This window comes from Balaenoptera physalus (assembly GCF_965194825.1).
Source record: "Balaenoptera physalus genome assembly, chromosome: 13".
Classification (NCBI taxonomy): Eukaryota; Metazoa; Chordata; class Mammalia; order Artiodactyla; family Balaenopteridae; genus Balaenoptera; species Balaenoptera physalus.
Window position 1 is genome coordinate 87,531,167 of NC_138892.1, and position 288,358 is coordinate 87,819,524.

Consider the following 288,358-nt stretch of genomic DNA (forward strand, 5'->3'; position numbering starts at 1 on the left):
ACACATATTAAATTCTCATCTTCCAGACCAGGTTGAGAATGAAAGGCAAACATTCGGGTTAATTATATTCCTACGTATGTCATTCATAGATGGTCAGCGTTCCAAGATTGAGTTGATAAAATCTATATAACATTATAAATACATTGATATAGTTTAGCCTAGCCTCAGGAAGAATGAGTTAATAGCTAACTTTAGATACCACCCCACATTGCCTGAAATTCTCTTCATTTTGTCACATTTCTAAACTTGAACAAATCCAAGTTTTATTTCAATTAACAAGTTCTACATTGAGAACATGGACACTTCAAGGGGCCCAGTCATTCTCCGCTTAGTACCATTCAGTATCGGATTGGTTGTCTCCTGGAAACATTCTAGTGAAAATTAGCATCAGATGGATTTTCCCCTAGAATCCAGTTGAAAACAGAGGCAGTCAGATAATGAAAGTTTTAATGAATAATGAGCTAGAAGTAGTGGCGAAGTAGAGGGAGGAACACTGTAGAGGGTAGACTGGATCGTTTCTAGTGAAGGGCTTTGTGATACCAAAGGAAAATATGAGAATATCCAGTACTCAGAGGAAAGGCTACTTTTAGCAGCAAAATTGGCTTTGAATTCCAGTAGACTACAAACATAGAGTTCAGCTCCACTTCTCTGTAATCTCTTGCCTTTGTCTTTCTCTGCGTGTTGGCTTCACCTGCAGCCTAGTAAAGAAGGCTGTAACAACTCCAGATGCCAATTCCAGATACAACACAACAATATCCAAAGGAAGATGGCACGGTCTCTTCCTGTGTCACTGCAGGAGGGCCAAACCTTCTCCCGAAGCCCCCAAACTTCCCCATTATGCCGTTTGGTTGGAATTATGTCACAAATGGGTGCCAAAATCAATCTCTGGCCAGGGGAGTGAGAACGCCATGAATGCCTTAGATCAATCAGAATTTAGCCCCTGAAGCTGGAAGTAGAGCCAATATCCCTTGAAGCACCTAGCCCCATGGAGGAGGATGGATACCTAAAAAAGTGGGGGTCTGTTAGGCAGAAAAGTCAGGGAAATTGGTTATTGATTATGCAACCAGTGTCTGCTTGGTAAAGGATACACAATTCTACAAAGTGAAAGAGAGGGGAAGACACAAGAGGGGGAGGGCTCCAAATACAAAATTCATAAGCTTCAAACTTTTGCCTAGAGTTCAACTCTGGTTTTACATTTATTTTTAATTAATATCCATTATAATTGTACACCAGTCACAGAAACACTTGTCAATAGAGATTTTCTATTTGCCAAGTACCTGTTAATAGAAACAGTCTATTAATAGAATTATTGAATATACTAACTAGGACATGATGCTTCCTTTTCCCAACCGAAGCTAGTATAAAACAACTAATTTTTGCGATAATGGTTTCACAGACAAAATACTACATGTGCCCTGTAATTTAATGAAAAGGTAACTTGATACATGCATGGATCCCTAATATTTTGTGATTTAGTGCTAAGAGGAGATTATATGTTGTTTAATTTAATATTTAGATGCATAGTCATTAGTTGTGTTTTCTAGTATTCTGGTATCATGGCTGTTATTTATTCATTCATTTATTTATTCAAATTGTATTTATTATCTATATATTTTATACCAGGCACTAAGCAAAACTCTAAGAATACAAAATTTGGCAAAAACTGAAAGAATTCTTGTGAACAAATAGATGTTTTACATAGTAGGTTTAGAAGGGTTTTTTTTAACTTTTTATTTTATATTGGAGTATAGTTGATTAACAATGTTGTGTTAATTTCAGGTGTACAGCAAAGTGATTCAGTTATACATATACACGTATCTATTCTTTTTCAAATTCTTTTCTCATTTATGTTGTTATATAATATTGAGCAGAGTTCCCTGTGCTATACAGTAGGTCCTTGTTGTACACACTACTATATTTAAAATGGATAACCAACGAGGATGTAGGTTTAGAAGATTTAATCTCTTGAGGGATACCCATATTTTTAAAATCATCCAAATGTAAACAGACTGCAAGAAGTAAGAAAGAAAGAAAAAATTTTTTAAATAGCCGAATTTTATTCAAAGGGAGAAATGGTCTGGTACGTAAATAATATGGTGTTTTAAGAATTATTTTCGGGACTTTCCTGGCAGTCCAGTTGTTAGGACTCGGCACTTTCACTGCCATGGTCCTGGGTTCAATCCCTGGTCGGGGAGTTAGGATTCCGAGGAACAGCCAAAAAAAAAAAAGAAAGTATCATTTTCTTAAAAGCTTCTTGTGGAGGTGAATTTGCATTTTGGAGGAAGCTATTGGGAAATATAAGTCTCCCAGTCCCTGTTGCCTTATCTCCATAGATGGTAAACACTTAATGTGTTCAAACCGATGATAACATCGACCATTACACCTCTGCAAAGAGTTATCTCATTATCAAATGTGAATAGAATAATGAAAGGGGGGAAGACTCACAGAATCTGACAAATATATGCCTGTCCGGCTAACGAAGCATACATTTTAAAGAATTATATTTGTGTTTCATAAAATGTAGGAATTTTGACCGTCAACACCTTGGAGGCAGAGGCTATTTTTTATAATTAGATAATTTATGCAAGCCCCTAGTGTTTACTATGATATTTTGTATTCAACATTTGCTTGAGTATTTTCTACTGAGAAAAAGAGAATTCGTTTCTCATTGTCCGTTTGTAAAACTTGCTCATTTGGGGAAAAATTCAAAGTACAGTGCTAAGGGTTAGAAACACAAACACAGTTTTGAAACTACTGGCAACTGGCAACGCATTCAAACAGCAATGTCTACTTATACACAAAAATCTCAAGTTGACTGACATTAAAGCAGGAAAAGTTATGTAAACTCACAGGGAATATAAGTACATCCTTCATATCTAATTCAATTATATCCAATTCGACTACATAAATACCCTGCAAAATCCTAGATGAAGCTTAATGAGGGCATAACTAAAAACACTAACAGAATACAAAGACAATTGAGCAATACTGCTACACAGGATAAAATACAAACTCCTTAGCGTGGCATGAAAGGGCATCACAATCATGCTTCTGATTGCCTTTCCTGCTTCATCTTTTGCCAAACTACCGCAAGTTCCAGCCATTGAACACTATCTAGGATTCCCCACATCCTTCACATCTCCCTGCCTTTCCCCCAACATTTCATTTTTAATATCTACGAGCTTAAAGTTTTAAAGAATTTTACAGTGAGCACCCATATGTTCACTACCTAGATTTTGTTATTAATGTTTTATTGTACTTATCATATATCTACCCATCTCTCCATCCCTCGAGCCATCAAGGTAAACTGCATCATATATCTACCCATCTCTCCACCCCTCGAGCCATCAAGGTAAACTGCAGTCATCTGCAGCCTTCCCCCTAAACGCTTCATGCATATTCATTAACCAGAGATTATACTTGTTTATGGCCTTTTATATTCCTGCTAAGGTAAAATTTACATGTAGTAAAATATGCAAATCATAAATGTACCATTCACTGAATTTTGACTAGTGCTGTGTAATATGAATCCCTATTGAGATATAGCACTTTACAATCATTCCAGGAATTTCCTTCATGCCCTAGTTCCCAGTTGATTCCAGACCCAGGCTTCCACTGCTCAAAATTTTTTTCCGCCAGAGATGAGATTAGTTCTTCCTGTCAGAGAATTTCATGTAAATGGAATTATGCAGTATACACCCTTCTCTCACCCAGCATACTGTTTTTGAGTATATCAGCAGTTCATTCCTTTTTTATTGCTGAGTAGTTTTCCTTGGTATGGGTATATCACAGTTTGATTATCCATTCTCCTGTTGACAGACATGGGGCTCTTTCTGGTTTTGTCTATTACTAATAAAGCTACTATGAAAGTTCTCGTACAAGTCTTTCTTTGAACATATGTTTCCATTTCTCTTGGATAAAAATTAGTGGAATTGCTGGGTCACAGGGTAGCTATATATTTAACTTTATAAGTAATAGTCAAATATCTTTCCGAAGTAGTTGTAATAGGTTACACTTCTCTGCCAATGTATGAGAGTTCTGGCTGTTCCACACACACACCCATCAACGTTTGGTACTGAGCACAGGCTTTCTCTAGTTGTGGTGAGTTCTTCGTGTGGTGCGCGGACTTCTCATTGCGGTGGCTTCTCTTGTTGGGAGCACGGGCTCTAGGCGTGGACTTCAGTGGTTGTGGCGCACAGGCTTAGTTTCTCTGTGGCATGTGGGATCTTCCCGGACCAGGGATCGAACCCGTGTCCCTTGCATTGGCAGGCAGGTTCTTAACCACTGTGCCACCAAGGAAGTCTCAGGTGTAAGTTTTCTAAATGTTTCTCTAGTCTGTGGCTTACCTATTTATTTCCTTAATGGTATCTTTTAATAATCAGAAGTTTTAATTTCATGAAGTCTAGTTTACCAAATTTTTCCTTGGCTATTTTTTCCATAGCTATTGTTTTCTGTATCTTGTCTAAGAAACATTTGCCTATTCCCTATGGGGTTTTTTTCCCTTGAAAGCTTTTATGGTTTTAGCTTTTATGTTTAAATCCATAATCTAACTTGATTTATTTTTTGTACAGTGTGAAGTAAAGGTTGAGAGTCATTTTTTTTCCATATTGATATATAGTTATTTAAGAACCATTTGTCAAAAAAAATTTCTTTTTCCCATAGGATTGCTTTGGTATTTTGTCAAAAATCAAATGGTTAGGTAAGTATGTATTTATTTGGGAGCTCTCAATTCTGTTTTGTTGATCTTTGTTGATACTTACGCCAGTTACCATAATTTATTTATTATTGTAACTTTGTAGTAAGTCTTGATATCATGTAGTATAAATGCTTCAAATTTTTTTGTTGTTGTTTGTCTTGCATTCCAGGTCCTTTGTGTTTCCATATAAGTTTTGGAATCAGCTTGTTGAGTTCTACAAAATATCCTTCTGGGATTATAATTTGGATGGCATTGAGCTACAGACAATTTTAGGTCTTGTCCTTTTAAAAAATTTTCTTTTTCTCCATGCTTTTTTATAGGCTAGTCCCCCTCCCTGAAACATACTTTTTCTGTCTTCAATAAAAGGCAACTCCTATTCATTTTTTAGGACTCAGTTCAAACTGCACTTCTGTTAAATCTTCCCAGCCAGCCCTCTGTGCGATAGAATCAATTGCTTTTTCCTTCTTTTGTGCTCCGCAACCAGTTATGCATACTTCAATATAACTTATTATATAGTCTTAGGATTGCTTTTGGTTACATATTTTTCTTTCCTAGCCAGAAAAGTCATGAGCAGGGACCAGTATTTTATTCAGTGTTATTCCCCATCACCTCATATACTAACTGGCACATAGTAAACTATCCTTAAATTTTTATCCATTAAACTCTTTATTGTGTGTCAACTATATACCAGAGGCTACATCTTGGCTGCGGAATGCAAAAAAGAAACATCTCCACAGATAAATGAATAAAAGAATTACAGATAATGCTAAATGATATAAAAACAATAAAACCAAGGAAAGGGATAGAAGGGACTGGAGAATGCGATACAACTTTTCATCAGGTGGTCAGAGAAGGACTCCCAGGAAGTGATATTTGAGCTGAGAAATAATTGATAAAAATGGAACATCCATAAGGACTTCCGGGGGGAAGAGCCTTTCAGGCAAAATGAACAGGAAATGCAAAAGTCCTGAGGTGAAATCAAGCTTAGACCAAGGAAGGGACAATTATTGGGCAATTAAGTGCATCTAGCAGAGAAGGGTGTCTGGGAAAGCTTCACAGAGCTGAGGCTTGAGAAAATGAGTAAGTGTTACCCTGTCAGAGAAGTCACAGGGAAAATATTCTAGGCAGAGGGAACGCTATAAGGCAGGGAGGAACACACAGTCAAAGGGGAGAGTGGTAGGAGATGAGGTTATAGAGGTTGGCAGAAGCCAAGCAATGCAGGTCTGTGGACCTTAGGAAGGAACTTGATTTTATTCTGTTTGCCAAAGAAAGTTATTAAGGTCAGAGGTCTATAGGGCATACACTTCATGAAGACCACTGTGGGTCCTAAGTAACAGATAGACATGTGTGGGTAATGGGAAGAGTGAAGCCCTGAGACAGCTGGGCGACTGTTGCAGGGACTGGGTGGGAGATTAGGGAGATTTGTACTGGAGTTCCTCAGTGGAATGAATGGAAAGTGGTCATCTTCGGGTTATATTGGAGATGTCACAAACAGTTCTTATCTATGATTGACTATGAGATGTGAGGAGGACAGGATTGAGAATGGGTGCCACTTGTTCTGGCCTGGGTGTGTCATGGGGCCACTTACTGAGATGAGGAGAAGGTGCGCATTTGAACAGAGAGAGTAGAAAGAGGGAGAGGCCAGGAATCAAGAGTTCCATTGTGGAAATGTTCAGTTTGAGATGCCCGTTAGATATCCAGGAAGAGATGTCGAGTAAATGATTGGATGTATGAGTCTGGAACTCAGAGGAAAGGTCAGAACTGGATGTACTTGGGAGACATAAGCATATGGCAGCTATCCAAGGCCATGTGCCTGGAGGAGATCACTAGAGAGAAAAAAAAGGGGACTGAGGAACAATGGAGATTGGGAATGAGGAACTACTGTGATAGGATAAAAATCAGAAGCCTGTGATGTCAACAAAGCCCAGAGAAGTAAATGTTCCAACAATGGATATAAGTAAGAGGTTAAGTCAAATGATGGGTTGAAAACTGGCATGTAAGAACTTTGCAAAATGAAATTATTTGGCCACCTTAGTAAAATCCATGTCAGTCAAGTGGTATTCACAAGGCCTGATCATAGTGGATTGAAGAGTGATTTCAAGGGAAGAAAGAAGGAGACAGGTAACATGGACAACTTCAAAATTCTGTCCTGAAGGTGATCAAAGAAATCTATAGTAGCTGAAGAGGAAGTCAAAGGATTCGTTTTAATCATTTATTTTTTAACATAGATGATATTAAGGCATGTTTTCTTGTGCATGGAAATAACCCAGCCATGAGGGAGAAAGTGAAAGAAAAAGAAGATAATTTGGGAAACAAGATCCTTGTTAAGTTCTCACCAAAATTTTCCAAAAAAGATAAATACGTGAGGTGATGAATGTGTTAATTAACTAGATGGCAGGAATCCTTTTGCAATATATACATATATCAAATCACTACAATGTATGCTTTAAATATCTTACAATTTTATTTGTCAACTACACCTCAATAGAGCTGAAAAAATTTACGAAATCTAATAACTGTTCCTTATTTTTTCAAAAAAAGCGTTTTATTAAAACAAAGCAGAAACTGAAAGATACTTGATTTACATAAGGAAAAAAAGGAAGGGAGGAAGCACATCAAATAGTATCCCCTAAACAAAATTTGCTGATTTTTCCTGTTATTTTCCAACTCCTCAGTCTGAAGCATAATTATAAAGATCAACATAGTATTAGTGACATTTTAAAATATACAATCTCTAATTAGTAAATCTCTCATCCATCTCCATTTTCTGTCAGTATTTCCCTGTTGGCAATGACTGAAATGCCATGAAATGTTGGCATTCACTGAAATGTATTAATTGAGAAAGTCCATCTTCATACATGACCCTGGAAAACTGAGAGTCAGAGTGTTCTAAAAAATTGATTGCAACTCACTTTTATTTTATTATTTAAACTGTTTATTTAATAGACCAATATGAAAAAATGACTTTGCTACTTGATTTATGAACATATAAACAGACAATAAACCTCGTTAAAATGAAGAAATGAAATCAAGAGCACAAAAGGAGGACTTGGCCTTGGACAGGAGAAGAAATATTTATTCCATCATAAGAGGAAGGAGAGCAGAGTACGTGGGAACTAGTGTAAGTAGGATGGTAGTTTGGGTGGTGGAAAAACAAAATAAAATAAATGAAGGAGTGAAAAAGTGGTAAGAGACTCCCTAGGACTTGAGGACTGATTGGATGTTAGGAATGGAAGAGGATTGACAAGCCCTCAAATGTTTCCGGCACTATGGATGAATGTGTGTGTTTGTTTGGCGGGACGTCCTGCTGACAATACCAGTGATCAGTTCAGTCATTCATTCGTTCATTCTCTCACTCATTCAACAAGAATGAGTATTAACTCCCTGAGGGCAACAATATTTCTTTTATTTAATAACTCTTGAGGGAACTATGCATAATATGAATATTATATATAATATATCCATTATTTTATATTTATAATTTAGTAGTGTTGGGCACCCAATAGACTTTCTACAAATGCTCATTTAACATTCTCCTAGTGATAACATCTTATGTAACTATGGTACATTCATCAAAACTATTAACTAAACTACAGACCTTATCTGACTTTGCCAGTTTTTTCCCACTAATGTCCTTTCCCCATTCCACGATCTAGTCCAGGACACACATGACATTTAGGTGTCATGTCTTCTTAGTCTCCTCCTATCTCAACAGGGCCCCGGTCTTTCCTCATTTTTCATGATCTTGAAAATCTTAAAGAGTTCTGGTTGGGCATTTTGTAGGTTTGTCTGACTTTTTTTTCATGATTAGACTATGGATTTGGGGAAGAATTCTACAGAGGTGAATTGTCATTGTCCTTGCATCACGACACCCACATGACTTGTCACTGATGATATTAACCTTAATCTCGTTGTTAAGGTACTGTGTGCCAGGTTTCTCTGCTGGAAAGTTACTGTTTTGTTTTCTTTTTTCCTTTCCAGATTTTGAAAGCAAGTCACTATGTCCAGCCCATACCCAAGGGGCAGGGAATTAAGCTCCACCTCCTGGAGCAGGAGTGTCTAAATACATTATTTGCAATTTCTTATAAGAAAGATTTGTCCCTTATCCCCAATTTCTTTATTTATTCAATCATTTATTTAAAGCAGTGTGGACTTCTGGATATTTATTTTATTTCTTGAATTATAAACCAATACTCTAGTTTGTTGCTCAAATTTTCCAGCTTTGGTCCTTGGGAGTTCTTTGGGGTTAACTCCTGTGTCTTTTTGACATACTCCCATCCTTTTTGGTTTTTAACCATTCTTCGAAAGCATAATCAGTGACAACGCACACAAAAGTGTGTCATATACAATTTAAACACATTGGCATCCTCTGGACACTTAATCTATGTTGGCAGGTACCTTTCATTATGGCATTCTCAATAAATACTTCTTGATATCACTGTTTTCGTTTGAAGTTTTGTTTTAAAAAAGTGGGGTTCCTTGAAATTTTTCACATGTTGTTCCACTATCAAAAAAAGAACTTGAAAAACAACTGATAGAACATTGAGTATTCCCTATGCTCTCACTCTCCTGGAAAGTGAGCAATCTGTTAAAAGAATGCTTTAATGATTTTGTTTTCCTATTAAAAATAATAGCACAGTAAATAGATCTGCTTGGTTGAGAGATGTGACTTAAAGTAAGGAAGGGCCTCATGATCTTGGTATCTTGTTGCTTTAGAAATTCTAGAATAGCACTGCTAAGTGCTCTCATAATGCCTTTCTAAATATTTATTTGAGAGGTTCTTGCAGAGGCTTTTCTGAGCCATCCGGCATTCATGAACATGAGTAAACTGGCAGTCAGGCAATTTTCTGGAGAGAAATGCAAATGCGATGAAGATCTTTGCATCATCTGCAAGTTCAGAAAGAAGCCAGGAAACTGAGCTGGAAGAGGAACAAATGAGTTTATTTAGAAACCTACAGAGTTTAGCAGATTTGTAATTTTAATATACTTAAGAAAAATCTAACAGTGTAAAGTAACTACTTTGTACTAGGCATTAGAACAGACGTGTTCGTCACCTTTCTTATAACTTTAGAGGTTAAATCTTTACCTGAGATCATTGTATTATTGTATTATTAGGAGTTCTGCTGCAAGTGACAGAAAAGCCAAAACTGCAGTGTCAGGTATAGAAGTTTATTTCTCTCTTGTATAAAAGACCGTGAGCTGATATGATGTTTCAAGCTATGCATGGCCTTGACCTTATGTCCAAGATGGCTGCATATGTATTCTAAGCAAGAGGAAGGAAGAAGAGGTCAAAAAGGGCACCCGTGCTGCTTTTTAGGAAGATTCCCAGAAGCTTCCCCGTGACCCTTCCATTTACACCCTGTTGGTCAGAACTTAGGCAGGTAGCCATATCTTGCTGCAAATTATGCTGGAAATGTAGTTGTTCCTTTTCCAAGTGTCTCTGTACCCAGCCAAGTTTTCTACATCTACAGAGGGGAAGACAGATATTAGGGACAACCAGAAGCCTCTACGGTAGTCATAACGGCACAGACGGGATTTGAACTCACATATGTCTTGCCCTCATAGTCTTTCTAAAACAGCTTGGTTCATGGAGAAAAGTATAGGAAATATGTTGAATTGGCCCCATTTTTAGCATTATCAAGTTAATCGAAAAAAAGGAACACGTATGCGACAGGGGATGCCGAGAAGCTGAAGAAGTGTAAAATGGGTTTTGAAGCTCCCTTTACATTGGCAAAGAGTAATCTTGGTAAGTCTTCAGGTCCTCCTGGAAAGGAAGAACAATACTTTGAGGACCACTGTCCATAATCCTGAACTAGACCTGCGCTGTCAGATAATACAGCAGCCACCTGCGATACGGATATGTGGCTATTGAGCATTTGGTGACTAGTTCAGATTGAGATGAACTGTATTTCAGACTTAGTACCAAAAACCTGAAATGCATCACAGTAATTTTTTATATTGATTACATGTTGAGAGTATAACATTTTTTATATACTGGGTTAAATAAAATACATTGTTAAATTAATTTCACATGTCTCTTTTTACTTTTTTAATGTAGCTACTGTATTTAAAATTACATACGGGACTCACATTTGTTGATGTGTTATATTTCTATTTCAGTTTGTCCTACAGCTGTCCTATCATTGAAACAGTTTTTTAAAATGCTCATAGGATCCGTGAGAAAGTCATCTCTGTGGGTTCCAAAAGGAAGGATGTGGCGAACTGGCTCAAATAAATGACCTCAGGTTCTTTCTGGGATCTCTTGCTCAGCTTCTGTGAAAGGTCAATGACACTGCCTGATCTCCGGGTAACTTGTGTGGATTGACTCTAACGCTGGGATTGAACTGAGCCTCTCCAAACGACACTTCTGAAGCAGATGGCCCTTGTTATTACTAGACAGATAAGGTGATTTGTTGAGGTTACTTTTTGAAAGCACCTCTATTTGGTTTATTCACATCCACAAGGGGAAATACTTCTGGGTTCAATTCAGTAATAACAGCTGGTCAGCACAGTCTACTTGAAGAACCTCATGATTTCTCGAAGATGACTGAAATCGAGTCCTCAAGCACATTTACAAGTTGTGTAGTAACTTAATAAGTCTTTGGCTGGCTCAGAAGTATTAAATTCATTAAAGCAATTAGGTGCTCTCTTGTTATCCTCTTATCTATCTCTAGCTTCGGGTGCCCTTTAGTGGTGATTGATCTACACTTTCCAGTTGAAAGTTCAGTGTTCTCTGCGTAGAAAAAGGAAGGAGGATTTGAGGAATTCTGCATTTTTTGGTCCATTAGTATTTTATCATACATTGTCAGCAGTGAGTATATCTCTTCCTTATTCTTCTATTCTGAATATGCTTATATATATGTACATGCATTTATGTAAATATATACATATGTATATAAATATAATATCTTCTTTTTCTGAATATTACATACATGTAGGTAGACAAATAGAGAATCAGTTTTTATGTCCTTAGCATTTTCATCAAATTTCGTCTCATTCCAGACTTCAAATATTCTATTTGTCCATTCTACCATTGTAATTATCTTTTATTAGCTTCACATTATTCAGCACCTGCATTGTTCATTTGAACTATTTGCAAATGGCATTTATATCAAAGTAAAATAATGCATCATCTATAGGTTTCAAAATAAACCTTTGATAAAGGACTTAAAAGACTTTCTTGTTTAACAAATACTGCCCTTGATGGCAAAAAATTTTAAAGTGTATTAATGATGAAAGGTGAGTGAAAGGAAATGGTGGCAGTGAGGAGAGGCAGCTGTTGCCTATTCAAGGTGGATTAATTTTTTTTTTTTAAACTGCCAACATGGCTGTTTTTTAGGTAACTTAAGATATTTAATTTTTGTAGACCACTATTATTTGGTTCTTTTCTTCTTCTAGGACCAGCACCACTTATTTTGGGAAGTTTGTCTGCCTTGAACTCCAACATGGTGGTTCTGGTGGTAATGGCCGACTGTAGTACCCAAACCAATGGCCATAAATATGATGATATGATGCAAGTTGGACCAATGAGAGTTTTTCCCCAGGATTTAGGAAAGAGAGTTGTTCTTCGCCAAAGAAAGCAAAGGAGCAGGGGTGTGCCTGACCATGTGATAGGTTTGAGAGCATATCACTGACATGCAAAGAGAAACAGATTCGTGGGAAAGACAGAGAGTTCTCAGGGTGTTTGTGTATCTTAGGGTTTTATTAATGTTTCAGGCACAGATACAGCTTACACTTAACGATAATTCAGTTATGTGAGTCAATAAATTTCCCTTTGCCTAAGTGAATTTGAGTTGTGTTTCTGTCACTTGAGAACAAAAAGTGTCCTGACTAATACCTTATCCTTTTTGTAGTCAGCCTACAGATGGCTGCCAAAGATCCTCAGCTCTGGTAGTCGCGCCCTTGTGTAGTATCCTCATAGATTAAATAGGAATGTGATCTATAAAGTATAATAGATGTGATGGTCCATGACTCTGTAGCTAGATCATAGAAAGTAAGGCTTCTATCATGGTCTCTCCCATTGATTGCAGAGAAGGGAGCCAGCTGCCATGTTGTAAGGATGCTCAACTAGTCTCAAGAAGAGACCCACATTGAGAAGAAGTAAGGCCACTTGCCAGCAGCCAACACCAACTTGTTACCATGTGAGTGAGCCACTTTGGAAGCAGATCCTCTAGCCCCAGAAAAGCCTTCTGATGACTGCGACTTCATGAGACACCTGATTTAAAACCCCCTGCCAAGCCACACCCAAATCCTAAACCCATAGAAACTGTAAGAGATAATGAATGTTTATTGTTATTTTAAGTCACTGGTTTGGGGATAATTTGTTAGCCCAAACAAATGTGTTATCTATATCACAACAGATAACTCATACAGCTTTGAAGGAATATTGGAAAGAAAAGTGAGAAGCTTACTACAATAATATAGTTCTTTCCCAGAGAGATGGTCAGAGACTAAGTTGGCAGCTGCTGATACCCAGTATTCCTATCCTAACTGCTTTGCACACTTACTTTGGTATACACATTAGCACCAACCCTCACAGAAGCTATTATCTCAATATAGAAGAAAAGTAGCAAATCAACTCATTTGAATTCCATTTCATGACAAAGAATAATCTGTTAGTTTAAATAAGATTCTATATTGACTCAAACATATTAAACCTCAGTTGCTGTTGCTCATAGAAAAATAAATATTAACTTCTTGCAGACGTTTAAACACATTTTTCCCACTGGTCAATATAATAAAGGTAAGACTTTCTGTCAGACAAATGAGTAATTGAGGACTTCTCTTATTATCATCTAAGGAGGACTCTAGTCACTGGATTTTCTGATTGGCTTCTCTATTAGAATATTGGATTTTTAGCTTGATGTATTACAGTATATACACAAATACAATACAAAGTTTTATTTTTTCATGTGGTGTTTGTAAGCTTGTTAAATAACATTAAATATTTACTCTTTTTTCCCCTGCTTTTATTTTCCATGTTTTCTAGTTTTGATAATTATTACATGTGTTTTTTTTTTTTTATGGAATTCAGTTCAGCTTCAGCCTCAAATGATAACTCAGCAAATGGTTGTAGGTGGTTGTTCCATTGATCTCGATATGAGCAGAGGCTTGAAAGCCAAAAGACCCATGTTTGTTTGTGGTCCCAGCATTAACCATGGTGTGACTACACATGCCTTCTCTGTACTTATTTCTCTCATTTATCAAATAAGTGCCCTGAACATGTAAAATCCTAAAATTCTATAAAATTGGGAAAGTCACTGAATATTGAATCTTTATTTATCCACCTTGTAAACTGGCACTTCAGAAAAATCATCATTTTTATGCGTAAGGCAATAGATTTTAGGCACACTCGTGTTCTTGATACCTGGAACTGCATTTTGTCCAACGATCTCACAGTTGGAAAGATTTTTGAAAAAGAAACATTATCAACAAGGTAAAATGAATGTTTTAAAATGTTGTTAAGAAAAAGTACCTAGAAGCCAGGAATGAGTCATAATTATAAAAATGATAATACCTTATATTTGAAAAACACAATATTTTCAAGAAATTATGATTTAAATGACAACTGAATTGCATATTAAATAATCTGGGTGAATAACCCAATGGGGTAATGCCCCTTCCTTATGTTCTTCCTAATTCCTTGATTATACAATGAAAAGTTTCTGGAAGGCTGAATTTTCACAATAATTGTATGGTTCAATATCTATTATACAATATAAACGTTTCTATAGCAAAACTGAAGGTAACTCAGTTAGTCAGCATTTTATTTATGACACTCCTGAAAGATCCTTCTCTAACCCAGTAATGAAAGATTATCATGACTAGTAGAATTATACTGTTCAGTATTTGATGTGGACAGAAGCGAACATTCATTTAGTTACAATGACCCTGGTGCATTGTATGCTGTATCTTATTAGATCCACACATCAAACCTATGAAAGAGGTACCATTCTCCCTGTTTTCAAAACGAAGAAAGAAAGGCAAAAGAAAGCAATTAATTTATGCATTTTGATATAAAAAAAAAGAGGAGGAACTGGGATTTGACATATATCTCTTAGGATAGCTTTCAATCTTTGTGTTAAGCTATGGAATCTTTTCTTAAGGCAAAAGCTTCTGTGCATGTGAAAAATAGAAAACGGGTAAATTCCTGGATGCTTTGGTTGAACAGCTGGTTTTGCTGCTTCACTTCTCTTCCTGCCTTGTCCCTCCACTGCCCTGGAACATCCCCAGTTTGAAAACTACTGGGTTATGCCACTATGCCTTCTTACTCTAGTTTTTCTAAAGTCAACAATCCTCATTTAGACTACCAAACCGTCTTCTACTAACAAGAGTATTTGACAGGGCTTCCCTGGTGGCGCAGTGGTTGGGAGTCCGCCTGCCAATGCAGGGGACACGGGTTCGAGCTCTGGTCTGGGAAGATCCCACATGCCGCGGAGCGGCTAGTCCTGTGAGCCACAACTACTGAGCCTGAGCGTCTGGAGCCTGTGCTCCGCAACAGGAGAGGCCGCGACAGTGAGAGGCCCGCGCACCGCGATGAAGAGCGGCCCCCGCTCACCGCAACTGGAGAAAGCCCTCGCACAGAAACGAAGACCCAACACAGCCAAAGATGAATGAATAAATAAATAAATTTATTAAAAAAAAAAAAAAAAAGTATTTGACAAACCAGAGCAACACACTAATTCAAGGTAATATTTGTCAAGCTTTAGATATTATTGTATACAAGGTAGATATGATGATGATAATGATGATGATAGAATTTACTCTCTATATAAATGGCATTTGTTTAGTTTCAAATTGAAATAATAACACATGTGCAGGCCTTTTCAGGCACCCAGCCAGTTTCACTCTTCTCTCCTGAAGAGCGTCAGAGTAGTTCTTTGTGAGAGGTTCCGTCTAGGCATATTAACCTTGTGTTTTTGCCATGTAACCCTGCCAATTCGACAGGGATTGACAAGGCCTGGAGTCTGGTGGCCTGTGATGAAGCCTGGCACGAGAGGCGTGCCCTTTCTTCTCTCTTGCAGAGTCTGAGTATGAAACATCCAGGGAGGGTCAGCATTGGGTAAATGCAGAAGCGAGGAGAAGGATGGCAGGAAACAGAAGCCATGAGTAAGCAAAGCCATGAGGCAGAGAGAAAGTGAGTGGTGTGGAGTCAGTAGCAATAGTTGGAAAAATAAGCAGGTAGAGAGAAACAGACAGAGGAGCTGAGTCATGTGCATGGCAACAAGCCAAGAGTTCCTGTGAGGTCACCAGAGGGTAGCTTAGACGACTAGACCCGAGCTTTTACTCAGTTGTTGCTGAGTGGCTAGAACAAAAATCTAGTTTTCCACGAGGCTTCCATGAGACTTTTATCTATCTCTTCTACTTCCCCATATCGTATCCTTTTAAAGAAACTGACAGTAATTGAGCCAAGTGACCATTTCTCTGTTTTTGCACCCCAGAAGAATCTAATTAACACAATACTGAAAGCTTGCACAGTGCCTGGAATATAAGGGGAGCTCCGTGTATCGTGGCTATTCTTATTTTCAAAGAGATTCTTCAAGCAAAAGCAAAAACTGCAGACTAATCCTCAAATCTGAGTCACAGTTAGTTTGGATTTGTAGCTTGGTAGCTTTTATTTCCCCTCCTCCTTTAAAGGTTTTTTTAATTCGAGGAGAGTGCCTAAATTGGATAAGTTTAGGTGTGGAAATAAAACACATGTTCTAGCAATTTGGGAGAGATGGATGAAACTCTTGGGATATGAGGTTTCACAAAATATTTCAAATTATTTTTCAAATATTATTGGCTTGGCAAAAACAAAATGATTCTTTAAAAGAATTTCTCTTTTTAGCATTCAAATGTCCTCAAGGGAAATGTAATGTACATATTTTTAACTCATTTTTCATAACTCAGTATTGTTTAATAGGAATTGATTGATGTTTAAAAATTCAATGAGTTTTTTAACTAAGAGGTGTTTCTGGACAGTTGATGGTGCCTTTTCAGAAAAGAGTTGAATTAGATGTTTTTTCAAAAGGGTCTTAGAGCTTGGCCTTCAAACCTTACCAAATATTTTTCCTTCCTTTGTATAATAGAAAAAAGTAATCTCTGAAAAATCTCCCTTCTTCCAGTTATGAACAAAAATACAGTAATTTGAATTCCCAAAAATTAATGGCAACAGGGAAGAAACCAAATATATTCTTAATCTGGGTGTTAAAAAAAAAAAAAAGAAAGAAAAGAAAGGATAAAAGGGAAGAAGAACAAAGAGAGAGAAAGAAGAAAAAAGAACTAGTGAGATGATAAAGGATTATAGGTTTGTGAACTAAATGACATGTAATCAACAATCCAAATTTCTCTGTGGCATGCATGCAGTCTCAGAACTGGAGAGCTCAGCCAGTGTGAAATTATATTTTGACTCTGCTCCCTTGATACCCTATTTTGCTCCCATTATAATAATCATCAAACTTTATTGAAATCCCTTCATAATGGACCATATTTCCTCTGCACTGTGAACTGTGTGAGGGGAGGGTCCATGTCTGCTTTGCTCTCCATTATCCCTAGAGCCAGTATAATACCTAGCAGAGTAGGTGTTCAAATTATTTGTTGAATAAAACCTTATAACACAGTACTGTCTAGGGGTTAAAAGCACTGGAATCAAATTAGTGTAATTTTCCACCTCTGCAGAGTGGATAGAGCAACGGTGCCTGCCTCACTGAGTTGTAGGGAGGATTAGATGAAAAAATACACATACAGTCCTGAGTAAGGTGCTGGGCATATTGGTAGTGTTCAAAAAAATGTTCTCTGTAAAAGTAAGCATTAGTATTTCCCCATAGCAATGAATCTCAGCATTTTTCTTTAATAAAAAGAAAAGACAGTTTTTACAAAGGCCAAATGAAGATAGATTTTTTTTTTTTAAACACACATTGTGATGTAGTCATGCACATTTTATCAGCACAGCCTGAAGCATCACTGGTGATGCTCTCTTGTAAATCTCTTTTTTTTTCTTCCAATTGGCTGGTTGGCCATTCTCACCATTAGTGAGTCATTCTATCTTACTCATTTCTGGCTGAATTCAGTTGGCTGTGGAGCAGGCATGTCGAAAAGTATGAAGGGTTGTAACTCTAGATTCTTCCAGCCTAATAATTATGTCAGTTGTCTAAAAGAGTGGCCATGATTTAATGGTTACATAGTCAAGAATTCCTAGAGTAAGATTTTTCTTTTTCCAACAATGGCACGACTCTGACCTTGAACAGAACGTATTCAGGTCACCCTGGAGATGTGGCCACTGCCCAAGTGTCCCTTGGACAAATGTCACAGAAATTGAAAGGCCATAAATGACTTGCCTGTAAGTCCAGGAATGACATTAGCCTTTAACTGAACCCAGTCACAAGGCTGGAGGGCCATAATAAGAGCTAGAATTTATCGAACACCTACTAACTGTGAGATATTTTATAAATATTATTTCTAATTTTTACAACAACCCTATGAAAACCACCCTATATTTCCCACTTTACAGATAAGGAAACCGAAACTCAAATAGACTGTCACTTGCTCAAAGGCTCATAGATTTAAAATCACTGTACTAGGCCATCTTTGCAATTTTTGTATAAATCTAAAACTGTTCTGAAATATAAAGTTTATTTTTAAAATAAAATTAAAACATTTCCTTTGTAAACGGAAACCCTCAGGAAAAGAAGTTGATTAAAAAAATAAATTTCTAAAACATAGAATCTGAAAAAAACATCACTAGACCTGAGAATAAACCGAGATCTGTCTTGATTTCAGTGCAAAGAGCATATAGTTTGCTGCCTTCCTAGTGCTTGCATATGGGATTTATAATAAGATCAAACCATTATGTGGGTGGGGTCTTTGTTTTGCTGCTGGGTTGTACTTTTTTTTTAATATATTTATTTATTTATTTGTTTGTTTGTTCTTGGCTGCGTTGGGTCTTCATTGCTGCACGGGAGCTTTCTCTAGTTGCGGCGAGTGGGGGCTACTCTTCATTGTGGCACGGAGGCTTCTCATTGCAGAGCACAGGCTCTAGGTGCCCGGGCTTCAGTAGTTGTGGTGCATGGGCTTAGGTGCTCTGCGGCATGTGGGATCTTACCAGACCAGGGCTCGAACCTGTGTCTCCTGCAATCTCAGGCAGATTCCTAAGCACTGCGCCACCAGGGAAGTCCCTGTATTCTTCTTGAGAACAGGAGTGTTGTCTGTCTTATTCACTGTTCTATCTTTGCCTTTCAAAATAATACACATTAAATATGTATTGAATGAATACCTGTCCCCTTCTCCTTGGTGGCCTGTAAGAAATGCAATGAGTAGATACCACTAATTTATCAAACTTATTGTCAGGCATTGTTTTCATTAAGGTCTTCAACCAACAAACAGTGCAGGCACTTACTGCTTTATTAAGTCCCTTAGGATGGGAGAGACTCTAAGGGGCTCTGAGGATGCACCCCCAGTCTCTCTTACACACACACACTCACACGCTTTAACATTCTCTCCATTTACTAGTCATACTGTCTAACTTGCACCACTTAAAAAATTGCTCCCGTGGCTTCCCTGGTGGTGCAGTGGTTGAGAAGCTGCCTGCCAATGCAGGGGACACGGGTTCGAGCCCTGGTCTGGGAGGATCCCACATGCCGCGGAGCAACTAAGCCTGTGAGCCACAATTACTGAGCCTGCGCGTCTGGAGCCTGTGCTCCGCAACAAGAGAGGCCGCGATAGTGAGAGGCCCGCGCACCGCGATGAAGAGTGGTCCCCGCTTGCCGCAACTGGAGAAAGGCCTCGCACAAGAAAACGAAGACCCAACACAGCCATAAATAAATAAATAAATAAAATTTTTTAAAAATTGCTCCCTAAGTGAATAAATGCTCATTTAAAGAAAGTAATAAAGGGAAAGTCTTACTGCATAGTCAGCCTTAGGAAGGGAAGAAGAACTCTATTAAAGGGCATGTGACAGCTCAAAAGAGCCTGCTGGAGCCCAGGCAAGGCAATCTAAGGAGTATGATTCTAGACAGTAAGGTGAAGATTGTGTACCGTGAATGCCCTGAGACCTGGGCAACAGTAACTGAGTTCTTCACTCAGGGACTTCACAGGTAAAAGGGCGGAACCCACTTCTGCCTGATGGCAAAGCCAGGCCTCGTTCTACTCCATTGTGATTGGACAGTGGCAAACTGTTAGCATGGCTCAGCTCTTAGGTTCTCCACTCTGAGAGAATGGGAGTCACGTCTGACCTGCTCACTGGAGTGCCCTGAGCAATGATACAGTGCCTGTGGATACAAATTGGCAGCTGTAATGATTGTACAGCTTTTACAAGAGTGATTCTTATTCTTGATTCCCTTTACTTCCTTATTTCTGTTTTTTAAAGTTATGTATTGTTTTATTTTACAAGTAGCAAACTTATTGCTAAAATTGTTAAATAATTAAAAACTCTAAATTTCACCACCCACTATTTTTCACCGTGAATAATTTACTGGATAGCCTTCTGAACACATATGTAAATATTTATTTCTTATTACAAAAACAGGATCATACAATTTTATAATCTATTATTTTCATTTAGCAATATATTGGGAATAAATTATAATAGATATACTTCTGGGACTTCCCTGGTGGCACAGTGGTTAAGAATCTGCCTGAGAATGCAGGGGACACGGGTTCAATCCCTGGTCCGGGAAGATCCCACATGCCGTGGAGCAACTAAGCCCATGTGCCACAACTATTGAGCCTTCGCTCTAGCTCGTGAGCCACAACTACTGAGCCCACGTGTCACAACTACTGAAGCCCACATGCCCTAGAACCCACGCGCCACAACTGCAGAGCCCACGCTTCACAACTACTGAAGTCTGCACGCCTAGAGCCCATGCTCCGCAACAAAGAGAAGCCACTGCAATGAGAAGCCCGCGCACCACAACGAAGAGTAGCCCCCACTTGACACAACTAGAGAAAGCCCGTGCGCAGCAACGAAGACCCAACGCAGCCAAAAATAAAATAAATAAATAAATAAATAAATGTACTTCTATATCGCCATTCTTAGTGGCAATATGACATTCTTAAGTGACTATACTATAGTCTATATTAACAATCTCTTAGTCCATTTTTTGCTAGTACAACTATGCTAAATATGTATCTTATTTCTTTTCAAACATTGAACAAGTTTTTACTGAAGGCTGAGGTTAACAGGAAAGAAAAATACTGAAGGCCTAAACCTGGGTAGTAGAGTTCGTAACTCTCAGAGTCCACAGGGCCCCCCAAGGGCCTATAGGCCGTCTTTAACCTTAATCATAGTCAGCTGCCCCACTGTAGTTTCCTCATCCCCATCCATCTTTTGATTTATCTTTAGAGTAGGCTCTGCCCCTTATTTTTTAGGAAAGCTTCATTACCCATGGTCCATCTTCACCTCCATTCTCCCTTTACCTCCATTCCCAGCCAGAAAATGTAATCCTAGCAGGGTAAGATTCAAGAAGAAAAGCTGTATCTCTTAGGGTGACCTCCCTGTTTCAACCAGCTCTTTGGCTTCTGCCCAGCTCTTTAAGGCTTACGTTCTTAGGTGGTGAAAGGGAGTTTCCTGGTACCTCTCAAATTACTTTTTTATGTTTTTAGCCACTTTCATCTCTGCTCAGCCAAGATCCTGAGCCGATCTTGGACTGGCACAGGCCCTGCCACAGTGACCCTGGACCACTTCTTCTGTTCCGCAAACCTGAGTCATCTCCACAAATCTTTCTCTCTTTTCAGGTCCCCCATTACCTTTGGGTGGGCCCCACAGCAATGTATTCATGTTTTTTCTAACTTTAGAAATGCCACAGGCCATGTCTCCATTGAACACAGAGAAACAATTATTCAATTCAACACATATTTATTGAATACCAGACACTGAGCAAGACTAAGTTGGAACAGGGGCACTGAATGAAGACATTGAGGGGATAAGAGACATCAAAGCATGGAAAACACATAGGCAAGCAGGTCTGAGGAAGGCAATACAGCACACCACTGAACCTCTTAAGACTCCAAGCTACACCAGGGCAGGGAGTTTTTTTGTTCTGCTTTGTTTTGTTTTTATACTGCTGTATCTCTGGTGCCCGAAATAATGACTGGTACATAGTAGACATTTGGTGAATATTTGTTGGATGTATGAATGAACAAGACATGACTCTTGACCTCAAGAAGCTTACATTCTAGTGAACAAGAAACAAAGACCATACAAGAAGAAGTGCTCCTATAGGGATGAACACAGTGGGAGCAAAGGTACCAAACCCAGTCTGGAGGTGGTTTAAGAAGGCTGGGGACTAAAGAATTTGGTCTTCCCAGTTTGCCAAAGGCTGTAGTAAGGCTGGGATGGTGCGAAAACAAATATTTCTATCTCCTAGCCAAATGGTTCTGCTCAAGAGACAAAATGTGTTGAACTGAAGCAATGTTTTTATTCTCAGTCAGTTTCCTACTAGGTGTAGCTATAACTTTAGTTTTTCTTCATGGTTGGGTATACCTTGAACATGCCTATTTCCATTTTATTGTCTATCATTAGAATCCAAATATAAATTTCTGTAAATAATTTTAATATAACCTTTTTTTATCACTGCTATAAGCATTGTGGTTTCTGATCAAGTATTAAAGTGAAGCAGAGAAGGAGAAGAGGAAAAACAGCAGTATAGCCCCTTAGAACAATGAAACCAGATGGGGGCAGGGGGTCCTGTGGGTTACTGAGTTACTAGGGGGCCCTAATTTCTAAAAACTGCTCTAAATACTTAAAGAGAATTTTTCTCATCAGAGAACAAACTAGAAGTTTAAAGTAAAGCTGTCAAAGCCTTTCACCACATCATTCTACTCTAAATAAGTGAGGGAGAAAGCTGACGCTCAAGCCCAGTTGCTAGCTGCGCTTCTACTTTACTCTGTTATAAAATAATTTGTATTCTATCTTGAAAATCCCTTGGCTTAGGCCTAAAAAAGAAAAAAGATATATTCTTTTAGGAAAAGAAATTATCTCCTAAATGAAAACAAATTATGCTGTTGAACATTACATTACGGCTCCTTGTTCCCAAGTAAACACAGAAAGGATTCTCTAGCAGAAATTTTCAACTACGAGAGTACCTCTGACTCTGAACATATTGTTAGCGCTCACAGATTCCTGCAGGAGCAATGCACAGATGGCGTATTATATTGAGATTCTTGAAGGGCACTCCGTGTGTTGATGATACCAGTTTATGTACGTGAGTGACACAGCTTAATTTGCAAATAATAGAATAGAATGCCATTTGGGCTATTAAAGTTTTCATTAGGGCAAATGCAGAGTGGTTTGTAAAGTTTTGGGTAAATATGTTTATCTCTGTTAATGGTATGGATGCTTTGCAACAAAGAATTGCTGAATGTAAATTGAGGCTGATGGTGGTCATACATTATGTATAATATTGAAGAGCTGTGCCACAAAAGCCTGCATTTCCTGGGTAACAAAACATTTAATATGGAAACTACGTATATAATTTCCCAAGGCAACTCAAGAGGTTAAAACTGATGGATCATATACTGAAATAGAACTGTCTAAAGAATTCATCCTGTTCTTTTTTTCCAGTGGAAAGGCGAAATATTCATTTGTTCAATTCCTTAATGCTTTAGACTAGAATTATTCTCTAAACAGGGGTGGTGCTGTTTCATAAATTCATAAAATTTTTCTTACTGTGCATGTAACATTCATTCCTCTCATTCTTTCAGTTCAAGTAGCAATGTTTCTAATGAAAAAATTTCCAACTAAATGTCTAACAGAATGATTTTGTGTTTCGCTTTTCACAAACTAAGTGAATCACACAGGAAGAGCAAATAAATCATTCTCTTTTGGGGTGAAAGCATTCATATTTGATAAGTGATTTGAAAGTCAAATGAGATTTTACATAAACATCTTACATTTTTTATGGACTTATTTTTATTGGTATTCTTTCTAGGAAAGATCATTACTAAAAGAAATATGCAGTTATCAGAAATATGTATGACAAAGTACGGTTATACATAATTTGTGTTAGAGAAACAAAAAAATCTTGCAAAGTGAACGTGAGACAGAACCTAGTGATAAAAGTTTCTAGGAGAGTAGTGTTAAAGACAAAAAAAAAAAAATGTTTTGTTTTATGTGAGCATTGGACCACTACCTAGAAATACAATCCAGAAGATATAAAGAAGAAGGGGAAACAACAAATTACTCAGAGAGAAAAATATATATAACAGAAAATGCACTAGTAAGTCTCTGTTTTCAGGATGTCACCCATATCTTAATGTGGCCCCTCTGGAGGGCTGCCAAACCAGAGCTGGACTAGAAATGTGGTTATGTGATCTAAACTTTGTTTCATATTCTTACTCCATCACTGAAGTTCTTTTCTACTACATTTAAATAATCAACTGGTAATTAGTTCAGCATTTCGTATGTATGTAGAGGCCCTAGGCTGTAGTGAAATCTTATAAAACTGTTCATAACATATCACAGTGGAGAAAAAAGCAAACTGACAAACAACCTGCGCCTCCCCCCGCCACCTTTGGCTTTGCACCCTTCTGGCTAGAACTATATATAAAAGCAGTGAAACTCTATTTTAGTGTGACGGCTGCTGAGAACAGGGGTGATGCACAACTACCTTAGAGAATAACCAACGCCAGATTGGACTTTACAGCATTTTGTTGGGAGGTGTAGGATTTATATTCGGGGTATAATCTTGGCGCATAGCAACATATATTTATTGCGCGTCTACTCTGTGCCAGGTACTGAAACTAGTCTCTATGGAGGATGCAAAAATGAATGGAACACAATTATGTCTTCAAGAGGGTTGCAATCCAACTAGGAGATATGAAACATTACAACCAGCTATAATAAAGGTACGTCTGGTGTGAAGCTTCTGTTGTCTGATATATTCATAGCCAACTTCAAAGAAAAACAGCTAACAATTGTTACTTTAGATACACATGATGCATCCCAATGCTTTGAAGATTGGATTTGAGACCAACACCAAAATCCAGAAGCGGTCTGGGGCACAAGCTCTGCCCAAGACAGGAGTCCAAAATTGGTGAGTCCCTCACCAGCCAGCTTGATTAAGTTCACCTTCCAGAAGTTAATGTGGCTGAAGTTGAAGAAGTAGAGATAAACGGTCACTGTCATTGTGACAGCAGAAAACTAGAATAAGGAGCAAGCAATGACGTGCTACTTGAGTTAGAATGAGGACAGCTAGCTGAGCTGATCGCTAGAGCTGCTTCTAAGCCTGGAGGGTCCAGAGCACTGCTATGCCCTGGGTTCAGGCTCTCCATTGATTTGAGTGTAGAGACTGTGGTTCTTTTTCTTACTTCCCTACAGAGTTTTACAATGTATTCTTTTTTTTTTAATAAATTAATTTTATTTATTTTTGGCTGCCTTGGGTCTTCGTTGCTGTGCGCGGGCTTTCTCTAGTTGTGGCGAGCAGGGGCTACTCTTCGTTGCAGCGCACAGGCTTCTCATTGCAGTGGCTTCTCTTGTTGCGGAGCACGGGCTCAGTAATTGTGGCTCGCGAGCTCTAGAATGCAGCCTCAGTAGTTGTGGCTCATGGGCTTAGTTGCTCCGTGGCATGTGGGATCTTCCCCGACCAGGGATCTAACCCGTGTCCCCTGCATTGGCAGGCAGATTCTTAACCACTGCGCCACCAGGGAAGTCCCTCACAATGTATTTCTATCAATTAGGGGATAACCTGGGTGTGGCTATTCCTCGCACACTGAAAAGACCCTCCTAACATCACAAAAACACGGGAGGGTCAAAGGGTTAAATGAAATCCTTAGCAGCAGGATCATTCTTACCTTGTAGTTTGGGCACCAGACACCTCGGAGTCCCCACAGATATCGAATAAAAGAAGTGGATACAGTATAATGAGAGTTGAGAAGAGTGGAAATTACTCCTTGCTGAGAGAATCAGAGACAAGTCTTTATGGAGACAGTGTCATCTGAACAGAGCTTTGAAGTCAGAGGGTGCCTCGTTGGGAATGAGGGAGGGATTGCTGCTCCAAACATATTCTCTAAAAATGGACTTTTAAATGGTTTTAAACTTATTATGTTGTCATGAAAGTTTTTAAGGGCAGGATGAAAATACATTGGAGAGGACATTAGGAAAATAGCAGTTAAAGGGTTGTACCGTTTGAAGGTACAGTGGTCCCTCAGCATCTATGGGGATTGGTTCCAGGACCCCTGCAGATACCAAAATGAGAGGATGCTCAAGTCCCTTGTGTAAAAGGGCATAGGATTTGCATATAACTTACACATATCCTCCCATATACTTAAATCACCCCTCGATTACTTATAATACCTAATACAATGTAAACGCTGTGCAAATAGTTGCTGTATATGCGGCAAATTCAAGTTTTGCTTTTGAGAACTTTCCAAACTTTTTTTTTCAAATATTTTCAATCCGAGCTTAGTTGAATCTGCAGATGCAGAACCCGTGGATATGGAGGGCCTACTTTATTCACTGCCCCATAAACGCAAGGAATATTTCTCACACCTGGGTCTCTACTCCTCCCCCATTAGAACCGGTTTTCGCTAATGTTTGAGGGCTAGAGAGAATTCAGACATGAAAATAAGAATTCCAGTCAGCAGACAAATTCTTAGTGGCAGGAAAAGTAGGGAAGTAAGGAAGTTTAGCTTCTAATAAAGCACCTGAAGGAGGATACTAGTGGGAAATGAGGTTGGAAAAGTAGATTCAGATTTGAACTTTATTCTGTAGGTATTTGTGCTGTAGGCAATTATGATTTCTAAACGAGGGAGGGATGTCAGCATCGTGCTTCAAGTGGATTAATCTGAAAATAGCATAGGAAGTGGATTTAAAGAGGGAAAAAAATCATAGTGTACGGGGGCAGGGGTGGGGCAAGTTAAGAACCCAGCGCAAAAGCCCTAGTGAAAGGTAATGTGGATTAACATCAATGTAAAACTATATACTTTCCAGTGTTACTATTTACTATTTGTGTAAGTGTCTTGCATTTATAGGCATCCTCATTATTTATTTATTACAGCCCTTTATGGTAAGTCAGTACCACAGCAATACTACACATCTTTCTTTAATTTATAGAAATAAGATTGCATGCAAGATGCAAAATTCCATAACAGCTTGTTTCTTCAACAGCACATAAGGAAAAATAAAAACCACTCCACACACTGTTTACTATTTCGGGTAGAGATGTTTCTGAAACCTAACCAGTCCCAAATTCTTTTACAAAGTAATGCTTCTTTCTCAGATGCTCTGAGAATTCTTAGATTTGAAAGAAAACCAAAAGCAATCTCAACCTTTGGATGTTGAGTTTCATACGTTAATATCTCAGTGCATAACATTACACCGTTTAGGATTTTACAGACTCACATTTCACCCTGTGAACTTACATGAATCACAGCAGCCTGCCTTTAACCATCTGAAAGCAAGCTCATGATGAATGGTTTTCAAGTGTTCTACTCAAGAAATATTTGAAAAAGACAGCCCAACAGTATATTGATAATGGAATCAAAGCTTTTCTTTTCTTTCTCCTTTTTCTTTATTTTGCAGGATTTCTGCTTTTCCTTAGACAAAGAACCAGACCGTTGATTCTCTATATTTTCTCTCTGAGACAGAAACGATTGAAGATTATCACATTCATCATATACTCCCATGGGAACTAGCTGCAACTCCTACTCAAGAAAGCATATGAGAATTCAAGTCAGCCTGAGAAGCATGTGCTAGGGATAACTCTGAACATGAATTAAATTTTTTAAAGCCAACTCAAGAATGAAATATCTTAATATTAGTTACAAATGACTTGTGATATTCTCACAACTAAATCATCTCAGCACCTTTCTTCGTTGACAGCTGCAGGCCTTGATGACGCCCTCACCAGTAAGCATTACTCAGTGTGATTAAAGCACACACAAAGCATACTCCCACACCATCCGGACGTGTGCACCTTCTCAGTCTTAACTAGACATAGACTCTTATATTTTTTCATTTTTACCTCTGTTTTCTGAACTTCAATTTTTTCAAACTCTATCAACAATTACATACGCTTGTATGGAATTTGCTTTTTGATTATATTTGATATATATAATTTGATATACTTATATAATTTGATATATAAGTATATCAAATCACAATGAATTTTCACTTAGAAAATTCGATTGGTTATTAGTTCATTTTGATTTATTTTCATGAAACTGATTTCAGGCTAATAAGTATTCTAAACCATAAAGAGAAAACAAGAAATATTCAACATATGTTCAAAGGTAGAGTACCTTCTCTCATCTAAAATTATGAGGAGAATTTGCACGCCACACAATTTTATCTATTAAAGAACTCATGTGGGTAGTCCTACCATTAACTTTTAAAAAATGATACAAGCTGTACAACATTCTGAAGCCAGGAGAAACAATTGAGTGGAGTGTCCATTAGTCCTCGTTTGTTGATGTAATAGCTTGTTTCAGGATGGTTTTCTGGAAATACATATTTATTATATTTTAGTGTATTTTTGTGGTTGGTCCCATTCTTACCATTCTGACACATGTCAAAGTTCATTTGTTTTTTTTACTCAACAGATATTTTCTGAGTGTCTACTCTGTGTTCTAGTGGTGGGAATTCAACAGTGAGTAGAACAGGCACAAATGCTAGCTCATGTATAGCTTAGTTTCTAGTTGGGGGAAGACAGACCATGAACAAATATGTAAGTGAAACATACTGTATGACAGATGGTGGTAAGTTCTATGGAGAAAAGAAATGCAAATAAAGAAAAGAGACAGTTCTGAAGTGGAAGTTGCATTTTTAAATTGGGTGGTCAGGGACCTCACTGCGAAAGTGGTATTTCAGCAAAGACCTGCAGGAAATGAGGGAGTGAATCGTGGGGTGATCTGAGGGAAGAAGCCTCCCAGCTAGCAAGAACAGCAAGTGCAAAAGCTCTGAGGTGAGCATCTGCTGATCTGCCCAGGGAACAAGAGGAAGTCAGCGTAGCGACAAAAGAGGAGGAGGACACACCATTAGGAAGGTAAGGGGGTCTCTCATGGGTCACTTCGAGGGTTCTGCTTTTGAATGAGACGGTAAGCTATTGGAGGTGTTAAACAGAGCAGTGACAAGATTTTGTTGTGACTGACAAACATCAGTGGATGGGATACAGTAAGAGTCTGCAGTCACTTAATTGATGACTTCTAGAAGGCCAAGGTACTTTATGGAGCTGGGCTAAGATTTAGTGTCTGAGGAGTTTCATAGTTTTGGTATTTTTTCAAAAAATAAGAAAGGAAGGAAAGAAGGAAGTAAAAGAAGTCAAGTATGGTTGAGACATAGAGTAGACACTTTCATTATAACGACATTATCCATACTCCTGACAAACCTGGTAAACTAAAACAACCTGGGGAACATATAGTGCATTTATAGTCACAATAAATAGATGACAAATTCTTTGTTTTTGTTTACAGCTTTCCTTCAAGCCAGGACAAGCCCTGCTACCCTGTTTGTCGGTTAAACTGTCTGCAAAATCCACAAAAATTATATTAGGGAACATTTCCTTGGTGACCTGGGAAGTTCAATTAATTAACGTCTGTAAAGGGCTTCAAGATCCTGAAGAACACAAAACTGACCTAAAAACAAGTTTTCAATTATTGCAAGAAGTACATTATTTGATGCCTCTGTTTTACCTTTGTATATTATCTTAGCGATAATTTCTCCCACATACCATTATCAGTAGATGCCATCTCATATGGACTGTATTAGAGAGCCTGTTCTGAGAAGTAAAACAATAACTTTATAAAAGCTAACCATTGCATTGGTCTTTATTAAATTTGACCCTGTTTTACCAGCAAAAATTTAAGAAAGAGTTCTTTTGAACAGTAGTTCTCAAAGTGTGGCCCAGGTACCCCTGGAGGTTCCAGGACCTTTTTAGGTGTTCTGCAAGGTCAAACCTATATTCGTAACAAGACCTAGATGTTGTTTTCTTTTCTCACTTTCATTTCTCTTATGAGTGTATAGTGGAGTTTGCTAGATGCTACCTGTGATGTCTAAACAGAGAATGCACGAGCCGATATGAGAATCTAGCTTCTTCTGTTAAGCCAGACATTTAAGAGATTTGCAAACACATTAAAACAATGCTACTCTTCTCACTACTTTTAGAAACATAGTTATTTTCACTGGATATTTGACAAGGCAAATAATCTTCCACGGAGACTAGAAGAATTTAGCAAAAAAAGAAAAAAGTGACTTGCTTCTTTCAACTGAGGACATATGGATACTGAATTAAACACCTGGCCCCAAAGGGTTAATACCCCTAGACTCCAGAATGTTAAATTGATATGCACAAGTAAAGCTCTGTTGAATGCACATTACCACAAATGGAATAGAAGCAACTTACAACATATCTAATAACTGATTAAGGAGGAGAGACAGGAAGTAGGAAAATCAAGCTTATAATCAATAGGTCATCCAATGAGCACCTACTTGGGGAATTAAAAGGAAGCAATCTTAAAATATACCTCTGATTTCTAATTTTCTTAAAAACAAAACAAGCATTCAATAAAGTCATTGCATTAGGTAGATAGAAATAAAAGCAAAAGACTTTAACTTGCAAAGACCTCACTTAGAGTGGATTATTAGTTCTTATATTTTCTTTAGAGCAACTTATCAGCAAATCTTTATTAAGTGCCAACTATGCGCTAAGCTCTCTCTGGGCGTTGAGGATTCAGTGGTCTCTGGCTCATGAAATTTATATTTCAGGGGAGAAACAGACAAGCAAACAAATGACCAAGATAATTTCAGATGTAAGTGCCAAGTAAAGGAATAAAACAGGCCGCTGTGCTAAAGAGGGATTAGTTGGAGGGCAGAAGTAAGGGAACAGGGTGGGGAGTGCTGATTTGGACCGGGTGTGGGAGAATCTCTCGCTGAAGTGGTGGTGTTAAGCTGACACCTGAAAGACAGGCCGAGGCTCTCTGGCAGGAGAATGCAGGAACCAGGCCCTGGGGAGGAAATGAGCTTGATACCTATGGGAAAGAAAGAGATGGCTAGTGTAGTTGGAGCCTAGTGAGGAGAAGGGTCGTGCGTGGTGTGACCCAAAATAGGTAGAAACTACCTCATGAAACATTTAAGGACTTTGAATATTATTCTGAGTACAATGAAAAATCGTTGGAGAGCTTGAGCTGGTCACATGATTCAATTTGCATTTTGAAAAGAATCAGTCTGGCTGCTCAACTATAGGACATGATTACAGAGGAGCAAGAGTAGCAGCCAGGGGGCTTCCCTGGTGGCTCAGTGGTTAAGAACCTGTCTGCCAATGCAGGGGACACGAGTTCGAGCCCTGGTCCGGGAGAATCCCACATGCCACGGAGCAACTAAGCCCATGCGCCACAACTACTGAGCCTGCACTCTAGAGCCTGCGAGCCACAACTACTGAGCCCACGTGCTGCAACTACTGAAGCCCGCACGGCCTAGGGCCCATGCTCCGCAACAAGAGAGAAGTCACCACAATGAGAAGCCTGCGCACCGCAACGAAGAGTAGCCCCCGCTCACCACAACTAGAGAAAGCCCACGCGCAGCAACGAAGACCCAATGCAACCAAATATAACTAATTAATTAATTAAAAAAAAAGAAAAAAGAGTAGCAGCCAGGAGACCCGTTAGCAGATGACTTGTCCCCCTGGATGGGGGACTTAGACTACAGGGGTCGCAGTGAGGAACAGGAGAAGTGGACTGATATGGGACACATGTGCTCTTTGTTTTAAAGAGTATATAAAACTTGTCTGGCTTGTAGGAGGAGTTTAACAAATGGTAGCTCTTACGTCACTGCCTCATTCTTAAACACAAAGCTTGAAGAGATTCACCAATTTGTTTTAGTTCACAGGACTAGTAAATTCAGCCAGTGCACCATTCCCACTCTCACTGGGTACTGTTATACCATCCACAAAACACCTTACCTGAGGTCTTTTTTCCTTCTAATCTTTTCTGTCTTTAGCTGCCATTGTAATCTTCCTCAAACATTGCTTTCATCATGTTTACCTTGCTGATAATAGCGTTATATGTATTCATGTAGTTATTGAGTAATTGCAGCGAACTAGGCTTGTATGAGTGCGTGGGGTCACACACCTAAGTTATGGTTCTTGCCTCTGGGATTTTATTTTATTTTTTTATTTTATTTTTTTTAATAGATCTTTATTGGAGTATAATTTCTTCACAATACTGTGTTAGTTTCTGTTGTACACCAAAGCAAATCAGCCATATGCATATGCATACACATGTCCCCAGCCTCTGGGATTTTAGAATTCACTTGGGGAGACGATTAACCCATATGAAATAATAGAGACAGAGAGAGAGATGGAAAAGAGATGGCATAATTAAGAAAGCTTTCAAAAAGGAGGAAGGACTTGTTCTAGATCTTGAAAGAGAGAGAATTTTAGCAAAGAGAAGGGCAAAAAGGTACCTGGTGAAAAAAAGGAGCAAAGACACGATCTCAAGACAGGATGGTGCTTGACCACGTGTGCTATATAAAGCTGGGAGCCAAACATTTGGACTTGATGCAGTTATTAAAGATATATCAGCAAGATGCAGTCTTAGTGAAGGCTTAGCTGGGGCCAGTGATCATTTCCCTCTCTAATTTTCTAAGGTAATTATCAGTCTTTAGGTATTCGTTAGGAACTTAGCTTGTAACTCTTTGCACTTCTAAAATATGTCATCTGTATGAGTGCAGCCTCTATGCGGCAGGTGCAGGGTAAATGTTTGATGATGATGAAAGACACGTGTAAGGAAGATTCACTCGGCAACAGCACAGCACCTGAACTGAAAAGAAGAAAGCCAGGAGGTAGCGAAGTCCTAAGGAAGCCGTTCTAGAAACACAGGTGTGAAGGAAGGAATGTAGAAGAGGCAGATATGAGAAAACACTAGGAAGTATCACTACAAGGAACTTGCATGCAGAATGGGTTAAGCATTAAGTTTTCAAATCTAAATGTTCTGAAGGATCATGAGAGTGATCAAGTGAGATGGAAAAAATTGGGAGAGGGAATTCATTTGGGGAATAAGATGGGGAATTTGGGTTTGGACAGGCATCTGAGATGATGCCTGGATATTCATTTAGAAATGATATGGGAAATTAGCTAGAGAAGATGAAGTAACTGTGTAGAGACAGGGCTGAAGTTTTGTTATAATTTCATTCACTACAAGAAATAGAGGCTCTACTCTGTGCTAGAGGATATAGAGTTAAATGGGGCAGGGACTTTGAGAAATTAACAACCTAGTGGAGAAAACAGATATGCCAAAGAGGAACACAAAAGTCTAATGAAATAAGTGTCCAGAGGAGACTATGTGCTGGGTAAGTGAATTCAATAGCACCTATTCAGCGGTACAAATTTCCCACCTGAGAAAACTGATGGAGGGTCCATGAGAGCATCCATAGGTGGTTCCTCCTGTTTAACTTTCCCTGCTCTGTGTCCTGCTGCTTGGCCACCATTGTCTGGATCCAGGATTGGCACCCAAACAAAGGCAATAGTCTCTAAGCAGACATAAAGAAGGCCAGCCACCAATCAGGTGGCCCCATCAGGAAAACTGTGTCCCATAAAGGCCCTCCCTATTGAATAATGAATGACATACATTCAGATCCTCTCTCTTGGGATGTTTTAAACGCAGCTCACAGGGAGTGGTCACTAGAAGCAGAGACAGTAATAGAAGCTGAGACTGTACGAGAAAGAAGCAGGAGGGCGCTGATTCGGGAGAATGGCAAAATTACTAGAGTATGGGCAATGGATGCTTGTTAATGAGGGCCTGACCAAGGCACCAGAGCCTGTTGCTGGATCACAGGAACTGCAGTTGATTCCTGGAATGGACAGGAGTTCTGGCTGATGATATGATACGGTTTTCTAAAGTTTCCTAATTTCCTTTAAATAAACCCTCAGCATTTGCAGTGTTCTGAGCATGTCCTGGCATTTTATATCTCATAAGAGCCCAATTAACACAAGGGTATTCCTGTTGTTTTGGCTTTGATTATATCACAGGGTATCCCGTGAAGAAAAGGGTAGTATGATCTTCATTAAGCAAGATCAAAAGGATGTGTGTGTGTGCATGTGTATACATGGCTGCCTTCCCAGAAGAGTATAACAGTAGAGGGTAGAAACTTCAGTTACATCTTAGAGCAGGTCTGGAAGCCCCAAGTTTATATTTTTTGTTATTCCCTCTCTCTTTTCCCACTGTGATCACCGTGCGGGCCTGTGCACTTGTCCTTGGGGAGGGCAAAGAAAGGGAGAGCCAGAGAGGCTATTCAATGTAGCCACCGGGCTTGAGGAATAGAAATCCCCAAAGCTAGCAGAAAGTGCAGCTGCCAAGGAGAGAGGAATTTGAGTAACTAGATCAGAGTTTCTCAATGTCCAGACTGCCAACCACCAGTTTAGGATCACCTGATTGGTTAAAAATGAAGATTTCCGGTTCACCTTAGACCAACTGAATGGAATATCTGGATCAGGGGCCTAGGAACTTGCATTTTTGTAAGTATGCCTGGTGATTCATGAAGTGCTTTCCCTTGAGACCCACTGCTCTAAGCCCTGGGTCAAGGAAAGAGTGTTGGGGAGAAGGATGCTTGCTCCGAGAGAGCGCTCAGGACCAAATGGTGGAAAGGCTTGTCATGCATGTGTATCCATTACTACAGGTGAGAGAAGGAAGAAAAGAGAAAGTGTGTGAGGTGAGGCAGGGGTGTAGAGTGCACAGAACAGAGAGTGGGTTACAGGTCTGTTTTGGCAATCCTGAGCCCAGATGATAACTGAGACACGTGGATGGATTAAGTTTCTGCTAATGCCAGAATTTTCACACTCAGCATAAAAGTGCTATAGAAAGCTTTTCCCTCTTCTATATTACAGTCCTTTTAAGATTTATGGAGCACCAACTACAGGGAGAACATTGCATTAGTAGCTGTCAGAGAACACAAGAGCTTATCACGTACTTGAAGTTGGACAAAATAAATCTGTGATTTACATTGAAGAGTGACTACAAAGCAACGTACAAATAAGTGCAAATTCATTCACTTAACAAAAACTGTGTCCATTATGTGCAGACTTTTCTAGACTCCTTAGGGTGTGGTTTATCAGAAAGTGATGTGGGTGAGTTTAAAGGCAGATTTTGTAAGAAGGTGAACACAGAGATTACAGAGACTTTAAGGCATTGTGTCTAAGGAAGGATTTAGATTCACACAGTTCCAAAGCAGGGTACATAACTTCACTCATTCGACATTCCATACATTTACTGAATGCCTATTGTGTTTGTAGCAGTAAGTAAAACAGACAAAAATCCCTGCCCTTATGGAGCTTATATTCTGACGGGAGAGAGAAAAGAAAACAAAATAAGTAAGTTATATGGTATATTAGAAGGTGATAAGTGCTCTGGAGAAAAATAAAACAGGAAGAGAGAGAGGATTTGGGAGGAGGGAGAGATGCAATATCAGATGATCTTTTGGGAAACTCGTTAGAAGACATTTGAACAAAGATTTATAAGTAAGTGTCAAAGGAAGCTTTGTGGATATACAGTGTGTTCCAGATAAAGAAGCAGCACGTGCAAATTCCCTGCAGAAGCCTGCCTGCATTTTCAAGGAACAGCCAGGAACCAGCATGTAAGTCTGGAAGTGAGGAAGGTGGACTATTGGGTAAGAGCTCAGAGAGGAAAGGAGGCAGGGGTGTCAAATAATTTAAGCCCATGGAGAACCTGGAGAAGATGCATGCTTTTATATTCAGCAGGATGGGAGCCCCTCTGAGTGGAGAGCAGAGGAGCGAACGCGATCTGACATGAAGGATACTTCCTTTCAGCTGTGTGAACTTGGGCCCCATTTTTTTTTAATTAATTAATTAATTTATTTATTTATTTATTTTTGGCTGTGTTGGGTCTTCGTTTCTGTGCGAGGGCTTTCTCTAGTTGCGGCGAGCGGGGGCCACTCTTCATCGCGGTGCGCGGGCCTCTCACTATCGTGGCCTCTCTTGTTGCGGAGCACAGGCTCCAGACGCGCAGGGCTCAGTAGTTGTGGCTCACGGGCCCAGTTGCTCCGCGGCATGTGGGGTCTTCCCAGACTAGGGCTCGAACCCGTGTGCCCTGCATTGGCAGGCAGATTCTCAACCACTGCGCCACCAGGGAAGCCCTGGGCCCCATTTCTAACCTCTCTAAATTTGTTTCCTCCTGTGTAAACTAGGGGAAAGCATCGGACTTCATGAGGTTGTTGTGATGATTAAATAAGATGGTACGTGCAAAACGTTTAGCATCTACCTGAACTAGAGCAGGTATATTCTTTTCCCTTCCCTGTTTTCCACCTCCTCTCTTCTGCCTCTTCCACCTGGTACCAAGGGCCAGGAGGGGGAGGCAGGAACCAGCCTTGCAGAGTACAGCCCACGTAAGAGGTAGGAAGAAAAGGGGGCAGTTGGTGTCAGGCCTAGGTTAACAGACTTGCTAGTTGGAATTTAACGTAACTGTGTTATTCTTCCTGTTCTATGAGGCAGAGCAGAGGGCCAGAACTGCAAGTAGAGACTCAGATGGGTGGTCCTATTAGGTATAGGCGCTGGTCTGCCAGGCCTCAATTCTTAAAAGAAAACTCCCCCAAACCTTTCTAGGTAGTTTATCAACGCAGGCTCTGGGCATGCTAGCAGTTTTAATGGTTCCATTGTTTAATGTGTTAACTCCCTGAACGTTAAGTGATTAATCTGTCTTCTAATTAATGTTTGAATGATTCTCCTCAGGTCTAGACTATTAAGGGCACTTCTATTTAAAAATAGTCTGTCGCCTGCTTGTGCCGTCAGGGGCAATAGGTACATTTGAGGTCGCCGTTTTGAGTGACCCTTGATGGCTTCGAAATATCCATAAAGACAACAACGAAAAACAACAGACGCCCTCCCCCTTAATTAGTGATGAAAGGCTTTGTCGCGTTTGTCTGGGCCTGGGGCTAGGTTCCCAGCCCCAGAGTGTGGAGAATGGTATTCACCAAGGCGTGCTCAGAAAGCCCCGGGCAGGGGAACTGGCGGCCAGGTCTCTCCGTAAGTCACCCAAGTCGCCTCCCACTTTGGGTGACTGCATGTTTATTTACTTGCAGTAAATGATAGTAAATGAATGTGCCCAAGTGTAGGCCGACCCCAGGGGTGGCGGGATCTTCGCAGCTCCACCGTATGGACCCGAGGGGCGCGGTGGGGTGCCTGTGGCGTCTCCCGGGTGCCCGGAGCGGAGCGCGCGCCGGCCCGGGTCCGAGCCTGCGACTGCGAGCTGGGCGCTGCAGCCGAAGCCTGGGGGCGGGTCCCGCGTGGGTCCGCCGGTGCCCCCTCCCGCCCACCCGCGCGCGCCGAGGCACCGCCCAGAACCGACCCGCCTTCGCCAGCCGCGCGCCCCCAGCCCTCCACCGCCTCGGCCGCCCGCCCGCCCGCTTCCCCCGCCGGCTCGGCCCCCGCCCCTCCTCCGCCGGCCTGGCCCGCCCCCTCCACGGCCGGGCCCGGCCCCCTCCCTCGCCCCGGCAGCGCTCGCAGGCTCGCTCTTCCCTCTTCCCACACCGCCCTCAGCCGCTCCCTCCCCGCACTCTCGTCTGGAGAGGAATCGAGCGCCGAGCGCATCGATAGCTCTGCCCTCTGCGGCCGCCCGGCCCCGAACTCATCGGTGCTCTCGGAGCTCGATTTCCCTAGGCGGCGGCCGCGGCGGCGGAGGCACAGCGGCGGCGGTGGTGGCGGCGGCGGCGGCGGTGGCGGCGGCGGCTCGGCCAGTACTCCCGGCCCCCGCCATTTCGGACGGGGAGAGATCGCGGCGCAGGCACTGAAGGCGGCGGCGGGGGCCAGAGGCTCGGCGGCTCCCAGGTGCGGGAGAGAGGTACGGAGCGGACCACCCCTCCTGGCTCCTACCGGGGTCTCGACCCTTCTCTCCGGCGCCGGGCGGGGCCGGCTGCGAGTGAATGAATTGGGGGTCCCCGGAGGGGCGGGGAGGGGGCGCGGGCACGGGGCCCGGGCGGGCGGACGGGGTGGGGGGGGTCTGCCGGGGGAGGCGCGGGGACGCGGCGACGCGGGGAATGAGGAATGGGCGGTGCGGGGCTGAGGAGGGTGAGGCTGGAGGCGGCCGCCGCTGGTGCTGCTTCCTGGACGGGGAACCCCTTCCTTCCTCCTCCCCGAGAGCCGCGGCTGGAGGCGGCCGGGGTGAAACTCGCGGGCCGGGCGGGCCGCCCCTCGGGGCGGTCGGGTGCGGTGGAGGTTACTCCCGCTGCGCTCCAGCCTCCCCTCCCCCTCGCCGTCCTTCCCTCTCCTTCTCTCTCCCTTCGCTCCCGCACCTCTTCCTCCCTTCCCAGCACTCGGCTGCCTCGGTTACTGCCTTCTCTGCTGCATCTCGCATCTCTAGGACGAGGGTATAAACTTCTCCCTCGAGCGCAGACTGGACGGCTTGTGGTCCTTTTTTCAGTGTGTAGGAGGATATATGAGTAAGAGGGGAGGTCGCGTTTTGGAAGCGCGGAGGAAAGTGCTTAGAGACCACTGTTTGAGGTTATTGTGTTTGGAAAAAAATGCATCTGCAGCCGAGTTCCTGACTGCTCCCCTCCCCCATGTATGGGCTGTGACATTGCTGTGGCCACAAAGGAGGAGGTGGAGGTAGAGATGGTGGTGGAAGAACAGGTGGCCAACACCCTACAACATAAAGCCTGTACTTAGTGAAAAAGAAAAAGTTAATCCCAGAAGGTCTGTTTTGCTTTGTCAAGTTAAAACACACGCAGCAAACCCGCAGAGCAGAAGCAGGGCTTTTTCCTTGCTAGTTGAGTGTAGACAGCAATAGCTAAAATTGTATTTGAAGTTTAATTTGCCTGTTGTTGTCCTTTCCCCCATCTCTTCTGTATTACCCTCATGCGTACAAATTTGACCCCCATCCCAGGAGTTATTACAGTACTCCTAAACGGCTGTCACACAATTTTTTTTTTTTTTAACTGACCTACCAGAGGAGTTAATTGTAGCAATCTACCAGCCGACTACCTGAAATACTCTTAGGCATGTGCATGCTGTAGTTGAAGTCCTCAACTAGCCTTCCTAAATCTTGATATCCACCAAAATAAGGGGTTAAGAACAGAAAGGTATTTTCTAATTTTTTTACACAATATACATGTTACATTTGTAATGGAAAAAAATCATTCAAAAAGAAATCACAAAGGGAAAAAAGTCTGTTCATAATCATCTCAGAATCAACCTTACGAGTGATGTCATTCTTAGGTGACTAAGGTCCAAAATGCTGACTCGGGCATGTAGTAGACTAGAGATGACAAATATGGTTGATAACAATACTGTTTACTTTAGACTGTATCCATCCACAGGCATTCTTGGTTTTAAGAGATAGTAGACGAAATAATAATTCATTTTGTTTTATGACAAAGTGAAAATTCTTTTCCTGAACAGACTGTTCAGTTCTGTTCCCAGTTCCACCGCTTGCTAGCTTTTGTAGCTTTGGGTGAGGGGGCTCCTTCTGGCCTATGATCTTCTTTGGGAACCCAGTTCTCTCTAGTGGGTTTAAATATTACTTGATTTTTGAAATCTAAGTCAAAGATTTTTTTCAGAAATAACCGCTGCGTAAAGAAGTAGACCAGAAGGTGTGTGTCTTTCAGAATGCACACATGTATGTACAACTAAGCTCTAATCCAGTATTTGTCCACAGTCTCTCTTAGGCTAGCAAGCTTATTGGTCATAAGGACCTGGACCCCTTTACACTCTTAAAAATTAATGAAGATCCCGATTTGGAGTGTGTCAATATTTAGCACAATAGAAATTAAAATTGAGAATTAAAAAAATATCAATTCGTTAAAAAAAGAAATAATAAGCCCATTACTTGGTAACAGAAGTAGAATTTTTAATGAAAAGTAACTTTTCCAAAACAAACACAAAAATTGTGAGAAGAGTGGCATTGTTTCGCACTTCTCTAATTATATGGTTTAGTAAAAGACGGCTGGATCCTCACATCTGCTTCTGTATTCAGTCTATTATCACACATCTGGAAAATTCTACTGTACACTTGTGAGCGAATAAGAGTGGAAAGGGTAAATCACGTCATAGCATTATCGTGAAACCAGTTTTTGACCTCTTAGGCCCTCTCCAAAAGTCTTAGGAACCCTGATGGGTTCCTGGAACACATTTTGAGAACTACTGTTCTAGGCTATCCAAATTTTATTGGAGGGGTGGGCTGGGCAGGGAACTAGAGGATACATTTTGGTGAGATTATCCTCACCTATCCCATTTGCTGCGGTCAACATTAGGAATGAAAAGGGGAAGCAAACAGGATGTGATACATGTTTGTGGTGGCCTTAGACAAGGCTAGGTGGCACAGAGCAGGCCAGGGAGAAGCTGTGAGACGACAGTTATCTGGCCTGTCTGCTCTCTGTGAGTAGGTTCAGGAATAGCGTGAAGAGGTAGTTAGTACGTTATCACTTGGAAAAACATATTACTTTTTGGGGGGCAGGGTGGTGGGGTGCCTATTGGGATAATTCTTGGTCTTTGGTAAATAGGATGCTGCATGTATATAGTGTTTATATACAATATCTGTACATTCATTAATTTTGAGCTACTTACCCTGTAATAAATTATTGTTCATTGACTGCCATTCTTTCTGCAGTTCACTACTTATTTGTAGTAATATCATGTAGTTATTGAGGGAAAGGAGATTAAAGTAAATAAATTCATTTTCATTTCAAAAAGTTTGAAACAGCTGACTAAAAAAATATTTTCTGGCTTGGCGCCGTTAACCTTACAAGTTGTCGATATTTATTGCTACTGTTGGGAGATGATGTATGAGAAACAGAGAATAAAAGTCATGTGGATTACTGAGAAATACTCATATCTTTTAAAAATTCTCTCATTAAAAGCGTGCTTGTCTTTAAATATTATATAATTATATTTTTCTTGTGCAAAGTGCTATTTTTCAGCACTGATATAGCATTATAGATTGTGATTGACGATCAGATCATCTGTACTGAATAGTTAGTTAAAAATTCTCGAAGTTCTCTTAGTTTTTACACCGTTTTTTTCCCCAGCAGATAATGTACAGATTAAAATGTCACCAAGTATCGTCCTTGTCTGCTTTGGCATCTCAGTTTTTATTTGCCCAGTGTACTGTCCAGCTTTATTTGACAGTCCTCCCCCGACCCGCATCTGATTCTTGCTAACTGTCCAGGAGAACTACTATGATGACGCTTTTAAAAAGTTTTCTGTAGCTGTTGGCCCCAACAGAGGCACTCAGCGTGTCCACTTGTAACTCTCAGGGGCCCGAGTCGATGAGGAATACTGTGGCGATAGCTGTCAGCAAGTTTTGCGTGAGTGTGTCCTCAGGGTGTAGAGCAGCGTGCTTGACACTTGTACTGAGTGAAGTCGTGGCCTGCTCCTTCGAGAGCCATTACCTGCTGCCGAAGAGCAGACGGGCTCTTGAGATAGAGTGACCTGAATCCAAGGTAAAAGAACTCTGTACTCCGTGTGAGTTTTTCTCAAATGCTGATGGAGGAGTTTGTCAACGCCGTACAATTCATTACAATACACATCAGTAGTCACCTGGAGTTTTTGTCATTGAATTTTGTGAGGTATTTTGAAATAATGTTCCGTATAAAGGTGAACTTGTGTTAAGAGGTATGGATAGAGTGTTTGGGTTATATTAACCTCACGTGTGGCACATGTTCTAATTGAGTCACATTTCCATTTTTGTCATAAGGCCTGCTGAAAATGACTGAATATAAACTTGTGGTAGTTGGAGCTGGTGGCGTAGGCAAGAGTGCCTTGACGATACAGCTAATTCAGAATCACTTTGTGGATGAATATGATCCTACGATAGAGGTAAATCTTGTTTTCATATGCATATTGATTTGTGCAGGCCCGTCCTTTGGGTACAAAAAAAGGTTTCTCTGATCATTTTCTGTGACTACTCATTACAAGGTAGTTATACTGATAATACTTTTATTAAGTTATCTAAAATGTACTTGGATTTCAAGGCATTACTCTGATATTATAAGTAACCATAGATATGAGACACCAGCCTGTTTTCTCTCAGGACAATAATACTATCTGTGACGTTCACTCTGTGTTAGTGTATGTACATTTTGATTGGAAGTGTATTTCAGAGTTTTCTCAGAGGGTGAAATGTGAATTTACATCTCATCTGTAAGATGAGACATATCTAACAGTCTTTTTTTTTTTTTTAATGTGGCTATTATTTTTATGGGGTTTTGGTATTTTTTTTTGGTATTTTGATGTCACATGTAGAGTTGATTTATACTGGTGAAGTGTAATCGTTTGATGATTGAATTAAAAACACTGAATTAGTAGTATTTTCATATTTTCTCTTCACATTGAAGTAGTGGAGAACCTACAACTACCTGATGCATTTTAGAAAGCTCATTCTTTACGTTTATATGTATATCAGGTGATATATAAGAATACCATCACCAATCCTTACTTTTGCTTTACAGCCCTTTTTCAATTTATTCAAGGCAATGTTAGAATTGTTTTTTTATTACAAATTAATTAATGAATAATTTTCAGACTTTTTCAGTTTCATAAAAATGTACCAAAGGAATGGCCAACAGCAAAATGATAGAATAAAGGCCTAGCAGAGACCTTGAGAGGTCACGTAGTATGTTTCCCACTGCCTTCTGGCAGCGCTATACTCAGATGATCTCAAGCAGATAAGGATTTATTTAATCCCACAGACCTGCAGGAGGGAATGGCACACAACTGTCCTTGTTAACTAATTTCCAGAATGTAATTATTAGCTATTTCATGCATAATCTGAATCTTCCTGTTAAGTTTAACATAATATCAGCTCATCTTTGAAATAGATTTATGTTATTAGATTATTTCTTAGACTTCTTTACCCCAGGGTAAGCAATCCTAATCCCTTAGCTTTTATTCTAGATCTGGTATACCAGTTTATTTAATCAGCTCTGAAAAATTTCCCATAACTTTCTCTGAGTCCCAAGCTGTAGGGTCTAGAATCGGTCAAAAATGCCCTGTTAAGGTGCTGTGTAATGTCTTAAAAAAAACACCTTGACTGCACTTAGGTAGGTTTTGAGGGCATTGTTGGCCTTGGGAAGATGTTTATGCAGTGTAGAACTTTGAGGATTGATAAGGAAATGTCAACTATTTCTGGTACTGGAGGGAAAAAAATGAAGAGATAACCCTTATTTACAAAGATCTGATTTAAACATAGAAGCAGCTTTCATTTGGCTTCCAAGTTTAATAATTTGCATTAGTAAAAGGGGAAGAGTCTAACTGAAGTGGACCACCTATGTAATAGTCTCTCTGTATTTCCTCTTGGCAAGTCAATTCAATGCTAATGGTTTTGTTTATTTTTTACTTTGAGGAGGATTAAATAGTTCACCTATTTCTAAAGCCAAGGTTACTCGTTGTACTCCACCATTTAAATTGGAAGTAAAAGGACATTTTAACAGAATTTAAGTTAAGCATGGCAGTTTTCCTGGGATTCTGGAATATGATTTTAGCAGAAGTGCCCTCCATCTTTTCCAAAAATCTGAAGAATTCCATTACACTCTGTTTCCTATCAGAGGTCAAGAATGATGTATAAGAATGTGATTTTAAAAAGAAAGGTTAGGAAACCTTTTGGTCAAAATTATTAAAGTGCAATATAAATCTTAAAGAAATAAAGCTAAAAGTCAATCCTTTATTTTGGGGGAAGGTAAAAAAAGTTTATCAACTCAAACCCATTAACTCTGATTATGATTTCTGCCAAACCAGAAGACTTGACCCAGGGAAGCATTGATTACCTGTGAACTTTGAAACTGACATTCCGTCACTAGTGTAGCCACCTGGGAAATGGTTATCAGAGATTGTCTCTTATCTCCCAAGTTACAGTGAGTCTCTGAGGGAACTGACACATTGAATTCTTGGTGTAGTTCAACTAGAAGAAAAGCAAGAGAATTTAGTAGTTTATTTTCATAAGTGGTTAAACAAAAATACTGACATGACATTTTTGTAAAAAGTTGAAGGGTAGTGGGTATCACTACTGCTGTTAAGTTTCTGGTAGGTGAACAGTAGGCCAGAGAAAATAAGAGAGGTCATAGACTTTGCACATTTGGAGTTCTCATCAGTTTTTCTGCATTAAACAAATGGAGAGAAGTTTAGGAAAAAAATTTAATTAACTAATACCATATTTTCTAGTGGTTTAGAATTTTCAGAGATTTATATTGGGTTGGCCAAAAAGTTCTTTCGAGTTTTTCGTAAGATGTTATGGAAAACCCCGAATGAACTTTTTGGCCAACCCAAAACTATGAGCTAGGTAAGGAAGGTGGTCATTGTTTCTTTCATTTTATCGATAAAAATGGTCTCTGAGAGGTTGTAACTTGCATAAGGATACTTAAGCTAGCAAGTGGTGGAATTTTAAGTTGTCTGAGACCAAGTTAAATGGAATTTCCACTGCACCCTTGTATAGCTTTTTAAAAATGAAAAATTAGCCTTCAAGCTAAAAATATTTAGTGTTGGAGGCTGATTCAGATTATTAATATATCAAAATTTGAACTTAGCTTACTATCTAATGGCATCTTAATAGCAGAGATATGATATAGAATTAGGTATGACACATAGATGGAGCATGTTTATATTTGCACATGATGATCACTTTTACTTCTGAAAAGATTTTACCTTTATCTTTTATGAAGCCCACTGAAGAGTTCCAAGAGATAACGAAATACCTTGTTAGTGGTGCAAGATTGTTAAAAACTCAGTCCCCAAACACAATACCAGGCTAGAAATAATATATGTTTTTATAGTTTGGAGATCATGTTATTATAAAAACATGTTCTCTGAAATGTGTTTTCTAAGGTAGAATTTGGTGGAAGCAGAAAAATGGAAGTAGAGATCAGAACTGTCAGTTGGTCAGTTAACAAATGTATAACAAGTATCTACTGGGTACAATATAAAAATAGACACAGAAAGAAGTATTTTTTCCCAGTCTCCAATTCACTGACATCTGTATGCTTCTGTTAATGTGACATTTCTAATTCAGTCCAAGTATTATGCCCTCCTTTGATGAAACAGTTTTCTAGTCAGTAAGAAAGAATGGAGTCATAATTGGATTGATTTGTTACATCTTTAGTGCTCTGAGCCCTTGAGTGTTTATTCACCAAGATATATCAGTTTCTCTTTTAAAAAATTTTTCCGTGTTAATTATGGAATTGCTGACTAAGGTATTTAAATTATAGAGAGAAAATTTGTAATACTAAACCAGTATTGAAGAGTGGTGTAAGAAAAGCACTGTTTAATATTGTAAGCTGTTATTTTTCTGTTTTTTTGGTTTTGTTTTTTTAACATATGTATCAGTAGTTATTAACAAGGAATAGGTGGTGACTTTGCCCCTCGGGACATTTGGCTAAATCTGGAGCTGTTTTTGGCTGTCACAGCTTGAGGAGGGAGCTGCTACTGGCTTCTGTAGTGGGCAGAGGCCGGGGTTCTGTTACTCCTCCTGCAGTGCACAGGAGGGCCCCCCAGCAAACAATGACGTCCAGAATGTCAGCAGTGCTGAGGTTGAGACCCCAATACTGTGCATTACATATAGCTTTAAGCGTCCTGTAAATTGTGAGGCTCAAGTCCCTGAATATGGTTTATGTTAGATTTTTTAACATAATATAGATTTAAACCTTACATTTTCTAAACTAACAATATGTTATATTAGCTTACACTAGCGTTCTGTTAAAACATTCTGTTTTTAAAACAAGGTACAACACAGCAATTTTGTAAATCCATTTCTCTTCAAGACTGTGGCCACTCTTCCCCCCCTTTCAAGTGAGTGCCCTCTACTGGTCAACTTATTCACTTTTATAATAAAAAATGAAATCCTAAGTTTGGATATTTTTTCTATTTAAACTGTGGGTATAATCAATTTATAACTATATAAATTTTATTTAAAAGACTTATTTTGTATGACTAATGTTTTAACAATCTAAAGTGTCAAAAAAAAAATCTAAAGTGTCAGTTTTACTTTGCTAATGTTATTAAGATTACCGTGTGGACCAGTTAGGCCTAACTAATTAAATATGTGGGTGAATATTTTTGACTAAGAAAGGAAATGTGGCAATGTAGGAGAAAATAGGGTGGTGCCCTTGTTAGCACTGCTTGAGGTCACTTTGTCTGAGGGAATAAGAAGGGGCACTGTGGCTCTGTGAATTTCTTTTCATGCACACAGGAGGTACCTTAGAGAGTTCAGAGCTTAGGGATGTGTTACATGGGGTGTTAGGAAGGGCCTATTCAAAAGTGGCAAATTGTGAAAGTTCACATGTTGTAAATTTTTATAGGACTGTAGAATAGTTGAGAACGCCTGATTTTTAGAATAAACTAACACAAAATTCAGGCACTGTGTTTAGGTCAATTTAAGAATAAGTATTTACTTAATAATAACTATTTATTGAGCCCTGAATGTTGAAAATTACTGGACACGTTTTATTCTAACTTGGGTTTTTATAAATACAAAGCTTTAAAAACATGCAAATGAAAGTTGGCAATGGAAATAAATGAAAGGAAAAGAAAACTTTATCCTTTATCGTTTGGCGTCTCTTAAGAGTCTGGTTGAAACAATGCAGCTAATTTCTTAATTCCATAAATGTTGTTAGTGCCTACTCTGTACCATGCAGCCTTCCTACGGTCTAGAGATACACTGAGGAGCAAAAGGAACCGCATCACTGCCTTCATGGAGGTTATTAGTCTTAGATGTATTTGGAAGAGCAGTGTTTCTAGACAGTGATCCTAATTATATATAACTTAATTTAGAGGCTTTATGCTTTAGGAGGGCGATAGATTTCTTACGTCTCTTAATTATATTGTCTCATAGTGCCTAGGTTTATGGAACAGTTATATTATTGTGATCTTAATGTAATAAAATTAGAAATGGGTAGTAAAAACAAAATATTTGAGAGGATTAAGTAGGGCTGTATTGCTTACCTTTGGTAATTTTTGAACTTTTTATTTTGAAAATTTCAAACCAATGGAAAAGTAGTGAAAAATACTACAGTGAATACCTCTTAACCTTTAAACTAGGCATAGTTACTTTATGTGTGTGTGCCTGTGTATGTACACACACATACTTGAATACATATTATTTATTTTTGCTGCACTTTTTGAGAATAAGTTGCGTATGTTAGGACCCTTTACCTCTAAACACAGGGGTCTGTGAACTGTGGCCTGCCTGCTGGCCACATAGAGCCTGTGTCTGTTTCTGTAAAGTTTTATTGGGGCGCAGCTGTGCTTGAGTGTTGACATGTTGTCTATGGCTGCTTTTGCACTACAGTGGCAGAGCTGAGTGGCTGCAACAGAGACCAAATACTGTCTGGTCCTTTACGGAACAAGTTTGCTGACCCTCTTCTAACAACAAGAATAATTCATTGTATAACTACAACGCAGTGACAAAATTTAGAAAATTCAACATTGATACAATGTTTTATCTAACATATAGTCCATATTCAAATTTTATCAGTTCCCAGAATGTGCTGTCAGCAATTCTTTTTTTTTTTTTTTTTTCCTGATCCCAGGATCAAAAATCAGGTGTCATGTCTCACAATCTAGAACAGTTTCTCAGTTTTTCTTAGTCATTCGTGACAGTGGCACTTTTTGAAGAATTCAGGCCAGTTGTTTTGTAGAATGTCCTCTCATTTAGTTTTGTCTGATTGTTTCCTCTTGGTCAGATTTGGATTAAACATTTTTGGTAGAAATACTGTGTAAGTGATGTTATGCCCTCCTTGGTGTATCACATCAGGAGGCACAAGATGCTGGCTTGTCCCATTATTGATGATGTTATGTTAACATTGGTTATTTGGTTAAGGTCATATCTATCAGCTTTCTCTCTGTAAAGGTATCTTTAGTTCTTTTATAATTAATATGTACTCTGTGGGGAGATACTTTGAGACTATAAATACCCTGTTCTCCAGCATATTTGCACCCAGTGGGATGTAGTAGCCACTGATAATTCTAACCAGAACAAACTACCACCATAGTGACTGCAAAGTGGTAGGTAATCTAACTCTGTCATTACTTCTACATTTATTATTTGACATCTACCATAAGTAAGGTTTCTCGCTTTTCTCTTCACTCTCCTTATTTATTTGGTTTGTCTTATTTGTATCCGTACAGACTCAACGATTCGTTTTTCATTTGATGTGTTCAAGTCTATTCTTGTCATTATTGATTTTGGTGCTCAAATATATATTTGATTTGGCCAGTGGACTCCCTTTCGAGCTGGCCTCTGTATCTTTTTGACACATCCCCATCAGTTTTTGAGCTCTTTCTTACTTTCTGGCACAGTGTATTCCAGGTTCCCTTTGTTCTTTCCCTGTCCCTACCCTGGATTCAGCCATTTGGCCAGAGAGCCCTCATTCCTTTTACTAGGGAATGATATTTAGAAATTAAGTCCTGGATGTTAGGTGGTGTTGCTACTGGAGTGTCACTGCTTCTAGACCCTTTTCAACAGACAGAGCTAAGCAGTAGATTTTATTTAAAAATCATGAGTTCATTCTTCCTCCATGTTTTCTTTCTCCCATGATGAGAACACTGGTTCTACCTTGTATAAGTTTTAACGTTAAACATTAGACAGCTATTGAATTAAAAATGATAATGTCAATCAACACAGATTGAATAATTTAACATTAGGTTAGCTTTTTTATTTGTGGAATTGGGATTAAATATTTTTCTCCATTGAGAAAAGTGGGGATCCTTTTCATTTTCAAAGTATTCTTAAACCATTTAGGAAAAGATTGAGCTATTTGGCTACATAAAGACGAAAACACCTTTAACAAAAATCCAAGACAGATGGAAACCTGGGAAAACTACTTGCATCATCTGTCAATCAGGAAGCTCTCCTGTATTTGAATTAGAGAAAAGCAAACATCCAAACAGGGGAAAAAAGGCATATAAATAGCCAACCTATCGACACTCACACAAAAAGTGCTGTCGAAACGTATTAAAAGATACTTCATTAATGTAGAAATGCAAGTTCAAGCAATAAATAACATCTTTTATTTTCATGTTGGCCAAGATTAAAATGATAACAGGCCTGGAAAGATATGGAAAATGTGTACTCTTTATGCTGTAGTGAGAGTATACCTTCTTATAAACTTTCTGGAGGTCATCAGTTTGGCAGTATGTATCAAAATGGAAACTACATGTCCTTTGACCAATTGATTCCACTTACAGAAATTTATCTGAAAGATTCAGTTGGATAAGTGTTTAAGATGTATACCCAGGAGTGTTATTGCAGTGTTGTTTATAATTTTTAAAAGTGGAAATAATCTACACTTCTACCAGTAGGGAAGAGGTGAGGTAAGTTATGGTATCTTTGTACAAATTATATTATACAGTTGTCAAAAAGGATTAGGTAGATCTATAGGTACTGACATTGAAAAACTGTCCATTATGTAAGACAAGCTGTATTGTAGCACTTTGTGTAGAGTATGAGTCTGTTTATTTAAAAACAATGTGAATATGTACTAAAATATGGTAGGACATATGCCAAACTCTGTAGTGTTTTTGCTTTTTTAAAAATGAGCATATACTGTTTGAGAGGGAAAAATAAATCCTAATTTTTGAGGGAGAAAAGTCACTAGAGTATTAGATACCATCAGATTACTTCATATTTACTTTCTTCCCCCCTTTTTAAAACCTCAACGAATTGGATAATACAGATGTATTACAGATAAAGAGGTACAGTTAAAGGAATTGGTATTAGGCCAATTAAAGAACAGCTGAGAGATATAATAATTCAAAATATGAAAATTATATTGACATCTGTAATTATTAAGGTTGGATCCATGATTGATCCAGCCTCACGTTCTGACCTTGGCATCAAGTGATAATTTGTGGGAGAATGCCACATTACTTCAACAGGTTACAGATGTAGGCTTATAATATCCTTATTTTCAAAATCTGTTATGCAAATTTTCCTTGAGTTTATTCAGATTTTACCTCTTGGACATAGTACACATTTTATTCTCTCTAGTCCTAAGCTAAGATTCAACATTCTTATAATATCAAATGTCCATTATTTAGTAAAGAAGTCTTTGTTTTCTTTATCCTTACTTCTAATGAATGTCTTAACCAAAAATTCTGTCATGAGACAGAAGGTGTTAAGCTCTTTTAACACCCTTGCTCCCTAATCAATACAGAAATCCTTCATAAACCTCAGAGTTTTAGCTGTTTTTCCCTGGAGCTTGTCCAGCTCCATTATATTTATTTTGAAATACAGTGAGTGGTTTTGGAAAAAGCAGTCCAAATGTAGATATCCAGTGATTTTTATAAGGGCAAGATAACTGCGTTGCTATACTGTTCCTAGTAGCCAGTGGCCTGCCCCCTACCTTTTGGACCTATAATAGCATGTACAATGTAAAATATGAAATAATACAGTTAACTTTTTAGAGCACTTTTTCATGGTCTTTAATCCTAACCTGTATACAAAGTCCTCTGCATTATTATTTACCCACTTTTACAGCAAAAGAAACAATAGCTTAGAGTAGAGATTAAGTAGTTTGCCCATACTCACGCCGCAAGTAAGTGGAGTTCTGCAGGTGACATAGATTGAAGATTCAGGAGTGTATCTTTAGCCTAGACTTCGGCCCTGAGCATCAGCCCTGTATATCAAAGCTGCCTACAGGTCACAGCACCAGAGCAACCCACGAACATACGGAATTCAACATGCCCCAGACTGAACTCATCTTTTCCTCTCCCCTTCCCATTATGTTCTCATCTCTAAACAATAAGCTCTGCCATTAAAAAAAAAATCGAGATATAATTCACATAACATAAAATTCATCCTCTAAAGTATACGGTTAGGTGGTTTTTAGTATATTCACAAAGTTATACAACCATCACCCCGTCTAATTCTGTCACATTTTTATAACCCCATACCAATTAGCACTCACTCCCCAATCCCTTCTCCTGCCAGCCCCTGGCAACCATTAATCTACTTTCTGTCTCTGTGGATTTGCCTGTTCTGAATATTTCATGTAATTGAAGTCATACAACATGTGGCCTTTTGTGTCTGGCGTCTTTCATGTAGGATAATATTTTCAGGGTTCATCTATGTTGTCACATGTTTCAATACTTCATTCCTTTTTATGGCTGAATAATACTCTCTTGTATGGATATTTGTTTATGTACTCATCAGTTGATGGGCATTTGGATTGTTTGCTCTTTTTGGCCATTTTGAATGATGCTGCTGTGAACATTGCTGTAAGTGATGTATGAGGGTTGTTCTGTCAATTTCACCCATTAAGTATTTCTCAAAACTGTTTAATCTTCTCCATCTTGCTGCTTTTGCTGCCTTAGTTCAGGTTCTGTCATTTCTTTTATTATTTTATTTTTGGCTGCGTGGGATCTTCCTTGCTGCGCGTGGGCTTTCTCTAGTTGTGGCGAGCGGGGGCTGCTCTTCGTTTCAGTGCGTGGGCTTCTCATTGAGGTGGCCTCTCGTCGCGGAGCATGGGCTCTAGGTGCGCGGGCTTCAGTAGTTGTGGCACATGGGCTCAGTAGTTGTGGCTCGCGGGCTCTAGAGCACAGGCTCAGTAGTTGTGGCACACAGGCTTAGTGGCTCCGAGGCACGTGGGATCTTCCCGGACCAGGGATCGAACCCATGTCCCCTGCATTGGCAGGCGAGTTCTTAACCACTGCGCCACCAGGGCCAGGTTCTGTAATTTCTTGTAAAAGTTTCCTAAACTCATCTCCCGGCCTCCAGTCTGGTCTCATTTGTCATAATAATGCTAACAGTGGACATTGTTGATCTGATCCTCCCTCCTACTTAAAAATCTTTTAGCGATTTAGTGTAAGATAAAGTTCAGAACTTCTTAAGATGGCATATTAGACCCTCCATAAGCTGGCCTCTGCTTGATGGTGCAGTTTCACTTCTACTTACCTATAATCCCTCTAAGCTAAAATTGTGTTGAACTTCTTGGTTCCATGTATTCAACATGCTGTTTCCTGTTTTTGTGCATTCTCTTTGCTCCTTCCTGCCTGGAGTGGCCCTCCTGTCTTTCCTAATTCATACAAGCAAAGTTGATGTCTTCTCCTGTTTGTCACCATTGTACTTTGTTCTCCATAAGGTGTTGCATTTATTTCATTGTGTTTAAATTACTTGTTTACATTCATATCTCTTCCACCAGACCTAGCTCTTTGAGGTTAGAAACTATAATGCCTGGCACAGTATATGACATTCAGAAGATTTTTACTAAGTGTTCCTGTGATGCAAGGGAGAATGGAGTAGGTAGGAGGGAATGAACTAACAAATAAGCCTGTGCTTATATATCCCCAATTCCTTGTTTCTTTCCTATTATAATTCTAACATACCAGGCTATTGTGCATGTTTTTAGCTGTCTTTGAGAACTAGCTGTGTACAACAACTTTTGATGGGTTATAACCAATAGTGTAACACATCATTCTATGATAGATTCAAATAATCTTTTAGAAGAGTAACAAAATATTTGAGCATTAAGAGGGTAAAAGTGAGTTTCTCATTTTTTCTTATAGGTGTTATTTAGCAGTACATGAAAAATACTTAGAATAACACATTAAGAAAATCTTACAAACATTTCAAAAGTAAATCCTCAAATAATACTTCAGCTGACATTTCCAGCAGTCCTATTCATATTTACAAGAGCATCTGATGGAATCAACAGCATGAAGATGGAGATTAAATGGGATAAGGCTTGTAATATGCTTATCACAGTATCCAACATATAAATAAGGGCTCAGTAAATGTTGGCTGTCATAATTACTATTAATAGTAATATGGTTACTTTTAGTAAAAGTTACTAATTTCTTTAGTTGTTTTTTTTTTTTTTTTACTATACTATGTCTTCCCATGACAGGGTTAACTTTAACTGCCTGAGTTGGAAAACTAAATTGAATATGTTGAAATATGAACATACTGAGTAACTTGGTTACTGTGAATTATAATAGAAAAATGACAAAATGATGTCCTGGTCAGTGAGTGTATCTCATTCTTGAAAGATATAGTCTTAACTTGCAAAGTCCTCTATTGGGTCTGCAGATGAGTTTCTGTACATAAAACAACACTTGAAGGCATGTTAATAAATTGGAAAACACTTTTAAAAAATTAAGCCAGTACAAAAAAGACAAAAATTCCAAACAGGTAATGGGAATAAATATGAAAAAGAAAAACTATGTAACATTACTAGTCCTCAAAGAAATAGATATTAAAACAATAGGATTTTTGGTCTAACAAGCTGAAAAAAATAAAAATATGAAACCTTTTGTTGAGTGAGTGGTGATGGAATGGGTACACCCTTAATGCCGTATGGAAAAGTAATACCATGAGTGTCATGTGCGCCCCAAACCAGGTTTTCCCTGTCTTAACATTGTGCCACATTTACTTTAGATCCCTTTTTCTTTTTCAAGATATAAAACTTAATACAGTTAAAGGCCTCCGTGTTCTCTGTAATCTTATTCTCTTCCCTCCCCCAAGATGTTTAAAAATCTATATATTTTGTTTATTTTTTGACATTAATAGTAATTAAAATTTTTAATATTATATAAAACTTGCTTGAATACATTTATTAAAATACTCTTAATGTATAATTTTAAAATTTACAGCTTCATTGTTTTAATATAATTTATGATATCTTAAACTTGTGTTTATTTTTACAGTGTCTGCATATATTTACATTGAATGGGTTTATTCATTTCTTCAACAGACAGTACTGATTACCTGCTGTGTTTAAGACTGACACACAGGGTGCATAGTGGTGAGCAAAACAGATGTGAGCCCTACCATCATGGAGTTTAAAGCCAAGTGGGGGGTATAGACTTGAGGATCACCAGCTGCTATGTGGAGAATAGACTGTAGGAGTAACAACAACTGCTAGGAAGCAGTTGCAGGAGATTGCATGAGACAATCACATTGGACTAGGGTGAGGGTGGTGAGTGCTTGGATTTGGAGTATGTTTTGAAAATAGATAAACAGCATAAGATTGTGGGTATTAAACGCCTATGTAATTTTTTTTTATGGTATGATGATTTAGGATGCCATATTAAGTATATCTCCATTTTAGCTATCGTTTTAAAAAAATAAACCATATTTTCTTAGCATCTCTTACCAGAAGTGGCATTACTGTGTCAAAGGCTATGAACATTGGTATGGCTCTTGATAAGTACTGTACTTGCTTTCCAAAAGGATTGTACCTGTTACTGTATCACCAGAAATGCTTGACTTCTATGTTTAACTTTTGCCAGCATACTGTATTTCACTTAGAAAAGTTTTTTTTTTTCTTTCTCTCTTTTTTTTTTTCCTACTACTTCAGTAAATTAAAAAAATAGTACTTTAGTTGGGAGTAAGGGGAAATCTATGGAATAACTTTCCTTTATTTAATATTTTATTATGTTGAGTTAGTTTTTAAGTGGCTTTCTTTTATCCTAGTTTCCAAAGGATGTTAGTAACCTTTGTATCTGATCTAAAAGTTTATTCTGTTTGAAAGGCTGGAAATAATACTAATGAAAAATGTAAAGTCTTGATTCTTTTCTTGCTCTGTCTTTAACTGGTTTCATTGTGGAATTTATGTGGTTTTAAACTGGTTAGGCTTTGATAACCTGTATTTTCTCAATGGTGATTTTTTTTTTTAAATATAAAAGGAATAATAGGTGTTGAGAGTACTTTAGATTTATGATAAGGTATTTTATTAGCTTAGAGCAGGGGTTGGCAAAATGTAAAGGGTCAGTTGGGTCTTTGTCACATAATCTTTGTTGTTGTTTTTTGTTTTTTAAACAACCATTTAAAAACTGTTCTTGGCTCATAGACCATACAAAAACAGGTGGGCAGGATTTGGCCTGTGGGCCACAGTTTGCTGTACCCTTATTTAGGCTCTCATGTTGGGAAAGATTCTACATTGATGCATACATTTTTTTCTACTTCCATATACTTTTTTTCTTATGGCTAAACAAAATCTTTAGTATTTACATATCATTTTTGTTGTGCTTGCTGTCTGCTTTGTCTTAAAACCTGTCATTTCTTTTCAGATCAGATCTCGCCATTTAACACTTTTGTTCTTAAGTTTTTACGAAGTTGCAGTGCCTTTTTATATAGCTCAGCAACTAATTATGCTTCTAAGGATGACTGTAGTTAAAATTAACTTGGGGGCTTCCCTGGTGGCGCAATGGTTAAGAATCCGCCTGCCAATGCAGGGGACATGGGTTCAAGCCCTGGTCCAGGAAGATCCCACATGCCGTGGAGCAACTAAGCCCGTGCACCACAACTACTGAGCCTGCGCTCTAGAGCCCGCGAGCCACAACTACTGAAGCCCATGCGCCTGGAGCCCGTGCTCCACAACAAGAGAAGCCACCACAATGAGAAGCGTGTGCACTGCAACGAAGAGCAGCCCCTGCTCGCTGTAACTAGAAAAAGCCCGTGTGCAGCAACGGAGACCCAGTACAGCCAAAAATAAATAAATAAAATAAGTAAATTTATTTTTAAAAAAAAGAAATGCAGATAAATAAATAAATAAATAAAGTAAAATAAAATAAAATAAACTTGGGAAATACTGAATTTTTAACCTAAACCTGCTATTTGTAATCAGCAGATTCTTCCCCATTGTTTATAGGCAGGTTGTGGATTACTTTTTTTCAATAACAGAATGTGACTCAGAATTTTGCTTTCAGTATCTTTGGGGTTTAGAAGGGAAAAGATAATAGGAATGAATAGGGACTGCTTTCCCAGTTTCTCAGTCCCTTTGATGGAGTGTTCATCATGGGAACATGCTATGAAATGCATGCAGAAACTACTAATATTTCACATTATATACTTTTGAAACACAAAATGTTTGAAAATTTTGTAAATGGGAGTTCACTGAGGTATACATCTTAGAGGCGATATCTGTGGGCACGTGCATAATCCTCCAGCCACACCTTAGGTATAGATTTGTGTGGCTCCAGAAATTATAGTCTTTAATTTCATTGTTGATAGAACATTTTAAAGGTTAAAGAAACCATTAACCATAAGGTTAACTTCAGCTAGTACTGGTAAGTGAAGAATGCGAGGTGACAGCTCAATAGGTGAGGAAAAGTCTTTGGTCTGTTTCACATGTGCCGTAGCCACACCTGGGTAATGAATGGATTGACTCCAAGAAACTGTACTTTGCTCTCAATTCCTGCTCTTTCATTCTACTCCAAAAACAATGGTTTTCAATTTATAATATACAGGAGTTCTTTCAAGGATCAATAGTTAATTAAAGGAATAGGCTAAAATAAAATGTCAACCAAATGTTCACATCTTTAGTCAAGAGCTTCTTGTTTAGAAAATTAAATATCCATCCTTTTTTTGACTGTTGAGATAATTGGTTTTTATTATAGAAAATTTGGAAAATACAGTTTACTTTAAACGATAAGTGCGAGATCATTCTAATATGGTAATCTTTCACACTTTTTAAAATTAAAAGGCAAAGAAAGAAATACATTTAAAATAATATCTATTACCACAAAAAAAGGTAAGCAAGAGATCAATTATTTCTTAGATTAATTATCTCCATCAGAGACATACCCTTTGTTAACATTTTGATGTGTACATACCACGAGTTTTTTAATATATGTACAGATACATTTATACAGATGTGTAGAGATATCTTATTGGGATCATGCTACATGTGTATCTTTGTATTCTCCTTATGCTGTGAACATTTTTCAAACACTTTACCAAAAACATGATTTTCAATGACCACTTTTTTAATGATAGATTGGTTTGTGAAGTAATTCATGAACTAAGGGTGGAACAATAAGAAACAGTGTCCTTGGGCTTATACTTTATACCCATTATTAGCCCTGCCTCTGACTCCATGACTTCACCTTGCACCAGCCCTTTTCCTTATTTTTTGAAGCCTATTTTGGCAGAGAGTGTGTGAAATCTTTTAGGCATGAGTATTAATCAAAAGTCAGAGGAAAATCAGATTTTCATTTCAAGATTCTGTTATGTCACCTACCTTCTTTCCTTTACACCATCTTGGAGTTGCGTGGTCTCTAAGATATCCATCTCTTTCTCTCTCCTTCAACCACTCCCTCTCTTTTTACTAGAGGTCTCACAGAATTTGCAGACAGAACAATCATTCTCTTTAGCATTATCATAGTATCTATCTGGCTGTTAAATATTGTTCCCAGGACTGCAGAAATGGATTAAATAAGGGCATTAAAATTCTCAGAATTGACCGTTCTCTTATGTATTCCTTTGGGTATAAATAAAATAGATACATGACAGTTATTTGTAAGTTGCTTGATTTTTCTTGCCACCTAAATCATCCAGAATAGTAAGAGTTGGTAGAGCTATCCCATTTTGTAAAAATTATTTTCCTTTACAGAGAATTTGGGTCTTTTTGTTATTAATCTGTGCACTTGCATTGTTGAATCTCTGTGTAACACCTTTTTTAAAAAAAAAAAACCTTTTTTTAAACTGTGGTAAGATACACATAAAATTTACCATTGCCATTTTTAAGTGTACGGTTTAGTGGCATTAAGTAAGTTCACAATATTGGACAACCATTAGCTCTGTCTGTTTCCAAAACTTTTTCATCATCCCAAACTGAAACTCTGTGTCCATTAAACAACAGTTCTCCAACTCCCCTCTCCTCAGCCCCAGGTAACCACTATTTTATTTTTTGTCTCAGTGACTTTACCTATTCTAGGTATCTCAGTATAAGTGGAATCACAGAATGTTTGTCTTGCTGTGTCAGACTTATTTCACTTAGCATAATGTTTTCAAGGTTCATCCATGTTGTGGACTGTATCATAACTTCATTCTTTTTTATGGCTGAACAATATTCTACTGCGTGTGTGCGTGCCCCCCCCATTTTGTTTATCCATTCATCTGTTTAATGAACACTTGGGTTGCTTCTACATTTTAGCTATTATAAATAATGCGTCTACGACCACTGGCATACAAGTGTCTGAGTTTCTGCTTTCGGTTCTTTTGTTTATATACCTCGGAATGGAATTGCTGGATCCAGTTTCCTCTGCACCCTCACTGGCACTTGTTATTTTCCTTTTTTTAAAAAAATAGTCACCCTAATGGGTGTGAAGTGGTACTTTATTGTGGTTTTGATTTGCAATTCCTGAATGATGTTGAGCATCTTTTCATGTGCTTATTGGCCATTTGTGTATTTTCTTTGGAGACCTGTCTATTCACGTACTTTGCCCACTTTTGATTTGGGTTGTTTTTTTGTTCTTAAGTTGTGTCTAACACCTTTTTAGAAGTAAAAGGTGCACCATAATAACCCAGACTGTGTTTCTCCCTTCTCAGGATTCCTACAGAAAACAAGTAGTAATTGATGGAGAAACCTGTCTCTTGGATATTCTCGACACAGCAGGTCAAGAGGAGTACAGTGCAATGAGGGACCAGTACATGAGGACTGGGGAGGGCTTTCTTTGTGTATTTGCCATAAATAATACTAAATCATTTGAAGATATTCACCATTATAGGTGGGTTTAAGTTGAATAAAATAAGTTGACATTGAGGAGTAACTGTATCTTCCATTTATTGAGTCTTTGCTAACTGCCATGCACAAATTTGCACAAATTATCTAATTTAAATTTTAAAATAATTTTTGTTAGGTAATATCCCTGATTTACAAGTGAAATTCTTAAGGATTAGAGCAGTTGAGCAACTTGTTCCAGATCACATAGTAGTAGTGCTAGAATTGAAAGGTAGGCCTGTTTGAGAAACAAGGCTTTAAGCTAGATCCATCATAAAAATGAAAACCATGAACAAAAATGTGAAAAGGTTAATTGAGATGGCGCCATTCAAACAGCCTTAAAAATCTGTATAGTGTAGAATTTCTTGGAATCAGATAAATGTTGGCCTTAGATAATTAAGGAAAAAACACAACTCTGAAGTTATAAGATTGAAGTATTAGAGCAATACAGTTTTTAAAGAATCTCAACAAATTTGCATAGAAGCGACTACTTTTATTAAAATGTTCATATAGAAATCAAAATCTTTCCACTTGGTGCTCTCTTTTTTAAGAATGAAGGTAAAGCATTATGTTAATGTTGTAATTCCTATTTTTATAAAAACATTCTATATGTGTACATTTAACAACGTATATAGTACATGTTTCTAAGATTATAATTTTAAAAATTAGGCATAGCACTTTTTTGGACTAGAATTTTTCAATATTTGTTTTATTGTGACCTACCTGCATATGAACCTACTAGATTGTAGTTTTACTATATTTCTAGGTATTTGATCTTTTAAGAGACATAGAAGTTCTCTTTAGGATAGAGAAAAATAACTAGGAGGAGGAGAAAGGAAAATTTGGTGTGGTTGGAACTAGGAATTACATTAAAAGTCTTTTAACCATATTTTATGAGACAAAGTTATGAATAGTTTTTGAAAGATTTTTGTTACTAATTCCTCTGATGTAACTTTTTTTTTCCTCCCCAGAGAACAAATAAAAAGAGTTAAAGACTCTGAAGATGTACCTATGGTTCTAGTAGGAAATAAATGTGATTTGCCTTCTAGAACAGTAGACACAAAACAGGCTCAGGACTTAGCAAGAAGTTATGGAATTCCTTTTATTGAAACATCTGCAAAGACAAGACAGGCAAGTAAAACTGTAATAAATACAAATCTGTTTTCTCAAACTATATCAAGTGATTTAAATCATTAATCACTATTTACTAATATATATTCTAATAATGTCATTTTGGGAGCAGGAAGGCATGAATATTAATAAATGTACATACCTGATAGCATAACTTTCATATCAGTTGATGTAATTTATCAATTTTCTTCCATTATAGTAAAATAGGAAATATAACAATATTTACTTGGTAAATGTTCTCTTAAGGATATGAGAGGGCAGCACTTCTTATTCCAGTGTCCATGGTATTATCTTTGGCTTTGGCTTTTTTCTACGTTGAACAGTTCAGCACATGTTATAGTCAGGATTCGAGAAACGTGGGAATTTTTTTTTTACTGTTTTATTTATAAAGTCAAAGAACAGGGAAACATTTTGAGTTTCCTATTTTAGAAGTGCTTTTAAGAGTATTATGTCATATGTTTCTAGATTAAATTTTGTTGTATTTGAAGAATTTTACTTAGGTAGAATTTTTTTTTTGAAGGATATATTTTTCAGGAAAGTTTTTATTAAAGCAAGAGAATATTTAGAAAGTAAATAGAAATTCTCAGTTATTCATTTACTGTGTTCTGAGAAAAAAATAACACCAGATTGATCCTGAATTTTGTTTCAGAAACTATCTTTATTTTAAAAGTAACTTTTTCTCTAGGTAAAATAAAATAATTGATATTATTTTGCCTATTTGTATGAAATAAGTGTTTAACATATGGAAAAAAATGAATTCCTAGAAAGGAAAATATAAGGTTATGATGGAATAGTAATATGTTTCACACAAGATGAACATTTGTTTGGGGCCTTGTCTGGTTATTTGTACCTATGAGCCCAGAAAACCAATTTCATGGAATTTAACTTTATAATGCTAGAAGTTAAGAAGAGTGATGAACAACTTATTACATGGTTAAGCTTATAAAAACACCTTCTAGACCTTTCACTGAATTTTGTGAAGGGGTAAAAATTTAAAAGTAAACCATCATTCAGCTAGTATATATGTCTATTTCCCTAGTGGTAGATCATACATACCACTTTCTAGTTGTACAAATTTGGTACACAGTGAAAAAAAAACAATGAATTCTATTTTAAGTCTTCGTTTTGGGATTAAAAGCTGAATTAGAATAGTTTTTGACCATAATACAGATTATCTTATTCTAAAACCTGATTTATAAGTTAAAGAAATACTTGGTGTATACATTACTTCACTTTACTTTGGAGGAATAAAGATTTCATTCATATCATTTCCAGGTCCCAAAGACTGGGAAGAGGTTTGGTTTTTGTCTTCTTTGTGTTGGTCTTCTCTGACCATACTCCTTGATTTCCCTTGGGAGGTACTCAGAAAATGTGATTATAATACTATAATTTTTTTTCCCATTTTTGTATGAAACATGTTCAGATATAAAATTGAAGGAATTTTATTGAAAACATTTGCAAACCTACTACCTAGATTATACTATTAACAGTTTATTAACTTGCATTAGTTGTAACTTTTAAAGTATACATTTTAGACTAGTGGACACATTAGTTTACACTGTACAAAGAAAAGAAAAACTCTAAGACTTTGCCTGATGTTGTAAAGGGTTGCAGATAAAGCAGTGCTTCTCATACTTTAATATGCACAAGAATCAACTGGGCTTCTTACTCAAATCCAGATTCTAATTCTGAATTAGAATTAGGGTCTAGGTTGGAACCTGTGATTCTGCATTTTTAGCAAGCTCTCGGGTGATGCTGACTTTGGTACATGGACCACATTTGGAGTAGAAAGGTAATAAAGGACAGTAAGAGGAGGAAGTCTTGTTATTCCTGCAGTGTTGCCCTCCACTCTCATTTGATAAGAGCCTAAAATAATAGCTCTGTCTTCTTTCCTTGTTGTATGGTTACTATCTCAGAAGTACTGTTGATTCTTAAGTGTTTGATGTTAATGCTTTAATATACCACAGCATTCATAACTAATCAGAAAACTACCTAGTTTCCTTTTAAAGTAGATTTTTAGGTTTTATACTGGTTTTGGGGGGGGCGGTTGGGGGGTGTCGGGTAGGGAAGGGGATGTAGTGTGTGTGATACCAAGTGGATTAACCTAAATTTGCTTTGTAGGCATTTTTATGGATCATCCAGAAGAAATATACAGTGATATAATACGAAGGAATACTTGTACTTTATTTCTTAACCTTCTAGCACTCAGCTTTTCTTATATTTATGTCCTGTTTTATTGATATTGTTATGTAATTTATGTTGCTAAACTATAACTTAGATACTTAGTTTCCTAGATACTTGATTTCTCTTTATTACATGGACTTGTTGATTTGCCTTTCAAAAGTTTATTCATCTTTCTCTTTTGAAATTAATTTGATATTTGCATGCTTTTAGAAGACTTTAAAGAATTATTCCAAGTAACTGAGAAAATGAAATATGTAAATTTTCATAAATTTTAATTTACATCTCCAGTTTTTGTGAAAATTGGAAGCCCTATTTTCTGCAGAGTGTTTTGTTACTCATCTGCTATTATTTATTTATTATTTGAACAAAATGAATATGCATATCCTTGTTGTATTTTATCAGCAGCTACTCAGTTCATGCCCTAAGTTTTGGTCTTGAGCACGAACCTAAAACACAAACAACAAAAATTATATTCAAGTTAGCAGGAACAGGACATTCATTTAGAACTTTCATAGATATAAGTCAGGGGCTGGCAAACTTTTTCTGCAAAGGGCCAGATGATAAATATTTTAGGCTTTGTGGGCCACAGGTGCTATCAGTTGCATTTTTTTTTTCTTACAACCCTTTAAAAATGCAAAAATCACTCAGCTTGTGGGCAGTACAAAAATATAGGCTGTGGCTGCATTGGATTTGTGGGTTGTAGTGTGCTGACCAAGTTGTAGTGTGCTGACCGTTGATTCTCTGGGGAACTGTATTCTTTGGCTAGACACAAGAAGTTAGGTCAGACTTTCAACTTAAATTTTACAAGCTAACATTAGGAATTTTAAAGTAAAATTTATGTATTCTGTGAAAGAGAAAGAGGAGTTTTACTCTAGTCTTTTTAAAGGTAAGGGTTGTAGGCTATATATTTTACCAACTTAATTACTTTCTTATTTTAAAAAGCCCATTTTATGGCTAGAATACAGTGAATTATATTTTTAACTATCATTTTAGTCCACATCTGAAAAGCCAAAGTAGTTTTTATTTTCTGCAAGTATGCTGTATGTGGTCCCTGTGTTCCTAGTGTATAAAGGCTGCTACCTAGGTCACATCTATCTGGGCAGTTAGTAATTGACATATTTTTCTGGCCTCTTTGGGCAGTGTTTGCAAAGGCTGTTGAAACCAAAACATTGACACCGTGGTAATCAGCTGTGTGTTTTCCAGTCTGCTAAAATCAAAAGTGGGGATCATTCAGTAAAGCAGATGACAAAAGCAGAATTCTCAGAGTATGTGCTACTCCTGATTCAGCTTTTTTGCTTTCTGGAGGTCTCAATTTGAGCATAATGTGAAAATTTGTTTTACAAACTTAAAAATGTTGAGTGATTAATTTTCCGGGTTTTGTTAATTTCTAGATACTTAAATTTAGTTGTTAGAATACCTCCATTAAAGAAAGCTTATCATCAAATTGTTTTAACAAAGCAAACCAAACAAAAAAACTTTATGTGCCATATTTCTGTTTAATAATAGTTGGTTTCTGTACATAAGATCAATAATTTGAACTTTGCTTTTTATGAGTTAAAACTAGACAAAACAAGTACTGAGCACCTGCTGTGCACCAATGCATAGTATAGCCTCCGTAGTAGTATTGCTGCATTTCAGTAGTTCCTGAGGTGGGCTGTTGTTTGGCAAGGTTTCTTTCCAATTCAGTGATGCAAAGTTGCTTTTTAGAATACATCTTGTTCCTCCCACTCCTCTCCCCCAAGCAGGGCTAGTATTCTTGCATCTGTCTATAGTTAGGGTATTTGAGGTGTTATTTATTTCCTTGAAAGAGCTTTTGCAGATAATAAACTATTCAACTAGAACAAGTACTTGTTTAAAATTAAATCGCTTAGTGAAAGCATTATAGGCACCGGGATACAGAATGATGCTGTTAACAGTTCTTTCTCCTGTATTGAAGTGCTCTATTTCCATAGTCTCACAGTACGTTTTCAGATAATGGCTGAGCTCCTGGTTTAAAAAAATTTACAAATGTATCTTTAACAACTTACTTTAAAATTTACATATATAAACACATGCACTGTTGTTCTTACATGCACTTTTGTTTCAGTTGTTCTTAAAGTTTAATAAGTGACATCTGAAAATGAGTATATGTGGCAACAAGCTATATGCCCAAGAATAAATCATTGCGTGCCAGTTAAGACCTTAGCAACTAGCCAACAGTAGGTATTAAACATCTGTTTCGGCTGTACTTAATCTTTTAAAATTACTTACAAATTTTGGAATATGAAACCAGTGTTCTGTGCCAGTGGTTTAAGGTATATACAAGGATCAATAATGTTCTCTTCATGTCCGCATGCCTTTAAAGCATATTATCAAGAAATAAGTAATTAAGTCTGAGAAAATATGGTAAATAACAGATTCTTTAAAATCTAATTTAAATTTTCTATTAGTAAAAATGAGAAATGAAAAAAGTCACTCTGGAATAACTATCTCTCAGTGTTGTTAATTATCTTAGCCTCCGAGGTCCTGATACTGAATTCTTGGTGGTGGGTAGTAATCTCTTCTTTTTAATTACTGGCTTCCAATTCTCTCTCTGCATTGCGGGAAACAAAAATCATATATTCTGATATTGGTGATGGGGATGTGCACACTTAAAAAGTAGACACGTTCAAACTAATTTTAGAAATAAGTTACAATCAAAATTTGCTTCTGCTAAATTAGTAGAGGACAAAACCCTGTTTTTTCCTCCATCATAGTATATTTCAGTACTTCTGCATTGACCTTATAACTTTTTTTTAAACAGGAATATAAGTTTTTATTCTTAAAAAATATGAGCTTTACCTGGTTTGTTTTATTTATATACATATGTTTTAAATTTCTTGCATTGATTTTCAAATTGAAAGAGAATCATTTGTGAAAATATCTTAAATGCCAGCTCATGCTTTATATTTTACATGCTTTACTAGAGTTATTTTAGTGCCTTAAATTATTTATCTAATTTAATAATGAGAATTTCTAATATGTAATTTTTAAGGACTTATGAGTAAAAACAAACCATCTCCTCTTAAGAATTACTGATAAATATAAAATATTACAAATTTTATATTTGGGTACAAAGTGGCTATCTCATTTAAAGTACCAACATATTTAATGATTTTAAAAAATAGTTGGAATTTTTATTTTGTAGTTGGTTTAGCTAGCTAGTCGATTAAATTGATTTCATTAAAAATATAAGATATTCAGATTTTCTTGGGCTATAATGACTTTTGTATTAGTTGAGTAGAAATACATCACAAGTTGGTATAAGTAACTTGAGACGTACATTTTAATATATAATCAACATATTATTTAAATCCCTACTGCTTAACTGAAACTTAATTTTTTATGAATTTTAAATTAAAGTTTTACTTTAAAGGTAAATTACTGAGTTCCACTGAAGCAGTTCTTAACATATTCTTGAGATTTATAAAAATTAATATACCCTCAAGAATTGACGTGCCCTTTTTTTTTTCTTAACTATTATAAGCAATGGATGTGTACATGCTAATATTAAGCCTTAGCTGTTGGTTTACTTAAGTTAATACTTAAATGGCTGATTCTCTGTGCCTGATTGAATTTAAAACTACATATCATACTTTTGATACCTATTAACTTTTTAGGAACTGAGTCCATTTTGTCACATTTGGTTCGTAGAAAGACTGATGTTAACAATCTCAGAGAGTTAAAATATGCCAATTCCCATAGTGACTAATTCATTCTTAAGATTGAAAGAACAGAATAAGCTTAAAATTAAAGGAGCGGTAAAATACACTACTAACATATTTTTTAAACACATCTTCCTTTTAGAAGAATGGAACACACATACCATATCTTTTAAGTTAATTTGTATCACATACAGATTAATGTTTATGTGCATTTCTCTTTTAGATGTTAAGTTCCTACTTTGGTGGTTATGTTTTTCTGGACAAACTAACAGTACAGTTATCTAAACATTTTGTCCTCTTGGCTACTGCCTAATTTCCTAGACTGGAAAAGACATTAAAAACTTCATTGATCTCTATATGGCCATATGATTGTGTTTGTTGTCACAGCTTTCTTACCATAGCCTTAAGCAGGAGAAGCCCCCTTTGCCCCTTTAGAGTATGTAAACTAGAGTAGAAGATATGAAGCCAGTATAGTTGGATATTGTTCTCAAAATTATTTTTAAGACGTGTAATAAGGATACAAAATGCATTGCTACTATTTTGTGTTTAAACAATTAAAAATATTTTCATTTTATGGTAAACAGCCCTCATTTAGCATTTTTATTTAAATAGTATAGTTCTCCATTCACAGAAGTCCCAGTCTCAGTTCCAGTTTGGGTCCTAGAAATTGACTGGACAAGTTGTAATTGAAGATAGAACCCAAGATTCCAGTCGCTTGATGCAACTATATTTTGAGGTGTTTTGTGTGTGTGTTTAAACAAAGTTTAAATGTCCCTTTTGTACCATTTTTCTCCTCACTCCCCACTTAGAGCTGGGGTACAGAAATCACTTGTTTTCCCTAAGTCAAATAATTTAAATCTAACTTCAGTTTAGGCTTTGATTAATTCCATGACTAGCAAACCAAAATGACTGCATTATTAATACACAGGTACTAATAATACATGTACTTAGGTTTTTCATAATCTCTCCTAACTCCTAATTTAAATTAAAAAAAAAAATTCTAATCCCGTTACAAAACAAAACTGGCTTCAAAGAACAAACCAGGATTTAAGCCCATATTTTAAAATTGAATCCCCCATTTTATTCAAACAATCTGATGTCTGTTTAAAAAAAAAGAAATTCTCAAGTAAAGCTCATAATTCCAAATTTCTTGCACATGGCTGTCCCAATAAATTACTATTACCAATGAAACAGACTTTAAAGAAGTTGTGTTTTACAATGCAGAGAGTGGAGGATGCTTTTTATACATTGGTGAGAGAGATCCGACAATACAGATTGAAAAAAATCAGCAAAGAAGAAAAGACTCCTGGCTGTGTGAAAATTAAAAAATGCATTGTAATGTAATCTGGTAAGTTCAGCATATTAATTTCGGCAGAAAGCAGATGTCTTTCACAGGTAACAAAGTAGCAACCGCTTTAGAACTACCTAGGTGTGGGATTCTAATTTGAAGTATTAAATAAGAAACTTGTAGTTTGTTTCCACAATTAATACATTTATTTATTTGTATTTCTCATTTTATTTTTTTAATTACACTTATTTTTAATCTAATGGGTATTAATTATAATTGAGATGGTTTTGAGGGCTATAGACTACTCTGCATTTGTCATAGAGTCTAGAGAGAAAAAATCTGAGGAACTATACAAAGGAGGAGTAAGTCGAATGGCCCAGAAGGTGGGAAAGGGTCACTCTTACAAGTGTGTGTTTTCTTTTGGACATTCCACAAGCAAATACTTGTTCTGTCTGTGCTCTCTTAACTTAGTGGCATCAACATCACTTTTTTACCCAGATGAGAAACCTGGAGTGATGGGATGATTCCTAAATCCCTCTTTTTCACACCCATTTGGAGGCAACCACAAATTCCTATTATGGTACATTCTAACTTTTATCACATCATTAGTTCAGGCCCCTATCATTTCTTGCTGGGACTATTATAACCTCTTACTTGGTTTACCTGTTGCTGCCTTCATTCACAGTGCAAAGAGAGAGATACTTAAAAGAAATGTCATTTTCTTATCTTTAAATCTAGTTACTGACTTCCTGTTACCTACAGAATAAAATCTCAAGTTTCGTAGCATATATATGACTCTTAACACTTTCCTTCCCCTCTAGCCTTTGGATTTATCTCTTAAAAACTCCTTGTCTGAAATTTTTTTGTCCTTATGTAAATCAACACCATGTTATTTCTTACCTGCCCTTGCGTCTTGGCTGTTGCTCTTGTTTGGAATGCCAGTGTTCTTATCCTCTAGTCTTAACTAGTTAACACACTTTCATGACTGTCTCATCTCTTGTTCTCTAAGAATCTTTCTTTGAAAACCATTAGACTGGGCATAATGCACTTCTTGTGTATTCCCAGTTTACTGCTCTTAACTGTTACACACTTAACCATGTTAAATTGAAATAACCGCTTCTGTGTTTGTCCTGTATGGTAAGAATCTTAGAGAGCCAGAATCATATATTTTTAATCTTTGCATGTCCATGGCCTAACGAGGTTCCTGGCACACAGTAGCTGCCCAGTTGGATTTACTGAGTGGAATTTCTCCACTTCCTTTCTAAACCAACCAATATTAAATTTGGTCTTGCTTAGAAAATATTTCACTCAATAGGTGCCAGAAAGTTCATGCCAGAGCTTAAGATTTTGATGCATATTATTTGTAACATATAATGCTCTGTGAAAACATGAAATAAAATTGTAGGATATCATTTATTGTGCTGATTAAAGGGTTGGTATTCTTTACTATATGAGTTGAAGGTATGAAATAATGTATCTCCCCAAAATATAAAATATACTTCTGAATAGTAGACTAAGTTCCAAAAGATATTATGTGGTATACTAATGAACTAAACTCAGAAGAAGAAACAAAGTAAAATTAATGATTGGCATTAATTTTTATTGAGATTTATAAACTCTTAATATTTTTTGAGTACCATTGTATAAAGCAGTATTTAATTTAGAAGTTGGGATAAAACTTAACATTGCAATGCAATTTGAAAAGTAAAACTTCTAAAATAACAGTAGCCATGACCAGAGTTAAGTGATAGTCTTCTTTTCTTTTCTCCCATTGTCTTACTATTAGATGATTTTTACAGTAGAACTATTTAGAATAAAATAAGTTTTATGCTTTAATTTTTATTTAAAACAAAGGTGAAAGCATATACTTTTTAAAATTTCATATTGTGCAAACTATATTTCAGTGGCTGTGTAGTCTGAATGTCAAATTGTTGGGCATGATGAATTAAATCCTTATTTTTTCAGTGATCATGAATAGCATTTATATAAGAAAAAAGTGTACTTGGTAATATTCAAAATTTTAAATATTTTTACAAAATTAATTTGACAATGATAAATATATGCAGATTAGTTTTTCTTAGTCCTAAAATGATGGGTTTAAACAAAATAATTACTGGTACCCTATTTTGTCTTTTAAATGTGTATATAAGAATGTAAAAAGGGTATTCACTACCCTGTTTTGATCAATTTTAACATTTTACTAATCATTGAAATTATTAATAAGATTATATAGAAAGGAGAGTTCAGTGCAATATGAACTAAAAGTATGTGTCGGAATCTTAGAAGAAGGTAGTGTTATCAAATTCTGCCTTCATTGTCTCCTAAATACTTATATATTGTTTTCACCTTAGGATGTGTCTTCTCTATATCCATCTCATGGTTTTTCATTTTATCTGCTTCAGCATTTTTGTATCATTGACGTTTTTCTTCATTATGAAAACAGTGGAAATGGAGTAGACTACATAAGGATGTGTGATCAAAGGGAATTTGTGAAGGGTAGGGGAGTTGGAGTAGATCTTCTCTTAAGATTCCATCCCATTCTAAGAGGTTATGGTTAGAAATTAGTCAAGGTTGGTATTATTTATAATAATAAAATTATTATTTATTATATCACTGGAATTTTTTTGCTCTTTATGTGTTCAGAAGGTTAGCATGAAGGTTTATATACATTAAGCCTTGATTGTATTGCTGATAAACTGTCTAACCACTTTATCTCTCTCCTTTGGGTGAAACAGAAGTGTATGTTACATCAGTAATGATATCAGAAAGTGGGGAACATCAGTGAGTGCAGTTCGGGGGCTTTACTGGGGACTTTTATTCACTAGTATTCAAATCAATAATGCTGGTTTTTATCCCACTACTATTGTTTAAATGTGAGCAAGCCTCTCATTCCCACTCTGTGTTTAATTCTTTAAAAATATTGGTAATACTTTTCTAAACTTTAGATCTGTTGTGAAAATTAGTTAAATGTAACTTGAATGAAAATGCCCGAATTAATTTAGTTATTATTTTGAAATAGTAATTGTAGAAGATCTTAGTAATGCATAAAGGAGAAATCATATTGCTGTTAAATTTTCAGTTATTTTCAAGATAATATAACTTAATGAATGTGTTTATATTAATATTCAGCAGAGGTGGTTAAAATGAGTAAAAAGCCAGTTTTCATTGTTCTTAAAGTGGCTTGATTTATACTTTATTTGTTGTGTATTTGTTCCTAAGACTCCCTCTAGTGTCTAGGTTTGAAAACATCATTAGGTTAACAGGCTTTTGTTGACAGTTACTAATCAGTTAAACAGATATTAAAATACATAGAGGATCATATTTTTTCTTTAATTCTTTATTTTGCTTTTATATTTAATTTGCTTTTTAATAGGGGTAGGACAAGAATTGACTTATGTATAGATCTTGTATAATTCAGGATTGCAGTGTTAAAATCTACTGTCCTGCTACCAGTTTCAAAGTGCCATTTTTCATGTTCTGTATGAATGATTAGGTTGAAAATTATTCTGACTTGAAATCACTTTCAACCATTACTGATTTGGATACCTTGCTTTTGATCACAGCTGAATGTAGGCCAAAATGACCAAATGGAAATTTCTTTGAAGATACACAGCATTTGACTTTATATGTCAAATATTAATATATGACTTTATATTAAGTATTTTGAATACTTAATATACTAAACAGAAACTTTAAAAAATAATGAATTTAAAAAAATCTCCAAATCAGCAGGCTCTACCACCGTTTAAATGATTTAGCTCATTTCTCCACAAATAGAGGCATTAAATTTTTCAAAGTATTGTGTCTTGTGTTGTGGTCACTTTCTTTACTTGTTTTTAAATTTTTTTTTTTTTGGCCGCGCCGCGCGGCATGTGGGATCTTAGTTCCCCTACCAGGGATTGAACCCGCGTCCCCTGCAATGGAAGCACAGTCTTAACCGCTGGACCGCCAGGGAAGTCCCCTGTTGTGGTCACTTTAAATTTCCTTCTCATATCATAAGTATATGAACTGAAACTAATGCCTTTAGAAAACTGAAAGTATAATCTAATACTGTATACTTCATGGTAGTTCTTTAAATCTAATGGATTTAAATAAGTATTGAACCAGAGCTCAAATGCAGTGAATATTTATGAAATTAGTATATACTTGCATGGCTTATATCAAATATCTAGAAACTCAGGGATAATTAAGTATAAATACATATTCACACAGATACACAAATACATTTGGATTTTGGTGACTGAGGTGTGCCAATATGGAAAAATTAGTAGCAAATTAAGTTCTGGGGGAAAGTCATGTGTTAACTAAGCATACGTAAGATTCTGTGCCGTTGATTTTCATTGCCTTTTGTGAAAATCAGTGTTCCCATAATGTTAACAAAATATCCTTGAAGACATTTAAGAATCCTAGAAGTCTGATATATATTCAGTTGTCTAAAGAGAAATGTTACGTATCCTTATTCTTTCTCAATATTAATGTTTCCATTAGTAATAATATATCTTTTCTGTTATCTGTATACCTCAAACCATCATATATATTCACATTTTAATACTTATGTGTTTCAGGGTGTTGACGATGCCTTCTATACATTAGTTCGAGAAATTCGGAAACATAAAGAAAAGATGAGCAAAGATGGTAAAAAGAAGAAAAAGAAGTCAAAGACAAAGTGTATAATTATGTAAATACAATTTGTACTTTTTTCTTAAGGCGTACTTAAGTAAAAGTGGTAATTTTTGTACATTACACTAAATTATTAGCATTTGTTTTAGCATTACCTAATTGTCTTTCTGCTCCATCCATACTGTTAGCTTTTATCTTGAATGCTTATTTTAAAATGACAGTGGAAACTTTTTTCCTCTAAGTGCCAGTATTCCCTGAGTTTTGGTTTTTGAACTAGCAATGCCTGTGAAAAAGAAACTGAACACCTGAGATTTGTGTCTTGGGGTTTTTGGTGCATGCAGTTGATTACTTCCTATTTTTCTTACCAATTGTGAACTTTAGTGTGAAACAAATTAATGAGCCTTTCAAATCATCCCTATTCTGTGTTTTATCAATCACATACATGGATTAATTACTAATTATAACTTCAGCTGAGATTTCACGATTGGTTTTACTGAAGCATTGAGGGAACACAAATTTATGAGCTTCCTGTAGATTCATCTTGTAGGTTTCATGTCCTGTAGTTTCAGTTACCCTTAATGAATGTAAAGTTACACTGTTCACAAAGGTTTTCTCCTTCTTTCCACTGCTATTTGTCAATGGTCACGTTCCCCCAAATATTATATTTTTTCTATAAAAAGAGAAAAAATGGAAAAAAATACAAGGCAATGGAAAATATTAAAAGGCCATTTACTTTCCACATTAGGTAAATTCCTATAATACTCTGAATAGCTTTTCCTGTTAAGGCAAACCCAGTATGTAATGAGGATTATAACAACCATTTTGGGGCTATATTTACATACTACTAAATTTTTGTAATAATTGAAAAAATTTAACATGTATTGAATATACAAAAATTCTCATAGGAATTAAATATAGTCTCCCTGTGTCAGATTGCTCTTTCTTAGCGTAAATCTTTTCTTGAACTTCAGTCTTTAAAAGTAGTTTTAATTCTACTGGTAATGATGTTAAAAATTATTTGGGCCAGTTAGCTTAGTAGGTGTTACAGAGACCAACGTGGCAAGGCCAGGCCTTGTGTGAGCTTTGAGCTTCACTGAGAGTTTCACAGTATGGACTGCATCCCTATGGTCTTCCAATGTTGTCATGCCTCGGTTGGTCAAAAATGGGGACTAGGAGAGAGTTTGGATAGCTCAGCAGGGTACATTCTCACTATGTGGTAGTCCTACTCAGGAACGTCACTTTCGTTAAAACGAAACGAAACTTTAAAAACATTATTTTTAAATGAGGTTTTAGGGTGGGGTGGCAAGATTTTAATTTTTTTTAAACAACGAAATGAAAGTTTCAAAATCTTGAGTATTGGCTAGTTCTCTTAACACTGGCTAAAGTAACACTTTACAAGTCTGGTCCATAATTAAGAATATCTAATGCTTATAAAATAGATAAATTAATGTTAACAAAATGATTCTTTCAGTGCATTTAAAATGTTAACTTATTTTAAAATATTTGAACTGAGATGGTGTGTTGAGGTGAAAATATCACTGGACAAGGAGGAAGGTGACTTAGATTCTAGTTATGTGTCTTTCATAACTCCAGTTTTAGGCAAATCACTTACTATCCATTTCTTCATGTTAAAAGAAGTCATCTCAAAGGCTGTATCTAGCATTATAACTATGTGATTTACATTCAGTTTACATAAGGATATACCTATTTGTCAGTCTCAGCACAATCTGTAACTTTTTACCTGTGTTATCATCTTCAGTGCCAGTCTTAGGCAAAATTGTGCAAGAGGTGAAGTTTATTTCTGAATATCCATTCTCCGCTTTCAGGACTTCTCCCATATTAGTGTCATCTTGCCTGCCTACCCTTCTACATGCCCCATGACTTGATGTTTTTTCGTTCAATACTTCTAATTCCCCTAACCTCAAGATTTATTGCTGCTTTGGATATCTCCATGAAGGCTTCCCATCAGGTCACATCAAAATGCCCTACATCTTACTTCCTCAGGCTCAACATAATCCGACAGACACTATAATGGGATCTGACCTAAGAGTTAATTTTCAGGTGGTGGCTGTAGCGATTTAATCTCGATCCTTTGAACATCATCTCTTTGCTGCCTGGTCCATCAGGGACAAAGTAGGAATTTTCACACCTGCTATGAGGAGTCAGAACCCTATCCAGTGGAATGAGAATTTAACAAAGGTAGTGCTGAAAGAATTCCTTATCTAATCTACAACGAGGACTAGCCCTGCTAATGATACATTACATTGTTTTAAAAACTAAAATTTTGCAATGAAAGATACTTTAAAATTTATTCATAAATCTTACTCTTTAGCAGAATTCATTTATTCAACAAATATTTGAGTGCCTTCTAGATGCCAGGCACTACACAAGGCACTGGGGATATTGTAGTATCCTCAACCAAGGGACATAATCCCTGTCCTTAGGTAGTGCTTATATTCTAGAGCAGTCTATATTTTAGTGAGGCATCTGGCACATGACCCAGATATAATGCATATTGTAGTTTTGCAAAGAAGTGATTTGGTCTCTAAGCTTAGTTTCTTCCAATTCTGAAATAATTGTTTTGCTCTGATTCCAATGTAACTGTTTAATCAAGCTACTTTTTAAAATTAAATCAGTTTACTTCATTGTTTTAAAGGAGTAAATTTGAATATTGTTTTTTATTTGGCATAACTATGTGATTCTATTGGGACAATTATAGTACCAATTAAGTTGTATGTCAGATAATGTTAAAATTCCCTTGTGTGTAGTATGGTCTCTTTGTATAAGTAATTAAAATAGACTTTAAAAATTAAACATTGAATTCTAAAATAGTTGTGTTTATCTGGGTAAAAATAAACAGATGCTGGACCTAATTCACAGAAAAGGAAACTTCTATGTAAAAATCAATATGATTTCTGAGATGCTATACTAAACTACAGGTTTATGGAACATTATCTAGGTAGGGTGTTTACACTTATATAGTACCTCCTCTTGTTTCCACACAAGAGAAAGAAATGGCCATACTTCAGGAAGTGCATTGTATAACTGAGGGGATTTTTAGGACTCTTGAATTTTTGATGTAGCTGGGCAATTTTTTTATGGCAGTGGTAATTATCCTTTATTATGTGAATTTTGAATGGTTTAATAAAATGTTTGTTTTTGTAGAGATTTTAAAAGGGGAGAGATAATCCTAGAAATAACAAATGTTATCTAATTATTATAGCCTTAAAGATAAAAACCCTTGTTGAAGTTGAAAAAAATTGCTAAATTACATAGTTTTAGACATTAACATGTTTATGGAAGAATGTAGCAGAAGTATGTAGTAAAATTTGAGTGAATATCTCCAATTAGGAATTCTAGGCTCTATTTTAACTGAGTCACACTGCATAGGAATTAGAACCTAACTTTTATAGGTTATCAAAATCTTAGCCACCATTGCACAATTTTGTCCTAAAATATGTAGAAACTTTGTGAGGCATGTTAAGTTGCAGTTTGCACAAGTTCATCTCATTTGTATTCCAGTGATTTTTTTTTTCTTCTATCCATTTTTTCTAAACAATATTTACACATTTAGGTTTTTTTTGTAGGCAGTAAGAACTATCTGCCATTTCCATTTGTCAAAAAGTAATAATTTCTTGATGATTATGTATTAATGATTTTTAACAACCCATTAGTTATTTTAAAGCTGAGTTTATATTTAATAACTTTGGTGTTGATATTGGGTAGCATGAAATCTGCATTGAGAAATTGAACAGCATAAATTGAACAGCTGTAAGTTCCTTCAGAAAATGAAATTTCTTTCTTTCTAAAGATATATTCACGTCAGTTCTTTAAAAAGATTTGTAACTAGTAATACTTGTTTTAGTTTAATAGTTTTAAGTGCCTGTTTGGGATGATAATAGGCAATTTTTAGATGAATTTAGGAAAAACAAAGTTATTACCTACAGAAATGTCAATTACAGAAGGTCCCCTTTCCCTATAGAGCTAAATGGGTTATGTAATGTTTTATCCAAAAATTTCCAATTCCACTGTCTTGTGTTTTCATGTTGAAAATACTTTTGCATTTTTCCTTTGAGTGCCAATTTCTTACTAGTACTATTTCTTAATGTAACATGTTTACCTGGAATGTATTTTAACTATTTTTGTATAGTGTAAACTGAAACATGCACATTTTGTACATTGTGCTTTTTTTTTTTGTGGGACATATGCAGTGTGATCCAGTTGTTTTCCATCGTTTGGTTGCGCTGACCTAGGAATGTTGGTCATATCAAACATTAAATTTAAAAATGACCACTCTTTTAATTAAAATTAACTTTTAAATGTTTATAGGAGTATGTGCTGTGAAGTGATCTGAAATTTGTAATATTTTTGTCATGAACTGTACTGCTCCTAATTATTGTAATGTAATAAAAATAGTTATGGTGACTATCATAGTATGTACTGTTTTTTAAATTATTTATTTATTTATTTATTTATTTATTTATTTTTTGGCCACGCCGCACAGCTTGTGGATCTTAGTTCCCTGACCAGGGATCAAACCTGGGCCCACAGCAGTGAAAGTGCCAAGTCCTAACCACTGGACCGCCAGGGAATTCCCAGTAGTGTGTACTTCTTGATGGAAATTTGAAACATTAGCCCCATAATTGATATGGGGTAGTTTATAAGCCACAGACGCTATAGTATATTAGTAAATCTTTTTTTTGCAGCTTGTAAGTTGGATATATTCTTTATTTATGAAAGGTGCTGTGAACATTATGTAAAGGTTTAAGTGTTTGCTTGAAACCATGTTAGGTTTAGGTCCTGTGCCATGTGAACTCGTTTAGAAGTGGATGCAAAACAAATCTGCCTTTATGACAAAAGAATAGAATAACATTATTTATTACTTTTTATTGAAGAAGGTAATTGATACACAACGGGTGATTTGTTTTAAGGCCCAAAGACAGCCAGTGGCAAAAATTAATAATGGAAATAATTAGATAGGTATATATATGTGATGCCAGTTGCTGGCAGGCTGTTTCGAGTTCAGAAGTAATCTTACTCTATACTTATTATTTCTACTAACTGCACTTAAATCATTCTTTCTTTTGCAGTGAACCTTGACTCTGCTGTTAATGTACCAAATGGGGTCAAAAATAAGGAACTCCTTCAAAAGTTAAGGGGAATAAACTTGCAAGAAATTATTTTGCTTACTTAAATGTGCATTAAACGGCATTCTTTTTTCAGTAAAATGCAGAGATGGGCTAAGAATTGGCAAAAATTCATTAAAAATTAAGTACATTATATTTTCATTCAAAATTGGGTGCTCATCAATTTTTAATTGGTAGTTGGCAGCATCATATAGTTAAATTGCTATTTTAGTATAAAATTGAGCATAAGGGTTGCTGATAAAGCTCTCTCAGTTTGAACAGAAGTCGAAACCTATTTTAGTAAGGCAGCACAGGTATTTTTAACAAAATGTATTATCTTGACATTTTAGAATTATTTTTGTAGTAGCTGGTATACATAAACAGCTGGCACTGATTCTCAAATTATAGTAATAGTGATCAGTTAGTTTTGTTGGTATCTGAGTAATAGCATTGTTTCATAGCTCTATATTTCCTAAGGAAGTATAATGCTTCTAGTTCTTTCATTACAAATTTGCCCTGTTCAATAAGTTCTTTGATCTTCTCTGGGTCCTTCACATCTTTGTTTTTAAGGAAAACACTCTTCAGACGCCTTTTAAAATAGTCTGCTCCTTTTGGATAGTCTCGTCCAAGATACAGCAGCTTAAAAAAGAAAGATTATATATTTCTAAACAATCTATGTCTTATAACATTTATAAAATTGGCAACATAATTACTTACATTCTTATAAAGATTCAGTACTTCTCCTCTTAAAGAACTGGCCATTTGCACATATCATGGAAAGTATTCACTTTTATATTTAATGTACCTAAAGAAAAAGAAAAATTTTTACAAATAACTGCATTGTAGTCTTAAAAAAGAAAGAAAAAGGATTTTACACATTGGTAAAATGGTACCCTTTTTTTTCATTCAATAAATATTTATTAAGCACTTTTATGTTCCAGGCACTGAGATGTAGCTATGAATGCGTCGGATAAGATACCTGCTCTCACAGAACATCTCCAGAGGGGTATACTACAAACAATATCATGAATTGTGATAAGTTCTATGAAGGAAACAGGACAACTAGAGAAAATGGATTGTCAAAGCTGGATATGTAGGTGTACCTCCTTGTATACCAGAGTGGAGTGAATTAGAACTAGATTTGAATCCTGGCTGCATAGTGTTGTACAGGTTACTTAACCTTTCTGAGCCTCAGTTTTCTTGTCAGAAGGAGAATTGCCTTTACCCTGCTTTCAAGGCAAGGCTAAAACAGGACACTGGGAAGAGGCCTGATCAAATCAAGAGTGCCCTCCTAAGAAAGGCTAAAGAGTAGGCGAAACTGGGTGTGAGGGTCAAGCAGGTTCACAACTAACAGGAGATGGGCAGTAAGATCGGTGGTGAAGAGGCCAAGTGAACAACCCATAAGGGGCTACACGAGGAGCTGGCTACATCCAGTGGGACAGATAAGCTTCTTTATTGTGTACTTGGTTCGTGCTGCTAGGGACAGGCGGCTCCGTAAAGGCACCATGATGATAGCCTCACCAGAATATAATTCCCAATACTTGTGATGGCTGTGGTGGCTCAATCTTAAAATCCTAATGTCATAAGCGTTCAGCTCATGATAGGCCCCAAGTAAACGTTAACGTCATTTAAAGCCGCCTTTAAAGTTCCGTGATGCCCATTTTCCTATTGACCTAAAAAGACTTTTATACCTTTTTATGTCCCTCGTTAACATAATTTTTATTTTGAAATAATTTCGTTCCATCTTAGAAGTTGCAGCTTAGTACTACTAAGAACATTTTTTTTCCTGAACTATTTGAGAATAAGTCGCTAACCCGGTATCAAATCAGCCTGAACGCTTTGCAGTGCCATCCGACAGAAACACAGTGCAGCCCACCCATGTAATTTTATGGTTTTTGGTAGCCCATATTAAAAAATAAAGCAGGTGAAATTACTCTTATATTGTTTATATCCAAAATATTATTTCAATGTGTCATGCCAGAAGCGCTTATAGGTACCAATGGCTTCGTTGCTAGCATACTGGACAGCACAGCTTTAGAATGTATTTCCTAGGAACAAGGATGTTTTCCTGCAGCACAATACAACCATCAGAACCAGGAAATTAACAAACAGTTACATTACTACCATCAAATCCACAACCCCAAGTTTTGGCAGCTGTCCCAAAGATGCCCTTTATAGCAAAAGTATCCAGTCCATGATTACACACTGCATTTAATTTTCATGTCTCTAGCCTTCTTCAATCTGAAAAACTTCCTTTGAATTTCCTTGCTTGTCATGAACGTGACATTTGTGAAGAACACAGGCCATTTATTTTGTAGAAATGTGTCTCATTTTGATGTTAAGTCATGGCTAGATTCAGCTTATGTAGTTTGGGCAAAAATATTAGACATGATACTTTGTTCATTTCACTGCATCCTATTAGGTGGACACAATTCCCATTTGTTCCATTATGGTTGATGTTAATTTTGATCACTTGATAAAGGTGGTGTTTGTCAGGACTCTCCTCAGTTACTTTTTTCCCCTTTGAAATTAGTAATTTGTGGGAGGTACTTTGAGACATTAGTATATGTAGTCCAGAAAAACATTTCCTCTTACAAAAACATTAAAAATAACTTTATTGGGAGAGGGGATAGGCTTGGGGCATACCACTCAAATTGTATACAACTGTAAACGGAGCACTAATAAAACAACAGAAATTGGTGCCTGGAGAGCTAACTTGGGACAGATTGCTCTCAGCATAGCTGGAGAATACCACAGAGATGTTTAAAATGCTCAAAAATAATAGTCTGTGAATGGGAGTGGGTGGCTGGAGAGCAGGAAGGTATCAAAAGAGGCAAGAGGAAATCCTTGGGGATAATGGATATGTTTATCCTGATTGGGGTGAGGTGTAGGCATGTGTCAAATTTATCAAATTGTATTTATGCTTAATAATTGTAGCTTAGTGTATGTCAATTATACCTTAGTAAAACTGTTTTAAAAATAGTGTAGATATATATGCTAGCAAAATGCTAAGAGTAGGGCTGGGAGATACTCAGGTACATGTGGAAGGAGAGAGTTACCTAAACCACAAGGCTGCCAATCAGTGGTCAGGATAGGTGATTCAACTGTAACCAGGTCAACAGTTGCAAAAAACAGGGTATACCTCTCTGAGGAGGGAGCCCTGGGGGTGAGCACTTTTTAAATTTTTTTACAAACATACTTGAAAGGCTCCTGCTGCCAGTACAGCAACTAAGTGAAGACCTTTTCTTGCTGAAGTTTATAAATCTGCTTCTCTGGCTCCTCTTTCTTAGGGAAAAATATCACATAGGAGCCAACATTATTTCCATGTTAATACTTGTATACTTCTGTTTACTAATAATTTATGAGTTAGCTCACATTACAAGCATACAATGTAGCAGAGCAATTTTTTTCTGAGTTCATTAATATTAGCTTTCTTGTTTTCCTCCAAATTGCTATTTTTCTGCTTTTGTCTGTTATCACTTCTGAGCTTTCCTCCAGAAAAGGTAGTCCTTTTCAATCTGCTCCTACAAATGAAAGGACAAAAAAAACTTTTTAGAAGATCTGCATACATGGTTGCAGCTTAGGGACTTTGGGTTTTACTTAGGGTGATCTGAGTGGGCCCTTTATCGGGGAACCTCTGATGTTAGTATCTTAGACGGTTCTCCTCGGCTGGTCAGATTCCCCAGAGAAAAGTCTTCCAATCTTCTGAGCATTTGCTAATTTAACATTAAGAAGTAGAAGAGGAACCAGGGCCTTGCATTCAGCATTATGTATATCCAAACTCACCTAATCTGCTTCCAGTGTGGTTTTGGTGTACTTATTAGTATGCCTGAGGACACCCCATTCCAGAGACTAGTATTATTTTGTCCAGAAATAAAACTCCAGTCTTCTGTGGGAGTGAGGGGTGCAGACACTTAGGGGTGGTTTTCAAATAGCTTTCACTTAATCCTCTCTGATTTACTTCATTCTTCATTTCCAATTACAGTGGCCCTGTTCCAGTGCCTTTTGAGCATTATGCAGTATAAATTGGGCTTTTCTAGTGTGCTAGGTCACATTCATCTGTTTTGCAGCTTCTAAAGTTTTACTGTTGTCATCTCCTCTTCTATTTTTCTTTTATTTTTAAATTGGTTTACTGAAGATTTAGTGGTTTTGGAAGGGAGTGAAATTAGATGAGTATATTTAACCGGGTACATCAACACCGAATTTCATTTTTAAAACTTTTTTTTTTTTTTTTTTTGCTGAGAGCCATTTTTCATGTGTTTTAATCTTACTGAAGAATGATGACTCTTAAGAACCCTGCACTTTTAAAATAATTGTAAATTAAATCTACATTAGATGTAATTTAAAATTGCAAATTATAAGCTGTTTAATTCCTGGCAAAGAGCACAGCTCTATTTAATTCACAATTTGTAATTTATAAAACTTTTTAGAAATGTGGCTTAAATCATCCTCTTTAGCTGTTGCCCTTTTTACAAATTATACATAATAAAGGACCTGCCCAGCAAAAAAGTAGCTGCTGTGACTAAGGTAAGGTAAGGTCCCATTCTTTGATATGTTACTTTATGAGTTAAGGAAGTTTTTTATTATCGCATGCTGACCTTCAGGCATTTCAGTTTATTTTAGCCTTTGGGAGAAATAGGTTTCCTTGGGTTCAGAATTGGTGAAGAATTTTGTTTTGTTTTGTTTTGTTTCCAGTTTGATTCTTGGTCTTTATTCCCTGCTTACATATACACATACTTGTATGACACAAGTATTTCTCTTTTAGTTGTTTAATTCCAGAGACCATCTCTTTCAAAATTCATTATATTCACCCCAAGCATATAGAGTTATGCTAAGTGACCTTGGTTAACTGTATTGACTGCATGGCCAGTATTTTGTTGGCACATTTCTTTTTTTTTTTTTAATTTATTTATTTCGGTGAACAATTTAAATGCAGCAGGGACCTGGGGCTGCTCCTTAACCCTGCATGAAGTCATGGAGGTTACTGTTCTTTGTAGAGAGCCTAACGAGTTAGGGACTGAGAGAAGTCCCCCATCATCCTGAGAATCTGGAAGGGGATTGGCATACAACCCACACTGATAGCTCTTTCCCAGTGACTTGTGGGCTAAGGCGGTAAGACGTAACTAACTCCGGTTCTGGGTTAAGTGAGAACTGTCATTTAACTAGGGGTTATGGTGTCTAGAGCTGTTATTAGTCACTGTTCTCCATGAAGTTCTGACTTGACTCAAACAGATGAAGCACATTTCCCCAAAGTAGTTAAGCCTAAAAAGCTTCACACAAAAATTTATCCCAATACAATTGCAGCATCAAAGGATACATAATCCAAGAGGTAGGTGGCAAGAGAGCTTGCCCCCAGAAGCTGGTATACTGCTTGGTCTAGGCCTACCTAGAAGCCAGATTATAAAAGTGAGTTGAAAGGAGATGGTTATATATGTTCATACGGGGGAGGTACTACACCTGTCTGAAGGTAAAACAGAGAACAGGAAATGGGCCTTCTTACGCAGCTTGTAAGAGAAGTAGTAGAGAAGACCTAAATAAGCTCACTGGTATAATCTCATAGCACAGTGGCCCCCTAGAACACGGTGCAGCCTGTTTTAACACATTTATAGCAAATCCTTCTCCCTAGGAGGGAAGTTGGTGGAATGAGAACTTGAGCAAGTCTGTCCTCTAGAAGCCCACCATTTTAAAGTTATTTGTGATTACCATCACACCTCCTTACCCGCATCAGAACTGACTGAGCTTTTGTATCATAAATATTAGTAGCTTGGTTGAAAAACTAAAAACAAAAGCTTAGTTCCACACCACACAGCTTCAGAACTCTATATGAAGTCGACATTAAGACGTTTTAATCTTGCTACCAGGGATCTGGAGGCGAGATGTCATAGCTATGACACAGTCTGGATTTCTGTGGGGAGAATAACACTTTAACCCACAAAGACCAGCTCAGCAGTCAGTAATACTGATTTACTAATAATACCTTTAGTCAATGAAAGTGCAAGGGACAGCGCATTATAAAATGAGAATTCAGAGATGAGAAATGGTGGCAATAATTTGAAAGCATTTCATGTCTTGTCAGGCTAAAACATGGTTTAGATGTAAAATCACAGAGAATTCAGACAGGCTTTGGAAGGACCTTAATTTCTCAATCTCTTCATTTCTTCTAGTTTTTCTGTTGGTCTAAACTGCCAGAGTTTCATGCGGGGAGACTGACATTCGAAGGGTTGTGCTACCGGTTGGTACAATTAATCTGTGACCTTGACCCTGGGCACATAATTTAGCGAGTCTTGCTGGGTCTCAGAGACCGCCACCTGTAAGGAATACTTTACCCAGGAACTGCTTCAAATCATTTCCAGTTCTTGTTTAGAGCGCCTCTAAAGAAAAACGGCATATACCTTGCGTGCCCAGGAAGTAAACAGAACCAGGTACAGGGAGAAGAATCCGAAGGTTATTAATTTCGAAATACACAACCCTCTGGGAGCCAATTTATTTACCTCTTTTTCTAAACTGCCAATCAAGCCCCGCCCCACGCTGGTCTAAGAGGTGGCGACCCAGGCAGCCGACCCGGTGTCAGTCACTCGACCCAGTCGCGTAGCCGGCGGCCCCCTTCCTTCTCGAAACCGCACAGAAAGATTCGTCCCAGCTACTCTAGGGAAATAGAGAGAGGGACTGTCAACGTCGGAAGACACGCAGAAACCCTTTCCCACACCCGCTGGTCCTCGCCCAGGGCATACTTCACCGCCTCCAGACCTCAGGATTCCGAAAACAGAATAAAACGCTCCGGCCCGGCACGCACGCACTTTCCGGCACGCGGCTGCCGTAAAAGCCTCCTCACGCTCCGACTCCTGCGGCAGTCGACCGAGGCGGGGCGGTGGAGGTGGGTGGGGCAACCTGTCAGAGAAGGGGGCGGGGCGCTGTCCGGAAGAACACCAGCGCGGCTGCGCGGACCGAGACGCGCGGATCTCCGCTCCTGCCTTGGCGCCAGTGGGCGGGGCTTGTCGTCCCGACAACCCGGGAGCGTTTGTCCTCACAACCTGGGAGCGTTTGTCCTCACAACCCGGGAGCGTTTCTCCTCACAACCCTGAGCTCTGACTTGGCCGACTACGGAGGTAGTGTCTGCCTCAGCATGGTGAGCAGGGAAAGTGGGGGAGCCGGGTGAAGGGGCGAGCATTGATTCTCCTGCACCGTGTTAAATGATGTAACAAGAGCCTGTCATATTTTATCAGAGGGGAGCGAGTCGGTTTAGGAAAAAGCCCATACCCTTGTGGTGGGGGGCGGGGATGGACCTTCCCCAGATCTGTGGCCTTCTGTCCAGGCTCCGGCAGACAGGTGGGAGTAAAAACCAGTTTCTGCAAACGGGGAATGATCAGTGCGGTCAGATGCTGTCTTAATCTCGACCTTTTGCTAAATTTAAATATCAGTCTCAATTTAGTAACTTCCAATAGTGATAGACATTCCCATGAAATTGCTTTTTTATTGTAGCTTGGCGGAAATGTGTTTTTTTACCTCCTCATCAATTAATTAAAAGCTTTTTCAATTTACTTTGCTTTGACAAGTTATTTTATGTGGTCTTTTGTGGAAATTTGAATTGTTTCGTAATGCAGGGTATGCAACCTGCCCTGTGTTTATTAAGTATGATAAAGCTTCTTGTTTTGTTCTTCTGCACTCCTCAGCTGTCATGTCTTCTCCAAGAACACAGGCCAACACGTAGCTATAAGATGTTCTCACTTACCATTTTCTTAAACGTGATTTCCATCTTCTTCTATGATTAAAACCAGAGGAAGTGGAAAATGTAATTAGTTAATTATTTAATTCGTTGATTAAGGGAAAATATGGAGCATGTTCTTTGTGCTTGGCACTAGGCTGAAGCCAAGGACACAAAGGTGAAAATTACCATCTCTCCCTGGTATGGAAGACAGACTTAGCAAATTAATTACAATACAGTTTCATAACTGTAATAATTGAAGTGACTACAATGAAGTAACGCAAAGTTGGAGATGTTGAAATTGGGGCAGGATAGGGGACGGGAACAGGAAGGGAAGAGCAGTGCTTTTCAAGCTGTGTTTTAAAGTATGATTATGAATTTATCAGAAGTGATGAGAAGAAATAGAGCATGGAGAGCATTCCTGTCAGGGAGAATAGAAAGTAAATGGATTTTAAGTGGACTGAAAACCGCTGATAACTTAAGGGAACAATAAGCACCCATTTATTATCTTCCAATCGGTACATAAGTTTCTTGTTCTTAGATCCCTCTAGGAATCTTTCTCAACATGTGGTTTCTGGAAAATTTGCCTCTAATAAACCTGGAATACCAGTTAAAATGCAAATTCCAGGAACAGACTGGACTCCAGATCTACATTAGTTTCCTAAGGCTGCCAAGTAACAACATACCACGAGCTAACTGGCTTAAACAACAGAGACTTAAGGTTTCACAGTTCTAGAGGCTGGAAGTCCAAGTTCAAGGTGTTGTCAGGGTTATGCTCCCCCTGCAGGTGCCAGCTTCTGGTACTTCTTGGCTTGTGGCAGCATTACCTCATTCTTCACTGGCGTTCTCCCTGTGTGTGTGTCTGTGTCCAAATTTCCCCTTTTTTAACAAGGACGCCAGTCATGTTGGATCAGAGATCCACCCTATTCCAGTATGACCTCATCTTAATTTTACTACATCAGCAAGGACCCTCTTTCCAAATAAGGTAAAATTCAGAGATACTGGGAGATAGGACTTTAATGTATGAATTTTGAGGGGACACAACTCAACCAATAACATGAACTGAATTACAATGGGGAGAGAGAAGTGAGTGTGTACACTTTTAGCCCAGGAATATGCATTTTAACAAGCATCCTAGGTGATTCTTATGCCCTCGTAACTTTGAGAACTTCTCTACTATATGATGCTCTTACGATTTGCAGGATGGGTGAGGATATGTACGTAAACTCAACCTGCATCACACTGAAAGCACTGGTGAGAGATGACAATTCCCCCACCTTTAAAATGTGGCTACATGGGAACAGGGCCAATGCTGTTTACCTATTCTGCTGTATAGTAGTTATTTCAAGATGGAAGCATGTTAACTATTAATTGATAGCAAATATGATAAAAATAAAACGCATTTGTAAAAGTTATGAGAGCCAAGTCTCCATTATTATTCATATCATCTCCAGCATCTCAGAGTGCTTTGTTTGTAAATCATTAATAAACACCTGCTGAACAAATTAGTGAAATATGTGCACTTTTCAAGAAGATATAAGCTACTGCTTTGTGTCAGTTTTAACATGTATATTTTATACAGTGATAACCTTATGGCTTGAACCACTAACTTCTCCTGTACAAGTCGTCAAATGTGGAAAGTGTATGATCTTATAGTCACATGGTCCCCTACAAATTCCTTACCAGAAATCTAATGAACACATGGGCCAAATCAGGAGATTACAAGTACTGTTACTAAAAACTACTTGTAAATATTGATTGAAATACTGTACTTTCCAAAATCAAAAAAAAGCATAGATCTGCTTTAGGACACATTGCTGAATAGAATCATTTTGTCATAGTTTTGCCTGTTTTAAATTACTGGTTCTCTTTCTATAAAATCAGCAATCTAACTTTACAGAAAGATTGTTTCTTTATAATATGAGATCATTCCCACACTTTCAAGCTTGACATTAGTACCAATACTAATGTCAGTGATTTCTTCTTCTTTAGAACCCTTTAAACTAGTGCCTTCTTGACTGGTGCTCTGTTTCGTGATCGGGCATTTCGTTAAATATGGATCATTGATCGGCGTAAGAAAGAGTATAAAATCTACTTACAAAAGATGCTTCAGTGGGTGAACTATCTTAGTCTTTCCTAGACTTGCTTGTAGTTTTGTCTGAATTCTTTTCTAAAAAAACTTTTTTATTTTGAGATGATTTTAGATTTACAGAAAAGTTGCATAGAGGGTACAGAGAGTTCCCTTATACTCTTTACCCAGCTTCTCCTAATTTTAATATGCTAGGTAATCAGGATACTTTTGTTTAAATGTCTGAATTATTTTTTAAATTTATCAATTCTTTTGTTTTTCCAACTTTTAGGGTCCCAAAGCAAAAAAGGTAGGTGGAAATTATTTCTCAAAATCGTTTTAAAGCACTGACATTGTACAAACAATTTTTAAACGTTTTCCAGTAGTTTTATTATAGTTTATAGAGTTTACTAAGCTTAGTTTTTAGACATTAATGCTATTTAAATCATGGAATAATCCCTTACAATAACAGGACGTATTTCAAATTTGACATAAAAAGATAGTTCTAATTTCACAAAGAGTTTTTAAAATACCTTTTAATTTTTACTTGTGTCTAGATTTGAGGTTTTTTTTATTACTTGCGCACTAGAAAACTTTGGATTAGGAACCCTTTTCTTCATTTCAGATAAACACATAAAAATTTAGTTCTAAAACCTTCTGTGACTTAAAAGCGAACCCTAAGATAATATGTCTTTAAATGGGTTTCATGGTAACACATACTGAATTTTTCTGTGCTTTGTAAAAATTTGAGTTCATTAAGGGGTGTCTCAAATAACTTTTTCTCTCTTCTTAGTAGATTTATACCTGAAAGTAGAGATTATTATCTCTTGACTGGCAAACATAGACATAGTTCATTTGATCTAAAAGTTTTTTTTTTAATCAGTTGCCAAAGTAGTTGCATGCAAAAATGTGATTTCCACCCATTCTTGAAAAATTGGAAACCTGATAACATTGGACCTACAGTCCTATAAGGGAACAGTTGGCTAGACTAAGTAGCAGCTACCCCTTTGGGAAATGCATAAATTCTTCAGTTTGCTGTCGTCCAGACTATGACCAAATCCCTTACATTATTTACCTACCTGGTCCCAATAGGGATTTCGGTTTGGAATGCCAGCATTAAGGCATATCTGAAAAGTCACTACTCTGTTAATTTCCCCACCATTCTCTCTTATGGAATCAATTATACTCTCTGTGTTCTCATAGCACATGAATTTGTCCATACCTCAATTATAATGCCTATCATTTATTGTAATGATTTATCATTATGCGGTGTTCAAGGTCAAGAGCATGTCGTATTAATTTTTGTGTCCATAGCATTTAGTCTGGCACGTAGTAGAAATTCAATCAATATTTGTTGAATGAATATGTGAAACCCCATTTACCCTACCACTACTTTAAAACACTTGGGCCCTTGATTATTTAAGAAGAAATGCTTATATAAATGTGCATTCAATATTTATACAATTCAACATTTCTTCAAAAATGCTATTGAGTGCCATCTATGTTTGCTTTTCTCAGTCACTTCAACCCACTACCAACCTGATACTGTTTTAGGGACTGTGGATATAAATAACTGAACAAAATTTATGAAGGCTCTGGGCACTTTCTTATGGGGGAAGTATTCTGGAGGACTATAATCATATATATGTTTGTCTACAATAGTTTATTAGCTTGTGTGGGCATTCATTTTCAGCTTTAGATTGTGAAATCTTAGAGGCATTGTTTTAAATCTGAAAACTCATTGTTCTAATGATTTTGGTACTTAACCATGGATGTATGGGTGCTAAATAAATATATTTGGATTATTTTTGTCATATTGTTCTTTCCCTTAAAGAATGGTGAGATTCATCCTGTGAAATTTGAAACCAAACATAAGGAAAAAATTACTCACTTTTTTTTTTTTTAAATGCTAGTCTTGTCTGCTTACATTCTTTTTTTATGTATGTATGTATGGCTGTGTTGGGTCTTCGTTTCTGTGAGAGGGCTTTCTCTAGTTGTGGCAAGCGGGGGCCACTCTTCATCGCGGTGCGCGGGCCTCTCACTATCGCGGCCTCTCTTGTTGCGGAGCATGGGCTCCAGATGCGCAGGCTCAGTAGTTGTGGCTTACGGGCCCACTTGCTCCGCGGCATGTGGGGTCTTCCCAGACCAGGGCTCGAACCCGCGACCCCTGCATTGGCAGGCAGATTCTCAACCACTGCGCCACCAGGGAAGCCCGCTCACTTTTTAATTATTTCCATTCTTAAAGATTATGGTTTGGGGATGAGGTGAGCCTGTAAAGGGAATTGCAGTATGGTTAAAAAAACATGGAAAGATATATTTTATTTCTGATTTCTTAAAGTTTTATTTTAAGGGAAAAAAGTAGTAAACACATATGGTACAAAATTAAAGTAGCATAAAAATGTAAAAGTTCCTCCTAGCCAAGACTAAAAGAACCACTGCAAATCTTTTCATTCATTTTCTAATCATTAAAAAGTACACACACACACACACACACACACACACACACACACCCGTTTTCTCCCCACATAATGGGAGCATTCTGCACCTTCTAGTTTTCACTTGATGATGTTGCATTTTATTAATTCTAGTATACTCACCTTTTCACATTTTAACATGACTGAAATTGAGGTATGTTTTGTGGTTGATAATAACTTACAATCATTGTAGTCCTGAATTGACATCTATTTCCTCCAGAGATGTTTGCTTCTGTCAGTCACTTGGGCTTACTACCAACCTAATACTACTTTGAATTCTCTTCCTGAGAGTTTTTGGACCACACTAATAGTATGAGTCAGACTGCAAATCCACATTAACTGACTTGTGGTTTAAATTTTCAGGGATTTTTTTTTTCTTCGTTCTATTCATTTTTCAGGATTGAGCTATGCAAGTTTCCTTGTTGAATCTTTCTGTATTATAGGTTCATTTGTGTTTACCTAATATTCAGCTATATACAGGCGTTTCCTTTTATATTCACATCTTGGGCATTTCCTTTTTTGGTATAATAACAATAATTTAAATGTGCATCTTACATCTGATGGCATCATAGATTCTATGGAGTAAATATGTCTTGGGGACCTTTTTTTGTTTCAGCACATTGAGATTATATCACTTCTTTTCACAGCTGTATCACATTCCATTGAAAGTATATCTATGATTTTTATATTGTACCTATTTTTCACTACTACAAACAAGGTAGAAATGAAGATCCTTGTATATAAGGCCTTGCAAACATATGGAAAAATAGTTGTTTCATTGATTTAGCAGTATTCTAGGCAATAAGAGTACAGCAGCAAGACAGTCCCTGTCTCCATGAAACTTACATTCTTTTTTTCCCAGCTTTATTAAGATATAATTGACGTATAACATTGTATTATAAGTTTCAAAGTATACAATGTGATGATTTGACATATGTATGTTTTATGAAATGATTACCAAAATAAGGTTGGTTAATACATCCATCACCTCACATAATTACCATTTTGTGTGTGTACCCGTGTGTGTTGAGAACATTTAAGATCAACTGTCTTAGCCACTTTCAAGTATACAATACAGTATTGTTAACTATAGTCACCATGCTGTACATTAGATCCTCAGAACTTATTCATTTTAATAACTGGAAGTTTGTACCCTTTGACCAACACCTCTCCATTTCCCCCATTCCCAGCCCCTGGCAATTACCAATTTACTCTCTGTTTCTATGAGTTTGGCTTTTTTAGACTCCACATATAAGTGAGATCATGCAGTATTTGTCCTTCTCTGACTTATTTAACTTAGCATAATGCCCTCCAGGTTCATCTGTGTTGTTGCAAATAAGATCTTCTTCTTTTTTTGTGACTGAATAATATTCCATTATATGTATATATAAAATATACAATATAATGTTTATAATATAATATATAATATTATATTAATATGTAATATATTCAATATAATATATTACATTATATATAATAATATAATAATATATATTATTCCAATTGTCCAATTATATTATATATATATATCACATTTTCTTTATTCATTCTTTATTCATTCATCTGTGGATAGACACCACTTAGGTTGTTTTCCTGTCTTGGCTATTGTGAATAATGTTGCAATGCACATGAGGGTGCAGATATCTCTTCAAGAGAGTGATTTCATTTCATGAAGCTTACATTCTTTCTGGGGAGGGGAGGTGAAGAAAAAATATAATTTCAGATTGCTTTGAATGTGCAGAAAACCAAGAAAGGGGTCAGTGGGAAATGTGGGGTAGGGTATAATGTTATAATGGTGATTAAAGAACTAAAGTTTGAGAAGAGACCTGGATGAAATGAGCATTCTAGGCAGAAGAAACAGTTATTACAAAGACCCATAGTTGGGAATGACCGTGGTGGTTAGAATAGAGTGAGCAAAGTTGAAGTGAAAGATAAAATGTGAGGTGGAGGGATGGTGAGGGTTGAGGGGTGGGCAGAAGGGTTGGGGGAGATAAGTAGGGACCAATTCTTAGCCAAGTAGGCCATGGTGAAACGTCTGGGTTTTATTCTGAGTGTGGGAGAGTTGTAAGCAGAGGAGTGACATGATCTGATTTATATCTTTAAATGGTCAGTGGAGAATTCGCTGTAGGGAAGCAAGAGTAGAAGTAGGAGGACCAGTTAGGAAACTGTTGCATCATTGTAGGTCAGAAGTCTTTACACCAAGGTGAACCTACTTCTAAAAGTAAAACATACTCTTTCCTGGAAAAAATCTACTGTCTTGAAACCCCGCACTTTTGCTATTGCATCTTCCCCTTTTGCAAGTACGCTTCTGCTTTACAAAACAAAGGTCTATCTCTCATCCATTCTAAATCTTACTGTACTTCATTGCCCTAGAACCTGGTCTATGAAACTAAAGGACATTTCAAAACACTCATGTTGGCAAGGCTTTCTTTAATCAAGGCACTAATGACTTCTTGTTTTTGTCTGTCTTACAAGTAAGTGGTGAAATGTGGCATTTGAAATATTGAGATATTCTGAATGTCCTATATTTTGTAGTGTGGAGTGGTGGGAGTGGTGGTAATCTTTATTTAGTGACATTGCTTGTAAGATTATTGTCAAATGATGATGCAAAAAAATGCTCTCACAGTGTAATTTATTGACAAAACATTCAGTCTCCAAAAATAATAACATTAATTTTTTTAATGAAAGATTAAGGGTATCAGTAAAAATGTAAATGAGCTTAATATTTTTACATAGACCTTAAAGTTGCCTTTGAAACATATAATTTAAATTAGTATTATTCATTGCAAAAACTAGGAAATTGTACAAAACTATAGAAAAGGTTGTAACACCTGGTACCCTGTTAAAAGACCCATTGCTGCATTTACATCAGTATGTTTTCTTCAGAAACCACTGTACTTCGTAGAATGCATGAAATAGCAGAAGACATTGATTAGATTGTAGGGAAAGATGCCTTACAGACTGATTAATGCATAGATGAACTTGGAATACTTTGAATTGATTTTATTTGAATAGATTGAGACTGGTGCCCAAGTACCTCCAGGCATGGAACTGTAAAGAATGGGCAAAAAGGGGGCCCTATAGCTCATATCTATACTTATATCCTATTTTAATTTAGGAACACCATATTCACAAAGAAGCTTTGGTTGCCTAAAATTTGAGTCCTGGTTTCTATGGAACATTCAGTGTTTACCCTAAAATATAAATGGTGTTAAGTTCAGGACATTAAATAATTGCATCTTTTAAAACAATGTGTGAGGAAATGGAATCAGCTTATACCTGGCTTATAATAAAAAAAGAGATAGCTTATCATGAGGATGCATATTAACACATTTATTTGTAGAGAAACATGAAGTCAAACTGTGATAGAAAGTAATTATGATATGGCCAGTTGGTTTAACTTTGAAGGCTGGGCTTTGCTAATTAGGTAAATTGACTTTTTTTAAATACTTCGAATGAGCAAAATCTGTAGCTTTAAAGTTTTGATCAATTTAAAATCAAAGCAAGTGGTAAAATAAAATAATTTTTTCAAAATATTATTTTGATTTTCCCATTTCCAGTAATATTGGGCTTAAGATTTTTTGGGTCAAACTTTCTGCTGAAAACAATAAATAATGCTGACTAAAATATATATGTATAGATCAAAACTTCCATCTTAAAGGCACTTAAGAGCTGATAAGATAATAAGAAATTATCAGGAGAAAAACTAAATTAAGGAAGGAACCAAAGAAGTAATGGATGCACTAAAACTCTTTTTCATGAGGGCATTTGCAGTACAGGGCAAAACTGGAACTTGTGGTTTTAACAGCAACAATGGGAGCCAAAAACAGTGGAGTGATGTCTTCAATGTGCTGAGAGTAAATAACTGCCAACTTAGAATTCTGTATCAGCTCAAATAGTTTTCAAAAATAAAGGTGAAAGAAAAATGTTTTCTCAGGTAAAAACTGTGTTTTTCACCTGCAAAACAGACTATATGCATAAGGTATAAAACAGTAATCCAAATAATAACATGTGGGTTTAAAAAATAGATACATGACAACAACACATAATATTCATCAGTTGATAAGTAGATAAACAAGATGTGGTATATCCATACAATGAAATATTTTTTCAGCCATAAAATGAAAGTATTGATACATGCTATAGCATGGAAGAACCTTGAAAACATTGTTCTGAATGAATAAAGCGAATCACAAAAGATCACACACTGTATGATTCCAGTTATATGAAATGTCCAGAATAGGCAAATCTATAGAGAAAGTAGATTAGTGGTTTCACAGAGCTGGGGGGTTGTGAGGAAATGGAAGGGGGCGCTGCTAATGGGTATGGGATTTCTTTTGGGGGGTGATGGAAATGTTCTAAAATTGATTATGGTGGTGGTTGCACAGCTCTGAATACACTAAAAGCCATTGAATTCTACACTGTAAATGGGTGAACTATATGGTATGTAAGTTTTATCTCAGTAAAACTGTTTTAAAAAGATATATGACAACAATAATGTATAATTTGGGTAGGGCAAGGATTAATTGAGTTAAGATGTTCTAAAGTCCCTGTACTGTTTGGTAGTATGATAAATGTATTTATATATTAGGTACATAGGTTGACTTTCTAGGATAGCCACTCAAATGATATAAATAGAGTATATAACTTCCAAACCAGTAGAGGGAAAATAGTGCACTAACAAAAAAATAATCAATTGAAGATACCAAGAAATATGAAAAGAAGGCCAGACAAACCCAAAATCAAAAGAGAAAGATTGTCAGATTGGATAAAAAATAAAATCCAACAATAATCTTTTTACAAACACCATCTAAAGAATAAAAATACAGAAGAGTTAAAGTAAGATCATGGAAAAAGGCATGCTATGCAAATAATAGAAAGATGAAAGTTGGTATAACTATATTAATATTAGACATGGTAGACTTTAAGACAAAAAGCACTTCTAGAAATAAAGAGGGTCATTTTGTAATGATGAAGTTTTGATTAACCAAGAAAATATAATTTTAAATTTGTATATACCTAATTATAATGCCTTGAAATATACATTGCACAGATTCAGAGAACTGTCAGGAGAAATAGACAAGTTCACAGTCATAGTGGACGATTTCTTTCAGTAACTGACAGAACAAGCATTAAAAAAAATAAAACAGTAAGGACGTAGAAGATTGGAACAACATGAACAAATCATTAGCTTTGTTAGAATAAGAATTAGACATATTTAGAACATTGCACTCAACAACTAGAGAATCTTAAGCACACATATTTTTTTTTCCAAAACTGGCAATGTACTGTGACATAAAACTATTCTCAAAGTTCAAAGAATTGAAACAATTCAGAGCATGTATTATAACCTAGTAAAATTAAGCTTAAAAATCAAAGAAATAAGTTATAAACTGGAAGTTACAATATGCTGGGAATTTAAAAAAAATTCTCAAGTGGGTCAAGAAGTAATATAATGGAAGTAAAAAGATAATTTTAACTCAGTAATAAGAAAAATACTTCAAAATTTGTCAATGTGTCTAAAGAAGTACTTAGAGGGAAATATGTAGCCCTAAATACTTACTTTAGAAGATGAAAAATTAATGAAACTAAATTTCTCTTCAAGAAATAAGAAAAAGAAACTCGAAGTAAGGAGGAGGAAGGAAATAATACAGACAAATATAAAAATTAATAAAATATAAAACATACAATAGAGAGGATTTATAACCTCATATCTTTCAAGTCTTCACTCAAATGTTACATTCTCCATGAGGCCCACCCTAAACACTGTATTTAAAATTGTAGGGCTTCCCTGGTGGCGCAGTGGTTGAGAGTCTGCCTGCCAATGCGGGGGACACGGGTTCGAGCCCTGGTCTGGGGGGATCCCACATGCCGCGGAGCAACTGGGCCCGTGAGCCACAATTGCTGAGCCTGCGCGTCTGGAGCCTGTGCTCCGCAACAAGAGAGGCCGCGATAGTGAGAGGCCCGCGCGCCGCGATGAAGAGTGGGCCCCGCTTGCCGCAACTAGGAAAGGCCCTCGCACAGAAACGAGGACCCAACACAGCCATAAATAAAAAAATAAATAAATAAATAAATAAAATAAATAAATAAATTTAAAAAAATAAATAAATAAAATAAAATTGTAATTCATCCCTTCCCCAATGACCCCTGCAGTCTGGTGTCCCCTTGATTTATCCCATAGCACTTTTCATCTTCTAAAATGTTTTATAAATTATTTTACAATTTTGTTTATTGTACCACAGAGATATATTGTACAGCACAGGGAATATAGCCAATATTTTATAATAACTATAAATGGAGTATAATCATTAAAAATTGTGACTCACTATGTTGTATACCTGAAACTTATATTAATACTGTAAATCAACTAGTCCTCAATTTTAAACATTATTTTTAAATATTTTGTTTATTGTTTTTGTCTTTCTCTTCCCATTTGAATATAAGTTCATTAAGACAAGGATTTCTGTTTACTGATATATCTCAAATACCTATCACATATTAGACTCTCAGTATTTCTTAAAATAGTTGAATGAATAAATAGGCCACAATTTATTTCTCTGAAAATACTGATAAAATTGACAATTTTCTGGTAAATTTTATCAAGAAGAACAAATGGCATAAATAATTAATACAGGCATTCCTTATTTTATTGTGCTTTGCTTTATTGCACTTCACAGATATGGCATTTTTTACAAATTGAAGGTTTGTGTTGAGCAAGTCTATCTGTGCCATTTTTCCAATAGCATTTGCTCACTTCGTGTCTCTGTGTCACATTTTGGTAATACTTGCAATATTTCAAATCCTATGACTTGCTAAAGGCTCAGATGATAGTTAGCATTTTTTAGCAATAAAGTATTTTTAAATTAAGGTGTGTATATTTTTTTAGACACAGTGCTATTGCACACTTAATAGACTACAGTATAGTGTAAACATAACTTTTATATGCGCTGGGAAACCAAAAAATTTATGACTTGCAATATTCCACCACTTTACTGTGGTGGTCTGGAATCAAACCCGCAGTATCTCCAAGGTATGCCTGTATTAGGAATGAAAAGAGAGAAATGACTTTAACAATAAATGACATAATTTGAACAGCTTTATATGCCAATAACTTAGAAAATTTAGATGAATTAGACAAATAGAAAAAAAAACCTCCTCACACTGCTTCATGAAGAAGTAGAAAACCTGAATAGTCCTATAATCATTTAAGAAATTATATCAGTGGTTAAAATTTTTCCCAGAAAGAAAATTCTAGGTCTGTAAGTCTTTGTTAGCTAGTCCTTCATTCAAAGATAAATTATTTCACTTTTATACAAATCCTTCTGGAGCATGAAAAAAGAGGAAGCATTCCTAATTAATTTTGAGTTACCGGGGTAGCCTGAGAATAGCATGAGAAAGGAAAATTGAAGCCCATACATGAACATTAATACAAAATGTCTAAACAAAATGTTAGCAAGAATGATAATAAATCATGACCCAATTCAGCTTATTCCAGGGAGGCAGAATTGGTTTAATGTAAGAAATTAAATGCATACAATTAGATGGAGTTAAAAATTCAATTACTATGCCTTACCATTTAATAGCTTAAAGGGTACCTCTTTAGCCTGATAGAAGTATCTATATTTTAAATAAACAAAAAATTGCCAGAGAAGCAAAATACTGAAATTAACAAATATTGACTAGGATAATGATTATGAGAGTGTAAATTGGAATAATTACTTTAGAAAACTCAACTTCAGCAACATTGAAAATGCACATACCCACCAGTTTTACTTCTAGGTATACATTGTAGAGAAATTCTTGTATGGACACCAGGATACATACACTCAAAGGTTTATAGTAGCATTATTCATGATAGTAAACTAGAAACCATCCAATGTCAATCAGTAGAAGAATGGATAAATAAATTAATGAGTTACTATTCAGCAGTGAAAATATACAGCTACTGCTATATCCCCCCTTGGGTGAATCTTACAAACCATAATTTGTATCTAAAGAAGTGAATCACACAAAAGGACAAATATTGTATTATCCTACTTATAGGAAATATCTAGAGTAGTCAAACTCATAAAGACAAAAAGTAGGATGGTGATTGATAGGGGCTGGGTTGGGGGCAGAAGGGGAGTTAATGTGTAATGGATACAGAGTTTCGGTTTGGGATGATGAAAAAGTTCTGGAGTTGGGTGGAGGTTATGGTTGTACAACAATGTGAATGTACTTAATGCCACTGACCTGCACACTAAAAAATGGTTAAAATGGTAAATTTTATGTTATGTATATTTTATGACAATAAATAAGTAAATTACAATTGTATACATAAAGTATAATTGGATTTATGAAAAAATTCAAAGGTAAGAAAACTATTGTTTAGGAATATATACATATGTAATAAAACTTTAAAGCAAAACAAGAAGAACATTACAAATATCAGTGATTATCTCTAGGAGTAATTTTTTTGGTAAGTCAATATAATTTTTGTCATATGTTGTGGAAAGAATTCAAAGAACTGCACGATACAGCTGTAACAAACCTATTCCCATCGGCTTTTTAATATAAACCAAATTTCTCATTTCTTATAGCTATAAAAATTAAAATAGAATCTGTCTGAATCCTTGTTTCATTCAGCAATAGCTAACATTTATCCTTGGATCATGAACTAACCAGGAAAACGAAAAAACCTAACAATCTCATCAAAAGGCGCATATCTAGTAAAATTTTACTTTTTATGTTTTAATATTTACCTATCAAAATTTGTAATATAAAATATTGCTTTGTTCAATTGTGTACCGAAAATAATTATAAAATTAACTCAATCCAGAGCAAAATTTGTATTGCTTAGAAACTTAGAGTCAAGGAAATTAAAATTTTCATACATATTTTTATGACATAAATATGATAGGAAGATCAACAAAAGTTGTTCAAGTGTATTACACTAGGATAAGATTCTGTGGGGGAAGTGGAATGGAAATATGAATTCAAAGAGAAAAGGATTAAAATTTTTATTAAAGAGAAGCTTGTTCATATTTTTTTATTTGATATTGGCCGTCAAATCACTATAGTATGTATCGATAGATCCATTGGATATATTTTAAATAGTGATGGATATATTTAAAGGAGTGATGTAAAAGTTTTCTTTTATATATGATATACTAGAAAGTACAACATTTGAAGTTATTTAAACTTGTGGTAAAAAGTTTTCAATGTCAACTTAAAAATGTGTGAAGGGGATACATAGCTTTTCAAAATCCTTTTAGGGACTATATGAACAAATAATTTTTAAAGTTACTAATCAACTACATGTGAGGAGGAGAAACCAGAAAAGAAGTCTAAGAAGGACGGAAGAAGCAAAATCAGATAGTACCAACCTGAAGGCCTAATGAAGAAAATATTTCAAGATGGAAGAAGAAAACTTCGTCAAATAATGATAACAGATGAGTAAAATGAGGGCCGAAAATAGGCCATTGTCATTGGAAACATGGCCATCTTAAGGTTCCATGACAAGAGAGGTTTCAATGGAACAATAAAAATGAAAGCCTGATTAGAATGGGGCATGCAGAAAATGGGGACGTGAAAGCAGTGGGCAACTCCTTTTAGGCAGTCTAATATAAATGGTAACAGCATTGGAGCAAAAGAGGAAGAAGGATGTGAAATCCAGGGAGGGAGAGATCTATGAATAACTAGAGGTGTTAATTACAGGACCCAAGTCTTACATAGGCAATAAGGGATAGGATCTAGTGTAAAAGTGGTGGATTCAGACTTAAATAGCAGAAGGTACATCCAGTTCATCCAGTGTAACAGGAAGGAAGGAAGACAAAGATAGAGGTAGATTAAAAGATCGGGTGTGTAAAGGAGCATATTCTTAAAAGTTTCTAGTGATGTAAGAGGTAAAGTCAACAGTTGAGAGTAGGAAAGAGGAGAGGATTTTGGAAGAGTGAAGAGAATGAAATAGCAATAGGAATACTGTATGGTGCTTAGAGCCTGTTTAAAATGTGTGCTTACAAATTTGAGCTCATGTTATTTTTCTCTGGCAAGGTTCAGCTGCTCCTATTGCTAGCTCAGAATAAGTGGAGAGTTGGGTTTAACTAGAACTAGGAATTTGCCGGCTGAGCTTCTCAGAGGGAGAGGAAAATAGGGGAAGCAGAGATATATAAGTTAGTGATTATGTGATGAACTGTGAAATCTAACCAGGGTAAGGAAGAAGTGACAGTATGCGGGGGTTGATGAATGGTGAAAAAGTGATAGGGCTAATGGATTAGAGACTCCAATGGAGCATCCTGCAGTAGGTAAGCCAAAAAGCAGGTGGTCATCCAAGAGTCTGTATCCCTAGGATTAACCACTCAGTTGATTCCTATATTTAGGTGGTGCACTTCTCTTTCCATACTCTCCCCTAGGGAAAATGGAGGGGAGGCGGTCATCACCAAGATAGTTCTCAAATCTGTATTCTGTAGCCCTGATCTCTTTGCTACATCTCAGTTCTTCAGTTTCAAAGCCTGCAAGCATTGCCTGGATGCTCCAGCAGCACTTCATACTAATTAAATTTCTCTAAACAGTTTCTCTTTCAAGTTTGCATCTTCGGGACTACTATTCTTCTTTTTTGATTCTTCTCTGACTCCTTCCTCTCCATGACTCCAGTTTTAATCATTATCAAATAAGTTAACTTATAAAATATTTATTGGATCCATTCCCCATCAGCATTTCCATTGTCATGACTTTATTAATTATTGTTAATAGTAGCCAAAATGTATCATCTTTACAATCATTTTTTCCCCTAACACCAGGTTTGTTTTCCAGATAATAGCCACAGACCTGGAAAACTTTTAGGGGGTTTCCAATTCTTTTAGCATAATGTCCAGTCTCTACAGCATAGGCTCCAACCTTCTTTTCCATTCTTATGTCCATCATTACCTCTTCTTGGGGTTTTCCTAGGGCCTATCCAGTGCTCTCCCAACTCCATATCTTATGCCTGCCTTTCCCTCTTCTTGGAGTATCTTCCTCTCATATCTGAATGTTAAAATCTTTGGGGCACAAACTTAAATATTAGATACTCTATAAAAATTTTACTTGATCCCAGCTGTTGAAAACAATTTGGCCTTACTCCACACTTGCAAAATAACTCTATATCTGTTAGTCATAAAAATATCTTTAATTTTTATAGACATGTAGCACTGTTAAAGATATTTTTACATATATTTTATTTTAATCCTTACAAAAATGAAATGAGGTTTTATTTAGCACCACTTTAAAGATGTGAAAACTGAGAATGAGAGAATTAAATTGTATATACTTGTCACTGTCACTCTTGCCTTTGAATAATTTATACGTTAATTTTCCTACTTATTTCCTTACTTTGTCCTCAAGGCACTGAGTCAAGGCTTTGTACTTAATAAGCAGTCTTATTTGAATGAGTAGAAGACTGGATTCATGAAAGTAAAAGTGTTTTTCGTAATTGCTAGTTGAGGGATATGTGTTTTTAAGTAATTTGAGTACGTGTGAATAACCTTTTTAAAAATTGTGGCCTTTATTAAGTCTGGCAGTAAGAAAAAGAGAATCACCAAAGCTGACCGGTTGAAGCAGCTACAAGAAGAGGAGGAGAAACGACAAAAGGAGGAAGGTATAAAACACACAGTGATAACTATTGTCATATGCAGGTAATACTAACAATAGGTCTGTATTTCTGTCATCCAGTCAATACTTTTTAAAAACAGTTTTCAAAATTTTTAATTTTTTGAATTTAATCTGTTTTATAATAGCTATTTACTATTTAAAGGGTACCCAGAAATTTCTGTTAGTACATGCCAATCATTTTCAGATATATCTTGAAGGAGAGTTGCCAGTTAAAATACAGGATGCCCAGTTAAATTTGAATTTCAGATAAACAGTGGATAATTTGGGATAATTTACCTCATGCAATGTTTAGGATATACTCGAACCAAAAAAAGAGTCCATTGTTTATCTGAAATTCAAATTCATCTGAGCATCCTATATTTTTATTTGCTAAATATGGCAACCCTATCTTAATTAAATTAAGTATAAGATGTTTATACTTATTGATTAAATTAAGGGCATTGGTACTGATTGTGCAGTAAGAATTCTGAAACTCAAATTAAATATGGGGAATATACACTAGCAAGAAATACACAGAGTAGCCTAAGTTCTTATAGTTTAATAATATTTATTTGTCAAGTTTAAAGAGGACTTTCATTTGTTAAAGAATGTCTAGTAAAAATTAATGAAAATTTGGTCATTTAAAATAATAAAAATCTGAATAGTTTATAAAAATAGAACTACCATAGAACTACCATATGACCCAGCATTCCCACTACTGGGCATATACCATATGCCCAGAAAACCATAATTCAAAAAGAGTCATGTACCACAATCTTCACTGCAGCAGTATTTACAGTAGCCAAGACATGGAAGCAACCTAAGTGTTCATCGACAGATGAATGGATAAAGAAGATGTGGCACATATATACAATGGAATGTTACTCAGCCATAAAAAGAAACGAAATTGAGCTATTTGTAGTGAGGTGGATGGACCTAGAGTCTGTCATACAGAGTGAAGTAAGTCAGAAAGAGAAAACAAATACCATATGCTAACACATATATATGGAATCTTAAAAAAAAAAAAAAGGTTCTGATGAACCAAGCGACAGGACAGGAATAAAGACACAGATGTAGAGAATGGACTTGAGGACACGGGGAGGGGGAAGGGTAAGCTGGGACAAAGTGAGAGAGTAATATTGACATATATACACTACCAAATGTAAAATAGATAGCTAGTGGGAAGCAGCTGCATAGCACAGGGAGATCAGCTCAGTGCTTTGTCGTGACCTAGAGGGGTGGGATAGGGAGGGTGGGAGGGAGACACAAGAGGGAGGGGGATATGGGGATATACATATGCATATAGCTGATTCACTTTGTTATACAGCAGAAACTAACAACATTGTAAAGCAATTATACTCCAATAAAGATGTTAAAAAAACAACCTGAATATTTCAGATGGTTGTAGCTCTTAGCATGAAGAATATCTGTTGATTCAGATTCAGGTTTTAAATGTCTGTTCTTAGTTTCCATGTTGATTTTTTAATGTATAATCATATAAATCTTTTTTAGGTGACTCATGATAATAATACAGTATCAGGATCTACATCTTGGGGAATGTTTTATTATATTGGGTTAAACTCATATTCTTCAACATATATTTCATATTTTGTTTTTTAATAGTGAAAGCAAGGGAAGATTAAGATAGTTACTTCTGATGATGTAGATGTCACAAGATTATGGAAATCTTCTGAAGATTTTACCTCTCCTTAATTACCCATGATAGATTTGTCATTTTTCATTGATTAAAATCATTATTGGATTGCTATAAACTTTTTGGAGAAGAGAAATATCATTGTGAGCCAGAAATTTTGAGAGTCATGTTACTTTTTTTTTTTTTTAATTTATTTTAATTTATTTATTTTTGGCTGAGTTAGGTCTTCATTGCTGTGCGCAGGCTTTCTCTAGTTGCGGAGAGCGGGGGCTACTCTTCGTGGCAGTGCACAGGCTTTTCATTGCGGTGGCTTCTCTTGTTGCAGAGCACAGGCTCTAGGCACACAGGCTTCAGTAGTTGTGGCATGTGGGCTCAGTAGTTGTGCCTTGCGGGCTCTAGAGTGCAGGCTCAGTAGTTGTGGCGCACAGGCTTAGTTGCTCCGGGGCATGTGGAATCTTCCTGGACCAGGGCTTGAACCCATGTCCCCTGCATTGGCAGGCGGATTCTTAACCGCTGCGCCACCAGGGAAGTCCGAGAGTCATGTTATATTTTTGAAAGAAATCTAGCAGTTTTATTTCTACCACACAATAAAGGTTGTGACTTCTATCAAATATCCCATTACTGCATCTTAAATATTTGAAATAACTTTAAGGGCTTAAAAACAGACTAAAGATTTCTTTTGTTGTTGTTCTTTAGAGGAAGCCCGTGTGAAATACGAAAAAGAAGAAATGGAAAGACTTGAAATACAACGAACTGAGAAAGAAAAATTGCAAAAACTTGAAGCAAAAGTAAATAAACATTAATGCTATTATTACTGAAGACAAACTATGTGGCTATCAGATCTGTTTGGCCATTTAACGTCATTCTCCTCCATAGCTACCAGTAATATTTAGGCCTATATGAACTGGTTTAATTCATTTGATCCTACCATAAAGTTATGGTTGGTAAATTATTACCCACATTTCACAAATCAGGAAATTGGGGAATAGAGAGATTAAGCAGCTAATAAATTTCAGAGCCAGGACTTAGACAGAAGTAGTCTTGCTTCAGAGCCCATGCTTGTAACCATTAAGTTATTATTCTCAATCTGTCGTATAGATAATTAAATAGGGACCAAAAAATGTTCAAATTCTACCTCTCCTTTTAAAATTTCACTTCTCTTTTTCACCAGAATTTTTCGTTATTGGATCAGTAGTTCTGTGATATTTTAATCTCAGGACAAAACCTCATTACTATTAAAAAGTGAAGATCCCCAAGGAGTTTTTGTTTATGTTTATCAATATTTACTATATTAGAAATTAAAACAGAAACTTAAAAACATCTATTATATTAATAGAGATTAAACATTGTTAAACATAAACATGAATAAAAAGTAAATACATTAACATTTAAAAAAACAATTACAGTATATATATATTTATTGAAGTATAATTGACATTTAAAATTATATTGGTTTTAGGTGTACAAAATAATGATTCGATAGTTGTATATATTGTGAAATGATCCCACAATAAGTCTAGTTAACATCCATCACCACACTTATATATATATATATATATATTTTTTTTTTTTTTGATGTGGCCCATTTTTAAAGGCTTTATTGAACCTGTTTCAATATTGCTTCTGTTTTATGTTTTGGTTTTTTGGCCAAGAGGCATGTGGGATCTTAGCTCCCTGACCAGGGATCGAACCCACACCCCCTGCATTGGAAGGCAAAGTCTTAACCACTGGACTGCCAGGGAAGTCCCTATATATTTTTAATTAGGGAAATAAGTGGCATTGTCTATATTTTTAAAATCTCTTTAATCTCTGACTTAACAGAAGACATCTGGATCTCATACCTACTTCATCATTCCATCTGTTACAATATGTTGTTCTGACTGAAGTATGTGAAGAACATCTGGCATCACACAGATATGTAGTTGGAAAAAGGAGGAATGTTGTAACAGCCTTTCAGATAATTGTGGATATTCTTCTTTGATACTATACTGAAACTAGATTGGTGGTAGCACCTTAATGTGGAATCTGAAACCAAATCAACGAACTTTACGTACTCTATTATACTAAAACCTTGATCTCTTCTTACTCTTTGAGTAGATCTTGTTTCCACGCATGATTTTGCAACATAATGCACTGATTGCTTGGAAAAAATTGGTTCGCTGAATTATTTGCTTCCAAATGTTGACATATTTTTATCATTCATTATCCAAAAAAAAAAAAAAATCATATGCATTATTATCATCTCCAGTCAAATCAGAAAAGTTTTTAAGGATTGGGAAACTGTCAGGCTCCCTGGTGGTGGATATAGGTTTTCTAAAATTCAAGTTTTTATTTGAAAGCTTGAATTTTATCACTGGCAACAAATACTTTGAGTTGTTTCCTGAAAGTGACATGCTCAATTCATTCATTTTTGACAGAATGTCTGCCAGAATACTCAAATAGTTGCATAAATGTTTATTTCTGAAGATAACATTGTCCTTTGTTATGTAGCAGAAGTGCTCTATGCATACTTCCCATTTTATCACACAGAATATTAAAAAAACATATACTTAAGGTTTGACATCTAATAAAATTAATAAATTTCACTTCTTCATCAGGTCATTCTTATGTGAAACTGACTGCTATCAGCCCTCTCCCCCGAAGAATATGACCACTAGTATAGCTTATGCCTTGATTTGCGCTAAGGTGCCAGCAGTTTTACACCATCTTGCAAATGTGTACACTGCAAAAAAAGCAAATAAAGTCTTAGTATTATTATTAAAATAGATTTGACCTCACAGATCCTGAAAAAGTTTGGGGGACCCATTAGGAGTCTGCAGATCACACTTCGCACACCACTGTTTCAGATGAAAACTTTTGGAAATATCAGTTACATTTAAACTGATTGTAGTATTCATCTTGAAATTAAATACTTGTCAAGTAAATTTTAGGTGCTACTTATGAAACACAAAGCTGAAATTAAAGAAGAGATCAATGTATCTATCCCCATGAAACAGGATCTAGAAAGAAGAAATGAAGAGCTTGAAGAACTTTATTTATTAGAGGCATGTTTTCCTGAAGCAGAGAAATTGAAACGAGATAGTAGATTGCTTTCTCAGGTAAGACTGATTTTATTTATTTAGCTAATACTTTTGTACCACAAGAGGGAGTTATAATCCAATATCTGTTTAAATAACAAGAAACTTTAAATTTGTCTATAAAAAAATCTCTAATCTGACAAATTTCTCTCATATTGCTTGTAGCAAAGTAAATTCATATAGCTCTGTAGAAATCTATTTGTCACTAATAAGATCCTTGAAATTTTTATATCCTTTTACTCTGATTTAATTTGGGAGAATCTATACTGAGGAAATTATCCTAAATTAAAATATAAAAAGTTTGAGCCTAAGGCAATCTAGTGTTGCTCAAAACAGCGTAACTTTGGAAACAATGTAGATGATTATCAGGATAAAAAGGAAAAACTGTAATAATATGGCAAAAGATTATAGTATAATTTAAAGCAAAAAAATTGTAAGTACAATATGATTACAAATGTAGAATTTACATAGACTACAAAATGAATGGAAGGACTAATACCAAAATGACAGTGGCAGTTAACAATTAGTAGTCATTTGAGAAGTAGAAATTAGCTCAAGTTTTGGCTTTTGTACATACAGGAGCTATATGATTAGAGAGGAAAGCAAAACAAAATCAACTCATAAATACTTTTTTAAAAATAAAAATATGACAATAAATAGAATTTCTATTTATTTGAAATATTGAGGCTTTTAAATTATTTTGATGAAGAAGAATTTGGTTATTTTAGAGATATCTCAAGTAACTAAAGTCATAATATGTTTTTTGCCTAATATGGAAAACAAGGTTGTAAGCTTCAAAAAAGAAGTAATTTAATCTTTGGTTGAATCTTCATCAGTGTGAACCTTCAAACATTTTTATTCCACAGTGGAAACACTACACTCAATGTGATGGGAGTCCTGATCCTTCCATATCCCAAGAAATTAATACTTTTATTAGCTTGTGGAAAGAGGAAGCCAATGAGACTTTTGAGGCAGTGACTGCGAAGAGTAAACTAGTGCTAAATGTAAGTATTTAAGTATTATTCTGTAATTTTAAATTATGTAAGTTACAATTGTCTGATATTGACTCTAAAAATAGAAATAAATTAAATAAAGTATTTTTCAGTTAATAACACTACTACTTCCTTGGCTGTGGAGAAACATATTTGCTCATCTTTTTGTTTTCTTTTTTATTTTTGCCACTCCTAAAAACCTCTTGCCACCTTAGGTAAGATCAGCCTAACATAAATTTGAAATAGTAACTGTATGTATAGCTAATTCAAGAAAAAATCAAGTTGCATCCATTTATGTAGATAACTCGAGTGCAAAAATGTATGATTTTATCCTCAGCCAGAATTGTGCACTATTCAGTGATTCACTACACGTTTTTTTTTAATGTTAACCATGAGCCAGGCACCTCTTTTACGCACTGGAAGTACAAAGATGAATAAGAATATCCTACCTTCTGTTTCTGCAAATAGGATGGATAGGCTAAACTGAGGAACTACCACATTACAAATGCACTTAAAAATGCTAGGAAAAACATTTTAACGACGTTTAAATCCATTGCCTAGCTCAAAAGAAGGCAAAGGAGAATCTTGGAGGCCATAAAACAATTCAGAAAAGTGGGCAAGTCTCAAAGTCAGTGGCCTCCCAGAGAGTGTCTATTTGTTAACCCCTGGTGGCTTAGCACTGGTTTAAAGGGCAATCAGGAGGCAAAGCCTAGGGTACAAGGAAGGTAGCAAGTTGGATCAGAGACACTTTTATGGCTGGGAGCCTCAAAAAGGTAATGTGGATAAATAGGGGAAAACCTACTTTGCAAAGGGAGATGATAAGAGCTTGATTGGCTCACGTTTAGCTTAATGAAGGGAAAACAAAAATGTCTCTACTGAGAATTCTTAATAATGAGTGAGTCAGGAGTTAGACTGAAGAATTTATCAGAATACAGCACAGAGAGATAAAGAGATGAAAAATATCAAAGAGTAGTTAACAGACATGTATGATGGAGCAAAAAGGACTAAATGTATATTGACAAGGAGTACCAGAAGGAGACAGAGAGACATAGAATGAGGGAGAGACAATATTCAAAGAGATAGTGGCTGACGATTTTCCAGAATCCTCAGAAACCCAACAAATCCCAAGTTAGGATACAAAGAAAGGAATCCACACTTAGACACACCTACATAATATTAGAAACTAGAAGGAATTCACTCCTCTTGGTCCTTTTATCCTCTAATGCTTTTTGTTTCCATTTCTGCCATGTTGTGCTTCTTGTCACTGTGGTTTACTTCTTCTCCATGTTGCTATAAAATGGAATAACTCCAGACTGTTAAGATCATAACATGCTCACCTAATTTAATCTGGAAAACAAGCTTATGAGATTCATTTTACATATGAAGAAACGGGTTGTGACTTGCTTACGGTCCCCTATGAGACCTTAGATGGGCATTACTCTGACTTTCCAAAGACTCCAAAGAGCCTCCCATGAAGTGTTTGGATGCTAATGGATTCATCATACAGTATTCTTGCCATTGCATATTCTCTCTCCCAGGGAAGCTGCCATAGCGTGATGCTGGTCCAGGAATCTGCTGCTCTTTGATTAGCAGGAAGGCAACAGGAAGTAGTACTAAAGTTCACCAGTGATGAGCTGGATGTGACACCTTCCTGTTATGAATGTGGGATACAGAAGCAGAAGTAATGAATAGTAGGGAAGATGAGAAAAGGATAAGTGAAACAAAACAGGAGCTAGATGAGGAGAGTAATCAATAATAATAGGAAACTAAAGCAGGAAGCCACAAGACTAACAGAAAGAATTGGATAGCAGTGATCGCATGGTAAACACCAAGTTCCAAATTATCAAATTTATTTATTTGACAAACTCTTATATAATATTTACTATGCCAGGCTTTCTCAGCCTGGTTCAGTTTATTCATGTTGTTGCTGAATTCCCCCAATAACCCTGTGAGGTATGCACCGTTATCCCCATTTTACAAACAAAGAAGGCGAGGCACAGAGATGTTAAATAACTTGCCCCAAATCACACCAGTGGTAAGAGGTGGCAAGGATGGAAGCCCAGCTTTCTGGCTTGAGCCCATATTACGCAGCTATCTCTCTTAATTTAGAAATTTTCTGTATGTTATCTATGTCAGTGTTCAAAATTAAACTTTGCTATTTATTAGTTGTTCCTTGATCATGCTGTACCTTAATTTCTCCCAACACTCTAAATATCTCTCCACTTTCTTCCTGCTTGTGTGATTTCTGAGGAGTTGGATATAATTCTTAACTTTGTTCCTCTAAGGGTAAGGTGTTTTTTTCCCTTTGGCTGCTGTCAGGAGTTTTTCTTTATCTCTGATTTTCTGTATTCTGAAAATGGTATGCTTAAATAGGTTTTTTTTTTTTGGCATTTATCTTGCTTGGTGTTCTCTGAGCTTCCTGGATCTGTGGTTTGGTGTCTCACATTAGTTTGGGGGAAATTCTCAGTCATTATTATTTCAAATATTTCTTCTGTTCCTTTCTCTTTCTTTTCCTTCTGGTATTTCCATTATGTGTGTGCTTCCTTTTTTTTGTAGTTGTCCCAAGGTCCTTGGATATTCTGTTCTGTTTTTTTAAGTCCTTGTTCTCTTTGCTTTTTGGTCTTTTGAGGATTCTATTGATAAATCCTCTTGCTCAGAGATTCCTTCCTCAGCTGTGTCCAGTTAAGGAGTAAGTCAAAGACATTCTTCATTTCTGTTGCAGTGTTTACGATCTCTAGCATTTCTTTTTGGTTCTTTCTTAGGATTTCCATCTCTCTGCTTTACATTGCCCATCTATTCTTGCATGCTGAATACTTTATGCATTAGAGCCCTTAGCATATTAAAAACAGGTGTTTTAAATTCCTGGTTTGATCATTATAATATCCTGCCATGTCTGGTTCTGATGTTTGCTCTGTCTCTTCAAATTGTGGTTTTTACCTTTTGGTATGCCTTTTAATTTTTTCTTGATAGCCAGACATGATGTACTGGGTAAAAAGAACTGCTGTAAATAAGCCTTTAGTAATGTGGTGGTGAGGTAGGTTGGGGGAGGGGAAGAGTTCTATAGTCTTGTGATTAGGTCTCAGTCTTTAAGTAAGCTTATGCCTCTGGACGGTGAACTTCACAAGCGTTTTTAATTTTTCTTATCCCCTCTTAGGTGAGAGGGAATGGCTAGAGCCAGCTGGAGTTAGGTATTTCCTTTCCCCCAGGTGAGTTCGGCTCTGATAAAATTCCAGCAGGTTAGGCTCCAGTTAATTAATTTCCCCTGAGATCAAGCCTTGTTAAGAACAGAGTGCTCTGGCGTATTTCAAAATGCTTCCTTTCCCCCTCCTCCTGCCAGACGCAGGAGGGAATTTCTTTCCCCCATATTTATCGTGGGGACCTGGTTGAGCTCCTGCAGGTAAGTCTCACAATACTATGGGCTCTCACCCTCCCAAGACTTCATCCTCTGGGAGGTTTTTTTTTTTTTTTAATTTATTTTTATTTTTGGCTGCGTTGGGTCTTTGTTGCTGCGCACGGACTTTCTCTAGTTGCACCGAGCAGGGGCTACTATTCGTTGTGGTGCGCAGGCTTCTCATTGCGGTGGCTTCTCTTGTTGCAGAGCATGGACTCTAGGCACACGGGCTTCAGCAGTTGTGGCATGCGGTCTCAGTAGTTGTGGCACATGGGCTCAGTAGTTGTGGTACATGGGCTTAGTTGCTCTGTGGCATGTGGGATCTTCCCGGACCAGGGCTCGAACCCGTGTCCTTTGCATTGGCAGGCGGATTCTTAACCACTGCACCACCAGGGAAGCCCCCCTCTGGGAGTTTTTAACTCTCAGAGTTTTCCACCCTGAGTTCCCAGCAATTCATCGTTTACAGTTCAGGTTTACAGACCTGGCACTGGTTCCTGCAGTGGTTTCTGCTCCTGACATTCTGCTCTGATAAACTGACTCCCTGTAGTCACCTGTAGGTCTCTCCAATCTTGGGGACAGGGATTTGCTCTGTGTCCTCCCCTCTTTTATGGATCAAAGAATAGTGGTTGGTTGTTCAGTCTGTTCAGCTTTTCACTTGTTAGGATTGAGTGGTGTCTTCCAAGCTCCTTACTGGTGGAACCAGGTTGCCTCAGTTTCCTCATCTATAATATAGGCACAATAAACAGTACCTACCTTATAGAGTTATGATGGGATGAAATGGATTAAAACATATAAAGCATTTAGAACAGTTCCTGGCAAATAGTAAGCATTCAGTAAATGTTAGTAATTCTCCTCCTCCTCCTCTTCCTCTTTCTCCTCACTCTCCTCCTCATCATCATTTTGTTATTGTTTCTATTGTTCCACAGTCTTAAGTAGTGACAAGCTGTGCCTCCTCTATCAGCTCGCTAATGACAGCTCTGTTACACATAGTATAGAATTCTTATAGTGGAGCTTTTGGAGGAAATATTTTTTTTTCCAGGATCTTAAATAATAGAATAAATACAGGAAAGTATTTTTATATGTTTTACTGGTGATGTGTTCCTCAATTCAAAAGTGATAAAACGTCCCCCATTTCACTTTTTCTTTGTGTGTCAGATTACTTTAATCGTAAATTTTTACTTTATATTTTTACTTTTACTTATAGTTAATTGAGAAATTGAAGTTAATTTTATTGGAAGCTCCATCATATGATTTGCAAGAGAAAAATATAATACAGTACCAAGGATCAATTCTAGAACTGCAGGAGCTCCTTCATCTTAAGTTTAACATAGCCACAGAAATACTTCTCAGAGTAAGTGTGATATTTTGCTTTATATGTTATTATTGACTTTTGTAAGAGTTAAAATTTTATATTATATAATTTTTAAAGTCCAGTGTCCTTTATTTTTTTTGAAGATTTAAAAGGTTATGGAAAAGTCAGTAGAACAACTTAAGGCACATGTATTTATCCAGATTTAACAACTGTGAATATTTTATTTTTAAAGAAATGAAACATTATCAGTATAGCTAAAGTATAGATTTTTTTTTCTTATACTTGCTAAAGTTTACCAGGACCATTATGAAAATAAATTCACAAAACCTTGTATGTTAGCTATACACTCTAGATAAATCAGTTGACACAATATTACAATTACTGGTAGTCACTCTATTTTTCCCAAATGTCTTAGTACTAATGATAATATTCAAATAATTATAGAGCCATTGTTATACCTAAGAAAATTAATAATAATTCCATAATGTATTCCAATATCCAGTCCATATTTAAATTTTCCCTAATATTCCATGAATATCTTCTATAGCTGTTTTTGTTTTGTTTTGTTTTTTAAATCAGAAAACAATGTAAGGTCACACCTTGCTTTTGGCTGTTTTCTCTCTTGGTTTCTTTTGGTCTAGAACACAATCACCTTTATACGCTTGGTAGAATATGTTCTAATTATAAAAAGAACTGTAGGGCTTCCCTGGTGGCGCAGTGGTTGAGAGTCTGCCTGCTAATGCAGAGGACACGGGCTCAAGCCCTGGTCTGGGAAGATCCCACATGCCACGGAGCAACTAGGCCCGTGAGCTACAATTACTGAGCCTGCATGTCTGGAGCCTGAGCTCTGCAACAAGAGAGGCCACGACAGTGAGAGGCCCACGCACCGCGATGAAGAGTGGCTCCCACTTGCCACAACTAGAGAAGGCCCTTGCACAGAAATGAAGACCCAACACAGCCAAAAATAAATAAATTAATTAATTAATTAATTTAAAAAAAAACTGTAAAGAAGGCTTATTGTTATTGTTAAGTTTATTCTTGGCAGTAATATTCATATTATAATTTTGCAGCTATTTTATCTATATTGTAAGAAAAAGCCAGTAAGGAAATATATTATAATTATTAGTAATCAAGATTTTTATTCTAAGAGAAAAAAGATATATAGAAGAAAAGAAGATTAGAAAAAAATACCGTAATGTTAAATTTATAATGGAAGTATCAGTATGAACAAGATTTCTTTTTATTCCATAAAAAGGAACCAGGTCTAATTGTGGTAAATGGCTGATTCCAGTTTGGGGCAGGGAAAGTGAAAGATAAGGTTGTTATTGAAAGATGAGTTTGAGTTATCTTGTGCTAGAAAACAAGTAAATACTCAAAGACTAGTGGAGTCGTAGCCAAAGAGACAGGACTAAAAGAAGCTCCCACTGGTCAAGTTGGGGATAATTTGAATATCAGAAAGAATAATGACTATAACTGATTATAGCAGGCATCCCCAACCCCCAGGTCGAGGACCGGTACTGGTCCGTGGCCTGTTAGGAACGGGGCCACACAGCAGGAGGTAAGTGGTGTGTGAGCGAGGGAAGCTTCATCTGCCGCTCCCCATTGCTTCCCATCGCTCACATTACCGCCTGAACCATTCCCCCCCACCACCCCAGTCCGTGGAGAAATTGTCTTCCACGAAACCAGTCCCTGGTGCCAACAAGGTTGGGGACCTCTGGATTATAGAACCTTGAATAAAATAAAAATTCATGAGTCTATAGTGACATTCCAAAATGGAAAGGAGAAAGTGGAGTGGCAGGTAGAGAGAACAGTTCTTTACAGAAGAATACCACCTGATGAATGTGGAAGGAATGATCAGTAAGATAATAACCATTTTTCAATCCCCAATGTAATAATTGATAAGGATCATCAATGGCTACCTCAATAAGTAGGCGAAAAGTTTGGGAACACATTATTCTCATAGTGCCAAAGTATTAGACCACAGATTACTTACTGACTAGGATAAATGTACTTTGCAAGGGGAGATAGGGGTAGTCACCACGTTAACTAAGTGATCAAGTCCACATTGTTAACAGTAGGACATCATATGCCTCCTGATAGGATGCAATGTGAGGAACACAACATTACCTATTGTGCCTTCTTGCCGAAAATTGTTCATCTAATCTGATTAAACCTACCTAGACCTAACTTCCAGGGTACAAAAAATAAAGGGAACAGAGGAGCAAGTTAAACCATGAGGAAACAGCTAGATAAATTCACAACGTGGAACAGTTCTACAAGGCAACTCTCCTGGACACTTCAAAAAGTTAATGTCACAGAAAAAAAAATGTGGGAGAACAATCACTTTTATTTCTTTTTTTTCTTTTCTTTTTTTTCTTCTTTGGCCACACTGGCACAGCTTGCAGAATCTTAGTTCCCCCACCAGGGATCGAACCTGTGCCCCGTGAAATGGAAGTATAGAGTCCTAACCACTGGACCACCAGGGAATTCCCAGAACAATCACTTAAAAAAAAAACAAACAATAAATTCAACTCCCAGTACATTTAAATTTTTACTTTATAGGAACCAAATACGTATTGACTTATTTAAGCCCTTTGAAAGAACTAATATCTTAAGCAATAGGCATCAAGCTATGTTAGTCTTTATAAAAGAATTCTTAAGAACATCCTTAAATTGTATGTTTAATGTTGATTATCAAGTATTGGACTAGTAAAACACATGACTCATCTGGATATTTTGTTTTCTAAACTTGGCATGTTCAGAAATAGGCTACCTTTTGCAGTAGTATAATCTACATTTTAATAAGGTAAGGATAAAGAAGCATGTATATAGTTAAAATGAAAAGTCACAATAATGTTAAAATTGAAAAGGGTAACCTAAGAGTAATCCACAAGTGCTACCTGGGAATACAGGAGCAACTTCAATCCTTAGACACCATAAGAGAAACTGAGTAGAAAATGGGGAGCATATTTAATTGAGTAAATATGTTTTTATCGTATAGAGAATTTTTTAAAACAATTCTTTGTTATTTTGATTGAACCTTATTTTTACCTAAATTACTCTTTTATTTTTATTTTTTTTCAAGGTTTCTTTTTTTATTATTATTTATTTTTTGGCTGTGTTGGGTCTTTGTTGCTCTGCGTGGACTTTCTCTAGTTGCGGCGAGCGGGGGCTACTCTTTGTTGCGGTGTGCGGGCTTCTCATGGCGGTGGCTTCTCTTGTTGAGGAACACCGGCTCTAGGCGCGCGGGCTTCAGTAGTTGTGGCTCACGAGCTCTAGAATGCAGGCTCAGTAGTTGTGGCACACAGGCTTAGTTGCTCCTCGACATGTGGGATCTTTTCAGAACAGGGATCGAACCCGTGTCCCCTGCATTGGCAGGTGGATTCTTAACCACTGCGCCACCAGGGAAGTCCCCAAATAACTCTTTTAATATTGAAGGGAATCCAACACCTAAGTGATGAAATAACTTATCTAAATTGCATAATTTATGAGACCTCTAATCTTAATAATGTTTTCTTTTTCTCTTACAGCAAGCTAGTACTTTAGCAGATCTGGACAGTGGAAACATGGAAAAAGTCATTCGAGATGAAAATGTTACTCTATATGTATGGGCAAACCTCAAGAAAAATCCAAGGTATTCCCATGGGTGATACTGTAGGTCTGAAGACATTATAGTCACATGACCAGGCAGATGCCTGTTGCATTACAGCATGGCATACTTATAAAAACCCATGTTAGAAAGTCAGCCAACTGGGGTTTGACTCAGAGACCTGCCATTTATCTTAGGCAAGTTACTTAGCCTTGTTATGCCTCAGTATATCAACAGTAAAATGATGATTATATCACTTAACTTAATAGGATTGGGCTGAGGATTAAATGTTAACACATGTAAAGGTCATACATAGCATGGTGTCTAGCACAAATATACACTGACTAAATATCAGGGTCCTCCTCTTCTTTTCACCCACTTAACCTCCCTCCCCACCAAAAAGTAGAAGTGGTAGGTGCTTTCTACATGGCAATCTGAAACTTTTAAAAAATTTATCTTTTGTGAACTGTTAAAAATAATACTTTCAAAAAAGAATACTTTTCATATTTATTATTTTTTAGATAATTTAAGTGACGTTTCCCCGATTATTTTCAACAAAGTAATATCATTCTGAGGAATGATAGAGATAATGATAAATTCACGATCATTTGGTTGCTGCTTTATCTCAAACATTTCGAAATAATTGAGTTAGTATGACAGCAAGTTTTAGGAAAAAATGATCTGAATAAAAGTTAGGAGGCCTAGGTTCTGGTCCCACCTCTGAAAAGACTAGTCCTGTGACAGTGGAAAGTATTGGACTTTATTTCTGGTATTTAGTAAAAGTAAGGAACAAAGTATTTTCCAAGTTACATTTGCTACAAAATACTCTGGTTTAAATCAGAGTCAATATATTAATATAACCTTTTTCATTGTAAAATATGTTATATCCAGAAGGATGAAGGAAATTAATCTGTATAATTTTAAAAGAGAAAAGTAAAATGAATATCCCTGTATTAACTACCCAGGCTTAAGAAGAGAATTAGATGGTATCTTTTACTAAGATAAGGAATAGTGGAAGCAGAACAAGTTTTGTTTTACTTTGATGGTGATGGTGAGAGAGCAGGGGGTGGTCAGTATGATGAGCTCAGTGTCAGACTTGCTGAGTTTGAAGTACCTATGACACATCAAAGTGCAACTGTCTGAAAGCATTGAGAGAAATCTGAGTTGGAGACATATTTTTCAGAGTCATACAGATTGATAGTTCTTAACTTTTGGGGAGTCATAGACTCTTATGAACTTTATTACATATGCTCACACATATGTAAGGGCATTTTTGGACCTTTTAAAGTTCATTCAGAGATGCTTCTTCCCCTAGGAAACATAGAACTCATGTTAAACACTCCTGATAATATAAATAATAATTGAAGTCATAGAAATAATAATATCCAGAGAGAGTATGTAGAGGGAGAAGAAAGAAGGGCTCGGGATGGAGAGTCAAGTAACATCAACGTTTAAGGGATGCTTAGGAAGGAGACCATATAAAGGAAACAGAGAAGGAGCTGCCAGAGATGGAGGAGAAGAGTATGGAGTCATGGATCCCAAGAGAGAGTTTTGAGAAGGTAACATCAGCAACTGGATCCAAATGCTGCAAAGAAAGCAAGTATGGGTCAGGGCTCAAAACTGTGGTGAAATTGAAGTGGAGAGAAATACTGCTTAGGTATAAATTTACAACAGACATAGAATTTTCTAGAGCCTCATCCTTTTTGTTAAATTAATTAACAGGTACAGAAGTATCAGATTCTCTGAGACACAAATTGGATTTGAAATTCCAAGGATATTAGCAACATCTGACATTGCTCTACGACTCCTACATACTCACTATGATCATGTCACGCCATTAGGCCCTGTTCCAACAGCACCACAAGAACACACGTCCACGGTAACTTACTTTGGCAAAGACGAAGTTAAGAGTGTAGAAGCAGCAGTCAGCAAAGATCTCCAAGAAAAGTATAAAGAACAAGAAAATGAGTCTAACTCAGTTCATGAGGACGAAACAAAAGTTGACGAACAAGGTGGTATTGAAGGACAAACGGTAAGACACTTATTTTTTTAAATAAGAATTTAATTGCATTTTTTTAAATTTTGATTTTTTTGGCTGTGCCGTGCAGCATGTGGGATCTTAGTTCCCCAACCAGAGATCAAACCTGTGCCCCCTGCAGTGGAAGCGTGGAGTCCTAACCACTGGACTGCCAGGGAATTCCCTGAGACATTTTAAATGTACATTTTTTCTTCATGCAACAGGTGTTATAGATTCCCTTGATGCATTCTCAAGATTTTTTCCTAAACAACTAGAAACTGAAAGCTACTTTCTTGCCAATGGCTCAGTTTTGTGTGTTTGTGTTTTTTTCTTGCCTTCTATTCATAGTCACTATTCATAGTTGAGCCTGCTGCTTCTATATCCTAAAGTTGAGGACAGGAATTGCTAATTTTTATTTTAGGTTCACTCTAGAAAAGCTTTGAAGCAATTTAATTTGTGCGTATTTATTATATTTCAAACTCACTTAAGGGAACTTGTGATAAATACTTTCACAACTGAAGGATTATCTTACATTAGTCTTACTTCCTCAGCTTTTGGTTTTGTAAGAAAGAATTATATGAAGTAAAAACTGATATTTTTTAAACTGTTGTACTCTCTTAAAATTTGACATCTTTAGATATAATAATATGTTAGTTGAGCAATTTAATAATCATATTCTGTTAGTTGGTTTCTGTTCTTTTTTTCTTTCTATTTCCAGGATTTTCAAGCTACTTACTTATTAAAGTAGAATAAATTGTCTCTTTAGAATTTATTAATACTTTCTTAGAACTGAGCAGCTTTTTGTTTGGCCATGGACAATTTGCATTTTAGGAAGGACCAGGTTTTCCTACAGGTACTTAAGATATGAAGTGTATTGGTTTATTGGTTTGTTTTCTTTAAACACAGGTGAGGGTTAAGAATTAAATTGAATACAAATTTGAAATCAGAATAAGGATTATTAGATATTCTAAGAACATATTTAATTGAAAAATTCCATTTGATTCCACCAGAATCAAAAATTATAATGATTCTGCAGCAATATAAAAAATGGATAAGACATGATGGTCAGTACAAAGAACAGTATTTACAGTGTGATTACAATGATGAAAAAATTAAAAAGGCATAAGGGGAGGAGAGCCCAGAAACCTGTATATAGCTGATATTTCACAGAGGTGGGAAATAAGTGATTGGTTCTTCTTTAAAAATTTGTCACTTTTAAAGGAATGTTTTTTGAGCAATCTGGTAGCTTTTATAATGAAAAAATTCATTTTCCCTCTCAGGTAGCATGGTAGCATTACTAGAGTTCAACAGTATTTCCAGTTTTCTTCCCTTTCCTGGACAGGAAGGAAAGAATTACACTGCTTGCCCCCTTGAAATTAGGGGTGACCATGTGACTTGCTTTAGCTAGTAAGATGTGAGTGGAAGTGACACACTGATTTCTAAGGGGGAGAAAATAAAGAATGAGTAAATGGGTGCTGGATGTTACATTATTTAAACGTGCAGTAGAAAATAAAATGAAGACCCATAAACTTACAATAAAATTTGGCAGGATTTTTGACTGAAAATTCATGAAAACAAAGAACAAATTAAAAACTATCAAAATTGTTGTTTGAAAAGAGTATCTAAAAATGTTTGGTCTTGATCTGATAAAAATATTGAATAACTTCTGCTCCTCAAGTTCCTTGATCATATTTTATGAAAAACCCATCAACAGTTTACCTAAGAATTTGCCATTACTAATTTAAAAGTTATGAAACAGTAATTAGAAAACATATAATTTGAAATATTACTTGAATTTAGATGTCTAGAGCAATTCTTCCGTATGCATGTATGTCTCAGTTAAAGCAGCCTTATGCAGTAATGACTCATTATAGTTCTGTGTATAAAACTACCAAAAAATAGTTTTATATTAAATATATCAGCATATGAATTCACTATAATATCAAACAGTGCAGTTATATATTTTTCTCCAGGTCCGTCATCTATTAGAGTAAGAAGTCATTTCCTTTACTCTCAGCTGGTGAACTCAAAGTTACCAAGCTAAGCTTTCCTCAGTTAAATGGCCCTTTCCAACGTGTTTGACTATATCTGTTTTTTTTCTATTATTCTTTAATGTTTTATTGAACCATTTCAACTTATAATGATGACTACAGGTATACCAATGCTAATGTTGATAATGCCACAAAAGTACGTCAAGGAAAAGCATTCTACTGAATGGTAATGAATATTTTATGGAATACTGAAGCTCTTCTCAAATAAGTAGCCTAGGAAACCCAGAGTAAAGATCAGACAATTAGTAATATAGCAGAAATAGTTTTACCCTATGAAACTTCACCACAGCCTGGGAAGCTTGACTGAGAATTGTGTGAATGGTACATGGAGGAACCGGGCTGGCAGAACTTTGTTATCAGGGGATTGAAAAAGAGAAAATTGCCTAGCAGATGAGACTAAACTTAATTTAGTTAGCACCCCTATTTCCAGGAACCAGTCCTCTCATCACACCAAACAGGCATGTGTGTAGATGCTTATGCTTATGGATGTGTGCTCTCCCATCCTTCCAAAACCCCCACGGCATTCTGAAAAGTTAACGTGAGTAATGCTGAAGTAGGGATGATTTCCACAGAAGCAGAAGAATCCCATAGTACTGCCTAAGTGTACCGAGGCAGGTGGGAAAAGCCATCTCCTGTGCTGAAAGGATTGTTGGGGCAGGGGGGAGGCAGTGGCAGTAAACTGCAGAGAGTGAAGAATCATTCCCCCACCTCAGAACCACTTGCCCTGCTAAGCTGGGGAGGAAAGGAAAGAGAGCTGATGGAAACAATAGTCAGCTGGGCCTCCACTTGTCACTAATTTTGAACAGAGCACGTTTTGTAAATGTGAGTAGGCTTCAGGGAGCAAAAATCAGTGGAGGGACTTCCCTGGCAGTCCAGTGGTTAGGACTCTGTGCTCCCACTGCAGGGGCCACGGGTTCCATCCCTGGTTGGGGAGCTAAGATCCTGCAAGCGGAGTGGCAAAAAAAAAAAAAAAAAAAAGTTGGATTTATAAAGAGAGTCAGCAGCTCAAAAGAAGGGGATAAAGATAATTTGGTGGAACTTATGGGGAAAAAAAGTAAAATAAATGGTGGAAAGAAGTAGGAGATCCAATATCTATGTAAAAGAAGTTCCAGAACACAAAGGAAAGGATGAGTTTAATATAATGATTGGCACTGGGACCGCTAGCTAAGATATGAAATAAAATAAATTTCCATTCATACTTCCTTCTACAGACTAAAAACAAAAACAGATTTTATATTTTTTTAAATATTAAAAAAACTAATCAAAAACTCATAAAATAATAAAAGTATTTGAAGACAATGTAGGAAAGTTATTTTATCATATTTACTAAGAAGGTCCTTCTTACTTATTAGTGCATCAAAACCAAAACCGTACAAGAAAAGGAGATTATGAATTCAAACATTTGTATAGCCAAATAAACCTCATTGTAAACAAACTTGAAAGACAATGGACTGGGAAAAATATTTAAGCGTATAAAACAAATGGTTAGTATCCTAATATAAAAAACTCATAGCTGCGGACTTGGCTCCGGGTGCAGCTGACTGGAGCCCCATCTCCTCAGGACCCGCTGGGGCTTTAGCTTTGGGACATCGTGGGGTCCATTTCTCTCTGACAGGAGCCTGGTCTCCTCAGGACCTGCTGGGAGGTGATGCCGCTGAGGTAAAAGGCCGCACCACACAGCATGGGGGACCCTAGTTCCCTGACCAGGGATTGAACCCACACCCCCTGCAGTGGAATCGTGAATTCCCAACCACTGGACTGGCAGGGAAGTCCCTGTCCTTTATTATAAAAAGGTTGCCCTTGAGAAGGAATAAGAACTACAGCCCTGCAGCCTGTGGAACAAAAACCACATTCACAGAAAGATAGACAAGATGAAAAGGCAGAGGGCTATGTACCAGATGAAGGAACAAGGTAAAACCCCAGAAAAACAACTAAATGAAGTGGAGATAGGCAACCTTCCAGAAAAAGAATTCAGAATAATGATAGTGAAGATGATCCAGGACCTCAGAAAAAGAATGGAGGCAAAGATCGAGAAGATGCAAGAAATGTTTAACAAAGACCTAGAAGAATTAAAGAAGAAACAAACGGAGATGAACAATACAATAACTGAAATGAAAACTACACTAGAAGGAATCAATAGCAGAATAACTGAGACAGAAGAACGGATAAGTAACCTGGAAGACAGAATGGTGGAATTCACTGCTGCGGAAAAGAATAAAGAAAAAAGAATGAAAAGAAATGAAGACTGCCTAAGAGACCTCTGGGACAACATTAAACACAACAACATTCGCATTATAGGGGTCCCAGAAGGAGAAGAGAGAGAGAAAGGACCCAAGAAAGTATTTGAAGAGATTATAGTCTAAAACTTCCCTAACATGGGAAAGGAAATAGCCACCCAAGTCCAGGAAGCGTAGAGAGTCCCATACAGGATAAACCCAAGGAGAAACACACCAAGACACATATTAATCAAACTATCAAAAATTAAATACAAAGAACAAATATTAAAAGCAGCAAGGGCAAAACAAGAAATAACGCACAAGGGGATCCCCTTAAGGTTAACAGCTGATTTCTCAGCAGAAACTCTACAAGCCAGAAGGGAGTGGCATGATATACTTAAAGTGATGAAAGGGAAGAACCTACAACCAAGATTACTCTCCCCGGCAAGGATCTCATTCAGATTCAATGGAGAAATCAAAAGCTTTACAGACAAGCAAAAGCTAAGAGAATTCAGCACCACCAAACCAGCTCTCTAACAAATTCTAAAGGAACTTCTGTAAGTGGAAAACACAAGAGAAGAAAAGGACCTACAAAAACAAACCCAAAACAATTAAGAAAATGGTCATAGGAACATACATATTGATAATTACCTTAAACGTGAATGGATTAAATGCTCCAACCAAAAGACACAGGCTCGCTGAATGGATACAAAAACAAGACCCATATATATGCTGTCTACAAGAGACCCACTTCAGACCTAGGGACACATACAGGCTGAAAGTGAGGGGATGGAAAAAGATATTCCATGCAAATGGAAATCAAAAGAAAGCTGGAGTAGCTATACTCATATCAGATAAAATAGACTTTAAAGTAAAGAATGTTACAAGAGACAAAGAAGGACACTACATAATGATCAAGGGATCAATCCAAGAAGAAGATATAACAATTATAAATATATATGCACCCAACATAGGAGCACCTCAATACATAAGGCAACTGCTAACAGCTATAAAAGGGGAAATCAACAGTAACACAATAATAGTGGGGGACTTTAACACCTCACTTACACCAATGGACAGATCATCCAAAATGAAAATAAATAAGGAAACAGAGGCTTTAAATGACACAATAGACCAGATAGATTTAATTGATATTTATAGGACATTCCATCCAAAAACAGCAGATTACACTTTCTTCTCAAGTGCTCACAGAACATTCTCCAGGATAGATGACATCTTGGGTCACAAATCAAGCCTCAGTAAATTTAAGAAAACTGAAATCATATCAAGCATATTTTCTGACCACAATGCTATGAGATTAGAAATGAATTACAGGGGAAAAAATGTAAAAAATACAAACACATGGAGGCTAAACAATACGTTACTAAATAACCAAGAGATCACTGAAGAAATCAAAGAAGAAATCAAAAAGTACCTAGAGATAAATGACAATGAAAACACGATGATCCAAAATCTATGGGATGCAGCAAAAGCAGTTCTAAGAGGGAAGTTTATAGCTATACAAGCCTACCTCAAGAAACAAGAAAAATCTCAAACAATCTAACCTTACACCTAAAGGAACTAGAGGAAGAAGAACAAACAAAACCCAAAGTTAGCAGAAGGAAAGAAATCATAAAGATCAGAGCAGAAATAAATGAAATAGAAACAAAGAAAACAATAGCAAAAATCAATAAAATTAAAAGCTGATTCTTTGAGAATATAAACAAAATTGATAAACCATTAGCCAGACTCATCAAGAAAAACAGGGAGCGGACTCAAATCAATAAAATTAGAAATGAAAAAGGAGAAGTTACAACAGACACCGCAGAAATACAAAGCATCCTAAGACATGACTACAAGCAACTCTATGCCAATAAAATGGACAACCTGGAAGAAATGCACAAATTCTTAGAAAGGTATAACCTTCCAAGACTGAGCCAGGAAGAAATAGAAAATATGAACAGACCAATCACAAGTAATGAAATTGAAACTGTGATTAAAAATCTTCCAACAAACCAAAGTCCAGGACCAGATGGCTTCACAGGTGAATTCTATCAAACATTTAGAGAAGAGCTAACACCCATCCTTCTCAAACTCTTCCAAAAAATTGCAGAGGAAGGAATACTCCCAAACTCATTCTATGAGGTCACCATCACCCTGATACCAAAACCGGACAAAGATACTACAGAAAAAGAAAATTACAGACCAATATCACTCATGAATATAGATGCAAAAATCCTCAACAAAATACTAGCAAACAGAATGCAACAACACATTAAAAGGATCATACACCATGATCAAGTGGGATTTATCCCAGGGATGCAAGGATCCTTCAATATATGCAAATCAATCAATGTGATACACCATATTAACAAATTGAAGAAGAAAAACCATATGATCATCTCAATAGATGCAGAAAAAGCTTTTGACAAAATTCAACACCCATTTATGATAAAAACTCTCCAGAAGGTTCGCATAGAGGGAACCTACCTCAACATAATAAAGGCCATATACGACAAACCCACAGCAAACATCATTCTCAATGGTGAAAAACTGAAAGCATTTCCTCTAAGATCAGGAACAAGAGAAGGGTGTCCACTCTCACCACTATTATTCAACATAGTTTTGGAAGTCTTAGCCACGGCAGCCAGAGAAGAAAAAGAAAGAAAAGGAATACAAATTGGAAAAGAAGAAGTAAAAGGAATACAAATTGGAAAAGAAGAAATAAAACATGTCATCACGGCAGATGACATGATACTATACATAGAGAATCCTAAAGATGCCACCAGAAAACTACTAGAGCTAATCAATGAATTTGGTAAAGTTGCAGGATACAAAATTAATGCACAGAAATCTCTTGCATTCCTACACAGTAATGATGAAAAATCTGAAAGAGAAATTAAGGAAACACTCCCATTTACCATTGCAACAAAAACAATAAAATACCTAGGAATCAACCTACCTAGGGAGACAAAAGACCTGTATGCAGAAAACTATAAGACATTGATGAAAGAAATTAAAGATGATACCAACAGATGGAGAGATATACCATGTTCTTGGATTGGAAGAATCAATATTGTGAAAATGACTATACTACCCAAAGCAATCTACAGATTCAACACAATCCCTATCAAATTACCAATGGCATTTTTTACGGAACTAGAACAAAAAATCTTAAAATTTGTATGGAGACACAAAAGACTCCAAATAGCCAAAGCAGTCTTGAGGGAAAAAAACGGAGCTGGAAGAATCAGGCTCCCTGACTTCAGACTATACTACAAAGCTACAGTAATCAAGATAATATGGTACTGGCACAAAAACAGAAGCATGGATCAATGGAACAAGATAGAAAGCCCAGAGATAAACCCACGCATCTATGGTCAACTAATCTATGACAAAGGAGGCAAGGGTGTACAATGGAGAAAAGACAGTCTCTTCAATAAATGGTGCTGGGGAAACTGGACAGCTACATGTAAAAGACTAAAATTAGAACACTCCCTAACACCATACACAAAAATAAACTCAAAATGGATTCGAGACCTAAATGTAAGACCGGACAGTATAAAACTCTTAGAGGAAAACATAGGAAGAACACTCTTTGACATAAATCACAGCAAGATCTTTTTTGATCCACCTCCTAGAGTAATGGAAATAAAAACAAAAATAAACAAATAGGACCTAATGAAACTTCAGAGCTTTTGTACAGCAAAGGAAACCATAAACAAGACAAAAAGACAGCCCTCAGAATGGGAGAAAATATTTGCAAACGAATCAACAGACAAAGGATTAATCTCCAAAATATATAAACAACTCATGCAGCTCAATATTAAAAAAACAAACAACCCAATCCAAAAATGGGCAGAAGACCTAGATAGACATTTCTCCAAAGAAGACATACAGATGGCCAAGAAGCACATGAAAAGCTGCTCAGCGTCACTAATTATTAGAGAAATGCAAATCAAAACTACAATGAGGTATCCCCTCACACCCATTAGAATGGGCATCATCAGAAAATCTACAAACAACAAATGCTGGAGAGGTTGTGGAGAAAAGGGAACCCTCTTGCACTGTTGGTGGGAATGTAAATTGATACAGCCACTATGGAGAACAGTATGGAGGTTCCTTAAAAAACTAAAAATAGAATTACCATATCATCCAGCAATCCCACTACTGGGCATATACCCAGAGGAAACGATAATTCAAAAAGACACATGCACCCCTATGTTCACTGCAGCACTATTTACAATAGCCAGGTCATGGAAGCAACCTAAATGCCCATCGACCGACGAATGGATAAAGAAGATGTGGTACATATATACAATGGAATATTACTCAGCCATAAAAAGGAATGAAATTGAGTCATCTTTTGAGACGTGGATGGCTCTAGAGACTGTCATACAGAGTGAAGTAAGTCAGAAAGAGAAAAACAAATATTGTATATTAACACATATATGTGGAACCTGGAAAAATGGTACAGATGAACTGGTTTGCAGGGTAGAAATTGAGACACAGATGTAGAGAACAAACGTATGGACACCAAGAGGGGAAAGCGGGGGGGGTGTGGTGGTGGTGGTGTGATGAATTGGGCGATTGGGATTGGCATGTATACACTGATGTGTATAAAATTGGTGACTTATAAGAACCTGCTGTATTAAAAAAAAAAAAAGAACTCATACAAGTTGGTAAGACAATTTCCTAATATAAAATTAAGCAAAGGATTTGAGTAGACAGATGAGAAGAGAAATGCAACTAGTCAATAAAAATATGAAAAAATAACCAAATAAATAATCAAATTAGAACCGACATTATATCACTTCTTATAAGGTTGAGCATGAGAGGTTGCAGGCATTTTCACATACTGTTGTTAAAAAAATTGTACAATCTTAAGGGAAATTTGGCACTATGTAAATGTACCTATTAGTGATTTTAATTTTAGTGATTTATTATTATGAAATAATAGGACAAGTAAATTAAAATGAATGCTACAGTGTTCGTTGAAGTTTTTTTATATTAGCAAATATAGTCCACAGATTATAAAATATTCAGTCAAGTAGTAGCCTTTCGAAATGATGATATAGATTTTATATCCTTTTTTTAATTAAAAAAACTTTTATTGAGATATACTTGACATACGGCATTATATTAGTTTCAGGTATACAACACAATGATTTGATATTTCTATATACTGTGAAATAATCTCCATAATAAGTCGAGTTAACATTCATCATCACACATAGCTGCAATTCTTTTCTTGTGATGAGAACTTTTAAGAGATCTCTTACCAACTTTCAAATATAAAATACAGTATTATTGACTATAGTCACCATGTTGTACATTTCAACCCAAGAATTTATTTATTTATAACCGGAGGTTTGTGCCTTTTGGCCACCTTCACCCATTTTGTCCACCTCCACCCCTGAGGCTGGCAACCACCAATCTGTTCTCTGTATCTGAGTTCACTTTTTTTTTTTTTAGATTCCACAAAAAAATGAGATTAAATGGTATTTGTCTTTCTCTGTCTGACATTTCACATAGCATAATGCCCTCAGGGTCCACCATGTGGTCTCAAATGGCAAGATTTCCTTATTTTTTATAGCTGAATATTATTCCATTATCTCTATATATCACGTTTTCTTTATCCATTCATCCATTGATGAACTCTTACATTGCTTCCATGTCTTGGCTATTGTGAATAGTGCTGCAATGAACATGGAGGTGCATATATCCTTTTGAGTTAGTATTTTTGTTTCCTTCAGATAAATACCCAAAAATGGGATTGCTGGATCATATGGTAGTTTTATTTTTAATTTTTGAGGAAACTCCATAATGTTTTCCATAGTGGCTGCACCAGTTTACGTTCCCACCAACAGTGCACAGGGATTCCCTTTTCTCCACATTCTCACCAGCACTTATTTCTTGTCTTTTTGGTAATAGCTATTCTAACAGGTGATATTTCATTGTGGTTTTGATTTGCATTTCCCTGATGACTAGTGATGTTGAGCACCTTTTCATGTGCCTTTTGGCCATCTGTATGTCTTCTTTTGAAAAATGTCTATTCATATCCTCTGCCCATTTTTTATTTGGAATGTTGGGCGTTTTTGCTTTTTTTTTTTTTGGCTGCGTTGGGTCTTCGTTGCTGTGCGCGGGCTTTCTCTAGTTGCGGCGAGCATGGGCCACTCCTCATTGCGGTGCGCAGGATTCTCAGTGTGGTGGCTTCTCTTGTTGCAGAGCACAGGCTCCAGGCATGCGGGCTCAGTAGTTGTGGTTTGCAGGCTTCAGAGCGCAGGCTCAGTAGTTGTGGCTCACGGGCTTATTTGCTCCATGGCATGTGGGACCCTCCCGGACCAGAAATCAAACCCGTGTCCCCTGCATTGGCAGGCGGATTCTTAACCACTGCGCCACCAGGGAAGCCCCATTTTTGCTATTGAGTTGTATGAGTTCTTCATGCATTTTGAATATTAACCTCTTATCAGATATTTGATTCGCAAATATTTTCTCACATTTGGTAGGTTGCCTTTTCATTTTGTCACTTGTTTCTTCTGCTGTGCAGAAGCTTTCTAGTTCGATGTTGTCCCACTTGTTTATTTTTGCTTTTGTTATACTTGCTTTTGGTGTCAAATCCAAAAAATCATTGCCAAGACTGATGTCAAGGAATTTACCCCACCTATGTTTTCTTTTAGGAGTTTTGTGGTTTCAGATCTATGTTCAAATGTTTAATCCATTTTGAGGTAATTTTTGTTTATAGTATAAATAGTGCTCTCTTAACCACATTCATTACACCCACCACACAACTTGCAATAGATTTGGGAATAACAATCCCTTTATGAGCAGGAACTGTAATTATGCTTCCACCATAAAACAAAATCATCTCTAGCCCACTTTCTACCACAAGGAACACCAATTTCTCTTATCCCTGTGCTAGTAATTATTGAAACTGTTGGCTTATTTGTCCAACCAATGTCCCTAGCTGTATGACTAATGACTAATATCACAGCTGGCCGTCTATTAATTTATTTAATTGAAGGGGCAACCCTGGCCCTAATAAGCATTATCGCTACCACAGCCTTCATTACATTTGTTATTCTCATTCTACTCACGATCCTTGAATTTGCAGCAGCCCTTATTCAAGCTTACGTATGCACCCTGCTAGTAAGCCTCTACTTACACAATGACACATAATGACCCACCACACCCATGCATTCCATATAGTAAATCCCAGCCCCTGACCTCTTACAGGAGCCCTCTCAGCCCCTCACAGAGCATCTGGTCTAGTCATATGATTCCATTTAAACTCAACATTTTTATTATCCTTGGGCTTATTAACCAACATCCTAACAATGTATCAATGACGACAAGACATCATCCAAAAAAGCTTCATTACTTGTATTTATCACATTCTAACTTCCCCCACTAAACACACAGAAAAATCAAGTCCTTACAAATGTGGATTTGACACTACAGGATCAACATGCCTACCCTTTTTCATAAAATTTTTCACAGTGTCCATTATGGTTCTCCTCTTTGACCTAGAAATGATCCTTCTTCCCCTACCCTGAGCGTCCCAAACAAACAATCTAATAACAATACTCATTATAGTGCTACTCCTAATTTCACTGCTAGCAATAAGTTTAGCCTACAAGTGGACTCAAAAGGGGTTAGAGTGGACCAAATATGGTAATTAGTTTAAATTAAAGCAAATTATTTTGGCTCATTAAATTATGATTAAATTCATGATTATCAAGTTCCTTTCGTCTACGTAAATATTATTCTAGCATTTACAGTTTCCCTTAGGGAGTATTAATATACCAATTCCACTTAATATCCTCCCTACTATTTCTGGAAGGAATAATATCATTATTCATTATGGCAACCCTAATAACCCTAAACATCCATTTCCCTCTAGCTAGCATAATACCCATCATCTTACCAGTTTTCACAGCCTGCAAAGCCTCACTAAGATTATCCCTGCTAGTAATAGTATCAAACAGCTATGATATTGATTATGTACAAGATCTCAGCCTTCTCCAATTTTAAAAATTATTATGCCACCTATTATATTAATACCACTAACATGATTATTAAAAATATATAATTTGAATTAATACCACCACTTTCAGTTTACTAGTTTTATTAGCTTATTCCTTCTTAACCAATTTAATGACAACAGCCTTAACTTTTCATTAATCTTCTCTGATTCTCTATCAGCACTTTTACTTTGACATGACTCATCACTAATACTCATAGCCAGCCAATTCCTCCTATCTAAAGAATCACTAGCTCAAATCACTGCCCCTATATATCACTATATTATTTATGCTACAGATATTCCTAATTATAACTTTCACTGCCACAGGATTGATTTGATTCTATTCTTATTCGAAAAAACACTAGTCCCAGCATTAATTACTATCTCTCGCTGAGGAAACCAAACAGAACTACTCACTGCAGGAATTTACTTTTTATTTTATGCACTAGTATGATCTCTTCCACTTCTAGTTGCTCTAGTATATATCCAAAATATTATAGGTTCACTAAACTTTTTAATAATCCAGTACTGAGCCCAAACAATATCTAACTCTTGATTCAATATTTTCACCTGATTAGCATGCATGATAGCTTTTACAGTAAAAAATTCCCCTCTACAGATTACACCTCAGACAGCCAAAGGGGCATGTAGAATTCCTACTGCCAGATCTGTAGTTCTTGCAGCTGTACTACTCAAACTTGGTGGCTATGGTATACTACAAATCACAATAATCCTAAACCCCTTAAACTACATAGTGGATCCATCCCTTATATTATCCTTATGAGGAATAATTATAACCAGCTTAATCTGTTTGCACCAAACAGACTTAAAATCACTCATCAGATACTCTTCGTTAACCACATGGCACTTGTCATTGCAGCTATCCTCATCCAAACACCTTGAAGTTTTGTAGAGGCTACCACCCTAATAATTGCCCATGGCCTCACACCATTTTTACTATTTTGATATTTGACATCTTTTCATGTGCTTGTGGACCGTGTGTATGTCTCATCTGGAGAAGGGTCTATTCAAGTCCTTTGTCCATTTAAAAAATTGGCTTCTTTGTCTTTTTGTTGATGAGTTGTAAAAGTTCTTGATATATTCTGGATAACAGACTTTTACCAGACGTATTAAAATGTGCAAATATGAGGATTAACCAAGATGGCGGAGTAGAAGGACGTGCTCTCACTCCCTCTTGCGAGAGCACCAGAATCAAAACTGGCTGCTGGACAATCATTGACAGGAAGACCCTGGACTTCACCAAGGAGGATACCCCACGTCCAAGGACAGAGGAGAAGCCACAGTGAGACGGTAGGAGGGGCGCAATCAGAGTAAAATCAAATCCCATAACTGCTGGGTGGGTGACTCACAGACTGGCGAACACTTATACCACAGAAGTCCACCCACTGGAGTGAAGGTTCTGAGCCCCACGTCAGGCTTCCCAACCTGGGGGTCCGGCTACGGGAGGAGGAATTCCTAGAGAATCAGGCCTTGAAGCCTAGTGGGAATTGATTGCAGGACTTTGACAGGACTGGGGGAAACAGAGACCCCACTCTTGGAGGGCACACACAAAGTAATGTGTGCATCGGGACCCAGGGGAAGGAGCAGTGACCCTGGGGGAGACAGAACCAGACCTACCTGCTGGTGTTGGGGGGTCTCCTGCAGAGGCGAGTGGTGGCTCTGTTTCACCGTGGGGATAAGGACACTGGCAGCCGAGGTTCTGGGAAGTTCTCCTTGGCGTGAGCCCTCCCAGAGTCTGCCATTAACCCCACCAAAGAGCACGGGTAGGCTCCAGTGTTGGGTTGCCTCAGGCAAAACAACCAACAGGGAGGGAACCCAGCCCCACCCATCAACAGTCAAGTGGATTAAGGTTTTACTGAGCTCTGACCGCCACAGCAACAGGGAGGGAACCCAGCCCCACCCATCAACAATCAAGTGGATTAAGGTTTTACTGAGCTCTGACCGCCACAGCAACAGTCAGATCTACCCACCACCAGAGCCTCCCATCAAGCCTCTTAGATAGCCTCAACCACCAGAGGGCAGACAACAGAAGCAAGAAAAACTACAATCCTGCAGCCTGTGGACCAAAAACCACAGTTACAGAAAGATAGACAAGATGAAAAGGCAGAGGGCTATTTACCAGATGAAGGAACAAGAAAAAACCCCAGAAAAACAACTAAATGAAGTGGAGATAGGCAACCTTCCAGAGAAAGAATTCAGAATAATGATAGTGAAGATGATCCAGGACCTCGGAATAAGAATGGAGGCAAAGATTGAGAAGATGCAAGAAATGATTAACAAAGACCTAGAAGAATTAAAGAACAAACAAACAGAGACGACCAATACAATAACTGAAATGAAAACTACACTAGAAGGAATCAATAGCAGAATAACTGAGGCGGAAGAACGGATAAGTGACCTGGAAGACAGAATGGTGGAATTCACTGCTGCAGAACAGACTAAAGAAAAAAGAATGAAAAGAAATGAAGACAGCCTAAGAGACCTCTGGGACAACATTAAACGCAACAACATTCGCATTATAGGGGTCCCAGAAGGAGAAGAGAGAGAGAAAGGACCAGAGAAAATATTTGAAGAGATTATAGTCGAAAACTTCCCTAACATGGGAAAGGAAATAGCCACCCAAGTCCAGGAAGCGCAGAGAGTCCCATACAGAATAAACTCAAGGAGAAACACGCCGAGACACATAGTAATCAAAGTGGCAAAAATTAAAGACAAAGAAAAATTATTGAAAGCAGCAAGGGAAAAACGACAAATAACATACAAGGGAACTCCCATAAGGTTAACAGCTGATTTCTCAGCAGAAACTCTGCAAGCCAGAAGGGAATGGCATGATATACTTAAAGTGATGAAAGGGAAGAACCTACAACCAAGATTACTATACCCGGCAAGGATCTCATTTAGATTTGATGGAGAAATCAAAAGCTTTACAGACAAGCAAAAGCTAAGAGAATTCAGCACCACCAAACCAGCTCTACAACAAATGCTAAAGGAACTTCTCTAAGTGGGAAACACAAGAGAAGAAAAGGACCTACAAAAACAAACCCAAAACAATTAAGAAAATGGTCATAGGAACATACATATCGATAATTACCTTAAACGTGAGTGGATTAAACGCCCCAACCAAAAGACATAGACTGGCTGAATGGATACAAAAACAAGACCCATATATATGCTGTCTACAAGAGACCCACTTTAGACCTAGGGACACATACAGACTGAAAGTGAGGGGATGGAAAAAGATATTCCATGCAAATGGAAATCAAAAGAAAGCTGGAGTAGCTATACTCATATCAGATAAAATAGACTTTAAAATAAAGAATGTTACAAGAGACAAGGAAGGACACTACATAATGATCCAGGGATCAATCCAAGAAGAAGATATAACAATTATAAATATATATGCACCCAACATAGGAGCACCTCAATACATAAGGCAACTGCTAACAGCTATAAAAGAGGAAATCGACAGTAACACAATAATAGTGGGGGACTTTAACACCTCACTTACACCAATGGACAGATCATCCAAAATGAAAATAAATAAGGAAACAGAGGCTTTAAATGACACAATAGACCAGATAGATTTAATTGATATATATAGGACATTCCATCCAAAAACAGCAGATTACACGTTCTTCTCAAGTGCGCACGGAACATTCTCCAGGATAGATCACATCTTGGGTCACAAATCAAGCCTCAGTAAATTTAAGAAAATTGAAATCATACCAAGCATCTTTTCTGACCACAACGCTATGAGATTAGAAATGAATTACAGGGAAAAAAACATAAAAAAGACAAACACATGGAGGCTAAACAATACGTTACTAAATAACCAAGAGATCACTGAAGAAATCAAAGAGGAAATCAAAAAATACCTAGAGACAAATGACAATGAAAACACGACGACCCAAAACCTATGGGATGCAGCAAAAGCGGTTCTAAGAGGGAAGTTTATAGCTATACAAGCCTACCTAAAGAAACAAGAAAAATCTCAAGTAAACAATCTAACCTTACACCTAAAGAAACTAGAGAAAGAAGAACAAACAAAACCCAAAGTTAGCAGAAGGAAAGAAATCATAAAGATCAGAGCAGAAATAAATGAAATAGAAACAAAGAAAACAATAGCAAAGATCAATAAAACTAAAAGTTGGTTCTTTGAGAAGATAAACAAAATTGATAAGCCATTAGCCAGACTCATCAAGAAAAAGAGGGAGAGGACTCAAATCAATAAAATCAGAAATGAAAAAGGAGAAGTTACAACAGACACCGCAGAAATACAGAACATCCTAAGAGACTACTATAAGCAACTTTATGCCAATAAAATGGACAACCTGGAAGAAATGGACAAATTCTTAGAAAGGTATAACCTTCCAAGACTGAATCAGGAGGAAACAGAAAATATGAACAGACCAATCACAAGTAATGAAATTGAAACTGTGATTAAAAATCTTCCAACAAACAAAAGTCCAGGACCAGATGGCTTCACAGGTGAATTCTATCAAACATTTAGAGAAGAGCTAACACCCATCCTTCTCAAACTCTTCCAAAAAATTGCAGAGGAAGGAACACTCCCAAACTCATTCTATGAAGCCACCATCACCCTGATACCAAAACCAGACAAAGACACTACAAAAAAAGAAAATTACAGACCAATATCACTGATGAATATAGATGCAAAAATCCTCAACAAAATACTAGCAAACAGAATCCAACAACACATTAAAAGGATCATACACCACGACCAAGTGGGATTTATCCCAGGGATGCAAGGATTCTTCAATATACGCAAATCAATCAATGTGATACACCATATTAACAAATTGAAGAATAAAAACCATATGATCATCTCAATAGATGCAGAAAAAGCTTTTGACAAAATTCAACACCCATTCCTGATAAAAACTCTCCAGAAAGTGGGCATAGAGGGAACCTACCTCAACATAAAAAAGGCCATATATGACAAACCCACAGCAAACATCATTCTCAATGGTGAAAAACTGAAAGCATTTCCTCTAAGATCAGGAACGAGACAAGGATGTCCACTCTCACCACTACTATTCAACATAGTTCTGGAAGTCCTAGCCACGGCAATCAGAGAAGAAAAAGAAATAAAAGGAATACAAATTGGAAAAGAGGAAGTAAAACTGTCACTGTTTGCGGATGACATGATAATGATACTATACATAGAGAATCCTAAAACTGCCACCAGAAAACTGCTAGAGCTAATTAATGAATATGGTAAAGTTGCAGGATACAAAATTAATGCACAGAAATCTCTTGCATTCCTATACACTAATGATGAAAAATCTGAAAGAGAAATTATGGAAACACTCCCATTTACCATTGCAACAAAAAGAATAAAATACCTAGGAATAAACCTACCTAGGGAGACAAAAGACCTGTATGCAGAAAACTATAAGACACTGATGAAAGAAATTAAAGATGATACCAACAGATGGAGAGATATACCATGTTCTTGGATTGGAAGAATCAACATTGTGAAAATGAGTATACTACCCAAAGCAATCTACAGATTCAATGCAATCCCTATCAAATTACCAATGGCATTTTTGACGGAGCTAGAACAAATCATCTTAAAATTTGTATGGAGACACAAAAGACCCCGAATAGCCAAAGCAGTCTTGAGGCAAAAAAATGGAGCTGGAGGAATCAGACTCCCTGACTTCAGACTATACTACAAAGCTACAGTAATCAAGACAATATGGTACTGGCACAAAAACAGAAACATAGATCAATGGAACAAGATAGAAAGCCCAGAGATTAACCCACGCACCTATGGTCAACTAATCTATGACAAAGGAGGCAAAGATATACAATGGAGAAAAGACAGTCTCTTCAATAAGTGGTGCTGGGAAAACTGGACAGCTACATGTAAAAGAATGAAATTAGAATACTCCCTAACACCATACACAAAAATAAACTCAAAATGGATTAGAGACCTAAATATAAGACTGGACACTATAAAACTCTTAGAGGAAAACATAGGAAGAACACTCTTTGACATAAATCACAGCAAGATCTTTTTTGATCCACCTCCTAGAGTAATGGAAATAAAAACAAAAATAAACAAGTGGGACCTAATGAAACTTCAAAGCTTTTTCACAGCAAAGGAAACCATAAACAAGACAAAAAGACAACCCTCAGAATGGGAGAAAATATTTGCAAACGAATCAACGGACAAAGGATTAATCTCCAAAATATATAAACAGCTCATTCAGCTCAATATCAAAGAAACAAACACCCCAATCCAAAAATGGGCAGAAGACCTAAATAGACATTTCTCCAAAGAAGACATACAGATGGCCACGAGGCACATGAAAAGATGCTCAACATCACTAATTATTAGAGAAATGCAAATCAAAACTACAATGAGGTATCACCTCACTCCTGTTAGAATGGGCATCATCAGAAAATCTACAAACAACAAATGCTGGAGAGGGTGTGGAGAAAAGGGAACCCTCTTGCACTGTTGGTGGGAATGTAAATTGATACAGCCACTCTGGAGAACAATATGGAGGTTCCTTAAAAAACTAAAAATAGAATTACCATATGACCCAGCAATCCCACTACTGGGCATATACCCAGAGAAAACCGTAATTCAAAAAGACACATGCACCCAAATGTTCATTGCAGCACTATTTACAATAGCCAGGTCATGGAAGCAACCTAAATGCCCATCAACAGACGAATGGATAAAGAAGATGTGGTACATATATACAATGGAATATTACTCAGCCATAAAAAGGAACGAAATTGAGTCATTTGTTGAGACGTGGATGGATCTAGAGACTGTCATACAGAGTGAAGTAAGTCAGAAAGAGAAAAACAAATATCGTATATTAATGCATGTATGTGGAACCTAGAAAAATGGTACAGATGAGCCAGTTTGCAGGGCAGAAGTTGAGACACAGACGTAGAGAATGGACATATGGACACCAAGGGGGGAAAACTGCGGTGAGGTGGGGATGGTGGTGTGCTGAATTGGGCGATTGGGATTGACATGTATACACTAATGTGTATAAAATTGATGCCGAATAAGAACCTGCAGTATAAAAAAGCAAACAAAACAACTAATACTAAACTTTCATTGGGTTATTTGTATGGAAATATGTTAATATAAATGTTTCAGACATTACATGAAATTCCTAAAAATCTTATATTTGTATTTGTATGGAAATATGTATGGAAATATGTTAATATAAATGTTTCAGACATTACATGAAATTTCTAAAAATCTTAAAAAAAAAAAAAAAATGTGCAAATATTTTCTTCCATTCTGTGGGCTGTCTTTCCACTTTCTGGATAGTGTCTTTTGGTGCACAAAAGTTTTTAATTTTGAGGAAATCCAATTTATCTATTTTTTTTCTTTCATTGCCTGTGCCTTGGTGTCAGATCTAAGAAACCATTGCTAAATCCAAGGTCATGAAGATTTATCACCATGTTTTCTTCTAGAGTTTATACAGTCATTCCTCGGTATCCATGAAGGAATGGTTCCAGGACAGCCCTGTGGATACCAAAATTCGCAGATGGTCAAGTCCCTTATATAAAATAGTATAATATTTGCATATATCCTACACATATATTCCCATATACTTTAAATCATCTCAAGATGACTTATAATATCTAATACAATGTAAATGTTATATAAATAGTTGTAAATACGATGTAAATGCTACGTAAATAGTTACCAGCAAGGCAAATTCAAGTTTTTCATTTTGTAACCTTCTAGAATTATTTTTTGATCCACAATTGGTTGAATTTGTGGATGCAGAACCCACATATATGGAGGGCTGACTAAGCCTTTTGTCTATTTTGAGTTAGTTTTTATATGTGGTATGAGGTAAGAGTCCCATTTCATCCCTCTGTACATAGATAGCCAGGTGCCTAGCACCATCTGTTGACAAGATCATTCTTTCCCCAATTTAATGTTTTCCGCCCTTGTCAAAAATCAGTTGACTATAGATGGATGTGTTTATTTCTGTTTTCCATTCAATTCCACTGATCTATATGTATATCTCTATGCCAGTATCACAATGTTTTTACTGTTGCTGTGTACTAAGATCTGAAATTGGGAAGAGTGAGCCTCCAACTTTGATTTTTGAGATTGTTTTGGCTCTTTGGGGTCCCTTGAAATTTCATATGAATGTTAGGATAAGCTTGTGTATTTCTTCCCAAAGGCCTTCAGGAATTTTCATAGGAATCACTTTGAATCTGTAAATCGCATTAGGTACTATTGCCATCTTAACAATATTAAGTCTTTCCATCACCATGGGATGTCTTCACATTATTTAGGTTTTCTTTCATTTCTTTCAGCCATGTTGTATGATTTTCAGTGTACAGTCTTGCACCTTGATTAAATCTATTCCTAAGTATTTTATTGGTGTTGACATTATTTAAAATGTAACTGTCTTCTTAAATTCCTTTTGAGAATATTCATTGCTAGTACCTACAAATAAACAGATTTTTGTGTATTGATATTTTGTCCTCTAACTTTGCTGATATTAGTTGACTAGCTCAAATAATTTTTCTGTTGATTCTTTGGAAACATATATGTAAGATGCTGTCATATGTGTCTGTGAAGAGACATGGTTTTACTTTCTCCTTTCATATGTGGATGCCTTTTATGTTTTTCCTCATTGCTCTGGGTAGAAGTTCCAGTACAATATTGTAACAATGGTGAAAGCCAGCACCGTGGCCTTGTTCCTGAATTCAGAGATAAACCTTTCAGTCCTCAACATTGAGCATGATACTTCCTGTGTGTTTTGTCTAATGCTTTGTATCATATCGAACGAATGTCCCTTTCCTCCGACTTCTGTGTTTATATGATGAAATTGCACTGGCATTTGTTTAAAGCTTTTTCTGCAAGTTACATGATCACGCAATAATTGTCATGTATTACATTACATGGTTTTAATTTAATAATCTATTACATTGCTTGGTTTAATATATTAACAACCTGGAATTTCTGGTGTAGAGACACTTGCTTTTGGTGCATAATCTTTTCAATATGCTGTTGGTTTCATATTGCTATTATTTTGTGAAGGATTCTTACATCTATATTTAGAAGGAACGTTGATCTGTAGTTTTCTTTTTATAATGTCTTTGTATGATTTGATTAGATTGGGGTTGGTGTTAGTGGTTTAGAGCAGGGGTCCCCAACCTGCGGGCCACGGACTGATACTGGTCTGCTGCCTGTAGGAACCGGCTGCACAGCAGGAGGTGAGCGGCGGGTAAGCAAGCCAGGCTTCATCTGCCTCTTGCCATTGCTCCCCAGTGCTTGCATTACCGCCTGAAATATCCCCCCCGCCCCCCTCCCCCTTCCCGTCCGTGGAAAAATTGTCTTCCACGAAACCGGTCCCTGGTGCCAGAAAGGTTGGGGACAGCTGGTTTAGCGGACTAAGGCTAGGGCTGGGGCTGGTGTGGGAGCTGACCTGGGGCTGGGTTAAGGTTAGAGTTTATGATTATAGTATATGGTTTATAATTTATGGTTTATATTTTAGTTATGGTTACAGTTAATGGTTATGGTTGATGGCTTATGGATATGGTTTCTGGTTATGTGTATTGTTTCTGGTTATAAATTATGGTTTGTGGTTCTGATTTCGGTTGCTGGTTATAATTTATGGATTATGGTCTGGTTTCAATTTCTGGTTATGGTTAGGTTTACGGTTTATGGTTATGGTTTATGACTATAGCTATATGGTTATCTGATAATATGATTTTATGGCTTTTTGGTTAAGGTTAAGTTAGGGTTTATAGTACAGGTAAGGTTACAGGTATGAGCCAGGGGTTAGGTTTGGGGTTTGGGTTTGGGTGGAGGGCCCGGGTTAGGAGTTAGGATTAGGGTTTTTCTTTGTAAATCTACCTAAAGCTTTGTCAATTTTGCTTATCTTTGCAAAAAAAGAGCTCTTAGTTTTATTGATCTTTTTATTGTCATTTTAGTCTCTATTTCATTTATTTCTGCTCTGATCTTTGTTATTTCCTTCCTTCTACTAATTTTGGGCTTCATTTGTTCTTTTTCTAGTTTCTTGAGGTGTAAAGTTAGGTAGTTTATCTGAGTTCTTTTTCGTTTCTTGATGTAGGCATTTATCGCTGTGAAATTCTGTCTTACAACCTCTTTTGCCTTATCCCATAAGTTTTGGTATATTTTATTTCCATTTTCATTTGTCTCGAGATATTTTTTTGATTTCTTCTTTGACCTATTGGTTGTTCAGTAGCATGTTGTTTAAGCCCCACATATTTGTGAATTTTCTAGTTTTTTTCTTGTAGTTGATTTCTAGTTTCATACCATTGTTTTCCGAAAAGATGCTTGATATGATTCCAGTTTTCTTAAATTTATTAAGATTTGTTCTGTGGCCTAACATATGATCTACCCTGGAGAATGTTCCATGTGCACTTGAGAAGGAAGGGTATTCTGTTGCTTTTGGATGAAATATTCTGTATATGTCTGTTAAGTCTATCTTGTCTAATGTGTTGTTTAAGGCCAATGTTTTCTTATTGGTTTCTGTCTGGATGATCTATCCATTGAGGAAAGTAGGGTGTTAAAGTCTTCTACTACTATTGTATTGCTTTCTGTTTCTCCCTTTATGTCTGTTTGCTATATATGTTAGGTGCTCCTGTGTTGGGTGTGTGAATATTTACAAATGTTATATTCTTTTATTAGATTAACTCCTTTATCATTATGTAATGACCTTCTTTGTCTTTTATTATACTCTTTGTCTTAAAGTCTATTTTTGCTGATAAAAGTATAGCTGCCCCAGCTTTCTTTTGGTTTCTATTTGCATAGAATATCCCTTTTCATCCTTTCACTTTCTGTCTGTGTGTGTCTTTATATTTAAAGTGAGTCTCTTACAGGCAGCACATTGCTGGGTCTTGTGTTTTTATCCATTCAGCCAGTCTATGTCTTTTGATTGGAGAATTTACCCCATGTACATTTAAGGTATTTATTGATAGGCATATACTTACTGCCACTGTGGTAATTGTTTTCTGGATGTTTTGTAATTCCTCTGTTCCTTTCTTCTTTTCTTGTTCTCTTTCTTTGTGATTTTATGATTTTCTGTACTGGTATGCTTAGATTCTTTTATCTTTGTCTTTTGTGTATTTACAATAGGTTTTTGCTTTGTGATTACCACAAGACTTACATAAAACAACTTATATTTATAACAATCTATTTTAAATTGATAACAATTTAAGTTTGAATGTATTCTAAAGCTCTACACTTTTATCCCCCACCACGTTTTATGTTTTTGATGTCATAATTTACATATTTTTATCTTGTGTTATTCTCAACAAAATATTGTAGTTATATTTATTTTTACTACTTTGTCTTTTAACATTCATACTAGCTTTATAAGTGATTAACCCACCATTTTTACAACATTATTCTGAATTTTACAGATATTTTTCTTTATACTCTCATATGTTTTCCTGTTACTAATTAGCACCCTTTCATTTCAGTTTAAAGAAGTCCCTTTAACATTTCTTGTAAGGCTGGTCTAGTGGTGATGAACTCCTTTAGCTTTTGCTTGTCTGGAAAACTCTTTTTCTGTTCTTCAATTCTGTGTGAAAACACTGACGGGTAGAGTATTCTTGCTTCGGTTTTGGTGGTTTTTTTTTTTTCTTTTAGCTCATTGAATACATTATGCCACTCCCTTCTCGCCTGCAAATTTTCTGCTGAAAAATATACTGGTAATCTTATGGGGGTTCCCTTGTATGTAACAAGTTGCTTTTCTCCTGCTGTTTTTAAGATTCTTCCTTGTCTTTAAATTTTGACACTTTAATTATAAAATGTCTTGGTGTGGGCTTCTTTGAATTTATCTTTTTTGGTACTCTCTGGGCTTGAATGTCTGTTTCCTTCCCCAGGTTGGGAAGTTTTCGTCCATTATTTCTTCAAATAAGTTTTCTGCCCCCTTGTCTCTCTCCTCTCCTTCTGGGACCCCCATAATGCAAATGTTGGTCTGCTTGATGTTGTTCCATAAGTCTCTTAAGCTAGCTTTCATTTTTCTTTTTGCTTGGGTGAGTTCTACTGCCTTGTCTGTGAGTTCTCAGATCTTTTTTTCCAGCTTTATCTAATATGCTATTGAATTTCTCTATTGTACTTTTCAGTTCAGTTATTGTATTCTTTGGCTCTGTGACTTCTATTTGGTACTTTCTTATATTTTATCTTTGTTGAAGTTCTCAGTATGTTCCTTTATTCTTCTCCTAGGCTCAGTTAGCATCTCTACGACCATTATTCTGAGATCTTTATCAGGTAAATCACTCATCTGTTTCATTAAGGTCTTTTTCTGAGGTTTTATCTTGTTCTTTTGTTTGGAATATATTCGTCTGTTTCTTCACTTTTCTTGACTCTCTGTATTGGTTAGATAAAACAGCCACCTCTCCCAGTATTGAAGGAGTAGTCTAGAGTAGGAGATGAAATATATCCTTCAACACTGCCTTGGTTGTCTCTCAATTCTTTGTGATTGTCCAAGCACCTACTTTATTTTTAGTGGTTCCCAGTAGTTGAGGGTGTGCCAAGACCTGTCAGTGTCCCAAAAGGAAGGAGCTCAGTCAGCACCTAGGTCCAGTCTGATTGGAAGCCAGAACTTCAAGCAACAAATTTTAAAGTATACAAGTATGCATCTTTCAGGGGAGGACTGGGAGATAGTCTTCTGGGATTTTCTGCTCCCTCTGAGCTGAGCCTTGAGGTGATAGCCAGTTAAGAACTGTTTCTTTCTTTGCTACCATCCTGTTGAACTCATGAATACAAGCTCTCCTGGCCACCAGAACCAGGCAATCAAGGGCCAGGCCCTGGGCAGCAGCCAGAAAAACCAGGGCACCAAATGTAAAAACCAGGGCACCAGACACATGTACAAGCTTCCCCTGGGAAACACTGGTGCTCAAGAGAGATAGTGCCTTCCTTCTGAGGTCTCTAGGGAGGATTACAGTGGGCCCTTAGATGTGTGTTCAGTTAGAAGCCTACCCCTCAAGCCACAGCTATGACGATAAACTAATAGGCCTCTTTCACAGAAAGACTGAGCCCCTGGGTCTGTCGCCTCTCTGCTGTGCCCTGGGGGTGGTAGCCAGTTAAGAACTCTTTCTTCATTTGTTTCAGTCCCTAGGACCTGTGAATGTGAGCCCCACCGGCCACCAGAGACAGGTGAGCAAGAGGTGTCCCCTGGGTGATACAAGCTCCTTTTTGGGAGATCCTGGTGATCTGGGCCAAAATAGAAGGAGAGCACAAAGATATGGTACCTGCTGGCCTCTTGTTTTTGGAGAGTAATTCAGTAGGCCCTCTAGCTGTGTGTTAAATAGTAGATGCCTGCCCCTCAGGCCTATGCTTTAAGATAATCAAATAAGCCTCTTTCACAGAAAGTCAGGTTGTTTTCAGTTGGCCACCTCTGCCCTGGGCCCTGGGGCAGGTGAGTCTGCACACAGGGGCCGTTTAAAAACTGCTTCTCAGTTTGCATAGCCTTCTGGGTCTGGTGGAAGCAAGCCCTCTTGACTTTCAAAGCTAGATGTTTTGGGGGCTAGTTTCTCAGGTGCAAGTCTTAAAAGTTGAGGCCTGATGTGGAGTTCAAACTCTTTGTTCCTTGGGGAGAAGCTTGTGTTTGTAAGTTCCCTCCTGATTGTGATTTGCTGTGCAGGGGTGGGTTTATGGCAAGATTGTGTCTCAGCCTCTCCTACCTGCTTCAATATGGGCTTTTTCCCATTCACCCGATGTGTAGGAGTCACTCAGCTAGTTTTTGGATTTTTTTCAGAGAAAATTGTTCCATATGCAGCTGTAGATTTAGTGTGTTTGTGGGAGGAGGTGGCTTCGGGATACTCCTACGTCGCCATCTTGGACTAGAACGTATATACTTTTATATGGGAAAATACCTAAGACGCATTGTTAAGATATTTTTTTCAAGATACAAAACTATATTTGCAATAGGGTTCTGTTTTTGTAAGGGAAAAAAATACTTATTTGTGAAATCGTAAAAAAAATCTGGCAGCCTGCTTATCCAAACAGTGGCTATCTTGGAGCCGGGGGGAGGGAGTGTGAGAAGGATGGGATGATGGTATACTATCAGTGATTTTTCATTCTCTTTATACTTCTATATTGTTTGAATTTTCAATAAATAAGTACTGAACACACATTCCTTTCCTGATTGAAAATGAAACAATATATTTCCTTTTATTTTTTTCTTTTTAAAAAGGGACAGTTCATGATAAGCCTCTATGACACTCCACTTGCTATTCTGTCCTTGTGAAATTCCCTTCCTCCTGTCATCCTCATCCACTTTACCTAACATCTACTTGTCTTTTAAGACTTACCTTTGTTGACAAAAATTCAGTTAACAATCAAGTTAAGAAGAAAAAATAGAATTTTATTTGAGCCAAACTGAGAATTATAACCTGGGAGACAGACTCTCAGAAGGTCTGAGAACTGTTCCACTTGTTAGAAGTCAAAGGCACAGTCATATACGTTTTCGAGACAAAGGATTGTACATCAAAATCACACACTGACATTTTACATAAAGTTCACCAAAGATACATAATCCAGGTAAGCGTGTACAAAGTGAGCAGTAAATCACCATGACCCCTTACAGAGTTGTGAAAGAATGCTAATCTCCTAAGAAGTTACTTTGCCGACATCAGAAGAAAGGATAAAAACATTGATCTTTGTGGCAGGCATTCCCACCTTTGAGGATGTCTGGCTAATGTATAACGCAGATGCACATTGTACATTAGGGAGGGCCCAATACAGGCAGGGAATATGTTATGCTTAAATTTTCTTGTCCTGCTTTAAAATATAAATTTTATTTTATCACTTTCAATTTTACCTCCACAAAGTTCCCCCCTTATTTTCAGGCTAAATTAGATGTATCTCTACTATGCTCTTATCATTCTGTTTAATTATTAAAATTCTTGACTTAAACACTAAATTATGATCTCGAGGACAAGGGTATCCTGATAGATTTCATATTTACAGTAAGCACAGGGCCTGGTACGCGATAGCGTTTCGATAAATGTTTATTGAATGAAGGAAGGAATAAGTGAATGAATGGACAGTTAAGTGATTAAAAGTAGGCCCTAACTTGAGTCTGATTTGTTGTGAACAACCTGTGTAAGAACAATCACTCGTATCAAAGAATGCAACCAGTACCCACATTAAAATTATCCTGTGTTTTTGAGACACTTAAGACTCTCAGTTACAGTTGGGTGCACTGGGAACCATTTCTGCTACTTTAAGGAATCTACAGGCTTGTCACTAGGGATTCTTGGGACCCTCTCCTCAGCAGTTGTGACCCCTGGAGTGATCTGGCGTAGTACAGGTGGTGATAGGAAGGCTTCACTTCCAACCCCACAGCGGCCTCAGGAGAAGTGTGCTTCTTGCAGTCCAGTTGGAACTCAGAATGTGAAGCAATATTTATGGGCGGTGGTGAGGTTTGTATTCCTTTATAATCACGGCAATATAGAAACTATCGGGGGCCTCGGGAAGATGGCGGAAGAGTAAGAGGCGGAGATCACCTTCCTTCCCACAGATACAGTAGAAATACATCTACACGTGGAACTGCTCCTACAGAACACCCACTGAACGCTGGCAGAAAACGTCCGACCTCCAAAAAGGCAAGAAACTCCCCCCGTACTTGGGTAGGGCAAAAGAAAAAAGAAATAACAGAGACAAAAGAATAGGGACGGCACCTGCACCAGTGGGAGGGAGCCGTGAAGGAGGAAAGATTTCCACGCACTAGGAAGCCCCTTCGCGGGCAGAGACTGCGGGTGGCAGAGGGGGAAAGCTTCGGAGCCACGGAGGAGAGCGCAGCCACAGGGGTGCGGAGGGCAAAGCGGAGAGGTTCCCGCACGGAGGAGCGGTGCCGACCAGCACTCTCCAGCCCGAGAGGCTTGTCTGCTCCCCCGCCGGGGCGGGCAGGGCTGGGAGCTGAGGCTCGGGCTTCGGTCGGATCGCAGGGAGAGGACTGGGGTTGGCGGCGTGAAAACAGCCTGAAGGGGTTAGTGCACCACAGCTAGCCGAGAGGGAGTCCGGGAAAAAGTCTGCAGCTGCTGAAGAGGCAAGAGACTTTTTCTTCCCTCTTTGTTTCCTGGTGCGCGAGGAGAGGGGATTCAGAGCGCCGCCTAAACGAACTCCAGAGACGGGCGCGAGCCGCAGCTACCAGCGCGGATCCCACAGCAACAGGGGCGCAGAGGGAAAAACAGAGAGATTCCCGCACAGAGGATCGGCGCTGAGCAGCACTCAGCAACCCGAGAGGCTTGTCTGCTCCCCCGCCGGGGCGGGCGGGGCTGGGAGCTGAGGCTCGGCTTCCGTCGGATCGCAGGGAGAGGACTGAGGCTGGCGGCGTGAACACAGCCTGAAGGGATTAGCGCACAACAGCTGGCTGGGAGGGAGACCGGGAAAAAGTCTGCAGCTGCCGAAGAGGCAAGAGACTTTTTCTTGCCTCTTTGTTTCGCGGCGCGCAAGGAGAGGGGATTCAGAGCGCCGCCTAAACGAACTCCAGAGAAGGGCGCGAGCCGCGGCGATCAGCGCAGACCCCACAGCAACAGGGGTGCAGAGGAAAAAACGGAGAGACTCCCGCACAGAGGCTCGGCGCCGAGCAGCACTCACCAGCCCGAGAGGCTTGTCTGCTCGGCGGGCGGGGCTGGGAGCTGAGGCTCGGGCTTCGGTCGGATCGCAGGGAGAGGACTGAGGCTGGCGGCGTGAACACAGCCTGAAGGGGTTAGCGCACCACAGCTGGCTGGGAGGGAGACCGGGAAAAGGTCTGCAGCTGCCGAAGAGGCAAGAGACTTTTTCTTGCCTCTTTGTTTCGCTGAGCGCAAGGAGAGGGGATTCAGAGTGCCGCCTAAACGAACTCCAGAGAAAGGCGCGAGCCGCGGCGATCAGCACGGACCCCAGAGACGGGCGTGAGACGCTGGGGCTGCTGCTGCCGCCTCCAAAAAGCCTGTGTGTGAGCACAGGTCACTCTCCACATCGCCCCTCCCGGGAGCCTGTGCAGCCCGCCACTGCCAGGGTCCCGTGATCCGGGGACAAGTTCCCCGGGAGAACGCACTGCCCGCCTCAGGCTGGTGCAACGTCACGCCGGCCTCGGCCGCCGCAGGCTCACCCCGCCTCCTCTGTACACCTCCCTCCCCGCGGCCTGAGTGAGCCAGAGCCCCCGAAGCAGCTGCTCTTTAACCCCGTCCTGTCTGGGCGGGGAATAGACGCCCTCAGGCGACCTACACGCAGAGGCGGGACCAAATCCAAAGCTGAACCCCAGGAGCTGTGCGAACAGGGAAGATAAGGGGAAATCTCTCCCAGCAGCCTTAGAAGCAGTGGATTAAAACTCCACAAACAACTTGATGTGCCTGCATCTGTTGAATACCTGAATAGACAACGAATCATCCCAAATTCAGGAGGTGGACTTTGGGAGCAGGATATATTAATTTTTCCCCTTTTCCTTTTATGTGTGAGTGTATATGTATATACTTCTGGGTGCGATTTTGTCTGTATAGCTTTGCTTTACAATAGCTTTATCTCACTTCACTATATTATAGCCTCTTTCTTTCTTTCTTTCTTTCTTCCTTTCTTCCTTCCTTCCTTCCTTCCTTCCTTCCTTCCTTCCTTTCTTTCTTTCTTTCTTTCTTTCTTTCTTTCTTTCTTTCTTTCTTTCTTTCTTTCTTTCTTTCTTTCTTTCTTTCATTTTTTCTCCCTTTTACTCTGAGCCGTGTGGACGAAAGGCTCTTGGTGCTCCAGCCAGGCATCAGGGCCGTGCCTCTGAGGTGGGAGAGCCAACTTCAGGACACTGGTCCACAAGAGACCTCCCAGCTCCACATAATACCAAACGGCAAAAATCTCTCAGAGATCTCCATCTCAACATCAAGACCCAGCTTCACTCAACGACCAGCAAGCTACAGTGCTGGACACCCTATGCCAAACAACTAGCAAGACAGGAACACAGCCCCATCCATTAGCAGAGAGGCTGCCTAAAATCATAATAAGGCCACAGACACCCCAAAATACACCACCAGACGTGGACGTGCCCACCAGAAAGACAAGATCCAACCTCATCCACCAGAGCTCAGGCACTAGTTCCCTCCACCAGGAAGTCTACACAACCCACTGAACCAACCTTAGCCACTGGGGACAGATACCAAAAACAACAGGAACTACGAACCTGCAGCCTGTGAAAAGGAGACCCCCAACACAGTAACATAAGCAAAATGAGACGACAGAAAAACATACAGCAGATGAAGGAGCAGGGTCAGAACATACCAGACTTAACAAATGAAGAGGAAATAGGTAGTCTACCTGAAAAAGAATTCAGAATAATGATAGTAAGGATGATCCAAAATCTTGGAAATAGAATAGACAAAATGCAAGAAACATTTAACAAGGACGTAGAAGAACTAAAGAGGAACCAAGCAATGATGAAAACCACAATAAATGAAATCAAAAATACTCTAGATGGGATCAATAGCAGAATAACTGAGGCAGAAGAAAGGATAAGTGACCTGGAAGATAAAATGGTGAAAATAACTACTGCAGAGCAGGATAAAGAAAAAAGAATGAAAAGAACTGAGGACAGTCTCAGAGACCTCTGGGACAACATTAAACGCACCAACATTCGAATTATAGGGGTCCCAGAAGAAGAAGAGAAAAAGAAAGGGACTGAGAAGATATTTGAAGAGATTATAGTTGAAAACTTCCCTAATATGGGAAAGGAAATAGTTAATCAAGTCCTGGAAGCACAGAGAGTCCCATACAGGATAAACCCAAGGAGAAACACACCAAGACACATATTAATCAAACTGTCAAAAATTAAATATAAGGAAAACATATTAAAGGCAGCAAGGGAAAAAAAACAAATAACACACAAGGGAATCCCCATAAGGTTAACATCTGATCTTTCAGCAGAAACTCTGCAAGCCAGAAGGGAGTGGCAGGATATACTTAAAGTGATGAAGGAGAAAAACCTACAACCAAGATTACTCTACCCAGCAAGGATCTCATTCAGATTCGATGGAGAAATTAAAACCTTTACAGACAAGCAAAAGCTGAGAGAGTTCAGCACCACCAAACCAGCTTTACAACAAATGCTAAAGGAACTTCTCTAGGCAAAAAACACAAGAGAAGGAAAACACCTACAATAACAAACCCAAAACATTTAAGAAAATGGGAATAGGAACATACATATCGATAATTACCTTGAATGTAAATGGATTAAATGCTCCCACCAAAAGACACAGGCTGGCTGAATGGATACAAAAACAAGACCCATATATATGCTGTCTACAAGAGACCCACTTCAGACCTAGAGACACATATAGACTGAAAGTGAGGGGATGGAAAAAGATATTCCATGCAAATGGAAATCAAAAGAAAGCTGGAGTAGCAATTCTCATATCAGACAAAATAGACTTTAAAATAAAGACTATTACAAGAGACAAAGAAGAACACTATATAATGATCAAGGGATCGATCCAAGAGGAAGGTATAACAATTGTAAATATTTATGCACCCAACATAGGAGCACCTCAATACATAAGGCAAATACTAACAGCCATAAAAGGGGAAATCGACAGCAACACAATCATAGTAGGGGACTTTAACACCCCACTCTCACCAATGGACAGATCATCCAAAATGAAAATAAATAAGGAAACACAAGCTTTAAATGATACATTAAACAAGATGGACTTAATTGATATTTATAGGACATTCCACCCAAAAACAACAGAATACACATTTTTCTCAAGTGCTCATGGAACATTCTCCAGGATAGATCATATCTTGGGTCACCAATCAAGCCTTGGTAAATTTAAGAAAATTGAAATCGTATCAAGTATCTTTTCCGACCACAACGCTATGAGACTAGATATCAATTACAGGAAAAGATCTGTAAAAAATACAAACACATGGAGGCTACACAATACATTACTTAATAACGAAGTGATCACTGAAGAAATCAAAGGGGAAATCAAAAAATACCTAGAAACAAATGACAATGGAGATACGACGACCCAAAACCTATGGGACGCAGCAAAAGCAGTGCTAAGAGGGAAGTTTATAGCAATACAAGCCTACCTCAAGAAACAGGAAACATCTCGAATAAACAACCTAACCTTGCACCTAAAGCAATTAGAGAAAGAAGAACAAAAAAACCCCAAAGCCAGCAGAAGGAAAGAAATTATAAAGATCAGGTCAGAAATAAATGAAAAAGAAATGAAGGAAACAATAGCAAAAATCAATGAAACTAAAAGCTGGTTCTTTGAGAAGATAAACAAAATTGATAAACCATTAGCCAGACTCATCAAGAGAAAAAGGGAGAAGACTCAGATCAATAGAATTAGAAATGAAAAAGGAGAAGTAACCACTGACACTGCAGAAATACAAAAGATCATGAGAGATTACTACAAGCAACTCTATGCCAATAAAATGGACAACCTGGAAGAAATGGACAGATTCTTAGAAATGCACAAACTGCCGAGACTGAACCAGGAAGAAATAGAAAATATGAACAGACCAATCACAAGCACTGAAATTGAAACTGTGATTAAAAACCTTCCAACAAACAAAAGCCCAGGACCAGATGGCTTCACAGGTGAATTCTATCAAACATTTAGAGAAGAGCTAACACCTATCCTTCTCAAACTCTTCCAAAATATTGCAGAGGGAGGAACACTCCCAAACTCATTCTACGAGGCCACCATCACCCTGATACCAAAACCAGACAGAGATGTCACAAAGAAAGAAAACTACAGGCCAATATCACTGATGAACATAGATGCAAAAATCCTCAACAAAATACTAGCAAACAGAATCCAACAGCACATTAAAAGGATCATACACCATGATCAAGTGGGGTTTATCCCAGGAATGCAAGGATTCTTCAATATACGCAAATCAATCAATGTGATACATCATATTAACAAATTGAAGGAGAAAAACCATATGATCATCTCAATAGATGCAGAGAAAGCTTTCGACAAAATTCAACACCCATTTATGATAAAAGCCCTGCAGAAAGTAGGCATAGAGGGAACTTTCCTCAACATATTAAAGGCCATATATGACAAACCCACAGCCAACATTGTCCTCAATGGTGAAAAACTGAAACCATTTCCACTAAGATCAGGAACAAGACAAGGTTGCCCACTCTCACCACTATTATTCAACATAGTTTTGGAAGTGTTAGCCACAGCAATCAGAGAAGACAAAGAAATAAAAGGAATCCAAATCGGAAAAGAAGAAGTAAAGCTGTCACTATTTGCAGATGACATGATACTATACATAGAGAATCCTAAAGATGCTACCAGAAAACTCCTAGAGCTAATCAATGAATTTGGTAAAGTAGCAGGATACAAAATTAATGCACAGAAATCTCTTGCATTTCTATACACTAATGACGAAAAATCTGAAAGTGAAATTAAGAAAACACTCCCATTTACCATTGCAACAAAAAGAATAAAATATCTAGGAATAAACCTACCTAAGGAGACAAAAGACCTGTATGCAGAAAATTATAAGACACTGATGAAAGAAATTAAAGATGATACAAATAGATGGAGAGATATACCATGTTCCTGGATTGGAAGAATCAACATTGTGAAAATGACTCTACTACCCAAAGCAATCTACAGATTCAATGCAATCCCTATCAAACTACCACTGGCATTTTTCACAGAACTAGAGCAAAAAATTTCACAATTTGTATGGAAACACAAAAGACCCCGAATAGCCAAAGCAATCTTGAGAACGAAAAATGGAGCTGGGGGAATCAGGCTCCCTGACTTCAGAGTATATTACAAAGCTTCAGTAATCAAGACAGTTTGGTACTGGCACAAAAACAGAAATATAGATCAATGGAACAGGATAGAAAGCCCAGAGATAAACCCACACACATATGGGCACCTTATTTTTGATAAAGGAGGCAAGCATATACAGTGGAGAAAAGACAGCCTCTTCAATAAGTGGTGCTGGGAAAATTGGACAGGTACATGTAAAAGTATGAAATTAGAACACTCCCTGACACCATGCACAAAAATAAACTCAAAATGGATTAAAGACCTAAGTGTAAGGGCAGACACTATCAAACTCTTAGAGGAAAACATAGGCAGAACACTCTATGACATACATCACAGCAAGATTCTTTTTGACCCAGCTCCCAGAGAAATGGAAATAAGAACACAAATAAACAAATGGGACCTAATGAAACTTAAAAGCTTTTGCACAGCAAAGGAAACCATAAACAAGACCAAAAGACAACCATCAGAATGGGAGAAAATATTTGCAAATGAAGCAACTGACAAAGGATTAATCTCCAAGATTTACAAGCAGCTCATGCAGCTCAATAACAAAAAAACGAACAACCCAATCCAAAAATGGGCCGAAGACCTAAATAGACATTTCTCCAAAGAAGATATACAGATGGCCTACAGACACATGAAAGAATGCTCAACATCATTAATCATTAGAGAAATGCAAATCAAAACTACAATGAGATATCATCTCACACCGGTCAGAATGGCCATCATCAAAAAATCTAGAAACAATAAATGCTGGAGAGGGTGTGGAGGAAAGGGAACACTCTTGCACTGTTGGTGGGAATGTAAATTGATACAGCCACTATGGAGAACAGTATGGAGCTTCCTTAAAAAACTACAAATAGAACTACCATACGACCCAGCAATCCCACTACTGGGCATATACCCTGAGAAAACCATAGGTCAAAAAGAGTCATGTACCAAAATGTTCATTGCAGCTCTATTTACAATAGCCAGGACATGGAAGCAATCTAAATGTCCATCGACAGATGAATGGATAAAGAAGATGTGGCACATATATACAAAGGAATATTACTCAGCCATAAAAAGAAATGAAATGGAGGTATTTGTAATGAGGTGGATGGAGTTAGAGTCTGTCATACAGAGTGAAGTAAGTCAGAAAGAGAAAAACAAATACAGTATGCTAACACATATATACGGAATTTAAGGGAAAAAAAAAAAAAAAAAAAGGCCATGAAGAACCTAGTGGCAAGATGGGAATAAAGACACAGACCTACTAGAGAATGGACTTGAGGATATGGGGAGGGGGTGGGGTGAGATGTGACAGGGTAAGAGAGTGTCATGGACATATATACACTACCAAATGTAAAATAGATAACTAGTGGGAAGCAGCCGCATAGCACAGGGAGATCAGCTCGGTGCTTTGTGACCACCTAGAGGGATGGGATGGGGAGGGTGGGAGGGAGGGAGATGCAAGAGGGAAGAGAAATGGGAACATATTGTATATGTATAACTGATTCACTTTGTTATAAAGCAGAAGCTAACACACCATTGTAAGGCAATTATACTTCAATAAAGATGTTAAAAAAAAAAAAAAAAGTCTAACACCAGTACCTGGATTTCAATAAATGTATTTATTGAATAAAGAACAGTTAAAAACAAAAAACAAAAAACAAACAAAAAAAAAAAGAAACTATCATAACCCTAGAAGTCACTCATAACACTGTTTTCTTGGTATGGTAAAATATGTTATACATTTTTTAAACTGGCATATAAATTCATGAAATTTAGCTTGTATGTGTATGTGTACATGTGTTTGTGTGAGTGTATGTAAATTAGGAACTACCTGTAGGATCAGTAGGTAAATTTACTGTGTTTTGGCTTTAGAGGAAGAGACTTCTCTATTTTTAAAACTTTTTCTTTAGGATAAGCTGCTTATTTTTATAATTTTAGGTTGACATATTTTAATATAATATTACATTTCTTATATCTTTTTAATAAATTTGGAGGCTGATTGCAAGGCAAATATTAGTATAATAATGCAGGAATCTATGGCCCAAAATACTTTAATTATGCTTGATATGTGATGTGACTACAAATACCAAGTATTTAGTACTTTGTTAGTTTAAAAATTAAATCTCTTAGGTTTAGAAGATGGTCCAAATTGTCTTCCTTTTTCATGGGTCTATTAAGAATTTTGCCACTAGAGGGCTCTTAATACCATATTTTAGTTCATTTAAATGTGTAATAATAATATTTACAATAATGTCAGTATTGGCTAATACTGTCTTTCCAATTGGTATATCTTAGAAAATTTTTCGAAAAGTCTAATTTAAGTGTAGCAAAATATGAGAAATGTTGCTTTTTAAAAATAATAATTATCTTCAGAAATATTTTGGTGATCTAAGGGGCATGCATGATATAATGGGCCTTTGAACTTTTTAAAGTTCAAGTTAAAAATAGTCTTTGTCAGGCTTCCCTGGTGGCGCAGTGGTTAAGAATCCGCCTGCCAATGCAGGGGACATGGGTTCAAGGCCTGGTTCCGGAAGATCCTACATGCTGCGGAGTAACTAAGCCCGTGCACCACAACTACTGAGCCTGCGCTCTAGAGCCCATGAGCCACAACTACTGAGCCCGCGTGCCTAGAGTCCATGCTCCGCAACAAGAGAAGCCACCGCAACAAGAGAAGCCACCGCAACAAGAGAAGCCCGCACACCACAAGGAAAGTAGCCCCCGTTCGCTGCAACTAGAGAAAGCCACACGCGGCAACAAAAACCCAACATGGCCAAAAATAAATAAATAAATAGACACCAGATTTAACATAAATATGAGTATATATGTATTATATATTTAATATATATATGAGTATATATAATATATAAAACATATATATGAAATATAAAATTTACTAAGTGCCTTTTATGAGGAATTTGACATGATTGTGGATAAGTGTAACAGTTACCGTATGTTCTGATATGTGCAATGAGAGATATTAGGCACAGGAGTTAAGAGATCAAAATGAACTAAAAAAAAAAAAAAAGCCAGAATGAACAGACCGGAAGTCTTCTCTGATGAGGTAACCTTTGAGCTAAATCTTTTGATAGGCATGGAGGAGTTTAGATGGGAAGGAAAGGAAATTGTTCTGCTCGGAGGGAAAAGTGTGGAGGCATGAAATAAATAGCCTTAGAGATTCAGGGACTTCTTGGCATCATCATGGATAAATTAAAAATCTAGGAGGATAACCCAAGTGAAAAACCTAGCTTTAGCATTCATCAACCTTTAACTTCCTACAGACTTACATCAGCCTGTTTCCCCGGTCATACCCTGGACCTTGTTCTTATTTCTTTACTCATTCAGCAAATATTTATTGAGTACCTACCTCTATATGCCAGGCACTATTCTGGCCCTCAGAGGGCAGTGGTAAAGGACAAATGAGATTCCTCCTCTTGCGATTTACTTGCAAGTCAGGAGAAACCAACAATAAATAAGAAAAAACTGGAAAATAACAGATACTAATAAATGCCATGCACAGAATTAATCAGGGTGGTAACTAGATTGGGTGTTTAGGGAGGGCTTGTATGATGAGTTATTATTTAAGCTGAAACCCAAATGACCAGAAGGAATCAGCTATGTAATTATTGGGTAAAAATATTCTGATCTGAGGGTAAAATTACTGCAAAGGTCATAAGACAGAAGTGAAGACCAGGAAGAAGGCCAGTAGACTGATGTACAGTGGGCAAAGAGGAGAGTGACATGTGATGATGTCAGAGAGAAAAGCAAAAGCGAGGTGAAGCAGGGCTTTAAGGCCAGAAGAAGAAGTTAAGATTTTATTGTAAATGCAGTAGGAAGGCATTAGAGGGCTCTAAGTATGAGAATGGCATGATTTATCACCTTGAAAGGTTATTCTGGCCATTACATAGATAAAAAATTGTGAGGGGCCAGAGTAGAAGCATGGTATTGAGTTCAGTAGTACTAGAAAGGCATGAGAAGTCATGGTGGCTTGGACAAAGGTGGTAGTAAGAGACATGGAAAGCTGGATATGTTTGGGAAATGTTTGGGAGGTAAAATAAACAAATCCTGCTGAGTTTTGATTTGGGGAATTAAGAAGATGGTAGTGCAGTTTACTGAGATGGACAGGTATGGGCTGAATTGGTTGAGAGTGACAGAAACCAGAGGATTTTGGTGGGGACATGGTAAGTTTGGAACACACAAATGGAAGTGTCAAGTAGGCAAACGTGAACCTGGAGTTCTGAGGAAAGTCAGACCCAGCCACCGTGTGCGTGTAGACTATGTCTTTCCAGGGCTGAGCAGCACAGTGTATGTGGCCTGAAGAGCATCATTAGCATGGAATTGGGAACCACCGGCCTATAGACGGTATTAAAGCCACAGGAATGAATGAGACTTCGGCCCACTCAGGGTAATCATTCTTATCTTTTATACAAAATGAAGCATATGATGCTGAATTTTCAAAATTCATCTTCAATTCCTTATCAAGAGCCAATTCCAACAATTTATTCTGAAGCTGTAGTTAAATTATCTTTTGATGATGAAAAAATTGGATTTCAGATCAATGAACTTCCTTTGTATAGATATCCTCTTGACGGACAGTAAAATTCAAGACATTCTATCAAAGGTGTACGGTATTCAGTGCTGACATTTTGCAGATGTCCAATATCAAGATCACCTCTTTCATTGATAATTATTGATATCAAGTCTCCCATGTTCTCTTCTAATATTTTCATGATTTTTGTGGCTTTTGATTGGTTTAGTTATGTTTTCACATTTAAATCTTTTATCCATCTGGAATTTATTTTAGTGTAAAATGGGGAGAATCTAAATTTATTTTATTTCAAATCTTAGCCAGCTGTCTCAAAACACTTACCGTATAAACCTAGGCTTTTTCTATTGATCTGAAATGCCATATGCTAAATTCCCAAGAGGATCCTGAGATCTATTTCTGGAATTTCTAGTCTGTTTCCATGATCTTATTCATGACCCAGGTTATGTTTTTATATCAAATTCAAATTACATATATATTAAAAGAATTTCCACACTACAATAACTGCACATTAATCAAGTTACAATGAAAAATTTCTTGTGTTCTGTGACGTTCTTCCCTGTTATAAGCCAATTCCTGTACCTGTTGAACCAAGGTGTCATTGAAAAGTTATACTTTAACTACCTTCTCTGCTTCATATTCTGTCAACATTTCCAGGCAGTTTTAAGAAATGTTATTTTTTAGATAGATTTATTATAAATCTATAAATTTAGTGCAATTCAAATAAAAATTCCAGTTGGTAATTGTTGAGACTGGACAAAACACTATTAAAGTTTAGCTAGAAGAAAAAAAATACATGGAAAATTTTCTAAAACAATTATGATGAAAGAGGACTTTTCATTAGCAGATATAAACATGATATTAATATGAAGAAAGAAGTATTTTTTTTCAATTTCATTGCCAACAAACACAAGGAGTTTTAGAATCTATAAAACTATGAAGGCTTATAGTATCATTAAATGTGGTTTGGAGTTTAATTTTTTTTTTTTTAATTTTTATTTATTTATTTATTTATTTTTGGCTGTGTTGGGTCTTCGTTTCTGTGCGAGGGCTTTCTCTAGTTGCGGCGAGCGGGAGCCACTCTTCATCGCGGTGCGCGGGCCTCTCACTGTCGCGGCCTCTCTTGTTGCGGAGCACAGGCTCCAGAGGCGCAGGCTCAGTAGTCGTGGCTCACGGGCCTAGTTGCTCCGTGGCATGTGGGATCTTCCCAAACCATGGCTTGAACCCGTGTCCCCTGCATTGGCAGGCAAATTCTCAACCACTGTGCCACCAGGGAAGCCCTGGAGTTTAATTATTGTGCAGGAGTATGTTCTAGATGCAATGACAGGAAAACATTCTAGAATAGTTATTAAGATTAAGGAACTTGCACCAGAATGTAAATTGACCCATTGCTTCCTTCCTCCAGAAGTCTAACTTCAAAAAGAGGCAATTGAACTAAAGAGTAACATAGAATTATAAAAATTATGAATTATATAAAGGCAATGTGTTGACTTAAATACCAGATTATTCTCTTATGTGATAATATGGACACTGATAAATTCCTGTTGTTGCATACTGAAGTACTGTGGTTATTAAGGGGAACGTTCTGTTGAGAAAGTCTAAATTCTTGGTCTCCCTGCAAGGTAGAAAACCAGTTTGATCTACATGCTGAAGAATTCTCAACTTTTTGAAGATGTGAATTGGAAAGGCTGACTCACTTGTTGGTTTGATATCTTTGATATTATTGTTGGAGAAAATCCTTCCTGTAAGCAAGAAATGCAACGGGCTTTTTAATGGTAGATAATATCAAAGGCTACCTAGATGTTCCATGGGCACCTCAAATCCAACATATCCACAATCAAATTCACTACTTTTTTTCCCCAAACCTATTCTTCCTTTTCTTTTCTTGGTAATTGTTACCACCATCCATCTTATTACCTAAGCCAAGCATCTGTAAATCAGTCTTTGCCTGTCCCTTGCCTTACTTCTATATCCAGTTGCCATCCAAGTTATGTTGATTTACTTCCTTATCATCTCTCACGTATGCTCCTTCTAATGGTCCTGATTGCTTCTATCTTGAGTTAGGCCCTGATCCTCTTACCTTGGACTTCCTACTCTTTACAAAGCAATACATTCATCAGCTGGGCACCAGAATACTCTTTCCAAATGCAAATTTCTTCATGTTACTTTCCTAGTAAAAATCTTTTTGGGGCTCTCTTTTACCCACAGGGGAAATTTTAGTCTTTAGAGTGGCATCCAAAGCTCTCCACAGGCTGGCCTGCCTCTCTCCAGCTTCAAATCTTTACACCCTCCTAGCCTGTCTCATTCCAACCGTGCCTGACTACTCAGGGGTGCTTGTAACCCTCTGTTTTGCTTCATACTTTTCTGCCTTCACTCATACTTAAAATTCCCTCCCACCATTTTGGGGAAGACCTAATTATCTTTCAAGATTTAGTTCAAACTTTACCACCTTTGGGTAGCGTTTCCTATTTTCACCACCCATAGATTATTTTTCCCACAGAATTAACTGTTCTTCCTTTCTATTCTATTGTGAACCCCTTACTACACTACAGCACCCACAAATGGTATTATGCCTATTTGTTTACCTGCTTCCCTAATAGACTGGCAGCTCCTTAAGTCAGGGACCTTGTCTTTTCTTTCCTTTTACTTCAAGCATCTAGGGATGCCTGTACAATTTAGGCACTCAATAAAAATTCTTTGAATGAATGAGTTAATAAGTGAGAAGTGTCAGAGGCCTGATGGAAAGAGTTGGCAGAGAATGCATAGTGTTAAAACTGGTCAAGAGGAAGATACAGGGCAATATCGTGATGAGAGTAGGGAAAAGATAACTTACTAAGGGGGACTTGGCTTTGTATGGTGGATGAGGGTGAGAGGCATGGTGGGATGAACTGGCATTAAGCTTCTGACTAGAGTTCTGGTATAAGGTTCTTTTATTGCTGTAGAAAAGTACAGGTGGTATTTGAGATCAAATGAAGTTTGCTGGATGTGATCCAGTTTGCAAATATTAGCACACACATACCAAATTTTCATAATACTGCATGTATCTAGTACTTTACAGCGTACAAAATTCTTTACTTTTATTATTTTATTTGACCCTTAGACCAATTATCTCCGTAAGCTTCAGTTCCCTTTTTTGTAAAATGAAAATAATAGCTATCTCTTAGGATTGTTTACAAGAGGTATCATATGTCTGGCATACAGTTACATACCAAATGGGTTGTTAGATCAGGCATTTGAGGCCCATAATGGTTAAATGACTTGCTCAAGGTCACAAAGGTAAGTTAGTGGCAGATTTAAATATAAATTCCTATGTCCTCTTTTTGTAGTATTCTTTTTACTACACCAGGATGTAATGATATCTTCTACATTACTTGGTACATAGCATCTTTAATTCCCCTCAGAGGCTTACCCAAAAGCAGGCTTTGGAATTAGTCTATCAGAGAGTTTATTGCCAAAATCAAGCAAAATCTAAAACTTGGCTAAAACCAAAATGCAAATACAAATATTTTTATAGCTTGCATTGCTTCCTAGTCTCTCTATTTTACACTTAGGGGTTTTCAGCAAAGAATCTGAGCAGGCTAGCTCCTGCCCTTGTGAGGTTATGTGGAGATGTGCTCTCATTTAAATTAATTTTGTAAATATTGTTTTTGAATCCGATTTTAGGCCAGAGCAAGTGTCCATCTGAGGCCCTGGAATTAAGGTAGCAGAAATCTAGTGGGAACTGGAACAGGAGGAGAGTGAATCTGGGCTGCAGCAGACACTGACGATCACACCCATCTGTCCTTGTGTTCTCTGTAGAGTTCTGTCCAGGAAGAACCTGAAGCCACAAAATATGAACTGGAGATGAAATTATTAAGTGAAACAGTTTCAGCAGGTATTCCTCTAAATTACATTTTTAGAATTTAATTTTATTGGGATTTTTCTGCTTACAAAAGAAATGCAGGGACATTGTTAAAAAAAACAAAAACTCAGATGTTGCAGAAGTATAAAGTGAAAATTCTTCCTCATCCCTCTTCTGATATAACCAATGTTAACAACTTTTTAAAATTTGTGCAATCTCTCTCTCTCTGTCTCTGTTTCTCTCTCTTTTGGTTTTAAGTAAAACCATGGGATCATATCATACAGATGTTTTTGTTGAAAATTACTTTTTTTCACCTAACAATATTTGTCATTGTACATACATACATAGAACACAATATATATTCTGCTTAAATGAATAATATTCAACAAGATTCTAAGTCAGAGCACATTGGTAACCTTACTTTTTAAAGTATCTGTATAATGTCATCCAATAATGGGACATTATTTAAATCCTTATTAGTAGACATTAAGGTTATTTCTAATTTTTTTTTTATTATTACAAGCAGTGTTGCATTGAACATTCTCAAGCACACGTACATGATCAGAAATTTTTCAACGCTTCTGTATTCAGTCTTATCCTGGCAAATAGCAACTGGATATAGTTTTAAAATGTCAAAATGATAGTGATGTCTAATTTGAAAATCTTTTAGTTTGAGTTATATACTTGTTTTCCACTAACTTTAGCATTATGCTTCTTTCCCAGTAACTTCTAAGGAATATACTTTTTATATATTTCTTAGCATATTTTTTTATAACAGCCTTCTTGTCTACTTCACTTTTTCCAGTACACTTTTGTGTCAGCAGTCAACTAGGTTTATATCTTTATAATTTTTCTATAATCCTTAGGAGATAATTTTCCTGTTAGAAATATGATAATATATTCAATTCATGAAACTCTGTCAATAGTACCAAGGTTTCTACATGGTGATCCCCAAATAATATATATCATAAATAGTCTAAATTGGGACACAGTATTCTTTCTGACTTTCTTTTCAGGTAAATGGACTATTAATTAGATACATTTGAAAATTACTTAAGGTCTACATTTTATTGAATGTATACAAGGAAAAGGAGGCAATTGCTTAACTGGAATTTTCTCTGGATATTTCCACTTATTTTCAGTGCCTAATCTCTGTGGGTTAAATTCAGTGCCATCTCAGTGTGCTTCCTTTTATGGGAGAGGAAAATTGTAATGATAAATAATAAGACTAACAGTTCCTGAATTTTTACTATGGGTCTGGCACCAGTTCTAAACTCCTTTCTTGTATTAAATCACAGCTCCCCCAAATTGTAGAAGATAGTTACTACTATTATATGCATTTGTTGAGGAAGGAACTGAGACTAGAGATGTTAATTAGCATATCTTGTATAAGGTCACACAGCTAGTCAAGGGTGGAACCTGTAAGGGTCTGATTTCCTCTTCTTATCTATTACACTCTATTGAAAGAATTTTGGTGAAAGGTGGGAATGATGGTATGTGACATCAGATATCCCCTGATTGTGCACTGAGATTTATGGGATCATAGAATTTCCCCATAAAATGTCTGAACACAAAGATTATCCAGTCCAGTTTCTTCACTTTCAAACCTCCATCCCTGTTTTTCTATAAGCTGGGCCTATTTTTGTTGAAAAAAAAAAATTAGCTTTCATTTCATATATGGGCCAAAATTTATTTTTTTAACATTTTACTTTCTTCTTTCAGATTTTTAGCTCCATAATGTCCAATTTAAAAAATTAAATTGTCAGTTATTAAATTTTGTGTTAAACCACTTTTGATCTTTTATAATGAAGGGTTAGCAGGATATGCCACCCCAAAATCTGCCACTTTGGCATAAGAATTATCTTGAGCTGAAAACAATTAAAAAGTTGAAGAAAAGGTCCTTACCCTCCTCCTATTTGCCTAAAAGCAGGGCATAAACTTTCAAAAGTGTTTTTCCTCCCCTCTCTACCAGGAGGGACAAAGGTTAATTCCCAGAGACAAGTTTAGACCCTATCAGCCTGGAGAGGGTGCCAGAGGAATTTACATAACAGGCTTTATCTCTGCCCTTGGAAGCCTAAAACTGCTTTCCTTTGTCCTGTTATTTCTCCACAAATTTATTATTCTTTGTAGAAGATGCTATATAAGCCAGAGTTCTAAACCACCTCTTTGAGTTACTAATTTTTCCCAGGGTATCTCCCATGTATACATGAGGTGTACAAGTTAATAAACTTCTGTTCATTTTTCTCTTGTTAATCTGTCTTTTATTACAGGAGTCTCCGCTAAGAACTCAGAAGGGTAGTGGGAAAATTATTTTTCCTCCCATACAATAAACCATATTTTTAAAGTTTTTATGTTAGTAGTAACACATCCTTATCGTATACAAATTCCTAAAACGTTAGTATATAAAATATAAATGGGGCCCTCCCCTGCACCCTAACATTATGCATGCCTATTCCCACTTTCAAGCTTAGCTTTGTGAATAGTTTTGAATTAACCACATTTTGAAAATGTTTAGCAGCTAAATAAAAACTTCATTTACCAGTATTAGAATATTTTCATTTTCCCACTAAGAAAATACAGAAATGTTATGATCTATTTAGAAACTGAACTAATCTGATGAATTTCAGCGCAGTTGTTGCTGTTAGAGAATGCCCCTGAAAAGCCATATTTCTCTGAAGAAAATGAGGTTGATTTATGCCAATTCACAGCTCTGGGTGGAGTGCACCACTTGGATATTTTGGAGCTTCCTCCACAGTGTAAACCAAGGAAGGGCTGGATGATTGTGGAAGTAGGTTAATTCTTGAATCAAAATTTATGAATAAAATAATTTCTCATGCTTTTACTTCATCTCAAACGATCTAAACATCTAATGAATTTAACCCTATTAAGCAAGCACAAAGGAAACAATGTAATTTTCAACTGTCTTGAATGTATAAATTTGAATCAGATACTAAAGGAAAGGAATCTGAAATAATATGGATTTTAAAACTAGAATTCATACATGTTTACTTAATTGTAAACCTATAGCACTATGATTATATTGTGCCAATTTGGCCTTAATAATGACAGTCTATTTCAGAGGCTGGCAAGCTTTTTCTGTAAAGGACCAGATGGTAAATATTTTCAGCTTTGTGGGCCATACCAGCTCTGTCGCAACTCCTCAACTCTGCCACTGTAACATTAAAACAGTCATATGTAAATGAACGGGCATCGCTGTGTCCCAGTTAAACTTTATTTACAAAAACTGGTGGTGGGCTGGATTTCTCGGGGACCACAGTTGGTGGACTCTGGTCTAAATCAGTGGTTCCCAGCATGTGGTCCCTTGACCAGAAGCATCAGCATCATTTGGCATCATCTGGGAATTTGCTAGAAATGCAAATTCATGGGCCCCACCTCAGTCCTACTGAATCAAAAACTCTGGAGGTGAGACTCTGCAGTCTGTGTTTTAGCAAAACACATTCCAAACTTCGAGAGCCACTGGTCTGGATCTTTGATATACAAAGTGTGGTCTATGAACCTGAAGCATTAGCGTCACCTGGGAACTTGTTAGAAATGCATAATTTGGGGTTTCACCTCAGATCTACTTCATCTGCATTTTAACAGGACCCTAAGGTGATTCATACGCACATTAAAGTTTGAGAAGCACTGATCCAGGCAATGCCAATGCTGCTGATGTACAGATAGCCCACAATGAGTAGTAAGGATACTGATGGTAGCAGTTGTTCATCATTTTTCAAGGAGTTTCTCACTTCTGTTTCAATAAGCAGTAACACTTGCACTAGCATTGGCTTGGTTTAACTTTTGGTGGCCTACGTCCCAGATACACCCAGTTATGTTGTCATGGCCCCTTCCTCCTTCCTTCCTTTCTCTCCTGCCCTTCTTTTCTTTCTCCCTCCTCCCTCCCAAACCCCTCCCATCCCCATCTCTCTGCTCTAACACATCATGTACATAGATTGTCAGGCACTTCTCACCCACAATCCTATCCATTAAGGATCTTCATGCATTCTTGAATTAGAGCAGTATTTCTCAATTTTTATTTTTTTTCCATTATCACTCCTCTAAGGAGTGCTTTGTAGACATTTTTTTCCTAACTGCCCCCCCTGCCAAAATATTAATACCACAGATATACTGTGTATCTGCTTATGTGCTATATGTATATCTGTATTTTATACCTAAAAGAGTACAATTGTTTCATGATCCCCCTAAGCTAATTTTTACCCTCTTAGGGATGATATTGCTGTTCCTTTCCCCTTCTCCCCACAAATGAGAATGCAGTTATTAGGGTGAACCTGGGGAGATAATCTGGTCTGTAGCCACTTTGAAGAATCTACTTGAATCAACCTTCCCTACCTCAGGGATAATTGAAGGACAGGGAGGAGTCCAAGAAAGACACCCTTTGGTGGAGGTAGGCCTTCAAAACTCTTTATCCATAGCAAGGTCCCAGCCTGAACTGGGAATTTCAAGGATTCATCCAAAGAGTTGTTGTTCTTGAATTTTGGCAGGATATCCTGATACCACCACTCCAGGCTCCCAGTCTGAGCCCAAAGTATCCTCCTTCACACCTGTTTTTCTCTCCTGCAACAAAGAGGCCTTCCTCCTTTTTTCCAAGTCCCTTTTTAATAATCTCACACATCCCCTAGAAATTTTCCCCATCCAATTTTTCCTCTATTTTGTAACATTTTTAATCTTCCCCCCCCCCCTTTCCTAGATCCTTCTCTGCTAAATTCTGATAATGGACAAGTCTCCTTTATCCCACAGACATCTGCCCTTGGCTTAATTTACTTTCTCCCCACTCTTCCCCCGGAGCTTTTTTGAGAAATAATTGAAATTGTGTAGGTTTAAGGTATGCAATATGATGATTTTTTTTTTAATAAATTTATTTATTTATTTATTTATTTTTAGCTGTGTTGGGTCTTCGTTTCTGTGCAAGGGCTTTCTCTAGTTGCGGTGAGCGGGGGCCACTCTTCATTGCGGTGCGCGGGCCTCTCACTATCGTGGCCTCTCTTGCTGCGGAGCACAGGCTCCAGACGCGCAGGCTCAGTAGTTGTGGCTCACGGGCCCAGTTGCTCCACGGCATGTGGGATCTTCCCAGATCAGGGCTCGAACCCGTGTCCCCTGCACTGGCAGGCAGATTCTCAACCACTGCGCCGCCAGGGAAGCCCCACTGATGATTTTTAATTAATTTCATTCATTCGTTTCTACACTTCTCAAAAGGTTGCTTATACTTCTTTCTGTCTTCCCACACACACCCTAACCAAGGTATTGGAACATGGGATTTGGAGTCCTATAGATCTATTTTTGACTTCTGGCACCTTCTTGAAGTCATTTTGTAATCTTTGGCACATTAATTGATTTCTGTAAGTCCCAGTTATCTTCTCTGTTAAATATATGCCTTGTAGAGTTACTTGGAGGGATAAAATGAATAGTTAAGTCCCAGCCAGCATAGAACCTGGCCCATAGGAGGGTTCTGAATTACATTCAAATGTAGTGATTTTTTTTTCCTCAAATCATTATCTTTAATTTTATTGTGACATTTTGTTAGTCAATCTATAGTTAACTGTGACCAAACTGCAGTGCTTATTTAAAATAACTGTATAGCTTATTCAGCAATATTTACATCTTTAACTGTTACCAGTCAGCTTCTAACTTGGTATTATTTTGGTCATTTTTAAAAGATACTCAAAGAAGGATTACAGAAATATACATATCCTCCAGAAACTGCAGAAGACTTTGAAACAGAAAACGCTTTCCCACCCATAGAGGTCATGCTTGAGGTTCATGAGAACGTAATCTTTTTTGAGAATCCTGTGGTTGCAAGGTGGGATGCTGAAGGTACGGCAATGCCTTAACCAGCTTTGATAATTATGTAATGAAGAGAGATACAATAATATAAATTCTTAAATCAAATTAGGAAATGCAGCATGTAAAGTGAGTTTCTAATCTTACATATTTCTCTGCCAATTCTAGGGTCTTTTGTTTGCTCTTAATGGAAAAGAATAGGGATTGGAGTTTTTTATAACTGTTAGCTGCTAAGTGTTTATATCTGCCATATTCTCTGAGAAATTTCTTTATGTTTATACAATTACGTTTTAAAAAAGAAGGAAATGAACAAAAATATCAAGATAGTATAGCAAATCAAAAACAAACAAATGAAAAGCCTATTCTCTCTTGAAATGGCCAAATAATTCACACTGGGGTGATTAAAATTTGATTATTTTAATGTTAATGATTTATAAGTTGCAAAGCTTATTACAGCCAGGTACTGAGGATGTGGAGTGGGTAAATGGGAAACCTGAGAAAGAGGAAAACTAGCCACTGTATGCCTCTTTATAACTTTTGACTGTTGAATCATGGGAAATTATTGCTTATTCAAAATGTTAAATAAATATCAATAAAATCAGAAGTACTAACAGAAATACAAGCTAATAATTCACCAGTCATTAACAGATACCTTATTTGGGGTTGGCTGGCTAAACTTTGAAAGGTCTCAGTCTTGTGAATTAATGTATGCACATTTTGGGGCTCTTAGATGAAAGCCGAATAGCTTTGTTTTTAGTGTAGGTGAATTATTCTACATCCATCTATTTATTTGTGAGTTTACGTACTAGATGATAAGTTTATAACAGATGAGATCACTAAAGCACAGAACTATTACTTTATTTAGTTAATGGGGGCAGAGAATTTAGAGAATATTTTGTACTTTAAACTTTTTCATGGTTGCTACAATACTCCATATTTTTGCTTGTATAGACATAGCCACAAGATATTATTTATTCTAGAAATAATTTATATATTAAAAACAGTATATTTTTATCAATACATTAAACCATAAAGTATATCAAAATAAACATTAGGTAATTTTTTCCTTTCATGTTGCTTTTAGAGGTTTCATTTTTCCTTTCCTTTAATGGTAATCTTCCTAAATATTTATCACATTAAAATTTATTCATACTCAATTAGTATTAGACAAGATAAATTATCCCACATGACTCAGGGAAATACAATATGTAAAAACTGACTCTAACTACAGTAATTGTACGACAGTAATCTACAACTCCAGTAATTTTTAAACCATGGGGAAACTTTTTTGCCAGGAAATACTAGAAAGTTGAAGAATTTATTTATAGGCAATACTTAATTTTTATGTTTACATATTAATTTTGTTAATGTAAAAACAAAAAGAGGAATTATAAAGAACTTAGTTTTCCAATATAATTGTATTTATTATATTGAATTTAAGACTCAAAAATAGTCAGTGAAACCCTCCATGTGAGAAGAGGAGAAAGCCAAGTGGGAATGAAGAGGGTGTTCTAGAAAGATAATGATTCATTCATTTGTTCCATAAATATGCTAAACAATAAGAAAGATAGAGATAAATGAGACATAGTTCCTTCTTCCAGGAGTTTTCAAAGTTGTAGGAGAGGCAGAGAGGGAAAAAAATCATAATACAATGTAGTAAGGTGCTATGTAATAGACAAAAGTGCTACGGAGCAGAACAGTGGCTGGGTCCCATCTGGAGAGTTACGGAAGTCTTCTCCTAGGGTGGAATATTGAACAGGTCCTTACGAGACTAAGAGAACATTCACATGTAAGTCTTGTGTGGACATATGTCTTCATTCCTCTTGGGTATATTCCTAGGAATGGAATTGCTGGGTTGAATGGTAAGTTGATGCTTAACTATTTAAGAAACTGCCAAATTGTTTTTCAAAGTAGCTTTACCAGCAAGATACGAGGTTTCCCATTTCTCCACATCCTTGCCAACATTTGTTATTATCTGTTTTTTTGATTATAGCCACTCTAGTGGGTGTGAAATGGTAGTTCGTGGTTTTAATTTGTATTTCCCTAATGACTGGTAATGTTGAGCATCTTTTTTAATGTATTTACTATACTTTTGTGTATCTTCTTTGATGAAATGTTTATTCAAATCTTTTGCCCATTTTTAAGTTGGGTTGTGTTTTATTATTGAGTTGTAAGAGACACAAAATACCACCTATTATATGATTGTATTTAATGAAAAGTCCAGAAAAGGCAAATCTTTAGAGACAGGAAGTATATTTATTAATAGTTGCTTGGGGCTGGTGATGGGAATGGGAATTAACTATAAACGGACATAAGAGATCTTATTTGGAGGATAATAATGTTCTAAAACTGGATGGTGATGATGGTCGCACAGCTCGATAAATTTACTAAAACTAATTGCATACTCAAGACAGGTGAATTTTAAAGTTGTTTAAAAAGAAAGATGAAGAGAGTTTCTCTAAGAGATAAAGGAATAGTCCTCTAGGAAGAAAGAACGACATGCGCAGAGGCTCAGAGGTATATGATGTTGTTGCAGAAGAAGAAAAAGTGTGGCTGGAAAGAGGTCTGAGAAGTGGCAGAGGAGGAAGCCGGAAATCAGAATCAGAGCTTCATTCTAAAGGTCTCACAACTGTGCTGAGGAGTTTGGACTTGATCCTGTATAGACAGGAAGAAACTCCCAGCAAAGCTGGCTTTTTGTGGAGATTCTATTCTAAATGTGAAAAATCAATTTATACATATTGCAGTTATGGGAGTGGTTTCGTTCTTATTTTTGCAGAGGAAAAAATGGAACTAATGTCACATTCTTCCTAATTATAAAGGTAAACACTGGAAAACTGATGGCATCAGCAATGTATCTTACAAATCGGAAGACAGACTTATAACGTTTAGCCTGGAAACTTTGGGCCCTGTTACCTTGATTCAAGATGCTCATGTTAATATGCCATACCAGTCATGGGAGCTAAGACCACTTGATGTGAATAAAGTACTTCTGACTGTGACTACAGTATTTACTGAGATTCAAATACAAATTAAGGTAAACTGCTGTTATAGCAAGTCATGTCAAAGAGCTAAATCTCTTTGATGACTGTGTGTTAAAGCAATCAGTCACTGCTGATTTACATATTGAAATATGTCTTTTATAAATCTATTTACAATATACCTTGAACTATAATTTCTAAATGAAATATAAATTGAATAGATAGATAGGAAATAACATGTAATAAGTAAAGTACAAATTTGTACCCTAAAGTTACTAGGAATAGAACAATTGGTGAAGCTATAAGCCTGGTTGCAGTATGGCTTTCAGAGTTTTTGATCCACTCTAAAGAGGCTTCCTGATCTTATCACCTAGCCATTTGAAATCCCATTTGAGTGCCTCCATTGCTCACTACTCAGAAATTACACAGTCTGAAATTTAGAGACACAAAAAGTAGATTTAGTGGTTGCCTGAGGCTGAGGGTGGGAATGAGGATTAACTGTAAATGGACATAAGGGATTTTACTGGAGGGATGAAAATGCTGTAAAACTCATTTATGGTGATAGTTGCACCACTCAGTAAAGTTACCCAAAAAAATCACTGGACTGTGCACTTGGGTGAATTTTATGATATGTAAGATATACCTCATGAAAGTTGTTTTAAAAAAAGAGAGAGGAAAAAAAAAAAGAGATAACCTGAAATTCCTTATGACTGTGGCAGGAAGGCTAGAACATCATCAAATTTGGCTTTTAAAGTCAGATGAGAGATGTGAACTCTGTACACCTTCAAATTGCCACTTTGCAGACATTTTTTTAGTTTTTTAAAATAAATTTATTTATTTATGTATTTATTTATTTACTGTGGCTGTGCTGGGTCTTCATTGTGACACACAGTCTCAGTAGTTGTGGCGCACAGGCTCTCTAGTTGCAGCACATGGGCTCTAGAGCATAAGGGCTCAGTAGTTGCGGCATGTGGGATCTTAGTTCCCTGACCAGGGATTGAACCCGGGACCCCTGCATTGGGAGCATGAAGTCTTAACCACTGGACCACCAGGGAAGTCCCGCCACTTTGCAAACTTTAAAACTGGATAATAATTTTACATTATTATGTTAAAATTTTATTATATATGTGTAAAAAAATTATGATCCTTAAAAGTTGCAACAAGATTGCTGTCAAATAGCTATTATATATCAATATGAACACATGCAGTATTCTTAGATCATAATTTATAAAGTAGGAGACCTGAGAGATCCTGCAGTTCAGTCCCTGGATTGCTCAGATGAGCCCAAGAAGAGTTGATAAACTCCTTAAGGTAACGTGGAGACTTTGTGGTGGAGCTTTTGGATCAGGCCTAAAACATATCAGTCCTGCATTATTTTTAATACAGGATTTTAAAAAAATAGTATAAAGAACCTAACAGCTGGACCTAGAATGATAATGGGGTAATAGTTTCTTTAACTTACTTGTATAAATGCTTCTTTTTTCTTCTTGAAACTAGGAAAACCTCTGCATGTTAGCGTCAATCAAACTAAATGACAAAAAGCATTCCTCTATTTTGGAAGAAAAGTGGATGACTCCTGTTTCTTTCATTATTGCTTTGAAAGAAGCTGGACTGAATATCTTCCCTACTGGACACTCTCACTTTTATGTTGTCATAAACTATAAGGTAAGAATGAATCTTACCAAATTTAATGTGCTGGACGTTTAGAATGTTAGCAAGTATTAAATTTTATATAAATCTTAAGGTACACCAATGGTTTTCTATATTCACTTATATAAGATTATAGTTAGAAAGGAAGGAATAAATAGCATGACCAGAAATCCAAGGTTCTCTCAAATTTAATACTCTGTTGTATGATCTTCATAATGACACATGGAGCATACCACAGCTGGTCAGTTTAGTGCGAAGGTAGTCTGAGCAACTTCCCATTTCGTATGCTTTCTTTCTCCTTCCAGACTTGATACGTGTAAGATTTCTAAAAAGAGTAAATGACTCAGCAGTTTCCCAAATATGATAAGTCAGGCAAAATTAGACATACAAGGACCACCAAACCCACTTCCTTCTATTTCTCGACAGAGCCTCCCTGTCTGCGTACAGCTTCATATGACTCATAAGTTTAGTTAAATGAGATCCTTCCATGTTAAACTGTGAGCTCCTTGAGGAGGGGGTGGCCGTTTCTTAATCAACTTTGATTCTTCTAGCAGCAAGCCTATTCCTAGAATACAGTAGATGTTTAGCAAATATTTATGATGCATGAATGAAGACAAAGTGGCTTCTAATCATGAAAGGTGTTTTGGGCAGAAGAGTTCTATACTCAAGAACAAGTTTATAATATACCAGAAAATGGCAATATAGGTAGACACAACATTTGAAAATAATCCTGTCAATAAGAGTGTATACATATATGCGTAGGGAAAAAAAACCAACCTTAGTTTTAGTAACTGAAATTGCCAGTTACTCTACAAATGCTGAATGTCATATACTAGTCATCTTTTCAGAATATTATACTCAAGACTTTTTTTTTTTCTGAACACCTATATTCTAGACACTGTTTTAGATGCTTAGGAAACAGTGAATAAAACACAGGTCCCTGCCCTTGTGGAGCTTACATTCTAGTAGAGGGAGGCAAAAATAAACAACAAACATAATAAACAAAATTATCTTATATGTCAAAAGGTGCTAAGTGGTATGGAAAAAGGAAAGGTACAATACCAAATAGGGTGTAGGGGGAGAGGGGTTCAATAAGGAGACAAGATTTGATCAACGCTTCAAGGTGGGGAATTTAGCCAAGTTGATATCTCTGGAAGGATATCAGCTTCCAGGTGGAGAGAAGACCTGGGGAGAGAGCCCAGAGGGCGTGGCCTGATGTGTTTGAGGATGGGAGGAACAGCAAGGAGGCCGGGGTGCCGAGAGAGCAAAGGGAGCAGAACGGGGGATAAGGTCAGAGAGATAATGGGGTGTACGGGGGATGTCAGACCACAGAGGCCCTTGTGGAGCATTGTTAGGACTTTGGATTCTACTCTGAAAAGGGAAGCCATTGCCCCGTTTTGAGAAAGAAGTCATGTAATCTTACATTTTATTTTTTTAATATTTGAATTTTATTTTATTTTTTAATAGTTTTTTTAAATTTTTATTGGATTATCGTTGATTTACAATGTTGTGTTAGTTTCTGCTCTACAGCAAAGTGAGTCAGTTATACATATATACATATATTCACTCTTTTTTAGATTCTTTTCCCATATAGGCCATTACAGAGTATTGAGTAGAGTTCCCTGTGCTGTACAGTAGGTCCTTATTAGTTATCTATTTTATATATAGTAGTATGTATATGTCAATCCCAATCTCCCAATTTATACCCCCCCACTTTTCCTCCCTTGTTAACAATAATTTTGTTTTCTACATCTGTGACTCTATTTCTGTTTTGTAAGTTCATTTGTACCATTTTTTAGATTCCACTTAGAAGTGATATCATATGATATTTGTCTTCTCTGTCTGATTAACTTCACCTGACTTACATTTAAATGGATCTGTGTTGAGACCAGACCAGACTATAGGAGGCCAAGGATGGAAGGGAGACTAGAGAGGCTCTACGATCAACTCTATTTGTTTGTATATTGACAGCTTCCTTTGGTAGAAGTGAAAGCTTATCGACAAATGGCCCTGCTAAGTTCTGCTTTTGCGTTTGGTTGGAGCAAGTGGAATACAGTATGTGATTCTAAAAAAGTTGTATTTCAGGTATAGTATGCAAAAACCCCACTAAACTATTTTGTGCTCCAAAAGAAGATATTCAAAAGCTAAATGAATGTAGACCATGGTTTCTCCTTTTAAAAAGGTGAAAAAGATTAACATTCAAAATGGAGTTTTACAACTTCATTTTCTTTAATTTTGTCAAAAATATAAAACCAAACCATGTAAAGGTTGTACTTTCATTGTCCATTATGGTATCAAATGCTCTTGATTTCAGGCTTAGAGACCTTATCTCTCTTTACATCAACTGAAGAACAAATGTCAGCCTTTCACGTGAATATATCTATGATTCACAGACTTTCTCCTCTGAGAGGGTTAGGCCTCCAATTTAACTTTCTGGCACATTTCCTACTGCCTGATAAAGAATGTATCTTATCAAATTCTACAAGATTACTGATGAATATTTTAGCATAAATGAGCCACCATGTTTATTTATCTTGTTTATTGTGTGTTTCTCCTATTACAATATAAGCTCCTTGAAGACAAGGTTTTTATTGTTGCAGTTGTTAGTTACTTATTAATACGTTTAGTTATTTTTTCTTTGTTGTTGTTATATCCCCAGCACCTAGAACAGTACCTGGCACTTGAAGCCATTCAATAAATATTTTTTAAGGAATTAATACATTTTGATAAGTTCCATAAACACCAAGATATAAACAGTTTCATGCTTTAAAAAAAATGGGACATTAAGAATGTTTCTTTTTATCTTAGCAATACAGGGAACTCGACTGAGCCCTTCAAATAAAATACTCTACTGTCAAAATACCCAATAAAAGAGGAACTATTAACATATTTTTCTTTCTTTTTCTTTAGGTGAGGGAACAGCTTCCTAAAGAAGAACCCATTCAAAATCCTAATTGGACCCTTTTAATGTTTAGTGGTGATAGGGCACAAAGTCTGAAAATCAATGAATCCAGTGATGCATTCTCTGAAGCCCTTAAAGAAGAAACTGAGTTTCATTCTACTTTATATCACATGGTTAAGGATTTTGCTTCTAAAGAAGCAATGAAGAAAGTTAGGTGTTCCAACTGCCAGTTTGTTGACTCTGTATGCCACATGCTACTCTCAACTAGATTACTCAGCTATTCTTAATCCCCACTGATAAATTTTATTCAGTATGAAGAATGAAGCAACTTGGAGAAAAATCCGGTATTTCTACAATAAAGTGTAATGAGTGAATATATGTCAAATAGGCTGTTAAAATGATCTAATCAGCATTTTATACTCAAATTTTATTTTCTAAGAATTAGGGTTTTTTTTCCTTATGCATACGTGACCTACTGAGACTTCCAACGTTCACTGTATGAAAATTTGAATGGTTCTTTATTTCAATAAATTTTAACAAACAATAATATCTCCTCCTCAAAAAGCTCATTAAAAAATCATATAGGCGGGCTTCCTCCCCATTGTATTTTAGTTAGGAAGGTAATCACAAAAAGAGGGAATATAAAATATCTTACAGTCATTCTGAGAACCTCTGGTTCCATGCTATAATTTCCCAGCTAAAAGTTACTAATTTACAAAGTTCAGATACTGAAACTTTAAAAATCAAGATTAGCATTAGCACATTAGGATGTGCTGCAGTCACACTGGCGGTGGCCCATTGTGTTGGAGTCTGGTAAATGGCCACAAGATATGTTCTAGAGACGTCCAGGAGTCCCCATCCTGTGTGGGAGCAGCATCCACAGACTTCTGGAAAAATCGGCCTGTGAAGAAGCTCATCAATGCCGCAAATAGTACAATGAACGCGACAGAAAGCCAGAGTGCCTTATTGGCCTCTCTGATGGAAGTCTTGAGATTTGTTGCCCAGGAAGCTATTGTGTTATAACTACAAGGAAAACACAAAATCAGCATGCGGTAATCACAATAATCTGTTATTAGAAACAGTCCTTTTGTCAACAATAATCAAGTCATGCATCTGCCCTGCGTAATTTCACCAACACCTCCTCATAATAAGCTACATAGTATGATCTAGCCTCTTGGCTTTGGCCACAATCTGCTCCCCCCACCCCTTATAATTTTTAGAATTAAAGAAATGATGTGCTACAGTAAGAATCTGAAAATTATGTGATTTAGGCATTATTTAACTCCTAACAAGTACATTTGAGTATTAAGTTCATTTTTTCAATCAGGTAAGGCAATTTATATTCCTGGGGTAGAAGAAATAATGTTATTTATTGGGTAGAGCAGGATATATGTACTTATAAACATGTCACTTATTTCTCACCATACCCTGGACTTTTGCTGTACTGAAATGCTAAAATTCCTTTTAGAAACACCCACCAAAAAAGCTTATTACAGCATCATATAAGTCTTTGAAAATAGTTACCTATGTGTTTTACATGTGCTAATTCATTTACTCATGACAGCAAATCAATGACGTAGGTACTATTATCATCTCTATTTTATAGATGAAGAAATCAGTGCTTAAAAATGGATGAACTTGCCCAGGTCACACAGCTAGTCAGAGAGCTAATTCAAGCCTGGGCCATCTGGTTCCAAGGCCAAGTTCTTAACACTGTGAACTCACCTGCCTCTTGTAGTTCATAGGTTCAGGGATAATTGTTATACACCATATGGAGTTTGTTATTCATCTTAAATTTAACATTTTGAAAGGTCTTTTAGTAAAGTAATTTGATTAATACTGCTAACCCTACCTTACCTTTCCCCATTCCACCAAAATGGTATCATTTAGCAAGTAGACAACTTACATTGAAAAGACATCCCATTTTGATGGATTATTTTTCTTTTCAGAAAGACTTGGCTTTCTTGTCCTTTCTACTGTTTCTTCTTCAGGTGGTTCTGAGTCATCTTTAGTTCTGTAAATAAATATTGTTTTTAAATATTAAACTATGGATAATGTGCTATTATTATTTATAAGATATGCTAAATTTTCCTGTATTACTAAGGAGGCTCGCAGATATTCGTTTTGCTTTAGAAAGATTAGATAAATAGCTAATTCTAAAAGTCAAATCACCAACTTTATATTTTTAACCATTTATAGGAATTTAATTTTTTAAAGTAACTTTCTGTATTTAGAAAAATAGCAAATGTTTGTTGTAGAAAGTTGGGATGCTAGCCAAAGAACAAATAAAAAAGGGGAGATTTACAAAGAACATGTGTAAGTTAGTCAATTTTCACCACTCATAATTAACCAGTGTTGTTACTGTGATTTTCCTTCTCTGCATGTGCGTGTGTGTGTCTGTGTATTAGTAACTACACTTTAAAAAGCAAATGTGGATGCTATATTTCTCCCTCTGTGTATTTTTCATTCAACGTATCATAAAATTTTTCTCATTAAGTTTTCTTTTACCACTTTTTTTTTTAATACTCTATATTAACAATTGATTTTACTCTTTTTTCTGTAGGTTTTTTGAGCAGTGCTAAAGTGGAATAACATCAAAGTGTCATTTATTCTCTAAAAAATCTTAATACTTTTAACATGTTTATGAAGATATGTTCGGTATAAAACTACCTAAAATAAACTATTAGTGGTCAGTGAGCTGGGAAGTAGCAAATGGGTTGACTGTATTTAAATAAAATCATATTATCTAAAGAGGGGTCCTTTACCTGAACAAAACTTGTTTCATTGTTCATGTTCCATGTTTCATGTTCACTGATGAGTGCCTAGTTGGATTTGAATTTTGAAATCCCAAACTTACAATCCCCTCACAATTGCCAAAGGGAATTGTGTCTCAAAGTTTTTGTTTTTGTTTTTCAGTCAAACACCTATAGGGAATGCATGTGATAGATTTTAGTTTGGTTTTTAAAGGCAACAAAGCCCAAAAGCCAGAATTCTTGTAGGATTCTCAAGGTTTCAGTCTTTCATTTGCGAAAACTTCTCAGTAGAAATCATACCATACTAACAAAAATTTTAAAGTAGATTATAATAATCTTTTCAAGGAAACTCTTGATTTTTTTTTTTAACCCAGATCAGAAAATATCCATTATGTTAACTCTAAATCTAAAAAGAGTTCAATACATGCAATTAGACTCCCAGGATTATTTAAGGAAAAAATAAAGGCTTTGAGGGTAGGAACTATGTCTTTTTCATCTTTATATCTCTTAAGCTTCAGCGTAGTGTGTCTCACATAACAGGCACGCAATGAACGTGTTATAAAATCAACATAAAATCATTTCATTAAGATCTCTACAGACGAGGAAACTGAGACCAAATAAGGTTAAGCAATTTGTCCAATGTCACGCAAGGATTTAGAGGCAGCATTTCTTCTTGTCCCTCCCTCTTGCCCTCTACCTTTCATTATAGAAGTATATTTTATTTGTTTAACTTGCTAGATATAGAGATAGCAATGTAGAGTTTTATGTTTCCCCTAGTCTTCATTTACTTAAAGGGAAGACATGTATATATAATGCGCATATATTACATATGACATTATATGTTGTAAATAATTCATCTAAGTAGGTGAAAATTTTATTTCTGTGGCTCTTTATTGACCTTTCCCCCTGAGGACAAGATACCTATACAGGAAAAAAATTCTCTTCACATATCTGGCAAATTCCAGGTTCTTTTCTAACTTAAGACTTCAAACCTTGAAGTACTGAGTGCTATGAGAGTGAATGTATTAGCAAGTAACATTTATATAGTACTTTATAGTTCACAAAAGTCTTAAACAATGAATGATTTTTTGATGATGCAGCATTGACCTCATCTCCACAGAATAAAAGTGATCCCCACTATTTATGCCCGACACATCAGGTTAATAAACACATCAAGCTTCACCTACTTTAGTTCACATTTTTCTTCTTCAGCATCTGCCCAGGAATAGGTGCTAATAAATCGATGTAATGAGGGACGGTGTTCACTCTGCTTTGACCCCAAAATACGCCTAAATAAAGATGATTATAGCCACTTGTCAAATCAAATACTTCTGTAGCCATTACCAATTTATTTCCCACTACCTAAATCAATACAAAGATGATACATTCTTATTTTTTCCTTGGCATATTCATGTAATGCTTATTTCATAAGAAATAATTTCATGAACATATGCCAATTTTTATAATTATTCTGCATATACTCCATACAAATCAAATGTTACTATATCACTTATTTCAAACATTTACTTTAGCCCAGTTATAAAACAGTAAGGTTCGCAAAGAGCTACCATAAAATTACACTTACCAACTGCTTGACCTCCTGCTGAATCGGTCACTATTTTCCATCCCAGCCACCTTAAAAGTTCAGATGTTAAGGAAATAATAAAATATGAATTTAGTGAAGTAAATTTATATTTCTGTCATATGAAAATAAATTTGCTTTTGATTAAGAACACTTAGGGATTTGCTTACCATTCCTGCATTTCCAATATTTCTGGGCAAAGAGGCAATGGTCACTCTTCGAAGAGAAGATGGCTACCCAAAGGGGGAAAATGTACACTTAGAAAATTTCTCAATGTTTTATCCTTGTATGAAACACTGATGGGTATTCTTGAATGTACACATCCATGTACTTGACCACTGATGAGTTAAACAGGAGACATATTTTCAAGGATTTTGTTATGGCCAAATTGCCTTCCAGAAATATTCTGCCAATTTATATTCTACCTTCTCCAACAATGGATAATTTTTGCCAGTCAAGTAAGGAACATAAGGCTTTCTGTTTAGGTTTCCAGTAACACTGAACACTTTTTCTATGCCAAATAACCCTGTATGTATCTGCTGTGAGAACCACGTGTTTATGATTTTTGCCTATATTAATTTTGTTAATGATATTTCTTGGCAGAATTTTTTTATTGTTAATGTAGCCAAATCTTTTCATCTCTTCCTCTCTTTTTTTTTTTTTTTTTTTTTGTTATCTTTGGTTTTGTTTTGTGTTCTTTTTGGCCACATCGTGTGGCATGCAGGATCTTAGTTCTCTGACCAGGAATCGAACCCATGCCACCTGCAATGGAAGTGTGGAATCTTAAACACTGGACCGCCAGGGAAGTCCCTCATCTCTTCCCCTCTTTTGCTACCATTTCTTTTATGCTTGGAAAGGTTTTCCCCAACTCAAGAGGAGATAAATATGCACCTATTTTAGGGATTTTTTTTTCATGGTTTCATTTTTTCCATTTAATACATTTAAGGATGAGTATGACATTATAATGAATGGATGTGTTTATACCTCAGCCTTGAGAATGTTATATTTTGTGGCTTTTCACATTTAAATAAGTAGAACTTCAGGAAATAAACTGAAGAAGTTTTATGTGAATTCTTTTCTTAAGCCACCATTCCTAATTTAATTTTATAGGTTAGTTGAACATCAAAAATATCAAATTGTGGTCCAAAAACCTGGGTTCTAATTATGATTCTATCACTACAGGATCATAACTAATCACTTAACTTCTGTGAAAGTTAATTTCCTCATCTGTGAAAAAGATTTGGATGGAATGATTTTAAAGTCCCTTGCTCAAAAATTGAGTGAAATCTTGATTTTCAAACTGACAAAAACTGCTGGTTGACTTTCAATATCCTGTTTTCCCCTTCTACTTAGTAACAAACCCCACTAATTTTTAGTTAGGGATACAGCCTCCAGAATAAAAGCTGTTTTCATCTTATTTCCAACAAAGAATGAAAAGGGAAATGTTATCTGGGACTTCTAGGAAGTGTCTTCAGAGGTAGAGAGAACACCTGTTCTCGCTTCTTCCTTTTTCTTGGAGCATGACTCAACATAATGACCAGGACTTGGTACCCAGAAATGACAAAGCTATCTTAGACTATGAGATGGAAGCAAAGCGCTGAGGTTGATGACTTGGCAGGAGAGACAGGGACTGGGATTTTGTGAAGCTGCTCTGCCGTTGTTGGACTGCTTATTCCCAACTTTGGTTTCACATGAGAGAGAAACTATCGTTACACTGGCTTTCCTCTCGCTGCCAGGCAAACTTAATTGATATACAAATATTGCAAGAAGTATAAAAGTGTACATATATAAACATAAACACATGTATATATACATAACACATATATATGAATTAAAATCACTGTTGTTTTATGATTTACATTTAAAGCCATGTTGCTTCAAGTAATATTTTAAAACCATCTCAGCTATAACATTTCATAGACATTTGTTACCTTAGAGTTTAGAGAAGCTGAACGTTTTTTAATTTGGCAGTCACCTGAAAGGGAAAAACACATTTGTGTATTTTTGGAATTACATGTGCAATTTAACGCAAGGGTCTTAATTCTTTACAAAGAAAAGCAATGGTTAGAAAATATTTATTTAAGACCCTAGAGACTACTGAGCAATATAAATATCTGGTTATCATTTATTTGGTGATTCATAACATTAGTAATCTGAACCAATGGAATACAGTCCTCTATGTCACTGCCAATGTCCACAATGCCTGCCTAGCACAGAGGGGGCACTAAATGAATGTCTGCTGAATCAATGAGTCCAAAATTACAGATCAGAAGATCATCAAATGTTATTACTTTTCAAGAAGAGGGAACAGATCATTAAAATGAAAATTCTGCCTATAAACATTCATACTGTCTATTTAAAATAAAACTATAAGATTTATATAAGCCTTCTGTTAAGATATTCTCCATGGTCTCAGATGTCTCCCTATTTTCCAATCCATTGATCAGCTTACTCTGTCACAGTCCTTCCTTGTTCGAGGGATACAAAACCATTGTTGATAAGAGTGGTTCATTTATGCTATTGCGCCTTGCTTTATGTGTGGAGAAAAAGCCAATTCTAACATATCTTAAGTAGGACAACACTGGGGTCAACTCAATGAGTTGGATTAATTATATTCTGTCATGTCATCATTTTAATGAAATGAGTTATTTCTTATATTCTCCTATACATCATATCCTTCTAATATAATCTTAACATAAGGGTCTTATACTAAAGACATTATATAATAAGAATTAGTAAGAGAGAATGAAAAAGAAGAAAGTTAGAAAAACATAACTGATACAATTATCTTAAACTTTTATTACCTTCATCTTCAAGAGGGTTAAAAGTCCTTTCATTTTGCAAAAGAACCTGTTTTAGTTCTTCTAATTCAGCGTGCTCTTTGGCATACATTCTCTTCAGATTTTCTACATGCTGAATCATCACTTCGACGGCTTTACTAACCCGGGTTTCCTAGCAGGAAAAAAAAAAACAAACAAATTTACATTGAAAATACTATTCTTGGTACCCAGTTAAAAGACAGTGAATTAGACACATGCACTTATCTTCACTCCATCCTTAAATGCTACAAAAATGACAAGGGTTTTTTTTAAGGCATGAGTAGACACGGGTAAATAGAACGGAAGAGGCTATAACAAATTTTTGAACACCTGCCAAGTAGAAGGACCGGTGGTAAATGACTAAGACCTGAAAAGCTGAACCCTAAAAAAGGCAGTAAGAAAAGCCTAGAAGCCACCTGGGTTATACCACAGAAAGCTGCAAATTCTCAGGAATTAGTGGTGCCTTTGGAATTAAGCTTGAAGACAGAACAGAAGAAATGGTTGAAAATCTGTGTAAAAAGTGATTAGATCCACAGATCCCCTCCCTTACTCAGGTCAGCTGAGCCCCTCTACCACTTTGGTGAAAGACTACAAAAGCTGGCTATCTAGAGAGAGTTAACCGGAGTGTCTGTGGATTGAGCAGTAACAAATAGTTGATGGTGAGTGGATCATACAGAAAAGAATAGATTTAAGCAAAAAAGTCTATATATATATTGAATCTAGAGATATGGAGCCTTATTCTTCTAACTATCAAACACTTGTAGCCAAGCTTATACTCTCAAGACTGGCAGTTGGAAGACTTTTCTCTGAGGAATCTAACATTGCAAGATGACAGTCTTAAAACTACCAATGTTAAGAGTATCCCAGTGACACAACCTAGCTTGTGTGAAGCTCAGAGCCAACAAGAAACTTCCCCACCCAGCATATACAGAGTTCCCAGTCAGCTGTATAGGGGATCATCACTAGTCAGAGGAAAGCCTCTAGCCTGAGAAAAGAAAATCAAAACAAAAAGAAAAACACTAAAATTTCAATGAAACTATCAATATCTTCAGAAAAGTAAGAATAAGCATTGCATTTATGGAATAAGAACAAGATATTAAAAAGCAACATTCTGAGAATTTTAAAAGTCTGGAAATTAAAAATATAAAAAACATGTAACTTAAGAGAAGAGTTTCAAGATAAGGTTGAGGAAATTTCTCTGAAACTAGAGCAAAAAAACAAAAATGTAGAAAACAGACAAGAAAGGACCAGTTCAGGAGAAAGGAATTCAAGAAGTATAGAAAATGTAGAAAAATTCCATCAAATGTAGAAAAGGAAACAGTTCAAGAAAATGTCTGAACTCAAGAAATAACTTTCCAGCTTAGGGCCTAAAACAGTGGTTGAAAATAAACCCATGCCAACGAAGGACAGTAGGGGTAAGAGGATATCCTAAAAGGTTCTGGAAAGTAAAAAGGGGTTATAAACAAAAGTTCAAGAGTCAGAATGGCATCAAAGTTTGATAGCAACTCCAGAAGCTAAGAAGAAGATGAAAAAGTATGAAGGAAATGATTTCTAACCTAGAATCCTTCACCCAGCTACCATAAAGTCATAAAGAATAAAGCCATTTTCAGTTATATAACATTTTAAAAAGTTTACCTCCCAGGCATTCTTTCCCTCAGAAAAACACGTGAGATGTTCCACCAAAATAAAAAAGTAAACCAGCAAAGAAGGAGGTATGGGATTCAGGAAATGGGATTCAACTCAAGAAAGAAGTGAAAGAAATCTTCATTTAAGAATTCGTAAGACTTCTGTGGTGAGCCTGAAGAACAGTCAGTTGAGATTGACAGGTCAAAAATCTCTGGAAGCAACATCTCAATGAAGAAATTGCCAGAATACCTGATGAGTTTGAATGTACTGTGAGATCTAGACTCCCTGGGAGAGGCTGAGAATAAATTAGAGATAAGTAAATAGAAAACTAAGCATAACAATCATGGCAAAGGAAAATGATTAACTCCACGAAGAACATGAACATTGTGCAAAGAAGGAAAAGACTGCTATTCTCTGCTATGAATAGAATTTACACGGGCGTAATAATGGTTACAGATAATATAGATCTAATATTATTCATCCACTTTTTTTAATTAAAAAATTTTTATTATGATAATTTCAACAGACACAAAAAGTACACAATAAGCCCACACATATCTATTAACCAGTTTCAAGAACCACCAACATTTTGCTATATGAGTTTCATCTCAAATTTTGAATGCTATTTCTTTTTAAGTACAGGTGATGGACATCATGTTGTTTTACTCATAAACATTTCAGTAAGTATCTAAAAAAAAAACAAAATAGGAGTGTATTGTCTTAAATAACCACAATGCCATGATCACTTCTAACAACATTAACAGAAACATTGTATCATCTAATCGATATTCAAATTTCCCCAATTGTCTCAAAAACATCTATTTACAGTTTTGTTTGAATTTGAACCTTACAAAATACATTCATTTTCTTTTTTCTTTTTTTTATATTGATGTGTAATTCACAATATAAAATTTACTATTTTAAAGTGAACAATTCAGTGACATTTAGTACATTCACAGTGTTGTGCAACCACCACTTCTATCTAGTTCCAAAACACTTTTATCACCCCAAAGTAAAACCCCATACCCACTAAGCAATTACTCCCCAATCACCCCTCCCCACCAAAACCTAGCAAACACCAATCTTCTACCTTTCTCTAAAGATTTACCCATTCTAGATAGTATATATAAATACAATTATATAATGTGACCTTTGTGTCTAGCACCTATAGTTTGCATAAATTTTTCCAGATTCATCTACATTGTAGCATGTATCAACACTTCATTCCTTTTAATGGCTAATAATATATTAAAATACGATAATAATATTGCAATTTCCCCACATCCTTGTCAACTCTATTTTCCTTCTTCCTTCCTTTCTTTTTCTATTATTATAGCTATCCTAGTGGGTGTGAAGAGGTATAGCATTATGGTTTTGATTTTCATTTCCCTAATAATTAAGCATCTTTTCATGTGCTTATTGGCCATTTGTATATCTTCTTTAGGGAAATGCCTATTCAAGTCTTATTTGCATTTTTTAATTGGGTTGTTTCTCTTTCTGTCAAGCTGCAAGCATTCTTTATATATTCTGAATACTAGACCGTTATCAGATATATGATCTTCAAATATTTTCTTCCATTCTGTAGATTATCTTTCTACTTTCTTGATAATGTCCTTTGATACACAAAAGTTTTTAATTTTGAGGAAGTCCAATTTATCTATTCTTTTGCTATTGCTTTTGCTTTTGTTGTCATATACTCCCTCATTTAACAAAAACTTTTTGAGTACTTGCTATGCACATTTTAGGCATTGGGGAGACAAGCAGTGAGCCATACTGACACATATTCCTGCCTTCATGGAGCTTATATTCTAGTGGGAGGAGATAGACAACAAATAAGACGTCAGTAAAACATAATAATATGCTAAAATGTGATCAGCATTATGAAAAAAGACAGGGAAAGGGAGGATGAGAAGCTCGGGGGTGGAAGGGGTTGAAATTTTACAAGGGAGCTCAGGTGGTCAGCTGGGTTATTCTATGAAGGTGACATTTGAACAAGACTTGGAGAAGGTGAGGGCTAAGACATGTGGACACCTGGAGGAAAAATATTCTGGGCATAGGGAACAGCTAGGACTGGGGGCCTGAGTTGGCAGCATGATGAACAGAAACGAGTCCCATGTGGCTGGCGTGCAATAACCCAGGAATACAGTCACAGAAAATAAAGTCCAAGGGGTAAGAAGGCAGGGGAATCATGTAGATCTTTCTAAGCCATCATAAGGACTTTGGGTTTTATTCTGAAAAAAATGAGGAGCCACTGGAGGGCTTTGAACCAATAAGTAACATGAAAAAAAAAAGTAGCATGATCTGGCTTAAGTTTTAAAAGGATTATTCTGACTGTTTTATTGAGAAGCGACTATGGGGGTGGTGTGGGGATTGGATTTAGATGGAGACAAGAAGACCATGTAGGAAGATATTGTAGTAATCTGGGAAAAAATAGAATGGTGGCTTAGATTAAGGTGGTAGCTGTGGAGAGGGAAATGAGTGGTTGAATTCCAGACATGTTCTAATGGTAAAGTGAATAGGATTGTCCATAGGATTAGATGTGGCGTGTGAGAGAAACATGTTGAGAATTACCCCCAAGGTTTTCCAGCCCCAGCAATTGGAAGGACAGAGTTGCCCTTTACTGAGGTAAGGAGACTATGTGTGGAACAGTTTTTGGAGGGACTGTCAACAGTTTATTTTTGGATGTGTTAAGCTTAAGTTGTTTATCAAACTTCCAAGCTACATCAACAGTAGCAGATTCTAGTCTGAAACTCATGGCAGAGGTTTGGGATAAGTGTGTGAATTGGGGAGTCATCAGTTGACTACATGGGATAGTATGGGAATTGAGTGACGATGGAAATCAGACGTGCACAGGTGAATCTCTGGGGCCCATCAAGATTAAGAGGGCTGGGAGAAAGGATGGGACCCATAAAGGAGTCTGGAAGGGATTGGCCCATGATGTAGAGAGAAGGACCAGGGGACTGTGGTACCTGGAAACCAAGTGAGGAGAGTGTTTCCAGGAGGAGGAAGAGCTCAGCCGTGTTGAATGTAGCAGACAGGTTAAGGAAAATGAGTAGGTTAAGGCTGACTAGAATATGTTTCAGAGAGACGGGGAGGAGAGAAATTGGAAACAGTGAGCACAATTCTGTTGAGGAGATTTGCTAAAAATGGGAACAGAGAAACAGGGTGGTAGCCAAAGGAGAAAGAGTGAAAGATGTTTTTTGTTTGTGTTTGTTTTGTGTTATTTTTCCTGTCTTAAAAACAACGTATTTGTGTGTTGATGGGAATGATTCAGTAGCATGGGGAAAAACTGGAGATGGAAGAACGCAGGGAGAATTGGGGCCCAAGATTCTGAGTAATTTAGAAGGGATGAGATCTTATATACAGGTGGGACGGTTAGCCACGGATAGGATGAGAGACAATTCATCTTTCGTACCAGGAAGGAAGGCAATGTCAAGGGTTTAGGTGCTTGTAGGTTCAGAGCTTTTGGCAGGTCCCTTCTGACTGCTTCAACTTTCTTACTGAGTTAAGAAGCAAAGTCATTATTTGACACAGAGAGAGGGGAGGACATGATGGTGATTTGAGGAGAAAGGAGAAAGTGTGAAAGATGGGAAGCCCCAAGGACCACTTGAGGTTTGTGATGAATTTCAAAGGAACTCAGTCAGCATAGAGGTGTGAGGTTTTCCAGCTATGCAGGTATAATCAGGTGGAGAAATGGACTTAAAACAAGGTTGTAGATTTTCCTAAAGATTAAAAGAAAACAAGAGAAGGAAAAGTGTTGAGGGTTTGTGCAAGGGAGCAAATGTTGTGTTTGACCATGGAATTTAAGCTTGGTTAGGAAAGAAGAGAGATCAACAATAAGGTGAAAGACAGTGAAAAGGTGTGAGGGGGAAAGATTGATAAATAAATATTCATCTTTTTAGTAGGAAACCAATAACTATCTAAAACTGAAAATAAATCACTTAGTGACAGTATAAGCATATTATTTGGAGATATGAATATTAATAAAAAACAAACCAAAAGAGTTGAAAGTTGTTGCTCTGGAACATGGAAAATGGGATAAGAAGGCTTTTAGAACTACTTGACTTTTTTTAAAAAAGCTATGCACATACATAACTTTAATAAAAATAAAACAAAGAATATTACTACCTGGCGAGGGGTTAAAAAGAAACTAGAATATTAGAAGTGTATAACAAATGTTCAGACTAAAACTATCATCACAGTGAAATGTCTCCTTCTTAGGAAAATATATTTTAACAAGTTTGTTTAGGTAGAGATTCAAAAATTTAAAGTCTCCCCAGATTTTCCCACAAAGAAAATTTTGAAAATCTACTTCTCTATGAAGGAGTGTGCAAAGATGCATAAACAAGGATATTTATTGTAGCATTGTTTAAAACAGGAAAATATCAAGAACATTCTGAAATGATCAAATATAGTTTTTTCCTAGAAATGTAATCCACTTTTAGTAATTTCATTGTAACTGGAGAAAGGGAGACAAATTACCTGATTAATGGCTCCTAACATCTCAGCCCTACTGGCCACTCGTGCTGTGCACTGACTGAGGAACGTTATACTCTTCTCCAGCTTCTTAATGATTTCCTGGGCTTGGCTGTCATCTTCACAAAGAGGTGTTAAAGACTGCACAGAAAGTAAAGTATTAAAAAGTATGCAACCCAAGTATTCAGCAAGTGATTCTAACACTGACTATATTGTAAGTGCAGATGAATCTATTATCTTTGTGGAAGGCGAAAAGCAGCAGCAAAGACCAATAATGAATGATGTTGAAATATTAATACCTTTGTTGGTTATGAGGTAGACCTATGCAGATATTCACAAAGCCTTTTATACTATTTTTGATCCCTTCCTTCTTTACTTCCCAAATTTGCTACTCCTTCATGTGTGTTTATATCTTTCTTCTACAATTAATAGGATGGGATGTAATTAATTGGCAATGGTAAAGAAATTATGCCTATAAATGAACTGAATGCACTATATGAAGATCATAGTTTGAACTTTTAAGAAAAGTAGTAAAAATATACTCGAATTAGATATGACTCTGATTACTATATTTGCTCTTCCATTGACGACAAGGTGAGATTGGGCTGGTTAGGCCGGTACGCCTTCATTGCCTTATGAATATTTATCTCAAACCTGTGCCCTTGAACCAAGATGACGGCTTTCCTGATGGAAGGCCATCTGTTTCACTGGAGTGGAGAAAGAATTAAGAGAACAGCATATTTGGAAGCCAACAAGCCATTGCTCATTAGTTGTGTGATCATAAGCAAATTTCTAATACTTGCCCATGTCTAAAATACCATAAATTTTGTATAGCATCAGAAAAGAAAAGTGCTGCCAATAAAACCATAAGGCATCATTGACTATAAATTGCATCTTAATTCTACAAATGTTATAATATCAAGCTTTCTGATTTGCTTTTTCCTCGTCTGTCAGATGGAGACAACTCATCTTCTTTCCAGGAATATTGTGACATGAGAGGTAATAGATGCCAATTGCTCGTCACACAGTAGATGCTCAATGAATAGCAGCCACTTCTGAAACAGGCAGATATGTATGAGTTGCAACTGGAAAGTTGCTAACAACTGGAATGACCATTGTCAAACATACAGTTTCTTACTGCAGTTTAAATAACCACCATTAGTTAGAAAGAGAAGAGCATATATTAGTTGTTAGTCAAACAGAATATGGCTTACCAAAACTTAATCATGAAGAAATAGAAATTTTGAGTAGACCAATAATTAGTAAGGAGATTTAAGCAGTTATAAAAAAAAAAAATCTCCCAAAGAGGAAAAGTCCAGTTCCAGATGGCTTCACTGGAGAATTCTATCAAACAGCTAAAGAAGAGTTAATACCAATCCTCCTGAAACTCTTGCAAAAAATTGAAGAGAAGGGAACACTTCCAAATTTATTCTCTGAGGCCAGAATTACCCTGATACCAAAGCCAGACAACAACATTACAGGAAAACTACAGACCAATATCCATTATGAATAGTGATGTAAAAATCCTCAACAAAATACTAGCAAATTGAATTCAATAGCACATTAAAAGGATTATACACCATGACCAACTGAGATTTATTCCTGGAATGTAAGGATGGCTCAACATATGAAAATCAATCAGTGCAATACACCACATTAACAGAATGAAGGATAAATATCCCATGATCATCTAAATTGATAAGAAAAGCATTTGGCAAGATTCAACACCTTTCATGATAAAAATATTTAAAAAAACAGAAATACAAGGAAACTACCTCAACATAATAAAGGCCATATATGAACACCCACAGCTAAAATCATACTCAATGGTGAAAGACTGAAAGTTTTTCCTCTAAGATCAGAAACAAGGCAAGGATGCCTACTCTCACCACTTCTATGCAACTTAGTACTGGAAGTCCTATCCAGAGCAGTTAGGCAAGTAAAAAAGTATATTCAAAAAATCCATATTGGATAGAATGAAGTAAAATGATCTTTGTTCACAGATGACATGATCTTACATAAAGAAACCCCTAAAGATTCCACAAAAAGACTGTTAGAACTAATAAAAAAATTCAGCAAAGTTGTAGGATACAAAATCAACAGACAAAAATCAATTGCATTTCTATGCACTACCAGTGAACCATCTAAGAAGAAAATTAAGAAAATAATTCCACTTACAATAGCATCCAAAAAATAAAACAGTTGAGAATAAACCTAACCAAGGAGATGAAAGACTTGTACACTGAAAACTACAAAACATTGCTGAAAAAGTGAAAGAAGACACAAAGGGGAAGGCATCCTGTGTTCATGAACTGGAAGACTTAATTTTGTTAAGATGTCCATACTATTCAAATCAATCTACAGATTCAATGTAATCTCTATCAAAATCCCAAAGGCATTTTTTGCAGAAATTGAAAAATTCATATGGAATCTCAAAGGACCCCGAAGAGCCAAACAATTTTGAAAAAGAAGTACAAAGATAAAGGTATCCCATGTCTTGGCTTCAAAACACATTACAAAGATACAGTAACCAAAACAGTATGGTTCTGGCATAAAGAGAGACCAGTGGAACAGAATAGCATGCCCAGAAATAAACCTATACATATATGATCAAATGATCTTTGACAAGGGTGCCAAGACTACAAAATGGGGAAAGGATAGTCTCTTTAACAAATGATGTTGGAAAACTGCAAGAGAGTAAAGTTGGGCTCTTATTTTACACCATATACAAAAATCAACTCAAAATGGATTAAAGACCTAAATGTAAGACCCCAAACTATATAACTCTAGAAGGAAACATAGGGGGAAATCTTCATGACATCGTATTTGGCAATGATTTCTTGAATATGACACCAAAAGCATAGGTTCCAAAAGCAAAAATAGACAAATAGCACTACATCAAACTTACAGGCTTTTGTGCATCAAAGGACATAATAAACAGAATGAAAAGGCAACCTATGTAATGGGAGAAAATATTTGCAAATCATAAATCCTATTTTAAAATTGGCAAAGGACTTAGACATTTTCCAAAGATGATATACAAATGGCCAATAAGCATATGAAAAGATGCTCAACAATACTAATCATCAGAGAAATGCAAATCAAAACCACAATGAGATACCACATTGCACCTATTAAATGGCTACTATCAGAAAACAGAAAATAGGGACTTCCCTGGTGGTGCAGTGGTTAAGAATCCACCTACCAATGCAGGGGACACAGGTTTGATCCCTGGTCTGGGAAGATCCCACATGCCGTGGATCAACTAAGCCCGTGCACCACAACTACTGAGCCTGAGCTCTAGAGCCCACGAGCCACAACTACTGAGCCCATGTGCTGCAACTACTGAAGCCCGTGGCGCCTAGAGCCCATGCTCCACAACAAAGAAAAGCCACCACAATGAGAAGCCGGTGCACCACAACAAAGAGTAGCCCCGCTCACTGCAACTAGAGAAAGCCGCACACAGCAACGAACACCCAATGCAGCCAAAAATAAATTAATTAATTAAAAAAAAAAGAAAACAGAAAATAACATGTTGGCCAGGATGTAGAGAAATTGGAACCTTGGTGCACTGTTAGTAGGATTGTAAAATGGTAACACCACTGTGCGAAACAGTATGGTGGTTCCTCAGAAACTTAAAATAGAACTCCATATGATCCGGCAATCCAACATCTGGGCATATTTCTAAAAGAATTGAAAGCAGGGTCTTGAAGAGATATTTGCACACCCATGTTCATAGCAACAATATTCAATGTTCACAATAGCCAAGAGGTGGAGTAACTCAAATGTCCATCAATAAATGAATGGATAAACAAAATGTGGTATATACATACAATGGAATATTTCATTCAGCCTTAAAGGAAGGAAAGCCTGCCACATGCTACAACATGGATGAATTTGAAGACATTATGCTAAGTGAAATAAGCCAGTTACAAAAAGACAAATACTATATGATTCCACTTACATGAGCTATCTAAAGTAGTCAAATTCATAGAAACAGAAAGTAGAATGGTGATTACCAGGGGCTGAGAGAAGGGCAAAAGGGGAATAGTTTAATGGCTATAGAGTTTCAGTAAGCAAGATGAAAAAGTTCTGAAGATCTATCTCACAACAACGTGAATATACTCAACACTACTGATGTACACTTAAAATGGTTAATATGGTAAATGCTACATTATGTGTTTTTTTAACCACAGTAAAAAACAGAATATGGTTTCTATATTTTTATTTTCTTTTTCCAAAATGAACCCCCTTAATTTTCCAACCCATCCATATATTTATGGTGACTTCACAAAACAGAAGAATAATAGTTGTTACACTTCTGTGTACCTTACAGAAGGTTTGCCCATTATCTGACAAGACTGAAACGTCACCATTCTCTTTTTTCAGTTAATTAAATGGAAATCGTCTTTTGATTCTCTTCTTTGAAGCTTAACATTGATATTATCTCCTATTGCTCAGTTTTCTGCGTAATTACTCTTCTGCCTGAAATCTATTTGAAGATACAGAGAGATGGCAGAAGATTCACATAACTACTTTAAACGACATTTATTTGTTTTATTGCTTATACCCTTCTATTGGTGAACCTTTTATCTTAGCCTGATCCTGAATTCTTACCTCCTATTAATTCACATTTGAGTCAGGCAGGGTTTGGTACCCAGTGTTGGTTTTAGTCATACAAGTAAACTCTAACGTAATTTTGAAAACTTTATTAATAATACAACTGAACGTGTAGTCCCCAAATGTTATGAGTCTCACCTCTAACAGTTTTAAACAGTTAGTGATTTCTTTCTTCAAATTTTCTTCTGCCAAGTCACGGGATCTTTCTTCAAGCTTCACTCTTTTCTCCAAGGTGAACCAGTCGCATTTAAATCCCAAAGATAACCTGAGAAATTCGGCCTGTTGTCAAAATAATGTGAGGGTGAGGAGAGAACATTGGATGTAGTCAAATTTCCAGTTTAATACCACATTACACTGAGGCATTTCTTTCTCCTCCCAGTGAAATAATGCTGGCACGCATAGGCTTTCCCTGCGCTTTCATGGCCAAGCCAGACAGACACCAAACTTAAGTGCGTGCAAAAGCTCACAGGGACTGCAGGCGAGTGAGTCTGAAACATGTATTTTTTTACTAAAGGAAAAAACATCTGCTTGAAACTTACCTCCACCTCCTTCTCATTAGCAGAAGTGCTGTAAGATAAGAGAAAGAACTTATTCAAACATAGTTCAACAGAAAAGCAAAAAATGTGAGCATGCTGTATGAGGAGGAGCTTACTTGTCACTTTGTCTAAAGTTAACTGACTTCACAGGAAGAGAGGAAACAGCAGCGCCTATTAAAAGACAATAAGATAGTATTTGGTTAAACAGGCTTAACAGCTACAGGCACATTCAATCCAATGTGGTTATGGCCTCCCTCCACTAAACAAAGGCGTTCATTGAAATATGTCTGAGAAGATCACCAGCTAATAATGCATTTGCTTAAATATAAGATAATGTTATGCTACGCTTTGGGGATCACAATCATGTTGAAATTATTGGCTCACACTTCAGCACGTGAATAGTCTTTGAAAACCTGAAGATGTCTCAGAGTCAAGGGACAGCCCAATTTGTTCTTTCTGCGTTTGAATGTTTATTTGATTTGATTCCATGGTCAAATGCATAGCTTCAGCTGGTACCCTGGTTTTCCTGCGGACCAAGGATTTAAAACCAGCAACTTTTATGAGATCTTTTATCAGGCACTTTTCTAAGTGCTTTTTACATAACTTCTTCAATCTACACAGCCAGCCTTCTGTGGTGGGTACCGTTCTTATCTACAGTTTATAGGCTAGGAAACTGAATCGCAGCTTACCTAGCTCACACAGGTATTGGGGTAGTAGTAGTAGTAGTAGTAGTACTAGGAGTAGTAACAATAGTATAATAATAATAATAATACTGCTAATAATAACAGCAACAATAAACATGATATCAATCATTTACCACAGGTTTACTATATGCCAGTCCCAGAACAAAGCTCTTTATACATATTAATGATACTCTTCATGACTACTCCACAAAGAAGACAATAATAGTTATTAAAAGCACTAAGTATAGAGTTGAAAAGATCTGGTTTAAATCCTAGCTTTTGTGGACAAAGAATGTGGCCTGCCATTCAGTAAACAAATGATGTTGTGGCCATCAAGCCATCAGCCACCGTAGCTGCGTAGCTGCGGTGCACCCTGAGGGGATTTAAGATGGAGAAAAGCAGGATACTGTCCCTATATATCAAAGGAATGATTTCAATAAGCCCAGACTCTTGCATCTTCCCATACATAGAAAAGGGCTAAATTCATTAACTTGAGATGTCTGGGTTTTTTTATAATTAGCAGTTATCTTTTGATGTTGGACTACCTGGTGGTTTTTTGTTTTGTTTTGTTTTGCAAAATCTCCTGTATGTCCTGTCTCTTCCCTTACCTCTTTGGAACAGTCCCTCAGAGCTATCTGAGAGGCTACATCCCAGGCTTAAGTCCTCAGTAAATCTGCGGATAAAACATAATTCTCAACTTTTAGGTTGTGGATTTTTTTTCAGTCGACACTTTGATCCTTAAAACTAAGTGACCTGGAACAAGTCACAACTTCATCAAACCATCTACAAAATAAGGATGATTTTTCTATAGTAGCTAACTTTTATGAGAACTTTTATCAGGCTCTTTTCTAAATGCTTTTTACATAATTTCTTCAATCCTCACAGCCAACCTTCTGTAGTGGGTACCGTTCTTATCTACAGTTTATAGGCTAGGAAACTGAATTGCAGCTTACCTAGCTCACACAGGTATTGGGGAGAACTAAATAAAACTATGCATATAGAGAATTTAGCCTAGTACTTAGTACAGTCTATATTTCATAAAGGGTACTTTTTTTTTTTTTTACTCATCATTTCCACTTTTCAGATGAAGAAATTAAGACTCAAGGTTAAATAGCTTGCCAAAGTCACAGCAAGTAAGAGAGTGACCAAGCATACAGTGAGTGACTCCAAAGCCAGAACTCTATTCACTATTCTATCCTAACAGAAGGGAGATGGGGAGAGAAGCATATTAGCACTCATTCTTCAAATACTGGCTTATTTGCTTTTAGATGGAACAATAAAAAAATCTCAGAGTAGAGCTTAGAATTTGCTACCAACATTGGCATGGTTCTTAGTTCACAATAGGGCACTAGTTATTACAAGACCTCTGAGCTTAACAGGCAATGCAGCATAAATATGGCCTTTTGAAAACGCTACAAATTGAATCAAAATCAGTTCTATTTGGCTGATTTTATCTAGAGATGCAGAGTTGTAGATGCCATCTCTTTACTCAGAAAGATTTCATCCATAAAACATACCAGCAGGGAATAAAAGTTCACATGGGGGTTGGAAGAGAACATTCCTTACCTCCTGCCACACATTCTTTTCTGTGCTCATTTATTGTTTCTGGTTCCCCTTTGGCTTCCTAAAATAATAAAGAGATTTTATTGCTGAACATAGAGTGGAAATCCTTCATAACCAATCATTTCTCGACTTCCTGTCCTCTCCTGCCTACCCTGTTCAAAAAAACACTCTATAGTATGCAAAGAACTGTGCTAGGCATTCAGAAGAAAAGAGGACTGACTCCAAGGGGGTTTCTAATCTAGCTGAGGCATAAAGAACAGAAGTACATGAAAAGCTGCAATCATGATACAAGTTACTTCAAAGCAAACTAGGATTAATTGCCAAGTAAATGAGAGATAGATAAATATGTGCTTTGCAAAAGGAAGAGAGCAACACCATGGCTTGAGAAGCATGGAAAGTCTCTGCAGACAAGGAACAAGCTGGAGCTTGAGGGAGAGATAGGACTGAATGGATGAAGAGGGGGCGGTGATCTAGGACGATCACACGCAGCTTTCCAGATGGATTGTTGGGGAAATTATGGCAAAATAGCTGCTAAGTTTGTGTTATGTTTGGCTTTTACTCCATCTGAATATATTTTAAGGTCACTGACCAACTGTCCTACAAATGTATCTATACAAGAATCACCATAATAGGAGAGTTGCACTATACTGCCTTGGGAAATCTAAAGGAGAAGCTATAGGTATATAATTATTTTAGGATAATTATTATTCAACATTCTCAGAAATTTTCCATAAAAAATAAGGCCAAGACAAATTTCCTTGGTAGGGCCCTTGATACCATGTCATGTAATTTTTGGACAACTGAAAACTAAGATTTTGATAAAATGTAACAAATGAAATAATACAGGTAAAACACTGGATCATCCTTATCAATATGTACATACTCAAGTTTTTTTAATCCCCCCTCAACCCTGTGACATCTTCCAGCTATGGCATTTTCTTCCTCTCCTGCGCTTCCTGGCTACACTTCTTCTGGGAAGAGTTGTCCACAGTTGCTGTTTCTAGTTCCTCATCTCCCATTTGTGATCAGTGAACTACTCTGTCCCTGCACCCAACGCTCCAAGGAAACTGCTCTCCCTAGTTATCAGTGAACTCCCTACTGCCAAATCCAATGGATAATTTTCAGTCTTTATCTTACGTGACCTCACTGTAGCATCCAAATCGATCTATAATCCCCTCCTTCTTGAAGTTTTTTCATCCCTTGGTTCCCCTCTCCTGATGTCACCCCATCACTCCAAAGCTCCTTCTTGGTCTCCTCCACCATTGCCTTCTCTTATTAGGCAATGGAATCATCAAGAGTCCATTATCCTCTGTGCTCTCTCTCTGCCTGCCCTCCTTCCTTGGGGAATCTCATCCACCTGCTTGGTTCTTTGCTGATAACTCACAAATATGTGTCTGCTCCTGAAAGTCCCACGGGTGAGTTTATGAATATGGGTATATAGTTATCTATAAAATCTCCTTACACGGTATTAATGATGTCTCATATCAAGCTGAAACTTGACTTATCTCAAGTTAAATTAAATTAAATTTACCCCACAAATTCTTCTTACTCGCTCCTACTCTCACGTTATTCTATTCATTCTGCAGGTTAGGCCATAAACCTGGGTATCGACCTTTTCCCAGACCCCCGATTATCAGTTATCATGTACTGTGAATGCTATACCTCAAGTATCTCTCAAATTAGTCTCATTTTTTCCATCATCACTAAATTCAAACTATCTTCATGTCTTGCCTGAATTATTACTATAGCATTCTAACCAATTTTCCACCTCCATTACTAACTTTTCTAATCCATTATTTTTAAAAGATTTTTTATTTTTTATTTTTATTTTTTGAGATGAGCTAGGAAAGACTAGAGGACTTGAATTTTCCTCTGTCCATTTTTTATAAGGGGCAACCACTTTCGGCATGTGGGCTAGTCAACACTACACTTATATATACTTTACACTAAAAGAATTATCCCAAATCACATATCCAACTACTCCACTCCCTTCAGACAAGAATAGTATAAAATTTTTATCTACCTTATTACCTCCAATGTACACATGACACAACCTTCTCTTAACCTGAGTTAGTTGCATGAGTCTCTGTTTCTTGTAATCAAATAGGCCTAACTAAAAGAATGTTTATACACTGAGGGGAAAACAATAATAATACACACACACAGACACACATACACACACCTCCACACATAGAATACAGAGAGGGACTGATGTATAAATAAGACCCTTGAAGGAACGTAGAATTGCCTATAGTCTGTAAGTTACTCTTCAAATAATTATAAATTCATACCAGTGGTGATATGCCTTCTCTTTAAGGAAAGGAATTTAATTATTTTTCTATAAACATTTAAATATTCATCCTTATAATGTTTTATAGCAGTTTGCCATGTGCCTGTATAACATTCGATACCACTCACTAGGTACCTCCTCCATGACACCTCTTCTGTCCTCTCACCCTAACCATTTCTCTTTCATATCGCTGACCAGTCTAATTACTGAGTAATTGTATGTTTCTTCCATTAATTACAACACATCTTTAAGATAGATATCACTGTTTTGTTTAGCCTTATTTATTAATGCCTTCATTTATTTAAGAGTACTCTACAGATAGATATTTAGCTTGTTTCCAGCAGACCTTTGATGAATAAATGAGTGAATGAATGCATGAATGAATGAAAGAAAAATCAGTGTGGAGTCAGGAGGTCCTACCTGAATCTACTGAGTGACCCTGGATGGTTTGGCCTCAACTTCTTCATCTATACAATATTAGTATAACTAAATGCTATTAACTTCATAATATTTGGAAAGGATAAAATGCAATAGTGCTTTTAAGAGTACTTTGCAAACTTAAAGGGACAGTTCTAAATATCATTGTAACATATCATTACTTTTACTGTTAACATGCATATATTTCCTTACCTGATTTGACATGATTTTTTCTTCACTCACAGAGCCTTGGAGTGCAATATTTTCAGGAGCTGGACTTCCACCTATAAGAAGGAGGAAACACATCAACAGTGTTGGGGGGAGGGGGAGTAGTAACGAGTAAAAGAAGAAGGAATAGTGAGGGTGGCAATGTGGGCGGAGTAGTAAGTGGCAAAGTGCTTAACACGTGAGACAAATTTTGTACTAAAAAACTTTAAATGTGTCCATTCATTCAGAATCAGGACTAGGCCAGTTAAAGTTCCCAAGGAAGCTAGCCATATAAGATTTCTTAACAGAAATGAATACCTGTATAAATGGCCTTCAAACAGTAGGGTTTTAAAAATAAAAAGCAGCTACTGCTGCTTTTTTAAATCAAACACATTACTAGTATAATTACAGAAACTGAATGAAAGAAGGATGAACAATTAGTAACTTAGTAGCTTTTTTTTTTGTAGATTGACAAACAAGTTTTTAACAATTATATATGCAAGGCTGATAACAAAGTATATCCTTCCAAAACACAGTATCTTTCTAAATAAAATGTAATCAAACTAAGAAGAAAAGATGCACTTTTAATTTATGCCATTCCTTTTTGTAATTTCCCTTTGTTTATTTGTATTGTAATGTACTTGATGATGATTTTCCTCTTCACATGATCCATTGTCCTGACTTTAGTTCAGTGCAGGCACAAAGGTCAGCGGCTATAGTCAGATTTTGTTTCTTTCTTTTTAAGAAAACAGAAACCGAATAGTTAAAGGATGTATTAGATTTTTTAAATTTACATGGAAATAAGAGCAAAATGGTAACCCCTTTCTTCAGGGATATAAAATTTTTTCCCTATGGAATTTTTATTTTAGTTCTTTAAAAAAAAAATTAAAACAGGTAGTAGATTCATATGGTCCATAAATGAAAAAGTGTAAAATTGTTTTCCAGTGAAAATTTTCCCTCCCATCATGCCTGCCAGAAACCTACTTTACCTCCTCATAGACAATGTTACAAATTTTTGTCTAGCCTTGCAGAGATATTTTATATATACACAAAAACTTTTTTCTATTTTTTTTCCACAAATTTTTACATGCAATACATAATGTTTTGTACCTTGGCATTTCCCCCCCCCCCAAAATAGTTCTTTGATATCCTTTCAAGAAAAAAGTTTCCTTATATATGTTTTACAGATGTATACTAGTATTCCATCACATGGATATGCCAAAATACGTTAATTAGTCTTCTACTGATAGTTAACTTTTTTCCAATATTTTGTTATTACAAACAATGCTGCAGTAAATAAACTTCCATATATGTCATATAGTATGTATGTACTTAGATCTACAGGATAAAGTCCCAGAAACCAAATTGTTTTATCATGGCATATGTACATTTAAATTTTGGGTAGATATTGTCAAATTCCTCTCCATACTAATTACAATAATTTACATTCCCTGCAGCAGTGTATGAGAATTCTTTTTCCCCCAACAACCTTACCAACAGTGTGCAATCAAATTTTTTATCTTTGTCTACATGACAGGTAAAAAATAGTATCCTGGTGCACTTTTAATTAAAATTTTTCTTATTTGGTGTGAGGTAGAATATAAAGATATTCTTCAGTCAACTGAAGGAATGGATTCCATTTCTACAATTTTACAGCTCCTTTAACTTAGCACCTGTATCTCAAATTTAATTGTCCAATTTAAACATTAGATGAATTTTCCTTGATCGGTGTTTTTGGTTGGAATGGGAGCCTATGTTTCCCATGAGTGTCAACTGTAGTGATGTCTCACTGGGAACGGTTGAGAATAAGCACTTTATTTTCAGACTCAAATGGCAGAAAAGGATCTAACATGTTATCTAGTTAATTTCTGCCTCCTGAGTGAACCATCACTAATCGGTCCATCCTTTTAACCCAGTAGATTCTAATTAGGATTCTGAGAATTTCCTAAGTAGGTGATTCCACATCTGCGTCACAGTTGAGACTCAGGTGTGTCCAATCGATTTTGGCCATAAGGAAATATTTAAATCCCATTGAAATATACTTTAATTTTTATTTTAAATACAGAATTGGAAAAAAGTTGGTAACGTTGTCATATATGAAGGCCATGGTCACCTCTGGACTTCTTTTCTGCAGACTGTCTTCAAAATTCTTTTATAAAATAGTATTACTGAGCCACTGAGGATAGTTACTCCACTAGCTTCCAAGTTTGCTTAGTGTTTTAGAATGGAAACTATTCTTGAACCCTTCAACAGCTTACCTTTGATCTTCTTCACAGCAGAAGCTGATCTTTTATCTTCCTCTTTCTCACAGAGTGGTTTACAATCAATGACACCAGAAGCCATATGCAAAATTTCTGATCCAGAATCTATCAACAGGAAGAAACTAACAGCATGAATACTATGCAAAAGGATTATTTGCTTATGTCCTTTTCATTTGCACACACCTTAGCAGGTCACAGAACATCCAAGCTTATAGTTATAATACTAACAATCTATTTTTATATCTTTTCTAATCTACTCACCACTTGAAGTTACAGTACTCTCTGTGGATGAAGTGTGTCCAGGAGATGGTAGGGTGGAATATTCCCTGTCAAAAAAGTAGAAGTATTTTAGAGTGTCTGGTCCAAAGAATTCTCTTAGAAATTAACTGAATATGCATCACAAGTCATACACAGAAACAAACAAGCAAACCTGGACTGTGGCAGGCTCTCAGAATATAAGCGTTCAACACCATTGTCCTTAAGATAAAAAAAAAAGAGAGAGAGAAATAAGTTTAACAATTTGACATTTTCCATTCCGGAGAAGTTGTGTTAAGCAAACATTTTCATACAGTTTTAAATGAACCCATATTTGCTTTGCTCTTTTGGAGAGGATATGGGAATGGGATGGTACAGGGCAGACTGATATACATACTTCCTCAAAGCTGTACTTGCAAAAAAAAAAATCCAATTTTAAGTATACTTACAAGTCCAATATTTAAAGAAAATTTAAATTCTTGGGCAAAACAAATTCTAAACTTAAAGGGCAGATAGAGTTTATATCATGAACTTAAGTTTTCTTTAAACAGAACATTCTAGGTGGACATAAAACAACATTTCTATTTATGGAAATATTACTCAACTTAAAACTTTTGGCCTGTTGATTTAAAAATGGTTCTCAATTTTCTAGCTAGACACATAATACATTTTAAAGTTAATCCAATTCTCAAAGATCTGATGGATTACATCTACGGCAGCACCTCTCACTTGGGGCTCAAAAAGAACTTAGCAAAACTGTGGTCCCAGCCTTCCAGGGCAAGCATTTGAAAGTCTCATTTGAGCTTCTTAACCTTTATCAAGAGTTCCTAATTTGGGGGGAACTTCAGGAGATTAGGTTCACTTATTCTCTTTCAAAAAATACAGTGGGAACACAGGTTCCTCTTTAATAAAAAGTTTTTCTATTCAATAATAAGTATATTTTCATTATCATTCAGTTTATTTAGGAAAAGAAATCAAAATTTAATAAATTAAAACTGAACTCACTTGGACATATCCAAAATATGCACGGACAATGCAAAACTGAAGACATTTAAATATTCCATAATCAAACACACAGCTTCTTGTTAACTGGCACAACCAACAACAGTTTTCAATGGAGGGATGCCGTATATCATACACCGTATTTAGAATCTCTCCAAGATAACACTGACTATAGTCCCAGAAAGATAAAGGTTTAGCAAGAGTTTGCTGAATGTATAGTTTTCCAATACAAAAAACAATAGCTTACATCTGTTCAGCACATTAAAATTTACAAAAGCCCTTTTATGTATCATGCCATTTAATTCTCCCAACAACCTTATGCGGTGGGTTTTACGGAAAAAAAAAAAAAAAAAGATTTACTTATTTCAGGTAAGGAAAGTAAAACCAATGAATAAAGTAATTTCTCGGGAGTATTCAGAATGGTGGTGTCAGCCTCTAAACAGTCTAAACAATCAGACTAAATACAGTGTCCTCTTCATTGTAAACAGAACTGTCTCTGAAATACCCTAAGGCTATTGGAGAGGCGAAGACTTCACAATGATTGTCTTAGACTGGTAGATGATTTGAATATAAACTTTTAAAATGTTCCCCTCAAATGTTTAGAAAACCCCACAAACTTGCACAGCAAGAATTTACACCTAATCCTCCTACATATAAATGTTGGGCAATCTTCTCTTTTATTTCATTTTTGTCCCTGCTTTAAATGTCTTTGTGTCAGACTATATGTAACTGAAGCCTCTTGTGACATCAGTTTAATTTAAGTCAACAACTTTCATCAAAGGCCCAGTTTGTGCCAGACACAGTGAAAGGCTGTTTCTGGCACAAAACAGAAAGGTTGGAGAGACCAAAAATACATTCCTTGTCCCAGAGGAGCTCATAGGCCAGTCAGAAAGACAAATATGCAAAACAAATACTTCATAAATTATAAGCAGCATTCCACAGAGGAAAGTAACATGCACAGAACAGAGTAGGGTAATATTTGCATTAAATTTTGAAGAGAAATTATACCTTATACTTCACAGGTAGTTAAATGATATTGGCTCTATCCTTAAGATATTTAAATAGATTGCACTAGTAATTAGTATATGCTTATTTAACTATCTGCCCATATATATGTAAGAAATGAAGCTATAAAAATAGGAAAAAATTAAACATTCTTCAGTCTCATTAAGTATCCTCCATAAAAGTCAACAAGGATTGATTCCTTAATAATAAAAAAATCAGGCCCATTTAACCCTCCATAACATACAAATCTGTTATTATGTGTGGCTTGAAACAACACTTATTACTGTGCTATAATTAATAACATATATTATATATAATAATTATATTGCACTAACTAAAAAGCTAATTTTGTCAGAAAAATATTTCTTCTTATACCAGAGTCATGAATACCTGTATTTGAATTTAAGAGATATGAAAGAGAATGCAGTTATTTTCTATTCAATTAAACTGATTTCCAGCATTAGGGGAAAGGGAACACATTATTTCTGTAAACTTTGTTTTTTAAAAAAAGTTTATTATTTAAAGTCAAAATAATAAATATAGCAAAAATACAGTTTGCTTTCATTATACTAGAAATGAGTCTCATTTGCCATAATGGTCTGTGTAAAGCCCTTCTTTTGTCCTATTTTTTTATACGTGAAACCTTTTGGTAAACAAAATATTTATTGATTAACTAAGTAACAATTCTGTGATTTTCGAGAAATGGCATATATTTAGTAGCAGTACATTACTACATTGTTCTGTTGCAAGGATATTGGATATTACTGGATATTATTCCCAATTCATTAATCTTTATAAATCTCACTAATCAGAAAACAACGTAATATACAACATATCTCAATCCTAGATTTTCATACATTTGGTCTAACATTTTCTTCCTCCTTACAAGAAGAAGCAGACAAAAGAAGGAGATTTTTTTTCTTCCAAATTTGGGGTTATAGTTAATGAAAGTTGGAGATACAGCCCCTCAGGGTGTCTGTACCTGTGAAGGGGGGGGTGAAAAATAACTCAGCAAAAACTTTCTACAATTGTGCTCTTTTCTTCCAGTTTCAAAAGGCACCCCTATTTAAATTCACAGGAGAACCTAACACACACAACAACTGTAGGATCTGGGCAGATGATAAAAAAGATAATTTACTGGATATATTTTAAAACCAAGGAAAATCAAGAAACTGACTAAAAGCAAGAAAAAGAAAGTTCAGAAGAGAGAGAGACTTACCTACATGTAGAAGATTGGCTCAAGTCAATGAGTCTAACACATGCTGACAGCATAGAGCAGGAAGCATGTTCTTCCTGTTCGAGCCATTCAAATATCAACCTGCATAACATTTACATGAAAATCCGTGGTCCAGCCCATTTGCTTTTGAGAGTAAAAGTGTAATGTAGGGTGGGGTAGCTAAGGTACTCGGGGAACAAAGCGAGACATTCTCCCACAGGCTAGATCAGCAAATGCAGGACGCACACACACATATTCTCTCTCTCTCTCTCTCTCTCACACACACACACACACACACACACACACACACAGCAGTATTATTTTAGTATTTAGATAGAAAATATGAAGAACAATAAGAAATAACTTCTAAGATATTAGTAAGGGCAGTTAACAGGCCTAGATAATCTCCCAGGTTACTCCTCTAGATGAAGTGCTATTTCATCCATAGATTTTTATGATCAGAAACCCTTCCACTAATAAACATTCATGTTACCGATGTAATTCTTACTTTTAGATCCATTTTAGACAATTGACGTTACTCAAATAAACTAATATGATCTTCTGAGAAAAGAAGAAAACCGAACAAAAGGAGTCTATATAGACTTATTTTATTCTAACTTTAAAAAAAAAAAAAAATGCCCTTGACTTGAAGTTGGTTTCAATATTCTAAAAAGAAAAGAATGTAAAATTAAACATCAAAAGATTACAACTGTTATAACCTAAATAAAATGAAATTCCTTCACAAGTTTTTTTTGGCTTTTTGGGTTTTTTTGCAATTTCTAACTAAAAGGACACCACACATTCAGATCTACAGGACACACCCACCACTTTGAGTTTCATTTGTAATACAGTTATCAGCCAACTTCTACATGTCCCAGTTTTGCAACTGGCAATGTTATTTATTCTCCAAGTTTATTAAAGCTGCACCCACGCACAGCTTGAGAGAACAGGACAGACAATGGCCAGAAAATCTGAGATACTTTAAAATTGATTCTGTCCTTTGCCTCATAAATCACCTTCTCCTAGTGATAGTATATCTTAGGCAAAAACATGTAATGACATGAAGGAGACCTCAAAGGGATGGCAAAGCACTTAATATTTAGTGTATGTGATTTTTTTAAACAGCCAAAGAGAAAACAGAAATTCATCTTCCTATCCTCTGACCTGTATCCTCTGAGCTTCACACTGCTGATAATTCTGATTCTGGGTGATAGTTACAGTTGCTATTTTCTGAGTGTTTACTATGAACCCGGTACTTTATATATGTTATAAAGTGTCTTGTTGGGGTCAAATCTGAGCTTGGAGTAGGTAGAGGGGAGGATCAGTTTCATTGTCATGTAATTTTCATGAAGCTTCTTAATTCTTGGAGTGTTTGGGGACAAACACAGGTATCTAATCACAAGTCCAGTTTTGCAAAGTCCCAGAAATCCTTTGGTTGCTCTTCAGACTCAATGGTGGGAGCAGTGAATAAGGAAAGAAAGATTATAAGGAGAAACAACTGAGCCCCAGAGAGAAATTGCCAAGAGTGAGGAAGAACTGAGAAAGTTGGGCCAAATGAACAGCTGGGTCTAGCTATTGAAGGGGGCAGCAAGCCCTGATTCAGTGGGAGACTGTGCTACTAGCCAGCCCTGCTGGATTATCTATTTGCCTTGAAAAGTAGAGGATAATTTTAACTGCATCACAAGGAGTCCACCCAACACCACAGTAGGACCCAGCTCTGAAGGTGCTGAAACAAGAAGTGAGAGTCATCTCCCTACCGACCAAGAAGAGGAGATCACCAAAGGTCCAGACACAGCGTTCCAAGGAGGTCGACCGTGCAGCAGGCAGGGACTGTGGGCGGTGTGGACAACAGAAAGGACTGCAGAGATGTGAGTGGTGAAACCAACTACCTTCTCCAACAATCTCTCAGGAGGTTAAGTGTCCTTCCCTGGGACCCACAAGTTGGTGAGATCAGAAGGACATTGGGATATCCTGGTAGGCACCAGTATAGAGATTCTTGGAAATGCTGAGAAGGGACCCCATGAATGAAAAAGGCCTTCCTATTCATCAGCAAGTGGGGAAACAGAGCACTGAGATTTGTCTCTCTTCTAAATATGACCTACTTGGTTTGTTTCCATGGACTGGTTAGGCCAGAATTTAGCTGTTGCAGATATATATAGGCATATATATATGCATAATATATGTATATGTGTATGTGTGTATTTGAATCCTGAAAAGAACTCTGCAAAGTAATATCTCTGTTTCACCAGGGAACACACACAAACTGAAAGAGGTTAGGCCACTTGTCCGAGTTCACACAGCTAGTAAGTAACAGAGCCAGCTTAAACCCACAACTGCTTAATTCCAAAGCCTACGCTATGTGGCTAAAAATTCTAGATCATTACTGGGAAATATTTCAAATAAATACAAAAGTAGACAGGATAGAATAATTACCCTTTGCGTACCCATTCTGCAGATTCAACAATTATCAACCTATGGCCCATCTCCTTTCATCTATACCATCACCCACTAAACCTACCTTAGCATTGTTTTGAAGCATATCCCAGATACCACAGACATTTCTTTCATAAATATTTTAGTCTGAGTCTCTAAAAGACGAGGACTGGAAATAATTTATTTCCTTTTTTCCTCTTTACACTAAAATATCCCAAATAAACAGATTTCACTGGGTCAGTAAAGTCGCTCTGTTCTCCCCAGGAATGTCCCAAACTGGACCCCAAATTATTTTACTAAGACACGTTTTTTTTGAGGTATTAGTCTTGTTAGAGTCCTCTGGTCACCCAAAGACCCTCTTATGAATACTGATGTTCACTCTTATCTCCTATTGTGCTTTCTGAAAAAGATGCTAGAATATAGCTTCCTCTGTGAATATGGAAGAGCAATAAAAAAAATAAATCTCAGGTTCTCAGGAACACCAGTCAGAAAGCAATAGGGCAAGACTGTCAATTCAACAAGTGCACTGGGTACTCACTCTCAATGTTTTAAATAGACCCTGTAGGGAGTACAAAAATAAATAAGTAAATAGGCATTCAACAAATATTAATAGAGCAGCTACTGTATACCAAATCTATTCAGGATGCTAGATGCACATTGGTTAATGGCCAAAGGCACTCTACACCAAGTTTATAATCTGATACAGGAACATGTGAAGAAAACAAAGAACTACAATGTAACCAAAATATAGACGAGAGGATCACAGAGTTACTGGGGTCTAAAAGAAAAGAGTGAACTTATTTTTTCCTGAGTGCTACGGTTGAGAAATGAGGAAAATGAGGCCTGAATGACAAGACTTTTCCATAGTAGCAGAGAGGTCGAACCAGGGAAAACCCTCACCTCTCAACTTCTAATCCATTATGATTTCCATCTCAAGAAGGACTAGAGATGCTTGACGGTAAACATTTCTCGCTACCACAAAAGGTTTTATGGAACACATGGTTTTTGGAATGGGCCTTGATAGTCGAATAGAATTTGACAAGTGGAGAAGTGGAATTGTTCTGGGCAGAGAAAACAGCATAAACAGCTTTGTGTCACATATTCCAACAATACAGACCACCTGGTTTGGCTGACATTTAGGGAAAACTATAAGGCATGGATGGGGAAAGGTTGGAAAATTAGGTTGCAATCAGATTAGAGAAGACCTTGAATACCAGGGCAAGTTGTTTGTTTTGAAGGCCCTCAAGAGTGACGAAATTCCCAGAGTTTGAAGCCAAAGAGTTGGGAAAACACAACGATTTATGGGTCGATGGGACAAACACGGATTATATGCTTTGTCATTTTAATTTCATGTTTCATCCTAATTCTTATGAATGAGAATGCATAGATAAGCATCATCTAAGGAGAGAGTTCTATTTGTTTAAGAGATGGGTGGGGGGCATGAAGGGGTAGAAGGTGGGGATTTACTCAAGGGACAGGCATGAGGGAGTAAACAGGCTGCCCGGATTCCGCAGTGGAGCAAAGGAAAAGGGAAATGGTGGAAATTGGTGGGAACAGCCATAGAGTGCAGCTGACAGATTAGTTCCTGGGGCCTACGGAAGAAATGGCACGGAGGCAGCGGGAAAACCTTCAGGGAATCTATACATTTCCGCAGGAGCATTTAACAGGAGTTTGTCTTGTGATCTCTGTTCGCTCCTATTTCTTCATGGGTGTCGAGACAAAATAATTCGGTCACATATCCTAACGAGAGTGGATTAGGAGGTCCTTTTAGATACAAAAGGAAGCACATTTATTTCTTAGCCAAAAAACTACTTTCAAGGTAACTATGAGTAGTTATTAGGATTGAAACATCTAAATTCAGTGTTCTCAGAGGAGTCGTAAGAAGGGATTAATCTTTGAAGCTATAGAAACTTGAATTTGAATCCCAGGTTTGCTACTTACTAGTTGAGTGATCCTGGTTAAGTTACTTAACCTCTCTGAACTTCAGTTGCCTCATCTGTAGAAGCAGAGAATACTTACCATTCAAAGTTGTAGAGACAATTAATAACATGACATGTGGAAATGTTTTCCTACAAAGTACCTGGTACACAACTGATGTTGGTTCCTTCCCCTTTCTTGGTGAAATCAGTACCAGATAAAAGGGAAATTACTAACAACCAAACATCCTGTAAGCTTCCAAGTTCAACTTCCTTTACTAAAACTTTACAAGAACGGCTAAGGAATAGCAAAATGGATTCATTTCCTTTTTCTTTCCTTTTCTTAGCTCTTCAATAGGATGGAGTACTAAGGAATGGAAAAAGTGAGATACATACACTTAAAAGAATAAGAACAACTCATGTAAATCAATTTTTTTTTAAAAACTCATTTTTTAAAATGGACAAAAGATCTGGGTAGACATATCTCTAAAGAAGATATACATATGGCCAACGAGTACATGAAAAATGCTCAATATCATTTGTCATTAAGGAAATGCATATCAAAACCACAACAAGATACCACTTTACATCCACTAAGATGCCTATAATCAAAAAGATAGACAAAAAATAAGATACATGTATATATATAACTGAATCACTTTGCTGTACACCTGAAACTAACACAACATTGTTAATCAACTATGCTCCAATATAAAATAGAAATTTAAAAATCAAATTTAATTTAATTTAAAAAAAAGATAGACAAGTGTTGACAAGGATGTGGAGAAAATGAAATCCTCATACATTACTGGTGGGAATGTAAAATGGTGTAGCTGCTTTGAAAATCTGTTTTGCTGTTCCTCAAAGTGTTAAACATAGAGTGACCATATGATGCAATAATTCTACTCCTAAATATATACCCCAAGAACTGAAAACATATGTTTACACAAAATGTTTTACACTAATGTTCTTACTGGCATTATTCACGGTAGCCAAAAAGTAGAAACAACCCAAGCGCTTATCAGTGGTGAATGGATAAACAAAAGGTGGTATATTCATACACTGGAATATTATCCAGTCATAAAGAGGAATGAAGCACTGATAACATGCTACAACACGGATGAACCTTGAAAACATTATACTAAGAAAAGAAGCCAGTCACAAGAGGTCCGTATTGTATTATTCCATTTATATGAGACATCCAGAATAGGCCAGTCTATAGAGGCAGAAAGCAGATTAGTGGCTGCCTAGGGTGGGGTGGGGTGGTGGTTAGGGATAGACTGCTAATAGGCATGAGGTTTCTTTCTAAGGGGATCAAAATGTCCTAAAGTTGATTGTGGTGATGGCTGCACAACTCTGAATATTTTTTAAAATATTTAATTGAACAATTTAAACTGATGAATTGTTTGGCAGGAGAATTATATCACAATAAACCTTTTTTTAAAAAAGGAAGAGTGATGGATTTCCAGATTCTAGAACAGAATGGTCTGCTCCATTTGATTGAGAAGATCATATTCCCTCAGGCTCAGACTGCTGACCAAGGAAAGTGCTCCAGGCACATCTCCACGACCTGGGGTGTTTGCCTAAGTGCCCTCAGCTACTTAGTATTCTCTTCTTGGGTAGAGAAGTACTATTAGTACCTAACTGCAGCAATGGGTTCTCCTTGGGCATTGCCCTACTTTGTACAGCAAAGTACCAGCACCTCAAAGATTATCTAGCCTTGACTTCGATTCTTAGAGAGTCAATGAGACCTGAGACTCCTGATAGCCAATAGTGAATTTAGGTCCCAAACCAGCCTATCTTTCAAACAACAAGTTCAGAACACTTTATCAAAATCTCCGTTTGGTTATATATCCTTGAGTTTATACTATAAAAGGGGTAGAAATACCCCCAGATGCCATCAAACGTTGACATTTCTCATGCATCTGAATTCTGTGGTATAAGACTTGTACTTGCCATAAGAGTCTCTATAATACTTCAAAACAAAACAAAACAAAACATAAAAACACCATAGAAGAGGGTCAGGATATGGTAGAGCTAAAAATGAAGTTGAAATATAGTCCAATACTCACTTCCATACTTAGGTCATTATTCATCCTGATGCAACCTGAAAGATCTGTTCCTGGGTGGGGACCACCTGTAGGGCCTGGACACCTAATAATAGACAGTAAAGTTCCTTAATACAGGTGGAAAAACTGCAAATTTCAGCAGATACCAACCTATCACATAGTTCCCCTTCCCTGCCCCAATTTTACTGAATTTCTAATTAAGTTCATGTCTTAACTGAGACATGATGAAAGAGAGCTCCAAGCTCCATCAGAGAGAGAGGTTATAACCATAGAGAATCTAGTCCCAAATGAAAATGAAGTTATTTGCAATTCAGAGTCTTGCTTCCTGACCCTCGATACAGAAAGGAAATTTCATTGGGGTGAACAGTGCTCACAAACTCTACTGACATTTCTGAACTTTTCCTAAGGAAGAAATGTCTGTGTACTTAGCAAGTTGAGTGAGCTCAGATGAGCTTTGGGAAAGGGTATGTGCGAGCACAGGGATAGAGTCCCAAAGACTTGTTCACCTGGAGTGTGAAGGAATAGAAAGATGATCAAAACCTAGCTGAATGAGTTAACTTAGCAGTACATAGTATATTCCTAAAAACTGGGAAACATGTTAAGTAGCCTAATTTGCCTTTTACACTTTAGAATGGATATCATGAAATTCAAAAGAGCTATAGAGAAAACTATAAAGGTATCTTTGTTTTAAAATTGTCGATTTTCAGAAAGTTAGAGAAGTTACACAATAAAAATTCCACAATAAAGATGTCATGATGTCAAGATATGAAACTTTTACTGATTAAATGTTTAGGCAATAGGAATAGGCCACCCACGAAAAGTAAGCCAAGTGTATTTTGCCCTTTTAACTTACTTGTGCCTTCCGGTCACATCCAAAGCACTATCCTCTATTTCTCCATATGTGGGCCTTTCACATGAAGCATGGATTCGGTTGGCTACACATGAGAAGGGTGTCAATTCTAGTCTTGGAATTGCTGTAAGACTATCCAGATACAAGGCATCTGCAGTAGAACAGAAAAGAATAAATATAGAAATTAATGGCTCAAATTATATATATATATACTATTTCTTTTCCTCTTGGGAGATTAGACCATTTCTGAAAAAACAAAAGTCAGTTCAATTCAATTCAATTTACATTTTTTTTTGAATTTTATTTTATGTATTTTTTTATACAGCAGGTTCTTATTAGTCATCCATTTTATACACATCAGTGTATACATGTCAATCCCAATCGCCCAATTCATCACACCACCACCACCCCCCGCCACTTTCCCCCCTTGCTGTTCCATACGTTTGTTCTCTACATCTGTGTCTCAATTTCTGCCCTGCAAACCAGTTTATTTGTACCATTTTTCTAGGTTCCACATATATGCGTTAACATACGATATTTGTTTTTCTCTTTCTGACTTACTTCACTCTGTATGACAGTCTCTAGATCCATCCATGTCTCTACAAATGACCCAATTTTGTTCCTTTTTATGGCTGAGTAATATTCCATTGTATATATGTACCACATCTTCTTTATCTATTCAATTAATATTTTAACATTACAACGCCCCACCCCCTAAATTTTGATGCCTAGTTATGAGGGGTAGAAATGTCATTTCTTTTTTTAAGAAGGGAGTAGGGTTGAAGGAGGAGAAACAGAAACCCTTGCCTAGTAAGCAACTAGAGGGGTCAACAACAATCTGCTGCCAGGGGGCAAAATCCAGCCAGCCTCCTGTTTTTGTAAATAAAGTTTTATTGGAACACAGACACACCCATTCATTCAGTATCATCCAAGGTTGCTTGTGGCTAAAACAGCAAAGCTGAGTAGTTGCTGCAGAAACCGTACAGCCTGCAAAACCTCAAATATTTACTATCCGGCCCTTTACAGAAACAGTTTACCAACTCCTAAAGAGAAAAACAGTTCGACATTGTAATTGTAAACCACTGAAGAGTGCAGGAAATAGGGTGACAATTTTTTTTTTGAGGAAACTGTCTTCTTATGTTTTTCTGAGTATAGGAAGCAGCAGAATTTAATAGAAAAAACATAGGGTTTGGAATTAATCACAATTTTTAGTTCAAATCCTGACCCTGACACATACCAGGTGTGTGATCTCGGATAAATAACTAAACCAACTCTGAGCTTCAGTTTACTTACATATAAAGTGCCACATGGGGACTTCCCTGGTGGTCCAGTGGTTAAGAATCCACCTTCCAAGGCAGGGGACTTGGGTTCCATCCCTACTTGGGGAACTAAGATCCCACGTGCCTTGGGGCAACTAAGCCTGCGTGCCACGGGGCAACTAAGCCCGCATGCCGCAACTACTGAGCCCACGCACCATAACTAAAGGGAAGCCCACGTGCCAAAATGAAGTGCCCGCGTGCTGCAACGAAAGATCTTGCATGCCACAACTAAGACCCAATGCAGCCAAAAATAAATAAATAAAAAAATTTTAAAGTGCCACATGACCTTAGGCAAATTACTCAGTGTTCCTGTCTCCTTATCTTTAAAATGGGAATTACATTAGCATCTACCTCACAGGGATATGGTGAGGATTAAATGAATTAACAGGTACGTGAACATACAGTTCTGAGAGCAGAGAACTGTGCCTGGCACATAGCGGGCACTCTTTCAGTGCTGCCATAGTAGTGTTACTATCACTGAGTTAGTGTGGGTAAAATCGTCTCTATAAAGCACTCCTCTACTGTCTGACACAAACTGGCCACTTGTTAGTAGCGGTAGCAGTTTTCTCTGTTCTAGTTGAAATGATCCACAAATCATTCTACTTGCTTTTTATTCCTTCTTAAATTTATTTTGATAATCATCCCATTTCTTTTGTCATTTCAAAACCAGCCATTAACTTTTGCTTTCAAGCACATCCAGGTTGTGATGAGAGATGCCACCACTTTCAGCATTTCCTAAGATAAAGTTCATTCTCCTTAGACTGGCATTAAGTAATAGTCCATGATGTGACCTACAACATGCTCCAAACTTAAATTCTACTCCATCCTGACCCAAGCCCTCTTATATCCACAGTGACTTATCCAGCATGGACTCTTCTCCAAACACTTAAAACTTTTGCATTTTTTTCCCCCCTCATGTCATTCTCCCCAGTTGGAATACTTTTTCCATGCTTTTTGCTTTTCCAAATGCAGCCCATCTTTCCATGCCTGGTTCAACACTCATTTCTTCTACAGAGCCTTCTCTGAACCCAGGTCTTACTTCCTTAATAATCTGTGAGCTTTAGGACTTACTCTCTAGGACTTACTCTCTAGTATACATAAAATAGTGCCTTGCACAGAGTAGGTGGTCAAATATAAGTTGACTGACTGAATTCAGGGATAAACATCTAAGTTTTCAACAACATTTGCTATATAATTGTGATTAATTATTTTCCCTCTCAAGAAGAACCCCACCCTCAGCTGTGTCTAACAGGGTATAGGAAAGGGTCTATCCATGCTTACCCAGCAGAGGTGTGTACCAGCATGTATGTTTGAAGGTCAGGGGTAGCTGATGTATTCTTGCTTCTTGACCACTATATCGTTTATGGCAACACTGCTTCTGAACAGAAAATCAAGTACTATTAGCTTTCCAAAGGGCTGTAACATATTTCATAATCTCTCTTCATCTCCAAAATTAGAAAGAAAATCACTATTCTCCCGCAAGAGAGTTTGAGAAGAAAATAAATGACATCAAGTAACAAAGTTTTCATGCTTTGGATCAAAAGGTACATACCTTATAAGTAAAAATGTAATTCTTATTAAAAATCACTCTTCAATAATTTAACAGAAGGATAACATCAATTCCCAATAATCAACACTTTCATATAAACAAAGCCTTTGAGGAAAGAAATATGAGTGAGGGGCAAGTTTAGTTATATAATTCTTCTTCATGATACCGTAATCAAAAAGTTTTAAATAGTACCATTTCCTAGGGCCTATCAAACTTGTGTGTGTGCATATGATAAAGAAAAAAATAGGTATCTTGCTTTGTCTGATACCCTCTCAAGAAAATCAGTATAGCTTAGAATTCTAACTTACTAATACACATTGAACTTAACTTTTTATTTTGGCATAGTAGTAGATTCACAATTGGCACTTAAATTGTTTCAAAAAGCTTAAACTCACCAATTGTTCCTGGAGAGGTTGATGAATTCTATCTGTGCAGGACAAGGGATCGTAGTGAGGAGATTCCTCATCTAAACAGCTCTGTCATGAGAAAAATGGTGGAGTGCATTCAAAGACAGAATGATGGCAGAGTGACAGATATAAAATACATTGGATTTAAGATGTGATGCTACCTGAGAAGGAGAAAATTGACTAGTTCTTTATCTTGTATTTTACATTAAGGGAACAATTTGTAATGGTAAACCTTCTCACTGCATTTTTCCCATTACTTGTTCTGGGAATGAAATCCAAACATCAGGAACAGGAAACTGAATGGCTTTGTCATTGAAACCGTCAAGCAGAGACCAAAGATTGTTGGAGACATAACTCAGAGAGTGAAAATGCTGTCTGTGAAAATTTTACAGCAATAAAATTGCGACTTTTGTCCAAGAGGTAGATACATGTCTATCAGTTACATTATAATAGAAAATTGGTGTTCTTGAGATGATTATGGAGAGTTTTTCCAGTTCAACTTATTGTAAGGGGCTTTTTAGGCACTCTGCCTAGCTTAATCTCCTACATGAATATTTTTTTTTTTCCTGCTTAAACAGATGTGCCTGCATGATGGCCTAGAAACAGACACATGCAAATATCACCCTCCTCTCTTTCCTCCTCCAGCCCCTTCCCTCCAGTGCCAACCTTGCTGTTCCTTATGTTCTTCATTCATGAACAGAAAGGAGAAATTCACCAAGTGTCATAAGGGAAAGAAATACATTTAACTGTACCATGGATATCTTGAGATATCCAGACAGAAAGGAGTTGAAAGTTTAATTCAAATAAGAGAGAAAAGAGACAGCAGCCATCAAAGCCCACTCAAGAGTCTCAGAAAGGACTAGCAAACTGGCCCTTTGCTAATAGATACAGTTCTGAAATGCTTCCTCTCTGAAAGATGTTATTAGGAGCCACTCACTCATGTGCATTCTCCCCTCCTGTTTCGCTAAATGCTTTCAGTGCATAAGAAAACAAAGTCTACCAGAGCATCTTTTCTAACTTGATTATTTAATTTTATGACTAAAATTATTATATATTACAACTTAGCTTCAAAATCTTACACCAACTGGAGAACTTCCCCACAGTAAACACATATCACAGAGGTTTGGGTCTTTTTGTTTGCTTTTTACCTGAAACAGCAAGCCATGGAGTTGTCCTTTAATTAACTTCTTTCTTAGTGACTCAACTGTTGCTATAAAGAGAATTTATAACCAGCTTAATATGACACTTCGTAACCCCCTTTTCCCTTAGTTCATTTTGTAAACCTTTTTTTTTAAGATTTTTTGACGTGGACCATTTTTAAAGTCTTTATTGAATTTGTTACAATATTGCTTCTGTTTTATGTTTTGGTTTTTTGGCCCCGAGGCATGTGGGATCTTAGCTCCCCGACCAGGGACTGAACCCGCATCCCCTGCATTGGAAGGTGAAGTCTTAACCACTGGACTGCCAGGGAAGTCCCATTTCATAAACTTTTAACAGCTTTCAATTTGAGGCCTGAGGAAAGGAAAGAGAAAACAACGGCTTCTGAGAATGATGTTCTCAACTCATGACTCGTGAAAATGGGAAAGCAGAAACAAAACAGGTAGGAGCAACTAAACCACTATTGCCCTTGAGTATTTAAAATTAACCTTGATAGATGCAAGTGAATTATCTTCTAGAAGTGAGTCACAGAATTATTTATGCTAAAAAAGGATTGGGTTTGTGACCTCAGAGGTCACTAGGGCCAACCTCCTACCCATGGGGAAATCGTCTCTTCAATAAGCCTCTGCTTGAGCTACAAGCAATGGAAGCCTTGGAAATGGAGCCATAGAATCCCAGATTCCTACAAGGAGGTCTGGGATCATGAGAGATTTAAGTGGATAAATGGTTATTCGTGGAGCTGAGATCAGACTCACAGGACAGTGCACCATTCACTATACTCTTTGGCGAAATTAAAAATATTTGTCTCTCTACTTAACTGAAATCTGCTTCCCAGTAACTTCCAAATTGTCCTCTCTGGAATAATGAAAGTGAGAAAAATACCTATTTAACTTCTTAAGTTAAATAGCAACATATTACTTATTGGACAATCTATACCCTTTGAAAGATAGCCAAGAACCAGAAAATAGGCCGAAATCTTTGGAACAACCAAAATAGATGTTGATATCCATGCCCTTTATTCATGTGGCAGATTCTCACACTTCATTCAGACAGTGGGCTCTGAATTTATACAGAATTCTCACAAGCTTGACTGTTTTCTCAGCCCACAGATGATTAAAAACAAAAATTAAATGAGGGTACGAAGCTCTGTTAGATGGAGGTGTATTAATAGCTGCCACTTAAAAAAAAAAACCGCTAACAGCCAGGAAAATCAACAGCAGATACTCTGGTGTCCAAAACACATAGAAATCTGGTGCTTCTTATTTTAAAGACCAACAGTTTTATATCTCAGTAGCCTGAAGAAATTCTGAGCCATGAAAATAATGCTAATACATGTGGAAATTACAGAATCTAATTATAAATATTTTTCAGGGGAAAAAAGCTTGAAAAGCTTCAATTATGTGGAAAATTACCCATGTAAAATTTATTTAGTAAGAATATTTTTTGGTAAAAATAACATTTCCCAACAAAGCTTGACAGTGTTTATGAGGCCCACAGGGAGGAAAATGTATTTTTAAACTATTTCTAACATATTTAAGTAATTTAAAAAAATTAAACTCTTAATACATAGAACTCTAGTAAAGATTCAGTTTTTTAAAATTCTCTGTGTTAACTGTATTAAGAAATAAGGCTCTGTCCTCCTCCTGACCTATATCTGAGCAACAGCAATCAAAGTTTTCAGAAGTGGCCAACATTATGCTTCTGAAGTTGCGTATCTCAAAACACTGTCTTTGAATTTCCAAATTAAGCTCGTGTTCAGAAGAAATAATGAGTTAGTATAAGACTGTCTAAATTGCCCATCTGCTTTCCCACCAGGCAATCTTGATTTTTAGAAATAGTCCATCTCAAAACAAGTTCCAAGTTGTAAACCTCATTTCAACAGATGTTTTGTGCGATGGGTAGCAACTATTTTCATGTTTCATAAGGCAAAACAAGCTGGCTTATGACATTAATTTGCATACACCTTTGCATTCTTCTTTACGTGTTTGGAGTTGGACCTGCCATGTCTCTAGGGCATTTAGGTTTCACATGGAAGCAAGTAAAACAATGGCCACTGTTTCCCCTGCTGTTGCCATCTGTGATGTAGGATGAGACCAGTTGTCTTGGATACATTTTCTTTGAAGGAAGCTGAGATAAAACAACTTTCTAAATGACTATGCACTAAAGCTTTCAGGCAAAGGCCCTGCGATTAATTGGCTGCTGAAAATCAAAACCATGATATTGAGCTGTAATAATGTTCGGTATCAATAGGGTTGATGTTTATGTATTATGGACTTCATAACACTGTAATATAATGTGTTGCTCAATGTTCTATAGAATTGTGCATTACAAATATTAAAGTTCATTGAAATCCATAGACTAGAAGAAAATAATTCACAGCACACGTCTGTCAAAGTTCTTGTACCCAAAATATATAAAGAAAAGAAATCCTACAACTCAGTAACAAAAGGACAAGTGACCTAATCTGGAAAAGGGCAAAAGACTTAGATACTTCACAAAGAAGATATACAATGGTCAATCAGCCCAACAAATTAAAATCACAGTGAGTACTCAGTCGTGTAGAGAAAATGAAAAAGACTGACATCACCAAATGCTGGGGTTGTGGATACCTGAAACTCCCACACATTGCTGCTAGGAGTGTGAAATGCTACAAACTCTATGGAAAACTGCTTGCAGTTTCTTAAAAAGTTAGAATTACAGCTCTACTATGATCTAATATCTCTGCTCCTAGATATTTATCCTAGGTTAAACAAAAACACAGGTCCACACACAGACCTATACACAGATGTTCATAGCAGCTTTCTCCCTAAACCCAAAACTGTAAATATTAGGTTGGCCAAAAAAGTTCGTTTGGGTTTTTCGATAAGATTATGGAAAATTATCTTGGCCAACCCAATAATTTAGATGTCCAATAATAGGCGAAAAGATAATCAAATTGTGGAATGTTCTTACAAAGAAATGTGACTCAGCCATGAAAAGGGCATCCCATTGATAAACACAACATAGATAAATACTACGCTGAAGGAAACACACACAGACATACACAAAAGTATATACTGTATAACTCAATTCTAGAACAGCCTAAACTAACCCACCAGTGATAGAAATCAGATCAGTGGTTGCTCCTTGTGGTGGTGAAGGTAGAAGTGGGGAGTAACTGGGATGTAGCGCCAGGGAACTTTCTGGGGTTATAGAAGTCCTGTGTTTCGATGTGCATTTGTCAAACTGGTTGGACAGTACACTTAAGATCTGAATGTTTTATGATATGTTAGTTACTCGTCAATAACAAAGAATTAAAAAACTACAACAAGAACGAAAATAATGGGACTTATAAAATAAATAGGGTTAGGAAGAGACCACTAAAAATGTATATGCAACATTGTAACCAGAGCACTAACAAGCACAATTATTAGTAGTGCTTAGGAAGATAACATGGATCACTGAGACATGCAACTTAAAATGGCTAAAGGCTGACTCCCAGGATCCTAGAAATGCACAAAAACAATGGAGTGGAAATGCTGGTGACACTTTAAATGGCACAGTGCTGGTGGGGTGCTGAGAAAATGCAGATGGAAGCGGAACTCTGAGGCAGTGGGGCTGCTACAGCAACGCAGGCGGGAATACAACCTGCCGCAAAACGGAGCTCTGCGGGGCTGGGATGGCACGTCGCTGGGAGGGAGGCCCAGGTGCAGACCTTGCTTTTAATTTTCTTAAAATACAGCTGAAAGCCTCCTGCTGCCTATCAGCAGCCAAGTTGAGGGCTTTCTCCTCTCCTGCGGAAGGTTATACTTCTATTCCTCCCAATCCAGGTCCTATTCCCAGGAAAATTGTGAATGAAATGCCCATATTATCCTTACACGTCTTCACTCATTTGGCAATCGTGAAAGAGATAGTTTACGTGATAGAAACATACTCTAGCAGAACAGACTGTACCTAGTATGGCCAAGCATTAGCTACTGTTTGCATTTGTTACGTTATTTGTAAATTAACAACTCTGGCGTTTTCTGGAAGAAGATACCGAGGCTCAGAGAGGGAAAGAGATTTGCCCAACTTTATCAAAGTCTTTTGTAGACTTAGAATCTAGGTTTGTTTAACCTCAAATCCCGTGCTCTTTATCTTTGTGCAATACTTTCTCCTAGATTATTTCATCCATACCTGCATCTTTCATTTGGGAAAATGTAGGCCCTCATCCCATCAGAGGTGTCCAGCAAGCTGTACTTGACTTTGGTTCTCTCCTTGGTGCTCACCCCAACACCTATGTTTAAGTGTCTCCATCAGCTGAACCCCCCTTCCTGTCTCATTTCCCTCTTGTGTACTGACTGCTCAGGACATGTGGCTCTCATCTTGTATTCATCCTCAAACCTGTAGGCTGTTATGTGCCCCATACATCATGCCCTCCACGCTAAGAATAGCAAGCTAGAAGAGAGTTTCCAGTGAGTTCATCTAGGTGAAAGCCTTCTCTAAACTATAAAGTTCATATCAGATACTATGTTCAAATAAGGAATTATAATATACAGGAGCTTCTCAGGCTCTCTCCCCAAAGAAATATTTATGGTTTCTAAAGGAAATACTTACGGTTTCACTCATTGTCTGTTGAATGAGCAAGTCAATGAAGATTTTATGTAGATAAGGGCAAAAAAGGATGAATACTAAAGGGGTGATAGCTTGGATTTTAGATCATTTAGTCTATGTTTCCTGCACATTGGATTCACCCTAATATGTTGCATGCATACCCTAGATCTAAGAAGCTTTATTCCTTTTTAAAGCAAACATTCATTTACATATGCACTATTGCCTTTGTTAAGATACTTAGATACACATGAAGAAGCAGAAGAAAGAAAATATATGTTATCATTCAAGAAATTTAGTAGTTCTAATGGCGCATTTCAGGGGGGCAAGCATGCACACCAATTACCTCATAAATCAGTCCAGTCCTGATGGCAGTCGAAAACTTGAACAATATTATTTATTCAACATTAAATTCAGGTATCTCATCAAATGTCATAAGCAACTTCCTACTTCCAGTTTGTGAACATTGTCATTGACCTAAACATTTGGACACAACAACTGCATCCTCACAGTTTGCTAATGAACCTGTCTTAGATGCAGGAGAAAGCAATTGCCATAATACTTAATGAATTTATGAAGCTAACCGGAAAGTTTCACAAGAACTAAATGGATTTAAATAGTTTTGTTGTCTGACTCAGAATTCAAATGTCTGACTCAGAATTCAAACAGTATGTGATGGCAGTGGTCCTGGTGGAATGTGTGAGGATGTGTTTGTGTTATAACTGTCCTACCTTGTTGACGTTTGTTCACAGTCTATCTGGAAAATCTGCTCTATAGATTTTTTGAAAATATGTGCTACCCAAATTTCCCTCTTCTTATAAAGATTGTTGGGTTTTTGTGTGGTTTTTTTAATTAATTTATTTATTTTGGCTGCGCTGGGTCTTAGTTACAGCCTGCAGGATCTTTTAGTTGCAGCGGCATGTTCCCTGGACCAGGGATCGAACCCGGGCCCCCTGCACCGGGAGCACGGAGTCTTACCCGCTGGACCATCAGGGAAGTCCCATAAAGGTTGATTTTTAAGGGCATTATTAGAAAGATCTTCGTAAGCAAAGGGTCTTAAGAGCCAAATTTTGATAGGTATGCCTTCTTTGGGCAGCAAAAGGTACTCACAAGTAAAGGAGCTAATAAAGCCTGGCAGATTGTGTGCAATTCAAAACAGAAAGGAAGCATCCACCCTACTTTATCCAGCCAGAAAAAAATACGTGCATTCAACCTAGGGCAGCTTTCACATTCTATTTTAAATGATATTTGGACCAATTATCCCCTGAGGATAGACTGGGAAGACAATAGCAAGTTCATAATATTGAGAATGTATATTTTGGAATAAGTTACAAAAGCTGACTTTTCCAAGAAGTTACTACAAACCATAGTAGGTTGGAGGAGGGGATAAATTCTTTGTTTTATAAAACTATGGGGTATAATATTGATTTAAGCAAAGGATAAAAATAACTGGATCAAAAGATTAGACCTCTAAGCACAGTGTCTAAAGCAAACACACCATAAACCAAATTTGGAATGCCTTAATGAAGGCATGTTCATGGCTCAAAATTAACAACTCTAATCACAAGGGGACCTTCTCCAGTGCCCTCTGAGCAATACAAAAAAATATAAAGATTATGTAATTTAAAGCATGCTTTACATTGTCTGACAGAGTGAAGCAGGGTAAAATGACACTTACTGTTATTGAAAATGATCAAGTTCTACAAGGCTTAGAAATAATAATAATAATAATAAAGTGTTGAATAACCACTGCTATTTTAGAACTAGCCAATTCCTTTAAACTCTTAAACAGCTTTCTCAGATAACAGTAGAAAGGGTACAATAAATCCAAAACAAACACAAGTCTGAAAATTTCCATCACTAGCTTACCTTAAGCTTATATTTAGTTATTACCCAAACCAATAACTTTCTATAAAAAGAACCTTTATACTGCTGGAACAAGAAGCTGGCTGAACAAAAGCAGTTGTCTGATAAATGGTCATATACATAAGCTTTATTTTTACTGAACCATGTTTCTAGAATAAAATAAGCTTAAAAATAATCGGACATCTGTAATTTGACAATTGTCTTCTCACCTCAGTCCTCAGTAAACGCTTATCTACTTTTAGGTAAAATGGCAAATGTTCTAGTTTTTAAAGTAAAATATATATGTAAAGAACACAAAATTTTAAAAGAATTTTCACACATATATAATATTTTGATACACATTGAATTCCTAAGTATTTTGCTCAACTCTAAAATTACTGCTTAAAAGAAAATAGAGAGGCAGGGCCTCTTCTACCATATGATGGGTACAAACCAGCTAATAAAGTCAGAGTAGAATATGTAAACAATTTGCAAGTTCAACTCTCTCATGCATACAAGATTTTTTTCCATGTTTACTCTTACAGATATTGAGAGGTTTTGTTTAATTTTTAAAGAAATAACAGTTATGGAAAAATCCAGCTTGTAATAGACAACCAAAAGGGAAAGTTAATGGTTAAATCCATCCACCTAGCCACTAGGCAGATCTCTCTGGAAGCCCATAACACTGCTTCTGGAGCCATTTCAGCACCATGAATTCAGTAATAAGATAGCAGCTGGAATCTAGAAAAATGGCTGTAGTCCTCCTGCCCCACCTCAGAGTGGACTGAATTCAGACATAACAAATACTTGCTACTCACTTTTCAGTTTTCTTGTCTTCTGCTCAAGTGTCTGGCAAGTGTTCACTAACTCAGTATTTATAGTCTGGAGATTACGTTGATCCGAAATTGCTTCCTCTAATTTACGCAGCGAAGGCTTAGCTTCTTCCCTGGCAGAGTGGGCTGCTTGATCTCCATCCTCCACCTGGATACCGACAGTTAATGCTGGATTTTAGCAGAGTGGCCGGGAAAGAAAGCAATTGAGCACTCACTCTTATTATGCACACGAAACTGAAAATGTGCTTTTCTTCTCAGGGAAGTGATAAGCCTCCACTGAACTTCTGCAATTCTGTGTTTGCATGGGCTTCGTATGCCTGAGCTATTTCTACAGCGGCAAAAGTCTTGGTATGTCAAGTCGCCTCTTTCTGCAAAGTTGCCTCTTTCATCAGCAGGCTGTTGACACCGCCTCTTACAACTCCCCCTTTACTTCCTCCGCTCACTGCTAGTCGAGAGGGACTGAACTTCGCAGTTCCTCTTTGTTTTTTTGGTTCCTCCTCCATTTTTACTTCAGGGTTTTAAGGACATCTGAGAGACTTCCTGTGCATATAGTGTAGTCAAAGGCCACCCTACCTGCTCCTCTGCCCCCTCCAACCATTGGCTGGCTTCTTGGACCTTCTTCCTGAGGATGGCTTCCCGGTTGACAGCATCTTCTTGCAGTTGTGTAATGGCTTCTAGTTGTTTCTGCCTAGTTAAAGAAAAGTCCAAACCACAAGCTGTCAGTGACATTTCAACTAAGAGTCACCCCCTGGGAACTTATGACAAATTCAAACTTAATATACTTCCTCAGAGATGAGAGGAAAAAGTGAAAGTATTTACATATAGATAAATGCTTCACAAATATAGAATTTTAATTAAAGCAATCGTATTGATCACTTAGTCTGATAACCTCACTTTACAGATAAGAACATTTAGTTTCCTATTCTACACTGGAATATTCAGTTCCCCACAAGCTACATTCATAGTACTTAGCTACATTGGCACTACAATAAGGTCACTGTGACAGGTGCCATATTTACATATCACAACTAGCTTTTTCAAAAAAAAAAAAAAAAAGAAAAGAAAGGAAAGGAAAAGCGAAGAAGGGAAAAGAAAAAAGAGAGAAAAAAAGAAATAAGCACTTTGTTTCATGACCTTAGCCTTTCTCCTTAAGAATTGTCAGTCATGGTAAAACTATGTGCCATGAGCACAGGAAGGGCTGCTCCCAAGAACAGGCAAAAGTTAGCTGCTAGTATTTCCACTGCAGTCCTCTCTTTTCTAAAGCCTTTCCCCTCCCTTTCTTCCTCACCCCAAATCTCTTAGTGTTGTTATGTTACTTCTCTTTTGGATCCAACCCTAATCCCCCAAATATATAAAAATGCATCTGTTAGCTGATGAGATTATTTAAACCATGCTATGTATCAATATATCAATGACTATCTGGAAACAACTTGACCTGAATAAGGACCTTAGCTCAAATGAACGAGAACCTTTGGGAGTTTCAAAGCAGTGAGGAAGACATTGTCAGGTTTAGGCCTTGTGCATGCTTCTCAAATGTTAATACATAGTCAGAATCCCATTGTACATTGACATAAATCCAGCCCTGATTACAAGAAGGACCATATGAGAGACAAGGATGGTTTCAGAGAATGCTTTACCACTATGGTAAGCCAACAAACAAAACCCTAACCAAAAATAAAAACAACCTAACAACCTAAACACACATTCTACTGAGCATTGTTCAACAGCATGTAGTCAGTTTTTTCTTTTTTTTTTTAAATTGTGGTTAAGAACATTTAACATGAGATCTACCCTCTTAACACTTTAAAGTGCACAATACAGTACTGTTAACTACAGGCGCAATGTTGTACAGCAGATCTCTAGAACTTATGCATCTTGTGTAACTGAAACTTTACACCCGTTGAATTACAACCATCCATTTCCCCTTCCCAAGCCCCTGGAAACCACCATTCTACTCCCTGCTTCTGTAAGTTTGACTATTTTAAATACCTCATGCAATCAGAATCATGCAGTATTTGTCCTTCTCTGACTGGTTTATTTCACTTATCATAATATCCTCAAGATTCATCCACGTTGTCACATGTGGCAAAATTTCCTTCTTTTTCGAAAAGCTTTCAAAAACTTTTTTTTAAAAAAAAGCTGAATAATATTTCATTGTATGTATATACCATATTTTCTTTATTTATTCATCCTTAATGAACATTTAGATTGTTTCCACATCTTGGCTATTATGACTAATGCTGCAATGAACATGAGTGTGCAAATATCTTTTCGAGATTTTACTTTGAATTCTTTTGGATATATACCCAGAAGTGGGATTGCTGGATCATATGGTAGTTCTATTTTTAATTTTTTGAGAACCTCCAAACTGTTTTCCATAGCAGTTGCACCATTTTACATTCCTACCAACAGTATACAAGGGTTTCAATTTCTCTACACCCTTGCCAACACTTGGTATCTTTTGGGGTTTTTTTTTTATAATAGCCTTCCTAACAGGTGTGATTCATTCATCATTGTGAATGACTCATTGTGGGTTTTATTTGCATTTCCCTGACGACTAGTGATGTGAAACATCTTTTCATGTACTTGTTGGCCAATTTTATATCTTCTTCGGAAAAATGTCTATTCAATTCTTTTGCCCTTTTTGTAAATTGGGTATTTTTTATTGAGTTGTAGAAGCTCCTTCTATATTTTGAATATTAACCTCTTTTCAGATACATGGTTTGCAAATATTTTCCCCCATTCAATAGGTTACCTTTTCACTCTGTTAAATCTTTTGCTGTGTGCTTTTCAGTCTGATGTAGACCTACGTGCATATTTTTTCTTCTGTTGCTTGTGCCTTTGGTTTCATATCCAAGAAAGTATTGCCAAGACCAATGTCATGAAGCTTTTCCCCTAAGTTTTCTTCTAGGAGTTTTACAGTTTTAAGCCTTATGTTTTAGTCTTCAATCCATTTTGAGTTGATTTTTGTATATGGTGTATGATAGGGTTCATCTTTATTCTTTTGCATATGGATATCCAGTTTTCCCAGTATCATTTGTTGAAAAGACTATCCACTCCCCATTGTGTATTCTTGGCACCCTACTTGAAGATCAGTTGACCATACACGTGAGGGTTTATTTCTGAACACTCTACTCTATTCCATTGGTCTGTAGCTTTGTAATATATTTTGAAATCAAAACGTGTGATACCTCCAGCTTTGTTCTTCTTTCTCAAGATTGTTTTGGTCCTTTGTAGTTCCACATGAATATTAGGATTGTTCTTTTCTATTACTGTCAAAAAATGTCATTTGAATTTTGGTAGAGATTGCATTGAATCTATAGATTGTTTCGGGTAGTACGGATATCTTAACAACATTAAGTCTTCCAATCCATAAACACAAGATGTCTTTCCATTAATTTGCATCTTTTTAAATTTATTTCAGTGTTGTTTTATAGTTTTTAAGTACGCAAGTCATTATCTCCTTAAAGTTTATTCTTATTTTATTCTTTGGATACTATTTTAAATAGGATTGTTTTCTCAGTTTCCTTTTCAGAGAGTTTATTATTAGTGTATAGAAATGCAACTGATTTTTGTATGTTGATTTTTGTATGTTGCCACTTTGCTGAATTTGTTTATGAGTTCTAACTGCTTTTTGTGGAGTCTTTCTATATACAGATCATGTCATCTCCAAACAGAGATGATTTTACTACTTCCTTTCCAATGTGGATGCCTTTTATTTCTTTTGCCTGCCTAATTGCTCAGTCTAGTACTTTCAGTACTATGTTGCATAGAAGTGGTGAGAGCGAACATGCTTGAGCTGTTTCTGATCTTAGAGCAAAAGCTTTCAGTCTTTCACCATTGAGTATGATGTTAGCTGTGGGCTTTTCACATACGACCTTTATTATGTTGAGGTAGTTTCCTTCTATTTCTAGTTTTTTGAATATTTTTATCATGAAAGGTGTCGAATCTTATCAAAAGCTTTTCTGCATCAATTTAGATGATAATGTGCTATTTATCCATCATTTTGTTAATGTGGTGTATCATATTAATTGATTTGCATATGTTGAACCATCTTGCATCCCAGGGATAAATCTCACTTGGTTATGGAGTATCAACTTTTTAATGGGTTGTTTAAAATGGTTTACTAGTATTTTGTTGAGGATTTTGTATCTATATTCATCAAGGATGAATAGTGTTCTTGTAATGTCTTTGGTTTTGGTGTCAGAATAATGCTGCCCTCATAAAATGAACCAGGAAGTGATCCCTCATCTTCAATTTTTTGAAACTGTTTCAGAAGGACTGACATTAATTTTCTTTTAATGTTTGGTGATTCACCAGTAAAGTCATCTGGTCCTGGCTTTTTCTTGGTTGGGAGTTTTTTGAATACTGCTTCAATCTCTTTACTAGTTATTAGTCTGTTCGGATTTTATGTTTCTTCCTGGTTCAGTCTTGATAGGTTGTATGTTTCTAGGAATTTATCCACTTCTTCAAGGTTTTCCAATTTATTGCTGTATAATTGTTCACAGCAGTCTCTTATGTCTCATTTTCCCCCTGGTGGCATCAATTTTAATGTCTCTTCTTTCATTTCTCATTTGAGTTTTCTCTTTTCCTTAGCCTAGCAAAAGATTTTCAATTATGTTTATCTTTTCAAAAACAAACAAATCAAGTTTCAATGATTTTTTTAAAAATGTTTTTATATTATCTATTTTGTTTATTTCTGCTCTAATCTTTATTATTTCCTTCCTTGTGCTTACTTTGGACTTAGTTATTTCTTTTTTTTTTTATAGTTCCTTGAGGTGTAAAGTTAGGTTGTTTGAGATCTTTCTTCTTCTTCTTTTTTTTTTTTGGCTGTGCTGTGCAGCTTGCTAGATCTCAGTTCCCCAACCAGGGACTGAACCTGGGCCATGGCAGTGAAAGCCCAGAATCCTAACCACTAGGTCACCAGGGAACTGCCAAAATCTTTCTTCTTTTTAATGTAGGTATTTATCACTACTAACATCCCTCTTAGTACTGCTTTTGCTGCAAGCCTTAAGTTTTGATATGTTGTCCCCATTTTTTGTCTCAAGATAGTCTCTAATCTCCCTTTTAATTTCTTTTTTGTGGTTGTTCAGCAGTATGTTGTTTAATTTCTACATATATTTGTGAATTTTCCAGTTTTCCTTCTGCTACTGATTTCTAGTTTTATTCTATTGTGGTTGGAAAAAAATAGTGAGTATGATTTTAGTCTTCTTAAATTTGTTAAGACTTGTTTTGTGATCCAATATGTGATCTATCCTGGAGAATGTTCCAGGTGCACCTGAGAATGTATCAATATATTCTGTAGCTATTTGGTGGAATGCTTTATATATGTCTGTTAGGTCCATTGTATCTATAGTATTGTTCAAGTGTGCTGTTTCCTTATTGATCTTCTGTCTCAATGTTCTTTCCCTTATTGAAAGTGGGGTATTGAAGTCTCCTACAATGACATTATATTGCTATCTATTTCTCCCTTTAATTCTGCCAATGTTTGCTTTATATATTTAGGTGCTCTGATATTGGGTGCAATTATATTTATAATTGTATCTTCCTGGTGAATTGACTCATTGTTTTATAATATTCTTTGTCTCTTGTGACAGATTTTGACTTACAGTCTATTTTTTTGGACATAAGTATAGTCATCCCTGTTCTCTTTTGATTAGCATTTGCACATAATACCTTTTCCCGCCCCTTCACTTTCAGCCAATATGTGTTCTTAAATCTAAACTGAGTCTCTTAGAACAGTAGGGAGATGCCTTAAAAAACTAAAATGGAGCTACCATTTGATCCAACAATCCCACTCCTGGGCATATATCTGGAGAAAACCATAATTCGAAAAGATACAGGCCCCCCAATGTTCATTGCAACACTATTTACAATAGCCAAGACATGGAAGCAACCTAAATGTCCATCAACGGATGAATGGATAAAGAAGATGTGGTACACATATACAATGGAATATTACTCAGCCATTAAAATGAATGAAATAATGCCATTTGCAGCAACATGGATGGACCTAGAGATTATCATACTAAGTGAAGTAAGTCAGACAGAGAAAGACAAATATCATATGGTATCACTTATATGTGGAATCTTAAAAAATGTCACAAACGAACTTATTTACAAAATAGCAACAGACTCACAGACTTCGAAAACAAACTTATGGTTACTCAAGGGGAAAGGTGGGGGGAAGGCATAAATTAGGAGTTTGGAATTAACATATATACACTACTATATATAAAATAGATAATCAACAAAGACCTACTGTATAGCACAGGGAACTCTACTCAATATTCTGTAATAACCTAAATGGGAAAAGAATCTGAAAAAGAATGGATATATGTATATGTTTAACTGAATCACTTTGCTATACACATGAAACTAACACAACATTTTAAATCAACCATACTCCAATATAAAATAAAAATTTTTTCAAAAAATGAGTCTCAGACAGAATATAGTTGGGTCTTGTTTTTTAATCCATTCAATCCACTCTATGTCTTTTGATTTGGGAGTTTGATCTATCTACATTTAAAGTAATTATTGATAGGGAGGGACTTACCATTGCCATTTGGTTAATTGTTTTCTGTCTTGTAGTTCCTTTGTTCCTCTTTTCCTGTCTTCCTTTGTGTTTCATTGATTTTTTTAATATTGATATGTTTTGATTCCTTTCTTTTTCTTTTGTGTATCTTTTATAGGTATTTTCTTTATGGTTACCATGAGGCATACATAAAACATCTTACAGTTATAGTAATCTATTTTAAGCTGATAACAACTTAACTTCAATCACATACAAAAAACCTACACTTTTACCTCCCTGCCCCCCCCATTTTGTTTGATGTCACAATTTATATCTTTTTATATAGTATACCATTAACAAATTTTTATACTTTTGTTTATAATACTTTTTTAAAACTTTTATCCTAGAATTAAAAGTGATTTACTGTGTTTGCCTATATATCTACCTTTACCAGTGAATTTTATACTTTAATATGCTCTCATATTGCTGTTCAAGGTCTTTTTGTTTCAACTTGAAGAACTCCTTTTAGCATTTCTTGTAAGGCAGGCCTAGTGGTAATGAACTCCCTCAGCTTTTGTTTGTATGGCAAAGTCTTTATATCACCTTCATTTTTGAGGGACAGTTTTGCTGGGTATGGTGCTCTTGGTTGGTAGTTCTTTACTTTCAGTACTTCAAATATATCATCCCACTCCCTTCTGGCCTGCAAGGTTTCTGCTGAGAAATCCACTGATAGTCATGAGAGCTCCCCTGTACCTGACAAAACTCTTCTCTTGCTGCTTTCAAAATTCTCTCTTTGACTTTTGACAATTTGATTATAATGTGTCTCAGTGTGGATTTCTTTGGGTTCATCTTATTTGAGATCTGTTAGGCCTCCTGGGCCTGGGTGTCCTTCCCCAGATTTTGGAAGTTTTCAGCCATTATTTGTTTGAATAACCTTTCTGTCCCTTTCTTTCTCTCTTCTCCTTCTAGGACTCCCATAATACATATATTGGTCTACTTGATAATATCCCTTAAGTCCCTTAAGTTTTCTTCACTCTTTATCATTCTCTCTCTCTCTCTTTTTTTTTTTTTTTACTCCTCTGACTGGATAATGTTTAATGACCTCTCTGCAATGACCTCTCTGCAAGTTCACTGACATTTTCTTCTGCATCTGCTATTGAACTCTTCCGGTAAAATTTTCAGGATTCTTCTGCTCCAAGATTTCTGTTTGGTACTTTTTGTCTTTGTTGACAGTCTCACTTTGTTCACGCATTGTTCTCCCGATCTCATTGAACAACTTTATGACAGCTATTTTGAATTCTCTGTGGGGTAAATCATTTATCTCTGTCTTATTAGGTACGGTTTTTGGAGATTTATTTTGTTCCTTTGTTTGAGACATATTTTCCTGTGTCTTCATTTTTCTTGACTCTTTGTATTGGTATCTTCACATAAGAAAAAAGATCCACCTCTCCCAGTATTAGCAGACTGGCCTTATACAGGAAAAATTCCTTACCAGTCACTTTGAGCAGAGATTCTAGGAGCCTCTCAAATCTTTATGTTGGTTCAACCCACTATTTTTGTTCTTACTGGAACCTAGGCATCCAGGGTATAAGGGTCCCATCATCACTCTAAGATGGGTGTGACAGAAGCCAGTCTCTTAGGAACCCCCCAGAATAGCTGGAATGTTGGATGTGTGATCCAACTCTTTCCTTCCCTAGGGAGAAGCTGTGATCTGGAATTTTTCATCTGCTTACTCTGTGCTGAGCTAGGGGGAGGGACTATGATGAGTGCTTGTGTGCTAATTCAAACCACTGTCTTTGTTCTCAGTGTCCCTCAGATGTCTACAGTACACCCAGTTCTGTCTTCATTCTGAGACAGGTGAGACAGAAGCTGGTATTTTGGGCAGTCCTCAGCAAAGTTGGAATGTTGGGCACAATAGTCCAACTCTTTCCCTATTCAGGAAAAAGCTAGGAGCTGGGGGGTTCCTTCTGATCATATAACACTGTGCCAGGAGCAGGAATTATGGTGCAAGGGTATCTAGAATTTTCCTACCATCATTGATGTGGCTGGTTACCCATTATGGTTACCCAAGGTGAAGGAGCCTCTTAAGTATTAGTTTCTGGGTTTCTCACAAAAGGAATTTGCTCATGTATTACTGTTGAGTCAGTGTATCCATTGGGAGAAGGAGGGTCCAGTGCTTCCTATTCCACCTTCTTGCCGACATCACCTCCTCTATTTTTTAAGACATCAATTTTATCTACTTTTATCTTTTCCGGGAATAGTCTAAGCTACCAGGAGTGTCCATTATCTTTCAAGGGAAAGCAAAAGGACTGTAAGGACCAACAGAAACCCATATTTAATAATACTAAAGCTTTTAATCACTTATATGTATTTGTATCTATAAGACAATAACATTTATTTACTTTATGAAGCACAGCAGCCTTAGAAAAAGCTTGAAAAAATTAGATAGTACCATTTATTAAAGATATTCAACAAATGTTGAAACTTCAAAGATTTTTCTTCTATAGAGATTTTCATTATCACGTTGAGAGGCATAGTAGCTTTAGCTTTGGGTGTGCATGTGTGTTTAAATTCAACAACTCTCCTTGCTAACATGTCCTAATGCTAAATCTTGATTTTTTTCACTCCTGCCAAGTCTGAGTCTCCCCCGGACTTTGCCATCTAGCACCCCATTTACCTAGTTTTCAGACCAAAACCACCTAAGTCAAGGATGATTCTCTTTCTTTCATTCCCACATCTAATTCACTAGTAAGTCAGATCTGATCTATCCTCAAAATATAGTTTGAATCCAACCATTTCGTATCACCTTCATAACTATCACCCTGGCTCACATTATACTCCTCACCTGGACTATTACAATAGCACCTATCTCAGGGGCTTTCTTGACCATGACTCAGTAAATAGTTTATATTTTAACTAAGCACACACACATATACCTAGCTGAAACAAAAATTGTATGATATATTACTTACTCTTATGATATACAATGTATTCTGATATTTTTATATTTATTTTTTTAAGTGGGTCATCATCCAGTAAATTGATTTCAGGATCTCTAATTGGTGGTCTGTTATTGAAAAAAACCTCTTCTCACTGGTCTCACTGCTTTCACTCTTGCCCTCGATAGACAATTCTCTACATGGCAGCCAGAATGATTTTTCAAAACACAAGTTATATTACTTCCCTGCTTGTAATCCTCCAATCGCTTCCCATCTACTCAGAATAAAACCCCAATTCCTAAACATGAACTTCAAGGCTGTGGACCTGACCCCTGCCTATCCTTCTGACCTCATCTCCTACCACTGCCCAGCACTCATTCCACCCCTGTCACGCTGGCCTCCCGCTGCTCCTCAAACATACCAAGCTCATTACAACCCCAGGGCCTGTGCACTAGCTATTTCCTCTGCCTAGAACACTCCCCAGATCATCGCATAGCTCACTCTCTCACTTCATTTATCTACTCAATTCATCATTCCTCGGACAGGCCCTTCCTGACCATTCTTTCTAAAATTGGGTCCTGGTCATTCTTGGTCTTATCCTGCTTTAATTTTCTTCATATCACTTACTACTCCCTGGGATTATATTATATAATTATATGTTCGTTCATTATCTGTGTCCCTTATTAGATGTTAGTTTCGTGAAGGTAGAGATTTCTGTCCTATTTTCTATAATTCCCTAGCATTTAGGGGGAAAAATTGTCTGGCAAAGAGGTGGCACTTGGATGTACAAAAGCATGTACAAATGATGACATGTTTTTCTCACCAAGCCCTCCAAAAGCCTTTTTTTTTTTTTTTTTCTTTCACTGCCTCTCGTTGCCTCACTCAATTCTTTCCATTCCTCAGCACTGGAGTCTGTTTCTCTTGCACCAAAATGGAAGCTTTCTCCTCAGCAAACAGCTAACTCCTGAAAGTTTACTTTTAATAAATATTTCCTACTTCATCTAAATATAGAATTCCCTCTCACCGCCACAAAATACTTCACTCATGTTCTTATTCATAGTTAATACCTATAGCCAAATCATTTTGTGTGTAGCCTCTATATGGCTTTGTGTCTTTTAAATTATGTTTAGAAGGCAGGGGCTAATCCATCCTTCCATTGATGAGTATTATTTTGCCCTATAAATATTACATTAGATTTTAACAAGTAGAAGGGAGGGATTAAGAGTTGAAAGAATATAGGTTTTGAAGTAGACCATATCTAGGCCTGATCCCAGCTGTCACTTAACCCCACCAGGGTGACCTCTCTGGAGATAAATGTGTGTCAAATTCTTAGCACTACATGCAACACAATGAGCTCTCAACAAATTGTACCTACTATTATTTAACTGGGCCGTTCGTGTGTCTAATAGGATAATACAGAAGATTCACTTACTCCTAGATGACTCTAGTGCAGGCCTCTCTCCAAATAGTTCTTTGTTGCTAAACAGAAGAATTTCAATGCTCCCTTTTGTGGAGATGGTATCTGTGTAAGGAAGCTGCATATCTACTTAACCCACGCCTTTACCACTATGGGGAAGTCTGAGCTCCCGGTTTCTTAGGGAAAGCAGAAGATCATCTTCTTGAGAGTTCCTTCTGGTATTAAACTCTCTCTGATACCTAGTTTCCTTACTTGGGGGGAATAAAATAGTTTCTTCTTGCTATTTTCTTTCAGCAATCTTGGTCTCTAAGTACATTTTTTTCTTTTACTTTATTCAAATTCAAAATACACCCATATTCATTCATTCATTCAGTCAAAAAGCATTTCTTAAGGGAATGCTAAGTAAGGCATTAGCAGCTATATAAATAGTGGTTAACAAAAGATCTAACCACCGTCCTTGTTTAGTATGTGGTTTACATACTGTACAAATTTCAAGAGTTTTCCCCAGAAAACATAATAATTAAGGGGAATTCCCTGGTAGTCCAGTGGTTAGGACTCTGTGCTTTCACTGAGGGCGAGGGTTCAATCCCTGGTCGGGGAACTAAGATCCCACAAGCCGTGCAGTGCAGCCATAAATACATACATACATACATACATACATACACACATACACACATACATAAAACACAGGTACTTAAAAAAAAAAGAATTAAGGTGAGAGGAAGGATAAGATTTTAAGTCACTTTACATTTAGAGTCTTCTATTCCCTATGACTTCTTTTACTTGAAATTTAATTGACTAGGGCCCAATGTAATGCATTGTACCCTGAGATGGAACATAAAGCCCAATGGGATAGGAGTCAACAGTCCCAGCATCAAGTCCTTCCATTAACAGAGCTACTCATAGATTTTCCATTAATAACTCTCAGGTCTTGATCAATTCACTTTACATCCTTTTGCTCCAGTCCTCTATAAAATTATGAGGTTTTACTAAATAATCTCTAAGGCCCCTTCTGGTTAAAAGAATTCTATATTCTGATTCCAAACTCCTTCTCTAGGGAAAAATAACTCAATATATGGATTTCCATAGATTTCAAGTTTACTACTTGCTATTTTGAATATATAAGCCAATTTCATACTCTTTCACAATTCAAAATTGTCAGACAAAATGTCTTCCCTGAAAAAGTGTCATCTGAAATCAAGGTATACAACTTGAAAAAGGTAAACTGAATGCCATGGCACAATTACAAATATGTTATGTATATAAAGCATGGGTTTCTTATATATAAGGGATCATCACCTGGGAAGAAATTCTTTTCTGAAATAAAAATATTCCAGCCTGAATCTCTTCAAAATCTCTATCAATTTGGCAAACTCTTTATCAAGGGATTCTTTGTGGTTTCTCAAGCTGTTCAGCATTAATATACAAAGATTTAGCTTCTCTTCCTTGATATATTTGAATTCCTATAAGAAGAGTCACAAAACAAACTCCACTATTCCAATGTTAAATATAAAGAAATAACAGGCAATATAACATGCTGTGGCCATTCCCACCTCAATAGCATTCACTGTTACTGGACTCTAAAATTCTAATTGAACAGATACCAATTCGCAGTTGCCTACAGATTGATTGTCCTGTGGGTTGATTATCTCAATTTAACAAGTACATATTAGGTACCCATAGTGTGCCTAAAATTGAGCTTTGCTTTCTTTTTCTTAAGATACGTGACCATTTCATCAATAATCACAATTGCTTTAGAATATAATGGGACTAGGAAATGCAATAAAATCAGTATTTGTTGATTACCATATTCAAACACATATTAAAAACCTTTTTAAAAAGGTAAGTTTGGCAAGGGCTGAAATTAATATTCCAGAGTTTTCAGAGTTTACTTCATGCTTTAGCTTAACTCAGGGGGCTGAGAGATGTTAGGAAATCATCTGGCAGTCAAGAAGCAGAGATAATAAGTGATGGATAAATTAAAGAGATTTCTTTTTATATGCTTCCTCTCTAACAAAACTGGGACTAGATACCTAAGAAGTTTCTATTTTTGATATTCTGCTAATTTCTGGTATAATAAAACTGTCAGAGTCTCAGGAATAAGATTCTTTTGCACAATAATCATTCTATCAAAGTTAGAGAATTTTGATAGGAAAAATTCAAGCTTAGACCAGCCAGTTCTCACAAGGATTCAAATAAAATACACTTTGAATTAAATCATCTGATTTACTCTTTGTCTCTCCAAGGCATATCTCATATCCTCACACTCACTCCCTCTTTCGTTTGCCACCCTCACACTCACACACACTTATCGTAACCATCACACTCTTACTCTCACCCATATATGCACACTCATGCACATCCCCAGACACACACTCCACACACATCGCCAGAATGAGATGGCAGAACACTACAGTAAAGTCTTAGAAATGATACTGTGTATAATAAGCATTACCTGGGTTAAGAAAGTAGAAGAAAAACCAGGAAAATCACAAAATATAGAACACTTACAGTAAGCTTGTTCTCCCACTTTTCTTTCACAGTAATTTCTGGATTAGTTACCCACTGTAGAGAACTATCAATGAGTGTTTCAACTTCAGAAACATCTTCATGCTGAAAAAGAGTTCCACATCTTCAACAAGGAATTCAGTGAAAGCCATATGCAATTATATGAGAAGAAGTCATTTAGACCAGGTTTTATACAGGTAATTTAGGAAGCCACCAGAGAGAGTTTCTTGTCATCTAAGGCCACCCAGTGACTTTCCTTTATCCCAGGATGTTGCCATGTGTAGACGCTAACTCTCGTCAGGTGCCCTATACATGCTGAATATATCGGATAGAGCTGTTTTCCAGAATAAAACCTACCCATTTTCATTCCCCTCTCAAATAGAAGGAAACAAGCATTTTCATGGATTTTTTTCATTCATCAAACTAAATACTACCTACAATATGCTAGGTACTGTGAAAGGGACTGGAAATACCAACATGAAAATGTTGTTCTCTGTTTTTTCTGACCATCTAGAGTTTCCAGTCAAAAATCAGAATGGAGAAAGAGGTACTAGCCATTAGCTAGAAGGAAACTGTTCAACAGATACTGCGTCTTCAGCCCTTTGATACTAAAGATTAACCTGTAGGAAAAATAAGCTTAAGCAATCCATATCTAATGGTCAACTTGTTAGTCCTGATTGACCCAGAACTAGAAGATCCACATCAGGAAGGTTTGAGAAAAATCTTCTCATTTCGTAGTAGGATAAATTTGGGTCCCAACACACAGATATGCTTGTGCTCAGCAAACAGACTGTAGGTCAATTATCTGCAGACGTTCCTGGCCAGTGAAACAGCACGACATGCAGATGTTATACAATACCAGCTTCTGAAGCATAGCTGTGAACTCCACTCCCTTTTGTTCAAGTTCTCTCAGTAACAGCAGCATTTCTTGGTCCATCATTGTGTCCAGAGATGACAAGCTGATTAAATTGCACTGCCACTTGGTTTCATTGTTCTGAAACAATTACCAAAATGTCCACAACTCTGTCATCTTAATAAAGAACATTCAATATTTTTATTTTATGAAAATGATGCCCATGGGTCAATGTAATTATCCCCATCAAATAGTTCTAAATAGTCTTATGAAATCCTCCTAATATCCCCCCAAAATTGTTTTCATTTTCTCTCTTAGATGGCTTTAACTTAACATTTACTCATTCTTAAGGAAAATTCATGTATCCAATAGATAACATTTACATGTAGGTGATATTTTATGGCTCTAATTTTATGAAAAGAGGGGAAGGGAAAGAAATTCACAGAAAAAAAAAACTGCTGGGGGGCATTCAATAAATCCCATTGAAAACAGACTGGTTTCTTTTGTCTGTCCTCCACTCATAGAAGATACTCTCAGATGATATTTCACAAAGCAAATTTCTTATATGTCTCTCAAAGCCTCTATGTCCTGTCATATTTTAGATATATGACAACAAATTTAACTTTCTTCTAGCTATCTGTTGGAAGAAGGTCATAGGGCTCTTATTCCAGATTCCAGTTAGAAGGCAAAGACTTCCTAATCCATTAGTGGGATAAACTTCAGAGCCAAAACATTGCCAGCTGTTTAACCCCTGTTCAGAACTATAAAGCTTTATAGGCTGGCATCTTGGCATCATTATTATCTCGGAGGACTGGGGATAAAAACACATTGCCATGGCAGATTTGCCACCACTTCATTCAGCCTGGCAGTTTGGCTTGGTATCAAAAACACAGTAAAAATGACGAGTATTTGAAACGGAATGTCAGGAAATCACAGCCCTCAGCAGAATGTTCAAGGCTACCTGAGACGGCCTTAGGTGAAGGCAGCATATGCTGCCCTGCATCCTTGGCAGGAGAAATTCAAACAGCATTTGCCCCAAGGACATTCTCTCCTTTCAAGGTCACATCACAGCTGTCCACAGGAGGACATTCTGGGCATATCCATCATCTACCCAACATGGAAAGACCATCAAAGTAGCGAAAAAAAGCAATTTGCTAATAAAACATTTCCTAACATAACAAGCACAAAACTGGAAAGTACAAAGGAGTAAAAATATAGTAGGGAGGTGGGTCCCAACATTTCATCCACAAGAAAGCTTTCGACTGTTTCCTCCCCTATTGTAAAGAAATGGGTCTACAAACAAACTGGAGATTTTAAAGCAATAATTCATTTTGCCATTTTAAAATTAACCCAAAACATATAAAAATGCTAATTTATGTTCAGAACATAATTATCAGTGTCATTAATTTGGGTTGGTACAATTACATCCTAAAGCAAAGAAATTTCATCTTGTTTCTGAGCATCTTTATTTTTGGTAGGTACATTTACTTTGGGGGTTTGGAGAAATACTAAAAATAGTTCATGGATCTCTACCGCTATCTTTCAGACCCCAGGATGGGGATCACTGCAGGTAGTTTGTCCTGAAAAATATAAAGAATATAAAGATTTCTAAAGTCCAGATTCACTGAACACACATTTCCACAACCCCATGCTGGAGTCTCACTATAGTTTTCAGCCATAACTTGAAAAAGATCTGTTCTTCCAGGCTAAGAGACTTTAGACTTAGGTTCTATAAACTGTCAACAGATTCCCTCAAAATATCATGAGTGCTTTTCAGCAAGCTACAGAACTTCACTTAATAGCAAGCTATCCCATGTGGTGATTATTTTTTAAAGCCTTCCACTTGATGATAATTACCTACCTCTGCAGACTGAGCAAGAATGAGTTCACAATGTAGAGATTTTTCTCCTTCAGAGTTGAAACTCTTATGCTCTCCACTGACATTCAACTGGATTCCATTCCTTGGGGGGGAAAAAAAAAAACAGGAGTCATCTGGTTAGGTATGCCTCCAATATTATGTTTTAAGTCACCAGAATAAGGTTTATTTATCACCAAACAATCAGTAAGCACCCATGTGTGCCAAGGATTGTATAAGGTACCTAAGAATACAGAGGGGAATAAGAGGTAGTCCCTGGGACTTCCCTGGTGGTGCAGTGGATAAGAATCCGCCTGCCAATGCAGGAGACACGGGTTTGAGCCCTGGTCTGGGAAGATCTCACATGCGCAGAGCAACTAAGTCCGTGCGCCACAACTACTGAGCCTGTGTTCTAGAGCTCGCAAGCCACAACTACTGAGCCCACGTGTCACAACTACTGAAGCCTGCGCACCTGGAGCCCGTGCTCCGCAACAAGAGAAGCCACCGCAGTGAAAAGCCCGCGCACCACAACAAAGAGTAGCCCCCGCTCGCCGCAGCTAGAGAAAGCCTGCATGCAGCAACGAAGACCCAACACAGCCATAAGTAAATAAATAAATAAATAAAAAGAGGTAGTCCCTGCCCTCCAGGAGCTGCACACAGTAGTGACTCCAGGTGGTTGCAAACAGGTAAGCTATATTTTCTTTTTTTTAAGAATTGGAGCCAATAGTTAAAATTGTTAAAGTTTTCACTAAAAATCTAGAGTTCTGGCTTTTCTTTAAAAAAATGGGAACATGTGGCCACACTGGGTCCATATATTCTTGATGTAACAATTATCTGGAGCTAAGCAGAGTAACCCCCCATCTTTACCTGGATAATGCACTTTCCTCATCGTCACTTCCCTAATGTAAGTATGTGCACTTACCCCACTGACTGTACTCATTTTTGTTACCTATGGACTCCTGGACTAGCATGTGACACATAATCAGAAACAAACGATTATAATATAAGGTAGTGGGTGTTAGGAAAGAGGTAAGAACAACGTGCCATGCACGAACCCAGAAGGATTTCTTAATCTCAAGGTATGAGAAAAGCAAGGAAGGGTAAGGCAGGGTGATGGAAAACTTGTGAAGGCATTCGTCCTCTTAGGAGAAAAGCAGAGAAAATATCACAAGGTACAGAAGAAAAGAACGTGGCACATTCAAAGAACTGCACATAGCTCGGTAGGTGAAGAATGTAGGGCGGGGGCACATGACAGAAGGCTGGTGAAGGGTTGCTCTGTACTTACACGATGAGTTCCTGTTGCAAGTGCTGTAACTCATGAGCCAGTTTGTTTTTCTCCCCTCGTAAGTTCTGGAATCACATACAACATTAGGCTGCACGTGTTACTCTAGTGGGACATTCACATTTACATTTAATAACCCCACCTTGCAAGCTGTGAGATTATGGTATACCTCTATAATGCTTTCGTATTCTATGATGGTTGACTTAAGTTCTTCTATACTCAAATCCTTCTGAAAAGTAGGAGAGAGAATTAATAGCAAATAAATGTATGAGTCCACTAAATTGTATTTACTAGACTATCAATCTGAGCCACAGAAGAACTGTAAATGCTCAATGATGATGAGACCTTCTACTAATCTCGTTATTGGAAAACTGAATTAGTCTGTGTTTGTGATTAAAACTAAGCAGAAAAGAATGCGACAGCAAGGCAGCTGTATCTGACTGGTGTTAATTATGTTCTGTCTTTGCCTGGTCCAATGGAATCATACCCTGCAAGGTAATTCCTAAGTCCAAGTCAGAATTATATTACTATGGTACATTTAAGAAAAAGAGCAGTTTTTTACCTGCAGAATGACTAATGAATTATTAAGGCATCCAATTTTATCCAGTTCAAACCATATCAGTTAAAACCATAGTTTCGTGCTACAAGACCAGAGGGTACAGTCAGTGTCTGACCTATAGTTCTATCCCATGACTAGCATGGTGCCTGGAGCACGAGAAGTGCATTATGAGTGCTGGGCAAGAGTGCGAAATGGTGGAAAGACCAGAGTTACAGAGGAAGTGAGCAACCACCACTACCCCATGGCACTACATGGGGACCGAGAACACCCACGATGAGGAGATACAGTTGGTACAACATTCAGTATCCTGGTCAATGCCCACAAGCCGCGAATGACTCCTTTGAAACCTCATAAATTGCAGAGAAAGGCAAAGAAGTGAAGTACTGCTCTTTCTTCACTTTCCTGTCTTGGAATGTGGAAGTCTATTAACTTAGTGTGTAGCTTTCCTGTGTCTCTTAAAGCCACCATAACCAGCATCTTGGTAGCCGGCAAACTTTGTTACCAGATAGGCTATAATCAAAGGATACAAAGATAAACAGAATAATATCTATCTATCAAATCAATCAATCAAACTAGGTAGAAAATAACTGAGGATATATTCTTCTTTTTCCCTTAAAATGACTGACTGCACACTCATTTGTGTTGTTATGAATTAAAATTGCATCACCACTATCTAGCCAGTGACTGGCAAATTGGCACACTAGTATTTGTTGAATAAAGGAACAAACTTACATGAAAGAATTTACAGAGGATACGGTAAAACATCCCAGATGGAGAAGTCAGTATTCTTCACTCAGAAGAACATTTTTGTTCTTACAAATAAAGAAATGTCTTGTGACAGAATATTAGAATCAGATATTTTAACAGGGGTGAAGTTACACAAATGACCAGCTCCTTCCTTTATGACTTGGAGAGAGCTAGTGAATCCCACAGGCCCTCATGTGAAGAGACAGGACCAACCTTCTGCAAACTTGCATCTTTATTAAGCAAAGCGTTCTCATATGTGTGTAACTGCATCTGAAAAGAAACACATTTAGGAAAGGCCATTGGGACATTGCTTTGGCAAAGGACAGTGCCACAAAATCATCCAATAGGAGACATGTTTCTTTGGCACCTTTAATGTGCATGTGTTTTTCACTTTATAAAGAACATTCACATTAGCCTCACAGCAACCCTTGAGGTCAAGGTCTTTGCCCTTGCTCTACCAGGAAGGAAATCGAAACTCAGCACTATCCAGAGACTTGCCCAGAGTCACACCCAGTAAGTGACAGAATGGAGACTAGAATCTGAGCCACCAACTCCAGCCAAGGGCTCTTCCCACTATTTCACACTTCATATAATAAGAGGACATAGAGAGTGTGCATTTTTTGATGAAATTTAAAATCTAGATAGGACAGGAACACAGACTCCATATGGACATATAGAAGGCTCTTCCTCTTTTAAAAACAGTTTAAAAATGTTCAAGATTCCTTTTAGCAAAGTGAATATTAAGGATATATCAGTTTATTCAAACCAAAAGCAAGCTTGTTGGCGTAGGCTTCTAAATAGGATATAATTGATAAAAATGTATATTGATTGAATGGAAAACCTGGAAAAGTAATCAGCATAGTCAGAAGTAGAATCATCATCATCATAATCATATATATTTGATATCCCTTTATAGTTCTAAAGGTATCTTCACATAATCATCTCATTTGAGTTTCCAACAAGCTTGTGGATGAGGTAGAAACTATCGTATCCATTTAATAGATGAGAAAATTGAGATTTAGAGAGGTTAACTACTTGCTTGTGGTTACAAAGCTTTTAAGTCGAGAAGACAGGATTTGAATCCGTGTCTTCTGGTTCTTTCCACTAGTTTATGACAGTTGTGTTTTCCAAAACAGTCATTCCTAGAATAAAACCAATTTTAATGTCTAAATTATAACTGTTATAATATATGTATATGTACATACCCACATGGAATTGGGGTGTCTGCTAAGAAAATTGAGAATTCCACATATAGATATGAAATTTAAGTACATCATCATTTCAAACACATACTACAACAAAAAATATTGTTCAAATAAACCATTAGAGATGAGAATAAGCATGACACAAATTCTTGAATTTAATAACAGTTGTCTTCTGTTTTCTGAAATAATGTATTACAGATAAAACAAAAATACACAAAATATAGACTTTCTAGATGTAATATAGATAAAAATCATTTTTGTAAGATATCATTCCTTAAGGCAATAGAATTGAATTTAAAAATCAAGATAGATTTTTTCCCCCATCTCTCCTCATTTTCTGCATTAAGAAGGTACAGTAGCTGAAATCTTTCCTAACTTAGGGATTTGCAAAATCAGATACTGTTAAATTAGAAATTGTCACTATAATAAAAAATATAAATAATAACAAGGGGTGGCAAGGATGTGGAGAAATTTGAACCCTCATACACAGCTGGTGGAAATGTAAAATGGCACAGTCATTTTGGGAAAAGTCTGGCAGTTCCTCAAAACGTTGAACATAGAGTTATCATATGATACAGTAATTCCACTCCTAGGTATATACTCAAGAGAAATTAAAATATATGTCCACACAAAAACTTGTACATAAATATTCATAGCAGCATTACTCATAATAGTGAAAAAGTAGGAACAGCCCAAATGTCCAGCAACTGATGAATGGATAAACAAAATGTGCTATACCCATACAATGGAATATTGTTCAGCCATAAAAGGAAATGAAGTAATGATATATGCTCCTACATGAATGAACTTTGAAAACATTATGTTCAGTGAAAGAAGCCAATCACAAAAGACCATATAATATATACGACTCCATTTATATGAAATGTCCAGAATCGGTAAATCCATGGAGATAGAAAGCAGATTAGTGGTTGTCTGGGGTTGGGGAGGAATGGGGAGTGACTGCTAAAGGGATTTCTTTTCGGATGATAAAAGTATTTTAAAATTGGTTTTGGTGATGGTTGCATAACTCTGAATATACTAAAAACCACTGACTCATATACTTTAAGTGGGTGAATTTAATGGCATGTGTATTATATATCAGTAAAGCTGCTACATTGAAAAAACAGAAACTGCCTTTTATATAACTCAGACATCTAGAGCAGTACAAATTTCAAAATTTATAATGAAAGGTTATTGTGTCAATGAGTCACATACACCTTCAAAAAGTAATAATTAAAAAAAAAAAAAGTAATATTAGTTTGATGTAAGAAAATATTTTACCAGCATTTGAGAAGTGCTTACTTGATGCTGTTTCTCGGTTTTAGACAATTCCTCAATCTTCTTTTCCAATTTATATACATCCATAATGTTCTTAGCATTCTAATGTAAAATAAGATAGTATTCTTAGATTCAGACCAAAAAAATAGAAGGAAATCACAAAATGTTTTTTAGGAAGTAGTATTTTCATCATTGACATTGTAATCCATTTTAAACTGAGGGACAAAACTTTAGACTTTGTCCAAAAATAACACAATCCTTTTAACGTGATCATCCAGGAATACTCCCAGCAATCCCTTCTTATTTTCCATTTCACCTCGAGCACTCACTCCCTAGTCACACCTTCAAACTTGTCATTACCAGCAACTGGGATCCCTCCATTATCTTAATTGCAAGCATCTCACTCTTCAACCACCATTTCTTGTCCTTCCAGGTTACTTCTTTGTGCATCAACAAACCTTCAATCCCCACTGGAGCCTACAATCCATTGATCCTACTACGTTCTCATTATCCTTCCACCTTCCCATGAGCTCCGTTCCCTCTTGACTCAGCTTAAATTCTTCCACGGTCAATCATTACAATCTCTCTCTTCCACATCCCTCCAATTCCCTTGGCTTCCCCCTACTTCTTAGTATTTTCTTAATTTCAGCTTGCCTCCTACTCCATGCCAGCACCCTTTCACATAAACATTGTTAAAGAAAAATACAAATAAACCAACAGGTCACATGTTAAAATCATAACCTTTAACCTCAATGTTTACTGGTGATCATATCATATCATCCTAGTCCATTCACATGGCCATTTACCTAAAGCAAGGATTTGCAAACTACACGAACTTCCACACTCCATCCCCACAGGCCAACTCTGGCTGACCACTTGGTTTTGTAAATAAAGTTTTACTACCACACAGTTGAGTTCACTGTTTTCACATTGTCCATGGCTGCTTTCACACTACAATGGCAGAAGTGAGTGGTTGTGACAGAGGCCTTCTAGCCAGGCAAGCTTAAAAATATTTACTATCAGGTCCTTGACGGAAAGTTTGTGAACTCCTGGCCTATTTCATTCTTTCTCTCTCCTTGAACTTCCAACACCTCCTCCGACATCCTCACTCTCCGCCGATGACTTTGCTCTGTACTTCACTGAGTTTCTGCTATTAGAAGCGAATTTTCCATATTACTTGGATATATAATAAATACCTTTGGATACAGTATGAAGCATTTGCTGACCTGAACACTTTCTCCACTTCTTCTGTCCCTGCTTCAGTCTAAGCCTTCATCGGCTTTTGCCAGGATTATTACAAGGGCCTCCTAACTGGTCTCCTCACTTCTTCCCTTGCCCCACCGTTGATTCTACACTCAGCAGCCAGAGATATCTTGGTAAAATGGAAATTAGATGATGTTATTCCTCTGCTCAAAACTGTCCAGCGTCTCCCATCTCACTGAACGTAAACAGAGTTCAGACGATGCCTGTATGAGACCCTGGGCGTCCGGGTCCCTACAGCTCTTTGTAGCCCCTCGTGGTACTTGTTGCCTCTGCTCCAGCCACGCTGACCTTGCTGCCCCTCAAAAATAGCAGGCAGGCTACAGCCTGAGGACTTCGGACGTGCTGTTTCCTCTGCCTGGAACGTACTTCCAGATGAACCTCCTAGTTTTTAACCTCTAGTTTTTAACCAAATGATTCACTTCCCAGTTCTACTTTTCCTAACCACCCTAGTTTAAATTGCACTCCCCACAACTCTGTTTTCTGCTCTTCTTTTCTCTGTGGCACTAATCACCATCTAACACGCTAGTTTCACGTGGGCTATTTTGTTTAAGTCTGTATCCTTAACACCTAGAATAGAGTCTATCTCCCAATGAATGTGTGTATAATAAACAAATGAATAAATGTAAGTGAATAATTACCCGAACCATTGTGCCATTACTCCTCACATTGCATCAGATTTTTACCTCCTAAAGGAATCTTAGTGCCATCTGTAAGCCTTTTCTAACGTAAATCAAATTGTAATGCTATCTCATGATGAAGGGTTCTAAGTCTCCTTCCTTCTATTTCAATTCTAAATTGGTATAGTACAATTCTTTGATGCTAGTCAATCATCTTAAATATGAGGACAAAAATCTCTTACATTGGGAGCTTAACTGTAAAGCATTAGTTTCATGGAAACCTGGCCTTGTAGCTGTAACATGTCTGAATCTAACACAGGGTTTCTTTCCAATCTTTAGTTGTTCCTTTCCTATCTACTATGAATTTTTTTAATGTCCACTTGGGCCAAAATTGGATAACTCATCAGACTGTTCACCACAACTTAATAAATACATCTAATAAACTTATATAAAACCCAAACAAAAAACCGTACATAATGATTAACTTTCAAAAGGTACCTATAGAGAATTTTCCTCCAAAATAGTAACTTTCTGGTAGCTTTGCTACCTGTTCTTTCAATGTTTTAATTCTGTTGCTTAAAAATATATATTGCATAGAATTTTTCTTTTTTCTTTTTTTTTAGTGATTTTACTAGGATTTCCTAATATATATGAGGTATATTATGGTTAACCAAATGGTTTCACATGCATTATCTTAATCTTTAAAATAACTGTAGGGAATGGGTATTACTAATCCCTCAAAAGATAAATGGCTTTTCCAAGGTTAGACTGTCAGTGAATTTAAGATCTGGGTCTTAGACTCAAAGACCTTTTCCATCTAGTTTCGTGGAATAATAATAGATAATTATTAGATAATATCTATACTTTCCCTCTTGATTTGTGTATTTTTTTAGATGGGTTAATTTCATTTCATCTTAAGTCTGAATTTCTTAAATCCCATTTCTTCCATGGATGATTACAAAGGTATAACATACTTCTGTCCAGACAGGAAAACCCCGTCTACTCTTCCTCACTTGTCATTTGACAAAGCAACCTGATATTTGGTCCACAGGAGCCTGAAATTCACATGATTTATATTTAACCCAGGGTCAGGACCCATGATTGTATGATTTCCATATGCTTATCTGTGCCCTTTTAACAATTTCAACATACCTCTTCTTGGAGAATCCGAATCTTAAGAATCAGAGACCGGTTTTCTGCCTCCTGATTTATTAAGAGAAAAATAATTTTAAAGTATTTGAGAAGTTTATGAAAATACCAAATATTAACTTCCAGGGCTATCAACATTTTTTCTTTTTATCAACCTTAAATATGGCATTGACATATCACAAATAATCCTAGTCTAAAATATTCTCAATACGGGGTTAAGCCTTTGGCTTCGGTTTCTTGGGATCAGTGAGAAGTCACTCTTCCTGACTCAGTCTAACTATGACAGGAAAGGAAAGACGAAAAACAAAAGAAAACAGCGTGGTTTTTTCCCTGCTACTTTACTGCCATCTGCTTATGACAGATAGTGTGAACTCATCTATTTAAACAGCACCTTGAAATCAAAGAGTACTAGCTTTCTATTTGAAGCTGCGGATATTCTCAGATTCAACATTACCAGAACATGGGAACATCAAAAATCATTTTATAATTAGGAGCCCTAAATTCAGAACCATCAGAAGAAAACATATTCCAGGACAGGATATACACCAAAATGTTAACAGTAAATCTTGTGGATAGGGTAGGGTAAAGATTTTGTGGGATTTTATTTTTTCTTTGTTAATATATATTTTCTTATTTTTACAGAGTGAACAGGTACTACCTTTATAACATAAAAATAAAAGGGAGGCCATCTCAGGCTAGGATGTCACCGGTACAAGAACGAAGGAACATACACACCACATAGTTGGAATCAGAAGACCTGAGTTCAGTTCTCACTCTACCATTTATTAGACAATGGACTTTGAATAATCAAAACATTTCTAAACTTTAGCTATAACTCTATTAAATTTTTAAAATGAAGAATAGCAACTTCTGTTTCTACAGAGATTCTGTGAGGACCAATGAGAGGAAACATTAAAAATTCTTTTGAACTTGTAAAACATTGAATTGTAAAAGTGCAAAGGATTAGGACTGTATATCTAGGACTCTGCACTTTAGGAGCAGCTAACATCTAGCCCCAGGAGGAAAGAGGACATTGACTGCTTTACATGTATTAACTCATTCAATCCTCCCAGACTTAAAGTAGGTAGTATTGCCATGTCCACTTTGCACAGGGGGACACTGGGGCTTAAAGACGTTACGTGGTTTACCTAAAGTTAGATAGCCCTCCGAGTCGGGACTTGGATGCCCATTGTCTGACACGCAAGGGTGGGCTCCTGATCATTGCGCTACACGGCTTCCACATAGAAGCTCCTCAATGGTCTCAGAATGAGTCTTTGCTGTAATGCGTTCACAGAGACTTGCAGTCACCTGACACTCAATGAGTCCAGTCCCCAAATTTTACTGTTGAGGCAAAAGCTAAGCTAAGTTGTGTTGGTTGTAGGAAGTCACAAGTGAAAGGCACAGGCCTGGAATCCAAGTCTTCTGATGACTTAGACCTAAAAATAAATTAGTCTGAATGACTTTCAGCTGACCCCCCCCACCATGGTTAGCAATGCTCAAATACTGCTGGAAGGATTTTGAAGATTATTACTAAAGCTCTAGATAATAGTTTAACATTCCCAATAAAAATAATTACTTCTCTGGTAGTTGAATTAAAGCCTAGTCTAAATAATGTTTTGCTCTAAAAATTACAAGCCTGTGCTTCTTTAGCATAAGGACTGATTAATGGAACTAACTAATAATCTGTACGTGCTGAGAAAATGGATTTTTTTTTTTTTAAAAAAACCTGAGAAAAAGGTGAAAGTTTGACAGAGAAAATTTTTTTGGAAAATGTAAGTGGTTTTTAGTGTCAGATATTTATGAATTCACCTATTAACTTCAAAAGGCATTCTAGAGCTTCACAAATCGTTGCAAATATGACTAATTTGTAAAGAATTTTAATCCTGGTTGAAAAGGAACACACAGTTTTTTATCCCACCTGCCTTTACTTTTCTAAGGTGTTACCAATTCATTCATCAGTCTACTGATTTCTGATTTTTGTTTCCAAATAAACCCTCTTGGATTTTAGTTATATAAACTATTAATATAGGTCCATTTCAAAGTACTTGGGTGACTTACTAATTGTTTTTTCTGGGCTACAATCATGGTCTTCTGCTCTTCTGAAGCGTTCATACTAATTTTCAGTTCCTCCAGTTCTTCTTTTAACAGATTTGTTCTCATAATAGCCTGGTGGGCACTGTGGGGTGGGGAGAGAAGGCAATGAGCAAAACCTCAAATATAACTGTCAAAGATACTAAGTAAAGCCACAGACTATTTTTAAACCCAAGTTGAAAACCACTGAAAACTCAAACCAGATGCCAACAACAGTAAAAAAAAAAAAAAAAAAAAGGAAACATACTCAAGATCAAGATCTTTCCAAGGGATCTTCTTTCCCTTGGAAAAGGAAGGGATTTGGGTGGAGCATGGTGGGGGAAAAAGGATAGAAGGAAACAAACATATTGCTGAAGATAGAGATTTGGAGGCTCCCTTTGAAATCTATCACTGGCTGAATCACACGGTTCTTTCCTTCTACTAATAAGATGTAATATTAGTTAATGCGATCCCACAAACAGTTATTGAATAATATCATGATCATGTGCTGTACCTTGCAAGAGGACCCATGATGTTGGACAAAAGAGACATGGTATACCCTTAGACAGGTTACATACTAGTGAAGGAGATGACAACTAAACAAACAAGTAGTTACAGATAGTCTCTATATATTTTATTTAAAAGGTTTACTGCAACATTTTTTTACAATAACAAAGCATTGGAAAGAAACTAAATGTCCAACAAAGGGAAACCTATTAAATGTATTATGGTAATCTATATCATGGAATTACCTATTTGTACTCCCAAAAGATTATAAACTGTTTTCTGAGCAGGGTCTTGAAGAAGGTATAATTTTTTCCTTACTAAGAAATTACATTGATCGTTCAACCAATATTTATTGAGCTCCGACACCATGCCGTTCATTCTAATAGGCATTGAATAAGAAAAAGATGAACCCAATCATAAGAACTCTGCTCTCCTGGAATTTATAGTCTAGTAAGGTAAACAGACAATCATAATTGCTATCACAGTATAATAAGAAACAAGGCTGGAGTGATCCCAAGTTCTATAGACACTATAAAAGGAAGATAGCTCAGATAATGAGAAGGAGGAAGGGGAGGGGGACAGAGGGGTAGAGAACAGAAGCTCATTGAGGGGCTGCAAGCAGTCCGATATTGCTGGAGCACAGAGGGGAAAATGGGAGGTAGAGACAAGGCATCAGAGGCCCCGTCATGAAGGGGTTTGCAAACCAGATGAAGGACTTTGGATTTTACCCTGAGTGCGAAAGGAATGCATTGAAGTGGTTAAAGCAGGGGCATGATGCGGTCAGACTGGCAGTTAGGAGGAACCTGCCTGCTGGGGTGGCACAAGCTTTGGAAAAGGCAGGGAACCGAACCAGGAGGCTGCTGCAGTGACCCAGGTGAAAGGAGATGTTGACTTGAACTGAGCGGCAGCTATGGGAATGGAAGGAAGTAAATCTATCTGCGAGAGATAAAGTGGGTAAATTAACAGGACTTGCTCTTTGATGTAGAAGTGAAGTCTGAGGAAGTAAAAGGAGACAGAGATTTCTGGTTTGCAGGCAACTGGAAGGAAGGGATTGCTCTTCTACAGCAGACATTCTACTAAGCGCTGGGGCAACCAGGATAAATAAGACACGGTTCCTCCCATTAACGAGGACACATTAACACAGAAGGCAAATTATACCATGATGGGACAACAGCACAATATCAAAAACAGGCTGTGAGTGCCGACAGGAAACAAGCTCATCCTGAAGGATTGTTTTTGGGGGGGGAATCGTGGGTGGGGTAGAAAAGAGGAGGCTTAATTCTGTAGACACTGGCATTCCCGCTGTCCACCCAGATTCTCTAGCCTTTCTGTCCATCCTGCAAGTTACCCAATTCCCTTCTAAGACATGTCTTCACTGCTTAACTTAACCAGAGTCAGCTTCTAGTAACCAGGGTCAGCTTCTAGTACTTGCAACCAAAAGCCCTGTCTGGCACATTCACCCAAAGCATACTTTGCTTGCTTTTTTAAAGAAACTTTGAATTATTATATTTCAAATAAATAATAAATAAGCCAATTATGGAATGGAGAGAGCTTGAGGTTAGCATATATTTTTTTTAATTTTATAGATTGGTTTGGAGGCTGGTCAAAAATTATGAGGGTAAGAGTTCATGGTCAGAATGCTTTACTGTCTTTTCAAGTTAACTTAGAACTTCTCTGTTCAGAATTTTAGACCTACAACATCTGTACACGCATACTTTGTGAGAGCCATGTTGCTTGTTTCCTGATGCTCAAGCATCTCCCAGCAACCTATTTTACCAGTGTCTGACACTTTATCTGGTATGTCTCCAAGGTCCATTATCCCTTTCTATCTTAAGCTAAGGTCATGAAATTTCTTATCATCCTTCTAGGCTACAGGTACTCTGAGGGTACATTTTAAACATGACTCATCAATGTATCTCTCATAATACTTAGCATGGGACTTTGCATAGTGTAAGAGTTCTACCGAACCACAGACTGTTGGGATGGATTCACGCTTGACCCTTAGGCATACTGGTCTTACACAGAGATTGAATGACATAGAGAACATTATCGCTAGAAAAGAACTAACAAACCTTACTGGTGGGAAAGTAAAATAGTGCAGCTGCTTTGGAAAACAGTTTGGCAGTTCCTCACAATGCTAAGTATAGGTTACTACCCAGCAATTCCACTCCTAGGTATACACCCAAGAGAACTGAAAACGTATGTCCACATAGAAACTTGTACACAAATGTTCATAGCAGTACTATTCATAAGAGTCAAAAAGTGGAAATAAACCAAGTGTCCTAACTGAGGTATATCCATACAATGGAATATTATGCAGCCATAAAAAAGGAATGAAGCAGTGATATATGCTACAACATGGATGAGCTTTGGAAATGTGATGCTAAGTGAAAGAAGTGAGACACAAAGGTCACATACTGTATGATTCCATGTATATGAAAATGCCCAGAACAGGCAAATCCAGAGAGATAGAAAGTAGATTATTGGTTGCCAGGGGCTGAGAGGAGGGGGAAATGGAGAGTGACTGCTAATCAGTATGGGATTTCTTTTTGGAGTGATGAAAATATTCTGGGATTAAATCATGGTGATGGCTGTACAACCTTGTGAATATACAAAAAACCACTGAATTAATTGTATACCTTAAAAGGGTGAATTTTCTGCTATGTGAATTATATCTCAATAAGAAACAGATTTATTTTTTTAAAAAAGGAAAAAGAACTGAAAGCTCCCAGCACACAGTAACCCCATCACGGCTCACCTTTTTATCTGAAGGCGCAATTCAGTACAGTCCTCTGATAACTGGCTGTTTGCGTCTTCCAAGCTTTCTAATGCCAATTTAAGCGTATTATTTTCCTCCTCCAATTTCTGCTTGTTGAAATGCAGGTCTGCTACACAGGTAATCAAATCAGGCACCTCTCTGCAGGTGAAAGAATGAATGAGAATAATCTTCAACATCTCTAATCCCTTCCTATCAAAGTAAGGCGAATGGTTAAGCCCAAACAGGCTTAAATATTCCTGTGAGATTTTCTACTTTATCTTCATTCATCCTCATAAGTGTAGTTTATTTACACAGTATTTATTCAAGTACTTATTACAATAGCATCAAAGATTTTTCCAAAATTCCCAGATATTTAGCATCTGCCACTTGTGAAGTTGACTTCTACAGCTTTTATTTCTTCCTTTCCACTTTGCTCCCAACATCTGCCTCTGTCTACACTGAAGAGTTCCTATTTCTGCCTGGGTTATGGAAAGTCCTGAAATAAACTGACACTGTACTCTTTCAGTCAGGAATCTTGGCAGGTTTTAATAGGCCTTTAACTAGGAAACAATTCCTAGAGTCTTATAATTGTAGCCTGAAGCTCACAATTTAGTACTCATCTTTCCTATAATTTTCTACAGCTTGTTAATGTTTGTGGGTGTCACTCTTGCCCCTGACATTTGATCATAAGCGCTGTGAGAGTCAGGACTGTGTGTTTCATGGAGTCCCAGGCCTTCTCTTCCTCTTTGCCATATTTTCTTAGAGTTTAGCACAGGTTGGCTACATGGGCCCTACTCCACCATTTTTGCACGGATAAACCTGAAGTGGCAAAGATAAAATAAGCAAGGACAGGTCCAGTGGTTAAGACTCTGTGCATCCAATGCAGCGGGCGTGGGTTCGATCCCTGGTCTGGGAACTAAGATCCCACATGCCACATGCCGTGTGGTGGGGCAAAAAAAATAATAATAATAATAAGGAAGGACAGAGTCACCTCCCCTTAATATCTAAAACTCACATTTAGCAGAAAACAGCTTTTCTCATTCATATCTAAAAGTATCTATTAAAGAAGTGCTTTAAAAGTAATCCCCCGAAGAGCTTAAGGTCAATGTCATAATTCTACTTCAAATGGAATTTGTTTTCCATGGAAAACACATGAAGTCAAAGAAGGAGAAGCGTTTCATGAGTGAGAAAATGTTAATTTATGTCATACTAATCTTCCATAATTTGTGTTCCTAGTGAAACTACTTCTAATGCAATTGGGATAGAATAGGTAAAAGTTAAAAATAAATTATGTGAGCCCTACCACACACACACAAGAAGAGCTAAGTGACTTTATTGTAAATAAAATACATAAATCTATGAAATAAATAAGAAAATAAATAAGAAAACTTGAGGCACTTAAGAAAGCATTGTAAGTAAGAATGCTTACAAGACTCCTTTAAACATGTCTCCACCCAAAGCCTCAAAGCTCCGTGATACAGAATCTGTTATATCTGTGGTCATCTTAACTGAAACACATGTAAGAGAGGTTTATGAAAAATCCATTTCTCCAAACCACAAGAAAGTGGCAGAACAATCCCAAAGAAACACATTCATACTTGCTCCACCTGATTTTATGCTGTCCTGTTCCAAAGCAGAATTACCCATTCTGTTGCTTGATCCATTATTCACTCCTTCCCTGTAACCAAAAAACAAAACCAATGAGCTAGGATTCTTTGTCAAACCAAAGCTTAGCTAATTTTTCAGATGTGCTCTGTACTTTCTTATTCAGGTCTTTCTTTCTGAATTTTAAAACCATCTATTCATTCAGCAACTACTTGGAACCCAACACTGTGCTTAAATACGGTCATAGAAAAGAAACATAAGGCGTACCTCCACCTTCCATAAACTTTTAATCTAACATGAAAAGAAAATGTGCGCACAGAAATAGGTAGGTGTCGATGTACAGCAGCTGTGCTTAGGGGATGGGAGGTCTCAGTGCGTCAGGAAGTTGATGTAGTTTAAAGGGATAAGTGGACACTTGTAGAGGTAGCAAGACCTTGGGCCTTAAAGAATTGGGAAAGAAAAGACACGAACAACTAGTACTTTGGGATACACTGATGGTGTTCTTTTCTCTTTCTCATGAAAAACCAAGTTGAACCTAGACTAACTGTACTTTGGAACATTTCACACTTGAAATTTGGGGAACCCTCTTCACAGGCCTCTATCCAGGACACCAATGCTAGCTCTAAACCCCAAAATAAACATATTAAAATTTCAACCATTTCTTTTCCAAGAGTCTTTATACTATGATTTTAGCTTTGTCACTTAATCTTTCTAAATGCCAAACCCTTAGATTATCTCTCTGGAGCAGCTACGAAAGCCACTAAATTTGTACTTACATCCCGTTGCATTTCAATGTGAGATGTCTGTCAGAAGATGACTGAGCAGAATAACTCAGACATCATTCTTACTATTCCTAGATCTACATCCATCACCATTTCTGAGTTCCTGTTCTTATATTTCGTATTTATATCTCCCATGTTTTTTCTTTTCCTTTATATTTGTTATAAAAATAAGTTTTCTCTTTAGCCCTCACTCCACTTTATAAATGAATTATTGATATTTTTATTACACAAACCTAAATATTTTAATAAGAATAGAAAATTCATAAGAAAAGAGGACACAAACTTAAGATCATCATACAGAGATAATCATTTCGGAGTATATTCCTCCCAGCTTTTCTGTGCATATTTTTATTTCTTGACAAATAAGGGATCATACTACATATACAGATCTATGGCCAATTGTTTGAAATAAATACATATGAATATTTCTCTTGTCAAATATTTATCTAATTATAATTTTGAGTGACTAATTAGGATTCTAATTGGTATGGAAGTATTGTAAGTCATTTGTCCAAATATCTGCTTTTAAATATTTACATTGCTTCTATTTATCACTATCATAAACAACATTCTGCATATATAGAGAGAGTATATGATTGGTTATTTTTCCTGAAGTTATATTATTTGACCACATTACATATTTTTAAGGGTTTGATACACATTCCTAAGTTGCCCGTGAAAAACTGTGCCAACTTACACTATTACCAACAAAGTATGAGAGGGCCTATTTCTCCACCTGCCCTGATAACACGGGATAGAGTCAGTCTTCTAAATCTTTGTTAACCCGATAGGCAAAAATGATATTTTCTCTTTATTTGCATTTCTTTGATTACTAGTAAGATTAGATATTTTTATATATATTTATCTTGCCTTCACAATTAACTCATGTATAGCAAACAACATCTCAGTCACATTTTTTAAGTCATTATATATTAGGAAACCATTGACCAAAACCGCCTGCCTTGGCCAGGCATGATGATAACCACTTGCATGAATTGTCTCACAACAGGAGGTCCCGATAAAGAACACAGTACTGGGCTTCCCTGGTGGCGCAGTGGTTAAGAATCCCCCTGCCAATGCAGGGGACACGGGTTCGAGCCTTGGTCCGGGAAGATCCCACATGCCGCGGAGCAGCTGGGCCCGTGAGCTACAATTACTGAGCCTGCGCTCTAGAGCCCATGAGCCACAACTACTGAAGCCTGCACGCCTAGAGCCTGTGCTCCGCAACAAGAGAAGCCACTACAATGAGAAGCCCGCGCACTGCAACGAAGAGTAGCCCCTGCTCGCCGCAACTAGAGAAAGCCCGTGTGCAGAAACGAAAAACCCAACACAGCCAAAAAACAAACAAACACAGTGCTACCTCAGAAAACTAACCAGGAGAATTTGGGAAGAGCCAAAAAGAGGAAGGAAGAGACTATATGTCCTGCCAACCTCCCAGAAACCCGCACGCTGGAATCCATCTTGGCAGAGGGATGCGCACGCCACCAGGGAGGGCCCTGAGTCAGAATGATGGGTCACAGACAACCCGGAAACTAACCCCATTACCACAAAACCCGAGACTGCGAGCCACGTGGCAGAGAAGTACCCCTGGGTTCCCTTACCCTGCTGCTCTCCACCTGGGCACCACTTCCCAATTAAGTCTCTTGCTTTGTCAGCACATGTGTCTCCTTGGACAATTCATTTCTGAGTGTTAGACAAGAGCCCACTCTCAGGCCTCGGAATGGGTCCCCCTTCCTGAAACATATACATCCTAACCCCACATGAAATCTAGCAAGTTTTGCCACCGTTTGGGCTTAAAGCATTCTTTAAGAAAACCCCTAGTACTTATCAGCTGGTAGCTGGAGATTCGTGGCTGAGTAAAAGCCAAAGGATTGGGCTTCCCTGGTGGCGCAGTGGTTGAGAATCTGCCTGCTAATGCAGGGGATACGGGTTCGAGCCCTGGTCTGGGAAGATCCCACATGCCGCGGAGCAACTAGGCCTGTGAGCCACAACTACTGAGCCTGCACGTCTGGAGCCTGTGCTCCGCAACAAGAGAGGCCGCGATGGTGAGAGGCCCGTGCACCGCGGTGAAGAGTGGCCCCCGCTTGCCACAACTAGAGAAAGCCCTCGCACAGAAACGAAGACCCAACACAGCCATAAATAAATAAATAAATAACATCTGATTGTCTTAAAAAAAAAAAAATCCTTAACCTCATTTCATTTAAAAAAAAAAAAGCCAAAGGATTAGGCTTCCTGTGAAAGAAGATGATGCTTCTCCAGTATCCGCCCAGGGCACCTGATCTCATGGGTACCATTCTCCTTCTCCTTTTTTCAGCTTCACCATCCTTTCCTTTTCCTTTTAGCCTCCCTATATTCTAGGCTTCTAAATTACACTCACTGACTACATCTCCCCACTGACCTTAAAAGGGAGTTCACGCTGAATTTAAATGCATTTGGTGACTTGGTGGTCAGTACCAATAATTTGCTTGACTCCTATGCCAGAAGAATGTAATAATATGTGCTGCCCCTAATCACAATAAATGAATGTTATCATAATTAATATAATAGGTTCTCAAAGTGTGCCCATCACCCCCCCAACCAACTCCCCCCATCAGTATCAGTGTCACCTGGAAACATGCTAGAAATGCAAATTATCAGGCTTAACCCCAGACCTACTCAATCATGGTGGAGATACCCAATAATCAGGTATAATATCATTTAGGTGAGTCCAGTGCCTGCTCAAGTGTGAGAAGCACCAGATTACAGTATTTCCATCAGTGCAGAAAACAGTGATTAGCATTCATTGTAAGCAATTGCTAAAACAGAACCTGAAAACACGTCCTGCTGGGACGATGATTACCATTTGTTTCTGCAGTGAGCCATCCATTCTCTCATGATGGCCTGGAAGGTTTCCAGATTCACATGCATGTCTCTCTTCTCAGGATCGAGCATGTTCCACAGCTCCTCAAGGCTACCATCTTCAGAACCTTGACTAGTTGTTTGTCTCAGGTAATCTATTACTTTGGTAACTCTGACTGAGCCTTAGGAAGAAGAAAGCCAAGTTAGTTTTAAAAGGTGGGGAAAGATTATTTTTTAAAAGTGAGGCACTTAACTCTTTTAGGTCCCTTGGGAACCTAAACGTGCCTTATAACCCTCGCAGTACTGCTGAGTTGGTATCACAGAGTAAAAAGAGCACTGGCCTTGGGTTGGAGTCTAACAGACTAGGGTCAAATCTTGGCTCTGGACTGTATCAGCTGTGTGGCTCTGGGAAAATCACTCAACCTCTCTGAGCCTCAGTGTCCTTGTCTGTGAGACGATGCCTACTACACAGAGGTGTTGTGAGATCTAAATAAGAACGACATATGCATTCAATAATCACTTGTGGGAAGTGATCAAAATGCCACTTTATTTTTGTCTCCCATTCTTTTCTTAAAAAACATTCAGTGAAGGAAGGGTTTCCTCTGCCCTAGATGAAATTTCAGCCTCCAGTAAGTGGTCTGACTTTTATTTGGGGGGAGGGGTAGAAAAGTCATTCTTAGACACAGTCTTACTACCACATTCAGAAATTAAAGTCAAACAGACTATGTTAGTTATTAACACACCAATCTTCTTGAAGCATAAGACACGTCTTTTAACTAAGTCCTGACTTGGGCTAGCTGCTTGAAGGGGAGAAAGAAAAGGAAGTAGAAGGTTGATAGGGTAGATGCAGAAATGAAGATTCTTCCCCCAGGAGGTAAGCAGAGACCCTGATATATATATAGAATAAGTCCAGTACATAATTAGAAGGAGGGGAGAGTTGTAAAGGAGACTGAACAACTTTAAAGAGTATTAATTTAATGGAAAAGGTCATTTAGCTGTGACAGGAAGAAATGGAAATAAAATTATTAATAATTATTTAGAGAGATGATTTTTATTCCTGTTTGCAGTAGAGTTGGAGAGTCAAAAAGAATACCTATATCTCATTTTCCTCCACTAAAACTCTGCAACCTGTATCATATACCTCAACTTGAAAGGTCTTCTGTGATGGTTTTGTAATGTGTCAACTTAAGGGGGCCATGGAGTGCCCAGATATTCGGTCACATTATTCGGTTGCTTCTGTCAGGGTGTTTTTGAATGAGATCAACATTTAAACTGGTAGACTAAGTAACACAGACTGCCCTCCCTAATGTGTGTGGGCCTGGATAGAACAAAAAGGCAGACCCTTCCCCAAGTGAGAGAGAGTTCTTCCTGCATGACTGCCTTTGAACCGGGACTTGTCTTTTTTCCTGACTTTGGACTCAAACAAAAACATCAGCTCCTTCTCAGTTTTCAGCCTGTCGACCTCTGGACAGGTTCTCTCCTGGTTCTCAGGTCTTTGGACGCTGACTGGAACTAAACCATCATCAGCTCTCCAGGTCTCCAGCTTGCTCACTCACCCTGCAGATCTTAGAACTTGTCTGCTTCCATAATCATGTGAGTCAATTCTTTACAATAAATCTCTTTATGTACATTACACATGCACACACACACACACACACACACACCCATTGGTTCTGTTTCTAATACATCTCCCATCTCCCTTCAGTGGAGCTTCCTTATTTTCTTCAGGGAAATAGTTCCTTTACTTCTGTCCAAACAGAGAGGCTTTTGGGGAATAAATAAGTCCCATTCATCCTACCAACATAATTAAGACTATAGGCAAATGTTTTGCTATGAGAATGTTCATCATGGATCATTATGGTGCTGTTTATAATAGAGAAAAAAAATATCCAATTGAGACATATTGTTTAAATATATTATGTTACATCCCCCAAAAGTACAGTATATAAAGCAAATTTGTTGACCCAGACAAGTACTCGAAATTTTTCAGTGAGAAAAAGCAGATTATAAAGCGAGTCTGGGAACATTCCCATACATACTTAGGGAACTTGTTGTATATAGCTTAAGGAGAAAAGAATGACCAAAAACAAGCCTTAAACCATTGTGGTGGTGAGGTGGACAGACTCCAGGGTGCCCCTTTATGATCCCTGCCTCCTAATGTTTACACCCCTGTGTAGTCTCCTCCCTTGAGTGTGGGCATGACCTGGGACTTGCTTCTAACCAGTAGAATATGGCAAAGGAGACAGGATTACGTGTATATACTTGCATGATTAAGTTACATAAGATCACAGTGCCTATCTTGCGGGAGTCATTCCCTTGCTGGCTTTGAAGAGGCAAACTGCCATATTATGGACTACCTATGTTTAGAGGTCCAACTAGTAAGAAACTGTCCAGCTGACAGCAGCAAGACTCTGAAGCCCTCAGTACTACAACTGCAAGAAACTAAATTCTGCCACCTAAAGCAGCTCATTCCCCAGTCGAGCCGCAGATGAGACAGCTGCCCTGGCCAATATCTTGACTGCAGCCTTGTGAGTGAGTTCCTTAACAGAGGACCCATGTAAACCATGTGTGAATTCCCGATTCACAGGAATTGTGAGGTAGTAAATGTGTGTTGTTTCAAGCCACCAAGTTTGTGGTAATTCAGCAACAGGAAACAACATAAGTAGTTTGGGTACTGCTCATCTGAAACCATTGTGTATGTACTGTAGAATAAAGCAAAGGAACTTTTATACTGGTGCCACTGAGAACCAAGATTTTCTGTGGTTGAAAAAGGGCATACAGAATATGAGATGAGTAAAAACCCTGTAGTCCTGAATTTGCTTTAGAAGGAAGACTATGAACTCATAATTCAATTTATCTTCAAAATTTTTAAGTACTTCTTAGGTCTGCCCACTGAAAATGCCTAGAAACAACCACCATCCCCTGTCCCCAGATTGTGGTCTCTATATATTATTTCCCATTAAAAGGAACCATGGATCCTTGAAGAAATAACTAATTCCAAGGTTGGGGCAGGAAATGTATGAGATAAGCCTAAAGACTTTTATAATACTAGGGAAAACAAGGAAGCTACTAAAAAGGATGGGGATGTCTCAAAAGTGTTAGTACCTGGGACACCTGGTTGCTCCAGGAAGTAATGAGATGCTCAAAGAAAGATGGGGACAACGCAAACAGACACAGGAGCCAGCTTAAAGAATATCTTGCTGGCCAACTCTGGGACACTTTGAGCATCAAAATAAATAATGATAGTAACAGATTATATATACTGAATTAAGAAGAGTCCAGAAATTCATAGTGATATTAATTCATTTAATTAGAGAAATGGTAAAACCCTGATGATAGAATGACAAGTAAAAAATATAGAAACAATATTGGAAATTGAAAATTTTCTATTTGGCAACCACCATGGTAAGAATTGATTTAGGCAAGAAATATCAATAGATGCTATGTTTCTGATCACCAATTCCAATGTGTAGGGTTCTTCCCCCTACCCCCTACCCCACCCTACAACATACACACATCCAAGCAATTCTCAAGACACGGGGTGTTCTACAGTTCAACCCAATTCTGATACTATCTATGTGGTGATAGTGTCAGAGCCACAGGTTAATGGCTCAGTCTTACAAAACTGACCCCACCCCCTGTTGACACCAATGCAAGGCCAGGTTGTCACCTGTGCTTCTGATGGACCAGCTATAGATTGGAGGTTCCTATGACTCCTCTTTGTGTTCCATTAATTTGCTAGAGCAACTCACATAACTCAAAGAAATTTTTTACTTACTATATCACCAGTTTATTATACAAGGATATAACTCAGGAACAGCCAGATGGAAGAGATGTACAGGGCAAGGTATGGGGAAAGGGCCTGGAGCTTCCATGCTCTGCCCGGCATGCCACACTTTCCAAATCTCCACGTGGAAGCTTTCCAAACCTCTCCTTTTGGGTTTTTATGGTGGCTTCGTTACACAGGCATGATTGATTAGATCATTGGCCATTGGTGATGAAACTCAATCTCCATCCCCTCTCCCCTCCCTGGAGGTCTGGGGAGTGGGACTGAAAGTTCCAACCACCTAATCACATGATTGGCTTCACTGGCAACTAGCCCTCATCCTAAGGTGGGGTCCAAAAGTCATTTCATTAACGTAAAAAAAGCACCTTTATTGCTCTCATCACTTAGGAAATTCTAATGGTTTTAGGAGCTCTGTGCCAAAAATGGGACAAAGACCAAATATATACTACTTATAATAAATCATAATATCACAGATGCTAAAACTAGTGAGTGAAAGTTTGATGAGGAACAGGATGTTTACATAGATTCAAAGTATCTTCCCATAAATTATTTATTAATTACTGATGAAATAAAAATTCATATTCTAAGGCAAGTCAAGGAAAATTTAACCATAAAATAGTTTCTCTGCTCTTTGGCCTCCTCTCTCCCCTCTACTGTGCACTGTGTATCTACATTACGCATCCCAAACATCCCCATCAGCAGAAATACCTGCTCAACCATAAAGGGCAACATTCTCTGAGCATCAGCAAGACAAATCCTCAGGACATAACCTTCCTTCCTAATCTTGTAAGGAGCCACGATGACCCATGAGCCACTACTCGCTTTGTATGCTTAGATCTGCATTGTGTAGACTATCAATAATGTCGTTTAACATACAGCCCTCTGTCTCAAAATATGCTTTGACCTTTAACAGGCAGAACAGTTCTCAGAGCTTTCTGAAAGGCTGTTCCTGAATTATAATCCTCAATTTGCCTCGAATAAAATTTTCCATTTCTTTCTTAGATCGACTGATTGATTTTTTATAGACATTATAAAGGAAAAATAGTAACTTTACAATAGGGATATTTGGCAGACACCACACTAATCAAGTGATCAAAGTTAAAAATCCTGATATATTGTACGGAGAAGAACATAACATCACTTCCGTAGTGTGCCTGCAAAAATGTATAACCTGAATAATCAAGAGGAAATATCAGATGTTCTACAAAGTAACTGGCATATACTCTTCAAAAATTTCAAGGTCATAAAAGACAAGGAATGGAGGAACTCCTCCAGATTTAAGGAGACTAAAAAGATGTGACAACTGAATTCGATCCTGGACATGGAAACAAAAGATCTATAAAGAATATTATTGGGAAAATTGACAAAATTTGAATATTGACTTTTAAATTAGATAATAATATTGTATCAAGGTTAAATATCCTAATTTTGACAATCATTCTGTGGTCATGCAAGCAAATGTCCTTCTTTGTAGGAAATACACACTGATGTACTTAGGGGTAAAAAGGCACAATATCTGCAATTTACTCTCAATCAGAAGCACAATCAAGCTTTTATCCTGCCTTTCCTTTGGGAAACAAGACTCAGCCAGAGCCAAATAGTTGCTAGGCAGGGTAGAGTTTCTTTTTATAGATATTCCAGCTGATAAAATAGGAAGGAATAATAGACTATCACCTTTCGCAACACCTAATGAAAGAATAAACCTAGGCCTTCATCCTCAAATAGTTTTGTCTTCTGATAAAAACATATACACCGTCTATGCGGAATCTTGCCAAAAAAAGATACAAAACTTTTATCTGATCAAACCTCTAAATGTAGGGGACCAAGAAACAGGTTGTGTTTCTACGACCACACAATCACCAAAATTCAGACTGGGGGAAACTATGAGATAAAAGTACCAGTTTCATTAACAAATAACTTAAAATACAAAAAAGAGAGAATAGGAAGGGAACAGAGATAAGCTAGATGACCAAAAACAATGAACAAACTTTTCTTGGATATTGATTTGAACAAATAAACTGTTTAAGAAAAAATAAATTTCTCACACAAATGAGAAAACAAATGCTGATAAGATATGCGATATTAAGAAATTATGTCACCTTTTTAGTCATAAAAATGACATTGTATAGTTGTGTCTGAAATCAGTCTTTATCTTTTGAACGTACTGAAATATTTACAGGTGAAATAATATGATATCTTGGATTTGTCTCAAACTAATCCAGAGTGGAGGAGAGGAAAGTGGGTGGGACTAGAAATGAGACATCATTATTTATGACACATATATAAGGGTTATACCTCTTTACTCCTGTATACGTTTGTAATTAATGTTCTATAATAAAAAAGTTTTAATCCAAATAAAACAACGCCATATTGACCAAGGAATTTGTGGAAGGTCATATAACAAATCATTAACAATGCTTACTCAGGGAAACAGTATTACTGATGAGTTTTTTTCTCTTCTTTTCTATATATTATTAATTTTATTACATTGGTCACGAGCCATTTCCATGCTAAAAATTACTTGCGGAAATTTTAAAAAGAACACATCTCTAAGAAAAACAGAAGTGAAAATCTAAAATTAACTCAAAAATTTGAGCTAAATTTGTGTAGCAGTTTTATACGTATGAAGTATATACTTCTTGTGAGGCAACAACTATGAGAGGTAAGTAGTTCCAGTCAATGATTGCAGCTGGTAAATCAGTTGATAAGCTCAATAAAATCATTCAAGACACTGGTAAAAATATGCAAAACAGGGACAAAGAAATTAACCAACATCTAGACAGCCACCCTTCCTCCCAAATTAGGTTGCACCCACCACGTGTGTAGACACAGATACACAGAACACCACACATAAACCATTTCCCTTTCTCTCGCAATAGAAAGTACAATGACTTGATGAGTACCACCGAACATCTGAGCAGATAATTTTCGACTGACCTCTGCATTTGGTGTCACATGCATTAAAAATACTTGTAAGCAACTCCTCTTCACAGGTCCTGTTATTGCTATAGGTTACATCTTCCTTGCCATCATCAGTTCCTTGTTGCCACCCTAGTAGAAGAAAAAGTTTGCATGTCCAGATGCTTTTCTGTGCTAATATGCTTAATTGCTAATTTTTTTTGTTTTAATTTTAACAAAGAAAACATATTTAAATAAAGAGCAGTCCACAATACTGGTTACTTAACTTGAATAGATCAAGCAGAGAAAGTGGTCTTGAAGGGTCTCTGATTAGTCATTTTCCTTTCCTTATAAGTTTTATAAAGGTAGAATAAAAGAAGAGATGAAGAAGAGGGAAATGAGCTTTACTGCCCTGTAATGTTAGAAGCACTCTGTGAAAAAGCAAATAGTGTAGCACAAATAGAAATATTTTAAGGAAAAATAGAGGGAACATAAAGACTAGTTTACAGAAAATGTGCCATTTTACATTGTTTTGTTTTTCAGGGCCTATCATATATGGGATTCTGCAAGCAATCCCCTAAATAGAATTCCAAAATTTCATTGAAATTGGCCTCCAAAATTTACATTCTCCCCTGGTCTACTTTATTGGCTCTACATTTTCTTACATGTTTTACTCTCACACACACAAAAAATGCTAAAATGGTAGTTTTCAGCAAGGCATGTTGGAACTATATGAATTTTAGCTCCCCTGTATCTATGTATTCCCATCACAACATTCTAATTTGCCCAGGAGAAAGTTTGTTTTCAGGTCAGCAGAGAAATGCCAATGATTATGATTGTAAATACAATCTAGAATTTCTACCAGGTTTATAATTGAAAGCATAGAAAATACTTATATTTCACATATAAGAGTTAAGAGGGAAAAAACAATTTTAAGGGAAAGATGGATGCTTCCCTCCAAGTTTCGATAATGTACACTGGTATTTCATTTTAGTTCAGGTATTCTCATAGTGATATGCTCAAGGCTTTATCGGAAGAACAAATATTAAAAGATGAATATTTACCCTCTTCATTCAGAGATAATTTTTTCACCACTGAATCCTGACGAGTAAAAAATTCAGAGCTCTGATTAGAGGTGGAATCAAAGTCAAGTGTTAAGGCACTAAAATCATTTTCACTACAACAGTCTTTCAAATCCTTGTTAGAGAAGAGTTCCCTTTTTCTGATCTGCGGTATCAAAGATGTGTAATTCTGGGAGCTCTGTGATCTAGGCCTGGAGATGTTTTCCGAACTTGTGAAGATAAGAGAGTATGTTGCGTTCTCAGGAGAGCTGAGATGAGAGATGGGTGGGGTTCTTGGAGACACTCGTTGAGGACGTGAAGTAAAGGCACCAACTTTCTCAGGACTTGAGGAGCGAGGGTCGGGCAGAGGAATAGGAGCAGTCGTCATTTTCTTCAGTACCTCTTCAAAGTCTTTCTTGGGGTTAGTCTGTGGACTGTCAAACCTGCTAGATTGGTATTTGATAATCTGTTGGATGGGACGTGTACTCTCTTCTCTCTTTTGGATGGCTTGGATTTTTCTACAGATGCTTTGCACCGGGTTATGCCGCTTCTCAGTTGCTTTCTTGGCAGAGGCCATTGTTGACTTTCCTCCAATGAGACAGAGGAAGTGGCTAAAGTACCGGCAAAAGTAGACATGTTTTTCAAAGTTAGCATTGTCCTAACAATAATGTAGCAATAACTATTTATTCCCAAACAAACTTCGGAGGGACCAAGATGTCTTTAAACAACTATCTTTAAACAATTGCTTTTTTATATTTAAGTATAGTTGATTTACAATGATGTGTTAGTTTCAGGTGTACAGCAAAGTGATTCAGTTATACATATATATTCTTTCTCAGATTCTTTTCCATTATAGGTTATTACAAGATATTGAATATAGTTCCCTGTGCTATACAGTAAGTCCTTGTTGTTTAAACAAATGCATTAAACAAATTTCTGCATGTCTAACTTTGGCCCTCAAATTTCTAGAAAATAATAACAGCTAACATATATAAAGTATTCCCCACAAGCCAGGCATGGTACTAAGTTCTTTATATATATCAACTCATTCATCCTCAGAACAACTCTATGAGGCAAGCATTACATTAGCTCCATTTTCAGGCACAGAGAGAATAGGGACATACCCAAAGTCACCTTAGATAAGTGCCAGAGTCCAGATTTGAACCCAGTCAGTCCTGCTCCAGAGGACTGCTAACCACATTGCTTTTCATGTATATGTCAAATATGATGATGGTGACGATAGGAAAGCTCCCATTTGAGTACCTATTCTCATCTATTGAGAACTTAATATCCCCTTTATTAAGCATTTTACATGTATTATGTCTAAACTTCACACAAACCCCGTCAGATATGTAGAAATATCCCCTTTTCACAGATAATAAAACTGAGTCTCAAAAAGGTCAAGTAATTTTCTGTTGGTCACATCTCTAAGATTTGTGCCAAAGATTGTCTGACTGCAGCATCGTTTTATTTAATGGCAGCATATATGACCTTTTAAAAAAAAAAAAAGCATGATCTCACTTCTTATAAGATAGTAATTAAAGAACTTGGAAACAAATCCAAAATTTTGCCTTAACTGGTAAAATTTAAATTAATCTATGCAAAGAGTTACAATAACTTGAATAGTTATAAACAAATAGTTGAATAATTACAAAGGGTTTGAAAGTTATGATTTTTAGAACCTTAACAAAAATTTCTGTTCAGGGCTCTTTTTAAAAAGTCCCCTAAAAGTAAATGAACAAAGGGGCATTTAGAAAGACTGGGAAGAAGAAGATACTCAAAATCTTCTCAATCTGGCTCATTTTACCTCAAGATGTTGCCACCAGCTACAGCTAATGAAGTTTCCATCAACAGAATCCTTCTCTATTTAAGGTAATGATCATCTTCGAACCTTTATGTTGTCACTTGACAATACCCTCCTCTCTGTCTATTCAAGGCTTATCTTTCAATGCCAAGCCTGAAACACATTGCCCTATTAAAATTCTGGAATCAGTGTATACTCACTGAACTCAAGCTTTCTGTTCTCTCCTAGGATGTATAACTGTACTGTATATTCTGTCACGTAATCAGATTTTGTCTTCTATTCTTGGACTGTTTCAAATGTGTATGTACATTGTCTCCTCAAAAACACTTTTAATTTCTTGTATTCAAAAGCCATGATGTGATTCTCTTTCAGATACTCAATACATTATTGTTGGCATCACTGATAATCCACAGTTGTGTATAATACAAATAATTACAAGGCTTGTGGACTTGTCCCCAAGCTGCAGTGAGTGTTGGCTCTCAACGACTTGTAGCTACTACTCTTTCTGGAGAATTTTCCCTATCCAAATGGGAGCTCCTCATTGCTCAGGTGGGAGGTTGGCAGTGAAGTAGTGGTAATGACAGAAGAGAATTCACTTGAGAACACAATGCATTCCAAATCTACGGCTGGCTGGGGTGGGGACATGGCAGGAGCCATCTGACTTCCCTGTGTCAAGTAAAGACCCTCTTAAAGACTGGGTAAGTATCTGTCAGTGTTCTTAATATGATGTGACTGCTTTTCCCTTCTAGAGCCAGTGAATTGAGGAACAGGTTGAGCCTGGGGCTAATAGAAGCCCTAGAACTTGAGCCTCAGGCTCCTAGATCTGTCTGCCTAAGAACATCTGTGAACCTCCATGAGGGATGCTATTTGAGCCCCATTGAAAAGCCTCGCTCTGTGGGCATTTGTGACTGATCCAGATGAATGTTCCGAGCATGTAAGACACTACATTTCAATCTGCTTTTCCGAGGCATTTTTCTCCTCCTACCATCTGTTTTCTAAATGTCCATGACTCACCTAAGTGAGCCCTGCTCCACGGTTTATAAACTAAACCTTACAAGCAGCACACTTAAGACACTGGCTCGTCATGAGCTAACAAAGCTCCACAAGATTAACTTGTTTTGCTTTTTCTAATATAGAGCAGAACATTTGTGGGAGTTCAATAAGTAAGATGTGATGATAAAGATTTCAAAATTTGTGCTACCTTCTCCATATATGGCCTGGAAACATCTCCTGTCCGTCCTGTTCAAACATTTTTTTTTTAGTTTTAGATCCTGGTAGAAAAGATTTACTGCAATCTGCCAAAACACTTAAAAATACAAGCCTAACTTGCTTTGTGCAATAGCTGTCATTGAAAGAGTACTAACTGAAAATTAAAAACTGAAGGTTAATTGTACTAGTAGAATCGGTTGCTTGGAGTCTCTCTTTTACAAGGAATTTCCTCCTTATGTATCTGTTTGAGGTGACTGAATATTTACTATGTAAAGATGGTACACTTGTAGAAATCCCAATGGCTTCTTTTGTTTTTAAATTCTCTGAACCTCAGTTGTGCTCCATACCATTCATCCCTTTAGACATTCAATCAATATCTATTAAGTACCTAAGATGTGCTAAACCCAGTGCAGATATGGGTGGCACAATGACGAGCAAAACAGAATATCTGCTCTCCTAAAATTTCTGGTCTGTGAGAGATACAGATAAAAACAAGTAAGATACTAAAATTGCCAGATTAAATCCAGGATGCTGAATAAAGTTTGAATTTCAGATAAACAATGGCTAATTTTTTTAGTATAAGTATGTCGCAGGCATCAAAAAGTTGCACAGGAAAAATTTATACTGAAAAATTATTTGTTGTTTATCTACAACTCAAATTTCTCTGGGCATCTTGCATTTCTAACTAGCTAAATCTAGCAACCCTAAAGCCCAGAGATAATAAATAATTACACTAGGAAAGAAAAGTGCTAGGGGCTATGAGATCATAAAATAGGGGTTATCCTAGTTTGGGAGTAAGGACAGGGAAAAATTGGGGGCATTTATTATGTGTCATGCACTGTGCATAATGTTATACAGATTGTTTGCTAAATCCAAGGTTATAAACAGAAAATTAAGAAGTGGAATCATAAATCTGCTGTAGGAATGTTTATTTGGAGTCACATTAGATAAATGTAATATAAAATAATATTAGAGATTATCCAAACAAGTTATTTCACTAATTTTATTTCTTTATTTCTCCTCTTGCTTTACCTATATCCCATTGTTCTCATTTCTAGAATGAGTCCCGTTATTATTATTGCCTGAATTGCCTTGCTGTATGTAGTAAAAGCTCTTGAATCAACATGTTTCAACCGCCTCCCTGATCCAGAACTATAAAGCAGTAACTAAAAGCCTCTGATGCATGGCAACATCTATAAAACAAGTGTGATTTATTTCTTATCTGAAGTAAGGTTATTTTCACCAGTGATGTAACTACAGAGTTCAACATTAATCTCTAAGACATTTGCACTCTTTGAGACTTACAGAAATTTTTCTACATTTGTTCTGAGTTCCTAAAGAAGTCTTCAACAGATTAGAATAAATTCACCATGTATGTATAACATAGACACTATCTCATATGCCTTAGGAATTTACAAAAAATATTAGAGCATAATTTGTGTTTTCAATATCCATATTCTTCAGTCACTAAGAAAACAGTTGGATTTCTTTGCAAAGAAAGACATAAGATTTATACAGAGATACAAAAATAACATCCTTGAAGAAGATTTTTAGAAAGATTTCTGAATCAAACTCTGACTCAAAAAAGATTATGTTGACAATGTAATTATCTTTTCTTTAACAACCATTTAAAGTTCTTCTCCCTTTACTAATAGTTACTGCTTGAACGTTGAACTTCCAAACTTAAGATCAAGTAGGCTTATTTTAACAATCATTTGTTAATTAATTATGAAATCCAGGCAAATCTTTCAGACTCACCTAAGTGAATTCCACTTGGTGGTTTAATTAAGGCAAAGCCCTTAATTAATGTATGTAAAAAAAAGTAAATACATATGTATATGTAGATAGATAAACAAGGGGTTCCTTTTGCCAAGAGTCCTTCACTAACAATTAGATGCCGGTAAACTTTTTTTTTTTTTTAACATCTTTACTGGAGTATAATTGCTTTACAATGGTGTGTTAGTTTCTGCTTTATAACAAAGTGAATCAGCTATATGTATACACATATCACCATATCTCCTCCCTCTTGTGTCTCCCTCCCACCCTCCCTATCCCACCCCTGTAGGTGGTCACAAAGCACTGAGCTGATCTCCCTGTACTATGCAGCTGCTTCCCACTAGCTTACATTTGGTGGTGTGTATATGTCCATGCTACTCTCTCACTTCGTCCCAGCTTACCCTTCTCCCTCCCTGTGTCCTCAAGTCCATTCTCTACATCTACGTCTTTATTCCTGTCCTGCCCCTAGGTTCTTCAGAACCTTTTTTTTTTTTTAGATTCCGTATATATGTGTTAGCATATGGTATTTGTTTTTCTCTATCTGACTTAACTTCACTCTGTATGACAGTCTCTAGGTCCATCCACCTCATAACTTCACTCTGTATGACAGTCTCTAGGTCCATCCACCTCACTACAAATAACTCAATTTCATTTCTTTTTATGGCTGAGTAATATTCCATTGTATATATGTGCCACATCTTCTTTATCCATTCATCTGTCAATGGACATTTAGGTTGCTTCCATGTCCTGGCTATTGTAAATAGAGCTACAGTGAATATTGTGGTACATGACTCTTTTTGAGCAGGGTATATGCCCAGTAGTGGGATTGCTTGGTCATATGGTAGTTCTATTTTTAGTTTTTTAAGGAACCTCCGTACTGTTCTCCATAGTTAGATGCCGGTAAACTCTTTATTGACACATAAGAAGAAACATCTGTTCATTGAGATGTTCCCAGGAAACTCATCTTTAGCGAGCCCAGTGGGAGAGCAGAGCATGGATTTCTACTTAACCAGTAAACTTTATATTTGCCAAATCACACTGTTTTTAGCCTCTTTGTGACTAGTATATAATGTGATAAAATAATAACTTTTTCCTGCCCTCTCTAGATAGATGGTAGCAGCTGTTAATCAAAATGCTTTGCAAACCACAAGTCCCAGCTTTAGTAAATGCTCAGTGAGTCTGCCATCTACAAACCTTTTTCATTACTAATAATTGCAAGCTGGTGAGACTGGAATCATCTCTTCCCACCACTCACTTAACCTTGTTATATTAAGCTCCTTGGCTGGGTCATACCAAGCTTATAAACATCTCATATTGGAAACATTCCTGAAATAGCACAGTCACAGATTATGCTTCTGAAAACTGTGTTCTTCTGTTTCAGTTCTTATTATAAGAAGTCTGGTTTTCTTCTCAGAGACCAGGAAAAAAGCCTATCATATATCTCTAACTCCAAGAACTTGGGCGCTCCCACATTCTGACAGTCTACAAAACCGCATGACCACTTTCTACTAACACACATTCCAAATGACCAAGGCTGGAGACAACAACTCAGTCCTTTACCCTCTGAAAACAATTCTGGGATTTGTTTCCAAAAAACGTGTTGGGGGAAACTAGCTTTATCGCTTTCAGCTACTCATCTTTTTCTCCCAATGTTTTCAGTGTTTTGGATTTTTTTCCTACAGTTGTTTCAAATTTTCAGTGAGCTCTGTTGAACCTCCGCGTATCAGTTTTGGAGGTTTGTCTCATTCACAACAAACACATTGAACTGGAGACAACAAAGTAGCTACATCTGGGGTTGCTTTTCCCTGTTTAGGGGAGGATTTTCTTGACTTTCGATGACTAAGAGCCGCCATCAGCCAAAGTTTAATTATTTGCTCTGGGAAAACTCACCACCTTATTTTCACTTCACTTCACCAGCATCCAAGAACCATCTTCTGAGAACTGGGAATGGGGAGAGAGGCCTGCAGGATCAGATGATGTGGGCGGAGCTAATGTCTGCCGGGTGGTATGGAGCGAGGGGAGGCAAAAAGGCTGGAGAAGAGGGAAGCCACTCACCAGCTACACCTGTCTCTCGGGTTCAGCGAGGCTCACGGGAGTAGGTGCGTGAGGAAAGGCACGGGGAGGATGGAGACTACCTCTTGCAGAGGATCGGCGCCATATTGGTGTACTCGCCACCCCGTAATCACAACGTTATCACAAAATGAAGATCATCTAGAATATACTCTCTAATCAGGGTGAAATGTCACTTTTTAAGTTAAATTGCATATGTTTCTATTGGGCCAAATGCCGTATGGTTTCTCAAAGATTAATGCTATTAATCATTGCGTCTTTTTGGGGACCCTATCTGGTTTGGGAGACACAGCATATAAATTATGCAAAGTGCAGTAAGTGAGCAAAGAAGTAGATGAGTGGTACATTAAGCTCCAGGGGACGTCAGGATAGGGTGAGTTCACTGTGGGTTGAGAAGCCATTATAAAGTATTGTAGGTAGGACATAAGCTGGGCTTTAAGTAATACAGTATTTTGCATAACAGGGGCTTGGACACACCTGTGAGGTGGGGAGAGACTGAGTAAAGCCTAGCGGTGAGATTAAGCTTGTCGTTTTGGCAGCACTGGGTAAACAGCCTGATGGAACAGTTAAATAGGTGGGAGGGGAAAAAATGTAAGTTTAAGTAGGGAGGACACAGGCGGATTCAGAAATAAATGAAACCTCACGTAACGCCATTTCCCATCCAAGGAAGTGATATTCAGCTGTGACAAGCATCTTAAAAACAGAACAAAACAAACCCACCAGAAAACAAAGAAACAGAAAAGCAAACCAGAATCAGGGTTCCAAGTGGACAACCCGAAGCATCATAACTGGAACATTTTGTTCTCGAACTGGTAGGTTTACTTACTACCTGTGGTGCTTCTCCAGCCCGACCTCTGCAGTCCCTAATCACACGCTTCACAGACCTCAGCATCGGTGATTTCCTACTTCTCCCCGCTTTTCTCTCTTCCCCCACTCTGCATAGGGTGTTCTGAAAATCCATTTTTGGAATATCAAGATTTTTATATATGTTCCTATGCCTGTGGGCCGCCATCATTTCTGTCACCAGGCAAGAGGGAGAGGAAGTGTAGTACTTCAGAACTGGGGCTCTGGATTAAAATCACCTGAGCCAAATCCTAGCCCTCTGCCCACTAGTTTTGTGACAAAGTATTTTTTTTTTTTCTCCTAGGGAAAACATTTAATACCTAAAGTGGTCTCTGATAGTACATTATAAAGAAAAAATTCTATATTTTTTCTGAATTTTTGAATTTTATTTTATTTTTTATACAGCAGGTTCTTATTAGTTATCTGTTTTATACATATTAGTGTATATATGTCAATCCCAATCTCCCAATTCATCCCACCACGCCCCCTCCACTTTCCCCCCTTGGTGTCCATACATTGTGACAAAGTATTGATATTTAATTCTCTGTGCCTCAGTTTCTTCGTCTGCAAATTTGCATCGATATTATGAATGACCTCCTGAGTTTACTGCAAGGATTAAATGAGATAACATATGTATGATACACTTTCTGAAACTCAGTGTATTTATTCGGATATTAAATGTCCTCTTAAAGCACAAAATAGTGCCAGAAATAACTAATTAACCCATTCCTCTCATCAGACTTGCCCTGTTTAATTTCCCATGAAATGAACTCTCTTATAACATCCATGCTTGTGATCTTCTTATCAATCCACAGATACCGAAACTAGCAACACCCAGAGAGATTTTCCTCCTAGTCATAAAGGAAGCCAGTGGCAGAGCCAGAAATAATACTCAAATTCTGAATCCACTAGACTGTATCACCTGTCTGGCAAACTCTACTCTTTCTTCCTCCTCCAAATGAGTGTTTCATACCTGATGTTTCTCAGAGCAGTGAAACGAGGAACCTGAATTTATTCAGGAATAATCTGAATAAATTCCAATGGCTCTGCAATGAATTGAATAAACATGTTATTTCATCACTTATTATTTATCACATTTCTTTCATCACTTATTATTGTTTGCCTTGGGCTGATTCTAACAGAATACAGTCGCCTCTGGGTATCCATGGGGGATTGGTTCCAGGACCCCCTTGGATACCCAAATCTGTGGATGGTCAAGTCCCTTATGTAAAGTGACATAGTATTTGCATGTAACCAAACAGCTTCTCCAGCCCCGGAAACATGCTTTGTTAACAGGGGAGGGAGTACAAAGGGATAAAATGCAGACTTTACCCCAAAAGAGCCAAGATGGGGCTTTGGCTTTTGGATATACTGCAGGTAGGATTGATAACATGTTTCCTTGCCAAGTCATTTCCCTTTAAGGTAGGTTGACCAGACAGGGCCCCTGATATTGCCAGACCTGAAATCAACTCTCTGTCTTGCTATAATTAGAGAACCTCTAAGAAATGCCATCCCCAACTCTTCAAAATTATATTTCAAGGAAATTAAACCTTGTTGTGTAAATAGGTTAAAAAAAAATCTATTTAAATAACATATATCCCCTTCTCTCTAATGTAGTCTTTTTTAAAATTTTTTTAACAATTTCTTTTTTTTGGCCGTGCTGCTCAGCATATGGGAGCTCAGTTCCCTGACCAGGGATTAAACCCATGCCCCCTGCAGTGAAAGCATGGAGTCTTAACCACTGGACCTCCAGAAAAGTCCCTCTAATGCAATCTTTAATGTTGTTAGACATTAGGCAGTAGCTGGATCTCTGGAATTAATCTCTGGTTGATCTAAGGGACTCATTTCATCTAATCAAAAGTGGATTGGAGGGGAAGAGGAGTACTATTGGAAGAAGAGAAGGAAGGAAAGAAAGAAAACCGGATAGTGAAATCCTCCTTCATGAGAGGCATGGTCAAACATAACATACCTTTTATTTTTCAAAACCTGCTCTATGTAAAATGCACTATTTCCTTTTTTTTTTAATGACTATTTCTTATAGTAGCGCCCTCAGATTCTAGGTATCATTGTCTTTAAATTGCTTTCTGTTAATTAAACCTTAATAAGCAAAGGCAGTGTCTTTAGGAAACCAATCTTCATAAAAATACTATCCCAGAAAGAAAGGGACTGGGAATTTTAGGGATTTATGGGTTCCATTCCGAAAAGGAGGAACCCAGAAGAGAATACTTTGGAAGAAAATCGGCAATATACTTTTGGAGGGAGGTTAAAATAAAGTGAGGCCCTGAAGATATTACAAGGTGTGTATTAGCTGAATGGCAATCATCTGTTGCCCTCCCAGATTTACGCTCCTGAAGTAAAGCAAGACCTACTCATCCTCGTTCAGTGTCCCAGCAGACGGGCCTCTATGGACAGCATCAGTTTGGCTCCCCTGCCCTCTGATTTCCCGTTGAACTTGGCCAGTACAAGACACCAGCAGAAAATAGATGGGCATGAGCAGAAAAAGCCTGGGATATTTTTCTCCTGGATCCCACCCTGCCAGGTCTGTCTGACAGTGGTCCATGCTTTTCCATGGCTCCTGTCAGGCAGCCCTCTCCTAAAGTGACAGCCCTCACTTGGTTCTGAACATCTCCCTTCCCTTGGCCCTTGCTGGGATACTGATGGCTCCCTAGAGCCACGACCCAGCACCACGTGGGGCTCCCCACTCCTTATTATTTCCCTTAACCTTGCCCACACCATCGTGATCAAAATTCTTTTCAGCCTCCCCTTTAAAAAACTGTGCCATCTGTTTCCTAAGGGACCCTGACTGATATACACTCAGAGATTCTTTTTGTTGTCATGTTAATTTCCATAGCCCAATATGGCTGTCATCCACATTACACAAAGGGCATAATACCTCCCTTAAAATATTTCGTTTTTATTTTTAAACTCTGGTAGCCTTTCCTTCTGGTTAAGTACATGCAGCTAATTCAAAGAAAGAGATTTGACTTAAAAAACAAAACAAACAAACAAAAAAACAAAAAACACTCCACAAACTTTCTTTCGAAAATTTGGATAGCTGTTGCTGCACTGGTTTCCATAGCGATTGTATCGTTTATCATCTCACCAACAATCTGCGAGCCTGCTTGGTTCCCCACACCCTCATCAAAACAGTGTGCTGATCTTTGCCAACCTGATAAGTGAAACATGGCATCTCCTCATTTCAATTCACATTTCTCTCCTTATGAATATGGTTTCATGTGTTTAAAGCTATTTGTGTTTCCATTTCTAGGTTCTATTTGTTTGTATTCTTTGGTCATTTTTCAATATGGGCTTGATTTTACCAATTTACAAAAGCTCTTTATGTATGAAGAAATTTAGTTCTTTGTATTTTATGTGTTAGAAATGCATTTGTACAATTTGTCATTTCTACTTTTATGGTATTTTTGCCACACATATTTTAAAAAAATAAACTCAGATTTCAATCTTCTCTGTGTGGCTTCTGAGTTTCTGTTAGACTTAGAAAGTCCTTCCTGACTCCAAAATCATAAATCATTCTCCCATGTTCTTTACTAGTACTTTCATGAGTCAATACATTTAGACTTTATTTTGGTGTATAGGGAGATAGGACTCCACCTTCATTATTTTTCAGATGACTACCAGGTTTTTCTAGGAAGTTATCCTAGAGGTATACTTGCACATATTTACAAAGATAAATGTTAAAATATATTTATTATAGTTTTGTTTGGAATGACAAAATATTGAAAACAACCTTTGCATCCTTCAGTAAGGACTGGTTATATAAATTACAGTTTATTCACACCTTACAATAAAATACAACTGTTTAAAAGAAAGAGGTTCTCCAAGGACTGATATGGAATCCCAAAATTATGTGGTCAAGTTATAAATCAACTCTAATGTGAAGAACAGTGTTTATACAATTTCTGATTTTAAAATATGCATACAGTACAAACCAAAGCAAAACATAGGCACACGTAGTTACAGAAAAAACTAGAGACAATGATAACTCTGGGGAGGGAAACTGGGGGACTAAGAAACAGGTAGAGAAGAGATTTAATTATTTCTTTATATCTTTTGTACTGTATTCATGTACAAGATCATCAGTTTAAATAAATGAATAAAAAAGAGAAAAAAGAATAGATTTTTAAAACTCAAGTCATTCTGTTTTGGTGGCTGATTCATTACCACGTTATGTAGATTTGTAAGATAATGTCATCTACCTCATTGAAACCTGCCCCTTAGTTTAGCACTTTTTAATACATAGGTGTAAAATATGTGGCTCAGCAGTTCCCTCTGCTGGTGATCAGTTGAAATTCAATTGCCTAGAAATCATTAATAAACCTATCTTATGCTTTATTTTGTGATAACTATCACGTACTCAGTATATCATGAGTGATAATACTTTATATCATAATTTAAAAAAATCACAGTGGGAGTTTCTTAAAGTTAAAAAAAAATCACACATTTTTGTAGCAGTTCACAATTCTAGAGTTTTAACTGTTGTCTGAGCACAGAACGCTACCTTTGATGATGTGGGAATATTGAGAATAAAATAACTATTTTTAACAATAGTTATCAACAATTCGCATAAAAGTAAGCAACACTGTGTATGTCTTGTCAGGCTGTATATTTTCATCATGTTCATCACTGTTATAATTCATTCATTCTACAGATATCAAGTACTTGGTGTGTGTCAGGCACATGCTAATGCTGGGATACACTGTGAATAGGCAAACTTCCTGCTCTCATAGAGCTTGCTTCCTACCAAAGGAGACAAAATTAACATAACTGACAAAAAATACATAGTATGCTAGTCTGATAAATGCTAAAGAAAGACGAATAAAGATAATGTGAAGAATGAGTTTGGAGGGAAGGCTGCAATTGTAGATAGGGTAGCCAAAGGAGGGCTTACCTAGGGGTGAATTTGAATAAAGACCTGGAGGAAGTGAAGAGGCTAGCCAGGAGTTTCCTGAGAAAATGCATCCAGGCAGAAAAGCAAGTGCAAAGGTCCTGAGGTGCAAGTTTGCTCGGCATGTTTGAGAAACAGCAAGGAGGGCTGTGTGGCTGGAGTGAAAAGGATAGAGGAGAGTAATAGGAAATGAGGTCAGAGCATTAATGGGGAAAACTAATTATGTAAGATCTTTGGGTTATAGAAGAACATTGGCTTTTACTCTAAGCAAGATAGGAAGCCATTGAAGGATTTTAAGGAGAGCAGATATGTGCTCTGAATAAATGAATAAACTGAAAGGAGTCAAGGGTAGAAACAGTGAGATTAGTTAGATGTTTATAACAAGAATCCAGGAGGAGAAATAATGACAAGAGGTCATAGAGAGATGGACAGATGATGATGATAGATAGATAGATAGATAGATGAATAGATAGACAGATAGATAGATAGATGGAAAGAAAGGTAGATAGGTAGATAGATGCTGTTAGATGAGACAGGATATGCTGACATGAGACTAATAGAAGACTCAAGAATGACTTCAAGATTTTGACCTGAGCAACTGGGGGAATGTAGCTGCGATTAATTGAGATGACTTAGAGGGAGGGATGAGTATCAGGAGCTCAGTTTCAGAAAGTTGAGTCTAAGATCCTATTAAATATTAGATATTCAAGTGGAGGTTGTCAAATAGGCAGTTGAGTACATGGTCTGGATTCAGGGGAGAGGTTTGGGTTGGAGATAGTATAAAACAGGGAGTCCTCAGCATAAAGGTGGCATATAAGTCTGTTGGACCTATTGAGCTCACCCAGGAAGTGAAGGCAGATGGGAAAGAGAAGTCCAAGGCCTGAGACCTATGACACGTCAACATTTATCAGTATGGGTAATGAGATGAGGAGGAACCAGCAAAAGAGACTGAAAAGGAGCAGCAGAAAGGTAGAAGGTAGAAGGAGGAAAATCCAGTAAGTGCGATGTCCTCAAAGCCAGGTGGGGAAAGTTTCAAGGAAGACAAAGGGATCAACTGCTGATCAGTCAAGTAAAATGAGGACCAGGACATGATTTTGGATTAGCAATAAAGGAGCCGGTAAGTGGTAATCTTGAAAAGAGCAATTTCGTTTTGCAAACAAAAGAATGTTGCTCACCATCTGGTTCTACAAGAATGAAGCCACTAGCCACTGCAGTCACTGACCTTTAACACACCCTGAAAGGAGCTCGGGGCAGAGATCAGGAATGAGGCACTCTGTGCTCTGGGAAAAGCTGGCAGAACAGGCCTTCAGATAGTTATTTGCAGAAGATTTTATGAACCCAATGTCTTGCATCTTCTCATACTTAGAAAAGCACTAAAATCATTAACAGAGACACCTGCTCCTCGTGACTAGCCCCAACCTTCTACTGAGATGTGTGCTTGGTTGCACGTAACTCCTTCATAAAAATCACATACATACTGACCTCCCCCCACACCCCTTTGGAGCAGCTCCTCAGAGCTACCTGAGAGGCTCCCGGGCTATAGTCCTCAGTAAGCCCCAAATAAAACTTCACAGCTCTCACGTTGTGCTTTTTTCTTTTTTCTGTTGACAATTATAATGCGTTTAAAAGTGAACAGGAGGAGAGAAATTAGAGACTGAGTATGCATCCTGCTTCTTAAGAGTTCACTGTGATTCGGGACCTCCCTGGTGGCGCAGTGGTTAAGAATCCCCCTGCCACTGCAGGGGACATGGGTTCGATCCCTGGCTCGGGAAGATCCCACATGCTGTGGAGCCACTAAGTCCCCTGCGCCACAGCTACTGAGCCTGCACTCTAGAGCACGGGAGCCACAACTACTGAATCCTGAGCACCTAGGGTCCGTGCTCTGCAACAAGAGAAGCCACCACAATGAGAAGTCGGTGCACCGCAATGGAGAGTAGCCCCCGCTCGCTGCAACTAGAGAAAGCCTGCGCGCAGCAACGAAGACCCAACGCAGCCATCAATTAATTAATTAATTAATTAATTTTTAAGAAAAAGAGTTCACTGTGATTGCTATACAATATTGTGCTTATAGTTAACAAAATTATATTGTGCACTTAAAAGTTTGTTAAGAGGTAGATCTTGTGTTAAGTATTCTGACAATTAAAAAAAAAGAGCAAAGAGACATAAGGAAACTTTTGGAGGTAATGGATATAATTATTGCCTTGATAATGGTGATGGTGTCACAGGTGTATGCATATGTCCAAACTCATCAAACTGTATGCATTAAGTATGTGCTGGGGTTTTGTATGTTAATTCTACCTCAATGAAGCTGTTTAAAAAAAAAAAAAAAAGAGTTTGCTTTGAAAGGAAGGAAAGAAATAGGCAATAGCAGACAAGGAAATAGAGCCAAGGGAGTTTAGTGCTTTGGGTTTCTTTTAGTTGGAAGAGATAACAGTATGCTTGCATGTTTATGGGAATAATCTGATGCAGAGGGAAAAATTGAGATTGCAGGAGAGAGAGCTGGGAATGGTGGAAATTGTGGGTGACCATGTATCAGAGGAGGAAGCCTAGTAGCCGGTAAGGACTAGCCACGGAGACAGCCTGTCCCCAGGACTGGGAAGGTACTGAGTTTGGGCACAGATGCAGGTAGGTGAGTACAGGGGAGGGCTGGTGAATGTTTTCGTCTGGTTGCTTCGATGATCTCAGCAAAGGGAAATAGTGTTGGACGTTTGAGGAGAGAGGGAAACGTGTAACAGAACCTCGGAGAAAGCGTGAGAGAGACTGGATTAGGGCAACACAGTATGATTGCTGGACAGTATGAGAGTCAGCACGAAGGTTCATCGTCCCAAATCTCACGTGAGACCAGCCAGCACAGTCGCATGCTTTTTAGCTGCGTGGGTATAGGCACAGAGTCAATGGAAAATTGGAGTTAACTAGGGTTGTGATTTATCCAAGCAAGTTTGAGTTGAGACATGAGGAGTCAGTAGATCTGAGAGCGTGTGCAAAGCAGTGACTCTGCTGATGGACACGGGATCTAGGCTGGGCAGAGAGGAAACACAGGACGTCAGTGTGGGGATACAGGCCGATGCCACAGTGACAGAATCAGTGGAGGGGAGATCCTGGTGGAGTGAAACAGCGGTGAAGATGGGGTAGAAGATGGCAGTCAGAGTGTAATCCAGAATTTGGGACTCGACAGGGCTCTGGCTATTGTTAAAAACAAGGTCAAGGGTATGACTGTGGCAATGAGTGGCAGTGGTAAGGTGTTCCAATAACTATGTAAACCCAAAGTTTAGGTTCTTTCTCCAAGAAGAGGCTATGTATGGCTCTAGTGACTGAGCCATTTATATTTTATATATCAGCCTGGGGTATACTTTCAAAAACAAGCCCTCAAGTGGTTCATGTTTCCATATTATATACTAGAACACCAAATAGAACACATACCCATTTTTTTTTTTTTTTTTTGCCACACCATGTGGCATGTGGGATCTTAGTTCCCTGAGCAGGGATCGAACCTGCACCCCCTGCATTGGAAGTGCATTGTCTTAACCACTGGACCACCAGGGAAGTCCCCATACCCATCTTTTTAAAATGGAAGGGGAATTTCATTCCTCCCAAATGTGCAATCATAAGTCCTTGAACCAGAGCTCTGTTTAGTTTGCAAGACAAACATGTTTTTATTTTTCCTGCCTGGCAGGGAAGAATTAGTGTTAGTGTTGTGTTACATAAATATTCCACCCACTTTCTTGTTTTTTATGATATGCAAAAATGCAATCACTTATTCACCATGACTTTTCCCCCATAAAACTACTCACAAAGTAACTAGCGCACAGAGTTGAATAATAAATCACTCTCTGTAAAACCTGTGCGTTCTCCACATACCCAAATCAACAGATTCAGCTTTGTTGTGTTATGGGAGAGAGGAAGTTTCTCAGACAAGAACTTCAAGTCCTGAAAATCAGCAGCCAGGTGTGAGACTGTGACAAGGGTAGGATGATCCTGACTCCTGTGATATAAGTCACAGCACTGTGTAGGTCATAAGAGGGAGTCATCAATACTTATATCTTCTTTAAAATTCTTTCCAATAATTTGCTTTGTGTACCATTATCTTGCTGGGACAACTCAACTGGGCTTCATTTCCTGACCCTCAATATAGCATTTTTGTCAACAACAGCCAAAGTGTGCTGGGGATTTATTCTTTTCACCAATCACGTGACAGTGCTCATAGCACAGATGCTGGGGATATCTTGGCGTCCTCTGCACGGAGAGGACCGGCGTGAAGTGAACCTGAGGCTCTGCTGAGACCCCAGAGTGCCTGCTCCCTTCACGCTATTTTAAGTGCCAGATATGGTTACACGGAGGTCACTGTGAAAAGGAAGAGAAAGAAAGCAAAATAGCCTATGACTTCCATTATTTGTGAAAAATCGCAATAATATATTTTGTTTTATCTTGGAGGAAGGCGGCATGGGTCAATCTGTTGATGAGTTTATTTCTTCTGAGTCAGTTGGGATGGGAACGTTAACTTAGTTGAGCAAACAGACATTATCACAGGGAATTCTCTGGCAGTCCAGTGGTTAGGACGTGGCGCTTTTACTGCCGGGGGCCTGGTTCGATACCTGGTCAGGGAACTAAAATCCCACAAGCAGCGAGGCGCAGCCAAAAAAAAAAAAAAAAGATATTATCACAAAACGGCACAGATGGCCATATCTGTCTTATCTATTGCTTAGGCTTTCTGCATCTCTTGAAAAATGCTCCTCCTCCCAAAACAGGCAGATTTCCTCCTAGTCTGCTAGTTGCTCTTAGTGGGAGAAAGGGGGGGTGACTTTATTCATGCAGAGTAGGCTTAGTAAAGTCAAAGTTAGCCTTTAGGGAGCCTTTCCAACTTCTTGTTTCTGCTCATGCCCCCTCCGCCCCTGCCTATAATGGCCTTCTGACCAAACTTGCTTCACTCTCCCCACTAGAATTAACCATAAGAGGAGCAGGACAGCAGAGCAGTTAAAGCATGGACTGAAGATCTAGACTGCCGAGGTTTCCTCCAAACTCTGCCTCTTGGACCTAACCTCTCTGTGGCAGTGTTTTTGTCTGTAAAATGGTGATAATAACAGGATCAAAGTGAGGATTAAATGAACTGCTATATGTAAAGTACACAGAACACACTGCCTAGCACAATGCAGGCACTCCAAGTGTTAGCTACATAATTGCCAAAAATATATCGGACACCCCAAGTAGTTTCTTTCAGCTTCTCTAGGTCTTACCCATCTGTCTTTATTAATTATGTATTGCTGGGAAGCAAATCACCCCGAGATTTAGAGGCCCAGATCAATAAACATGTATTACCTCACAGTTTCTGTGGGTGAGGAATCTGGGACTGTGTAGCTTGGTGGTTCTACTTCCAAAATCACTCCCGTGATTATTGGCAGGCCTCCATCCCTCACCACATGGGTCTCCCAGCACGGCTGCCTCACAACTTGGCGGTTGGCTTCCCCCAGGGTGAGCAATCCAAGAGAAAGTGGGAGAGAAAATGAAGAATTTACACAAACACACACACAGACCAAGAATAGCAAAGTCTTTTTAAACCTAATTTTGGAAGTGATATCCCATCATTTCTGCCATATTCTATTCATTATAATCAAGTCAGTAAATCTAGCCCACACTTAGATTCAGGGATTCTAAGATTCTTAGATTCAAAGGCAGGGCTCACTGGGGAGAGCCTATCGTACCTTTGATTGTGAGTTGAGTTAGAGGGGGTCGCTAAATTATTTTGCCTATACATAGATCGAGAGAGAGTATTCTTTTCCCCAGTGAGAACCACCTTCTAAAATCTACACTCTTACTAAAGAGACATGAGTTTTGGCAATAAAAACCCATATTTAACATCCAATATACTAATTTGCCAAGGTTGATGGAGGAGCTCGGATAGCAGAGAGCTGGCTTTTTCTGTGCTGAGCTAGATAACGACCCTGGAACACATGTTGGAGATCAGGGCAGCTGGTCACCCCTGGAAATGCAGCTTCAACTAATTGGCACATACGTAATATTATGCCAACTACACTGAAGTTTTTAAAAGTAAATTACACACTTTATAACACCTTCCTCGAAGATATTCTGTATGTCCAATCAAAGTCCTATGTCTATGAATACCTCTTATTTTAGAAAATATGGCTATCAATAAAAACATAAATAAAGGAAATAAGAACAAGAAAATGGTAGAACTTACATATTTTTCTAACGTACATGAGTCTCAAAATGGAAAATCCAGACTAGTGGAATGTCTGTGTTGAATCCCACTGCACAGCAGCTCAAAGCTGAGAAAGTGTTTTGTTGATTTAATAAAGCTCTTTGGCAGCTCAAAAAGCTGTGGTGGCATTTCTGCAGCACACAGTTCTGAGGAGTTGATCTGTTAACTCTCAAATACAACTAAAAAGGCAGGGGGACACCCAAAGCTGATAAAACGAGAACAGTACAAAAATAATGTTTAAATTTTTAAAGCAAATAAAAGCAAATTATATATACTATGATCTCAAATATATAAAGAGAAAAGGGAAAAAGCCTGAAAAGTAAACCCAAATTGTTAACAATGGAAGTTCTGAGTAGTCAAATTTTACTTTTCTTTAACTTCCAATGTTTCGAACATAAAGCCATGTGCTTGTGTGTGTACGTGTGTGTGCACACGCACATACACACACACAAACATGCATGTTTTAAATAGAGCTTTTCCATATTGGACCTGCAATGTCAATGGGCAGTCGAAATCCATTATAGAAAACTAAGAAATTGAAATTCAGCTATCCTTCAATAATCTATTACATCCAAACCTAGAAACTTCCTTCACAGCATTTTATATGCAGCCTGTTCTGTTCCAGAACAGACACTCTAGCAGTTTAATCTCTCTCAGAATCCACAGTGCTGGGCTTCCCTGGTGGCACAGTGGTTAAGAGTCCACCGGCCAATGCAGGGGACACGGGTTCGAGCCCTGGTCTGGGAAGATCCCACATGCCGCAGATCAACCAGGCCCGGGCACCACATCTACTGAGCCTGTGCTCTAGAGCCCGCGAGCCACAACTACTGAGCCCGCGTGCCACAACTACTGAAGCCCACAGGCCTAGAGCCCATGCTCCGCAACAAGAGAAGCCACTGCAATGAGAAGCCTGTGCACCGCAATGGAAAGTAGCCCACGCTCACCGCAACTAGAGAAAGCCTGTGCACAGCAACGAAGACCCAATGCAGCCAAAAATAAATAAATAAATTTATTTATTTATTAAAAAAAAAAATCCACAGTGCAACTGAGATCCCTGAGAATCTATATCTCTTCCAGGTTTGGGAGTGATTTCTAAGTCTCCTGTGGACCCATAATATCTGAAATGCTATCTATTTTTAAGAATATTTTCCCAAGTGGTAAAAATTAATTAAATATGACCACAAGTATATCATTCCAGCTTTATATTTCCTAAACTTGAGGAAAGTGCTATGGCAAGCCACTTCCAGCTTGAAAGCAGATCCTGCCTGTTATACATTAGTCCACAAAGCTGTGAATATTAGGACACCAACTGACCAATCTACATTCCACCCATTGCCTGGAACAACACCGGAGGTTTTGGAAAAAATTGAACTCCTATGATTATCTATGCTGCCCATATGTGGCTATTTAAATTTAAATTAATTAAAATAAGACTTTTAAAAATTCCATTCCTCAGTCACATGAGCCACACTTCAAGTGCTCCATGGCCACACATGGCTGGTGGCGACTGTATTGAACAGAGCAGAATATAGAACATTTTCGCCATCACAGTAAGTTCCATCTGACAGCGCTGCATTTGATTATTGAAAAGTTACTGTGGATGGACCTAGAGATGAACATAGTAAGTGAAGTAAGCCAAATAGAGAAAGGCAAATATCATATGATAACACTTATACGTGGAATCTAAAAAAAAAAGATACAAATGAATTTATACACAAAACAGAAATAGATCCACAGACATAAGAAACAAATTTATGGTTACCAAAGGAGAAGTGGGGGGAGGGACAAATTAGGAGTTTGGGATGAATATAGTCACACTATTATATATAAAATAGATAACCAAAAAGAACCTACTGTATAGCACAGGGAATTATACTCAATACTCTGTAATAACCTTTAAGGGAAAAGAAGCTGAAAAAATGTATATATATATATATATATATATATATATATATAACTGAATCACTTTGCTGTACACCTGAAACTAACACAACATTGTAAATCAACTATACTTCAATAAAAAAAAAAAATTAGACAAAAAAAAAAAAAGAAAGAAAAGAAAAGTTGCCTGATATCAGAAAATTCTGGTTACTTACTTTGTGACACAGATGTGTACATAATACAAAATTTTTTCTTATCTCCTGGAACTGAGAGTACAAAAATGAATAGAACCTAAGTTAAATCAATATATTAGAGAAAAAAATGAACAGAACCTTAGGACTGCCTTTCAGGAGATTATCATCTAGACCTGTGATGGTGAGTTGCTGTAATCTGTTTCTTCACTCTTCACTGACTTTCCAAATTTCCCATAAACCCTCTCAGTGGGAGTTGTGACACTAGTGAAAAACACTAATGATATGGGACATCCGATGTTGCAGACATATTCCTGCCATTTTTGAAAAAAAATATTACTCTCTTACACAGGATTTTGTTCTTACAGAAAGACTTAGTTTAAAGGCCACCTTTTTCATGCAGAGTTCCCTGATTCCACTTCCTTCTGTAACGCCCTTCCTTCCTTGGCAGCAGAGCATGGTGGTTAAAAGTCCTGACTGGAGGAGATTGCCCGGTTTCAAATCCCAGCTATGCTACTTATTAGCTGTGTGACCTTGGGCAAGTTGCTTAACCTCTCTGTGCTTCAGCAGCACCATCAGGAAGACAGCAATAATACTACCAATATGAAGAGGTTTTGTAAACATTCCACAACTTCAAACATATAAAGTGCTTAAAGTGGTACCTGCCACAGAGACAATACTCAGTGAATGTCAGCCAGAATTAAGTTATTCAAATATTTTTTCAACAAGTAAAATATTGTCTGTCTACTGTGAACTGTCCTATACTAAAAGAACTACCAGCTCTATTTTCTAACCTTCCAGAACACTTTGTTTCTTTATTAGGCAGGTTATAAAATCTATCATCTATTAGAGAGGTCTCTGCAGTACCTGTCTCCACTACCTGATAAACTCTTGGAAGGCAATTAGTCTCTTCCATCCTCGTGGTCCTAGTGCAGTACATTCATTAGCTGTTAAATCAAGTGTCACACAATCTCTATCACACTCCTTCTTGAATAATAACAAGGATCTTCAAAGGCCCCAAGTCAAAATGGTCTTTCTATTTGAGAAATACGCCAATTTAAACTTTAGTTTAAATAATTATACTTGGGTGGCATAAATCGTGGAGAAAGAATCTTCCTGAAAGAGTTTCAGGAGCTTCAATCTGCCATGAGTCTTCTTTTGGGGGGAGTTATTTCCCCAGCCCATTTGGTCTAATTACGACATGAGTGTATAAAAGGCACCGATAAGTTGGACATGGTAACAGCAGGTCTCTTTACAAAATTGAACTCATAGTCTACCTTTGCTTTTTTTTTCTTTCTCAATTAAAAACAGCAGATTTTAAGCTGTCACAAAACAGAGAAATATAGGGTTTTGCAATTTATATAGCTATTTTCATGTACTTTTTTTCTAGTTTTATAATGCTTCTGATATTCATTCATTCATTCCACAAAAAATGTATTGGTTAGATCTATATGCCAGGCACTGTACTAGCTACTAGTAATACAAGGAATATGGGACAGTCTTCTCCCTCCTGCTGCCTTCAGTTTTGTGGAGGGGACAGACTTTAAATAAAACAATTACACAGTGATTATTTACATTACAATTGTGAAATTTGCCATAAATGAATGTTGACTGTTCACATAGAACCAGGATTGACTTTCTTGAAGAATTGGTTCATCGGGACATGAAAGGTGAATAATTAAAAAAAAATTTCCCCTGGGCCATCATTGTCTCGTTAAATAGAAACATCTACCCCCTTCTCCAAAACACCCTCACCACCACACCTCTACAGCCATTAGGCTTTGCCAAAAGCCCTAGACCACTTCTATGTCGTCAGGGCTAAGATAGTTAATTACAAGTAGCCCTCATGCTCACCTGTGTCTTCAGAAAGTGTGTGCTTGTCCTGCTGTCAAGATTCTTAGATTCTTAAGTACCTGATAAATAGTCCTTCCTCTTGCACAGTGGTTCTTAACAAGGTGATACTCCCAACCCCAGGAAACATTTTGGAAGTATGTGCAGACATTTTGTGTTGTCACAAGGATGCGAGAGGGATGCCATTGGCCTTTAGTATGTATCCCAGTGCCCCAGATGCCTGCACAGGAGAGGCAGCTCTATCCCCCCTGGTGTTCAAATGTCCCCCCAGAAAGTCATGTAGGTAGAAAAAGTTTAAAAATATCTGAGTCCAAAATCAATTCCAATTTATATCTAAACTCAAAATACGTTGTGCAGAATTTAATAAACAATTTTCCAGAAATGCAAAAGCCATGTCAATAAAGGACAAATTTTGCTTTAATTTCAAACATCAGAATTTGGAAACGATGTTCACTCTTCAGAAAAACACATCAGTTAAAGGCAACATACTTGGAGTTCTGGGTGATCAGTCCACACAGCAAGATCGGTCTGCATTTGAAGCTGTCCAGTTCAAGCTGATTCCACATATGGGTGTAAGCGTTAGTCTCCACTGTGCCTTTCTGAAGAGTTATGTCTGTGCATTTACATATTGAAACACATTCTTTTATTTTAAATTACTTTCCCTTTGGCTTTCCTTTATAATGTGTATGTGTTTAAATTATATGTGTAGGTAGGTCATCTTATCTATGAATTTCATTTTAGGATAGTAAAGGGAGCTTTGTCAAATATTTGCAATAAACAGGATACTTTGGGATTAAAAGTCTTGAGGGCCCCTGCTCTGTCACAGGCTGGCCTTCTGCAGGCTTAGCTGGTTCTCATTTCAACCACTCCAGCACGTTGTCATCTTTAGAAACCCTCACTTGCTTCCAAGCGGGCACCCATTGCTTGTGAGTTTTCATCCTCACAGAGCTGTTGTTTAGTTTAGTCCCTCTGTTTCTGCCTGGGGTACAGCCTCATGGGGTCCGTGGGCATTTTCTAATGATGCCATAATTTTGTGAAGAAAATTTAAAATTTTGAGCTTTCAGTTAGAAAAATATATATGCATATATTTCTCACTACCCCCTAAATTTTCTGAAGACCATCTTGCGACCTGAAACTATCATGAGTTTCAGTGCCCACATTTGAGTATATATTTATAATCACATTAGTCAAGAATTCATCTGAGGTGACAATGTTTTAAGGTTTAACAAAGTTGTCCTAAAGCTCATGCATTCTTTCTATGAGTTCAAAGTTTGATAAACACTAGTCTATTCCGTATTTTATTGTAACCCTGGTCACTGTTAATAAGAGAGGCCCGAATAACAGAGACCAGATAAATCTATGAGGAAAAATAACTATGACTTGATCTTTGTTCATTACATTCCAATCAATATTAACATTAGTTTGAACTATTTTCATTTTCTTTTTCTTCTTTTTTGGTCTACGTCACAATGAATATTTTCATCCTTTCCTTTCCCGGAGTGCAGTCTGTATCTAACTTTGCCATCTTGTTTCTGCATTCCCTCTTTCGCTGACTACACATACTTCTGTCTCTCCTATAATTTCTGGAATCAGCTTTATTCTCACGTTGACTCCCTCATTAATAAATGAAATAAATTTTTGACGCATGTTCATTCTATATTTGTACGGAGTCATGTTACTAGCTTTTGCAGTTTATCCTTTGGAAGTTTGGGAGGTCTTACTGAGATGTCCAAGAGGACTCATCTGCCAGGATCAATTAACCTGCCTTAGAGGTACACCTCATGGGCTGCTTAAGCCCAGTCACGGGTCAATAGAATTTGCCCTCTGCTGACTCTCTCCCTCAGTTCCCTTTTCTTTTAATTCTGTGTATTTGTTTTTATTTCTTTTCTTGGCCAAATCTATTAATCTGTCCCCATTCTGTTTAACTTGTGATTTGGGCCATTTGTCTTTTCATTACTAGGTCCGGAAACTAGTGTATAAAAAAAGAGTGGTATGCTGGTAAATGTTTAACAACTGGTTCTTTGAAGTGGCACAGGGGCTGATTTTCAGCATCTACTGACTTCTGTGGTATAAATACTTCTAATATAGCCAATGACGAGCTACCAATATGGAGTCCCTGGCTGCAAAGCTAGGAAGGGCTCTTGTGAGCCAGCGGAGCTGCCGCAACACACAGCTGGCCCTGGACCACTAGGCGGGTCTTTGTTTTATAATTGAGAGAACACCCTGTATATTCCTGAGTCCTTAGGAAATAGTGGTTGGACCACATTTTTTCCACAGTATGGTGCAGGAAGTCATGGGTAATGGACTTTCAGGCATCACTTCCATGTGACGCACATGGTAGAAATCTCCTCATTGGTGGCAGCAATAATTGCAATAACTGAGGATCTGATTCCATCATCTGCCCCCTTGGTGATCTCTCTGAGAATGATGAGGATCAATCTTCCATTGGATGAAACATGACAGACAAAGAATATGGTCTATTAGTCATTTTTTGTTTCTGTATTTGTCTATTCGTGAGCACAAGTCAATTCAGAAAATATTTTGTGCCCACTGGGAAGGAGACTAGCTCTTTGAGATATGACCAGAGAGTTTTTGTGTTTCTGTATTGACTTTTGACCTGTGATTGAGAACAGAATGTGTAAATTCTCTGAGGCCTGTGTGTCTGTCACTGAGAACAGAAGGTGAAATATTAATAAATTAGATTGTAAATCATTAATACATTAACTTATAATGTCTCTAAAAAGGAGTATGGACAAATTCCTTGAAAGATTCAATCTGCCAAAACTCACGCTAGAAAAAATAACAATATGAACAGGCCTATATCTATTACAGAAACAGAATAAATAATAAATAACCTTCCAAAATAGAAAGCAACATGCCCAGATGGATTCCTTGGTTAATTCTACCAAACATTTAAGGAAAAAAATTATTCCAACTCTCTACAAGCTCTTTCAGAGGATACAAACAGAGAGAATACTTCCTAACTCATTCTATGAGGCCAGTATTACCCTAATACCAAAACCAGACAAAGACATTACAAGAAAAGAAAATTTCAGGCCAATATCTCTCATGAAGTAGATGCAAAAACCCTCAACAAAATGTTAGCAAA

The 288,358-nt window shown here is 37.2% G+C and overlaps 5 protein-coding genes across 23 annotated transcripts; 2 read left to right on the plus strand and 3 right to left on the minus strand.

Annotated features, from left to right (window-relative positions):
• The first annotated feature begins 37,309 nt into the window (after positions 1-37,309).
• KRAS (KRAS proto-oncogene, GTPase) lies at positions 37,310-75,374 on the plus strand. Of its 4 annotated transcripts, none has more exons than XM_082419886.1 (6): positions 37,310-37,440; positions 41,303-41,424; positions 57,866-58,044; positions 59,009-59,172; positions 66,264-66,383; positions 70,889-75,374. In XM_082419886.1, the coding sequence occupies exons 2-5, from the start codon at positions 41,314-41,316 to the stop codon at positions 66,377-66,379; spliced, it is 570 nt and encodes a 189-aa protein (XP_082276012.1). In that variant the 5' UTR covers positions 37,310-37,440; positions 41,303-41,313; the 3' UTR covers positions 66,380-66,383; positions 70,889-75,374. The 4 variants fall into 4 exon arrangements, with proteins under 4 accessions (XP_082276012.1, XP_082276011.1, XP_082276013.1 ...); XM_082419885.1 differs by having other exon boundaries at positions 37,322-37,453; XM_082419887.1 differs by lacking the exon at positions 66,264-66,383 and having other exon boundaries at positions 37,322-37,453; positions 59,009-59,168.
• A 431-nt stretch (positions 75,375-75,805) lies between these two features.
• ETFRF1 (electron transfer flavoprotein regulatory factor 1) lies at positions 75,806-82,937 on the minus strand. Of its 12 annotated transcripts, XM_082419928.1 has the most exons (6): positions 82,801-82,925; positions 82,561-82,714; positions 79,445-79,593; positions 79,269-79,354; positions 76,787-76,874; positions 75,806-76,708 (listed from the first exon to the last, which is right to left on the minus strand). In XM_082419928.1, the coding sequence occupies exons 5-6, from the start codon at positions 76,829-76,831 to the stop codon at positions 76,487-76,489; spliced, it is 267 nt and encodes an 88-aa protein (XP_082276054.1). In that variant the 5' UTR covers positions 76,832-76,874; positions 79,269-79,354; positions 79,445-79,593; positions 82,561-82,714; positions 82,801-82,925; the 3' UTR covers positions 75,806-76,486. The 12 variants fall into 12 exon arrangements, with proteins under 12 accessions (XP_082276054.1, XP_082276055.1, XP_082276060.1 ...); XM_082419929.1 differs by lacking the exon at positions 79,269-79,354; XM_082419934.1 differs by lacking the exons at positions 79,269-79,354; positions 79,445-79,593 and having other exon boundaries at positions 82,561-82,709; positions 82,865-82,937.
• A 133-nt stretch (positions 82,938-83,070) lies between these two features.
• On the plus strand, positions 83,071-172,510 carry DNAI7 (dynein axonemal intermediate chain 7). Of its 4 annotated transcripts, XM_082419740.1 has the most exons (17): positions 83,071-83,195; positions 86,132-86,149; positions 99,840-99,924; positions 102,268-102,359; positions 104,568-104,669; positions 105,515-105,652; positions 110,236-110,382; positions 113,874-113,977; positions 115,655-115,964; positions 141,375-141,419; positions 158,379-158,454; positions 161,049-161,209; positions 164,097-164,253; positions 167,040-167,254; positions 168,696-168,863; positions 170,820-170,933; positions 171,759-172,510. In XM_082419740.1, the coding sequence occupies exons 1-17, from the start codon at positions 83,193-83,195 to the stop codon at positions 172,035-172,037; spliced, it is 2,214 nt and encodes a 737-aa protein (XP_082275866.1). In that variant the 5' UTR covers positions 83,071-83,192; the 3' UTR covers positions 172,038-172,510. The 4 variants fall into 4 exon arrangements, with proteins under 4 accessions (XP_082275866.1, XP_082275868.1, XP_082275867.1 ...); XM_082419742.1 differs by lacking the exon at positions 141,375-141,419 and having other exon boundaries at positions 83,072-83,195; XM_082419741.1 differs by lacking the exon at positions 86,132-86,149 and having other exon boundaries at positions 83,073-83,195.
• Positions 172,254-220,182, minus strand: IRAG2 (inositol 1,4,5-triphosphate receptor associated 2). Of its 2 annotated transcripts, XM_082419807.1 has the most exons (19): positions 219,995-220,182; positions 208,333-208,480; positions 207,483-207,564; positions 198,014-198,060; positions 197,845-197,909; positions 197,581-197,688; positions 195,329-195,399; positions 192,412-192,469; positions 190,279-190,333; positions 190,166-190,193; positions 189,765-189,905; positions 185,013-185,147; positions 178,890-179,037; positions 178,017-178,060; positions 176,256-176,318; positions 176,089-176,138; positions 175,691-175,792; positions 173,657-173,764; positions 172,254-172,773 (listed from the first exon to the last, which is right to left on the minus strand). In XM_082419807.1, the coding sequence occupies exons 3-19, from the start codon at positions 207,504-207,506 to the stop codon at positions 172,530-172,532; spliced, it is 1,491 nt and encodes a 496-aa protein (XP_082275933.1). In that variant the 5' UTR covers positions 207,507-207,564; positions 208,333-208,480; positions 219,995-220,182; the 3' UTR covers positions 172,254-172,529. The 2 variants fall into 2 exon arrangements, with proteins under 2 accessions (XP_082275933.1, XP_082275932.1); XM_082419806.1 differs by lacking the exons at positions 207,483-207,564; positions 208,333-208,480; positions 219,995-220,182 and having other exon boundaries at positions 198,014-198,598.
• Positions 220,183-261,488: 41,306 nt separating this feature from the next.
• On the minus strand, positions 261,489-272,163 carry LOC309640692 (uncharacterized protein). Its single transcript, XM_082419882.1, has 2 exons — positions 267,887-272,163; positions 261,489-267,843 (listed from the first exon to the last, which is right to left on the minus strand). Exon 2 carries the CDS (start codon positions 263,079-263,081, stop codon positions 262,449-262,451), a length of 633 nt encoding a protein of 210 aa, XP_082276008.1. The 5' UTR covers positions 263,082-267,843; positions 267,887-272,163; the 3' UTR covers positions 261,489-262,448.
• Positions 272,164-288,358: the final 16,195 nt, after the last annotated feature.

Excerpts from the sequence above, each read along its gene's own strand:
- LOC309640692 (XM_082419882.1), bottom strand. The coding sequence starts at position 263,081 with ATGGCCTCTGCCAAGAAAGCAACTGAGAAGCGGCATAACCCGGTGCAA.
- KRAS (XM_082419886.1), top strand. The coding sequence starts at position 41,314 with ATGACTGAATATAAACTTGTGGTAGTTGGAGCTGGTGGCGTAGGCAAG. Across the intron at positions 41,425-57,865 it reads AATATGATCCTACGATAGAG|GATTCCTACAGAAAACAAGT; the intron begins GTAAATCTTGTT and ends CTCCCTTCTCAG. Across the intron at positions 59,173-66,263 it reads TGCAAAGACAAGACAGGCAA|TGGAGGATGCTTTTTATACA; the intron begins GTAAAACTGTAA and ends CAATGCAGAGAG.
- DNAI7 (XM_082419740.1), top strand. Across the intron at positions 102,360-104,567 it reads TGCAAAAACTTGAAGCAAAA|GATCTAGAAAGAAGAAATGA; the intron begins GTAAATAAACAT and ends CCCATGAAACAG. Across the intron at positions 104,670-105,514 it reads ATAGTAGATTGCTTTCTCAG|TGGAAACACTACACTCAATG; the intron begins GTAAGACTGATT and ends TTTATTCCACAG.
- ETFRF1 (XM_082419934.1), bottom strand. The coding sequence starts at position 76,831 with ATGGCCAGTTCTTTAAGAGGAGAAGTACTGAATCTTTATAAGAAT. Across the intron at positions 76,709-76,786 it reads TACTGAATCTTTATAAGAAT|CTGCTGTATCTTGGACGAGA; the intron begins GTAAGTAATTAT and ends TTCTTTTTTAAG.
- IRAG2 (XM_082419806.1), bottom strand. The coding sequence starts at position 198,117 with ATGGAAAATGTCAAATTGTTAAACTTATTTCTCTCTCTCTTTTTTTTT. Across the intron at positions 197,689-197,844 it reads GAGTACTGTAACTTCAAGTG|ATTCTGGATCAGAAATTTTG; the intron begins GTGAGTAGATTA and ends TCCTGTTGATAG. Across the intron at positions 185,148-189,764 it reads ACTGTTTAAAACTGTTAGAG|TCTTTAACACCTCTTTGTGA; the intron begins GTGAGACTCATA and ends CTTTCTGTGCAG.